This window comes from Taudactylus pleione, unplaced genomic scaffold, assembly GCF_031769625.1.
Source record: "Taudactylus pleione unplaced genomic scaffold, aTauple2 ptg002745l, whole genome shotgun sequence".
In the NCBI taxonomy this organism is placed as follows: domain Eukaryota; kingdom Metazoa; phylum Chordata; class Amphibia; order Anura; family Myobatrachidae; genus Taudactylus; species Taudactylus pleione.
This window is the reverse complement of record NW_028287120.1, coordinates 1-246,014: the sequence shown is the minus strand read 5'-3', so window position 1 is coordinate 246,014 and position 246,014 is coordinate 1. Positions and strand designations below refer to the sequence as shown.

Sequence of the window (246,014 nt, the reverse complement as noted above, 5' to 3'; positions counted from 1 at the left end):
CTCTTCTCTTCCTAGTGACTGCTTATCTTACACTGACTTACCTCTTCTCTTCCTAGTGACTGCTTATCTTACACTGACTTACCTCTTCTCTTCCTAGTGACTGCTTATCTTACACTGATTTACCTCTTCTCTTCCTAGTGACTGCTTATCCTACACTGACTTACCTCTTCTCTTCCTAGTGACTGCTTATCCTACACTGACTTACCTCTTCTCTTCCTAGTGACTGCTTATCCTACACTGACTTACCTCTTCTCTTCCTAGTGGCTGCTTATCTTACACTGACTTACCTCTTCTCTTCCTAGTGACTGCTTATCCTACACTGACTTACCTCTTCTCTTCCTAGTGACTGCTGATACTACACTGACTTACCTCTTCTCTTCCAAGTGACTGCTTATCCTACACTGACTTACCTCTTCTCTTCCTAGTGACTGCTTATCCTACACTGACTTACCTCTTCTCTTCCTAGTGACTGCTGATACTACACTGACTTACCTCTTCTCTTCCTAGTGACTGCTTATCTTACACTGACTTACCTCTTCTCTTCCTAGTGACTGCTTATCTTACACTGACTTACCTCTTCTCTTCCTAGTGACTGCTGATACTACACTGACTTACCTCTTCTCTTCCTAGTGACTGCTTATCCTACACTGACTTACCTCTTCTCTTCCTAGTGACTGCTGATACTACACTGACTTACCTCTTCTCTTCCTAGTGACTGCTTATCTTACACTGACTTACCTCTTCTCTTCCTAGTGACTGCTTATCTTACACTGACTTACCTCTTCTCTTTCTAGTGACTGCTTATCTTACACTGACTTACCTCTTCTCTTCCTAGTGACTGCTGATACTACACTGACTTACCTCTTCTCTTCCTAGTGACTGCTTATCCTACACTGACTTACCTCTTCTCTTCCTAGTGACTGCTTATCCTACACTGACTTACTTCTTCTCTTCCTAGTGACTGCTTATCTTACACTGACTTACCTCTTCTCTTCCTAGTGACTGCTTATCTTACACTGACTTACCTCTTCTCTTCCTAGTGACTGCTTATCCTACACTGACTTACCTCTTCTCTTCCTAGTGACTGCTTATCTTACACTGACTTACCTCTTCTCTTCCTAGTGACTGCTTATCCTACACTGACTTACCTCTTCTCTTCCTAGTGACTGCTTATCTTACACTGACTTACCTCTTCTCTTCCTAGTGACTGCTTATCTTACACTGACTTACCTCTTCTCTTCCTAGTGACTGCTGATCTTACCCTGACTTACCTCTTCTCTTCCTAGTGACTGCTTATCTTACACTGACTTACCTCTTCTCTTCCTAGTGACTGCTTATCTTACACTGACTTACCTCTTCTCTTCCTAGTGACTGCTTATCTTACACTGACTTACCTCTTCTCTTCCTAGTGACTGCTTATCTTACACTGACTTACCTCTTCTCTTCCTAGTGACTGCTTATCTTACACTGACTTACCTCTTCTCTTCCTAGTGACTGCTTATCTTACACTGACTTACCTCTTCTCTTCCTAGTGACTGCTTATCCTACACTGACTTACCTCTTCTCTTCCTAGTGACTGCTTATCCTACACTGACTTACCTCTTCTCTTCCTAGTGACTGCTTATCTTACACTGACTTACCTCTTCTCTTCCTAGTGACTGCTTATCTTACACTGACTTACCTCTTCTCTTCCTAGTGACTGCTTATCTTACACTGACTTACCTCTTCTCTTCCTAGTGACTGCTTATCCTACACTGACTTACCTCTTCTCTTCCTAGTGACTGCTTATCCTACACTGACTTACCTCTTCTCTTCCTAGTGACTGCTGATACTACACTGACTTACCTCTTCTCTTCCTAGTGACTGCTTATCCTACACTGACTTACCTCTTCCCTTCCTAGTGACTGCTTATCCTACACTGACTTACCTCTTCTCTTCCTAGTGACTGCTGATACTACACTGACTTACCTCTTCTCTTCCTAGTGACTGCTTATCTTACACTGACTTACCTCTTCTCTTCCTAGTGACTGCTTATCTTACACTGACTTACCTCTTCTCTTCCTAGTGACTGCTTATCTTACACTGACTTACCTCTTCTCTTCCTAGTGACTGCTTATCCTACACTGACTTACCTCTTCTCTTCCTAGTGACTGCTTATCTTACACTGACTTACCTCTTCTCTTCCTAGTGACTGCTTATCTTACACTGACTTACCTCTTCTCTTCCTAGTGACTGCTTATCTTACACTGACTTACCTCTTCTCTTCCTAGTGACTGCTTATCTTACACTGACTTACCTCTTCTCTTCCTAGTGACTGCTTATCCTACACTGACTTACCTCTTCTCTTCCTAGTGACTGCTTATCCTACACTGACTTACCTCTTCTCTTCCTAGTGACTGCTTATCCTACACTGACTTACCTCTTCTCTTCCTAGTGGCTGCTTATCTTACACTGACTTACCTCTTCTCTTCCTAGTGACTGCTTATCCTACACTGACTTACCTCTTCTCTTCCTAGTGACTGCTGATACTACACTGACTTACCTCTTCTCTTCCTAGTGACTGCTTATCCTACACTGACTTACCTCTTCTCTTCCTAGTGACTGCTTATCCTACACTGACTTACCTCTTCTCTTCCTAGTGACTGCTGATACTACACTGACTTACCTCTTCTCTTCCTAGTGACTGCTTATCTTACACTGACTTACCTCTTCTCTTCCTAGTGACTGCTTATCTTACACTGACTTACCTCTTCTCTTCCTAGTGACTGCTGATACTACACTGACTTACCTCTTCTCTTCCTAGTGACTGCTCATACTACAATGACTTACCTCTTCTCTTCCTAGTGACTGCTTATCCTACACTGACTTACCTCTTCTCTTCCTAGTGACTGCTTATCTTACACTGACTTACCTCTTCTCTTCCTAGTGACTGCTTATCTTACACTGACTTACCTCTTCTCTTCCTAGTGACTGCTTATCTTACACTGACTTACCTCTTCTCTTCCTAGTGACTGCTGATACTACACTGACTTACCTCTTCTCTTCCTACTGACTGCTTATCCTACACTGACTTACCTCTTCTCTTCCTAGTGACTGCTTATCTTACACTGACTTACCTCTTCTCTTCCTAGTCACTGCTTATCTTACACTGACTTACCTCTTCTCTTCCTAGTGACTGCTTATCTTACACTGACTTACCTCTTCTCTTCCTAGTGACTGCTTATCTTACACTGACTTACCTCTTCACTTCCTAGTGACTGCTTATCCTACACTGACTTACCTCTTCTCTTCCTAGTGACTGCTTATCCTACACTGACTTACCTCTTCTCTTCCTAGTGACTGCTTATCCTACACTGACTTACCTCTTCTCTTCCTAGTGACTGCTTATCCTACACTGACTTACCTCTTCTCTTCCTAGTGACTGCTGATACTACACTGACTTACCTCTTCTCTTCCTAGTGACTGCTTATCTTACACTGACTTACCTCTTCTCTTCCTAGTGACTGCTTATCTTACACTGACTTACCTCTTCTCTTTCTAGTGACTGCTTATCTTACACTGACTTACCTCTTCTCTTCCTAGTGACTGCTGATACTACACTGACTTACCTCTTCTCTTCCTAGTGACTGCTTATCCTACACTGACTTACCTCTTCTCTTCCTAGTGACTGCTTATCCTACACTGACTTACTTCTTCTCTTCCTAGTGACTGCTTATCTTACACTGACTTACCTCTTCTCTTCCTAGTGACTGCTTATCTTACACTGACTTACCTCTTCTCTTCCTAGTGACTGCTTATCCTACACTGACTTACCTCTTCTCTTCCTAGTGACTGCTTATCTTACACTGACTTACCTCTTCTCTTCCTAGTGACTGCTTATCCTACACTGACTTACCTCTTCTCTTCCTAGTGACTGCTTATCTTACACTGACTTACCTCTTCTCTTCCTAGTGACTGCTTATCTTACACTGACTTACCTCTTCTCTTCCTAGTGACTGCTGATCTTACCCTGACTTACCTCTTCTCTTCCTAGTGACTGCTTATCTTACACTGACTTACCTCTTCTCTTCCTAGTGACTGCTTATCTTACACTGACTTACCTCTTCTCTTCCTAGTGACTGCTTATCTTACACTGACTTACCTCTTCTCTTCCTAGTGACTGCTTATCTTACACTGACTTACCTCTTCTCTTCCTAGTGACTGCTTATCTTACACTGACTTACCTCTTCTCTTCCTAGTGACTGCTTATCTTACACTGACTTACCTCTTCTCTTCCTAGTGACTGCTTATCCTACACTGACTTACCTCTTCTCTTCCTAGTGACTGCTTATCCTACACTGACTTACCTCTTCTCTTCCTAGTGACTGCTTATCTTACACTGACTTACCTCTTCTCTTCCTAGTGACTGCTTATCTTACACTGACTTACCTCTTCTCTTCCTAGTGACTGCTTATCTTACACTGACTTACCTCTTCTCTTCCTAGTGACTGCTTATCCTACACTGACTTACCTCTTCTCTTCCTAGTGACTGCTTATCCTACACTGACTTACCTCTTCTCTTCCTAGTGACTGCTTATCTTACACTGACTTACCTCTTCTCTTCCTAGTGACTGCTTATCTTACACTGACTTACCTCTTCTCTTCCTAGTGACTGCTTATCTTACACTGACTTACCTCTTCTCTTCCTAGTGACTGCTTATCCTACACTGACTTACCTCTTCTCTTCCTAGTGACTGCTTATCCTACACTGACTTACCTCTTCTCTTCCTAGTGACTGCTGATACTACACTGACTTACCTCTTCTCTTCCTAGTGACTGCTTATCCTACACTGACTTACCTCTTCCCTTCCTAGTGACTGCTTATCCTACACTGACTTACCTCTTCTCTTCCTAGTGACTGCTGATACTACACTGACTTACCTCTTCTCTTCCTAGTGACTGCTTATCTTACACTGACTTACCTCTTCTCTTCCTAGTGACTGCTTATCTTACACTGACTTACCTCTTCTCTTCCTAGTGACTGCTTATCTTACACTGACTTACCTCTTCTCTTCCTAGTGACTGCTTATCCTACACTGACTTACCTCTTCTCTTCCTAGTGACTGCTTATCTTACACTGACTTACCTCTTCTCTTCCTAGTGACTGCTTATCTTACACTGACTTACCTCTTCTCTTCCTAGTGACTGCTTATCTTACACTGACTTACCTCTTCTCTTCCTAGTGACTGCTTATCTTACACTGACTTACCTCTTCTCTTCCTAGTGACTGCTTATCCTACACTGACTTACCTCTTCTCTTCCTAGTGACTGCTTATCCTACACTGACTTACCTCTTCTCTTCCTAGTGACTGCTTATCCTACACTGACTTACCTCTTCTCTTCCTAGTGGCTGCTTATCTTACACTGACTTACCTCTTCTCTTCCTAGTGACTGCTTATCCTACACTGACTTACCTCTTCTCTTCCTAGTGACTGCTGATACTACACTGACTTACCTCTTCTCTTCCTAGTGACTGCTTATCCTACACTGACTTACCTCTTCTCTTCCTAGTGACTGCTTATCCTACACTGACTTACCTCTTCTCTTCCTAGTGACTGCTGATACTACACTGACTTACCTCTTCTCTTCCTAGTGACTGCTTATCTTACACTGACTTACCTCTTCTCTTCCTAGTGACTGCTTATCTTACACTGACTTACCTCTTCTCTTCCTAGTGACTGCTGATACTACACTGACTTACCTCTTCTCTTCCTAGTGACTGCTCATACTACAATGACTTACCTCTTCTCTTCCTAGTGACTGCTTATCCTACACTGACTTACCTCTTCTCTTCCTAGTGACTGCTTATCTTACACTGACTTACCTCTTCTCTTCCTAGTGACTGCTTATCTTACACTGACTTACCTCTTCTCTTCCTAGTGACTGCTTATCTTACACTGACTTACCTCTTCTCTTCCTAGTGACTGCTGATACTACACTGACTTACCTCTTCTCTTCCTACTGACTGCTTATCCTACACTGACTTACCTCTTCTCTTCCTAGTGACTGCTTATCTTACACTGACTTACCTCTTCTCTTCCTAGTCACTGCTTATCTTACACTGACTTACCTCTTCTCTTCCTAGTGACTGCTTATCTTACACTGACTTACCTCTTCTCTTCCTAGTGACTGCTTATCTTACACTGACTTACCTCTTCACTTCCTAGTGACTGCTTATCCTACACTGACTTACCTCTTCTCTTCCTAGTGACTGCTTATCCTACACTGACTTACCTCTTCTCTTCCTAGTGACTGCTTATCCTACACTGACTTACCTCTTCTCTTCCTAGTCACTGCTTATCTTACACTGACTTACCTCTTCTCTTCCTAGTGACTGCTTATCTTACACTGACTTACCTCTTCTCTTCCTAGTGACTGCTTATCTTACACTGACTTACCTCTTCTCTTCCTAGTGACTGCTTATCCTACAGTGACTTACCTCTTCTCTTCCTAGTGACTGCTGATACTACAGTGACTTACCTCTTCTCTTCCTAGTGACTGCTTATCCTACACTGACTTACCTCTTCTCTTCCTAGTGACTGCTTATCTTACACTGACTTACCTCTTCTCTTCCTAGTCACTGCTTATCTTACACTGACTTACCTCTTCTCTTCCTAGTGACTGCTTATCCTACACTGACTTACCTCTTCTCTTTCTAGTGACTGCTTATACTACACTGACTTACCTCTTCTCTTCCTAGTGACTGCTGATACTACACTAACTTACCTCTTCTCTTCCTAGTGACTGCTTATATTACACTGACTTACCTCTTCTCTTCCTAGTGACTGCTTATCCTACACTGACTTACCTCTTCTCTTCCTAGTGACTGCTGATACTACACTGACTTACCTCTTCTCTTCCTAGTGACTGCTTATCTTACACTGACTTACCTCTTCTCTTCCTAGTGACTGCTTATCTTACACTGACTTACCTCTTCTCTTCCTAGTGACTGCTGATACTACACTGACTTACCTCTTCTCTTCCTGGTGACTGCTTATCCTACACTGACTTACCTCTTCTCTTCCTAGTGACTGCTTATCCTACACTGACTTACTTCTTCTCTTCCTAGTGACTGCTTATCTTACACTGACTTACCTCTTCTCTTCCTAGTGACTGCTTATCTTACACTGACTTACCTCTTCTCTTCCTAGTGACTGCTTATCTTACACTGACTTACCTCTTCTCTTCCTAGTGACTGCTTATCCTACACTGACTTACCTCTTCTCTTCCTAGTGACTGCTTATCCTACACTGACTTACCTCTTCTCTTCCTAGTGACTGCTTATCCTACACTGACTTACCTCTTCTCTTCCTAGTGGCTGCTTATCTTACACTGACTTACCTCTTCTCTTCCTAGTGACTGCTTATCCTACACTGACTTACCTCTTCTCTTCCTAGTGACTGCTGATACTACACTGACTTACCTCTTCTCTTCCTAGTGACTGCTTATCCTACACTGACTTACCTCTTCTCTTCCTAGTGACTGCTTATCCTACACTGACTTACCTCTTCTCATCCTAGTGACTGCTGATACTACACTGACTTACCTCTTCTCTTCCTAGTAACTGCTTATCTTACACTGACTTACCTCTTCTCTTCCTAGTGACTGCTTATCTTACACTGACTTACCTCTTCTCTCCTAGTGACTGCTGATACTACACTGACTTACCTCTTCTCTTCCTAGTGACTGCTTATCCTACACTGACTTACCTCTTCTCTTCCTAGTGACTGCTTATCCTACACTGACTTACTTCTTCTCTTCCTAGTGACTGCTTATCTTACACTGACTTACCTCTTCTCTTCCTAGTGACTGCTTATCTTACACTGACTTACCTCTTCTCTTCCTAGTGACTGCTTATCTTACACTGACTTACCTCTTCTCTTCCTAGTGACTGCTTATCTTACACTGACTTACCTCTTCTCTTCCTAGTGACTGCTTATCTTACACTTACTTACCTCTTCTCTTCCTAGTGACTGCTGATACTACACTGACTTACCTCTTCTCTTCCTAGTGACTGCTTATCTTACACTGACTTACCTCTTCTCTTCCTAGTGACTGCTTATCCTACACTGACTTACCTCTTCTCTTCCTAGTGACTGCTTATCTTACACTGACTTACCTCTTCTCTTCCTAGTGACTGCTTATCATACACTGACTTACCTCTTCTCTTCCTAGTGACTGCTTATACTACACTCACTTACCTCTTCTCTTCCTAGTGACTGCTGATCCTACACTGACTTATCTCTTCTCTTCCTAGTGACTGCTTATCTTACACTGACTTACCTCTTCTCTTCCTAGTGACTGCTTATCCTACACTGACTTACCTCTTCTCTTCCTAGTGACTGCTTATCTTACACTGACTTACCTCTTCTCTTCCTAGTGACTGCTTATCTTACACTGACTTACCTCTTCTCTTCCTAGTGACTGCTTATCTTACACTGACTTACCTCTTCTCTTCCTAGTGACTGCTTATCTTACACTGACTTACCTCTTCTCTTCCTAGTGACTGCTTATCCTACACTGACTTACCTCTTCTCTTCCTAGTGACTGCTTATCCTACACTGACTTACCTCTTCTCTTCCTAGTGACTGCTTATCCTACACTGACTTACCTCTTCTCTTCCTAGTGGCTGCTTATCTTACACTGACTTACCTCTTCTCTTCCTAGTGACTGCTTATCCTACACTGACTTACCTCTTCTCTTCCTAGTGACTGCTGATACTACACTGACTTACCTCTTCTCTTCCTAGTGACTGCTTATCTTACACTGACTTACCTCTTCTCTTCCTAGTGACTGCTTATCTTACACTGACTTACCTCTTCTCTTCCTAGTGACTGCTGATACTACACTGACTTACCTCTTCTCTTCCTGGTGACTGCTTATCCTACACTGACTTACCTCTTCTCTTCCTAGTGACTGCTTATCCTACACTGACTTACTTCTTCTCTTCCTAGTGACTGCTTATCTTACACTGACTTACCTCTTCTCTTCCTAGTGACTGCTTATCTTACACTGACTTACCTCTTCTCTTCCTAGTGACTGCTTATCTTACACTGACTTACCTCTTCTTTTCCTAGTGACTGCTTATCTTACACTGACTTACCTCTTCTCTTCCTAGTGACTGCTTATCTTACACTGACTTACCTCTTCTCTTCCTAGTGACTGCTGATACTACACTGACTTACCTCTTCTCTTCCTAGTGACTGCTTATCCTACACTGACTTACCTCTTCTCTTCCTAGTGACTGCTGATCCTACACTGACTTATCTCTTCTCTTCCTAGTGACTGCTGATACTACACTAACTTACCTCTTCTCTTCCTAGTGACTGCTTATATTACACTGACTTACCTCTTCTCTTCCTAGTGACTGCTTATCTTACACTGACTTACCTCTTCTCTTCCTAGTGACTGCTTATCTTACACTGACTTACCTCTTCTCTTCCTAGTGACTGCTTATACTACACTGACTTACCTCTTCTCTTCCTAGTGACTGCTGATACTACACTGACTTACCTCTTCTCTTCCTAGTGACTGCTTATCTTACACTGACTTACCTCTTCTCTTCCTAGTGACTGCTTATCTTACACTGACTTACCTCTTCTATTCCTAGTGACTGCTGATACTACACTGACTTACCTCTTCTCTTCCTAGTGACTGCTTATCCTACACTGACTTACCTCTTCTCTTCCTAGTGACTGCTTTTCCTACACTGACTTACTTCTTCTCTTCCTAGTGACTGCTTATCTTACACTGACTTACCTCTTCTCTTCCTAGTGACTGCTTATCTTACACTGACTTACCTCTTCTCTTCCTAGTGACTGCTTATCTTACACTGACTTACCTCTTCTCTTCCTAGTGACTGCTTATCTTACACTGACTTACCTCTTCTCTTCCTAGTGACTGCTTATCTTACACTGACTTACCTCTTCTCTTCCTAGTGACTGCTGATACTACACTGACTTACCTCTTCTATTCCTAGTGACTGCTTATCCTACACTGACTTACCTCTTCTCTTCCTAGTGACTGCTGATCCTACACTGACTTATCTCTTCTCTTCCTAGTGACTGCTGATACTACACTGACTTACCTCTTCTCTTCCAAGTGACTGCTTATCTTACACTGACTTACCTCTTCTCTTCCTAGTGACTGCTTATCTTACACTGACTTACCTCTTCTCTTCCTAGTGACTGCTTATCTTACACTGACTTACCTCTTCTCTTCCTAGTGACTGCTTATCTTACACTGACTTACCTCTTCTCTTCCTAGTGACTGCTTATCATACACTGACTTACCTCTTCTCTTCCTAGTGACTGCTTATCTTACACTGACTTACCTCTTCTCTTCCTAGTGACTGCTTATCTTACACTGACTTATCTCTTCTCTTCCTAGTGACTGCTGATACTACACTGACTTACCTCTTCTCTTAATAGTGACTGCTGATACTACACTGACTTACCTCTTCTCTTCCTAGTGACTGCTTATCTTACACTGACTTACCTCTTCTCTTCCTAGTGACTGCTTATCATACACTGACTTACCTCTTCTCTTCCTAGTGACTGCTTATACTACACTGACTTATCTCTTCTCTTCCTAGTGACTGCTGATACTACACTGACTTACCTCTTCTCTTCCTAGTGACTGCTTATCTTACACTGACTTACCTCTTCTCTTCCTAATGACTGCTTATCATACACTGACTTACCTCTTCTCTTCCTGGTGACTGCTTATACTACACTGACTTACCTCTTCTCTTCCTAGTGACTGCTTATCCTACACTGACTTACCTCTTCTCTTCCTAGTGACTGCTTATCCTACACTGACTTATCTCTTCTCTTCCTAGTGACTGCTGATACTACACTGACTTACCTCTTCTCTTCCTAGTGACTGCTTATCTTACGCTGACTTACCTCTTCTCTTCCTAGTGACTGCTGATCCTACACTGACTTATCTCTTCTCTTCCTAGTGACTGCTTATCCTACACTGACTTACCTCTTCTCTTCCTAGTGACTGCTGATCCTACACTGACTTATCTCTTCTCTTCCTAGTGACTGCTTATCTTTCACTGACTTACCTCTTCTCTTCCTAGTGACTGCTGATACTACACTGACTTACCTTTTCTCTTCCTAGTGACTGCTTATCTTACACTGACTTACCTCTTCTCTTCCTTGTGACTGCTTATCTTACACTGACTTACCTCTTCTCTTCCTAGTGACTGCTTATCCTACACTGACTTACCTCTTCTCTTCCTAGTGACTGCTTATCCTACACTGACTTACCTCTTCTCTTCCTAGTGACTTCTTATCTTACACTGACTTACCTCTTCTCTTCCTAGTGACTGCTGATACTACACTGACTTACCTCTTCTCTTCCTAGTGACTGCTGATCCTACACTGACTTACCTCTTCTCTTCCTAGTGACTTCTTATCTTACACTGACTTACCTCTTCTCTTCCTAGTGACTGCTGATACTACACTGACTTACCTCTTCTCTTCCTAGTGACTGCTGATACTACACTGACTTACCTTTTCTCTTCCTAGTGACTGCTTATCTTACACTGACTTACCTCTTCTCTTCCTTGTGACTGCTTATACTACACTGACTTATCTCTTCTCTTCCTAGTGACTGCTGATACTACACTGACTTATCTCTTCTCTTCCTAGTGACTGCTGATACTACACTGACTTACCTCTTCTCTTCCTAGTGACTGCTTATCTTACGCTGACTTACCTCTTCTCTTCCTAGTGACTGCTGATCCTACACTGACTTATCTCTTCTCTTCCTAGTGACTGCTTATCCTACACTGACTTACCTCTTCTCTTCCTAGTGACTGCTGATCCTACACTGACTTATCTCTTCTCTTCCTAGTGACTGCTTATCTTTCACTGACTTACCACTTCTCTTCCTAGTGACTGCTGATACTACACTGACTTACCTTTTCTCTTCCTAGTGACTGCTTATCTTACACTGACTTACCTCTTCTCTTCCTTGTGACTGCTTATCTTACACTGACTTACCTCTTCTCTTCCTAGTGACTGCTTATCCTACACTGACTTACCTCTTCTCTTCCTAGTGACTGCTTATCCTACACTGACTTACCTCTTCTCTTCCTAGTGACTTCTTATCTTACACTGACTTACCTCTTCTCTTCCTAGTGACTGCTGATACTACACTGACTTACCTCTTCTCTTCCTAGTGACTGCTGATCCTACACTGACTTATCTCTTCTCTTCCTAGTGACTGCTTATCTTACACTGACTTACCTCTTCTCTTCCTAGTGACTGCTTATCCTACACTGACTTACCTCTTCTCTTCCTAGTGACTGCTTATCCTACACTGACTTACCTCTTCTCTTCCTAGTGACTGCTTATCTTACACTGACTTACCTCTTCTCTTCCTAGTGACTGCTGATACTACACTGACTTACCTCTTCTCTTCCTAGTGACTGCTGATCCTACACTGACTTATCTCTTCTCTTCCTAGTGACTGCTTATCTTACGCTGACTTACCTCTTCTCTTCCTAGTGACTGCTGATCCTACACTGACTTATCTCTTCTCTTCCTAGTGACTGCTTATCTTACACTGACTTACCTCTTCTCTTCCTAGTGACTGCTGATCCTACACTGACTTATCTCTTCTCTTCCTAGTGACTGCTTATCTTACACTGACTTACCTCTTCTCTTCCTAGTGACTGCTGATACTACACTGACTTACCTCTTCTCTTCCTAGTGACTGCTTATCTTACACTGACTTACCTCTTCTCTTCCTAGTGACTGCTTATCTTACACTGACTTACCTCTTCTCTTCCTAGTGACTGCTTATCCTACACTGACTTACCTCTTCTCTTCCTAGTGACTGCTTATCCTACACTGACTTACCTCTTCTCTTCCTAGTGACTGCTTATCTTACACTGACTTACCTCTTCTCTTCCTAGTGACTGCTGATACTACTCTGACTTACCTCTTCTCTTCCTAGTGACTGCTGATCCTACACTGACTTATCTCTTCTCTTCCTAGTGACTGCTTATCTTACACTGACTTACCTCTTCTCTTCCTAGTGACTGCTTATCCTACACTGACTTACCTCTTCTCTTCCTAGTGACTGCTTATCTTACACTGACTTACCTCTTCTCTTCCTAGTGACTGCTTATCTTACACTGACTTACCTCTTCTCTTCCTAGTGACTGCTGATACTACACTGACTTACCTCTTCTCTTCCTAGTGACTGCTTATCCTACACTGACTTACCTCTTCTCTTCCTAGTGGCTGCTTATCTTACACTGACTTACCTCTTCTCTTCCTAGTGACTGCTTATCCTACACTGACTTACCTCTTCTCTTCCTAGTGACTGCTTATCTTACACTGACTTACCTCTTCTCTTCCTAGTGACTGCTGATACTACACTGACTTACCTCTTCTCTTCCTAGTGACTGCTTATCTTACAATGACTTACCTCTTCTCTCCTAGTCACTGCTTATCCTACACTGACTTACCTCTTCTCTTCCTAGTCACTGCTTATCTTACACTGACTTACCTCTTCTCTCCTAGTGACTGCTTATCCTACACTGACTTACCTCTTCTCTTCCTAGTGACTGCTTATCTTACACTGACTTACCTCTTCTCTTCCTAGTGACTGCTTATCTTACACTGACTTACCTCTTCTCTTCCTAGTGACTGCTTATCATACACTGACTTACCTCTTCTCTTCCTAGTGACTGCTTATCTTACACTGACTTACTTCTTCTCTTCCTAGTGACTGCTTATCCTACACTGACTTACCTCTTCTCTTCCTAGTGACTGCTTATCCTACACTGACTTACCTCTTCTCTTCCTAGTGACTGCTTATCTTACACTGACTTACCTCTTCTCTTCCTAGTGACTGCTGATACTACACTGACTTACCTCTTCTCTTCCTAGTGACTGCTGATCCTACACTGACTTATCTCTTCTCTTCCTAGTGGCTGCTTATCTTACACTGACTTACCTCTTCTCTTCCTAGTGACTGCTTATCCTACACTGACTTACCTCTTCTCTTCCTAGTGACTGCTGATACTACACTGACTTACCTCTTCTCTTCCTAGTGACTGCTTATCTTACACTGACTTACCTCTTCTCTTCCTAGTGACTGCTTATCTTACACTGACTTACCTCTTCTCTTCCTAGTGACTGCTTATCCTACACTGACTTACTTCTTCTCTTCCTAGTGACTGCTTATCTTACACTGACTTACCTCTTCTCTTCCTAGTGACTGCTTATCTTACACTGACTTACCTCTTCTCTTCCTAGTGACTGCTTATCTTACACTGACTTACCTCTTCTCTTCCTAGTGACTGCTTATCTTACACTGACTTACCTCTTCTCTTCCTAGTGACTGCTTATCTTACACTGACTTACCTCTTCTCTTCCTAGTGACTGCTGATACTACACTGACTTACCTCTTCTCTTCCTAGTGACTGCTTATCCTACACTGACTTACCTCTTCTCTTCTTAGTGACTGCTGATCCTACACTGACTTATCTCTTCTCTTCCTAGTGACTGCTGATACTACACTAACTTACCTCTTCTCTTCCTAGTGACTGCTTATATTACACTGACTTACCTCTTCTCTTCCTAGTGACTGCTTATCTTACACTGACTTACCTCTTCTCTTCCTAGTGACTGCTTATACTACACTGACTTACCTCTTCTCTTCCTAGTGACTGCTGATACTACACTGACTTACCTCTTCTCTTCCTAGTGACTGCTTATCTTACACTGACTTACCTCTTCTCTTCCTAGTGACTGCTTATCTTACACTGACTTACCTCTTCTATTCCTAGTGACTGCTGATACTACACTGACTTACCTCTTCTCTTCCTAGTGACTGCTTATCCTACACTGACTTACCTCTTCTCTTCCTAGTGACTGCTTTTCCTACACTGACTTACTTCTTCTCTTCCTAGTGACTGCTTATCTTACACTGACTTACCTCTTCTCTTCCTAGTGACTGCTTATCTTACACTGACTTACCTCTTCTCTTCCTAGTGACTGCTTATCTTACACTGACTTACCTCTTCTCTTCCTAGTGACTGCTTATCTTACACTGACTTACCTCTTCTCTTCCTAGTGACTGCTTATCTTACACTGACTTACCTCTTCTCTTCCTAGTGACTGCTGATACTACACTGACTTACCTCTTCTATTCCTAGTGACTGCTTATCCTACGCTGACTTACCTCTTCTCTTCCTAGTGACTGCTGATCCTACACTGACTTATCTCTTCTCTTCCTAGTGACTGCTGATACTACACTGACTTACCTCTTCTCTTCCAAGTGACTGCTTATCTTACACTGACTTACCTCTTCTCTTCCTAGTGACTGCTTATCTTACACTGACTTACCTCTTCTCTTCCTAGTGACTGCTTATCTTACACTGACTTACCTCTTCTCTTCCTAGTGACTGCTTATCTTACACTGACTTACCTCTTCTCTTCCTAGTGACTGCTTATCATACACTGACTTACCTCTTCTCTTCCTAGTGACTGCTTATCTTACACTGACTTACCTCTTCTCTTCCTAGTGACTGCTTATCTTACACTGACTTATCTCTTCTCTTCCTAGTGACTGCTGATACTACACTGACTTACCTCTTCTCTTCCTAGTGACTGCTGATACTACACTGACTTACCTCTTCTCTTCCTAGTGACTGCTTATCTTACACTGACTTACCTCTTCTCTTCCTAGTGACTGCTTATCATACACTGACTTACCTCTTCTCTTCCTAGTGACTGCTTATACTACACTGACTTATCTCTTCTCTTCCTAGTGACTGCTGATACTACACTGACTTACCTCTTCTCTTCCTAGTGACTGCTTATCTTACTCTGACTTACCTCTTCTCTTCCTAATGACTGCTTATCATACACTGACTTACCTCTTCTCTTCCTGGTGACTGCTTATACTACACTGACTTACCTCTTCTCTTCCTAGTGACTGCTTATCCTACACTGACTTACCTCTTCTCTTCCTAGTGACTGCTTATCCTACACTGACTTATCTCTTCTCTTCCTAGTGACTGCTGATACTACACTGACTTACCTCTTCTCTTCCTAGTGACTGCTTATCTTACGCTGACTTACCTCTTCTCTTCCTAGTGACTGCTGATCCTACACTGACTTATCTCTTCTCTTCCTAGTGACTGCTTATCCTACACTGACTTACCTCTTCTCTTCCTAGTGACTGCTGATCCTACACTGACTTATCTCTTCTCTTCCTAGTGACTGCTTATCTTTCACTGACTTACCTCTTCTCTTCCTAGTGACTGCTGATACTACACTGACTTACCTTTTCTCTTCCTAGTGACTGCTTATCTTACACTGACTTACCTCTTCTCTTCCTTGTGACTGCTTATCTTACACTGACTTACCTCTTCTCTTCCTAGTGACTGCTTATCCTACACTGACTTACCTCTTCTCTTCCTAGTGACTGCTTATCCTACACTGACTTACCTCTTCTCTTCCTAGTGACTTCTTATCTTACACTGACTTACCTCTTCTCTTCCTAGTGACTGCTGATACTACACTGACTTACCTCTTCTCTTCCTAGTGACTGCTGATCCTACACTGACTTATCTCTTCTCTTCCTAGTGACTGCTTATCTTACACTGACTTACCTCTTCTCTTCCTAGTGACTGCTTATCCTACACTGACTTACCTCTTCTCTTCCTAGTGACTGCTTATCCTACACTGACTTACCTCTTCTCTTCCTAGTGACTGCTTATCTTACACTGACTTACCTCTTCTCTTCCTAGTGACTGCTGATACTACACTGACTTACCTCTTCTCTTCCTAGTGACTGCTGATCCTACACTGACTTATCTCTTCTCTTCCTAGTGACTGCTTATCTTACGTTGACTTACCTCTTCTCTTCCTAGTGACTGCTGATCCTACACTGACTTATCTCTTCTCTTCCTAGTGACTGCTTATCTTACACTGACTTACCTCTTCTCTTCCTAGTGACTGCTGATCCTACACTGACTTATCTCTTCTCTTCCTAGTGACTGCTTATCTTACACTGACTTACCTCTTCTCTTCCTAGTGACTGCTGATACTACACTGACTTACCTCTTCTCTTCCTAGTGACTGCTTATCTTACACTGACTTACCTCTTCTCTTCCTAGTGACTGCTTATCTTACACTGACTTACCTCTTCTCTTCCTAGTGACTGCTTATCCTACACTGACTTACCTCTTCTCTTCCTAGTGACTGCTTATCCTACACTGACTTACCTCTTCTCTTCCTAGTGACTGCTTATCTTACACTGACTTACCTCTTCTCTTCCTAGTGACTGCTGATACTACTCTGACTTACCTCTTCTCTTCCTAGTGACTGCTGATCCTACACTGACTTATCTCTTCTCTTCCTAGTGACTGCTTATCTTACACTGACTTACCTCTTCTCTTCCTAGTGACTGCTTATCCTACACTGACTTACCTCTTCTCTTCCTAGTGACTGCTTATCTTACACTGACTTACCTCTTCTCTTCCTAGTGACTGCTGATACTACACTGACTTACCTCTTCTCTTCCTAGTGACTGCTTATCCTACACTGACTTACCTCTTCTCTTCCTAGTGGCTGCTTATCTTACACTGACTTACCTCTTCTCTTCCTAGTGACTGCTTATCCTACACTGACTTACCTCTTCTCTTCCTAGTGACTGCTTATCTTACACTGACTTACCTCTTCTCTTCCTAGTGACTGCTGATACTACACTGACTTACCTCTTCTCTTCCTAGTGACTGCTTATCTTACAATGACTTACCTCTTCTCTCCTAGTCACTGCTTATCCTACACTGACTTACCTCTTCTCTTCCTAGTCACTGCTTATCTTACACTGACTTACCTCTTCTCTCCTAGTGACTGCTTATCCTACACTGACTTACCTCTTCTCTTCCTAGTGACTGCTTATCTTACACTGACTTACCTCTTCTCTTCCTAGTGACTGCTTATCTTACACTGACTTACCTCTTCTCTTCCTAGTGACTGCTTATCATACACTGACTTACCTCTTCTCTTCCTAGTGACTGCTTATCTTACACTGACTTACTTCTTCTCTTCCTAGTGACTGCTTATCCTACACTGACTTACCTCTTCTCTTCCTAGTGACTGCTTATCCTACACTGACTTACCTCTTCTCTTCCTAGTGACTGCTTATCTTACACTGACTTACCTCTTCTCTTCCTAGTGACTGCTGATACTACACTGACTTACCTCTTCTCTTCCTAGTGACTGCTGATCCTACACTGACTTATCTCTTCTCTTCCTAGTGACTGCTTATCTTACACTGACTTACCTCTTCTCTTCCTAGTGACTGCTTATCCTACACTGACTTACCTCTTCTCTTCCTAGTGACTGCTTATCTTACACTGACTTACCTCTTCTCTTCCTAGTAACTGCTTATCTTACACTGACTTACCTCTTCTCTTCCTAGTGACTGCTGATACTACACTGACTTACCTCTTCTCTTCCTAGTGGCTGCTTATCTTACACTGACTTACCTCTTCTCTTCCTAGTGACTGCTTATCCTACACTGACTTACCTCTTCTCTTCCTAGTGACTGCTTATCTTACACTGACTTACCTCTTCTCTTCCTAGTGACTGCTGATACTACACTGACTTACCTCTTCTCTTCCTAGTGACTGCTTATCTTACAATGACTTACCTCTTCTCTCCTAGTGACTGCTTATCCTACACTGACTTACCTCTTCTCTTCCTAGTGACTGCTTATCTTACACTGACTTACCTCTTCTCTTCCTAGTCACTGCTTATCTTACACTGACTTACCTCTTCTCTTCCTAGTGACTGCTTATCTTACACTGACTTACCTCTTCTCTTCCTAGTGACTGTTTATCATACACTGACTTACCTCTTCTCTTCCTAGTGACTGCTTATCATACACTGACTTACCTCTTCTCTTCCTAGTGACTGCTTATCCTACACTGACTTACCTCTTCTCTTCCTAGTGACTGCTTATCCTACACTGACTTACCTCTTCTCTTCCTAGTGACTGCTTATCTTACACTGACTTACTTCTTCTCTTCCTAGAGACTGCTTATCCTACACTGACTTACCTCTTCTCTTCCTAGTGACTGCTTATCTTACACTGACTTACTTCTTCTCTTCCTAGTGACTGCTTATCCTACACTGACTTACCTCTTCTCTTCCTAGTGACTGCTTATCTTACACTGACTTACCTCTTCTCTTCCTAGTGACTGCTGATCCTACACTGACTTATCTCTTCTCTTCCTAGTGACTGCTTATCCTACACTGACTTACCTCTTCTCTTCCTAGTCACTGCTGATACTACACTGACTTACCTCTTCTCTTCCTAGTGACTGCTGATACTACACTGACTTACCTCTTCTCTTCCTAGTGACTGCTTATCCTACACTGACTTACCTCTTCTCTTCCTAGTGACTGCTTATACTACACTGACTTACCTCTTCTCTTCCTAGTGACTGCTGATCCTACACTGACTTACCTCTACTCTTCCTAGTGACTGCTTATCCTACACTGACTTACCTCTACTCTTCCTAGTGACTGCTTATCCTACACTGACTTACCTCTTCTCTTCCTAGTGACTGCTTATACTACACTGACTTACCTCTTCTCTTCCTAGTGACTGCTTATCCTACACTGACTTACCTCTTCTCTTCCTAGTGACTGCTTATCCTACACTGACTTACCTCTTCTCTTCCTAGTGACTGCTGATACTACACTGACTTATCTCTTCTCTTCCTAGTGACTGCTTATCCTACACTGACTTACCTCTTCTCTTCCTATTGACTGCTGATCCTACACTGACTTATCTCTTCTCTTCCTAGTGACTGCTTATACTACACTGACTTACCTCTTCTCTTCCTAGTGACTGCTTATCTTACACTGACTTACCTCTTCTCTTCCTAGTGACTGCTTATCCTACACTGACTTACCTCTTCTCTTCCTAGTGACTGCTTATACTACACTGACTTACCTCTTCTCTTCCTAGTGACTGCTGATCCTACACTGACTTATCTCTTCTCTTCCTAGTGACTGCTGATACTACACTGACTTACCTCTTCTCTTCCTAGTGACTGCTTATCTTACACTGACTTACCTCTTCTCTTCCTAGTGACTGCTTATCCTACACTGACTTACCTCTTCTCTTCCTAGTGACTGCTTATCCTACACTGACTTACCTCTTCTCTTCCTAGTGACTGCTTATCCTACACTGACTTACCTCTTCTCTTCCTAGTGACTGCTTATCTTACACTGACTTACCTCTTCTCTTCCTAGTGACTGCTTATCTTACACTGACTTACCTCTTCTCTTCCTAGTGACTGCTTATCTTACACTGACTTACCTCTTCTCTTCCTAGTGACTGCTTATCTTACACTGACTTACCTCTTCTCTTCCTAGTGACTGCTTATCTTACACTGACTTACCTCCTCTTCCTAGTGACTGCTTATCTTACACTGACTTACCTCTTCTCTTCCTAGTGACTGCTTATCTTACACTGACTTACCTCTTCTCTTCCTAGTGACTGCTTATCTTACACTGACTTACCTCTTCTCTTCCTAGTGACTGCTTATCTTACACTGACTTACCTCTTCTCTTCCTAGTGACTGCTTATCCTACACTGACTTACCTCTTCTCTTCCTAGTGACTGCTTATCTTACACTGACTTACCTCTTCTCTTCCTAGTGACTGCTTATCTTACACTGACTTACCTCTTCTCTTCCTAGTGACTGCTTATCCTACACTGACTTACCTCTTCTCTTCCTAGTGACTGCTGATACTACACTGACTTACCTCTTCTCTTCCTAGTGACTGCTTATCTTACACTGACTTACCTCTTCTCTTCCTAGTGACTGCTTATCTTACACTGACTTACCTCTTCTCTTCCTAGTGACTGCTTATCTTACACTGACTTACCTCTTCTCTTCCTAGTGACTGCTTATCTTACACTGACTTACCTCTTCTCTTCCTAGTGACTGCTTATCCTACACTGACTTACCTCTTCTCTTCCTAGTGACTGCTGATACTACACTGACTTACCTCTTCTCTTCCTAGTGACTGCTTATCTTACACTGACTTACCTCTTCTCTTCCTAGTGACTGCTTATCCTACACTGACTTACCTCTTCTCTTCCTAGTGACTGCTTATCCTACACTGACTTACCTCTTCTCTTCCTAGTGACTGCTTATCCTACACTGACTTACCTCTTCTCTTCCTAGTGACTGCTTATCCTACACTGACTTACCTCTTCTCTTCCTAGTGACTGCTGATACTACACTGACTTACCTCTTCTCTTCCTAGTGACTGCTTATCTTACACTGACTTACCTCTTCTCTTCCTAGTGACTGCTTATCTTACACTGACTTACCTCTTCTCTTCCTAGTGACTGCTTATCCTACACTGACTTACCTCTTCTCTTCCTAGTGACTGCTTATCCTACACTGACTTACCTCTTCTCTTCCTAGTGACTGCTTATCCTACACTGACTTACCTCTTCTCTCCTAGTGACTGCTTATCTTACACTGACTTACCTCTTCTCTTCCTAGTGACTGCTTATCTTACACTGACTTACCTCTTCTCTTCCTAGTGACTGCTTATCTTACACTGACTTACCTCTTCTCTTCCTAGTGACTACTTATCCTACACTGACTTACCTCTTCTCTTCCTAGTGACTGCTTATCCTACACTGACTTACCTCTTCTCTTCCTAGTGACTGCTGATACTACACTGACTTACCTCTTCTCTTCCTAGTGACTGCTGATACTACACTGACTTACCTCTTCTCTTCCTAGTGACTGCTTATCCTACACTGACTTACCTCTTCTCTTCCTAGTGACTGCTGATACTACACTGACTTACCTCTTCTCTTCCTAGTGACTGCTTATCTTACACTGACTTACCTCTTGTCTTCCTAGTGACTGCTTATCTTACACTGACTTACCTCTTCTCTTCCTAGTGACTGCTTATCTTACACTGACTTACCTCTTCTCTTCCTAGTGACTGCTTATCCTACACTGACTTACCTCTTCTCTTCCTAGTGACTGCTTATCTTACACTGACTTACCTCTTCTCTTCCTAGTGACTGCTTATCTTACACTGACTTACCTCTTCTCTTCCTAGTGACTGCTTATCCTACACTGACTTACCTCTTCTCTTCCTAGTGACTGCTTATCCTACACTGACTTACCTCTTCTCTTCCTAGTGACTGCTTATCCTACACTGACTTACCTCTTCTCTTCCTAGTGGCTGCTTATCTTACACTGACTTACCTCTTCTCTTCCTAGTGACTGCTTATCCTACACTGACTTACCTCTTCTCTTCCTAGTGACTGCTGATACTACACTGACTTACCTCTTCTCTTCCTAGTGACTGCTTATCCTACACTGACTTACCTCTTCTCTTCCTAGTGACTGCTTATCCTACACTGACTTACCTCTTCTCTTCCTAGTGGCTGCTTATCTTACACTGACTTACCTCTTCTCTTCCTAGTGACTGCTTATCCTACACTGACTTACCTCTTCTCTTCCTAGTGACTGCTGATACTACACTGACTTACCTCTTCTCTTCCTAGTGACTGCTTATCCTACACTGACTTACCTCTTCTCTTCCTAGTGACTGCTTATCCTACACTGACTTACCTCTTCTCTTCCTAGTGACTGCTGATACTACACTGACTTACCTCTTCTCTTCCTAGTGACTGCTTATCTTACACTGACTTACCTCTTCTCTTCCTAGTGACTGCTTATCTTACACTGACTTACCTCTTCTCTTCCTAGTGACTGCTTATCTTACACTGACTTACCTCTTCTCTTCCTAGTGACTGCTTATCTTACACTGACTTACCTCTTCTCTTCCTAGTGACTGCTTATCCTACACTGACTTACCTCTTCTCTTCCTAGTGACTGCTTATCCTACACTGACTTACCTCTTCTCTTCCTAGTGACTGCTTATCCTACACTGACTTACCTCTTCTCTTCCTAGTGGCTGCTTATCTTACACTGACTTACCTCTTCTCTTCCTAGTGACTGCTTATCCTACACTGACTTACCTCTTCTTTTCCTAGTGACTGCTTATCCTACACTGACTTACCTCTTCTCTTCCTAGTGACTGCTTATCCTACACTGACTTACCTCTTCTCTTCCTAGTGACTGCTTATCCTACACTGACTTACCTCTTCTCTTCCTAGTGACTGCTGATACTACACTGACTTACCTCTTCTCTTCCTAGTGACTGCTTATCTTACACTGACTTACCTCTTCTCTTCCTAGTGACTGCTTATCTTACACTGACTTACCTCTTCTCTTCCTAGTGACTGCTTATCCTACACTGACTTACCTCTTCTCTTTCTAGTGACTGCTTATCCTACACTGACTTACCTCTTCTCTTCCTAGTGACTGCTTATCCTACACTGACTTACTTCTTCTCTTCCTAGTGACTGCTTATCTTACACTGACTTACCTCTTCTCTACCTAGTGACTGCTTATCTTACACTGACTTACCTCTTCTCTTCCTAGTGACTGCTTATCTTACACTGACTTACCTCTTCTCTTCCTAGTGACTGCTTATCTTACACTGACTTACCTCTTCTCTTCCTAGTGACTGCTGATACTACACTGACTTACCTCTTCTCTTCCTAGTGACTGCTTATCTTACACTGACTTACCTCTTCTCTTCCTAGTGACTGCTTATCCTACACTGACTTACCTTTTCTCTTCCTAGTGACTGCTTATCTTACACTGACTTACCTCTTCTCTTCCTAGTGACTGCTTATCATACACTGACTTACCTCTTCTCTTCCTAGTGACTGCTTATACTACACTGACTTACCTCTTCTCTTCCTAGTGACTGCTGATCCTACACTGACTTATCTCTTCTCTTCCTAGTGACTGCTTATCTTACACTGACTTACCTCTTCTCTTCCTAGTGACTGCTTATCCTACACTGACTTACCTCTTCTCTTCCTAGTGACTGCTTATCTTACACTGACTTACCTCTTCTCTTCCTAGTGACTGCTTATCTTACACTGACTTACCTCTTCTCTTCCTAGTGACTGCTTATCTTACACTGACTTACCTCTTCTCTTCCTAGTGACTGCTTATCTTACACTGACTTACCTCTTCTCTTCCTAGTGACTGCTTATCCTACACTGACTTACCTCTTCTCTTCCTAGTGACTGCTTATCCTACACTGACTTACCTCTTCTCTTCCTAGTGACTGCTTATCCTACACTGACTTACCTCTTCTCTTCCTAGTGACTGCTTATCCTACACTGACTTACCTCTTCTCTTCCTAGTGACTGCTGATACTACACTGACTTACCTCTTCTCTTCCTAGTGACTGCTTATCCTACACTGACTTACCTCTTCTCTTCCTAGTGACTGCTTATCCTACACTGACTTACCTCTTCTCTTCCTAGTGACTGCTGATACTACACTGACTTACCTCTTCTCTTCCTAGTGACTGCTTATCTTACACTGACTTACCTCTTCTCTTCCTAGTGACTGCTTATCTTACACTGACTTACCTCTTCTCTTCCTAGTGACTGCTGATACTACACTGACTTACCTCTTCTCTTCCTAGTGACTGCTTATCCTACACTGACTTACCTCTTCTCTTCCTAGTGACTGCTTATCCTACACTGACTTACCTCTTCTCTTCCTAGTGACAGCTTATCCTACACTGACTTACCTCTTCTCTTCCTAGTGACTGCTTATCCTACACTGACTTACCTCTTCTCTTCCTAGTGACTGCTTATCCTACACTGACTTACCTCTTCTCTTCCTAGTGACTGCTGATACTACACTGACTTACCTCTTCTCTTCCTAGTGACTGCTTATCTTACACTGACTTACCTCTTCTCTTCCTAGTGACTGCTTATCTTACACTGACTTACCTCTTCTCTTCCTAGTGACAGCTTATCCTACACTGACTTACCTCTTCTCTTCCTAGTGACTGCTTATCCTACACTGACTTACCTCTTCTCTTCCTAGTGACTGCTTATCCTACACTGACTTACCTCTTCTCTTCCTAGTGACTGCTGATACTACACTGACTTACCTCTTCTCTTCCTAGTGACTGCTTATCTTACACTGACTTACCTCTTCTCTTCCTAGTGACTGCTTATCTTACACTGACTTACCTCTTCTCTTCCTAGTGACTGCTTATCCTACACTGACTTACCTCTTCTCTTCCTAGTGACTGCTTATCTTACACTGACTTACCTCTTCTCTTCCTAGTGACTGCTTATCCTACACTGACTTACTTCTTCTCTTCCTAGTGACTGCTTATCCTACACTGACTTACCTCTTCTCTTCCTAGTGACTGCTTATCTTACACTGACTTACCTCTTCTCTTCCTAGTGACTGCTTATCTTACACTGACTTACCTCTTCTCTTCCTAGTGACTGCTTATCTTACACTGACTTACCTCTTCTCTTCCTAGTGACTGCTTATCTTACACTGACTTACCTCTTCTCTTCCTAGTGACTGCTTATCCTACACTGACTTACCTCTTCTCTTCCTAGTGACTGCTTATCCTACACTGACTTACCTCTTCTCTTCCTAGTGACTGCTTATCCTACACTGACTTACCTCTTCTCTTCCTAGTGACTGCTTATCCTACACTGACTTACCTCTTCTCTTCCTAGTGACTGCTGATACTACACTGACTTACCTCTTCTCTTCCTAGTGACTGCTTATCCTACACTGACTTACCTCTTCTCTTCCTAGTGACTGCTTATCCTACACTGACTTACCTCTTCTCTTCCTAGTGACTGCTGATACTACACTGACTTACCTCTTCTCTTCCTAGTGACTGCTTATCTTACACTGACTTACCTCTTCTCTTCCTAGTGACTGCTTATCTTACACTGACTTACCTCTTCTCTTCCTAGTGACTGCTGATACTACACTGACTTACCTCTTCTCTTCCTAGTGACTGCTTATCCTACACTGACTTACCTCTTCTCTTCCTAGTGACTGCTTATCCTACACTGACTTACCTCTTCTCTTCCTAGTGACAGCTTATCCTACACTGACTTACCTCTTCTCTTCCTAGTGACTGCTTATCCTACACTGACTTACCTCTTCTCTTCCTAGTGACTGCTTATCCTACACTGACTTACCTCTTCTCTTCCTAGTGACTGCTGATACTACACTGACTTACCTCTTCTCTTCCTAGTGACTGCTTATCTTACACTGACTTACCTCTTCTCTTCCTAGTGACTGCTTATCTTACACTGACTTACCTCTTCTCTTCCTAGTGACTGCTTATCCTACACTGACTTACCTCTTCTCTTCCTAGTGACTGCTTATCTTACACTGACTTACCTCTTCTCTTCCTAGTGACTGCTTATCCTACACTGACTTACTTCTTCTCTTCCTAGTGACTGCTTATCCTACACTGACTTACCTCTTCTCTTCCTAGTGACTGCTTATCTTACACTGACTTACCTCTTCTCTTCCTAGTGACTGCTTATCTTACACTGACTTACCTCTTCTCTTCCTAGTGACTGCTTATCTTACACTGACTTACCTCTTCTCTTCCTAGTGACTGCTGATACTACACTGACTTACCTCTTCTCTTCCTAGTGACTGCTTATACTACACTGACTTACCTCTTCTCTTCCTAGTGACTGCTTATCTTACACTGACTTACTTCTTCTCTTCCTAGTGACTGCTTATCTTACACTGACTTACCTCTCCTCTTCCTAGTGACTGCTTATACTACACTGACTTACCTCTTCTCTTCCTAGTGACTGCTTATCCTACACTGACTTACCTCTTCTCTTCCTAGTGACTGCTGATACTACACTGACTTACCTCTTCTCTTCCTAGTGACTGCTTATCTTACACTGACTTACCTCTTCTCTTCCTAGTGACTGCTTATCTTACACTGACTTACCTCTTCTCTTCCTAGTGACTGCTGATCCTACACTGACTTACCTCTTCTCTTCCTAGTGACTGCTTATCTTACACTGACTTACCTCTTCTCTTCCTAGTGACTGCTTATCTTACACTGACTTACCTCTTCTCTTCCTAGTGGCTGCTTATCCTACACTGACTTACCTCTTCTCTTCCTAGTGACTGCTGATCCTACACTGACTTACCTCTTCTCTTCCTAGTGACTGCTTATCTTACACTGACTTACCTCTTCTCTTCCTAGTGACTGCTGATCCTACACTGACTTACCTCTTCTCTTCCTAGTGACTGCTTATCTTACACTGACTTACCTCTTCTCTTCCTAGTGACTGCTTATCTTACACTGACTTACATCTTCTCTTTCTAGTGACTGCTGATACTACACTGACTTACCTCTTCTCTTCCTAGTGACTGCTTATCTTACACTGACTTACCTCTTCTCTTCCTAGTGACTGCTTATCCTACACTGACTTACCTCTTCTCTTCCTAGTGACTGCTTATCCTACACTGACTTGCCGTCTGACATGGCTCCTTGTGTAGGTGCGATGATTATTCTGTGGGAAACTTGTACTTTGTATTTCAGATTTAGTATTCACCTACAGCGCAATCTCAGTGTACCTGGCAGACCAAAATAATAGTTATAAATAGGTCAGATACGGGCAATGATGCTTGTGACTGATAAATGCGGTGATGGTTGGCAATCTATCTTTGACGGTATAGTAGCGCTGTAATAGCCAGCTAGCAGCGTGCCCATATTATATAGCATTGTGGTGCAGTGGCACAGTGGCCAGCATTGCTGTCTCACAGTACTGGGCACAGGTATGTTCTGCCCATGTTAGCGGGCATTTTCAGCTTTGTGTGTTTTGAATTTACTAAACGGTGACCTTTCAAAGCTTCCGATTATCTGCATTTTTGTCGGTAGACTATAAAACGTTCACTTATTACTACATCTTTTTTATATTCTGCGGGCACATACCCGATAATTGGCAGCTGTGAAAACCTGTGGATTAGGAAGTAACCCTCTATGCGCCAATGGGGCATGCACTGAGGCGGATGTTGCGTATTGTCTGGACAGCGCTGTATAATACGGTGATGCTATTTCAATATAATAATATACGCTTCATCCAATGAGTTAAAAGGGTCTATTGAAGGAATTTGGGTTCCCTGACGGATGAGTAATAACCCCAGAGCAAGTATTTGTTTCATAAGACGGCGAGACATACTTCCGTACAGCTAACACGCAGCGCAGTGATACTCAGCACCGCTCTTATCTGGGGCTCCCTTATCTGCCGCCCTGTCAGGGGGTTAATCACCTCTATGCAGCAGCGGCTGAGGCAGGAAGCTGGTTATAATGTTTCCTAATTATAGCAGATATAGAGCAGGCGCAGGGAAGGTGTGAGACCCACATGCTCCAGCCTGTCCTGTAACCCACCCTCCGTATCCCATGTACAGGCTCTATAGGTGCCGCCTGGCGCCTAATATTCCTCATAGAATAAATCAGCCACAAACTATCTCCCCATCTCGCTTTTCATTACGTTACTGTGCAAACATGCATCTATATATATATACCTTAAACCTGGGTGCCCTCCTGGAAATCATTCAGCCTCCAATAGTACAATACTAACATAGGAGCTCATTCAGACCCACTCGCAAGTTGCGGCAGCTCGCTGGCAAAAAGGGGCAGGATATGTAAATTAAGCGCTTGCACTGCGTCGCCTAAGGACGCCCACTATGTTTTAGCGAGCTACGGCAAAGTGCACTCGCAAGTGTCTAAAGACGCCTCCTTGCCACTCGCAACACACGTCATCTCCGGGTACTGTAGGATTAATCGGGACCATCGAGAGCCATCGGAGCTGCTCGCAGCCCTTGAGGTTGCCTTAACCCGCCGCTAGCACAGTGATCAGTGCGGCCTGACATACATGCAGGTGACGTGTACAATGACGCTACTTTGCTAATTATGCACGCCCTTTAAACAGCGTTTTGGCGGCCTGACACGCCGGCGTTCGCATATCCACCCCCCGTTCACAAACACCTTCCCCTGTTACCTCCCACAAACGGCGCTATCTGTCACTTAAAGCAGCGACTTGATAGTGGTTTATGAGCAACCAAAATCAGATCGCAACTGCTGGCTTGCGCACGCGCACTGCGAATTATACGCATGCGCAGATGGGCGAAAATCGCACAGAGCGAGCGAGCGCAACTTAGTGACCGGGTCTGAATCAGGTCCATAGGGCAGCACTCCCCGGATTTGAAAAAAGTTCAGACAGACACCAACTGTATCATGTTGGAAGTATTATATATATATATATATATATATATATGTATATATATACTCGCCATCATACAGGTGGGGCGTATTGCGCTGCAGATATTTTGCGGTGAACACATTTCTCACCACTGTTAGGGGCGCAGTCACGCTATGTACGTTATAGGAGAGCTGGAATGTGCGGAGGAGCACTAGTGCACGGAGCGTGCCCGCACTTATAGATCCGTACCATGCACAGATTGGCTAAGCCTGACAAGAGGCACGGGGCCCGCACCCAGTATCTGTCCTTACTAAGAGTTCCTGCATTGTGTGTTTATTGCGCCATAGTCTTTATACAGAATTGTGTAGGTGTAGTTATATATCGCTGCATGTAGACACTAATACACACGTTAAAAGCATCATACATTCCATGCCAATATATCAGTGCCGTGCGGTGAGGTAAGTGGCTGGGGAGGCACTGGCAGTGACGTGCGGTGAGGTAAGTGGCTGGGGAGGCACTGGCAGAGACGTGCGGTGAGGTAAGAGGCACTGGTTAGTAGTATCAGAGCCGATCTATGTAGGGCAGAGCGGCACTAGCATTTTCTGCTGCCTGATATAAGTGGATGCAGCTACAGACATTGGAGTTGGCGGCTATTAACCAAGATTTTATCTAGGTACAAATGTGTAATATCAGCTTCCATTTGTCCACAACCTCTTACACATCACAAAGACAATATCTGATTTGTCACTGAATGGCGTCATTATGGTACGTACCCTCCCACTTGATGACCTGAATGGCGTCATTACGGTACGTACCCTCCCACTTGATGACCTGAATGGCGTCGTTACGGTACGTACCCTCCCACTTCCTGTAGCTGGTAGAGGCTCCTTTGACATTTATTGATAATTGTACAATATTTCAACATGGCAGCCGGCAAAATTCCTTTCTATGTGAAGGTAACCAGGCCCATTCCACCGCAGCGCTGCCCAGGAAATGCCGCAGTTCCAGCACCGGCCTCTGATAAGGATTCCAGGCGTTGGATTTAGGATTACTCCTGGAGCCTTTGTCCTATTCTGCTTGTTCCCGTGGGAGGCTCAGGCTCCTACCCCCTGTATAATACATATTATTATTATCCCTCTCTGCCCGTCTGCGTGTATCACTACAGTAACCAGCACCAGATGACTCCACTAAACCCTATTAAATGTATCAATTATAAATCTTCCAGAATCGCCGGTATGTCTGCCGCTCGCGGCCCAGGAATCCAGCACAGCTGGAGCCAATCATGTCAGTGCGTATATATAGGAGGTAAGACGTGGCCGTGCGCACACTCATTCGTTCTTAGGGGAGTGCACGCTGTCATTTGTACTTCTAGTGTCATATATTGGTTTATATACTGAGGGTGGTTCAGAGCTGGCCGCAGGGAAAGCATCGGACGCAAGTGGCCATTGTTTTCTGCGTGCGTCCGAGACGCACCGTGTATGCGCCCAAATGGTTTCTGCACATCAAAATTGCGTGGAGATCCGGGCAGTTTGGATGGGCATTTCTAGGCGGGGTCTAACAGTCATGGGCGTGTTACGGGCTGGTTGGCGTCAGCGAATGCATAGGAAGACGCAGTCGCACTGGCACCAGCGGCCACGGTCATTTATTCTGCGTCTGCCATAGGCAAGTGCAATGTCTGATGGCGCGTCTTTGCTTGCACATCGGTGAAAACGCGCCACAGCCGGTAGGTGTCTCAATAAGGATGCCCATCGGCCGTGGCATTACCTTAATGATGCAGCATTAGCGGCTGTGCTAGAAAACGCAGCGCCCACCTCTGATTCGCCCACGGTATGTCTAGTTTTATTTGTGTGGGCCCTCCGTACGCCTGTCATGTACTCTTCCTAGTTTTACTCTAGAAGATCTACAGACACAGGGACCCTAGGGCCTGATTCAGCTGTGCTCACTACTGCGCTGCGATTATCCGCATGTGCAAATTGCACGCAGCTCCCCGCATGCCTCCTGCCTGACTGACAGGTGCGGGGGCAGGAATGGTCCCGGGAACGGGGGCATACTGCCCCCATTGTCCCAGAGGGGCAAGGCCAGGACCTGCGTCCACTCACGCAGGCTTCCTTGCCTCACAGGATAACAAGACCCGGCCAGGCTGCCAAAGGGGGTCACCAATCCTGACCGATGCCTGCGATGGTAGAGCTGGTGATTCCAGGCTGCGGCCAGGGTCTGTCAGACACCTCCTGGTACATCTTCATTATTGCAGAACAGAATTTCACAGCACCTCACTTGTTTCCCTTACAGATGACCTAGAGGTGCTCCAGTATTACTTGGACTTTAACCCTTTATCTTCCCTTTGTATAATGACAATATAGGGGATGTTTAGAAATACTCTGAGATGCTTCTTCTCACCATTCAGTACAGTTCCCTGATTTTTCCTCACTTCCCCAGAATCCGGTGATCTCCCCTCAGCCTCTGCCATTCATTGTGTTGTTGTGTTATAATCTTCCCACAATATAATGTCTTGGTAAGTGTCCCAGTGACCAGGAATATGTGTGATATCATCATTTGTACATAAACACTTTCGCTAATGTCAGGAGATATAAGACAAAGGGCTGCGCAGTTCTAGGTGACGGTAACATCTTCAGGTTACATTGCCAGTAAGAACAATCATATGTACAATGTATAGGAGTAAAAGTGTCATTCAGGTTATTTTAAATCCCTCATTAGCTGTAACTCAGTATCCCCTTAGCACAGGGCTAACCCCGATGACCGTATATGTAATATTTCCATGTAACATTTGGTACAATATAAGACATCCTGTAACAATGGGCTGCAGGTCTTCCTGTGTGAATGCTGATTAAGGGATCCCTGACTGACTGCTGTACAGACCATCTGTGATCCCCGTCAGGTGCTGGGATATGTACGGGTCTAGTTTTGCATTTACATGACAACAGGGCAGTGTGAGGGGGGTTGTGTACTATTGACTTGTGCTAAAATGGCTCTTCTAAGAGCTGTGATGTTCCCTGCAAACACCAGCACAATCTATCACATGGAGATCTGTTCCTAGGGCTGTCTTGGTGACAGAAGACTATTCCTGGGGCTCCCTTGGTGGCAGAAGACTATTCCTGGGGCTCCCTTGGTGGCAGAAGACTATTCCTGGGGCTCCCTTGGTGACAGAAGACTACTCCTGGGGCTGCCTTGGTGACAGAAGACTATTCCTGGGGCTCCCTTGGTGACAGAAGACTATTCCTGGGGCTCCCTTGGTGGCAGAAGACTATTCCTGGGGCTTCCTTGGTGGCAGAAGACTATTCCTGGGGCTCCCTTGGTGGCAGAAGACTATTCCTGGGACTCCCTTGGTGGCAGAAGACTATTACTGGGGCTTCCTTGGCAGCAGAAGACTATTCCTGGAGCTCCCTTGGTGACAGAAGACTATTCCTAGGGCTCCCTTGGTGACAGAAGACTATTCCTGTGGCTCCCTTGGTGACAGAAGACTACTTCTGGGGGTCCCTTGGCAGCAGAAGACTATTCCTGGGGCTCCCTTGGTGGCAGAAGACTATTCCTGGGGCTCCCTTGACTACAGAAGACTATTCCTGGAGCTCCCTTGGTGACAGAAGACTATTCCTGGGGCTCCCTTGGTGACAGAAGACTATTCCCGGGGCTCCCTTGGTGACAGAAGACTATTCCTGGGGCTCCCTTGGTGACAGAAGACTATTTCTGGGGGTCCCTTGGCAGCAGAAGACTATTCCTAGGACTCCCTTGGTGACAGAAGACTATTCTTGGGGCTCCCTTGGCTACAGAAGACTATTCCTGGGGCTCCCTTGGCTACAGAAGACTATTCCTGGAGCTCCCTTGGTGGCAGAAGACTATTCCTGGAGCTCCCTTGGTGGCATAAGACTATTCCTGGAGCTCCCTTGGTGGCAGAAGACTATTCCTGGAGCTCCCTTGGTGGCAGAAGACTATTCCTGGAGCTCCCTTGGTGGCAGAAGACTATTCCTGGGGCTCCCTTGGTGGCAGAAGACTATTCCTGGGGCTCCCTTAAATGCGGGAGACTTCTCGGGCAGAAGACTGTGTCAGTTTTCTGAAAAACGTTTATTGCAAAATAAAATAATAATTATAAAAATACAATAATATAAAAGCTGTACATATACTTAAACATAATACGTGTCCATGTAAAGCCCAGAGTCAGAAGAACCCTGCACCATCGCTGCAAATGATTGGTTGGCGACTGCGGCAATGTAAGACGCCAGATGACACCTCTGCAATGTCTGAGAGAGACTGATGGTAGTAGGGAGAGAGCGGCCGGCAGCCTAGCTGGGGGCAGGATAAACGCTTTATGGCTTCCTGTTCAGTCCGCCCTCTGGTCCGGGACATGTTGCCCAGACGTTTCTTTACGTTACCGGACAGGCTGACCAGGAAGCCATGGGGCTTGTGTAACCAGCGTGATCGCTGGTCGTCTTCTTCTCCACTCTCTGGAAGGTCCATCCACTGCTTCACCAGATCAGCAAAGCTGTTGTCCCCCAGTACTAGTGGTTGACGGCTCCGGCTTTGTGAGAGCAAGCAACCCGTCCAGTCCTGAGAACCCACCCCCAGGCCTATGCCCCCCCACTGTTCCAAGCAAACATCCGATGTGGATTTGGGTCGTATTCTCCCTTGTCTGGCATGAAGTAACCCCCCAGAAGAGAGGCGTGAAGAAGACTGAGGGTTATGCCTGCGTAATACAGGCGGAGCAACACTCTGTTCTTCATCTTCCTCCTCCTCTTCCTCTCCCCTCAGAGAGCTCCCGGACACTTCTGAATAACCCGAGTCCCATTCCAGGCCACGCTGCCCGCAGCTCACCGGAGACACGTCGCTGGGCAGGTCCATGCAGCAGGCAGAGTCCGCCTCCGACAAATCAGAAGTACGATGGAAGTTCCGGACGTCGCGTCTCAGAGGTCGGCGGATGGGAGGTGCTGTAGGCTCTCCGGCAGGAGGGGGTGGAGAAGAACGCTTTAGATCCTGCAGGACGCGTAACACACACTCCATTTGCGTAGACGAAGAACTGGAATACTTCACTCACTGCAGGAAACAGACAAGAAGAGATGTAAGACATGTGCACACTCACTGGCTGCGTCCCCCCGATATCTGCGACCCCCCGATAGTGACCCTTATAACTGCTGCGTTCCCCCGATAGTTACCCTACTACTGCTGCGTCCCCCCTATAGTGACCCTATTACGGCTGCGTCCCCCCTATAGTGACCCTATTACGGCTGCGTCCCCCCTACAGTGACCCTATTACGGCTGCGTCCCCCCCCATTAGGAGTCTCCCTGCATGTACACTGACAGCGTATCATGAGCTCATGGCACACACTCCTACGCACTTTAGCAGACGCTCGGCGCAGTTGCATTCAGGCAGCAGACGAGCTGAAACATGATGTGACCGGGCTGGTTTTGGCAGCGGGTGAGGGGGCTAGCAGCACTCTTCATATCCCTGGCACACGCCTGATAGAAATGGGGAGGGGGAAGAACATGCAGAATACATGTCCTGAGGCGTGAGGCTAAGAAAGGAGCCTAATGCATTATGTAGACCCAACCCCCTCCCCGCAGGGAGCAAGCAGAGACACGAGCCTGCACAGAGCGTCAGCCTCAGGGTATGCAGAGAGGCCATCCCAAGCCCACACCTATAGCAGCCATGCTACTAACCCTGTCACTGCCAGGCCTAGGCTCCCTCCTGTGTGTCTAACATTTCTCTCTCCATGTGCCCAACATCTGTGCGTGCGATGCTCTGTTCTGCTACTTGGGCTGCAGACTATCAGGACTGGGTCAGACAGTGCCTGTATGCCATATATGGCACCGATGCCTATCAGGACTGGGTCAGACAGTGCCTGTATGCCATATATGGCACCGATGCCTATCAGGACTGGGTCAGACAGTGCCTGCATGTCATATATGCCACCGATGCCTATCAGGACTGGGTCAGACAGTGCCTGCATGTCATATATGCCACCGATGCCTATCAGGACTGAGTCAGACAGTGCCTGTATGTCATATATGCCACCGATGCCTATCAGGACTGGGTCAGACAGTGCCTGCATGTCATATATGCCACCGATGCTTATCAGGACAATGTCAGACAGTGCCTGCATTTCATATATGCCACCGATGCCTATCAGGACTGGGTCAGACCAGTGCCTGTATGTCATATATGCCACCGATGCCTATCAGGACTGGGTCAGACCAGTGCCTGTATGTCATATATGCCACCGATGCTTATCAGGACAGGGTCAGACAGTGCCTGCATTTCATATATGCCACCGATGCCTATCAGGACTGGGTCAGACAGTGCCTGCATGTCATATATATGCCACCGATGCTTATCAGGACTGGCTTAGCCTGTGGGCGCCCTCCCATGGCTGAGTCTGTCACTAGCTCTCCTACAGCCACTCACATGCAGCTATTCACCAGATGTAGGGTAGCATGATGGTCAGCACTGCTGCCTCACAGTCCTGGGGGATCTATGGGTGTGCAGTTTGTATGTTCTCCCCAGGTGGGTTTCCCAACCAGAGTCTAAAGCCAGGATTGGTTTAGGTTAGTGTGTGTGTTAGAGAATTTAGACTGTAAGCTCTTCTGGTACAGGGGATGTATTATGTTAGCGCTATAGATAAAAGCAGACGGTTGGGTAAATATTTCTGAGTCATGTTTCCATCCTCTTCTATAATACATATTATTTTATGCTGGACGGAAGCTGAAATGTACCAGTCTTGTTTCTGTCATTACGTTCCGTCCCTGGGGGCCATCTCCTGCGTTACTCACATCTCGCTCATCTTCCTGCCGCTGTCATCTGTGCCATGACTAACCCTGTGCCAACTCTATGCAAACTGTGGCAGGAAGGTGAATGGGCCCAAGTGTGTAAAATAGATGGCAAGCTCTTGTGGTGTTAATGTGCATTCCTTATCGGTTTTGACCTTGGCTGCTATCTGCCTGGGCTGACCCCAAACTTCCACTTCACACACAGAACAAGTGACGCTGCCAGACAGCCTGTAATGTATGGATCTGCGACTCCTATAGATAAGTGTTTGCTCAGCACACAAGCTGGGGGTGGAGAGTTTGCTGTAGTGGGGGCGCAGTTGGAGGGTTTGTAGTGTAACACTGAATGACTATGGATAAGAGCTGTATACACACAAACACTGATACATGTGTCTAATGTACACAAGTCTGCACCATACAGGAATAGGCTCAGTGCCCCCAGCACTCCTGTGGTGCCTCATGCTGTATATACCATGTCTAATACAGATCTGACGCATCACCTGGACTGGGCGCCCTATACATTATACCTACACATGATAAAGTCACATGTGCAGCCCCCCGATATTTGCAGGGTACAGGGGAGGTAATGAGAGCAGCTCTTGTCTGACATTGCTGCACTCTCTGCCTGTCCCAACTCGCTGCAATGCTGATATCCCAGCCAGGCTGAGCCCATGCACAGGGCACCCAGCCGCAGGTGCCATAGGCAGAAGGGAGAGACTGCCAGCAGAGGTGGCAGCATGGACGTTCTGGGAGATGAATGTCAGATTGCTATGGCTGCAGGATGGAAGGACCTTAGGGGTGGACATGGGTCATTATACTGGGACTTTTCCAGGACCTAGGCGCAGACTCCGACCTGTAACCCATCTAGTTCCCTGCACAGCAACATTCCCAGAGATCAGAGGCAGAAACTAAACACCCAGAAGTGATGGGACAGGTAGAGACACGTTCTGCCCTTATCCACCCTCCACACGTCCCAGATCACTCTGCAGCTGGCTGATCATACTCAGTCTTAGTATATAGAGCAATGTGACTGTCCTAGTACACAGCAATACTCCCACCATCATATGCAGCATACACATGGGGGGTGACATGTATATATAGGTATATACAGCAATACTCCCACCATCATATGCAGCATACACATGGGGGGTGACATGTATATATAGGTATATACAGCAATACTCCCACCATCATATGCAGCATACACATGGGGGGAGTAATTACATATAGGTATATACAGCAATGTTACCTATAGGAAGCAGCACACATGGGGGGTGACAGTTACATATAAGTATATACAGCAATGTTACCTATAGGAAGCAGCACACATGGGGGGAGTAATTACATATAAGTATATACAGCAATGTTACCTATAGGAAGCAGCACACATGGGGGAGTAATTACATATAGGTATATACAGCAATGTTACCTATAGGAAGCAGCACACATGGGGGGAGTAATTACATATAAGTATATACAGCAATATTACCTATAGGAAGCAGCACACATGGGGGAGTAATTACATATAGGTATATACAGCAATGTTACCTATAGGAAGCAGCACACATGGGGGGTGACAGTTACATATAAGTATATACAGCAATGTTACCTATAGGAAGCAGCACACATGGGGGGAGTAATTACATATAAGTATATACAGCAATGTTACCTATAGGAAGCAGCACACATGGGGGGAGTAATTACATATAAGTATATACAGCAATGTTACCTATAGGAAGCAGCACACATGGGGGAGTAATTACATATAAGTATATACAGCAATGTTACCTATAGGAAGCAGCACACATGGGGGGAGTAATTACATATAAGTATATACAGCAATGTTACCTATAGGAAGCAGCACACATGGGGGAGTAATTACATATAATAGACATGTAATGATCCTGCCCTGTGACCCAGCTACCTATATGTAACTCTTCCCCTTCTATAGCCCACATACATCTCTGTACAAACTCACCAGCTGGAGATTGGTGGAGTCCGGGAGAGGGTTCTGCATATCCCAAATTTCCGGAGTGCCAGCCTGGGGTAAGGACTCTTTGAAGGGGCAGAGGGATCAGAGTGCCAGCCCGTGGTAAGGGCTCTGCAGATGGGCAGAGGGATCAGAGTGCCAGCTGGGTAAGGGCTCTGCAGATGGGCAGAGGGATCAGAGTGCCAGCTGGGTAAGGGCAGGGACAGAAGGACCCTCACACTACGCCAGACGTTGTGCTCTGAATCTGCTGCTCTCAGATCCTAAATTCTCCTTAAGGCTCAGCCTGTCCCTCCCCTCACCCATCCTGTCCCAGCAGGCAGCCAATCAGTGACTCAGCCTCACATCCCTCGGATTTGGGGATAATTTTGAGAAACCCGATATTTGGGATGTGATGGAGCAGGGAGGGGGGCTGTTACCCTGAGAGAGGGGGCTGTTACCCTGAGAGAGGGGGCTGTTACTCTGAGAGGGGGGCTGTTACTCTGAGAGAGGGGGCTGTTACCCTGAGAGAGGGGGCTGTTACCATAAGAGGGGGGCTGTTACTCTGAGAGAGGGGGCTGTTACTCTGAGAGAGGGGGCTGTTACCCTGATGTGAGGGCTGTTACCCTGATCTGGCTGCTGGGACACAGGGAGAGAGGGGGCTGTTACCGTGATGTGGGGGCTGTTACCCTGGTGTGGCTGCTGGGACGCAGGGAGAGAGGGGGCTGTTACCCTGATGTGGGGGCTGTTACCCTGGTGTGGCTGCTGGGACGCAGGGAGAGAGGGGGCTGTTACCCTGGTGTGGCTGCTGGAACGCAGCGAGAGAGGGGGCTGTTACCCTGGTGTGGCTGCTGGGACGCAGGGAGAGAGGGGCTGTTACCCTGATGTGGGGGGTGTTACCCTGGTGTGGCTGCTGGGACGCAGGGAGAGAGGGGGCTGCTACCCTGGTGTGGCTGCTGGAACGCAGGGAGAGAGGGGGCTGTTACCCTGGAGTGGCTGCTGGGACGCAGGGAGAGAGGGGGCTGTTACCCTGGTGTGGCTGCTGGGACGCAGGGAGAGAGGGGGCTGTTACCCTGGTGTGGCTGCTGGGACGCAGGGAGAGAGGGGGCTGTTACCCTGGTGTGGCTGCTGGGACGCAGGGAGAGAGGGGGCTGTTACCCTGGTGTGGCTGCTGGGACGCAGGGAGAGAGGGGGCTGTTACCCTGGTGTGGCTGCTGGGACGCAGGGAGAGAGGGGGCTGTTACCCTGGTGTGGCTGCTGGGACGCAGGGAGAGAGGGGGCTGTTACCCTGGTGTGGCTGCTGGGACGCAGGGAGAGAGGGGGCTGTTACCCTGGTTTGGCTGCTGGGATGCAGGGAGAGAGGGGGCTGTTACCCTGGTGTGGCTGCTGGGACGCAGGGAGAGAGGGGGCTGTTAACCTGGTGTGGCTGCTGGGACGCAGGGAGAGGGGGCTGTTACCCTGGTGTGGCTGCTGGGACGCAGGGAGAGAGGGGGCTGTTACCCTGAGAGGGGGCTGTTACCCTGGTGTGGCTGCTGGGATGCAGGGAGAGGGGGGGCTATTACCCTGATGTGGGGGCTGTTACCCTGATCTGGCTGCTGGGACACAGGGAGAGAGGGGACTGTTACCCTGGTGTAGCTGCTGGGACGCAGGGAGAGGGGGGCTGTTACCCTGGTGTGGCTGCTGGGATGCAGGGAGAGAGGGGGCTGTTACCCTGGTGTGGCTGCTGGGATGCAGGTTGAGAGGGGGCTGTTACCCTGATGTGGGGGCTGTTACCCTGATGTGGCTGCTGGGATGCAGGGAGAGGGGGGGCTATTACATTGATGTGGGGGCTGTTACCCTGATCTGGCTGCTGGGAAACAGGGAGAGAGAGGAGCTGTTACCCTGGTGTGGCTGCTGGGACGCAGGGAGAGAGGGGGCTGTTACCCTGAGAGGGGGCTGTTACCCTGGTGTGGCTGCAGGGATGCAGGGAGAGAGGGGGCTGTTACCCTGGTGTGGCTGCTGGGACGCAGGTTGAGAGGGGGCTGTTACCCTGATGTGGGGGCTGTTACCCTGATGTGGCTGCTGGGATGCAGGTAGAGGGGGGGCTATTACATTGATGTGGGGGCTGTTACCCTGATCTGGCTGCTGGGAAACAGGGAGAGAGGGGGCTGTTACCGTGATGTGGGGGCTGTTACCCTGGTGTGGCTGCTGGGACGCAGGGAGAGAGGGGGCTGTTACCCTGATGTGGGGGCTGTTACCCTGGTGTGGCTGCTGGGACGCAGGGAGAGAGGGGGCTGTTACCCTGGTGTGGCTGCTGGAACGCAGCGAGAGAGGGGGCTGTTACCCTGGTGTGGCTGCTGGGACGCAGGGAGAGAGGGGGCTGTTACCCTGATGTGGGGGCTGTTACCCTGGTGTGGCTGCTGGGACGCAGGGAGAGAGGGGGCTGTTACCCTGGTGTGGCTGCTGGAACGCAGCGAGAGAGGGGGCTGTTACCCTGGTGTGGCTGCTGGGACGCAGGGAGAGAGGGGGCTGTTACCCTGGTGTGGCTGCTGGGACGCAGGGAGAGAGGGGCTGTTACCCTGATGTGGGGGGTGTTACCCTGGTGTGGCTGCTGGGACGCAGGGAGAGAGGGGGCTGCTACCCTGGTGTGGCTGCTGGAACGCAGGGAGAGAGGGGGCTGTTACCCTGGAGTGGCTGCTGGGACGCAGGGAGAGAGGGGGCTGTTACCCTGGTGTGGCTGCTGGGATGCAGGGAGAGAGGGGGCTGTTACCCTGATGTGGGTGTTGTTACCCTGTTGTGGCTGCTGGGATGCAGGGAGAGAGGGGGCTGTTACCCTGATGTGGGGGCTGTTACCCTGGTGTGGCTGCTGGGACGCAGGGAGAGAGGGGGCTGTTACCCTGATGTGGGGGCTGTTACCCTGGTTTGGCAGTTAGGATGCAGGGAGAGGGGGCTGTTACCCTGATGTGAGGGCTGTTACCCTGATCTGGCTGCTGGGACACAGGGAGAGAGGGGGCTGTTACCGTGATGTGGGGGCTGTTACCCTGGTGTGGCTGCTGGGACGCAGGGAGAGAGGGGGCTGTTACCCTGATGTGGGGGCTGTTACCCTGGTGTGGCTGCTGGGACGCAGGGAGAGAGGGGGCTGTTACCCTGGTGTGGCTGCTGGAACGCAGCGAGAGAGGGGGCTGTTACCCTGGTGTGGCTGCTGGGACGCAGGGAGAGAGGGGGCTGTTACCCTGGTGTGGCTGCTGGGACGCAGGGAGAGAGGGGCTGTTACCCTGATGTGGGGGGTGTTACCCTGGTGTGGCTGCTGGGACGCAGGGAGAGAGGGGGCTGCTACCCTGGTGTGGCTGCTGGAACGCAGGGAGAGAGGGGGCTGTTACCCTGGAGTGGCTGCTGGGACGCAGGGAGAGAGGGGGCTGTTACCCTGGTGTGGCTGCTGGGACGCAGGGAGAGAGGGGGCTGTTACCCTGGTGTGGCTGCTGGGACGCAGGGAGAGAGGGGGCTGTTACCCTGGTGTGGCTGCTGGGACGCAGGGAGAGAGGGGGCTGTTACCCTGGTGTGGCTGCTGGGACGCAGGGAGAGAGGGGGCTGTTACCCTGGTGTGGCTGCTGGGACGCAGGGAGAGAGGGGGCTGTTACCCTGGTGTGGCTGCTGGGACGCAGGGAGAGAGGGGGCTGTTACCCTGGTGTGGCTGCTGGGACGCAGGGAGAGAGGGGGCTGTTACCCTGGTTTGGCTGCTGGGATGCAGGGAGAGAGGGGGCTGTTACCCTGGTGTGGCTGCTGGGACGCAGGGAGAGAGGGGGCTGTTAACCTGGTGTGGCTGCTGGGACGCAGGGAGAGGGGGCTGTTACCCTGGTGTGGCTGCTGGGACGCAGGGAGAGAGGGGGCTGTTACCCTGAGAGGGGGCTGTTACCCTGGTGTGGCTGCTGGGATGCAGGGAGAGGGGGGGCTATTACCCTGATGTGGGGGCTGTTACCCTGATCTGGCTGCTGGGACACAGGGAGAGAGGGGACTGTTACCCTGGTGTAGCTGCTGGGACGCAGGGAGAGGGGGGCTGTTACCCTGGTGTGGCTGCTGGGATGCAGGGAGAGAGGGGGCTGTTACCCTGGTGTGGCTGCTGGGATGCAGGTTGAGAGGGGGCTGTTACCCTGATGTGGGGGCTGTTACCCTGATGTGGCTGCTGGGATGCAGGGAGAGGGGGGGCTATTACATTGATGTGGGGGCTGTTACCCTGATCTGGCTGCTGGGAAACAGGGAGAGAGAGGAGCTGTTACCCTGGTGTGGCTGCTGGGACGCAGGGAGAGAGGGGGCTGTTACCCTGAGAGGGGGCTGTTACCCTGGTGTGGCTGCAGGGATGCAGGGAGAGAGGGGGCTGTTACCCTGGTGTGGCTGCTGGGACGCAGGTTGAGAGGGGGCTGTTACCCTGATGTGGGGGCTGTTACCCTGATGTGGCTGCTGGGATGCAGGTAGAGGGGGGGCTATTACATTGATGTGGGGGCTGTTACCCTGATCTGGCTGCTGGGAAACAGGGAGAGAGGGGGCTGTTACCGTGATGTGGGGGCTGTTACCCTGGTGTGGCTGCTGGGACGCAGGGAGAGAGGGGGCTGTTACCCTGATGTGGGGGCTGTTACCCTGGTGTGGCTGCTGGGACGCAGGGAGAGAGGGGGCTGTTACCCTGGTGTGGCTGCTGGAACGCAGCGAGAGAGGGGGCTGTTACCCTGGTGTGGCTGCTGGGACGCAGGGAGAGAGGGGGCTGTTACCCTGATGTGGGGGCTGTTACCCTGGTGTGGCTGCTGGGACGCAGGGAGAGAGGGGGCTGTTACCCTGGTGTGGCTGCTGGAACGCAGCGAGAGAGGGGGCTGTTACCCTGGTGTGGCTGCTGGGACGCAGGGAGAGAGGGGGCTGTTACCCTGGTGTGGCTGCTGGGACGCAGGGAGAGAGGGGCTGTTACCCTGATGTGGGGGGTGTTACCCTGGTGTGGCTGCTGGGACGCAGGGAGAGAGGGGGCTGCTACCCTGGTGTGGCTGCTGGAACGCAGGGAGAGAGGGGGCTGTTACCCTGGAGTGGCTGCTGGGACGCAGGGAGAGAGGGGGCTGTTACCCTGGTGTGGCTGCTGGGATGCAGGGAGAGAGGGGGCTGTTACCCTGATGTGGGTGTTGTTACCCTGTTGTGGCTGCTGGGATGCAGGGAGAGAGGGGGCTGTTACCCTGATGTGGGGGCTGTTACCCTGGTGTGGCTGCTGGGACGCAGGGAGAGAGGGGGCTGTTACCCTGATGTGGGGGCTGTTACCCTGGTTTGGCAGTTAGGATGCAGGGAGAGGGGGCTGTTACCCTGGTGTGGCTGCTGGGATGCAGAGAGAGGGGGCTGTTTCCCTGGTGTGGCTGCTGGGACGCAGGGAGAGAGGGGGCTGTTACCCTGAGAGGGGGCTGTTACCATGGTGTGGCTGCTGGGATGCAGAGAGAGGGGGCTGTTACCCTGAGAGGGGGCTGTTACCCTGGTGTGGCTGCTGGGACGCAGAGAGAGGGGGCTGTTACCCTGGTGTGGCTGCTGGGATGCAGAGAGAGGGGGCTGTTACCCTGGTGTGGCTGCTGGGACGCAGGGAGAGAGGGGGCTGTTACCCTGATGTGGGGGCTGTTACCCTGGTTTGGCTGCTAGGACGCAGGGAGAGAGGGGGCTGTTACCCTGGTGTGGCTGCTGGGATGCAGGGAGAGAGGGGGCTGTTACCCTGAGAGGGGGTTGTTACCCTGATGTGGCTGCTGGGACGCAGGGAGAGAGGGGGCTGTTACCCTGAGAGGGGGCTGTTACCCTGATGTGGCTGCTGGGACGCAGGGAGAGAGGGGGCTGCTACCCTGGTGTGGCTGCTGGGACGCAGGGAGAGAGGGGGCTGTTACCCTGATGTGGGGGCTGTTACCCTGGTTTGGCTGCTAGGACGCAGGGAGAGAGGGGGCTGATACCCTGGTGTGGCTGCTGGGACGCAGGGAGAGGGGGGGCTATTACCCTGAGAGGGGGGCTGTTACCCTGGTGTGGCTGCTGGAATTGCTGGGAGAGAGGGGGCTGTTACCCTGGTGTGGCTGCTGGGACACAGGGAGAGAGGGGGCTGTTACCCTGATGTGGCTGCTGGGACGCAGGGAGAGAGGGGTTGTTACCCTGATGTGGCTGCTGGGACGCAGGGAGAGAGGGGCTGTTACCCTGGTGTGGCTGCTGGGACGCAGGGAGAGAGGGGGCTGTTACCCTGGTGTGGCTGCTGGGACGCAGGGAGAGAGGGGGCTGTTACCCTGGTGTGGCTGCTGGGACGCAGAGAGAGGGGGCTGTTACCCGGGTGTGGCTGCTGGGATGCAGAGAGAGGGGGCTGTTTCCCTGGTGTGGCAGCTGGGACGCAGGGAGAGAGGGGGCTGTTACCCTGAGAGGGGGCTGTTACCCTGGTGTGGCTGCTGGGACGCAGAGAGAGTGGGCTGTTACCCTGAGAGGGGGCTGTTACCCTGGTGTGGCTGCTGGGACGCAGAGAGAGGGGGCTGTTACCCTTGTGTGGCTGCTGGGATGCAGAGAGAGGGGGCTGTTACCCTGGTGTGGCTGCTGGGACGCAGTGAGAGAGGGGGCTGTTACCCTGATGTGGGGGCTGTTACCCTGGTTTGGCTGCTAGGACGCAGGGAGAGAGGGGGCTGTTACCCTGGTGTGGCTGCTGGGATGCAGGGAGAGAGGGGGCTGTTACCCTGAGAGGGGGCTGTTACCCTGATGTGGCTGCTGGGACGCAGGGAGAGAGGGGGCTGTTACCCTGAGAGGGGGCTGTTACCCTGATGTGGCTGCTGGGACGCAGGGAGAGAGGGGGCTGTTACCCTGAGAGGGGGCTGTTACCCTGGTGTGGCTGCTGGGACGCAGGGAGAGAGGGGGCTGTTACCCTGATGTGGGGGCTGTTACCCTGGTTTGGCTGCTAGGATGCAGGGAGAGAGGGGGCTGTTACCCTGGTGTGGCTGCTGGGACGCAGGAAGAGGGGGGGCTATTACCCTGAGAGGGGGGCTGTTACCCTGGTGTGGCTGCTGGAATTGCTGGGAGAGAGGGGGCTGTTACCCTGGTGTGGCTGCTGGGACACAGGGAGAGAGGGGGCTGTTACCCTGAGAGGGGGGCTGTTACCCTGATGTGGCTGCTGGGATGCAGGGAGAGAGGGGTTGTTACCCTGATGTGGCTGCTGGGACGCAGGGAGAGAGGGGCTGTTACCCTGGTGTGGCTCAGAGACGGGGCCATAAAAGAAGAGTTTCCTGCAATCCATTCAGCATGATGGGCAGAAACAGGGCAGAAGAGAGGAACGATAGACAGATACAGGACAGAAGACCCATAACGGGCAGACAGAGGCAGAAAAGACCCATTATGGGCAGACAGAGGCAGAAACCCATGACTGGCAGACACAGGACAGAAGAGACCTGTGAGGGGCAGAAACAGGGCAAAAGAGACCCATGATGGATTGACACGGGCATTAGAGACCCACAATGGGCAGAAGAGACCATGAGGGGCAGACACAGGGCAGAAGAGACCATGAGGGGCAAACACAGGGCAGAAGAGACCATGAGGGGCAGAAACAGGGCAGAAGAGACCTATAAGGAGTAGACAGGGCAGAAGAGACCTATGAGGAGTAGACAGGGCAGAAGAGACCCATGATGGACAGGCACAGGGTTTGGAGACCCACAATGGGGAGACACAGGGCAGAAGACCCATAACTGGCAGACACAAGCCAGAAGAGACCCATTATGTGCAGATATAGGGCAGAAGAGACCATGAGGGGCAGACACAGGGCAGAAGAGACCATGAGGGGCAGACACAGGGCAGAAGAGACCATGAGGGGCAGACACAGGGTAGTAGAGACCCATGATGGGTAGAATCCCAGACGCTGAGGTGCTGTCTGACTGTAGAACAAATGAGGGTGCAGCAATTACCAATATCCCTGGGGGTATTTCTTGGTCCCTTACATATGATAATGCTCCTGCATTTACAGTAAATGTAGCCCCAGGCTGAGTTATTTCGGGAGATTTACATCCTAATGGTCACTATGATTAGGGTACACATCGCCCAGTCACAGCTGTACACGACGGTCTCCTAAATTGTTTGAAACTCTATTATTTTAGAGATGGAGACTAACTTTTCTCTTGTTATTATCTCTAAAGATAAATATAGTAAATAAGGGTAAATACAGCCGTACAGTAACTGCACGGACACCGGGATCACCGTGATCTACTGACAAAGCAGCATCGTATGCGCCACCTTACAGGGGCGCTGTGTAACGACGTTTGTGGGCCCCATTGCCATCCAAGGGTGATAATACAGATACACACATTGGGGTTTGACAGGGGCGACAGGAGCCCCATTTATGGGCCCCCGAGCAGCTGCGCCCAATGCTACTATAGTAGTTACGCCTTGGATTCCTTATAATGCACGCTAATGTGACACGTGTACCGGGCTATAATGAGAGAGCTCACTGTAGTCACAAGACAGGCACAAGGATAAACTGCACAATGATTAGTGTTACAGTGGTTAGATGTCTCTCATGTCTGGAATGTCCTGCTGGATACTCTGCGCTAGTGACAGGCCTATAGAAGGCAGCGTTTGCTATATGCAGGCGCCTGCATCATCCAGGACTCACCCTGGAAAGAAGTTTAGGAATTTTTTTGAAAAAAATCTAAAAAAAAACTATTTACAAACTCATAGCAGCCTCCAATTACATTTCTGCGTGACAAAGACATATTACGCAGAATGGGAGCCCCTTCCAGGCCTATACGCCCTCCCTCGCACGCACAAGTCATGTGCACAAGGACGCGTTTACATATTGCATATCGCAAAAGGGAAGAGGAGACGATAATCGGATTTTTTTTATTTTCATTGTCTATAACCCCAATAGAGTCTGATGAGGTATCAGACATCGGACCTTACCGCGTATATAGCATCGGGTAGTTCTGACTGTGGGAGGAATCATGGAAACATTTAAATCTAGTACAATTTTTCGTTTTGATATCACCCTAAAAGCTATAACAATATCTATCAATAAGATGCAGCATAGTATAAACCAGCACAGTGCTTAGTCCACTCCGGATAGGAAGGGGTTAAATCAGGAAAATGAGAATAGTTATATAATACACTGTGTGGGGCGCAGAGTTCCCAACTGTCCCAAATATCTACAGTCCCAACATTTACAGATGTATCCATGAAAATGTCCCTATCTTCCCGTTTACACGTTCAGCGCCATAAATGCTCAGTAATCTGCATGTGCAGTACCTTCATTTTCAATGAAGAGCTTGGGAGCAATGGGCATGTTTGGGGCGCAGTGTTTCCTGCCCAAACCGTCTTTCCTGCCCAAGGCAGTGTCTACGTTCCATATTGTTGTCCATACTCTACGTGAAGATGAGTCTTCTTCTAGCGACCAAGTTCTTCAATTACTAGATATGGTCAGAGATCAGCCTGGATACAACCGTGGGAAACCGTAACGTTCTGGCACCTCGTTGTGCTGCAGGCGCCCTCTCTACTGCGCATCCTATTTCCAGATGGACTAAAGCCGTCAGTGACGGGACAACCAGTTCCTGAATGTATCAGGGCTCATTCTACCAGATCAGTCAGCACATCCTGCGCGTGGCGGCCTGGAGCTTCGGGCTTCCAGCTGGTCCTCAGTCCATTCTTCCACAGAACTTTACCGCTCCAATATATTTGCCTCCGGAAACACGAGCTGTGTAAGGAAGGTTTAGCTCTCAGGTGTGTCTAGGCCTATGCGCCACTAGCAGGGTCCACTAAACAGGATGATAGAGAAAAGAGGATTTTTGTACTAAGGTTAAATTCCTTTCACTGAATCCTTTAGCAGGAAACTGTGGTCCCACTCTTTACACTCCTTATGTTGTCAGCTGCGACCAGTCTTTATAGTCTCGTACTCTATGCTGGGGAGTATTGTCAGTTATTAATTATTTGAAGGTTCGTTGGACTGGGAGGGGAGAAATCACTGGAACTGTGCGGTTTAGTTATAGGTGCCTAGGAATGAGCTCAGTACCCCATGGCAGCAGTGTCCCTCAAATGGAATCAGAGAAATGGCTTTAACGTAAGTACAAAAATCTTCTTTATCTTCCTGGATTTCTATTATCTAAAGGGGGTGATAACGGCTCGCTCCACCATCAGAGTCGCCCTAACCCAGAACTCAGAGGTGATAACGGCTCGCTCCACCATCAGAGTCGCCCTAACCCAGAACTCAGAGGTGATAACGGCTCGATCCAACATCAGTCGCCCTAACCCAGAACTCAGAGGTGATAATGGCTCGCTCCACCATCAGTCGCCCTAACCCAGAACTCAGAGGTGATAATGGCTCGCTCCAACATCAGAGTCACCCTAACCTAGAATTCAGAGGTGATAATGGCTCGCTCCACCATCACAGTCGCCCTAACCCAGAACACAGAGATGATAACGGCTCGCTCCACTATCAGTCGTCCTAACCCAGAACATAGAGGTGATAATGGCTCGCTCCAACATCAGAGTCACCCTAACCCAGAACACAGAGGTGATAATGGCTCGCTCCAACATCAGAGTCAACCTAACCCAGATCTCAGAGGTGATAATGGCTTGCTCCAACATCAGAGTCATCCTAACCTAGAACTCAGAGGTGATAACGGCTCGCTCCAACATCAGAGTCGCCCTAACCCAGAACACAGAGATGATAATGGCTCGCTCCAACATCAGAGTCGCCCTAACCCAGAACACAGAGATGATAATGGCTCACTCCAACATCAGAGTCACCCTAACCCAGATCTCAGAGGTGATAACGGCTCGCTCTACTATCAGTCGTCCTAACCCAGAACACAGAGGTGATAATGGCTCGCTCCACCATCAGAGTCACCCCAACCCAGAACACAGAGGTGATAATGGCTCGCTCCACCATCAGAGTCACCCCAACCCAGAACACAGAGGTGATAATGGCTCGCTCCACCATCAGAGTCACCCTAACCCAGAACACAGAGGTGATAATGGCTCGCTCCAACATCAGAGTCACCCTAACCCAGATGTCAGAGGTGATAATGGCTCGCTCCAACATCAGAGTCACCCTAACCTAGAACACAGAGGTGATAACGGCTCGCTCCAACATCAGAGTCGCCCTAACCCAGAACACAGAGATGATAACGGCTCGCTCCACCATCAGAGTCGCCCTAACCTAGAACACAGAGGTGATAATGGCTCGCTCCAACATCAGAGTCACCCTAACCTAGAACACAGAGGTGATAACGGCTCGCTCCAACATCAGAGTCACCCTAACCTAGAACACAGAGATGATAACGGCTCGCTCCACTATCAGTCGTCCTAACCCAGAACATAAAGGTAATATTGACTCGCTCCAACATCAGAGTCGCCCTAATCCAGAACACAGAGATGATAGCGGCTCGCTCCACCATCAGTCGTCCTAACCCAGCACATAGATGTGATAACAGCTCGCTCCACCATCAGGTCAGCCCTGACCCAGAACACAGAGATGATAACAGCTCGCTCCACCATCAGGTGAGCCCTAACCCAGCACATAGATATAATAACGGCTCGCTCCACCATCAGGTCAGCCCTAACCTAGCACATAGATGGTGATAACATTGCGGCATCAGATCTTCAGTCAAAAAGTAACCAATAATGTGACAGTGTCCATCAGGAAGAAAATCACAACAAATACCATAATAGAAAGACTAGCAGATTTGTGTTTATTCCATTCCTCTGCTAACAGGCTTATTTCTATACTGTATAAGGGCGCCCCCTGCTGACAAAAAAAGTGTAAGACATAAGATGGAACTGTGAGCCAGGGTCTAAACTCAGATGACTGCAGCGACATCCTTAAGCGTTTTCTCTACGCACATTGGGCCTGATTCCAAGATTTACGCTAATGGAATCGCAGCTGCATTGTCTTACTGATTGCAGCAGCTGAAATATGCTAATATTCCCAAAGCACAGGCCAGCATAGAGACACTTACTGCTGCCTTCTCATATCCATCCGACGTCACACACCAGTGTAAACATCGGTACCATCGTCTCTCCTAACACGCTGACAGCTCTCATGCTGCGAAGGAGATCGCAATGGCTAATTTATGCACACCCAGGAAACGACGTTTAAATGGTCAGAAACGCCTGCGTTTGCCTGTGCACTCCAGGTTACCTCCCCCAAACACTGACTACCTGTCACTCACTGTGCGGACGTAATCGCAAAACAATCACTGCGTGTGCAATGACAGACAATCACTCAATTTGCTTAAAAATCGCCTTTGCGCACATCTCTGATTGAGGCTCGTAATCCACACAGCAGCTATAATCAATGGTACATCGTCCCCTCTGGGACTCATGAATTCCTCTCTTCTGCCTTCGATAAAAGTTAGGGAACTCTTGCGCACAGTTTGTGGGCCTGCCCATTGTACCCATAGCGGAATACGTTCTGGTCCAGAGTCCAGCTAGAAATGAAAAAGCCGTCACTGGAATATCCATTTGTTCACCACAGTGCTCATTATTGCTGCCAGTTCCCAGAACCACAAAACATGTTCTCAAACTATTCAGATACATAATCCCAGCGAGTGCAGACCACTACCACTATTATCTGCCCCTACCTAGGATCTGGCATGTATACACAAGGAAGGACTCTGCCTTCTCTCTCATAAACATGGCACCCCTGGGTATCCCACTTCAACGTATCAGAGGAGCGTAAGGCATATATTACGCGTGAGCCGGGTTAAGCCCGTGGTTGTAGGAGCAGTTGCCCTTTAAGGGTCATGTTAACTCCCCTCCTTTTAGTATGTTTTGTAGTTGATGGTAGTTCAACCTATAGTAGGGTTGTAGGGAGTGTGTAAGTGTTATTAGTGCTGGTCCCTTAGTGACGGGATGTTTTTCTTCTTCGTTTGTTTATATGTGATGTTTGTGTTGCGGCAGAAAGAACGGAATTTTGTAGTTGATTGGTTAGGTGTTTTAGATGGGTGCGCTCTCCTTTTATTTATTATAGGCCAATCGGTCCCTGCCGGGAAATGACACAGCCGGTCCGGAGAGCTGGACACCAACCAATGATTTGCATGCATGTTCTTGTTGTCTGTTGTCCGTTCTTTGTTGCCCGCCACCATACTAACTTTAATTCATTTATTACTCATAAAACTGCAGGAAATTTAATTGGTCGACTTCAAAATAAATGTGACCTAAATTAATCCCAACTCTTGTTGTCTGTGTCTTTATTTTAGATAAGTAGTTTTAGAGTTAATGTAAATCTTATGGGTAACTGCGGATATCAACCGCTAGGGAGTTGATCAATTTTCTTACACCAGGAAACTTCTGTCTCTGAGTTTATCTTGTTCTTCCTGCGGTTTTCCAGCTCTTATGGAAATAGAGAAGGGGCAGCCCCTCGGTCGTCCACCACTTTTACTCTCCCCCCCCCCCCCCCCTCATCTATACGTTAATAAAACTTAATCAGCGTTTGCTTTGAGGAGCATTCTGGAGAGTTCCGATGAATGGTGTGGCCACCATTTTCCCTGAAATGAATACAATCAAGCATTTATAGGATGGGGAGACCCATTCGCACCCAAGATCCTGCTACAAATATCAGGGAGCTGTGGGAAGTTATCCAGACTCCAGAGGTCTTCTGTCCACTTGTGGATTCGATGCCATGTAGAAGTTGTCCTACACAATGGGTTCCCGACTATAGATGGACACTAAATAGTTAGACAATGTCTAGATAGACACCAGATGTTAGACAGTCAATAGTTAGACTGGGATAAAAGTTCGACACGTACAAAAGTCAAGTACACTAATGTTAGTCATGCAAAAAGTTTGACAGGTACAAAAGTTCGACACACTTACCCAGACGGTTAGGGACCAAGGAGAGGGTTAGGGTGAAGATTAGGGCTAAAAAACAAAAATTGCCGACCATTTTTGTGTCGATCATTTTCACGTTGAACTTTTGACCCTGTCGAACTTTTTACATGTCTAACTTTAGTGTGTCTGACTTTTGTCTGTGTTGAACTTTTTTCCCTGTCTAACTATTAACTGCCTAACATCTGGTGTCTATGTAGACATTTTCATTCTATATACTCACCTTCTATGTGCTTCCCTATGTGCCCATCTTCTATGTGCTTTTCTATGTGCTCCCCTTCTATGTGCCCACCCTCTATGTGTCTCCTTTCTATGTCCTCCCCTTCTATGTGCCCACCTTCTACGTGCTCCCCTTCTATGTGCCCACCTTCTAATTGACATCTTCTAATGTGCCCACCTACTACGTGCTCCCCTTCTATGTGCCCAGCTTCTACGTGCTTCCCTTCTATGTTCCCCCCTTATATGTGACCATCTTCTAATGTGCTCCCCTTCTAATTGACCATCTTCTAATGTGCCCACCTACTACGTGCTCCCCTTCTATGTTCCCCCCTTATATGTGACCATCTTCTAATGTGCTCCCCTTCTATATAATTACCTTCTATGTGCTCCCCTATGTGCCCACCTTCTATGTCCTCCCCTTTTATGTGCCCCCCTTCTATGTACTCCCCTTCTATGTACCCACCTTCTATATACTCCACTTCTATGTGTCCATCCTCTATGTGCTCCCCTTCTAAGTGCCCACCCTCTATGTGTCCCCTTTCTATGTCCTACCCTTCTATATGCCCACCTTCTATGTCCTCCCCTACTATGTGCCCACCTTCTACGTGACCGTCTACTAATGTGCCCACCTTCTACGTGCTTCCCTTTCTATGTGTCCATCCTCTATGCGCTCCCCTTCTATGTGACCATCTTCTATGTGCCCCCTTCTGAGCTCTCCTTCTATATAATTAACTTCTATATGCTCCCCTTCTATGTGTCCATCCTCTATGTGCTCCCCTTCTAAGTGCCCACCCTCTGTGTCCCCTTTCTATATGCCCACCTTCTATGTCCTCCCCTACTATGTGCCCACCTTTTACGTGCCCCCCTTCTATGTCCTCCCCTTCTACGTGACCGTCTACTAATGTGCCCACCTTCTACGTGCTCCCTTTCTATGTGCTTCCCCTTCTATGTGTCCATCCTCTATGTGCTCCCCTTCTATGTGACCATCTTCTATGTGCCCCCCTTCTATGTGACCATCTTCTATGTGCCCCCTTCTATGTGCTCCCCTTCTATATAATTAACTTCTATATGCTCCCCTTCTATGTGCCCACCTTCTACGTGACCGTCTACTAATGTGCCCACCTTCTACGTGCTCCCCTTCTATGTGTCCATCCTCTATGTGCCCCCCTTATATGTACCCACCTTCTACGTACCCACCTTCTACGTGCTCCCCTTCTATATACTTACCTTCTATGTGCTCCTCTTCTATGTGTCCCCTTTCTATGTCCTACCCTTCTATATGCCCACCTTCTATGTCCTCCCCTTCTATGTGCCCACCTTCTACGTGACCATCTACTAATGTGCTCCCCTTCTATATACTCCCCTTCTATGTGCTCCCCTATGTGCCCCCCTTCTATGTACCCACCTTCTACGTGCTCCCCTTCTACGTGCCCACCTTCTATATACTTACCTTCTATAAACTCCCCTTCTATGTGCTCCCCTATGTGCCCCCCTTCTACATGCTCCCCTTCTATATACTTACCTTCTATGTGCCCATCTTCTACGTGCCCACCTTCTATGTACTCCCCTTCTATGTGCCCATCTTCTATGTGCTCCCCTATGTGCCCACATTCTATGTGACCATCTTCTATGTGCTCCCCTTCTATGTGCCCACCTTCTAAGAGCCCACCCTCTGTGTCCCCTTTCTATGACCTCCCCTTCTATATGCCCACCTTCTATGTACTCCCCTATGTGCCCCCCTTCTATGTACTCCCCTTCTATGTGACCATCTTCTAATGTGCTCCCCTTCTATGTGTCCATCCTCTATGTGCTCCCCTATGTGCCCTCCTTCTATATACCCCCCTTCTATATACCCACTCTCTATGTGCTCCCCTAAGTGCCCCCCTTCTATGTCCTCCCATTCTACGTGCCCACCTTCTGTGCTCCCCTTCTATATACTTACCTTCTATGTGCTCCCCTTCTATATACTCCCCTTCTACGTGCCCACCTTCTATATACTCCCCTTCTATGTACTCCCCTTCTACGTGCTCCCCTTCTGTGTCCATTCTCTATGTGCCCTCCTTCTATATGCCCCCCTTCTATATACTCCCCTTCTATATAATTACCTTCTGTGTCCATCCTCTATGTGCCCACCTTTTATGTCCTCCCCTTCTATATGCCCCCCTTTTATATACTCCCCTTCTATGTGCCCACCTTCTATGTACTCCCCTTCTACGTGCCCATCTTTTATATAATTACCTTCTATATACTCCTTCTATATGCCCACCTTCTATGTGCCCCCCTTCTATATATTCCCCTTCTATATTCCCTTCTTCTGTGCTCCCCTTCTATATTCCCTTCTTCTATGTGCCCACCTTCTATATACTCCCCTTCTATGTGCCCACCTTCTATGTTCTCCCCCTCTATGTGCTCACCTTCTATATACTCCCCTTCTATGTTCTCCCCTTCTATATACTCCCTTTCTATGTGCCCACCTTCTATATACTCTTCTTCTATGTTCCCACCTTCTATATACTCCCCTTCTATGTGCTCCCCTTCTGCATCCACACAACGCTGCATTCTTACTTTCCATTGGTCAGAGCCGCGCTGTAGCTCATTATCTCTCAGCTCTGTCGCTTACAGAACGGGTTCCCATGAGTACAGCTTTGACTTTGGGGAAAAGAAAGCAGTCACAGGGTGCTAGGTCTGGCGAGTATGGAGGGTGTTCTAGCACTGCTATCTGTTTCTCTGCCAGAACCTACGTCACAGAGAGAGCTGTGTGGGCTGGTGCATTGTCCTCATGGAGGATGGAACCATTTTCCACAATTCTGGCCTCTCTGATCCTTTCTCGCAAAGTTGCTAGAACAGTTTTGTAGTAATGTTGAATCACTGCTGCGCCATCTGGTACCCATTCTTCCAAAATAACACCCCTGATATCAAAGAAAAAAACTAACATGGATTTGCTTTGCCGTGCTTTCTCCATTCTTGGTGATGGTGTTTTGCCTCAGGACAGTACTGGAAGATCAAATCCTCCAACTCTACCGGTTTAGCCAGTACAGTTCCGTTTTTTAATGGTCTGTACCGGGAAACGGGCTGTACTGATTGTACCGGGTGGGTACAATCTCCTGATTCCCAAGGCAGCGCTACTGAACACAGGACTCCAGCAGCACTGCTGAGTGACAGCCGGCTCTTCTCCGTCCTCCGTGGTTCTCCACAGTCTGTCTTGCCGCTTGCGCCGGTAAACAGAACTTGCAGTATAACACTTATACTGCAAGTTTGAAACCCGCCAGCGGTAGCTGCCTCAAGACCCCCGTGGACACGCCTCTTATCTGTGACCACACCCCCTTTAATTTGTGGATCCGCCCATGTACCGATGTTGTTGCTGAAAAATGTTGGAGGGTATGGAAGATCCATGTTTCATTACAGGTAATAACCACCTAAAATATGCGAATCCACTTGAATTTGTTCCAAAATCTCTGTACAAATTTGCTTTTGATTTTCTGCTCAGTAGTGAGAAGCCTGGGAACAATCTTGGCACAAACTTTTGTCATTAAGATCTTGATGCAAAACTTTCCTAACAGTTTCTTTGTCAATGTTGTTAACCATTTCTGCTGTCATTCCGATGCTGAGTTGACGGTCAATTCAAACTTTCTAAATTTATTTCCACATTTTAATTTGACAAGGCCTTCCGGGACGTTTATCATCTTCCACGTCCTCACGACCGGCCATCACTAAATCTTTTGTGCCACTCAAACACACGTGAACAACAATCTGCCCCGTAAGCTTCGGTTAGCATAACAAAAGATTCCATGGGCGTTTTGTTCAATTTAACTAAAATTTTAAGGTAACACGTTGCACTACTTTTGAACTAAGCATTTTTTTTGACACACAGGAAAAACAACTTCTTGGAATACGGTGTAAAGGCAAACTCTCTGTGTGAGAGGGGTGACACTTGCAAAACTGTTTAGGGACAGTCTAAGTCTTTCTTACAAGTACAATCTCGTTATTTGATAGCCACACCTCGTATACAGTCACCATCAGGTCTATAGTAACCAGCTACACGTACGTACAGCCACAAGGACACAAACCAGTCTCTGAATAATGTTTATAGCACAATCTCCTTCCTTCCACTTTACAATTAATTACCGCACTTGTTAAATCTGTAGCACAGAGGTCTTCGAATGCACCTTCTTAGATATCTGTTGAGACCATCTGGACCCCTTACATAAATTGCTACTATAACTTCACAATCTCTGCACACTGGTATACAACCCCTTAAGCCAACCCGTCTCCCTTGGTGCATTTAGATACTAAGCTCCAATACACAAATTACACGATTCATAAAAGGCCATACTTCCTAAATATTCATCTGTATTCACACAATTGTTCCTTATAAGAGTTATGAAAACAATGTCAGCAGCCCACCCCAGTCAGTATCTCCACCCTCTTTCTAGCAGCAGAGGTGAGGACACCCGCCAATATACACAGCATGTTGTGGCACAATACCGTGCATGCTAATCAGGGTTATGCGGGGGGGGTTAAACTGGGATGCAGTCCGCATCCCGGCGATCGGTATGCTGACGCTTACATTACCGGCACCGGAATACCGACGCCGGTCATAATACCGGGGCCAGCATCCCGACCACTGGGATGTCGAAGGTAAGTAGCGGGGTTGGGGGGAGGGTCAGGGGTTAGGCACTAGGGGGAGGATTATGCACTGTGGGGAGGGTTAGGTTTGGGGTGCAGGGAGGGGGAGATTAGGTTCAGGCACTAGGGGGGAGGTTAGGGTTAGGGTAGGGAGAGGGTTAGCATACTGACCAACAAGTGTCGGTATATTAAGCCTCTCAGGATCCTGACGTCAGGATTATGACAGACAGGATTCCAACTGTTGGTATTATATACCGATCCCGTTAAACTCAAAAGGTAACAGCCTGGAGCATACAGGGGTTGCTGGGTATTTTAGTGCACCAGCAGGCCCTATAGTTGCTGTGGCAGTACAGGGATGATTGACAGTCTGTGCGGCTGTTGCAGGGTTCAGTGCATCGGGCTGCGTCCGCACAAACAGGACGCCGGAGAAGAGTGCCGCATTTCTGCCACTGCCTCTATCCACTAATATGGAGGCAGCACCAAGTGCGCTGATCTCCTTTCAACGTGTGACTCCTATTTCTGCCGGCATGTGGAGCTCTCACTCTGCCCACGAGCAGCAGTTTGCTTGACCATAGACCCCACAGTAAGGGAGAGTGCCCGCAGGCCTGGCGGAGGTAATTACATGTACATTCAGGAAGCCACTGGTGAGGCAACGGCGAAAACACGCTTTTCTATATTCCACATTTACTAACAAACTATTGTGTTTAAAGGACCAATAAAAGGAGATTTAAGTTCTTGCCTGGTTAAATCCTATTCAAGATCCATAGGGGACACAAGGATTACGCTGGGTATAGGCTATGCAGAAGAGACTGGGCACCAAATAGTTAAAGCTTTCACTTCCTGGCAACCCAGGCTCCCTCTCCCCAATATCCCAGCCACAGGGTCAGTTAAGTTAGCAAGCCCAAGGCAGGAGCGAGAAGAAGGAAGACTGGCACACAGCCAGATCCAAACACACCGAGGAGATGGACAGGGAAACCAGAAACAGAGCAAACAGGTGTGGCAGGGTGGGTACCCTGTGTCCCCTATGGATATTGAAAAAAAGGATTTCACCATAAGAACATAGATCTCCTTTTCCTCCTCACTCCATAGAGGACTCAGGAATTATGCCCCAAAGCAATTCCCCTAGGGGAAGGGACGCTCTTGAGCTGCACTAAGATCTCTCCGACTGTAAACCACATCTGTGGAGGCGAAGGTGTCAATGAAATAGAATCTAAGAAGCGTGTGGACAGAGGACCACGTTGCCACCTTGCAGAGGCACCCTGGTGATCTGCCCAAGTACCACCTACAGGCCAGGTGGAATTAGCCATCAGCACGGCTGGGGCAGGGAGGTCCATGTCCCTTATGTGCCATCAAGCCAAGGTCTGCTTAGTATCCAGCCAGCCCTGTTTGTGAAAACCATAGAGTACAAAATGAGAATCTGACTTACAGATATCCCTAGTTTGGTCCACATATATCTGGAGGGCCCTCACCATATCCAAAGAGGCCTCCACCGGCGAAGAATAAGGTGACTGAAAGGTCAGAACCACAATCACCTGGTTGATGTGGAACAGAGAAACTACCATCAGAAGGTAACCTAACCATGTCCGAAGAACAGCCCGGTCCAAGTGAAAGACCAGAAATGGAGTGTTACACAACAGCACACTCAAGTCTGACACTCTCCGGGCCGATGCGATGGCCAGAAGGATTACAGTCTTCCATGTGAGCCAGCGAATGTTCACCGAGTCTAAGACCTCAAAAGAAGAAAACTGAAAAGCCCAAAGCACCAAAAACTAGTCCCATGGAGCCACCGAAGGAAAAAAATGGGGGTGCTCCTCGAGGATTGCCTGGATCAAGGTCCGGACAACGCAACCAATCGCTGAATGTATACCGAAAAATCTGAAACCTGAACTTTCAAGGATGAAAGGCACAGACAGGCCTGCAGAAAGGAGAGAACACTGGAGAGTCAGAAGTACCTGGGGTTAAGGCCCTGATCCGACCACCAAGAGAAGTCCTCCAAGCACTGATATATCCTAGCAGAGTCTGTTGTGCAGGCATTTAGCATGGTATGAATAACAGACTTGGAAAAGCCCTTGGCTCTCACGACGGATGTCTCAAAAGCCACCCTGTCAAGGCGAGCCGGATGGAAGTAAAGGCCCTGAGACAGTAGATTAGGCCGCAGAGTAAGACGCAGTGGAGCGTTAATGGAGAGGCCTCAAAGATCCACATACCAAACTCGTCATGCCCAATTGGGAGCTACGAGGATCACGGTGCCACCTTCCAACTAAAATTTGCGGAGAACCCGCAAAATAAGCGGGATCAGGGGGATATGTACGTGAGACGGAAGACCCACCATTCCGCCAACGCGTCCATCAGAAGAGCTCCCAGATCTTTGGTGCAAGAACAGTACCACGGCAGCTTGTGGCGAGATGCCATCAAATCAGTGTCCCGAAGGTCTCAGCGATAAACCAGTAGTTGAAAGATATCCGGATGAAGTGCTCGACTCAACTGAATGAATGTCCTGGCACCTTATAAAGTCCGCTTTCCAATTCTAGATACCCAGAATGAAGACCGCTAATAGAGTCGGTAAATGATGCTCTGCCCAGCTGAGAATGTTACTCACCACCTTCATGGCACTGCAACTGCGAGTGCCACCCTGATGGTTGATGTAGGCGACAACTGTCGTGTTGTCGGACTGTGCTTGGACCGGACGATGCTGGAAGACAAAGAACCCAGAAGATCGTTAGGAGTTCCAGAATATTGATCGGCACAGCCTTGATCCGTCCACTGACAAGTTACTGCCCCTCACCAGCGCAGACTGTCGGCGGCAAGAATCCAAAAAGGGCATCCCTTGTCCAAGTGGGTCCCCTGGAGCCACTATAAGAGGGAGAGCCAGACCTCCTGAGAGGATGACTGTCTGCGTCTTGATCTGTTGAAGGGATTTGTTCCATCGTGTCAGAACTTCCATCAGAAGCGTCCGGGAGTGAAATCACATACTCCATGGAGACAAGCGAGCCCAGATTCTGCATGCTCGAGTGAATTGACACTAGGCGGTGATGTAAGTCCCGAAGTTTGTCCCCTCACTGGAGGCTTGAAGACAGTGGGGTATAGATGGTGCTGAGTGGAAGCTGGCACTTAAAATTTGTCTAAGGGTGACTAGCTCCTCCCCCTCTATACCCCCCTACAAGCCCATTCTTAGGAAACTGTGCCTGAGAGGGGAGCTGAGAAAAAGACAAACGGAAGAGGAGTCGTCGAAGCAAGTACACAGAACATATGGAAAGGATGAAAAAACAATAACACAACCAGAGACATTAAACAGTTCTCTAACAGTCATAACATTACATGACCACAACCCTGGCAGGAAGGAACAGCGCGGGGAGAGCATCCCCCAAATGGAATCGGAGTAAGGGATTTATCGGTAAGTGCCAAAATCCTGTTTTCTCCTTCATCCTCTAGGGGACACTGGAGGCTTCAAGACAGTGGGGATGTCCCAGAGCTCCCATCACGGGCGGGGGAGCACCAAGAACCCTGCAAAACAGACCAGCCAAACCGCACAGCAGAGGCCGTGACCAAGTAGCCGCTCGGCAAAGTGACTCCATGGAAACCCTGTGAGCAGCCGCCCATGAGGAACCCACAGAGCAAATGGAATGCGCTGTAATAGAAGGTGGAGGCTCCTCAGATGAGGCCATATACGCCTGTCTGATGGTCAGATGAATCCAGCGGGCCAGTGACTGTTTAGAAGCTAGCCAACCAGGACGAGCAGCATCATACAAAACAAATAGAGTGTGTTTTACGTATGGCTGCAGTCCTCTCCACATAAATATGAAGAGCCCTAACCACATCCAAGGATTTTGAAGGCGAATACTGTGGAAGAACCAGTACCACAATAGGTTGATTGATGTGGAAATCCAAAACCACCTTTGGAAGAAAGTCTATTCTAGTACGGAGTTCCACTCTATCCTAATGAAATACCAAGTATGGAGGACGACAGGCTAGAACTCCCAGCTCTGACGCCAGTGCGAGAAGTGTTACCTTCCACGAAAGGTATTTTAACTCCACCGACACCAAAGGTTCGAACAGAGGAGTCTGCAAAAAGGAAAGTATGAGATCCAAATCCCATGGAGCCGTAGGAGGAACAAAAGGGAGGTTGTAACCAAATCACACCTTGTAGAAAAGTCAGTACCTCCGGTATCAAGGCCAACTTCTTCTGAAAGAAAGGTATCCATGATCATTCCCAGAAATTGTACCCTCTGCGTAGGATGCAGATGAGATTTGGTAAAATTCAGGATCCACCCATGACGAATGAGAAGGTTGTGAGTCTCTGTGATGCTCTGCAATACTTGGTCCCTGGAATGGGCCTGTCACAACCGGGCACTAGGACTACCTCTGAAGAGGTAAAGAACCGGGGGGGGTTTAGGATAGTTGTAGGGAAATGACAGGGGTGACAGACTAAGTCTCCCTATTGTGGCCAAACCCAGGTTTGGCTAGACCTGCCCAGAAGCGCGGAGTCTAACCCATTTGGTGATTTTCTCCAGTGACCCCTCCAATTGGGATTTGGTTTTCACTGCACCAAGTGAGCAGGTCGCGGCCCTCTGGACAGGTACCTGGGAGTGACAGAAGACTAGAATAATATACCAAACACAACTAACACAGGGAACACTGGAAGCAACACAGAGGATTGGCTTGTACTGAGACACAGGGACTGAATACACTGGGATGCTCCGGAAAGGTACTGGATGTGCAGGGATGGAGTAAAGCTGGCCACACATCTAAAGATTATCTGTCCAACCAGCAAACTAGTTGATTGGTTGGAATGAAAATCTGGTAACGTATGGGAGTAACTGATGATCAGTAATTTGCTCCTAAATGCCAGAAAGATGAAAATGACGTCAGACAAGTTTGTTAAATGTTTGATCTAAACAATTTGTTCAAATAACAGTTTTTGTCCATTTTCCGGCATTTGGAAGCAAAATGCTGATTGGCATTTACTTTCATACTTTACCAGACTTTCATTCCAACCAACTAGTTGGCTGGTTGGACAGATACTCTTTAGATGTGAATGACACTTGGGACGCACTGCAGGTATAAACAGAAGTTGTACTGAGGCACAGAGATAAAGTACACAATGGTGCGTACTTTATCTCTGATAGAGCCAAAAGCACTCCTGGGCTTGCGGCAACGAGACCCTACCGCAGGGTCTCGTCGCAAGCCCGATTATCGCGATGGTCTTGACCATCGCGATCATTTTGGCCGCTCGCTATAGCTGTGGGTGGACAGCAATACGAGTGGCCAGGAGGCCGCTCCAAAAAGGAGCAGGGACGGCCATGATTCAGAGCGAGCGCTCTGTCAGAGCGTCCGGCTCTGAATCAGGGCCTCTATCCCCTTGGATACTGGCTCAGACTCCTCCTGAAGTTCCTTAGGAGAATTTGGAGCATATCCTCCTCCTCCGACTGGAGGACTGAGGGTAACAGTCTTTTTTGAGACCTGAGGACAGGATCCCTTAGTGGTACAGGAGTCATAGCTTTTGAAATCCCCTCCATGTATACAGCTAAGGACCTCGCCCATGCTGGTTCCTCTAGAGCCGCTGATCTGGAAGCCTCTCTTTCTTTCCGAGAAGCCTCCAGCTCAGCAGAGAGGACATAACAGATGTAGCCTGCGTCCAAGACATTGGTTCTGACATCCCTGCAGATTGTTCAGTATTGCAATTGTCACACAATCGGGAGTTAGATGAGTGCCCTTGTGTAAACTTAACTGCACACTTTTTGCAGGTAAATAACTTTTGAGATGCTTTTGATCTGCCAGTCATACTACATGCAGACCCCACACAAACACAAGTGTAGTGAAAAGGGTCAGAAGAAACTAGGATAGAGACAGGAAAGAGCCACGCTTGTCCTAATAGCGCTCCTAGCAGTGCCAGAAATTGCTAGGCATAGAAGGAAATAACCATTGATATTAAGTAGTTGCTATGCCTTAATTGCTCTCCTGACCAGCCTAAACCCCACTGTTTACTTACAGTCCAGGTTAGGCTCCCAGTTACATTCAGCAGTGTATTCCTGATATGCAGCAAACGCTGATTCTCCCTATAATGGCCGCCAGCACACTTTCAGAGAAGCGCTGAGGCCGCTGGAAGGAACTGTGCTCCGGAGCTAAGCTCTGCCCCCTGCTATGGCACCTATTTTAAATATATATGTGCTATACACTAGGCTGCCTCGCTAATCGGGGCAGCTTTGCTGCTTATACACCGCGTATAAACCTGGCAACCGCGCTAGTCGGGGAGCCAGGTAATACTCATAGAGCAGGTTGCTTCCGGCGGTGGTAGTGACTGCTGTGAGTCCGCTATGCATGCTGCAAGCAGAGGCATGCCGCACCCCCTATATGGAGACGGAGGTCTCTGTAGTCAGGGACCTCAGGCGAAGTGCATGCACTTGCAAGCGGGTCCCCCTGGCAGCGCCCGCGATGCAGACAGGCAGTGCAGCTACTGCCTGTCTGTCCTCAATGTTTCTTCAGCGCAGTCGTGCTCTTGTTAAACTAAACCCTGAGGAGGAGTGTAATACACATCCAGCTCCCCTCGGGCACAAACTAAGACTGGGCTTGTAGGGGATTATAGAGGGTGAGGAACTAGACAATTACAAAAATATAAAGTGCCAGCTTCCACTCACCATCATCTATACCCCACTGTCTTGAAGCCTCCAGTGTCCCCTAGTGGATGAAGGAGAAATCCCCCGGCTCCACCACCAGAATGGTGGAACGCAGGGTCTCTATATGGAACCGCAAGTAATGGTTGAGAGACTTTAGGTTGAGTATTAGTTAAAAGGAACCGTTTGGATTCTGAAAAAAGAAGAGATTGGCATAGATTCCCACGCCTTTCTGAGCCTGGGGTATTGGATCAATTACCCTGGAGGCCAGAAGGGAGTGAATGGACTCCTGCAGTGCTTTTGCTTTTCCTAGATCCACTGCAAGGCCTGTGAAAAAGAATTGGGCCGAAGGACGCTATCGTAAGGTTAGAGTGTTGTTGTGAGGAACCACACCACGTACCCAGGCATCAGTCGTAGTCGCCATCCAGGTCTTAGAGAAAAGCAGAAGCTGGTCCCCCAACTGGATGCCCTCCCCGTCAGGCTTGGTTGTTGGGTGTCTGGAAGCCCATGGTTGTTTGCCTAGGGGCTTGGAGGAAGAACCCTGGAACCTGGAGAAAGACTGGCCCATGGCTTTTCCTTGCGGACGAAAAAAAGCAAAAATTAGACGCTCGTAACCAAGGGGCCATCGAAGGTAGAAACACTGTCTTGGATGCCGCCACCGTGGCTATAGTCTTGTCCAATTCAGGAACAAAGAGAATATCCCCCGAGAAAGGAAGAGCCATGTGTCAGCACACCAGGAATGAAACGCTCTCCTAGTAGCAGAGACGGAGGAGGCAGAGATCTTGGAGGTTAGAAATCCAGTGTCAAGGGCCACCTCGCCCAAATAGGAAGCCACCTCCCTGATATGCGCCACTAGGGATAATTGGTGTCTGTGGTTACCAGAGGACAAGCCCTCTTCCAGGGCATCCAATTGCCAATGGCCTTAGCCACCCAAGCAGATGTAAGAGCCAGATGTGCGATAGCACCTGCATGGGAATAAATAACCCTAAGGCTGCGTACACACAGATATATCTACCCAATCTGTCTGGTGGGAAGGAAAATCTGGTTCATCTTTCAGTATTTGGGAGCAAATTTCTATTTGCTAACATACATTAACAGATTATCCATCCTACCAGACAAATTGGACAGATATATCTATAGGTGTGTACGCAGCCTAAGGGAGGCTTCCAACTTCCTGTCAGATCTTTAAGGTAAGCCGTATTAGGGATAGGAAGGGTAGAGTTTTAACTAGGAGGGCAATATGCGCGTCGACTGCACATTCCTCAGGAGGGAGCAGAAAAGCACTCTGAAACCTGAAAGTGTCTGCGAGGAATGGTCCAAGCCTCCGCCAAGAGGTTCTCAAGCTGCGCTGACTTATGGAATTTTACCAAAACCAGTTTCTGGGGCAGATTCCTCATCCTTGATTGAAAGGACCAATTTAACCTCTTAAATAAGACCGCTACATCTACTTGAGATGAGGATTCCTCCTGGACAGAGGTGGTCTCCACATCTAAAGTAATGGACCCAATCTCCCCAAGGTGTGAGGAAAGCTGTCCCGCCTGATCTGTGCTTGGAAGCACGGTCCTTATCTGCTAGTATGAGACCGACATCTGCACTAACCCTAAACTGACTGGGAGAAGGAATTTATCCATGGGGGTTACAAAGCGGGTGGCTGAAGATTAGACTGCAATACCGCAGCAGGCTGGGTGCCCATAGTATGGGGGGAGGTGAGTGGGTTGCCAAAACGATCAACCAACTGTAACATTACCTACGACAGAGAGGCAGCCCAAGCAGACTCCTAGTGGGACCTCTTACTGCGTATCTGTACCGATACAGAGATTGTCTTGGACTGTATCCTGCGGGAAAAGACCAACAGAACAAGCCCTACATGTATGCAACACAGGACCTCCCCCTCCCTGGTCACTCTGCTCTTATCAGACATGCAACAGAATCAGAGGCAATCCCCTCACACAAAGCTGTAGTAACAGATGTGTGCAATGAAGGGAAAGTTTGAAGTCAAAAAGTGGTTCTGGCGCTTCCTTTGAACTATTCGTGGTTATAGCTTTCCAATATTTGGCCAAGAAGTACAATCCGGTGAAAAAATTCGACTGTAAAGACGGAACAGAAAGGACCAGCATCGCTGAAGCGTGACGGAAAATCAAACGGAGCCAACTGGCAAAGTCCCATGTGGAATCCACCCAGTCCCATTTACCAAAACCGTAGAGGACAAAGAGGGGGTTAGTCCCACGGAGAACCAGAGTCCGGAAGGCCGGCTACCTTTCCTGGAAGTACTGCAATACCAGTTCAATGCGTGGGGTGGACAAAGCAAAGTCTTCTTCCATCTCCCTGTTCTAAAAATCTATTTAATATATGGCCACCAGTTAGGGAGCGTATCAGGTATTACACTGATAACAGATACTACACTTGATCTTAGCCAAAAGGCCGAGAAGCGATAGAAAGAGGGACTACCATAGGGAGGCAGCCTAAGGAAATTCAAAGAAAAGCCTGATCAGTGAATAAACTCCAAAGGGGAGGAACAGGACAATGCACCGGGAGCAGGAAAGCGTTAATCCATGTGAGCCAACGAAAATCAGCAAAGCCGGAGCTGTGCTGAGAACCATTCGGCCAAAAGCTGTGGCAGCGAAGGTGTCAAATTAACAGAACCGGAATAAAGCATGGGCGGAGGACCATAGGGCCTCTCCATGAAGCTGCTCAGCAGAGGCACCACTGGTGAGCCACCCAAGCAACACAATCTGGTGCAAAAAAATCAGACTGTAAAGTTGGAATAGAAAGGACCGCCATCGCAGCAGCGTAACAGATCATCAAGCAAAGCCAACTGGATTAGTCCCGTGTGGAATCCGGCCAGTCCCATTGACGAAAATCGTATAGGACTCAAGTGGCGCCATCCCAATGAGAACTCAAGTCCGAACCCATAAGATCCGGAGGGCCAGCCCAAACCAGAGAGGCTTCCTTTGTAGAAAAATAAGTGCCTGAACACAGGAACCAAACAAACAAACAGTCCAAGTGATGAGGAACAGAGGAAGAACCGAAAGAAGGTAGCCTAAGCAAATTCAAAGGACAGTCCAGTCCCAGTGAAACAACCCCAAAAAGGAGGGACAGGACAACACACACTCATCGGGAGCATGAAAGTGGTCATCCATGTAAGCCAACTAATGCCAGCCAAGCCCGACGACTGAAGAGCTCGAAGCACCAAAGGCAAAGTCCAAGAAACAACAGCGTCCGAGGAGGAAAGATCATACATCGGGCATCAAAGCAAACTGCTTCTGAAGATGACAGTGTGGGAACCTGCAACTTCCAAAAAGAGGCGGAGGGACAAATCCAGCCCCACCAGTGGAAGGGAGAGGACCCAAGAGAGGGATATCCGCTGGGAATAAAATTCCAGGTGGAACCCCAAGTGAAGTAAATCCGCCAAAGCAGTGACAGCCATGCAGAGGAGAACTTACAGGCATACAGTATAGTAAGAATGACCAACCTGGAGAACCCAGAAGTTCTCTAGACTGAGTCATGAGCAACAAGATGGGACAGATTCGGATAGAAGCATTTAGGAGCAATTTGCTGATTATTAGTTACTCCCATACCTTACCAGATTTTCATTCCAACCAATCAAGTAGTTGGATGGTTAGATGTGTACCCAGCTTAAGTTGCTGTTCTGCCTTGGTTTTGAGAAGGCCGAACGCCAGCTACTTGGTCTTAGCTTGCCTTGTTCAGGAAAATAACGGTAACTTCTACAGAATTTCCTTTATCTGATCAGCTAGTAGAGAACATGGAAGTGGCTTGAAATACCAGCCTCAAAGGCACCTGGCTTGGGCCTATCCCTTTTCTGAGGTACATTGTACCAACTGGGAATCACCTCCAGGTGCGGTGGATTCTCATGTGCTGCACCTACTTAAAAGTGCTGCTTTCCCTATGCCATCCATCTTTCCTGAAAGATCCTACAGATAATTAGGTCAATGTATTCTCTTTCAGGGACTGCCTCCAGGCTGGCCTGGGCTATGGGGTTCTGGCCAGAATCTCTAGTGGACTCCTTCCTTCAGGCGCTATCAGAGATCGGTCACTCTGGCCGTGATTCAGAATATATATATTTTTTATATATATTAATGAGGCTGCTTTGGATGTCAGTCTCCTAGCTTCCCGGATTTCAGCTGCTGCTGTGTCAGCTCGCAGTTCCTTATGGCTGCGCTCTTGGAGAGCTGACACGGACTCTATAGCTAGGTACACACCTAAAGATTTTCTGTCCAACCATCAAACTAGTTGATTGGTTGGAACTAAAATCTGGTAAGTTATGAAAGCAAATGACAAATCAGCAAATTGCTCCAAGGTAAGCCTACGGGTCAGCCCTTTCCTGACTGCCAAGCCCAAGATGCAAGGTTAGAGTACAAGACGTCCGGCTGACAAATCAGAGGACAAGGCCTCAGGCTGACGGGACTCCCTTTGAGGATTCCCAGGGTGGGAGGCCGACTTCTTCAGTTTGCCCAATGCTGATGTCAGACCACCACAGACACTTGGGAAAGAGAAGTGGTCTCTCATGGGTACATCCTCTTCTAACGCAGAAGGCCTCCCCATCACTTTTTCAGACTATGACAAGGCCCTACATATCCAGAAAGCAATACAATCGTTGCTTCTAGCAGGAGTCAGGGTACTTGTCCCATTCCCAAAGCGAGGAACGGGTTATTACTCCAATCTCTTTCGGTTTCATATTCCGAACGGGGCTTATCGGCCTATCCTCAGTCTCAAGTCCCTGAACAAATTTCTTAGGATACCTTGGTTCTGGATGGGAATCTTACGCTCCATTATACTGGCTATGGAAAATGGGGATTTTATGGTGTCGCTGGATATTCGGGATGCTTACCTGCATATTCCGATTGTTTCCTCTCACCAGCTTTTTCTCAGGTTTGCTATACAGCAACAACATTTCCACTTTCGAGCTCTGCCATCTGGGAAGCAGTTGAGGTGCAGTAGAGCAACCAAAGTTATGGCTGTCCTGGCAGCCCATCTGCGGATGCAAGGTTTCCGCCTGTTGTCTTACCTGGACAACGGCTTGCTGTTGGTAGGGTCTCCAGAAGTACTTCACATCCGTCTACAGCTAACTGTCTGTGCTTCAGACATGCTCCATCTGGGAACTCTGTTGGATTCACAACAGCAGTAGATCTTTCTGACGGCAGAAAAGATCTCCACTTTGCAGACACAAGTATGCAGATCCCTACACAGTGGGCGAGTGTCAATCCACTCAGCTCTACAGATGCCAGGACCCATGGTATCGACATGGGGGAATATGCCCAGTTTATTCCAGGCCTCTGCAGAAAATGATCTTCTCCAGGTGGAACAGATTACCCCATCAGATAAAAGCACAGATGATGGTGCCCTCTCTGGAGGTGCGTCTGTCTCTTGCCTGGTGGCTACAGACATGTCAGCTCGCCAAACGGCGCCCCTTTCGGATTCCGGACTGGGTCCTCGTGACGATGTACGTCAGTCTCCCGGGTTGGGGCGCTGTGATAGGTCCACACTCCTTTCAGGGTCGGTGGACAGCAATGGAGTCTGCCCTACCAATAAACATATTAGAACTTCGGGTGTCTTCAGGGCCCTCCAGCAAGCCAGACTCATACTTCACAGAAAGCCTGTGCAGGGTCAGTCAGACAACGCCACGAAGGTGGCTTACTTCAATCGACAAGGATGAACTGGAAGTCAGGCAGCAATGACCGAGGTCTCACGCATTCTGACATGGGCGGAAGGCAATCTCCCAGTCATATCGGCAGTGTTCATTCAACTCAACTGGGAAGCAGACTTCCTCAGCCGTCATGACGTGCATTCGGGGGAATAGTCTCTTCACCAGGAAGTGTTTCAGCTCCTAGTGAACAGATGGGGCCTTCCCCGAGAATGACCTCATGGCATCCTGACACAACCACAAGCTGCCAGTGTACGGGTTCAGAACAAGAGACACAGAAGCTCTCCTGGTAGACACACTGTCGGTACATTGGACCTTCCAGTTTGCGTACGCGTTTCCTCCAATCTCCCTTCTTCCTTGAGTGCTTCAAAAGTTCAAGCAAGAAGGAGGCACGATGCTGGTGGTTCCAGCATGGCTTACACATCATTGGTACTCAGATCTTCAGATTCTGTCTGTCAACACTCCATTGTTGTTGCTTCAACATCCGGATCTGTTGTCTCAGGGTCCTTGCCTTTATCCGGACCTGGGTGGTCTGTCTTTGACAGCGTGGCTCTTGAGACATCCCTCCTGAAGTCCAAAGGATTTTCCAGCTCTATGGTTAACACCATACTCAAGCCACAGAAACCAGCTTCTGCTAGGATTTACCACAGGGTGACAAACCTACTTTGAATGGTGTTGCCCTAAAGGGTACGGATTCCCAGGTGTTTCTGATATCCAGGGTTCTGGCTTTCCTGCAGGCGAGCTTAGATAAAGGCCTCCGCCTTGCCTCATTGAAGGTGCATGTCTCTGCCCTATCGGTGTGGTTCCAGTGTAGGATTGATACTCTTCCTGATATCCGCACTTTTATGCAGGGCGTCCTTCACATTCAGCCTCTCTATCCCTCCAGTGGCTCCTTGGAATTTGGCTGTGGTCCTGAGGGCTCTCCATTTGAAACCAAGGGCTCAGTGGACCTCACATGGCGCTTACGGCAAAGACCATTTATTCTGGCTATTGCTTCCGCCAGAAGTGTCAGATTTGGGGGCTCTCCCATCACCCTCCATTTCTAGTTTTTCACCGGGACAGGGCAGTGCTTCGGACTTGCCCTGTGTTCCTCTTCCTAAGGTGGTGTCTAGTTTCCACATTTATGAGGAAATTATAGTGCCGGCCTTTAACTCTCCAAACCTCTCAGCAGGTGAGACCTCATTGGATGTGGTATGTGGTCTCGGGATATATGTGGGCCGTACCAGTTCCCTTCGGAGGACTCCTTGTTTGTCCTCTATGGTTTCCACAAGAAGGGTTGGCCAACCAATAAGCAAACTTTGGCTAGGTAGATTCGTATGACTATCTCTGATCTGCTGCTTGTTAAACTAGGTCTGTGGGTCCTTCATGGGCAGCTCGCTGTGGCACCTCAGCTGTTTAGCTTTGTAAGGCGACCACATGGTCTTCTGTCCAGGTATTATGCCTTTGATAACTTTGCCTCTCAGGATGATTCCTTTGGGCGGCGGATTCTCCTTTTTGCACAAGAGCGTCCCCACCCTTTAAGGGACTGCTTTGGGACAACCAAAAGGTATCCGGTGGATACCCTATGGACTCTGAAATAGAAAAGTAGAGATATGGTAAGAACTTACATTTGCTATCTGTCTTTCTACGAAGTCCATAGGGTTCCACAGGACACCCACCCTGTCACACCTGTGCTTCAGATGGGCTTTGCACTTGTCACCGGTTTTCCGTCTCCTTCTGTGTGAGAATGGGATTCTTGAGTGTACCAGACTTCCTTTTCTTTTTTCTCCTCCTCCAGCCTATGGCTTGTTACCTAACTGAAGGTGCCTTGGCCTGGGGTCGGTGTATAGGAGAGGGACCCCAGTGCATTGAGATGAAAATTAACTATGTGGTGTCCGAATGACTCCGTTTCCTGACGGTCACCATCAAAACAAGCTTGGCACCGCAACATCACGCATCTCGAACTCCCTGGCTAATCCAGTAACCCAACCGATAGCCACCTATGAATGAATTACCATTAGTCTGGAGCACAGCACAAGGTATGTCTGCACTAACAAGCTGCAGCATCACACATTCAGCTGGGAATGGCAGACTCATATCTGAGCAGATAACATACTGCCTCCTGCTGGCCGCATCAGTATATAACCTGCTCTGTATGCTGATCACCACCAATCGCATGGGTTAGTGTCTTCCATTTTATGTAAACACAGTGTGGATTTTGCTTTGAAATTTATTTCATTGGGGGGAAAAAAGGGCGAAACAAAACTGTACAAAGTTCCTCAGGTAGAAAGAGTAAAGTCCTCTCTTCTGTGGCCGAGTGGAGGAAACACTCTCTCACAACCTTAACATAGAAACAAACATATTTACACTGTACAGAGTCTCATTATACATATTTACAGGGGACAGCGGCCCCTTCCCCTCAGGTCACAGCGGTCCTGGACAGCAAAATGCGGCCCTGCTGATCTACTGCTGCCCCCTAGAGGGGAAAGTTCAAACATTTCCATTCGCTCATTCCATCTCCGTGAACCGCGCAAACATGGCTTTCCTCACTGCGTCCTTGTAAGAATCTGATGTGTTGGCGCCATACGAGCTTCCTTTAGCGCCCAGCCCAGCACCGCGCATCCTGACCTGAGCCTGTAAAGAAAGACGGAGGTTCAGTAACGGAAGCAATTCTAAATTCCCTCTCCAAGCACTGTTCGGTGAAGGTGCCTTTTGCTCCAAATAAATATCTAAGCAAGTAGAATAACAGAAATATTAATGGAGAACTCCACTCACATACCCACGTCACAGCGCCCACAGACCTCACCCCTTCCTCAGCCTCATCACGCCCAATCCTCGGCGATTAACATCCTGGAGAGCTTATAGTGCATACAGCAAGCAGAGGGAGGGGTGAGCGCAGAGGTAACACAAGGCTATGCCAATATATTTAGCAACACCGGAAAGACTCGGAACGATCCCGGCAGTTGTAGCCAGGTGAGAGAGTTCTATATAATTAGTTGATTCTCACATTTATCACACTATAAGTACATATAATATAGAATGTGCATATGGAACCTGGAGACCATAGATCAGGGGTTCTCAAACTCGGTCCTCAGGACCCCACACAGTTCACTATTTGCAGTTCACCCAGCAGGTGCACAGGTGTATTCATTACTCACTGACACATTTTAACGGCTCCACAGGTTGAGCTAATTATCTCACTTGTGATTCTGAGAGAGACCTGGAAAACATGCACTGTTTGGGGTCCTGAGGACCGAGTTTGAGAACCTGTGCCATAGATCCTCACCTGAATAGGGGCCGTGATTCCCTGACTTTTTCGCCCAAGCCCGGAGCCCTCCTTCCAGCCCATGGCTTGCAGCATTTTGTTGCCAATATTGCTAGTGTCGATGCCATCCTTGGTGGGCTGCTCATAGTTCCTGTGATACAAGATGGGATGTGGTCAGACCTGTGCTCCAACTGGAGGCTTAATCCCACTCTATTGTCCCGAGATCAGACACTTACACCACAGTGGGATCAAACTGCTTCTTCCGCTTGGGCTCTGGCGGTTCGGGAATGCCGTACTTCTCCCGACGCTCGGCTGCCCGATCCCTGTACTTAGACTACAGAGGAAGGAGAATCCTAATCAGTAATGACATTTGCAGGAAAGGCCTAGAGCGAAGTCGTAACTCATACATCGGATGAGATGTCAGGAAGATTCTGATAATTATAGGAAAGACCAGAAAGAGTAAGTAAGTATAACCTCCGAGGCTGGTTCTCACCTCTCTCTCGCGCTGCTCCAGGGCCTCCAGATCCTGCTCAGACAGCTTCGATCGTCTGTACACATCCAGGTTTTGCTGTAAGAGTCAATAACAGAATGTATATAGCGTAATGCTGCCTGGAGCAGTTATGGAGGAGTCGGAGCCAGTTTCCTCACACGCACCTTGTGTAGGTCCGACAGCTGCTGGTGTCTCGTTAGAGCATCTTTGTTGGGAAACTGCCTGCGACACAATAGACACGCTAATTTCTTCCAGTCTGTTAATTTCTCCTCATCCACCGTTCCCTGCAGCCGCTCTGGTTCTTCTTCATTGTCACTATCACCGCTGTAAGCTGCGACCAGCGCCCGCTACACAAACCGGGGGAACAAAGCGCTTAATGAGAGCTACAGATGAGCGCCCGCTACACAAACCGGGGGAACAAAGCGCTTAATGAGAGCTACAGAAGAGCGCCCGCTACACATACAGGGGGAACAAAGCGCTTAATGAGAGCTACAGAAGAGCGCCCGCTACACATACCGGGGGAACAAAGCGCTTAATGAGAGCTACAGAAGAGCGCCGGCTACACATACATGGGGAACAAAGCGCTTAATGAGAGCTACAGAAGAGCGCCCGTTACACATACCGGGGGAACAAGGCGCTTAATGAGAGCTACAGAAGAGCGCCCGCTACACAAACCGGGGGAACAAAGCGCTTAATGAGAGCTACAGAAGAACGCCCGCTACACATACAGGGGGAACAAAGCGCTTAATGAGAGCTACAGAAGAGCGCCCGTTACACATACCGGGGGAACAAAGCGCTTAATGAGAGCTACAGAAGAGCGCCGACTACACATACAGGGAGAACAAAGCGCTTAATGAGAGCTACAGAAGAGCGCCCGCTACACAAACCGGGGGAACAAAGCGCTTAATGAGAGCTACAGAAGAACGCCCGCTACACATACAGGGGGAACAAAGCGCTTAATGAGAGCTACAGAAGAGCGCCCGCTACACATACCGGGGGAACAAAGCGCTTAATGAGAGCTACAGAAGAGCGCCCGCTACACAAACCGGGGGAACAAAGCGCTTAATGAGAGCTACAGAAGAACGCCCGCTACACATACAGGGGGAACAAAGCGCTTAATGAGAGCTACAGAAGAGCGCCCGTTACACATACCGGGGGAACAAAGCGCTTAATGAGAGCTACAGAAGAGCGCCGACTACACATACAGGGAGAACAAAGCGCTTAATGAGAGCTACAGAAGAGCGCCCGCTACACAAACCGGGGGAACAAAGCGCTTAATGAGAGCTACAGAAGAACGCCCGCTACACATACAGGGGGAACAAAGCGCTTAATGAGAGCTACAGAAGAGCGCCCGCTACACATACCGGGGGAACAAAGCGCTTAATGAGAGCTACAGAAGAGCGCCCGCTACACAAACCGGGGGAACAAAGCGCTTAATGAGAGCTACAGAAGAGCGCCCGCTACACATACAGGGGGAACAAAGCGCTTAATGAGAGCTACAGAAGAGCGCCCGCTACACATACAGGGGGAACAAAGCGCTTAATGAGAGCTACAGAAGAGCGCCCGCTACACATACAGGGGGAACAAAGCGCTTAATGAGAGCTACAGAAGAGCGCCCGCTACACATACAGGGGGGGAACAAGATACACTGCGAATTACATGGAGGGGCTCATTCTCACCTTGGGAGGTTTTTCCTCCTCAGCAGCCATCATCATCATCATGTCCGGAAACAGCTGTCTCTCCAACAATGCACCTTGCTGTAGAGGAAATATTACACGCTGAGTGAGCATGGTCTCCATGTGGTCAATGGATGCAGAGAGCTGCATGTGGACAACTCACCTTTTTCTCAAACAAGGCGAAGCCGGCATCCGCTGCTGCAGACTCCTTCCTCTCCTCATCACGCGCACTCAGGGGCTGGAAGCTATTCTTGAAGTTCTCCTTTTGTTTGTTCAAGCTCTTTGCCCAGCGCTCCATATCTTTTGCAATCTGAAAACGAGTCAAGTTGGAGCCATGAGGTGCAAGGGAGTCGGGTGGGGTGCAGCACAGGTGCAAGGTGGGGGAGAGATCGTGCAAGGGAGCCATGGTGGGGGGGCATGGGGATTTGCAAGTGGGCCAGGTGGTAGGCTGGTGCAGATTCCTTCTTACCTGCTGGGCTGTCTTGCTTTTTGGCTTCTCCTTTTTCTCCTTTCCCTCCTTAGTGCCGCTGGTGGAGGCACCATTGGCCTGTGTGCCACTCTGTGATGCCCCCTCTGCAGCTGGCAGGTATGTCTGTTTCTCCCCATCCCAGTACAGGTATTGCTGCGTCAGGGAGTTGTAGTAATACTATGGAAACAGACAACGTGCGGTGAGGAACTTGGATCTCTACAATAAAAGTCCTACCAGCAGGAGCAGCACACAGCTTACCTGGGAATTGGGATCGTAGTAAAGACCAGTTTGTGGATCATAATAGTATCCAGAGGACTCATCGTATTGATATGTAGACGTGTCTGGAACAGCTGAAAACAATATAACATACTATAAGCGTGTTCTGATCCACCAGGGGCCATATGGACGGAGTAACAGAGCGCTGTACTTACAATATTTTGCGCCCGGTATAATGGCATTTGGGGGAGCAGCTTCTTCGGCGCTTGTGCTGGGCGCTGAGCTGGCCGTGGCACTGGAGCTGGGCTGTGTCTAGGGAGACAGAATAGCCAGATATAATGGCAGAGCAGGAACCTCAGAAATGCCGTGATGTAACAAATGACTATCACTCAGCTATATAAATACAACAGACCTTCACGCTGGTCAGGTCTAGTGAGGACACCACAAAGTTCCCTTTGTAAACATCTAGTGCAGGTGTCCAAACTCCACCAGTACAGTCCAGGTTTTAAGGAGATCCATGCTTGAGGCCACATGGTTAAATCAAATTGACTGAGGTACCAATTAAGTAATCTGTGCTCAAGCATGGCTATCCTTAAAACATGGACTGTAATAGCAAAGTTTGGGAACCTCTGATCTAGTGGAATAAGTGCTCCAGCCAAGTACAGGAACAGACAGCGGGCAGAGCGGTGATACCAGTAACTGAGGTTGGCAGGAAAGAGACACAATATGTTACTAAAGAAACCGAATTCCAGACTTTATCGCTTCCCCAATACTACCCCCTATTTACACCCTTCTCCTCCCAATGCTTACCCTCCATCCACTGTGCCTGGTTTGTAGGGATCTGTCAGTTTTAGTGACTTCCGCACATTTTACATTTGTTTCTGTGTAATATGCGCTGCGGTTTCTCCGTTTTTCAATGCTCCCCCCCTTTTTTTTTCTGTAATCGTTCCTAAACATAAAATCTCACTTACCGGAGAGCCAGGTTGTTGGTAGAGCTGCGGACTCTGGCACACCACAGCGGCGCTGGTGCTAGCAGTGGCAGGAGCGGTGCCCTCTGTGGAACAAACAATAGCTTATTACATTACTGTATAATACGGGCCGCTCATTAAATGGCACATAACCTGCTCCCCCACTCACCTGCTGCCGATGTGCCCTGTTCAGCTGCCCCACTCTGAGGCGTATAGAATGGCTGGCTATCCTGGGAGTGGTAACAAGGGAGAGGTCAGCTATTGCTGTAATAAGTCAGCGACAATAGCAAGTCATAGGCTCAGTAACACTCACTTGTGTGTATCCCTCCTGTCCTTGCTGAGAATGTCCATAATCTGCACCCTCCCCGCTCTGCGGAGCCTAAACAGGAGAGAGAGGGGCTTACTTCAAGCACAGGGAAAAGAAAATGGATGTCACAATATATGTAGCAAACACATCAAAGACTGGGAGACATCAACGAGGCAGCTGGCAGGACTGTGCCGGGGACGGGTAGAGCCTTACCTGCGTGGAAGACCACTGAGCTGCTGCAATAGCTGTGCTTGCCACCGAATACACGCTCACTCGGTTTCCATCCGGCAACACAAGATCCCTACAGCAAGGAAACAAAAACACAGCTAGAGACATATATCGCACCAAGATTCCCTGAGGTTTGTCTAAATGTCCCCTCAGAACATGGAAGACACTTCCAGTCTGGAACATGCACCTGTATTCTTCTCATGAAATAGAGGCCGTATAACCTCAGATCCACCCTCAGATACACTTATTAGGCAGCCAGACTCTGCATACCATCAATGTCCCGACATGTTACAGAACCTTATATCTGCACGTCTGCAATAGTTACTACGTGCCTCTAGTTCATTGGTCCTTTAACAAGCAGCAAAATAACACAGTGACTACACAGAAATACTCACTTTCTAGCACTCTTAGCAAAATCAACACCGATTGTCTTTCCATCTATTTTGAGAGGTGGATGAAGAGTCTGCAGGATCTGCAGGAGCTGAGAGGCTTCCTGTAAGAGGGAGATCACACGTGAGTCCTGCGTCCAGGCACAGGACAGAGATTATATCATAGTTCTATCCTCTCTCAGCACTCACCAGTGCAGACGGCAGCTGGACGAAGGCAAACCCTCTGTTCTGCTGGGTCTGTTTGTCTTTGATAAGCCGGATGTTGCTGATGACGAGTGAAACATATGGAGCCAGTGCAGCCAGGATGGAATGCACCACAGTGTGTGGCCCGATGTTCCGGAGGATTATGGCTGAGGATACATAGCCACCTAATAAGGTTACACCCAGCTGTCTATACAAAGGGATCTTCTCCACAGAAAACAGCACATAAGCCACCCAAATCCCACCCTCATACCACCTTTAGTCCATTAAAAATTAAACAATTCCGACATAGGGGGTCTATTTACTAAGCCTTGGATGGAGGTAAAGTGATCGGAGATAAGGTACCAGCCAATCAGCTCCTGTCTTTATATAGCCTGTGACATGGCAGTTAGGAGCTGATTGGCTGGTGCCTTATCTCCGATCACTTTACCTCCACTCAAGGCTAAGATGTAAGGGGTATACATAGCTCCCCTGATCACTAAGATGTAAGGGGTATACATAGCTACCCTGACCACTAAGATGTAAGGGGTATACATAGCTACCCTGATCACTAAGATGTAAGGGGTATACATAGCAGCTCCCCTGATCACTAAGATGTAAGGGGTATACATAGCAGCTACCCTGATCACTAAGATGTAAGGGGTATACATAGCTACCCTGACCACTAAGATGTAAGGGGTATACATAGCTACCCTGATCACTAAGATGTAAGGGGTATACATAGCAGCTCCCCTGATCACTAAGATGTAAGGGGTATACATAGCAGCTCCCCTGATCACTAAGATGTAAGGGGTATACATAGCAGCTCCCCTGATCACTAAGATGTAAGGGGTATACATAGCAGCTCCCCTGATCACTAAGATGTAAGGGGTATACATAGCAGCTCCCCTGATCACTAAGATGTAAGGGGTATACATAGCTCCCCTGATCACTAAGATGTAAGGGGTATACATAGCAGCTCCCCTGATCACTAAGATGTATACATAGCTACCCTGATCACTAAGATGTAAGGGGTATACATAGCAGCTCCCCTGATCACTAAGATGTAAGGGGTATACATAGCAGCTCCCCTGATCACTAAGATGTAAGGGGTATACATAGTGCAATTCACCTCTATCATTACTCCCTACCAATACCAAAGCAACTGCAGAAGTAATGCAGACAGTGACCCCTCCTCCCAGAGGCAGACAGTACAGTGACCCCTCCTCCCAGAGGCAGACAGTACAGTGACCCCTCCTCCCAGAGGCAGACAGTACAGTGACCCCTCCTCCCAGAGGCAGACAGTACAGTGACCCCTCCTCCCAGAGGCAGACAGTACAGTGACCCCTCCTCCCAGAGGCAGACAGTACAGTGACCCCTCCTCCCAGAGGCAGACAGTACAGTGACCCCTCCTCCCAGAGGCAGACAGTACAGTGACCCCTCCTCCCAGAGGCAGACAGTACAGTGACCCCTCCTCCCAGAGGCAGACAGTACAGTGACCCCTCCTCCCAGAGGCAGACAGTACAGTGACCCCTCCTCCCAGAGGCAGACAGTACAGTGACCCCTCCTCCCAGAGGCAGACAGTACAGTGACCCCTCCTCCCAGATGCAGACAGTACAGTGACCCTTCCTCCCAGAGGCAGACAGTACAGTGACCCTTCCTCCCAGAGGCAGACAGTACAGTGACCCTTCCTCCCATAGTTTAGTACAGTGTACCCTCTTCCCAGATGTAAGTCATACATCGTGCCACCTCCCTCTAGTTACCCCAAATGTAAGCAGTATAGTGTTCCTCCTCCCAGTTACAATACAGTGCCCCCTCCCTAGAAGCAAGCAGTAAACGTTCCCTTCCCTGTCCCCAGTTACAATATACAGAGCGCTGACCTCCTCAGATGTAAGCAGTATATACAGTGTCCCTCTCCCCCCAGTTACAATATGCAGAGCACTGACCTACAGTGTCCATCTGCCCCCAGTTACAATATAGAGTGCCCTCTCCCCAGACATAAGCAGTATAGTGTCCCTTACCCCCTAGCTACAATATACAGAGCGACCACTCCCCAGACATAAGCAGTATACATAGTATCTGTAGCTTGTGAAGCCTTAGAAACACTTACTGTCACTGTAGTAGTCAGCGGACTGCAGGGACTCGGAGGCTCCTGAAGGTGCTTCCATATCAGAATCTGAAGGGACACAATGATGAGACTTAACATGAGCGATCCTGGAAAGAGCAACAAGACTCTGATGTACACCCCTACAGCAAAGGCAGGGACTGAGAACAAAGTAACTGTACGATCGCATCCTGCTCCAGATTATACAGAGATGCAGCAAATGAGACCAATCGCTAATCCTAACAATGTCAGAGCCAGTGGGGTGACAAGAAGGTTTCACACAAGGAAAAAATCTACATCTCTAACCAATACAAAGACATGTTTTAAGGTGTGTACATACGGTACGATATTTATGAACGATGACAATATCGTTCAACAATAAATAGTATTTTTACGCAGCGAACGACCACCGATGTGCGTTCCCGCATGGACGATAATGATATCTATGGCGGTCCGTACATGCAGGCCAACTTGGACGATTTCAGCACGATTTGCATGTTCAGAGACGTGGCAGGATAACTTCACTGACAAATAGCTATCATAGATATCAGTGTGTACACCCAATGTCTATCATATCTATCAGTGTGTACACCCAATGTCTATCATATACATCAGTGTGTACACCCAATGTCTATCATATCTATCAGTGTGTACACCCAATGTCTATCATATCTATCAGTGTGTACACCCAATGTCTATCCTATATATCAGTGTGTACACACCCAATGTCTATCATATCTATCAGTGTGTACACCCAATGTCTATCCTATATATCAGTGTGTACACACCCAATGTCTATCCTATATATCAGTGTGTACACACCCAATGTCTATCCTATATATCTATCAGTGTGTACACCCAATGTCTATCCTATATATCTATCAGTGTGTACACCCAATATCTATCCTATATATCAGTGTGTACACCCAATGTCTATCATATCTATCAGTGTGTACACCCAATGTCTATCCTATATATCTATCAGTGTGTACACCCAATGTCTATCATATAGATCTATCAGTGTGTACACCCAATATCTATCATATATATCAGTGTGTACACCCAATGTCTATCCTAGATATCTATCAGTGTGTACACCCAATGTCTATCCTAGATATCTATCAGTGTGTACACCCAATGTCTATCCTATATATCAGTGTGTACACACCCAATGTCTATCCTATATATCTATCAGTGTGTACACCCAATATCTATCCTATATATCAGTGTGTACACACCCAATGTCTATCCTATATAACCCAATGTCTATCCTATATATCTATCAGTGTGTACACCCAATGTCTATCATAGATATCTATCAGTGTGTACACCCAATGTCTATCATAGAGATCTATCAGTGTGTACACCCAATGTCTATCATAGATATCTATCAGTGTGTACACCCAATGTCTATCATATAGATCTATCAGTGTGTACACCCAATATCTATCATATATATCAGTGTGTACACCCAATGTCTATCATAGATATCTATCAGTGTGTACACCCAATGTCTATCCTAGATATCTATCAGTGTGTACACCCAATGTCTATCATATAGATCTATCAGTGTGTACACCCAATATCTATCATATATATCAGTGTGTACACCCAATGTCTATCCTAGATATCTATCAGTGTGTACACCCAATGTCTATCCTATATATCAGTGTGTACACACCCAATGTCTATCCTATATATCTATCAGTGTGTACACCCAATATCTATCCTATATATCAGTGTGTACACACCCAATGTCTATCCTATATATCAGTGTGTACACACCCAATGTCTATCCTATATATCTATCAGTGTGTACACCCAATGTCTATCATATAGATCTATCAGTGTGTACACCCAATATCTATCATATATATCAGTGTGTACACCCAATGTCTATCATAGAGATCTATCAGTGTGTACACCCAATGTCTATCCTACATATCTATCAGCGTGTACACCCAATGTCTATCCTATATATCTATCAGTGTGTACACCCAATGTCTATCATATATATCTATCAGTGTATACACCCAATGTCTATCATAGATATCTATCAGTGTGTACACCCAATGTCTATCCTAGATATCTATCAGTGTGTACACCCAATGTCTATCCTATATATCTATCAGTGTGTACACCCAATATCTATCATATATCAGTGTGTACACCCAATGTCTATCATAGATATCTATCAGTGTGTACACCCAATGTCTATCCTATATATCAGTGTGTACACACCCAATGTCTATCCTATATATCTATCAGTGTGTACACCCAATATCTATCCTATATATCAGTGTGTACACCCAATGTCTATCATATCTATCAGTGTGTACACCCAATGTCTATCATATCTATCAGTGTGTACACCCAATGTCTATCATATCTATCAGTGTGTACACCCAATGTCTATCCTATATATCAGTGTGTACACACCCAATGTCTATCCTATATATCTATCAGTGTGTACACCCAATATCTATCCTATATATCAGTGTGTACACACCCAATGTCTATCCTATATAACCCAATGTCTATCCTATATATCTATCAGTGTGTACACCCAATGTCTATCATAGATATCTATCAGTGTGTACACCCAATGTCTATCATAGAGATCTATCAGTGTGTACACCCAATGTCTATCATAGATATCTATCAGTGTGTACACCCAATGTCTATCATATAGATCTATCAGTGTGTACACCCAATATCTATCATATATATCAGTGTGTACACCCAATGTCTATCATAGATATCTATCAGTGTGTACACCCAATGTCTATCCTAGATATCTATCAGTGTGTACACCCAATGTCTATCATATAGATCTATCAGTGTGTACACCCAATATCTATCATATATATCAGTGTGTACACCCAATGTCTATCCTAGATATCTATCAGTGTGTACACCCAATGTCTATCCTATATATCAGTGTGTACACACCCAATGTCTATCCTATATATCTATCAGTGTGTACACCCAATATCTATCCTATATATCAGTGTGTACACACCCAATGTCTATCCTATATATCAGTGTGTACACACCCAATGTCTATCCTATATATCTATCAGTGTGTACACCCAATGTCTATCATATAGATCTATCAGTGTGTACACCCAATATCTATCATATATATCAGTGTGTACACCCAATGTCTATCATAGAGATCTATCAGTGTGTACACCCAATGTCTATCCTACATATCTATCAGCGTGTACACCCAATGTCTATCCTATATATCTATCAGTGTGTACACCCAATGTCTATCATATATATCTATCAGTGTATACACCCAATGTCTATCATAGATATCTATCAGTGTGTACACCCAATGTCTATCCTAGATATCTATCAGTGTGTACACCCAATGTCTATCCTATATATCTATCAGTGTGTACACCCAATATCTATCATATATCAGTGTGTACACCCAATGTCTATCATAGATATCTATCAGTGTGTACACCCAATGTCTATCATAGATATCAGTGTGTACACCCAATGTCTATCATATATATCTATCAGTGTGTACACCCAATGTCTATCATATAGATCTATCAGTGTATACACCCAATGTCTATATCATATACAGTCAGGTCCATAAATATTGGGACATTGACAAAATTTTCATATTTTGGCCTCTATTCTCCACCACAATGGCTTTGAAATGAAACAAACAAGATGTGCTTTACCTGCAGACTTTCAGATTTAATTTGAGGGTAATTACATCCAAATCAGGTGAACGGTGTAGGAATTACTACGGTTTCTATATGTGCCTCCCACTTTTTAAGGGGCCAAAAGTAATGGGACAAACTAAACAATCCTAAATCTAACTTTCACTTTTTAATACTTTGTTGCAAATCCTTTGCAGGCAATTACAGCCTGAAGTCTGGAACGCATAGACATCACCAGACGCTGGGTTTCATCCCTGGTGATGCTCTGCCAGGCCTCTACTGCAAATGTCTTCAGTTCCTGCTTGTTCTTGGGGCGTTTTCCCTTCAGTTTTGTCTTCATCAAGTGAAATGCATGCTCAATCAGATTCAGGTCAGGGGATTGACTTGGCCATTGCAGAACATTCCACTTTTTAGCCTTAAAAAACTCTTTGGTTGCTTTTGCAGTATGCTTCGGGTCATTGTCCATCTGCACTGTGAAGCGCTGTCCAATGAGTTCTGAAGCATTTGACTGAATATGAGCTTATAATATTGCCAGAAACACTTCAGAATTCATTCTGCTGCTTTTGTCAGCAGTCACATCATCAATAAATACAAGGGAACCAGTTCCATTGGCAGCCATACATGCCCACGCCATGACACTACCACCGCCATGCTTCACTGATGAGGTGGTATGTTTTGGATCATGAGGAGTTCCTTTCCTTCTCCATACTCTTCTCATCCCATCACTCTGGTACAAGTTGATCTTTGTCTCATCTGTCCATAGGATGTTGTTCCAGAACTGTAATGGCTTTTTTAGATGTTGTTTGGCAAACTCTAATCTGGTCTTCCTGTTTTTGTGGATCACCAATGGTTTGCATCTTGTGGTGAACCCTCTATATTCACTCTTGTGAAGTCTTCTCTTCATTGTTGACTTTGACACATATACACCTACCTCCTGGAGAGTGTTCTTGATTTGGCCAACTGTTGTGAAGGGGTTTTTCTTCACCAGGGAAATAATTCTTCTGTCATCCACCACAGTTGTTTTCCGTGGTCTTCCGGGTCTTTTGGTGTTACTGAGCTCTCCGGTGCGTTCTTTCTTTTTAAGAATGTTCCAAACAGTTGATTTGGCCACACCTAATGTTTTTGCTATCTCTCTGATGGGTTTGTTTTGATTTTTCAGCCTAATGATGGCTTGCTTCACTGATAGTGACAGCTCTTTGGATCTCATATTGAGAGTCGACAGCAACTGATTCCAAATGCAAATGTCACACCTAGAATCAACTCCAGACCTTTTACCTGCTTAATTGATAGTGAAATAATGAGGGAATAGCCCACACCTGTCCATGAAATAGCTTTTGAGTTGATAGTCCCATTACTTTTGGCCCCTTAAAAAGTGGGAGGTACATATAGAAACCGTAGTAATTCCTACACCGTTCACCTGATTTGGATGTAATTACCCTCAAATTAAGTCTGAAAGTCTGCAGGTAAATCACATCTTGTTGTTTCATTTCAAAGCTATTGTGGTGGTGGAGGCCAAAATATGAACATTTTGTCAGTTGTCCCAATATTTAGGCACCTAACTGTATATCTATCAGTGTGTACACCCAATGTCTATCATATATATCTATCAGTGTGTACACCCAATGTCTATCATAGATATCAGTGTGTACACCCAATGTCTATCATAGATATCAGTGTGTACACACAATGTCTATCATAGATATCAGTGTGTACACACAATATTGTTTATCCTGCACTACAGAAAGTTCAGCGATAACGTTGGTTGCGCAGATTGTACCGTGTGTATGCAGCTTTAGATATACAGAAAATGCCCATACACAAATTACATTCACAGCAGAACCTGAACACATAACGTCTCACACACTCACCGGTCTTGGCTGCCCCGCATCGAAAGCATTTTAGTCTTCGGCGAAAGTTGTAGAGGCCACACTATAAAACCAGAGAGCTTTGCACTTAGTTGTCACTGTTCAGCTGTCCCCGGCATCCCGCCTCTTACCTCCCATGTTATTACCATTCATCCCCCACCCCCCTTCCCAGAGAGCTCACCTTGTTACACAGCCAGTCCTCAAATTTGGGGCGGGGATTGCTGTAATGCATGGCGATGGTCTTCCCCTGGATCACCAGCTTCTTCTGTAAGAAGAGAAAAAAAGAGGAGAAGTTATTCCCAGCATCCTGGTATGTGGACATCTATCCCCTGGCGGAGGGGAGTGAGCTCCCGACTTTAAAACGGATAGCAACGTGGGGAAGGACCACCCACTGCCAGCTAACCCCCACCACAGGGGTGGATAGAGGAGAGGGATTCAGAGGCGCACAGAGCTGCCGAGGGAAGAAACAGAAAGAGTGGGGGGTGGGTATTGTCAAGGACATGGGGCTCCGATGAAGTCTGAATACTGCACGCAGTATTTCCAATCTCTGAACGTGGCTTCAGTTTAACAAGTCTGCAAATACATGTGTGATTATCAGAGCTAGCCCTCCACGGCCTAACCACGTCACAAAGCCATAGGGGCAACAGTGCAACCCCCTTCCGCCCCTGATGAGGGAACGAAAAACAAGAGGACCTTTGGGTGCACAAATATCACAGCTGAATTAGATGCGTCACACCCTCCACCCCACAAACCCCACCCTGTTATCACTGTGCGTGCGTGTGTGTGTGTGTGTGTGTGTGTGTGGGGGGGATGTATACTATTACTTGGCTGCTATCCAGATAATAATCTTCTCACAGCTTCCCTCAAGTGTTGCTGCGAGGTCACAACTTTCAATTAACTGGCTAAGGCGACTCCTTTAGGGCACACTTTGCAGTATGTTGCCGGAGAATCATCAGATCCTTTTTATAAGGACATTATCTGATGATTAAATATTATTTTATCTACAAATGACAAAGTTTCTCCTAGCGATTACTATGTGGGAACTAGATCACATACAACACACGGTCTACAACCCGGGGAGGGGATTTGTAGAACTACAAATATCTGCACTATATGCGGCATTTAGGAACAGTATAATATAGTGACATAAATGCGCTTTATAAACATACCCATCTATGCTGAACAGTAATATTAGCAGACACTGGTACCTCCCACTGCATTACCAGGCTGTGCTGCCCATCTGGAATTATTATTGAACATGTGTCTGTCAGATGTACTTAGCAGTAACCCGGGAGAGGGAGGGGACCCCACCTGCACATCACATAGACCATATACCAGCACCGTGTACATTAAAGCACCCCCTTGCGGTGAAAGAAGTGGACACCCCCATACACAGTAATGTTCCGGTATTAAACACCCCATGAGCAGTTCTGGGACATACAGATACAGGAAGCCAGGCTGGCATCTTGCTCAGGAAATGAATTAAATAATTTATATGGATTAATAGGGATTTTTCCCTGAAGATTAGTCCTAGTGCAGGACTAAAAGCGTTAATGTACACAGAGCTTGTCCCTTGGAACCTCAAAGCCTCTCTTCCCTTCACCCCCTCCCCCCATCCTCGTTCTGCTTTTCAATCTCGGTTACAGACATATGTAATGTGCCATTTCTCAGGAGTATTCTAGACTTGGCGAGTGAAGCAACCTGATTGGCTTCCATCCAGCTGGTAGCATCTTGCAAGTGATAAAACTCCACGAAGGCGAAACCGCGGCTTAAACCTAGAGACAGCATTCAGATATAGACGGGATACTAGTGTTAGTCAGTTCCTTTTACAGAAAACACAGCTGCATCTCTCCAACTGACAAAGCCCATGGATCTAGCAGTGCTTTATGGCAAGGCATCCATGGTTGCAGTCCTCTGGCCTGTCTTAAGTGGGTTGCCATGAAAAGGAACCTATACATAAGGTAGCTCCATCATCAACCTTTTCCACCACCGAAGGGTAAAGGAGACCACAACGTGGCAGCCAGGCATGCTGGGAGGAGGAACAAGGCTGGTGGAGCAGACCATAGACCATGCAGCAGACATTACACCCAAACATGTTTACTTACCAGGACCGCACAAAGGAAACACGCAGCATATAAATTAAAGCTCAAATCTACAGAGGTTCCTTTTAGCCATGGCAAGCCTTATCAATACCTGAAGGCGTATGGGGATGGAGAGGGGGCTAATCCCCAGGGGACAGCAATCGGAAGGGGTGGGAATTTAGAACACGTAAGACTGTACGACATCACGCCGGATAGAACCTCACCTGTTTTTCGTTTCATCAGCCTCACGTCAGCAGGCTGCGGCCCTTCAAAGGACTCCACCAGTTCCCGAATCTGCAAAGAGAAACAGTATTAGCTCCCTGCACACAATCATTCTGCACAAGAGCGTCCAGAGAGGCCTATGCTGTAATGTTCTTACTCCCTATACATTCACTAATGAACTCACATCATTTTCACTAATGTTTATAGGGAGACCTCTCAGCATAATGGTCTTGCTCTCCTTCTCATCCATGTAATAGTCATTACGATAGTCGTGGTCCATATAGTCACTGTCTGAATGGTAGCCATCTTCTGAGCGGTCGCTGTTTCTCCTCTCACGATCTCTGTCTCGCTGGAAGACAACATAAGAAGAGATCCAGGAACCTTCCAGCATAAATTACTAGTACAGTGGTCAACCAAGTATCTGGGGACATTCATGACACTATTGCTTAAGAAAAGGGCTCTATAACACATAGCAACACAAGTGGTTTCATTTCCTAAATGATACAAAAACTAGACGACTAGTATAAAGTTTCATTCAGGAGAGATTCTGACAACACAATCTTACCCCATCACCCGACAGGAGCTGTAATCACTATTGTACTAACTGGAGACCCCAATTCCTTCCACTGTATGACTCCACTCCCCTCCTCACATCCTGTCACTGTTCCTGCCACATGCAGCCCTGTCCTTACTAACACATCACTCATCTCCTGATATACTCTGTGCTGCTGGGGGTCCTGCTCCTCCCACTATATAACTCTCAGTGGCTTCCTGCTGCCTCCATTCCCCTCCTCACATCATGTCACTGCCCCTGTCACATGCAGCCCTGTCCTCACTAACACATCACTCATCTCCTGATATACTCTGTGCTGCTAGGGACCCTGCTCTTCCCACTATATAACTCTCAGTATGTGGCTTTCTAATGTTGCCATTCCTCTCCTCACATGTCACTGCCCCTGTCACATGCAGCCCTGTCCTCACTAACACATCACCCATCTCCTGAAATACTCTGTGCTGCTGGGGACTCTGCTCCCCCCACTATGTAACTCATTATGTGCTTCCTGCTGCCTCACAACAGGTCACTACCCATCACATGGAGTTCTGTCCTCGCTAACTTTACTCATCACCGGATACACTCTGTGCTGCTCTGGGACCCTGCTCCTCCCAACTACATCATTCAGCCCTGTACTCACTAAAATGACTGCAGTAGTGGACAGATTCCTCCCCAAGTAAAACACATTACAATGACCTGATTGGCTAAAGAACAGTGTACATATGAAAGGAGTGTACTCAGACACAAGTTAGAGCATGTTCTTCTAATTAGAGCCCACTTACATCAGGGCTGTCATAATCCCTGTAATCATCATATCGATCATCTCGGTCATCACGGTATCTCTTGTACTCATTAGCTTCTCTACGTCTATTTCTGGAGACTCTGTCCTCACGCTCGTCTCTATCAAACGCTGATCCATATCTTCCACTGCGCTCACTGCGACTTACACTGGAATGCGACAAGAAACAAGTCAGCCTTCATGTTAAATATCACTTTATGTTACGCTAGAACAAGTTACTTGTGCATCATCTGACCTCATTGCAGTGGCACCTTCCCATCAGGTTTGAAAATGAGATATGGTAGGAACTTACCTTTGTTATCTCTCTTTCTACGAAGTCCATTGGGGACGTCCCAAAGTGGTCCCTTTAAGGGTGGGAACGCCCCTGTGCAGAGAGGAGAATCCCCCGCCCAAAGGAAGCATCGTGAGCAGCAAAGGTATCAAATGCAGTATACCTCACAAAAGGTATGGACAGAGGACCACGAGGCCGCCTTACAAAGCTGAACAGCCAAGGCACCATGGTGAGCTGCCCACGAAGGACCCACAGACAGTAGAATGAGCAGTAACAGAGGGTGGAACTGGAAGGCCCTCAGAAGTGTAAGCCTCAGAGATCGCCATGCGAATCCACCTAGCCAAAGTTTGCCTATTGGCTGGCCATCCCCTTCTCATGGAATCCATAGAGGACAAACAAGGAGTCTGACTTCCGAAGGGAACCGGTACAGTCCACATAAATCCTGAGGGCATGTACCACATCCAAGGAGGCCTCACCTGCCGACAGGTCTGGAGAAGTAAAGGCCAGTACAATAATTTCCTCATTAATGTGGAAACTAGAAACCACCTTAGGAAGGAACTCAGGGAGACTCCGAAGCACCGCCCTGTCCTGGCGAAAAAATAGAAATGGGAAAAACAAGAGAGCCCCAAAGTCTGACACTCTTCTGGTGGAAGCTATAGCCAGAAGAAAAGCAGTCTTTGCTGTAAGCCATTTGAGATCCACTGAGTCCAGAGGTTCAAATGGAGGGCCCTAAGGACAACAGCCAAATCCCAAGGCGCCACAGAAGAGACAAAGGGAAGGAAGAATCCGAAGGACACCCTGTAGGAAAGTGCGGATATCCGGAAGAGCAGCAATCCTTCGCTGGAACCACACGGAAAGAGCAGAGACATGCAGAGACCAAGAACCAAACCCGCCTGCAGGAAAGCCAAAACTCTAGATTTCCCAAACACCCGGGGATCGTAACCTCTGGGAATACACCATTGAAAGAAGGTATGCCACACCCTGTGGTAAATCCTGGCAGAGGCTGGTTTATGTGCCTTGAGCATCGTGTTAACCAGAGAGCCAGAAAAACCCTTGGACCTTAGGAGGGAAGTCTCAAGAACCACGCCGTAACCCAGGTCCAGGGTAAAGGACAGGACCCTGAGATAAGTCCGGACGTTAAGGCAACAGCGTGTCGATGGAGAGACACTGCAGATTTGAGTACCAGTGACGTCTGGGCCACGCTGGAGCCACCAGCAGGACAGTGCCTCCTTATTTGAACTTCCGATCTACTCGAGGAAGAAGGGAGATTGGAGGAAACAGGTACGCAAACTGGAAGGTTCACTTGACTGACAGAGGGTATACCAAGAGAGCCTTGGCATCTCTTGTTCTGGACCCGTACACTGGCAGTTTGTGATTGTGCCGGGAGGCCATGAGGTCCACATCCAGAACGTCCCACTTATCCACTAGGAGCTGAAACATCTCTTGGTCAAGAGACCATTCCTCGGGATGCACGTCGAGATGGCTGAGGAAATCTGCTTCCCAATTGAAAACTCCTGGAATGAACACTGCCGATATGGCTGGGAGATGACCATCCGCCCATGTCAGAATGCGTGACACCTCTGTCACTGCCGCCTGACAGAGTTCCTCCTTGATGGCTGATGTAAGCCAGTCGTGGCATTGTCTGACTGAACCAGCACAGACTTTCTGTGAAGTATGAGTCTGGTTTGTTGCAGGGTCCTGAAGACTGCCTGAATTTCCAATATGTTGATTGGCAGGGTAGACTCCTCTGCTGTTCACCAAGCTGGAAACAAGTGTGGACCTGTCACGGCGCCCCAACCCCAGACACTTGCGTCCGTCATCAGGAGGACCCAGTCCGGAATCCAAAATGGGCGCCCCTTGGTGAAGCGACCCTTCTGCAGCCACCAAGCAAGAGGCAGTGTTCTCCCCAGGCTGTTTTTTGCGGGTGCACCACCCGGCACTTTGGGAGCCTACAAGTGGGGACAGTATCTGGGAACTGTATAAAATGGACCAGTTCCTACAGACTTTGCAGCTTTTTCATAATCAGATGATTGGGACTCTTATAAGAAGCGGAGAATTAATATATAAAATGTTATTTTAAGTTTAAATCATTATAAGGTCAGGGTACCCGGCTCCTTCTTGATGCCACCCGGCTGGAACAATTTTCTGGGGAGAACACTGGATGGGCACTCGGCGACTGTGGAGGCATCTGCATACTCGCGACTGCAAAGTGGAGATCTTTTCTGCTGTCAGAAAAATGCTGTTGTGAATCCAACAGAGTTCCCAGATGGAGCATCCCCTGGGATGGAGTCAAAGAGAACTTCATCCAATTGATCAACCACCTATGAGTCTGAAGCACTGAAATCGTGAGCTATAGATGGTGGTGAAGTACCTCTGGAGACCCTGCCAACAGTAACAGGTCCTCCAGGTAGGGTAACATGCGGACCCCCTGCAGCCGCAGATGGGCTGCCATTACCACCATAATTTTGGTAAACACCCGTGATACAGTAGAGGCCGAACGGTAGAGCCCGAAACTGGAAATGTTGTTGTAGTACAGCAAACCTGAGGAAACGCTGGTGAGACGAAGCAATCGGAATATGCAGGTATGCATCCTGAATATCCAGTGACACCATAAAATCCCCAGGTTCCATAGCCAGTATAATTGAGCGCAGGGTTTCCATCTCAAAACAAGGTATCCTGAGGAATCTGTTCAGGGACTTGAGATTTGAGGATAGGCCGATAGGATCAGTTTGGTTTCTGAACCAGAAAGATTGCAATAACAACCCATTCCCCTCTGGGGTAACGGGACTGGTACGTAGCGTTCCCGCTAGGCTGTTTTAGCGGGGCGCGGCGCCCTGGCCTCCTTCTGGAGGGCAAAAAGCACCCTGCCCTCCAGGAGGAGGGCAAAAAGCGCCCTGCCCTAAGCCTGCGGGAGCCGTTCTCACCCGCGGGACGCAGTGTCCCGCGGGTGGACAAACATGCGGTGACCCGGTCACCGCCGTAGAATAGACGCCGGGCGCATGCGCCAGGTATCTATTCTCCCTTTCTGCAGCGCTTGGGGGCAGCCCGGCATGTCCGTAAGCGCCGGGCACGCCCCCAAGTATGACAAAAAGGGGACGCGGCTTATAGACACACCCCCTTTTCATAACCACGCCCCATTTTCAGACGCGCGCGCACGATTGCCCTCTCTAGCTCCGGCGCCCTGCCTGCCGCCGGAGCTAGAGGGAACACTAGGTAAGATGACCCTTGCTTAAAGCAATGATTGTATTGCCTTCTGTATTTTAAGGCCTGGTCTTTGACTGAAGGCATGTGCAGAAAAATTGATGGGGAGGTCTTCTGCAGAAGGAGAGGGCGTTACCGTGAGACCACTTCTCTTACCCAGGTGTCTGTGGTGGTCTGACCAGCACTGGGCGAGCTGAAAAAGTCTGCCTCCCACCCTGGGATCCCCCTAGGGGAGGCCCGTCCCGTCAGGCTTGGCAGCCGGACGTCTTACACTCAAAGCTTGCTTTTTGGGGGCTGATGGCCTAGGAAAGGACTGACCTTTAGGCTTACTTAGGGGCCGATAGGATGAGGTCCGGGACACAGAGGGAGCAGGAGCAGAAGGCAGACACGCAGACTTAGCTGCTGCCAACGTATCCGCAATCTTATCCAAGTCAGGACCAAACAAGACTTGACCATTATAGGGCAAACACTCTAAACATTTCTTAGAGTCCGCATCCGCTCTCCAAGAGCGTAGCCACAGGGAGCGGCGAGCTGAGATCACCGCAGCCAAAATCCTGGAGGTTAAGAAGCCGACATTCAAAGCAGCCTCATTAATATATGTAGCTGAATCTCTGAGGTTGCCCTCTAGATTCACTTGCTCACTGGTAGCATCCGAAGAAAAGGACTCAAGAGTCCGCCCAGAACTCCATAGCTCTGGCTACCCAGCAGATAGTCATGGCCGGCCTGGAAGCTGCCCCTGAAAGAAAATATATGGACTTCAAACAAATCTCCACCTTCCTAACCGTAGTATCCTTTAAGGAAGACATGGATGGCATTAGGTTGAGTAGCACTTTTAACTAAGCGCGTCACATGAGAATCCACCACTGGGGAAGTTTCCCATTTCGCAAAATAGTCCACAGCAAAGGGATATGCATAAGCCAGGCATCTTTGAGGCTGGTAACGCTTTCCAAGTGATATCCATGCCACCTCCAGGTGATCTACCAGCTGATCAGATAAAGGAAATCTGGCAGCGATAACCCCTATCTGATTAAATAGGGCATGTTTGGACTTGGGAGCCGGAGGTTCGTTGTCCTCTATGACCAAGGCCGAATGGACAGCCCATATCAGACCTGGAATACAAATTTTGGACTTATGCTCCACTTCTTGTGTAGAAGGCTCATCAGACGTCATGTTATCATATTGTGTAGACAGAGATGACGGCAATGGTCTTTTAGACGGTCTACGGGGAGCCTCCCCCTGCAGCACATCCATCAGGTTCTGCACTGTAGTAGAGAGTGTATGCACCCATGGAGGATCAGAAACAACCTGTATGGGTGCAGCCTGCTGAAGCAGTCTCTGAGAGGGCACGACCACCTGCTGTGGGAACCCCAGCGGTGGAAACACAAGGGGTACTGTCAAAAGTCCTACAATGGCCGTCAATGCCTGAGCAAAGCACGCCCAATGGGGCTCCTGTGAAGTGGCTGAGACAGTAGAGGGGCCTGGAGAAGTTTAACATCTCACACAAACCCTCACGTACTATGTCTCCCTCACCTAACCCTGCAGCACATTTCTTGCATGACAGCAGGTCAGGAGCAGAGTTTTGCACATCACCACTACCAGACAATGTAGGGGATAGCGTGCACAATGTATGTGACCCACAACACAGAATGAACTGTGGGGTTTAATACACACCCTGACACTTGTACTGTAAGGGCTTAGTGAGAAAAAGCACAAGTAATATGGCTGACAGAAGGAAAAAGAAAGAGCGCTAGCTCATTGTAAGGTCACATACAATGCAGGAGAAACACCTGCACAATGTCACTACAATTCAACTGCAGACTCAGCATCTGGTAGGCTATAGTGCTACATACGCTGACCACAATAGAGGAGAGGTATGTAGGGGGACCCGGGCTCCGTACGTCCTGCAAGATCTGCGACTAGCCGGAGAAAATGGACGTCAGAACTCAGAGGGGGCGTACCTGGAGGAGAGCTGCCTCAGCCCAGCCAGACCGGGGTGGAAAGGCGCCCTAAGGAGAGGGGAGGAGCCGGCAGTTAAACGGGGAAGGCTGCCACCCCTGGCCGGCAATTAACTCCCGGGTGGTCTAGTGCCGTCCCCAAGCCCCGGGGGATAGGACTGTTGTTCAGCGGGTCACCACACGCAGTGACCCGCCATTTACCTGCTCCCTGTGACGTCCGGCTGCAGTCCAGGGATACCCATGGGGTCCCAGCTAGCTCAGACCTCGGAGTCCCTGTTGAGATCCCCGGATCAGTACCGGCGTTGGTGGGGTGACGGAGCAGCAGCGCGGACGTCCTCTGGACTGTCAGCTCAGAAGAAATGAAGAACCTTCTTAAGAATCTTCAGGGGCTGGAACAGCCCCACTGCGTTAACCAGTGACCCGACTCCGGCTGGGCACCCAACGAAACGGAGTTGCCTCTGGCCCGAGTGCGGGGTATAGGAGGAGACGCAGTGCATCCTGGAAGAAAAATTTTACTGCGTGGTGCCCACATGACTTTGCCATCACCTATACCCCCAAGGTCTCCCTGTGTAGCCTATGGACTCTGATGTAGAAATATTATGTTTTACAAGATACCGCAATATCCATTTTCCCAAGCCAGGTAGCATAAGATACCCTTAATCCCAGTTCTAAGAGTCTAGAGCCCTAATCACAATATTGCTGCAGTGTTACACACAATCAGACAAAGCTGCTCCAGAACCAATGACACTTAGGGGGTAATTAAATTCTATGTGAAGGTCATGATGGGCCGTTCCATAGGGGTATGAGAGAAAGCCTGCAATGAAGTCACTGCTGCAAGTGGCCCACATGTACGCAGCTGGGCTTCGCGGAACATGGCTTCAAAGTGAATCTGCCACTTATACCCAGTCACACTGCCAGCAATAACTCGGGTTACTTCACGTGACCGTGCAGCAACAGGTTATTGCTCAGCGTGAAAGGGCCAGGCTGAAATAAACCTGGCTCTTCCACAAACCGGGTTGAGCGACCCACCATTTCAAACAAGCAGGGTTGAACACGGGTTTAAACTGGCTTATGGTGCAGAGTGAACGAGTAACCTGGGACGATGCGACCCAGGACCCGTGCACAACATAAGAAGCTTGGAGATTATCTCAGCGTTGACATCATCGACTGGGCAATAAGCCGGGTCGCACCTGGAATGGACCAGTGTACAAAACCCCGGTTGTGTCCCAGCATTGCAGTGTGAAAGGGGTATTATAAAGCAGGCATGCAGCCATAGAACATTCAGTGTTTATTTGGAGCCTCAGAGGTGACAGAGGAGGGCTGTAAATTAGCAGGAGACACAGCAATGTAATGGGATAGACTTACCGTTTATCCGAGCCCATGCTTCCCCACGTGTACAGTCTGGATCCTCTTATGGTTGGTATGGCTGAGCAGTCTGAGCAAGAAACAACAAGAGTCAATTCATACTATTCCCAGTCAGCCTCTCACTAACCAGGGGAGCACGGTAACAGCCAACAGTACAGAGATTAATCTATGGGAGGAGGCCGACCATAGATATATACATATATGCTCATTACTGGCGCCAGCTATCCCCTGCATCACCTATACAGAGCCTGATGATTTTATATCGGCAGCTCTGGTATAACAGGAAAACATTAAAATAAAGGCTTGTAAACAAAAAAAAGGATGTGCTGCATGACAATGAACCAGAGTATAATGGTGCCTACACACAGCGATGTGCCCACAATCCCACCATGTGTACCATTTCCCCCTGAACTCTCCCCGGCAGTCGTGGGCACGATTTGGTCTGAAAAAGCTGCCAATTTGACACATGATGTATCGTGCCTCCTAAACTATCCAGGGCATCGTGCCTCCTAAACTATCCAGGGCATCGTGCCTCCTAAACTATCCAGGGCATCGTGACTCGAGATGGTCAGATCTGCCCTACAGCACGGCGGATCTGAAGATGCGATGTGGGACCTGCGGGGACGCGCATCGTGATCGTGAGTGGGGACTCACGATTTGGGCATATTTTACACGATCTGTCATTCCGATGCGACGTATTCGGCCAGATCGGGTAAAATATCGCCGTGTGTGTAGGCACCTTTACTGCTCATTACCACCGCTCTCTATACAAAGCCCGTACCAACTCCGTTCCATAAGGAGAAATGTAGGAGACCTGTAACGTACGTTGGAGAAATACAATGTTACATCAAGCTGCTGCATTCTAGGCATTAATAAGTGGTCTTAACCCTGTAAAGACAGACACATAGAGCCTATTAAACACACGTAACCCTGTTTAGTACAAAAATGAACACAAGCAGGACTGTACACGCACTCTCTGACACATTGCCTGTGACGTTAGAGGCACCATATGGAAGCGTTCACTAAATACACACTACTATGCTCAATGCAGCCTAAATATCATTAGTGATACACCCGTAACTGGAACCCACAGAACAACGAAGCTCCCGGGATGTAGTAGATGGTGCATAATGTATGACTCACCCCAGCAGCCTGCCCCCCCATATACAGGGGGACTCACCCCAGCAGCCTGCCCCCCCATATACAGGGGGACACCCCAGCAGCCTACCTTCCCTCCACCTCACAGAGGGAGATTCCCCGACAGCTTACCCCAAACTAGAGGAGTCTCACCCCTGCAGCCTGCCCCCCCCATATACAGGGGGACTCACCCCAGCAGCCTCCCCCCCATATACAGGGGGACTCACCCCAGCAGCCTCCCCCCCATATACAGGGGGACTCACCCCAGCAGCCTACCTTCCCTCCACCTCACAGAGGGAGATTCCCCGACAGCTTACCCCAAACTAGAGGAGTCTCACCCCTGCAGCCTGCCCCCCCCATATACAGGGGGACTCACCCCAGCAGCCTCCCCCCCATATACAGGGGGACTCACCCCAGCAGCCTGCCCCCCCATATACAGGGGGACTCACCCCAGCAGCCTGCCCCCCCATATACAGAGGGACACCCCAGCAGCCTACCTTCCCTCCACCTCACAGAGGGAGATTCCCCGACAGCTTACCCCAAACTAGAGGAGACTCACCCCTGCAGCCTGCCCCCCCCCATATACAGGGGGACTCACCCCAGCAGCCTCCCCCCCATATACAGGGGGACTCACCCCAGCAGCCTACCTTCCCTCCACCCCACAGAGGGAGATTTCCCTGCAGCTTACCCCAAACTAGAGGAGACTCACCCCTGCAGCCTCCCCCCCATATACAGGGGGACTCACCCCAGCAGCCTGCCCCCCCCATATACAGGGAGGCTCACCCCTGCAGCCTGCCCCCCCCCATATACAGGGGGACTCACCCCTGCAGCCTCCCCCCCATATACAGGGGGACTCACCCCAGCAGCCTGCCCCCCCCCATATACAGGGAGGCTCACCCCTGCAGCCTGCCCCCCCCATATACAGGGGGGCTCACCCCAGCAGCCTGCCCCCCCCCATATACAGGGGGGCTCACCCCAGCAGCCTGCCCCCCCCCCCATATACAGGGGGACTCACCCCTGCAGCCTGCCCCCCCCCCCCATATACAGGGGGACTCACCCCAGCAGCCTCCCCCCCATATACAGGGGGACTCACCCCAGCAGCCTACCTTCCCTCCACCCCACAGAGGGAGATTTCCCTGCAGCTTACCCCAAACTAGAGGAGACTCACCCCTGCAGCCTCCCCCCCATATACAGGGGGACTCACCCCAGCAGCCTGCCCCCCCCATATACAGGGAGGCTCACCCAAGCAGCCTGCCCCCCCCCATATACAGGGGGGCTCACCCCAGCAGCCTGCCCCCCCCCCATATACAGGGGGACTCACCCCTGCAGCCTGCCCCCCCCCCCCCCATATACAGGGGAACTCACCCCTGCAGCCTGCCCCCCCCCCCCCCATATACAGGGGGACTCACCCCTGCAGCCTACTTTCCCTCTAACCCAATAGGAGCTTACCCCTACGACCTCCCCTCACCCCGCAGGCTCCCTCAGAGTGAGGCTCTCCTCAGCAGCCTCTAAACTCCCCCACAGAAGGAGGCTCACCCCAGCAGCCTCCCCTCACCCCATATAGAATCACCCCAGCAACCTTCCTCCACACCCCCCTCCCCAAAATAGAGGGGGCTCACCCCCGCAACCTCTTCCCCCATATACAGGGGGTCTCACCCCAGTAGCCTCCCACCACCCACCCGCCATATTGAGAGCAGCTTACCCCAATATGGAAGGTGGATTAACCCCCTGGAGTGATTACACCACAGCCTCCCCCTCCTGACACGATGCAATACCGGAGAACTACAAGGCTCATCATGCCCGGTTGCTGCAGTAAGAATGAATGGTGAGTGTGAGGCGCAGAGAGCGAGCCGTCACAGCCCCCGGTACACGGACACCTGCGGTCACACACCCGGACTCCCAGCCGGACACTCACCGTCAGACCGCACCTCGGGCGCAGCGTCCTCCTCAGTCACTGTCTGCACGAAATGGCGGCGGCTCCGCCCGTCTCCTCCCCAGAATGCACCGCGCGCGAAACACGGTGCCTGGAAGCTTCCAGGGAGCAGCGCGCATGCGCGGCCCTCAGGCAGCCAATGGGAGCAGAGTGCGGCAAGGGCGCGGTGCATGGCGGGAGGTGTAGTCCTGGCCGCTGCGGCGTCGTGTCCTCAGTAAAACAGCCACAATGCAGAGCAAGACGTGGGGAACTAGAAGTCCCAGCATTTCCAGCAACAGTATGCTGTCATTTGTAGTGTCACGTAACATTGGTCACCACCATCCCCTGTGCCGCAGGTGTCAATGAGAAGGGAAATGTAATCATGGCGGCCAGTCCCAGGGACCCTGCTGTGGGGTAATTGCACAAAGGGGTGATGACACGATGGGCCTGATTCTGCGGGGCGCGCAAAGTACAGAGCCCCACAGCAGCCATAATAACGCTACTGCGAGTATCCGTACCACTTCTGCGCATCCTCCGCCATCATCATTAGCGTCAGCGCTTACACCTACTCCATGCTGGGTGCAAGAGAATCATCACAGACTGGCGGCTCGGACGGATGGACGCCAGTCGCCCAGAAACACCCAAGTCGCGGGCAGAGAGATCCAGCCATGCATGTGGCGGACTAGTCGCTCTCGTGTCTTCCGCATACTTGCCGACTCTCCCGGAATGGCCAAGAGGCTTCCGCCAATCGTGTGCCGCTCCCAGCCGCCCACAAGGGAGGGCAAGTCTCCTGGTCCAGTCGCCACTGGTGACAAATCCCTCCAGAGAGTCACTGATCACGCCCGCCCCCCATGGATTTGCACCGGACTGAGGGGCTCACAGAACCCCCCTTCCCAGCATGAGGTGCTGCAAATAGAATAATTACAAAAAAAACCTAAGGGGGTGTGGATACGCCTCCCAAGATTAGGTCACGACCTCTTGATGGTAATGGGGCCCGGGCTGGCTCTACGGCTGTGGTCAAATGAAGGATGTTCTCACCAAGTGAAAACTCCAGACCAAGGGTTAGCCGTGCTCCCTACTCGGTATCTCCCTTACTACACCGCCTTTATCTTCTGGACCTGGCTCTTCAGGCCGTCAAGCCCCTTCTCCTTAGTGGTCCTCCAGCTTACTTGCTTCTGGCATTCAACAAGTTCTGAGCTTCCAGAAGAATGAGACTCCTGTCATTGTTTTTGACTGTCTCTCCTGCAGGTTCCATGATAATTGAAGAGGTCCGATATTGCTCTCTCACATTATGTCATTATTTCCATAGCATGTGTTAATCTATAAAGTGTTATATGTCTTTTCTCACCCTGGCCTTGACTCGGAGCAGGCACATGAGTCAGTCTAGACCAGGGGTAGGCAATAAGCAGTGTGTTCCTACTGTGTTGAAATGTGGAAAATGTAAAGATAAGATAAACCAAAAGAATGAAATTATGATGGTGATCAGTAGTAACAATATGAATACTGAGGTAAATGTAGGGCTGCATTACAACCCTGAACTAGAAGGTACCATTATATGATGTATAAAATTTAGACATGCATAAATTGTGTTGTTAAAATGTTATTTAAAAAAATCGTAAATAATCTTAGTCCCTATCCCCCTCAAGACTTCCTTTATAGGATTGGTGCATCACCATATCTTTCCCATGATCTCCCAAGATCCGCGGTGTGTGTATAAGGGTAGTTTTATGTCCCCTCCTAGAGACACATTATTGATGGTTTAAGAACCACCTTGTGCCATCCCATAAATTAACATTAAAGAATGTCATAATGTAAGCCTAAATTAATTTTAAAAATAGCATGTTTGCCATCAAAGGGTGGACTGTCAAAGCCGGATAATTGGCTGAGACAGGATCGATTTAAAATTAAATCTGCACAACGCCATTTTGCGAATGGCTGTCCAGTGCCATGTTAGTGAATCTCGCCCATTATAAGTACATACGGCAATGCTATTTAGCGTCGTGCGATTCCCACGCAATAGAAAGAAGTTAAAAGTCCTCATATAAATACAGTCACTAAAACATATAAAATGATTAACCCTGCAAAACACGTACCATGGTGTACTCCACAAACACGTAGTCGCACAACGCTAACTGGCGTCTTTTCCCAAAACCCCAATACTTACACACTTACATAAAAGGTTCCCTAGTATTAAAGTGTAATATTCAAGGTTTATTCAGTATTATTAATGTTGTGAAATAAATTTAATTTGATATTTAAGGTTTAGTACATGGTAAGCAGACTGTGGTTGGCGTTGTACTAATCCACTGTGTCTCCACAGATTTCCGGTACCATCGGTGAGAAGATCGCAACATGTGTCTGCAAACTATGGACCATAGAGAGTTAAACATTAAAATGTACTCTGTAATGTAACCAGCTTAGATTTAGTATGCAGCGGGAAAAAGGACACAAAGGGCTGTTGGAGGCTGGATTGTGTCCATACAAATTGACCTATGAACTATACTGTAACAGAAGAACCAGGAAGGTTGGTTAATGGGGTTTGGGAGGATCCAATTAGAATGCATAGAGGAACCCACCAGGGTTGCCCCCTTTCCCCGTTGCTGTTCAACCTGTGTATTGACCCTTTGTTTCGTATCCTGCAGACATGGTCAGAGTTCCGAGGGATAAAGGTGGGGTCGGCAGAAATTATCTGCCTTCGCGGACAATCTGCTACTATTTATTGATAGACCTGAGCTTTCTTTGGGGAAAATATTGTCTCAACTTTCAGACTTTGGAAAGATATCGGGATATGAGGTGAATCTGTCAAAGTCGGTAGGCCTTTATCTCCATCCAAATATACAAGTTCCTCGTTGGGGTTCTCATCTGCCATTGAGATGGGCTAGGAATAGTATTGATTACTTGGGGATTCAAGTTTCCAGCTGAACTGTATAAACTAAATTTCTCAAAAGCCATCGTGCAGATAACAAGGGAATTGGAGGGTTGGAAACATCTTTGCTTATATGGGTAGAGCCAATCTTATTAAGATGGTAACATTCCCAAGGCTGTTGTATATGTTCCAGTCTCTTCTTCTGCTGAATTCTCTCTTTAGAAAATTTATATGGAAATCCAAACGCCCAAGGATTGGGTTAATCAAGCTGCAGCAAACCAAAGCCAATGGGGGGATTAACTTTCCTCATATCTTAAACTATAACCATGCATTTAAGGTATCTTCGAGATTGGATTTATGACCAAGATCTTTATGCAAATACTTCAATAGAAGGCTAATTTTTGGAAGACTAACTTGATTAGTTTCTTACATGTGCACGATGCAGAAATCCCGAATCATATATGGGATAACCCTCTCCTGTGGTCCACCCGTAAAGTGTGGCATATCCTTCGCCACCGTAGTCAGATGAATTCTTATAAATCAATATTTTCTACCTTTTATAGGAAACCCAGAATTTCAGGGCGGCAGAGCATCATTTCCCTTTACCAAATTACACAAAGAAGGGTTAAAAAATATATGATCCTTTCTCAACATGCCATTAAAACGCACACTTAATTATCGGGAGGCATTAGAAAAATTTCCCTCATTTCATAATCATCCCCTTAGTTTTATGCAGGCTAAACACTATGTGACTTTGGTCATTAGATGTTTCTCAGATTTATATTGGGACAACGCTTTAATACCATGCTCCTCTCGGAACCGGCAACCAAAAAGGCATCAATTCACTATTCTTTTCTACGTCAACCAATGCAACATGAGATTGTACATACTGGGATGAGTAGGTGGGTGCAGGTGATTCCCTCTTTGTCATGTGAGATTCTTATAAAACTCTTCTCTTATCACATAATTTACTCCCGGCTATCCAATATCAGGAAATGTTTTAAAATATTTTTCACAAAGCATATTTCTCCCCACATAGGCAATATTTGGCAGGTATGTCCTCCTCGGCCTCTTGCCCTCGCTGTCGATCTGATACTGCTAATTTATACCACTACTTCTGGTCTTGTCCCCTTCTGAGAACCTTTTGGTTGAAAGTGAGAAAATATGCCCTAGAACACCTGGTGAATTATGTACCATTTACTGATGTGTGAGCTATATTTGGTATACTTCCGGAGGGTCAGCGAGTGGCAAGGGGTTGTGGACGGCTTCTCATTATTAGTGCGGTGGCCCGCAAGGCTATACTTCAGACATGGATTGACACTTCCCCACCAACATTGCGACTTTTTAAAGAAAAGCTTTTCCATGTATTTAATATGGACTGGATTGAGACCATTTTGTAGAAGGAGAAGCGAGCTGAACATTTTTTCCAAACCTGGGAGAGCTATATTGATACTCAGACCTTAGTGCAGAGACATAAAATCTACGATTCATTGAAATTTACCCCATGGTATTGCCTCCGAGTGACCTCAGTGGATCCTCCAATTCGATTGAATTAGTAGAGCACATGGCTTCATTCCCTAGGACCTCCACCTCCTCTGGCTATACTTGTCATCTTCGGCCTCCTCTCCCCCCGCCCCTCTGAATCCCATGGCTGTACTCCCTCTATAATTTGGGTTCATGGAACGACATAGAGATCCAATAAAAAACAAACCTCAATATGAATGCAATAAGTATTATTACTTTACAGTCAGATGACTTTAGACATTACAGAGACTAATATGTTTTACTGTAATATTTGTGTTTATATTTGTCAGTTATACAATTATACACAGACACAATGTGAATATTGATATAACTGTTTATTCTATTTACTGATCAGCTATTATATGACAATTGACAATTCTATATGATGTGTTTTTTATGGTGTTTCAATAAAGAAATTGTTAAAAAAAAAAGAAGAACCAATGGAATCATGCCAAACTGTTCTATTGTATTGCCTATCCCTGTAAGAGTATATATGTGGGCTCTCTAAACCTGGATGCCAGTCTGCTTGCTTTGCTGTTGACGGAGGTTTCTATTTTGATGCCGTCTAGAGCGTGTGCATATGTAACAACTGTACCTTGGGTCTGTATGATTTATTTGCGCTAATTGTATTTAGATCACAGCGTGTAACCATCTGTTTATATTGAATAATAACTTTTTGTGCTTTGGTACCACACTCAAAGTCTGAAAGCATTTATTTCTTGTGCGACTCATAACGCTAAATAGCGACAATTTTAGAAGGTATAGACAGGCAGGAATCGATAGCATCATACTCTGACTAGAATGGCTATCAACATCCTTAATAGAGGAATGCCCATGAGGTGAAAACATATGTGGACACCCCATCCAAGGAGGCATTGTTGGAGTAGCCAAACAATCCACCACCTGCATCATGACCTGGGAAAAAGAAGCAACCCAAGATGGCTCTTGTCCAGTTAACTTGTAGGACTGGTGAGGTGGCTCTTTAAAACAGACAGCACTCAAACCCTCCTTTATGTCCTGTGAGGACACACATTGCATATGAAACCAACACAGGTGGCTTCCCCTCTTGTTTCCCCTTATCTTTAGACATGTTTAAAGTAAAGGCAACAATTGCAAAGTAATGTGACTGCCTTCTAAATTAATGAGTGTAAAGCAAAGAAAAACAGACAGTTGACAGAAAATTATAGTCAACAGCTAGCAAACAGTCACACACAATACATATGTAATATAATTACAATGGGCTCAAAAATCAACTACAGCAACGCAAAGTATTAGTAGGATATAGAGCACCGTATACCTTAACCAAGGGAGAGGTATACAAGGAAACTGACCCAGACCCTCCTGAGACCAACAGCTACCAGGTGCACACCGGGGACCGTGAGCATCTTTATACACATGGAGAGTAGGCGGAGCAACCCAGAAGCGTGAAACCTATATATCAGGATTGCGTCTGGGTCGGGGGAGGAGCTGCAAGGGAATGCTTACCTCCCCTAAGCTGCATAAACCAACTGGGTATGCTGGCGTCATGGCAGCAGTCACATATAATGCATAGTATAAAGAGCTCAAAATCAAACTACAGGAGAAGTACACAGGGAGACTGCCAGACCCTCCTGAGACTAAACCTATCAGATGCACTGAGCGTGGACCGCGAGTGTCTCTACACATGGAGAGCAGGCGGCAAAAAACCCAGACGGCGAAAGCTGTTTATCAGGACTGCGTCTGGATAAGGGGAGGAGCTGCCGGGGGAGCGCCTTCCTCCCCTTATGCTGCATTAACCAACCAGGTACACTGGCCTCGTGGCAGCAGATACGATCCCCGGCGTCAGACTATAAGGCCCCGGCTGGTGTAAGGATGCGGACAATCCCTGGTACTTACAGCAGCGGCCTCAGGTGCATCTCTACACCAGAAGTAAGGAATTGCCTTACCTGACATCTCCGAGCATCCGATGCAGTCCAGGTCACAGCATTGCTGCTAGCTATGCTCAGCCACGACTCACCAAAATCACCAGCATCCCGCTGGCTGGATTCAAGATGGTGAGAGATAACCAGGCGGTCATGTGTTGACCATATTACAGCCTCAGGATTTCCCCGTCAGAGGATAACCTTGTCCATTGGCCAGGCGGTAGGAGATACCAATAACCACTACACCTCTTCAGGATATATAGGTGGATTATATGTGCGCTTCGAATTAGCATGGAGTCCGTGTTTCCTAAATAACATTGTACTGTTTACACCTTTGGAAAACATTCCAGCGCTACCCCTTGTCAAAACCCAGAGGTAAAATCAAAGGGGTTATTAGGACTCTCATATGTGGACTTTGATCGGGTGAGAACTGTCAGATTAAGATTGGTCACAGTTAACATGAAATATACAATTTTTTTATATTTTTATGTTTTCTTTAACCTGTCAGTTATGCAGGTTTCTATTAGGAATCAAGAGGTTCCATGGTAATATATGATAGTCTGTACAGACTTTTTACAATATTAAGGTGATTGTCATATGGCATTTGTATACCATTACTGATATGCTTATTGTGTATTTATTAAATTCCTGGTAGATTTATTTGGTGTCTTGAATTCATTTCTGCCACGTTAAGTATTTATTTGTAATTACAAATCCAATTAGCGCAACACCATCAGTGTATTATCTTGGTAAGTAATTATAGCTTAATAAATCGAAAGGAGGATCGGACTGCTGACCTATCTGTCATCCTAATGTGTACCCAGCATAAGGCAAAGTTTGGAAAACTAGAAACAGTATGGTTCTCAAACTTTAGCGGACCATTGAGTCTGACCATACCAAATTAAGTTTGGCTATGGAAGTATGGGCTGGGCCCCAAAGTGGAGGAGACTATGGGCCTGATTCAGACCCACTCGCGAGCGGCTGTACGCTCGCAAGTGGGTCGATGGTCTGCACTGAGCATGCGCACGACGGAGGGAGCTCCGTCGTGCGCATGCGCCAGACACGACGAGCGAAGGACTTTCCTTCGCTCGTTGTGTCCGATCAACTGGGGCGTGCTGTCAATGTTGATTGACAGCACGCCCCCTTTGGTGGGCGTGCCGGGGGCGTGCCTCCCTGACGGGGGCGTTCCCACGGGAACGCCTCCCGTCAGAAGCCGGCCCACTGACATCACTAGTGATGTCAGTGGGAGTGATTTTGGCTCTGATAGAGCCAAAATCACTCCGGAGCTTGCGGTTGAAAACCTCAACCGCAGGCTCCGGCTCGCAGTTTCGATGGTCGCGATGGTCACGACCATCGCGGCCATCAAAATGCACGCTCGTATAGCCTGTGGGTGGTGACCCACAGCTATACGAGCGTCCAGGAGGACGCTCCATGAAAAAGGAGCCCGGCCCTCATGCAGAGCGTGCGCTCTGTTCAGAGCGTACGGCTCTGAATGAGGGCCTATGTCAGAATACGGTGAGCACGCCCCACCGCAAACTGAGGAGAGAAGGCATCCTTCCCAAAAACACCACCAACCAGGCACATTCAGGAAGGTCAACAAAACGGACATTGTTACATCGTAGCATCTCTCAAGATCAGACAACCTATGCTTGTATTGACTTATTAGTTGCTTAAGAGCTGCAATATCACTTTTCATGGGAACAGTAGCAGCCTACAAATCAGACTTAATGTGCATACACACAACGATATTTTGAATGATTATCGCTAACGATATCGTTTATCGTTCAATCGTTGAAAAAATCTCGATCAACGATTTTCAGTAAGGGAATATGCAAAAATCGTTTGTAGTGCAAAAAAATTGTTCATTACATTTAGTAAATGAACATTTTAGTAAACGATTTTCGTTCATTTTCCCTTGAAAAGATGAACGAAAATCGTTTACTAAAATCGTTCATTTACTAAATCGTTGTGTGTGTATGAAGCTATAGTGTTACATTTTTTTGTAGATTGAGTAGGATTAAAGAGAGATCAGCTTGAATTTCATCAATCTTGTCGGTGACTCGCTTATCAGAAGTCAGAATTGCCTGAAGAACTTGTTAGTGATGGATAATCCGCCAGTTCCAGGGCATCAGTTGGGGGTGATGATTGCGACAAGTCCGGTGCAGTGGCCACCACAAACTAGAGGGCATATATTTCCAATTTACTGGCCACAAAAAAGCTGCATAATGGAGACACAGACAAACCAATCAGAACTGCACCAATAAACAATACTCAATATGTATACAGGAGCCAGAGGGCCTGATTCAGACCCGCCCGCGAGCGCTGAGCGCTCGCAAGTGGGTCGATGGTGCCCGAGTGCGCATGACGGAGGCACCTCCGTCGTGCGCATGCGCGAGACCTGAATAACGACGACCAAGCCGTCGTCAAGGGTCTCGCACAAAAGGGGGCATGCTGTCGATGGTGATTGACAGCACGCACCCTTTGGTGGGCGTGCCTGCCCAGATGGAGGCGTTCCCATGGGAATGCCTACCGTCTGGGTCGCCCCGCTGTCAGTGGGAGTGCTTTTGGCTCTGATAGAGCCAAAAGCACTCCTCGGCTTGCGGCAGCGAGACCCTACTGCAGGGTCTCGTCGCAAGCCCGATGGTCGCGATGGTCTTGACCATCGCAACCATCATTTTGGCCACTCGCTATAGCTGTGGGTGGTCACCCACAGCTATGCGAGCAGCCAGGAGGCCGCTCCAAAAAGGAGCAGGGACGGCCCTGATTCTGTTACGTTCTGGGTTATTTGTGGACCCGGGGTGGTAGCAGGAGCGATCACAGAAGCAGATTTGTAAATAAAACTAGGAATTTTAATAAGTGCTCGAGTGGACATATAATGTGGCAGTAAATAAAAGTCCAGGAAAATATAAATGTGCACAAGAGTTCTGTGGTGGAAGCAAAAGGGTTAACGTCCAGGTAGAAACAATTAGAGCAGTCCAGGTGTGCAGGTAGTGAAACTGAAAATAAACAAGCCAGATTTGCAGATAGTGAACTGAAGTGCAGGATGTCAGCAGGCTCGGGCACTCAGGTATGGGCAAGGGTGATGGAGGTAGCAGGGTAGTCCAGTGGGAACTAGGAGCTGACTGGCAGACTGGCAGACAGCGGATTCACAGGAACAGGAAAGCACAGAGAACTCCCTCTCAGCTAGGCTGAGATACACGTTGCACTGGCAAAGAAGGAAGGCACTGACCCTTCCTAAATACCCCATGCCGTGCTGTTACTGGCCGGAGGGAACATGTGACTCACCAGGATTGGCCAGCCGCATCACATGGCCAGAAGGCAAGATGGCAGCGCCCATGCCAAACGGAATGGAGACGCCGCCAGGCCTTACCAGCGCAGAGTGACAACAGGCCCGCACAACAACGCGTGCAGCCAAAGCCCCCCGCCAGACACCAGCTCCGCCACCAGACAGCCCGCGCCACAATGACCTCACAGGTAACACTCGCCTAGCGCCATGCTGAAATACCCTGGCCGTGACAGTACCCCCCCTTTTGGGGTGGCCTCAGGACACTCACCAGGCTTCTCCGGATGGGCAGAATGGAATCTCCTGATGAGCGTGGGAGCGTGGACATCACGAGCATCGGTCCAGCAACGTTCCTCTGGACCGTAACCTTTCCAGTCCAGCAAATACTGTAGATGACCTCTGCGTAGACGAGAGTCCAAGATCTGGGCGACCTCAAACTCAACTCTCTCCGTCTGGACTCGAGGAGAAGCAGGTAGAGCACTATGGAATTTATTCAGGACCAGGGGCTTCAATAAGGAAATATGGAAGGAATTAGGGATTTTTAGGTATGGGGGTAACTGTAGACGATAGGCCACTGGATTAATGACTTCTGTTATGGAGAAGGGACCGATGAAGCGTGGTGCAAATTTCATAGAAGGAACCCTCAGACGAAGATTCCGGGTGGATAACCAGACCTGGCTTCCAACTTGCATGCGTGGAACTATTCTACGCTTCTTATCGGCCTGGGTCTTATAGCGAGAGGATGCCTTCAACAAATCAGACCGTACTTGAGTCCAGATGGCAGCAAAATTCCGCACCGTGTCCTCCACGGCCGGAACATCGAAAACAGGCAGGCTTCGGAATTCGGGAACACGAGGATGAAGGCCATATACAACCTGAAATGGCGTTTGGTTAGTTGACGAGTGGTAGGAAGCATTATGTGCAAACTCAGCCCACGGCAGCAAGGCAGCCCAATTGTCCTGGGAAGATGACATAAAAATTCTTAAGAAAGTCTCTAGATCTTGATTAACTCTCTCGGTGGAGCCGTTGCTTTGCGGATGGTAGGCCGTGGAAAAGTTTAACTTCACTTGAAGAACAGAACACAAAGCCCTCCAGAATTTTGCAGTAAACTGCACACCACGGTCAGAGACAATTTCAGCAGGAAGGCCGTGTAGACGAAATATGTGTTGGACAAACAACTGTGCCAGGTCAGGGGCAGAAGGTAACTTCTTCAACGGTATATAGTGGACCATCTTAGAAAATCGGTCTATTACAACCCAGATAGTGTTGAAACCTTGAGAGACTGGCAGGTCTGTGACGAAATCCATGGAGAGATGCGTCCATGGACGTGATGGAGTAGGTAATGGAAGCAATTCCCCAGCTGGAGCTTGTCGTGATGATTTATGCTGGGCACAGGAGGAGCAGGAAGATATAAAATCCATTATGTCTGCCTTCATAGAAGGCCACCAATAGTGTCTTTTCAGGAACTCCAAGGTCTTCCGAGTGCCTGAGTGCCCTGCGAAGCGAGAGGAATGTGCCCAAGTGAGAAGCTGCTTCCTTAATTCCGGGGCCACAAATGATTTTCCCGTAGGAGGCTGAAGTTGTAATGCGGCGAAAACTCTTGATTCCAAGACAGGGGTATTGCTTTGATTTTCAGATTGATCATCACAGAGGAGAGATCTCGATAGGGCATCAGCCTTCTGATTAAGTGCTCCAGACCGAAAGGTCAGGGTGAACTGAAACCTGGCAAAGAATATTGCCCAGCGGGCCAAACGAGGACTCACACATTGGAGGTTTTTGAGAAATAGGAGATTTCTATGGTCCGTAAATACAGTAAATGGAAACTTGGCGCCTTCTAGCAAATATCTCCATTCTTTCAACGCCAACTTTACAGCTAGTAGTTCTTGCTCACCTATGGCGTAGTTTCTTTCGGCAGGAGAGAATTTTTTAGAAAAGAACCCACACGGATGGACTCGGTTGTCCTCATAATGTTGAGACAAGACTGCTCCCACAGCTTCAGATGATGCATCTACTTCCAACAAAAAAGGCCTGTCCAGATATGGTTGTCGAAGGACTGGTGCTGAGATGAAGGCCTGTTTTAGAAGATGAAAGGCAGACTCTGCCTCAGGTGACCATTGGGCAGGATTAGCACCTTTGCGGGTCAAGGCTGTAATGGGAGCCAGCAGTGTAGAAAATCCCTTAATGAAGCGTCTATAATAATTGGCAAAGCCCAACAATCTCTGGATGGCCTTCAGTGTCTGAGGTCGGGTCCAATCCAGAATTGCTTGTACCTTCTTGGGGTCCATTTCTAAACTGGAGCCAGATATTACATAGCCGAGAAAAGGTACACTGGGCACTCCAAAGACGCACTTCTCCAGTTTGCAGTAAAGGTGGTTTTCTCTCAAACGGGTCAGGACCTCCTTAACATGTTCTTGATGTTTAGCCACAGAGGGTGAAAAAATCAGTATGTCATCCAGATAGACAACAACCGAAACATATAACAGATCCCGGAAAATCTCATTAACAAAACTTTGAAAGACAGCAGGGGCGTTACATAATCCAAAAGGCATTACCAAATACTCGAAATGTCCATCTCTGGTATTAAAAGCGGTCTTCCATTCATCGCCAGCTCGGATACGAATGAGGTTGTAAGCCCCTCTTAGATCTAATTTAGAAAAAATTACAGAGCCCTTGACCCTATCAAACAACTCAGTAATCAGGGGAAAAGGGTATCGATTGTTTACAGTAATGTCATTAAGGCCTCGATAATCGATACATGGACTTAGACCACCGTCCTTCTTGCCAACGAAGAAAAACCCAGCTCCGGCAGGTGAAGTAGAGGGGCGGATGAACCCCTTTGCCAGGTTGTCCCGGATGTACTCGGTCATGGCTTGAGTCTCAGGCAAGGACAGCGGATAGGTACGACCACGAGGTGGCATCTTATCAGGTATCAATTCAATTGGACAGTCCCATTCCCTATGAGGGGGTAAGATATTTGCTTGTTGTTCAGAAAAAACGTCGGCAAACATCTGATATTCCTTGGGAATGGCAGAAGAAACTAATGAAACTGTCTTTCTCACAGGTCGAATTTTTGGAAGACAGGATTTCTGACAGTCCATACCCCATGACAGAATCTGCATAGAACTCCAATCAATCCTGGGATTATGTTGACGTAACCAGGGTAGACCAAGAACAATTTCTTGAGAGGCCTCTGATATCACCAGGAATTTTAAGGACTCAGAATGAAGTGCCCCAATTCGGACCAATACAGGTTGAGTCTCTTTGGTGACTATCCCGTTAGTCAGAGGGCGTCCGTCTATCGAGGTCAGAGAGATAGCATGGTTGAGAGTCAAACAAGGTATCTGAAATTTATCAATGAAACTAGACGTTATGAAATTTCCGGCTGCTCCTGAGTCGATTAGAGCAGTAGCAAAGACAGGTTTGGGTTTAAGATCCAAGGCTAGGGTAATCGTGAAATCTTTAAATTTTTGGAGACGGGTTCATAACTCCTAACTTGATGTCTCCAGGGTCAGTTAGGATTTGGCATTTCCCGGTTTACGGGGACAGGAAATCAGCAGGTGACCAGACTCTCCGCAGTACAGACAGAGGTTCTTTTGCATTCTTCTCTGACGTTCTTCTTTGGAGAGGTGTGTATGATTCACCTGCATAGGCTCCTCTTCAGTGGGAGAAGGAATGGGACGGGTAGAAAAGGAGGGGGTAAATGACCTTTGCCGGTCAGTTCTGTTTTTTTCAGCCTGATGTTCCCTGAAGCGTAGGTCAACTTTGATACACAATGAAATCATGTCGTTCAGATTAGTAGGAAGCTCTCGAGTGACTAGATCATCCTTTAGTCGGTCTGACAACCCATGCCAGAAGGCCGAGGTGAGGGCTTCCTCATTCCATTTGAGCTCTGATGCTAAAATTTGAAATTGCACGGCATATTGACTGACAGGACGGACCCCTTGCCTCAGTGTCATGATGTTTGATGATGCTGATACAGTACGCCCAGGTTCATCGAAAATCCTCCTGAAGGATGACACAAAGCCTGCGTAATTATCCAGCAGTGGATCTGAGCACTCCCAGAGTGGGGAAACCCATTCCAAGGCCTGGCCGGATAACAGAGAGACTATATAAGCCACTTTAGTTCTTGCAGTTGGAAAGTTGTCAGGCTGCAGGGTAAAATGTATGTCACACTGATTTAGGAATCCTCGGCAGAGTTTAGGATTGCCGTCAAATTTATTTGGTAAAGGAAGACGTAAGCGGGGAGATGATCTGCCTCCTGTATTCCCAGACGCTGATGCGGATGTAGTTGCTGGTACTTCAGGGGTAGAAAAGGAAGTTTGCAAACTATCATGTCGCTTGGACATCTCTTGCAGAAATTTAGCCATCTGATGCTGCATGTTTTCCAGATTTTCTAATCGACCAGAAATGCACCTGAACAAATCCACTCCTGACTCCTGATCCGTGGCCGGCTCCATGGGGCCAGTGCAAACTGTTACGTTCTGGGTTATTTGTGGAGCCGGGGTGGTAGCAGGAGCAATCACAGAAGCAGATTTGTAAATAAAACTAGGATTTTTAATAAGTGCTCGAGTGGACATATAATGTGGCAGTAAATAAAAGTCCAGGAAAATATAAATGTGCACAAGAGTTCTGTGGTGGAAGCAAAAGGGTTAACGTCCAGGTAGAAACAATTAGAGCAGTCCAGGTGTGCAGGTAGTGAAACTGAAAATAAACAAGCCAGATTTGCAGATAGTGAACTGAAGTGTAGGATGTCAGCAGGCTCAGGCACTCAGGTATGGGCAAGGGTGATGGAGGTAGCGGGGTAGTCCAGTGGGAACTAGGAGCTGACAGGCAGACTGGCAGACAGCGGATTCACAGGAACAGGAAAGCACAGAGAACTCCCTCTCAGCTAGGCTGAGATACACGTTGCACTGGCAAAGAAGGAAGGCACTGACCCTTCCTAAATACCCCATGCCGTGCTGTTACTGGCCGGAGGGAACATGTGACTCACCAGGATTGGCCAGCCGCATCACATGGCCAGAAGGCAAGATGGCAGCGCCCATGCCAAACGGAATGGAGACGCCGCCAGGCCTTACCAGCGCAGAGTGACAACAGGCACGCACAACGCGTGCAGCCAAAGCCCCCCGCCAGACACCAGCTCCGCCACCAGACAGCCCGCGCCACAATGACCTCACAGGTAACACTCGCCTAGCGTCATGCTGAAATACCCTGGCCGTGACAGATTCAGAGCGAGCGCTCTGTCAGAGCGTCCGGCTCTGAATCAGGGCTAGAGTCCAGAACTTGAAAAACAATGGACCTAGAACTGCAGGGAGTTAGCAGGTAAAAAGGATAAAAGTCAGTGTAAAGACCCCTGAAACTGTAAATGGGCACTAAAGATATTGTGCATGACAGCAGGATAATATGCAGACTGAATGTAAAACACTAACTTCCCACAGACTGTCACCAAATGGACAGTAAAGTCAAAGACAGGGTCTGCAGGATACAGCAATAGCAATGTCCAGTCCCGAAACACACTGAAACCCCAAGCCAGAGCCACCCCAAGGCTTAGCTCAGCAGTGTAGAGGAAGATGATGATGATGGGCACACCCTGCATCTATGGCAGATTTTTGAGCCACTGAGCTTCCCGCCCAGCAGCCAGGTAGCGGAGGAGTCTCTGAAACCCGGGCAACCAGCACATATGGAGGACCTCCAACAGCGGCAACCATCCGATAGCACCCCTTGGAAGACACAGGTAATTAAACATTTTATAAATATAAATTTTATTAAGTTATAACAAAAAATAAGATTTTTACTTACCGTAAAATCCCTTTCTTGGAGACCATCTGGGGGATGCCTTACATATGGGTTGTGTAGTGATGGGTGGAGTTGGACACTAATTGAAAACTGGCTCCCACCCCCCATATAACCCCTCTCTAACTACCGTAAGCTCAATGTAATGATTAACAAAGCCGGAGGAGAGCCAAGGAAGAACTGAGAAAGCCAGAAACCAGCAGCTAACCAGTAAGAAAATACCAAACAAGGGAGGGAACTTTGCATCCCCCAGATGGACTCCAAGGAAGAGATTTTACAGTAAGTAAAAATCGAATTTCCTTTATCATCCATCTGGATATGGGTGATATACTAATGCAAGCCAAGTAAGAAGGGGGTGGGTTTCGGAACCAACCGCTCTAAGAACTTTCCGCACAGCACTAACATCTCTTGCGCTGAACGTATGCAAGCGGTAACATTTTGTGAAAGTGTGTACGGATGACCAGGTACCTGCCTTGCAGAGTTGCTCAACCGAGGCACCATGCCGTACAGCCCAAGAAGCTCCAACAGCACGAGTCGAATGAGCCCGAATTGAGGCCGGAACCATCGTATTTGAGGACAAATATGCTTGTCTATCAGCAGAAGTGACCCATCTAGCGATGGAGCCTTTGAGGCAGGCCAGTCTCTTTTTGGTGCATCAAATAACACCAACAAGGAATCTGCACCTCAAGGAAGCAGTATGGTCCAAGTAGATGCGTAAGTAGATGGGTAGTGCGTAACACTACCCTATCCTCATGAAAAATTATAAGCGGAGCTTTACAGGAAAGCGCCGCTAATTCAGAAACCCTTCTGGCCAATGCAATGAGAATAAGATAACGCAATTCTACAGATTCCAAAGGCTCAAATGGTGCCTTTTGGAGAGCCCCAAGGAGGAACAAAAAGGAGGCTGAATGCAAAGAACCCCCTGCAAGAAGGTCTGAACTTCTGGAATGATGGCCAACTTCCTCTGGAACAGGAACGATAAATCTGAAATCTGTTCTTTAAGATTTCAGACCTTTAACCAGCCCATCCTGCAAAAAAGATAAACGGCAAGACACTTTGAACTATTCTGGTTTGAACTTGTGTTGTTCACACCAAGAAATGTATATCTTCCATATCCTATGATAGATTTGGTAAGTAACCAGCTTACGAGCCTGTATCATGGTTTTCACCACAGACTGAAAACCACTTGGCCCTCAGAATGCTAGATTCAAGACCCATGCCATCAAACCAATGGACCCTGAAGCAACAGGTCTGGACACAGAGGTAGATGATATGGAACATCTGACAACATGCCCTGAAGAGCTGCATACCAATGATGGCGTGGCCAGTCTGGAGCTACGAGAATGACCGGATGTGCCACCTGTTGAATCCTTTTAATTACCCTTGGTAACATTACCAGTGGAGGAAAGATGTATGCCAGCTGAAACCACCAAGGTGCTCTAATGGCATCCACCAGAACTGCTTGAGGGTCCCGAAACAGAGATCCGTACCTTGGAAGCTTCTTGTTTAAATGAGAAGTCATCAAATCTATATCTGGAGATCCCCATCTGGCTACTATTTCCACAAATACCTCCTGGTGTAATTAAGTTAAAGTCCGCCTCCCTGTTGTCCACCCCTGGAATGTAAATTGCTGAAATAGCCGATACCCAATTTTCTGCCCAATTAAGTATGGGCCTGATTCAGAGCCGGACGCTATTTGCGCTCGCTCGTTCAGAAAAAGGGGCCGGCTATTTAAATTGAGCGCTCGCTCTTTGCGGTCTGTTGACGCCTCTATGTCTGAGCGAGCGAACGAAACATGCGCTCGCTATTTTGTAAAGATGACCCCTGGCCGCTCGCATCCTACGTCATCTCCGCTATTTATTTGATTAATTGAGTACATCGAAAGGCATCTGAACTGCTCACAGTGCTTGTGGTAGGTTTTTCCTACCGCAATCATGTGAGCAGTTCAGGCTAAGAGACAACCATGTGACGTGGTCGATGACGCTGCTTTGTTAATTATGCACACCCTTAAAATGCCCGTTTTGACCGTTTGGCACGCCTGCATTCGGATCTCCACTCCCCGTTTTCAAGCACCTTCCCCTGTTACCACCCACAAACGCCTCATCCTGTCACTCAAATTAGCAGGCACTTGCTATTTGGCGAGCTCTCGATTTCCGATCGCACTGACTGGTTGGCGCATGCGCATTACGACCCATACTCATGCGCAGTTGTGCGAACATCTCTCGGAGCGAACGAGCGGCCGCTTACAAGCGGCTCTGAATCAGGCCCAATGTGCAAAACCTCCCTCATTGCGAGCCAGCTGTGTGTGCCACCCTGCTTGTTGATGTAAGCCACTGCTGTGGCATTGTCAGATTGTATTCGTACTGGTAAATTCTTTAGACACTCCTGAGCCTGAATCAGTGCATAACGACTTGCCCTTAATTCCAATATATTGATAGGCACAAAGGTCTCTTGGACAGACCAAAGCCCTTGCAAGTGTCTTCCAGAACCACTGCCCCCCAGCCTATAAGACTGGCATCTGTGGTGACAATGGTCCAGTCTTTTACTGACAATTGGCAACCCTTGTTGAAATTTTCCTCCTTCAGCCACCACTGAAGAGACCTCCGTGTCTAAGGTGATAATCTGAAGATCTGCTTGTTGAATCAAGGGTCAGATTTTACCCATCGATGAAGCAATTTATTCTGTAGAACCTGGCAAAAGGAACTGCTTCAAATGAAGCTACCATTTTTCCCAATATCTGCATGGCTCTTAGAGCCGAGACATATGACATACGAAAAATTATCCTTATTCTGGATTGCAGATCCTGAATCTTTGCCTGAGGAAGAAATATCTTGTGACACAGGGTGTCAAAGAGTAAACCCAAAAATACCATCCTCTGGGATGGAATTAAATTTGATTTGGGAAAATTGATTGACCAGCCAAATCTCTGGAGCATGTCTACTGTAACCTGAAGGTGTTGTTGTAATAGAGCCATCGAGGGAGCTTTTAGCAACGTCCAGATAAGCCAACACATTTATCCCTCCTCTCCTAGTAGGGAGATCATGTGTGCCATAACTTTCGTAAATTGCTTTTCTACAACTGAGAGAAGAGTGGAAAAGAATCTTTTTGGAACAGAACCTTCCAGATCCAAAATCTAACCTCTGGTGATTATTCGACTTACCCAAGAATCTGGATTGGAAAGAATCCAATCCTCCTTGAACCTGAGTAAGCGACCGCCCACCGGAGGACGGGACCCAGTCCCGTGATAGTCAATTTGATTTTCCTGGTGGTTTAGCAGCAGGTTGACATGTGCTGGGACCACCACGTCCCCAAAAAGGTCCCCTTCCGGGCACCCCCATATGCACCACAGAAGACCTGAAATCTTCCCTTACCTTCATACTGATATGAACAAAACTTAGGAGTCTTTGTTTTAGGTGTATTTACAGGCAGAAAATGTATTTTTCCTCCTGTAACCTGATAAATAATCTTAGATAGTTATGGCACAAAGAACTTTCTTCAAAAGGTAATGCCTCTAAGGCATGTTTGGATTCTGTCTGCCTTCCATGTTTTAAGCCACAGCGAACGCCTGGTGGAAACAGCTAAGGCAGATATATGAGACTGTATTTGAACAGTGTTTAACAGAGCATCACCTAAATAGGTAAGGGCTTCCGAAATCTGATCAGATGAAAAGGAGTTCCTATCCATAGAGTTACCGACTGAGAAGTGGGAATAACCGTATTCTTAACCAACCCAGCAATAGGAGCATCCACCATAGGAGGAACTTCCCATTGTTTGGTATCCTTTTCAGCAAAAGGGTAAAGACCTTTATACTTCTTAGGAATACGGAATCTTCAATCAGGTTTTAACCAGGCTTCCTTTCATATTTCTTCGAAATGAGAAAACAAAACATGTTTCTTCTTTCGTTTAAAGAAACTACCCACTAGCCTCTGGCACAGCTGCCTCCTGTAACTGCAAAGTTTCTGTTACAGCATCTATCAGCAGACAAACTCCTGAATGTGACTGGGAATCACCCTGCCAATTTGAGGCGTCTACCCAGTCATAAACCAATTCCCCCTCTTCCTGAGAAGCAGAGGCCTCTTCTCCTGGAAAAACTGTAGAGGAATGTGACCGCTTTTTAGTGGCTGTGGTTCCCGCAGACGGTGCCAATTTATTTAAAGATCTCGCCATCTGATACCTCAATTCCATCAAAAACCTAAGTCCGGGGGGCGTGGCCACAGAGAGCGTAAGGTAACACACATCTTGGTGTGCTCTCCGGATCCATATATCCGGCACTGAAATCCTGACAACTCCCCCGGGATCCCATAGCGGTGTCTGGCTAGCGGAGGATACTGTGACCGCGGTGACCGGCTTGGTAGTGGCTGCGAGGGCTGCCTTACCCGGCGGGGTGAGGTGGAAGGAGACGGGGCCTGCCTGTGTGTCACGCCGGCACCATGTTCCCTGCATGTGCGGAGTCCCGGCGGCGGCTGGCATCTGACTGGAGGCGCTCCTTCCCGGCGGCTAGCGGCAGACTGACGCTCCTTCACGTGGTCTCCCTGAAGTGGCAGAGGGTGAGAGTAATCCCCTCTGTTCTCTAAAGTGGCCCCAGTCCTGGCGCTTCTACTGCAGTGCAGTGCTACAGCACATGCACAGAGTTATACAGGTGGGACCAGCCTCTTCCTCTCCATACCTCCTGACACTGCTAGTATTGTTACAGTTCTCATCTATATAAAAAAGAGAGACGCCTTTTATATACTCCTCTACATTACTACTTCTCAGCTCTATACAGTAATATATGATCAGCCCCTCTCATATACACTCTCATGATGGGGAAAAATTCTGCTGCTGCGGCAAAGTTGGAGAAATTCTCCAGGGTACCCCCTGCTCAGTCCACTTCTACTGCACAGGGAGATAGCTCCGCTCCTGCATCCCCAGCAGTCGGCGGCCTCGGTTGAGCCATCAGACGCTGCGCTTCAACGCGTTCTTGAGGCAGTGACAGCTTGTGAGACCAGGATGTCAGAAAAAATTGGAAAAGTGCAGTCAGATCTATCAATTATACACCATGACCTGCAGTGTGTGCGTGAGAGAGTTGGCGAGGTGGAAACCCGCACTTCAACCCTGGAGGATAAGATAGCACCTTTAGGTGTCCGAGTCGATTCTGTGGATTCACAGCTTCTTTCCATACAGAGGAAAATGTCTGACATGGAGGGTCGCCTAAGGCAAAATAATATCCGATTCGTGGGGTTGTCAGAGAAGGAGGGTCCCAACCCCGAAAAATTCCTGGAAAAATGGCTGTCTGACACGTTTGGCTCTACTTCTTTCTCACCATATTTTACAATTGAGAGAGCTCACAGGGTGCCTTCTAGACCCCTGCCACCTGGGGCGCCACTGCGTACTCTAATATCTAAGTTCCTGCACTATCGCGACCGGGACTCTGTCCTCAGATTGGCCCGCACTAGTGGTCCATTACAATGGAACGGGACTCGTGTCTCAGTGTTCCCGGATTTTGCTATGGAAATACAAAAGGACAGGGCCCAATTTCTCCCAATTAAAAGGCGTCTACGGGACCTCAATATTTCCTACGCCATGTTATACCCATCTAAACTCTGAGTAGTTGCTGATGGTGAAACCAAATTCTTCACAACTCCGCAGGAGGCGGCGCTCTGGCTGGATCGCCGCAGACCCACCAGGGATGCAATGGCTAATGATTGGCATCATGATATCTTGCACTACATCTGTCATTGTTGTTACACGGCTAGTCTAATGCTCCCAGTACTTGAATGGAGAAAGTATATATATATATATATATATATATAAGGGTCAACTGCTGCTGACATCATGTATCTACGGATATTTTTCTAATATCTGTTATTCCATATTGCCTGGGTACTATATGCATTTACAACATTTATGTCTTGGGATTTCTAATCTCTTATAGATAAATTACCAGGTGTGTTCCACTGGTTAGGTACAGACTAATTTTACACTGGAATTTTCAAAGAAGTTTGTCTAATCCCGGGGGTTTACTCCGTGTCTGGAGACCTCCATGTGCTATGGTCTATTGCCATTATATATTTTGCTTGTTATTTTATTAGTAGTAAGGTAATATATAATATAATTGTATTGCCTAGTTTAGTTTAATAGTGTGGGGAAGGGTGTTCAGGTACAAGGTATGCCTAGGTTGGGTTTGGTATACAGGGTGGGGGAGGTTTTAGGGAAAGGGCTCATATCAGTTGGTATGGGATATTTTATTTATTTTTTGTGTGTAATGGTTTCCTTCTGCTATGTGTGGTATTGTATACACTTTCTCTGTACGTTTCCAAAGCTGTTTAAATATTCTCTAAGGTATATCAAATGACGGCATTGCCAAAGGTTAATATTCTCACTTGGAACGTGAGGGGTTTAAATGATAAAGTCAAGAGATCATTAGTGTTCAGACAGGTGAACAGTATGCCTCAGATATAATCTGTCTGGTGGAGACTCATTTGATTGGAGGGAAATTAATGTCTTTGAAAAAGCCGTGGATTGGCTGGACATATCATTCTACGCACACTTCTGCATCCAGGGCTGTGTCCATACTAGTGCGTAAATCTGTCCAATTTTCAATGGAGCAGGTGCAGTGTGATGCCTGGGGTAGATATGTGTTCCTAAAATGCAAAATTAACTCTTTATCTGTACTATTATTGGCCGTATACATCCCACCACCATATTCACATGAGGTTCTCAAAAAGGTGGCTGAATTTTTGGCCATATTCCCGGACACACCTGCCTTGTGCCTGGGGGATTTTAATAATGTCCTAGACCCATTGTTAGACAGGCATAGAGTGTCTGCTCCAGGTACACAGGGGAGGTGATCTGATTTTTCAAATATGGTCCAGGGAATGGGCTTGGTCGATGCTTGGAGGATGAGATATCCTAATGTGAGACAATATTCTTGTTTCTACTATACACACTCATAATTTTCCAGGATAGATATGGCATTAGTTACATCAGGTTTATTACCAAGAGTTCATAAGATAATTTATGAGACTGGACATGGAGGGACAACGGGGTCAACAATTCTGGAAATTTAACCAGTTCTGGTTGTTTTGCATGGGATCTGGGGCGGAATTAGAGGCCGCATGGAAAGAATTTTTTAATTAAATAATGGCACTGCATCTGCTGCGATTATCTGGGATACCTTTAAGTCATTCCTAAGAGGTTCTTTAATTCAGAAAGTTGCTAATTTAAAGTCTTCCTATAAAAAAACTGAAGTTGATCTGAAAGCTTCCTGCAAATCTTTAGAGTTAGCCTACATTTCTGACGGATCAGAAGCAAATAAAAGAGCATGGTATGATGCACAAAAATTATGAAGGGATTGCTTAATGGACAAGGCCCGATATAACATTTTCTTTCCTTCACATTTACAATATGCAACAGGTGATAGACCTGGATCATATTTAGCTGACCTGGCTCGAATAGAACAAAAGTCATCCAATACGGTGGTTACATTAGTTGGTTCAGATAATGTTGCATGTGTGCGAACCCCAGAGATAGCAGAAGAATTTGTAAGGTATTATCATCAATTATACAAATCTAGGTTCGTCTATACTCAACCAGTAGTGAGAGAATTCCTGTCTGCTATTTCCCTTCCGACACTCTCTCCGGAGGCGAGGGATTTGCTGGATTCACCCTTGACATTAGAAGTAATTTAGGTGGCCTTAAACTCGTTTCCCAATGGTAAAGCCCCAGGGTTAGATAGGATCCCACCTGAGCTATACAAAAAACATAATAAAATACTTGTACCCCAATTATTTGAGCTTTTTAATCAAATGTACATGAATAATACATTACCTAAATCTAAGTCTGAGGCATTAATAATTGTATTACCTAAGCCGGACAAAGACACCACTAGGCCAGATTCATATAGACCTATATCACTACTCCCCACAGATATAAAAATCCTAGCAAAAGTATTGGCCTCCAGGATTAATCAGGTTATAACCCAACTGATTCACTCTGATCAGACAGGCTTTATGCCTGGTAAGTCCACGGCTGTCAATTTACACCGATTACAGTTAAAATGGGATGATGCACAAACCTCCATTATTGTCTCATTGGATGCCGCTAAGGCGTTCGATGCGGTTGAGTGGTTGTTTCTTTGGGAAACCATGGAACGCTTTGGTATTGGCCCGGGATACATTAAGTGGGTAAAACTCTTATATATGAATCCTGTGGCGAGGGTGTCTGTGAACGGTTTTGTGTCTACATCATTTTCACTTTATAGGGGAACAAGGCAGGGATGTACCCTGTCACCCATTTTATTTGCTATGGCTATTGAGCCTCTGGCCTGTATGATTAGAGATCAATCAAATATTCACGGGTTTCAGCTAGGTTCAAGGATAGATTACATTGCACTTTATGCGGACGACATACTACTCTTTATCTCGCAATATGAGACCTCTATGCCTAAGGCCCTTGAAATTATTGATTTATTTGGGAAATACTCAGATTAATTAATTGAGACAAATCCTGTTTCCTTCCATTCAGGGGGCCTCGCCCCAATGATCCTATCATAAATCTTCCCCTAGAGTGGGTGGATTCGTTTAAATACCTGGGAATCTGGATCTCTAATACACCTCAAAAGTATATATCACTGAACGTACAGCCGCAGATTGAATATCTCAAGTCCCGCGTCCCGATATGGAGTAAATTGCCACTAACTTTAACGGGCAGAGTAAATTTTGTCAAAATGTTTCTCCAACCCAAAATCCTCTACATTTTGAATCACTCCCCAGTATATATCCCTCAGAAATGTTTCAAACAAATTGATGGTCTGTTGTCCTCATTACTCTGGGTTAACAAAAGAGTTAGGATTAAATTGGACACTTTAACGACCTCGTGATTGTGGTGGTCTGGCGCTACCCCTTTTCAAATTATATTAATATGCCGCACAATTATCACATATATGGGAATGGATGATAAAACATCTGAATCCTTACTGGCTGAGTCCAAGACTGGTCTATCGCCATTGTGTCTACTCTTGAGTGATAATATAAATATACACATAGTTAGTATGCCCTTTTATAAGCGGCCATCAATATTTGGAGACTTGTCTCGCGTATACTGCAGGCAGAAGGCATAGATCCAGATACTCCGCTAGCTCATGCCAATAACCTTAAGGAGCTCTCTGCCCTACAGGTCGGAGAAACATGGGGTCAGTGGGACGTAGTGTCCCTGGGACAGATATTTCAGGCGGGAGTTCTAAAGTCATTTCATCAATTGCAACTTGAGGTAGATGTCCCCAATCATTATCTTCAGCTTAGTCTTGCTATTAATGCCCAATTCTCTGAAGCCCCTTTGATTATACAGGAATCTCCTATTAAAACTCTATTACAATCCATTAGTACTAGTCGTGTGATATTTGTGATTTATACTAATTTATTGAACAAGCATCATAAGTCTGATTTAATATCTATAAAACAATGGGAAAATGACGTTGGGGTATTGGCAGAGGAGGACTGGAGTGTAGCTCTTGCTAGTCCATGCCTAGCCACTATGTCTGTCAGATGTCAGCAGATATAGTATTTCATATTACATAGAGTATATATGACACCTGTCCGATTACTGAGACTAGGGGGCAGGACAGGTTCAAAGTGTCCCAAATGCATTTTGTCCCGGGGTAATTTTTGGCATCTGTTATGGTTATGTCCTGTAGTAAATTCCTTTTGGCAAATCGTACTCAGGGTGATTGTTTCTATGGGGATATTCTTACCCCTGCGGCATGTATTTTGGCTGTAATGAATGCAGACGCAATTGACAAACCTGCTATACGTTTACTAATAATCCCTGTGCGCTTGCCAAAGTATGTATAGCAAGGGATTGGATGGCAAATGCTGGGCCAGATCTGACAACCTGGATATCTCTAGTTGGAGCGGATGCAGCACATGAAAAATATGTCTATACTGCTAGAGGTATATCTCAGAAGTACTATAAGGTATGGGACAGATGGCTAGACTCCCCATATAACCATTCGGGGGCTGCAACACTGAGCAATTCCTTGGAATAGAATACAGTACTATATGTGAGATGCTGTAATTGCTGTCACTATTATGATTATATATACCAGATCAACATTTTTATTTGCTCTATATACAGAGGAAAGAATGTAATGTACAGATATATTTGAATAGTAAGAAATGAAACTACACATGTATTTTTGTCTTTCCCTTTTTTTGTTTATTGTCTTATTTTTATCATTGTAACGTTTACAATGTATTAGTGTTTACTAATGTTCATTATTGTATATTCAAAACAAAAGTTAATAAAAAATTATTGGATTTAAAAAAAAAAAACCCAAGTCCGACTTGGGTTTTTGGACATGGTTCCAACCCAGGTCAGACCCCATTTACACTGCACCTTCGATCTGGGTTACTCCCAGGTCAGCCCTGTTCACACTGAACCCAGGTCTGCCCTGCTAAACCGGTAAGGTCATAAAAAGTGGGAGGTGACTGCTCCACAACCACCAATCAGCTCATTATAGGCATGACCAAGGTCAGATAGCCCAGGTTGTGCCGTTTACACTGCACCATTACCCGGGTCCAACCCTGATAGCTACCTTAGTTATTTTTCAGTGACCCTTTTACTCTGAGCTGCATATATAATATATATATATATGTACATACACATATACCCCTGAAAGGTATTGCCTGACTATCAATGATAACAGTGCAGTAACTATGCTTATAACACTAAGCCAATGTCACCAGGTTAACTACACATGGTACAAATCCTGGTTTACAGCGATCTGCTTGTCAAGCCTCCATCCCCCAGTGACCGTCTCCATGGTCCTTAGCGGCCTGCCTACAACAGCCTCCAATCTTGCTAATAAATACCTGGGGGAACGGAAGCGTGGCCGGCCGCAGTGTCTTGTTAATTCAGGACATCTGCAATTCCCCAGCATTGACGGCCCGCCTGATGACGTCACCACTAAGCGGTGATATACTCAAGTCCTCGAGCCTCCGCTGTCCTTTATGACATCACCCGCCGCTGGCACCTCAGCACTTCTAACCAGCCTGCAACCTTCTCCTGATTGTGGTCGCACCTGAGAAAGTCACTGCTGTGGGGCTGAACGTGTCAGCGGTGTCTTGGAACCAGAACGAATCCCTCGCTCTCATAAAGTAGTCACATATTGCTGCTTCTGTAACCCTCAGTGAAGGTTTGAAACAGTGTTGTGCTAACCGCCCCTAGATGTGTGAGACCAGCCTGCTCCATCGGAGCCCTGGCCAATCTGATCAAAAGCAGTATGCCAGGGAGCAAGGTTTAGCACTTTAGTTTAAACCTTACCTTTTTGCCTACGACCCCCTCAGCTGTGTGTCTGGATTGGAGAGACCCCCCCAGGGACATGCTAGTTTGGCGACGCTCTCAGGGGTCTTTAGAGTGGGACAACGGTTCACACAAAACCTTCTAATCTATATAACTCCTACTCAGTTTTATTTTATGTTTGAAATTGGGCATTTAGTCCCTGGAGACAGGCGACAAACATTAACTAAAAGCTAGGACCCATCCAGCTAGTGCCTTCTCCAAAGGCACCAAAAACAAGACTGAGCTTACGGTGGTTAGAGAGGGGTTATATAGAGGGTGGGAGCTGGTTTTCATATAGTGTCCGACTCCACCCATCACTACACATAACCCATCTGTAAGGCATCCCCCAGATGGATGATAAAGGAAAGCAATGGTGACAAATGGGCACTCCCTCCCTCCCTGGCAGCTCGTGCAGATATACAGCTATATACAATTTATACTGATTCCTCTTGTATATGCAGACAAAACTACTTCTGTTACCTGCTGGGACTTGCAGTTCCACAAGGTGGAGAGTCACAATACTAATATCAGATGAATGGAATTAGAGAGCTACTCATATTGTACCAATAACATCATGCTATTATCCCTGTACTACACCACTACCTCCTGCCACCCCCTCCCCGATATTTCTCCAGACCCCTCTCCAGTCTCTGACCTCTTCAGCTTGGCTGCGATGCGGTCACTCATCTCCCCACATGTAGCCTCTTCCCCTTCATACTGCTGCCCTCACCGCACATAAGGACCCAGAACTTAGCAAGTCTCCTGCTCGCCTCTTAGCGCCCACCCTGGGAATTACAGCTCTAAGTGCTCTCTAAACATAGTGAGACTTAAGCAGCGTTTCTGAAGAATGGTGTATTTTCTATCCATAGGATATTTTAGTAGACCTGAATAGTCTAATAGACAGTGCGGCCACAGATACATCAGTTTTCGGCACTGAAAACCATTGAGAAAATTCTCTCTAAATAATATGAGATATGGTAAGAACTTACCTTTGTTATCTCTATTTCTACGAAGTCCATAGGGTTCCACAGGATACCTTGGGGTATAGGTGATGACATCGGGCACCATAGAGTTAAGTTTTCAGCCTCCCAGGACGCACTAGGGTCCCCCTCCTATACCCCGCCCCCGAGCCAAGGCATCTCAGTTACGTACCAAGCCATAGGCCGAAGGAGGAGAAGGAAGAGAGAGAAAAAAGATCTGGACACAGACAAGAACCACATTCTCACCAGAGGGAGACGGAAAAACCGGTGACCAGAGTAAAGCCCATCTGCAGCACAGGTGCGACAGTCCTGTGGAACCCTATGGACTTCATAGAAATAGAGATAACAAAGGTAAGTTCTTACCATATCTCATATTTTCTACTTCAGGGTCCATAGGATATCCACAGGATACCTTGGGGATGTCCCAAAACAGTATCCTTCAAGGTTGGGGACGCTCCTATGCTGAAAGGAGAATCCGCCGCCCGAAGGAAGCATCCTGAGAGGCAAAGGTGTCAAACGCGTAATACCTCACAAACATATGGACCGAGGACCACGTGGCAGCCTTGCAGATCTGGACTGCAGAGGGACCACGTCAAGCTGCCCACGAAGGACCCACAAACCTAGTGGAATGAGCCCTCACAGAGGATGGAACCGGCAGGCCTTCATGAAGATAAGCTTCTGAAATGGCCATACGGATCCAAGCTGCCAAAGTTTGCTTTGAAGCAGGCCAACCCTTTTTACGGAAGCCATAGAGGACAAACAAGGCGTCCGACTTCCTAAACGAAGAAGTGCGGTCAACATAAATCTTTAAGGCCCGCACAACGTCCAAAGTGGCCTCACCCACCGACAGGTCAGGTGAGTTAAAAGCCGGCACAACGATTTCCTCGTTGATATGGAAACGGGAAACAAGTTTGGGAAGAAAATCAGGACGAGTGCGCAGCACCGCCCTGTTCCCATGAAAAATCAAGAAAGGGGTCTACAAGAGAGAGCCCCTAGATCAGAAACACGTCTGGCTGAAGCGATTGCCAGAAGGAAAATTGTTTTAGCTGTCAGCCATTTAAGATCCACTGAGCCCAGTGGTTCAAACGGCGGTCCCTGGAGAGCCCTCAGGACCACAGCTAAATCCCAAGGCGCCACCGGTGGAACAAATGGCGGCTGAATTCTTAGAACACCTTGCATAAAGGTGCGCACATCTGGGATTGTAGCAATCCTACGATGGAACCAGACAGATAGGGCAGACACCTGCACCTTCAAAGAAGCAAGGCGAAGCCCATGGTCTAGTCCCGCCTGTAGGAAGGCTAGCACTCTAGACAGACGGAATTCCAGAGGTGCATAACCTCTCGGTCGACACCATTGGAAGAACGTATGCCACACACGATGGTATATTCTTGCAGAAGACTGTTTCCGAGCTCGCAGCATAGTGCGTACTACAGAGCTGGAAAAACCCCTGGACCTTAACATGGCCATCTCAACAGCTACGCCGTCAAAGACAGCCGAGTCAGGTCTGGGTGAAGACAAGGACCCTGTGACAGTAGGTCCGGTCGTAGCAGCAACCGCAGAGGGATGACCACGGACAGACCCTGAAGGTCTGAGAACCAGTGCCGTCTGGGCCACGCGGGAGCTATCAACAGGAGCGTCCCTCCTTCCTGTTTGAATTTCCGGATTACCCGTGGAAGTGAAAACGGAGGAAAGAGATGGGCAAACCGGAAAGTCCACTGGACGGACAGAGCATCCACCAGAGACGCCTTTTCGTCTCTTGTGCGAGACCCGTACACCGGCAACTTGTTGTGCCGTGACTCCATGAGGTCGATCTCTGGAAGACCCCACCTGTCCACCAGAAGTTGAAAGACGTCCTGGTGCAGAGACCATTCCCCCAGATGAACGTCCTGGCGACTGAGAAAGTCGGCCTCCCAGTTGAGGACTCCCGGGATGAATACCGCTGATATGGCCGGGAGATTGCGCTCCGCCCAGATCAGGATGCGGGACACCTCCACGAGTGCCACCCGACTTCGGGTTCCTCCTTGCCGATTTATGTAGGCCATGGTGGTGGCGTTGTCCGACTGGACCTGCACGGGACGACCATGGAGAACCCGATGGGCCTACTGGAGAGCATTGAAAACGGCGCGGAGTTCCAAGATGTTTATCAGAAGCTCCTTTTCCGCCTGCGTCCATCTGCCCTGGAACAAGTGTGGACCCGAGACCGCTCCCCAGCCCCGAAGACTGGCGTCCATCGTTAATAGAACCCAGTTCGCCACCCAAAACGGACGACCCTTGTTGAGATGGGTCGTCTGCAACCACCAGGCTAGGGACAGGCGAACCTCCAGAGTGAGCAACATTGTCTGGGACCTTAGACTCTGAGGCAGTCTATTCCATTTGGACAGGATCAATTGCTGCAGAGGTCTGGAGTGAAACTGGGCATATTCCACCATGGAGCCCAGTAACCTCATCGCCGAATGCAGAGACACCCGGCGACTCTGCAGACAACTGCGCACCCTCAACTGTAAGGCAGAGATCTTTTCCCCCATCACAAAGATCCTTTGCTGTCCGGAGTCCAATAAGGCTCCAAGGTGCAGAATCCTCTGAGACGGGATCAGGGTGGACTTCTGCCAGTTTATTAACCAGCCGTGCCGTTGGAGTACCGCAATCGTCAGGTCCAAGTGGCGTAGAAGGAGCTCTGGAGATCCTGCTACCAACAGAAGGTCGTCCAGGTACGGCAACATGCGGACTCCCTGCAGCTGCAAGGAAGCCACCATGATCGTCATGTGGTGAACACACGTGGTGCTGTCGCCAGCCCAAAAGGTAACGCCCGGAACTGGAAGTGATCGTTGTGGATTGCAAACCTAAGGAACTGTTGATGGCGTAAAAAAACGAAACAAATGCCTTGGCTCGGGGGCGGGGTATAGGAGGGGGACCCTAGTGCATCCTGGGAGGCTGAAAACTTAACTCTATGGTGCCCGATCCCTGACGTCATCACCTGTACCCCAAGGTATCCTGTGGATACCCTATGGACCCTGAAGTAGAAATAGATAGATACATAGCGAGAAGTCTTCAGGTGAAAGTCTTTTACCCATACAATTCTCTGTTGATGAGATCTATACTATAATCACTCTGGTTTTCCATTGAGCCCTGCCAAGTGGATCTTGGTAAGAGGAAGGCGGGGTGGCATCGATGCCTGCAGTTGTGTTTCAGTAACACATCAACCACTTTAATATCAAATGATCCTCTCGGATTTCCTCACTTATGTGATGGGTCGAGCGCCACAAGAATCCCCAGACTCCGTGTCACATGAAGGCTCAGCCGATGTACCCTGTATATTCACACAGATGTGGAACGCTTCTATCTGGTGTTTGAACAAAGTTTTCCTTGGAGAAATGTTTCTCCCATATTGATAACAATACCCAGGATATTATTTCATTTGATCAGGGGCTGAGCCTGGCTTTCTATGGACTTCGTGACAGTTTGCACACGCTCATTGTGTAATGTTTTATTAGATATTCCACACACACAGGGTGACATTTTTTACATTCCCTTTCCTCCAGCAGGCTCAGCAACACTACTCTAAGGAGCGATGTATCTAAGGGGTTGGTGTATTTAGCAAACTAGAGAGTGGAGAAATTGCCCATAGCAACCAATCATTTTATAGAATGTACTTGATAAATGCTACACCGAAGCTCACTGGTTGCTATGGGCAACTTCTCCACTTTTTACACTGCTTCATACATCAATCGCTAAATCACTCAACTATTTCTAACCAATAAGTCACCACAGCAGGGGCTTAGCAGGGCCAATGGTGGCCAGCGTTATAGGAGATCGTGCAGGCTCCTACGCTGCAGCACTCACACTGAATCCCATGGCAGCACTCAATCTTCTGGCGCTCAGCAAAGTGGTGTGACCCGGAAGTGATCTCATAGGAGAGAGTGCGCTTCTCAGTGTTACAAAAGGCCATGTCAAGCTCACACATGGTATAGTTGAAAGTAGCCAGTAGTGTTCCCCAGGAAGCCACCACCCCTAGTGCTCTGTGCTAGCGTTCCTGGAGTGGTGATATGCACTACTCTGCCTTTTCTTCCAAAGGTGGTGGTGGTATCGATTCCATATTAAATCGGTACATTGTGGTTCTTACTGTCCCGGATGCGGGGGACCCATCTTTCGTTTCTCAGGACGTGGTTCAATCCCTCTGCATTTACGTGGATAGAGCTCAGAATTTGGCACTCCCTCTTTGTTCTGTATGCTGTGATTAAGAGGGGTTGGTCAGCTTCAAAACTAAACTAAATGGATTCGGGGGCTCATCTTCCAGGCTTACACTGTAGATAACCTTACAGTTCCTCATTTGGTTGTTGTCCATTATAGCCGGTTGGTCTGGACTTCCTGGGCAGCTTGGCTTGGTGCCTCAGCGGAGGAACTTTGCCGGGCTGCGACCTGGTCTTCCACACACACTTTATCCGATTCTACCGATTTGATTCATTGCCTGCAGGGATTCTGGTTTTGGGTGTAGGGTTCTCCATGCAGCTGAAGAGCGTTCCCTCCCTATGTGGACAGCTTTGGGACGTCCCCATGGTCTCCAATGTCCCCCAGGAGCTGAAAGAGAAAACAAGACTTTGGTTCTTACCAGATAAATCTGTTTCTCTGAAGTCCTTGTAGACATTGAACGCCCTCCCGCTTGCTCCTGACCTTTTTGTTCTATTACCTTGTTGTATTTCATGGTTTTGTTGTTCAGATACCATGACCCTCCTGCTCAGCAGTGTTACTGCACATGCACACCGGGATCTCCTTGTAGGAAGGAGCATGACTCAGCGGACTAAAGATGGTATTAGCTCCTACTCGATGCATGGATAGTGGCGACATCAGTACAGCAACAACTTCTGACAACTACAGTTTCCACATGCAAAACGGGACCTGTTCACCTAGTTAAATAGACCCTTAAATCCTCTGTTGGAATCTTCACCTAAACTTCAGGAAACCTCAGGGACAGAATCTGTATCAACTCACTCCAATACCTCACAGGCCAGAGGACTGAATCTGGTGCTTCTGCAGAAATAGAAGTATGCAGATAACGCTGGGCAGCACAAAAACACACACAGACAAACCCAGGAGGCTGAAGAGGATATATGGGGATAAAGTTTAGACTTTTCAGCCATCTTTAAAGTGCCAAAATGTCATTACTGAGCCTCTATATTCCTAGTATTCTAGATTGGATGAAAGGAAACACAAATACAACGCTCATTGCCTTGCTTGTGTAAACCGATTCCTCCAATTACATCAACAAGATTTTCAGCATTTTCCTCGTTTTTTCAGGTGTATCGGCTACAACGCATTTCTTTGCCCGAGATTCTGATCTATTAAGGCCACACCCACTTGTGTTTTCATTCTGTTTCATGACCAGACAAATGTGTAACAAAACACCCCGCTACGTACAAGGATCGCTTCCTAAAACCAGGGAAACTAGCAATACAGCTACAGTACATTCTGGTGTATTTCTGTGGTGGGAGATCCTCACTAGTGCGGGACTGAAACATATCCAGACCTACACAGACACCATAAGAAATTATAGGAGGATGATCGTCCAGGGACTTCGAGAAGAGGCAGAATAGGGGCAATGTGTGGAAAGTGAAACATATACCACAACTCTCTTAATTGTCTTTATTTAAAAAAAAAAATTAAAAAAAAAAATCAAACACGTAGCTGCAACGCAGAATTTAATGGATACACAATGACTGGAAAGTAATTGGGAGCATAGGGAGGAAGCAGGGGGCTCATTCCAACTTCTTGTACTGAGCCAGAATCAGTCTCTTCACGTTTTCCCTTTCGGACGCTCCCGTTTGTCTCTAGCCAGCGGGAATCTTCGCTCTGGTTTGGGTCTCACTGTAACACAAGACAGAGTAATTTAGAGAGAAGCTTGTGGTAACACAAGGACCGTGGGGGAAGAGAAGCTCAGGTGGAATTGGATACGTCTTATTACAGCTACATAATATTACGGAGCAAAGATGAGCAAAACGATACTGTAAAATATTCGGCTTTCTACACCGGTAGCATTTGGCCATAAGTGTCCAGACCTCCGGCAACAGCACCGTCCCTGAACGTACACACCATCCCAGCTCTATTCATAAGACTATAAACTCCATGAGAAGCGAATTCACAAACACTCTGTAGAATCGTGGAGTAAAGGTTTAACTGGAATATCGAAATGGTCGGATTTACTGTAAATCCCAACATCGCTCGTCTCCATCACAGAAGTGACAACATATGAAAGAGATTATTATGCAGTGTAACTGGATCTAAGCAATACTCTGCAGCCCTGAAATGGTTAAAGTTACGGAGTGCTGAATATACAATGCTACGAGGTCTGTAACAGAACTGCTATAGTGAGGTCTCTGATGAGCAATTACTAACCAATAGCCAAATACCACACAACCGCCAACTGTATAGGTACGAGGGCAAGAACTCAGTAACAGGCAGTTCCAGCAAACCAGGTATATCAGGAAGGCTGGAGAAGAGCAGACCCTGTTCCTGGTGACTAGTGCTGGGCACACCTGATGCTAGTAAAGGGAGGATGGAACAGGAACACAATCACGTTAGGTGATGGAAGGCCTGTGCTGGATCTGTAGGAAGACCTATGCTTGGTAGGAACAGTATGGACTGCGCCATTAGTGAGAGGAGGAGAGTGTGCAATCTATATGCCCCTATACGGAGAGTTTAATGAGTCAGCTGGGCTGTAAGTCTCCCATCTGTAATCGGGCCATAAAACATTACCTGCTGTAATCTGAGCCTATTGGGTTCTTGGTTTCAGGACCATGGACACCGCTGTCCAACCTTTCCCCATTTCCCCTCGAAACCACAACACAGGTCTCCATGTTTGAGGGGGGATAATGTGGGTGATGGAGTAAGGGACATGCAGGGAGCCAGAAGCATGCAGCACAGTATGGACACAGAGCGGTATGGTGGGAACCTGTAGGGTCACAGCACCTGTTGGGTCCCCTCCTCCTCTCTTTCCAGCTTCTCCAGCTCTTTTTTGGCCTGCTGCAGTCTCCTCTGTATGGACTGATTCTCCTGTCAATAATAGTCACATTCAATCTACGGCAACTGCGCAACAATAACACGCCCTACAAAGGGGCTTATTCTAGTAGTAAGAATCTCAGAGATTTACGTCATACTCATCAGGATTCATTTATGATTTTTGTGAAGTTTGGTTTATTTGGCATCAGATATAAATCTGTCGAGTAACTCAAAGCATAAAAAACGGTTATAAATGGCAGACATCTAAAAATAAGTAAAACGAAAAAAAAAAAAAAATGCTTAGGGCCATTTTGAGATATTATATATATATATATAACATTATTTTCAGGCCCGGTGCATCCCCTGCCCCCTCCGCATTATGTCACACAGGGGCGGTGTTGTAAGGGCTGCGGTGTGACCATCTGAAGCGTCCTAAGGACGCTCCCGGCGTCACTGCTGCATAGATTCTGGCTGCAGGGTTCCATTCTAGGCACCCTGCTAGCCAGGTGAGGCTAGTATAAAAAGCTCCGAGGGCCAGACCAAATGATTACGAGGGTCTTATACGGCCCCCGGGCCTGAGGTTCCCCATCCCTGTTTTAGGTCAGGATCAGACAGATGCAATTTACTACAGGGTGATTTTATTGCTGACAGGTTTACAGCATCCTCTCCCGAAAATATTGCTCTAATTCAGATTTATATACACACACTAATGTATGAGCGTGTATAATTATATATATATCATACATACACACACGTATAAAAAACACACACACATACATACAGTATATATACACACACAAATATACAAAGTATTTAATTATTACAGCTTCGCTACTAATGTGCTCTCCCCTGTACTATTTTCCTGTGCAGAACAATTCAAGGCAATTTGGGCCGTATAGATATTTTTATACGTCCATAACATGACACCACTGGCAATATATCTGCATCTTCCTCTCTATGTATATGTGTTGTCACATGCTAGGATTATACATTTTATTTGAAAAATGAATACACAATAAGAAGGTATTCACAGTGGTATAACACCCCCAATTCTGGAGATAGTCTGATCACACAGTGGTATGTTTCCCAATGAGAGCTTTCCTCTGGCTATGGCTGCACATGTGCTATATACACACACACACACATCGGCAGATCAAGCTGGTTATACCCCACTCCCTCTGGCTGTACAAGTGCTGTATAATGAGAGTTATGGTAAGAACTTACCCCTTGTTATCTCCCTTTCTTCGAAGTCCATATGGTCCACAGGGTTGACCTTGGGGTATGGGTTGAGAAGCAAATCCGGGTACCACGCAGTTAATGCTTTCAGCTCCCAGGATGCACTGGGTCCACTCTCCCTATAACCCTGCCCCAAGCTAGAGGCACCTTAGTTTGTAAGTAGCCAAAGGTCGGAGGAGGAAAGAAAGAGAAAAACTGGAACACTCAAGAACCATACTCAGAGAAGGAGACGGGAAACCGGTGACCAGTAACACAGCCCATATGAAGCCAGGTGCGTCAGGGCAGGTGCCCTGCGAACCCTATGGACTTCGAAGAAAGAGATAACAAGGGTAAGTTCTTACCATACAGTATCTCTCATTTTCTTCTTCAGGCCTGGAATGAACTGAGCATATTCCACCCTTTCCGAAGGTAGACACCCTGGATTCCAAAAGCCGCATTACTGAGTGTAATGACACTCGTCAACTGTGGGAGACATCCGCGCACTTGTAGTTGAAGAGTAGAGATCTTGTCTCACGTCAGGATTCTCTGATTCTGAGAATCCAGCAGGGCTCCCAGGTGAATCATACCCTGTGAGCGAATCAGGGAGGACTTTGTCCCAGTTGATTAACCATTCGTTCTTGTGAAGGAAAGCAATGGTTAACTGGAAATGGCTTTGAAGTACCTTGATGATCATGCTTAGAGCAGGAGGCTGTCCAGATACAGGAGCAGTCGGATACCCTGAACAGGTGGGCTGTCATAAAAACCATAAATCTGGTAAACCCCGGTGGGGTTGTGGACAGTCCAAAGGACAGAGCCTAAAAATTGGAAGTGTTGGTATGGCACAGCAAACCTGAGATAACGCCGAAGAGAGGGCACTATAGGTAGGTACGAGTCCTGAATATCCAGCGATACCATAAAGTCCCCAGGTTCCATAGCTCGGATGATGGAGCGTAGGGGTTCCCTCCTGAACCTAGGCACCTTTAGGATTTGGTTCAGGGATTGGAGATAGAGGATAGACCAATGAGAACCATTCGGCCTCTGAACCAGAAAGTAGAATGACCAGTCCCTCGCTGAGATAGTGGGGCTGGCATTATTGCCCCTGCTTACTGCAAGGACTGTATAGCTTTCTGGATTTGTAAGGCCTGTTTCGGGTCTGAAGAAGAGCCTGTGTAGCAAAACATGTGGGGAGGCGGTCTGAGCAATAAGAAGGCGCACCCGTGAGAGACCCAATCTCTTACCCAAGCATCCGTGGTGACTTGACACCAGCACTGGGCGAACTGAAAAAGTCGGTATCTCACTCTGGGATCCCCCAGATGAAGGCCTGTCCCATCAGGCTGAAGATTTATCCTGAAGATTTAGAAGCAGAGCATCTGAAGTTCCAGGTATGGCGGCCCTCGCGGAGGCAGACAGCCTAGGAAAAGGACTGACCTTTAGGCTTTCCTTGAGGACTAAAGGACTTAACAGATGTAGTCCGAGGCCTTGTAGTGGAAGTAGCTGAAGGCGGAAATGTCGTTTGTGATACGGCCAATGTTGCTACAATCTTGTCAAGGTCAGGGCCAAACAAGATCTCCCCATTATAGGGTATCCATTTTAAGGCCTATCTTGGAGTCCACCTCTGCCTTCCAGGAGCGCAGCCATAGGGAATGGTGGGCAGATACAGTCGTGGCCGAAACCCTGGAGATTAGGAGACTGGCATCCAATGTTGTTACTCCAACATAGGAAACAACAACTTGAATGTGAACAACAAAAGACATCTGATCCCCAGAAACTTTTGAGGGAAAAAAGGTCTACAAATGCATCAGCCCAGCTCTCAAAACCATTAGCCACCCATGCGATAGCCATGGTTGGATGGGCAACCGCTCCTGAAAGCAAGTATATTGATTTCAGGCAAAACTACCACCTACTTATTCGTAGAATCCGTCCGGGCAGGGATGGGAGGCGTAGTAACGCTCATAATCAAACGAGTAACATAGGAATCACCTCCTGCGGTGGATTCTTAATACTTGCAATGACCCTCTGGGAATGGGTAACATGAGGCCAAACGCTTTAGTGACACCTCTTATCTGGCGATTACCAGACCCCCGCCATGTGATCCACCCGTCAGTCAGAGAGGGGAAAACAGCCGAAGACACTTTAAAGCTTAAACTGAGGGTGATGTGATTTAGGTGCAGGTTCGGCATCCTCTAATAACCAGGATGGACTTGACCGCCAGCACCAAAGCAGGGATGTTAATACTTGATTTAGGCTCCCCCTCGTGTGACAGGGAAAGGAGTCAGATACATTATCACTTTCTCCCTTGGCTGACGATCTGCGTTAGACAGCAGTGCAGACTGACAGGGCATTTATTACACCTTCCTGGGTTTCCTAGAAACAAAATCAACCCAGGGTGGCTGTTGTGGAAATCCCTGCAAGGGAAATGACAGACTGTTGTGGTACCTGAGGGAATTGCATGTACCCCGGTAGGGAGCGACAGTCTGTGCCACAGGGGTAAACTGTAAGATACCCTGAGAGGGAAGGATGGTATGTTGAGGTAACCTCAAGTTGGTTACAACTATGGGGGCCGCCAGGCGATCCGCAATGAAGGCCAGGGTCCTGTAAGGGGCCCGGTACATGATGGCACCTTGTACATAACCATTCCTGAGTCAAATCCTCTGTACTCACACCTGCACCTATATATATATATATATATATATATATATATATATACGCGCACACATAGGCAGATCAGGCTGGTTATACCACTCCCTCTGGCTGTACACGTGCTGTATATACACACATTGGCAGATCAGGCTGGTTATACCACTCCCTCTGGCTGTACGTGTGCTGTATACACACACATTGGCAGATCAGGCTGGTTATACCACTCCCTCTGGCTGTACGTGTGCTGTATATACACACATTGGCAGATCAGGCTGGTTATACCACTCCCTCTGGCTGTACACGTGCTGTATATACACACATTGGCAGATCAGGCTGGTTATACCACTCCCTCTGGCTGTACGTGTGCTGTATACACACACATTGGCAGATCAGGCTGGTTATACCACTCCCTCTGGCTGTACACGTGCTGTATATACACACATTGGCAGATCAGGCTGGTTATACCACTCCCTCTGGCTGTACGTGTGCTGTATACACACACATTGGCAGATAAGGCTGGTTATACCACTCCCTCTGGCTGTACACATGCTGTATATACACACATTGGCAGATCAGGCTGGTTATACCACTCCCTCTGGCTGTACGTGTGCTGTATATACACACATTGGCAGATCAGGCTGGTTATACCACTCCCTCTGGCTGTACGTGTGCTGTATATACACACATTGGCAGATCAGGCTGGTTATACCACTCCCTCTGGCTGTACGTGTGCTGTATATACACACATTGGCAGATCAGGCTGGTTATACCACTCCCTCTGGCTGTACGTGTGCTGTATATACACACATTGGCAGATCAGGCTGGTTATACCACTCCCTCTGGCTGTACGTGTGCTGTATATACACACATTGGCAGATCAGGCTGGTTATACCACTCCCTCTGGCTGTACACGTGCTGTATATACACACATTGGCAGATCAGGCTGGTTATACCACTCCCTCTGGCTGTACACGTGCTGTATATACACATTGGCATTGGTATTATGTGATCGCTCAGACAGAAATATAGGGAAACCTGAAATTCCTTTTTGAGCTGCAGAACATTAAAAAGAGCAAGAAGTCTGGAGAAATTGTATTGGTGTCTGAAAAGAAGTTAAATCAGATTTAATAGCACAGAATGGCAATAACAAGAGATATGGTAAGAACTTACCTTTGTTATCTCTGTTTCTACGAAGTCCATAGGGTCCACAGGGTTGACCTTGGGGTATAGGTTGGGAACCAAATCCGGGCACCACGCAGTTAAAGCTTTTAGCTCCCAGGATGCACTGGGTCCACTCTCCCTATAACCCCACCCCCAAGCCAGAGGCACCTCAGTTTGTAAGTAGCCAAAGGCCGGAGGAGGAGAGAAAAAGAGAGAGAAAACTGGAACACTCAATAACCATACTCACCGAAATGGGAGACGGAAAACCGGTGACCAGCCACACAGCCCATATGAAGCCAGGTGCGTCAGGGCGGGCGCCCTGTGGACCCTATGGACTTCGTAGAAACAGAGATAACAAAGGTAAGTTCTTACCATATCTCTTGTTTTCTACTTCAGGGTCCATAGGGGGTCCACAGGGTTGACCTTGGGGATGTCCCAAAGCAGTTCAACCAAGGGTGGGGACGCTCCTGTGCTGAGAGGAGAATCAGTCGCCAAAAAGGAAGCATCCTGAGAGGCAAAGGAAACCAATGCCTAGAACCTTAAAAAGGTGTGGACAGAAGACCACGTGGCCACCTAGTAAGGCAAAACAGCCGAGGCGCCACAGCGAGCCGCACACGAGGGTCACATGGCCCGAGAAAAAACAAGCATCAACAACAGGAAGGCCTACCCATGGATAGGCCCCTGAGGAAGACCTACGAGGCCATCCAAGCCAACATTTGGTTATAGGCCGGCCATCCTTTCCTGTGAAAACCAGAAATCTCAGACCACCAATAAGGAGTCCGATTTCCGTAAGGAACCTGAACGGTTCACATAAATCCAAAGAGGCCAGACCACAGTCAATGAGGCCACACCAGCCGAGAGGACTGGGGACAGAATGGCCGTACCATAAGTTCCAGAATAATATGGAACCTGAAAATCACTAAGAAGAAACACAGGGCGAGAGCAACTCCCACCCTGACATGATGCCCTCCAGAAGAGGGAGCCACATGAGAACGCTCCCAATTCAGACACTCTCCTGGTTGATATAAACACCCTGAGAGAAAGAGAGAGCCTAAGCAATAGACCATGTAATGGCTATCACAACCAGCGGTTCCATTGACTGTCCCCGGAGGTAACGAAGAACCACTACTTACTCCCAAGGAGTCCCTAGGGAGGACAAATGGAGGCATAATCAAGAAAACACTCCAAAGGATGAACTGGATACCAGAGTGAAGCAATTCCATATCTTAACCATACTGACAGTGTAGAGATCCGCACTGTCAGGAAGACCAGGCCAAGTGTGAAACCCAAGCCAGCCGGAAGGAATGCCAGAATATCTGGAAATCCTGGACACCGGAGGATTGTATCGACAGGTACAATACCATAAGATTTATGGCTGCCACAGTTTGTGGTAGGTCCCAGCAAAAGCTGATCCATGTGCTCTAATCATTCCAACGATGACAAAGCCAGGGAAGCCGTAAGACCACTGTAAGGACACAGTCAAAGACAAACGACCCAGGTCCAAGGCAAAACCAAGGACCCTGAGACAACAGGTCCGGGCAGTGAAGCATCAGGGATGGAGTATCGATGTAGAGACTCCGAAGATCCAAGTACCCCTGACATCTGGGGCAATCAGGAGCCACCAGCAGGAAAGCATCTCCGTCTCGATTGAAAACACTTCCAAAGACCTCGAGGAAGAAGGGAGACCGGAGAACACAGGTACACAAAATGGAAGGACCACTTCACCGACAAAGAGTCGCTGAAGTTTGCTTCAGAATCCCCAGAGCTGAACTGTAACACCATAGTGTGATAAAGTCAGAAGGCCATGAGGGTCACCTCAGGGGGGCCCCCCCTGCTCACCAGGAGATGAAACCTCTCTTGGGGAAGAGACTAGTCCCCGGGATGCACGTCGTGACGGCTGAGGACTCCCGCTTCCCAATGGAGAGCTTCTGAAATGAACGCTGCCGAGATGGTCGGGAGGAGACCCTCGGACTATGTCCGAATATGTGACATACCTGTCATTGCCACCCAACGAACAGTGTTGCTAAAAAGGAAGCCACTGTCCTGACCCTGTCGGACTGAACCTTTTCAGGTTCACCGGGAAACAAGAGTTATGCCAGAGTAAGTTAATTGACAGGGTGGAATCGACAGACGTCCAACTGCACTGAAAAGGATTCGATCCAGACACTGTCCCTAGCAAAGAAAACCCTGGACGAGATGGCCATAGCCACCCGGACAGGGACCGACTTGCCTCCGGAGAGAGCATCATCGTTTGAACAGTTATCCGACAGAAAAAACTCATTCCATCTGGAGATGAGCCAATTATGGAAAGGCCTGGAATGGAACTGAGCCCATTCCACCATGCATCCCAGAGTGTAAAGACATCTGTCGACTGCGCAGACAACCATGTACTCCTAATGGAAGAGAGGAGATTCCGTCTTACGCCAGAAGAATTCTCAGATTCTGAGAATCCAGCAGGGATCCTAGATGAAGAATACCCAGAGAGGGATGCAGGGAGGACTTTTTCCCCGTTGATTAAACGTCTGCACCCTGAAGAAGCCACAGTCATCCTGACCTGGCCGTAAAGTACTCCGGTGATCCCGCTAAGAGCAGGAGGCCGTCCAGGTACAGGAGCATTGGGATATACTGAACAGAAGAACTGTCAGAAAATCCAAAACGCTGGTAAACCCCTGTGGGGCTGAGGACAGTCCCAACAGGCAGAGCTTGAAAAATTGTAAGTGTTGCTGTGATACAGCAAACCTCAGCCCATGCTGAGGAAAGGTCTCTGTAAGTACCCGTAGGCACGCGTCCTGTATATCCAGTGATACCCTAAAGTCCCCAGGTTCCAAACATCGTATGATGGAGCATAGGGATTTCCTCCTGAGCCCAGGTAGCTTTAGGAACTGGTTCAGGGAATTGAGACAGAGAATAGGCCAAAGAGGACCATTCAGCCACCGCACCAGAAAGAAAACAGAACAACCAGTCCCTCACTGAGATAGTGGGGATGGCCTAATTAGCTCCGCTTACCGCAACAACTGCATAGCTTTCTGGATCTGTAAGGCCCTTGTAAAGAGGGCGTACTCTCCTACCCACGTAGCCGCGGCAACTTGACACTAATACCGGGCGAACTGAGAAAATCGGTATCTCCCAGTTGTAGGCCTGTCCCGTCAGACTGAAGAGATATCCGTAGGTTCAGAAGCAGGATCGGCTGGCAGTCCAGGCCTGCTCGGTACTGGATATGTCGGCCCTTGTAGATGCCGACAGTCTACGAAGAAACAGACCTTTAGGCTGACCCAGAGGACAAAAAAGACTTAACAGACTTAGTCTGAGGCCTTGTAGTGGGCATAGCTGAAAGCGGTAAACTTGTCGTTAGTAATACTGCCAATGTTACTACAATCTTGTCAAGGTCAGGACCAAACAATATCAACCCTAAAGATGGTATCTGCACCTCTGCATTCCCAGAGCGCAGCCATAGGGTATTACGGAGGATACAGTCGCAGCCGGAACTCTGAAAGTTAGGAGACTGGTATCCAATATAGGCATTTCCACCTATGACAACAGCATATATTACGTGAGCGACCAAATACATTTGAACCCCCGACGTGTTGGAGGGGAAAAAACGTTACAAATGCATCAACCCAATATGCAATAGTATTAACCAACCATGCTATATCCATGGTAGGATGGGTAACAACTCCTGAAAGCAAGTATACTGATTTCAGGCAGAGTTACCACCTACGGATCCGAAGAATCCGACCACGCAGGAATGGGAGGCGTAGTAACGTCTGTAATCAGACGAGTAACACGCCCATCCCCCCCAGGAGGGGCTCGTGATGACCCTCAGGGAATTTGGGACAGGAGGCCAAACACTGTTGTAACACCTCCTATCTGGCAACAGCCAGAGTCCCGCTATGCGATCCACCCGCTAGTCAGCAACAGGTAACCCGAAGGCACGCAATACTGAGGGTGTATGATACAGGTGCAGGTTAACATTCACTCTAACCAGAATGGACCTGCTACCAGCCCTAAAGCAGGGATAATAATACCTGAAATAGGCTTCCCCCCGTGTAAGAGGGAAAGAGCCCCGAACAGTACCCAGTTCACGGCAGAGCCAACTGGGAAGTAACCACAGGGCGTCAACCACGCCAATTAGCGTTTCGTAGAAAACGACATCCACCCAGGGTGGCTGTTGTGGTAATCCCTGCAAGGGGAATGACAGACTATTGTGGCACCAGGGGGAATTCATATACTGCGAAAAACCCCTGCAGGGAGCGGTAGTCTGTGTCACAGGGGAAGAGTGCAAGAAGCTGCGAGATACCCTGAGATGAAAAGGGCAGTATGGTGAAGTAACCCCAAGTGAGGTACAACAATGGGGCCCGCCCGGCGATCCGCAATTGAGAGGATCCCGAGAAAACAAACCGCCCAAGGGAGTCGTGAAAGAGGCCGGCACCAGATGACGCCACATACAGAACCCTTTATGAGTCAAATCCTCCGCACTAACACCTGCAGCACATGACTTGCAGGATAGTAAAAATGGGTGCAGTATAACGCTCTATCTCCTGGTCAGACATATCTGACCAATCTTGGCGGAAATATTAAGCAGCACTATACTGGTCCTGACTGATGCCAAAAATTAGCTGCAGGGACCCATTTTCAGCGTATGCAACACACAGTTCCATCTAAAATATGGCAACGTGCAGCACGCAACAGTATGTGACAAACCACACAAATATTAACAAGTATATAAATGTGAGGTCTCAGAACCACCCTAAGTACAGCTGTATTAGGGCAGATAAAGAAAAGGGATAGATATACACTGACAGGTGAGAGAATAAAGTACAGTCAGCACTAGCATAAGTCACATACCATGCAGATATATACATATATACATAAACATGTCATATAATATACTGCACTATTACACTGCATTCAACTGCCCAGATTCAGTGTCTGGGAAGGCTACAGCGCTGTGTACACTGACCTGATGGTGAGGTACGCAGGGGGACTGGACTCACTGCCATCCTGAGAGATTTCTGCTGCACCACAGAGATAAAATGGCCGCTGGAGACCTCAGAGGAAGCGTGGCCCGCGGAGGAAGCAGCTCAGCGACGCCAGACTATGGATACTGAAAGGCGCGCTGAGCTGAGGGGAGGAGCCGCTGTAACAGGGAAGGCTGCCTCCCCTGGCCGGCGATTGACCCCCGGGACGCCGGCTCCCTGCACCGATCGTTAAGTCCCTGGTGGTCTAGTGGACACACGGGGTATGGGGGGCCCGCCGCCACTGCCGGCGCCTCCGGTCTGTCCCCTGAGACCGGAGGCACAGGACTGCATTTGAAATGCGCGGATCACCGCAAGCGGTGATCCGCGACCTTACCTGCTCCCCGTGGATCCGGCAGCAGTCCTGGGCGCCCGCAGAGTCCGGCTAGTACAGACTCTGGGGTCCCGCTGAGATCCCCAGATCTGTACTGGCGTCTCAGCGCCAGCGGGGTGACGGAGCGGCAGCTTAGACGTCCTATGGACAGTCCGACGCTGCCGCTCTGAAGAGTCCAAAGTCCATGAAAAAACTTTGTCCCTAAAAAAATAAAATAAGCTTAGGGGCTGCTAATCAGCTCCCCCTGCGCTAACGGTGACCCGACTCCGGCCGGGCACCAACTTAAACTGAGGTGCCTCTGGCTTGGGGGTGGGGTTATAGGGAGAGTGGACCCAGTGCATCCTGGGAGCTAAAAGCTTTAACTGCGTGGTGCCCGGATTTGGTTCCCAACCTATACCCCAAGGTCAACCCTGTGGACCCCCTATGGACCCTGAAGTAGAAAATCCACCTTTATACATGCTATTTTAGAACGTACAATAAATTAAGAGGGTTAAACAAGTGTAATAATTAAAGGACAATTCCCACCCAAAACTGAAAAAGTGGTTTTGGGTGAAATATCCATAATTACTGGTTCCAGCGTTCAGTCTCCCTGGTAAGTCGCCAGACATCGCTGCCCGTCAGAGAAACGTCCAGACATACAGACTGGTTTATCTCCAGACGGACAGCACATTATCCTCCAATGTAAGCAGCGGTGGTAACGTCAGGACGCTCCACCGCGCCTGATCAGTGGGAAGAACCAGGAACAATATTTTTGGGGAACATAATGACGGGAAAATGCCTGTGGCAATACGAAACATAAAAACGGGAAAACGAGAGGAGGAGGACTGTAAAGTGCTGCAGAGCGTTACGGGAGGACACCGACCTTTATCTCCTTCTGCTGGAGCAACATCAATTCCTTATGAGACTTCTTGATCTTCTCATGGAGCAGAAGATTTTGCTGTCAGAGAGAAGAAGTTTAAATTGAGGAAATTTGAATCTAACACACAGACATTTACATCAATGCTTGTAGCACAGCATAGTAACAATACTAACAATCTAACACACAGACATTTACGTCAATGCTTGTAGCACAGCATAGTAACAATACTAACAATCTAACACACAGACATTTACGTCAATGCTTGTAGCACAGCATAGTAACAATACTAACAATCTAACACACAGACATTTACGTCAATGCTTGTAGCACAGCATAGTAACAATACTAACATTTACATCAATGCTTGTAGCACAGCATAGTAACAATACTAACATTTACATCAATGCTTGTAGCACAGCATAGTAACAATACTGACATTTACGTCAATGCTTGTAGCACAGCATAGTAACAATACTAACAATCTAACACACAGACATTTACATCAATGCTTGTAGCACAGCATAGTAACAATACTAACAATCTAACACACAGACATTTACATCAATGCTTGTAGCACAGCATAGTAACAATACTAACAATCTAACACAGACATTTACGTCAATGCTTGTAGCACAGCATAGTAACAATACTAACATTTACATCAATGCTTGTAGCACAGCATAGTAACAATACTAACATTTACGTCAATGCTTGTAGCACAGCATAGTAACAATACTGACATTTACATCAATGCTTGTAGCACAGCATAGTAACAATACTAACAATCTAACACACAGACATTTACGTCAATGCTTGTAGCACAGCATAGTAACAATACTGACATTTACGTCAATGCTTGTAGCACAGCATAGTAACAATACTAACATTTACATCAATGCTTGTAGCACAGCATAGTAACAATACTAACATTTACGTCAATGCTTGTAGCACAGCATAGTAACAATACTAACATTTACATCAATGCTTGTAGCACAGCATAGTAACAATACTAACATTTACATCAATGCTTGTAGCACAGCATAGTAACAATACTAACATTTACATCAATGCTTGTAGCACAGCATAGTAACAATACTAACAATCTAACACACAAACATTTACATCAATGCTTGTAGCACAGCATAGTAACAATACTAACAATCTAACACACAGACATTTACATCAATGCTTGTAGCACAGCATAGTAACAATACTAACAATCTAACACACAGACATTTACATCAATGCTTGTAGCACAGCATAGTAACAATACTAACAATCTAACACAGACATTTACGTCAATGCTTGTAGCACAGCATAGTAACAATACTAACAATCTAACACAGACATTTACGTCAATGCTTGTAGCACAGCATAGTAACAATACTAACAATCTAACACAGACATTTGCGTCAATGCTTGTAGCACAGCATAGTAACAATACTAACAATCTAACACACAGACATTTACATCAATGCTTGTAGCACAGCATAGTAACAATACTAACAATCTAACACACAGACATTTACGTCAATGCTTGTAGCACAGCATAGTAACAATACTGACATTTACGTCAATGCTTGTAGCACAGCATAGTAACAATACTAACAATCTAAGACACAGACATTTACATCAATGCTTGTAGCACAGCATAGTAACAATACTAACAATCTAACACAGACATTTACGTCAATGCTTGTAGCACAGCATAGTAACAATACTAACATTTACATCAATGCTTGTAGCACAGCATAGTAACAATACTAACATTTACGTCAATGCTTGTAGCACAGCATAGTAACAATACTAACATTTACATCAATGCTTGTAGCACAGCATAGTAACAATACTAACATTTACATCAATGCTTGTAGCACAGCATAGTAACAATACTAACATTTACATCAATGCTTGTAGCACAGCATAGTAACAATACTAACAATCTAACACACAAACATTTACATCAATGCTTGTAGCACAGCATAGTAACAATACTAACATTTACATCAATGCTTGTAGCACAGCATAGTAACAATACTAACAATCTAACACACAGACATTTACATCAATGCTTGTAGCACAGCATAGTAACAATACTAACAATCTAAGACACAGACATTTACATCAATGCTTGTAGCACAGCATAGTAACAATACTAACAATCTAACACAGACATTTACGTCAATGCTTGTAGCACAGCATAGTAACAATACTAACATTTACATCAATGCTTGTAGCACAGCATAGTAACAATACTAACATTTACGTCAATGCTTGTAGCACAGCATAGTAACAATACTAACATTTACATCAATGCTTGTAGCACAGCATAGTAACAATACTAACATTTACATCAATGCTTGTAGCACAGCATAGTAACAATACTAACATTTACATCAATGCTTGTAGCACAGCATAGTAACAATACTAACAATCTAACACACAGACATTTACATCAATGCTTGTAGCACAGCATAGTAACAATACTAACATTTACATCAATGCTTGTAGCACAGCATAGTAACAATACTAACATTTACATCAATGCTTGTAGCACAGCATAGTAACAATACTAACAATCTAACACACAGACATTTACATCAATGCTTGTAGCACAGCATAGTAACAATACTAACAATCTAACACACAGACATTTACGTCAATGCTTGTAGCACAGCATAGTAACAATACTGACATTTACGTCAATGCTTGTAGCACAGCATAGTAACAATACTAACATTTACATCAATGCTTGTAGCACAGTATAGTAACAATACTAACATTTACGTCAATGCTTGTAGCACAGCATAGTAACAATACTAACATTTACATCAATGCTTGTAGCACAGCATAGTAACAATACTAACATTTACATCAATGCTTGTAGCACAGCATAGTAACAATACTAACATTTACATCAATGCTTGTAGCACAGCATAGTAACAATACTAACAATCTAACACACAGACATTTACGTCAATGCTTGTAGCACAGCATAGTAACAATACTAACATTTACATCAATGCTTGTAGCACAGCATAGTAACAATACTAACATTTACATCAATGCTTGTAGCACAGCATAGTAACAATACTAACAATCTAACACACAGACATTTACATCAATGCTTGTAGCACAGCATAGTAACAATACTGACATTTACATCAATGCTTGTAGCACAGCATAGTAACAATACTGACATTTACATCAATGCTTGTAGCACAGCATAGTAACAATACTAACAATCTAACACAGACATTTACGTCAATGCTTGTAGCACAGCATAGTAACAATACTAACAATCTAACACACAGACATTTACATCAATGCTTGTAGCACAGCATAGTAACAATACTAACAATCTAACACACAGACATTTACATCAATGCTTGTAGCACAGCATAGTAACAATACTAACAATCTAACACAGACATTTACGTCAATGCTTGTAGCACAGCATAGTAACAATAACAAGAGATATGGTAAGAACTTACCTTTGTTATCTCTGTTTCTACGAAGTCCATAGGGTCCACAGGGTTGACCTTGGGGTTATAGCTGGAACAGGATCCATGGGCACCACACAGTTAAGCTTTTAGCTCCCAGGATGCACTTGGGTCCTCCTCTATACTCCTGCCCCGAGCCACAGGCACCTCAGTTGGTAAGCAGCCTAGGCCGGAGGAGAATATGGAACAGAGAGAAGGAAGACTGGAACACACAAGAAACCATACTCACAGCAATAGGAGACGGAAAACCGGTGACCAGCCACACAGCCCATTTGAAGCCAGGTGCGTCAGGGCGGGCGCCCTGTGGACCCTATGGACTTCGTAGAAACAGAGATAACAAAGGTAAGTTCTTACCATATCTCTTGTTTTCTACTTCAGAGTCCATAGGGGGTCCACAGGGTTGACCTTGGGGATGTCCCAAAGCAGTACAACTAAGGGCGGGGACGCTCCTGTGCTGAAAGGAGTACCCGGCGCCCAAAGGATGCATCCTGAGAGGCAAAGGTGTCAAACGCATAGAACCTCAAAAACGTTTGAATTGAAGACCAAGTGGCCGCCCTACACAGCTGAACAGCAGAAGCGCCACGTCTAGCAGCCCAAGAGGGACCCACAGAACGAGTGGAATGAGCCTTAACAGAGGCTGGCACAGGTAAGCCCTCCTGTGCATAAGCCTCACAAATAACGGAACGAAGCCAACGGGCTAACGTTTGTTTGTTGGCAGGCCAACCCCTCTTGTGAAAACCAAAGAGGATAAACAAGGAATCAGACTTCCTAACCGAAGCCGTCCGGTCTACATAAATTCTAAGCGCCCGGACCACATCTAAGGAAGTCTCACCAGCTGAAAGATCAGGGGACTGAAAAGCTGGCACAACAAGTTCCTGATTAATATGGAACTTTGAGACCACTTTGGGCAAAAACTCAGGACGAGTGCGGAGCACCGCTCTGTCCTGGTGAAAAATCAGGAAAGGAGGGCGACAGGAAAGCGCCCCCAATTCAGACACCCTCCTGGCCGAAGCAATTGCCAGGAGAAAAACCGTCTTAAATGTCAGCCACTTGAGCTCCACCGCCTCAAGAGGCTCAAACGGAGGACCCTGCAGGACCCGTAGCACCACCGCCAAGTCCCAAGGAGCCACAGGAGGCACAAAGGGAGGCTGGATCCTGAGAACACCTTGGAAAAAGGTGTGAACGTCTGGTAGTATTGCAATCCGCCGTTGAAACCACACGGACAAGGCGGACACATGAACCTTCAGAGATGCAAGGCGTAAGCCGAGATCCAATCCTGACTGAAGAAATTCCAAGACCCTAGAAACTCGGAACACCTGAGGATCATAAAGTCTGGACTCACACCACTGAAAGTAAGTGTGCCACACTCTGTGATAAATCCGTGCTGAAGCAGGCTTGCGTGCCCTGAGCATCGTACCAATAACCGAACTGGAGAAGCCCCGAGACCTCAAGACGGCTGTCTCAAGAGCCACGCCGTCAAAGACAGCCGACCCAGATCCGGGTAAAGGCAGGGCCCCTGAGACAACAGGTCCCGACGTTGAGGAAGAAGGTACTAAGCGTTGATGGAGAGGCTCCTGAGATCGGAGTACCAAGGACGTCTGGGCCACGCCGGAGCTACCAGCACGAGCATGCCGCCGTCCTGTTTGAATTTCCGCAGAACCCGAGGAAGCAGGGATATCGGAGGAAACAGATACGCCAGGTGAAACGTCCATGTCACCGACAGCGCGTCCACCAGACTTGCACCTGCGTCTCTTGTCCTTGACCCGTAAACGGGCAACTTGTGATTGTGACGGGAGGCCATCAAGTCCAGCTCCGGCAGTCCCCACCTGTCCACGAGTAGCTGAAACACCTCTGGGTGAAGCGACCATTCCCCGGGATGCACGTCGTGACGGCTGAGGAAGTCCGCCTCCCAATTGAGGACTCCGGGGATGAAGACCGCCGAGATCGCTGGAATGTGACCCTCCGCCCAAGACAGGATACGAGACACCTCCGACATCGCTGCCTGACTGCGAGTTCCGCCTTGGTGATTGATATACGCCACCGTGGTGGCGTTGTCGGTCTGCACCTGTACCGCCCTTCCGTGAAGAGCGGGGCCGGACGACTGCAGGGCCTTGTATACTGCCCGCAGTTCCAGGATGTTGATGGGGAGAAGTGCTTCTTCCGCTGACCAACGACCCTGAAGCGACAAAGAGCCGGTCACTGCCCCCCAACCCCGGAGACTGGCATCCGTCGTGAGCAGGACCCAGTCCGGGATCCAAAATGGGCGCCCCTCGACCAGATGAGCTGTCTGAAGCCACCAAGCCAAAGATAGCCGAACGTCCGGAGACAACACCAGCACCTGAGAGCGGATCCTGTGAGGTAACCCGTTCCATTCTGATAGAATCAGCCCCTGCAGGGGCCGGGAATGGAACTGGGCAAATTCCACCATGTCGAATGTCGACACCATGGACCCCAGAACTCTCATAGCCGAATGGACCGACAGGCGGCAACGGCTCAGGCAACTGCGTATCCGCAGCTGTAGTGAGGCGACCTTCTCCGGAGTCAGGAAGATCCTTTGCTGACGCGAATCCAGCAGGGCTCCCAAATGAACCATCCGCTGTGATGGAATCAGAGAGGACTTTTTCCAATTTATCAACCACCCGTGTGCTTGCAGGCAAGCGATCGTCAGGTGGAGATGTTGAAGCAGTACCTCCGGGGAGCTCGCCAGCAACAGGAGGTCGTCCAGGTACTGCAGCAGCCGTACATTCTGGTTCCGAAGATGTGCGGCCATGACCGCCATAATCTTCGTGAACACCCTCGGTGCCGTGGAGAGACCAAAGGGTAGCGCCCGGAACTGATAGTGGTGTTGAAGGATAGCGAACCTCAGATACCGCTGGTGTGAAGATGCTATCGGAACATGGAGGTAGGCGTCCTGGATGTCCAGGGACACCATGTAATCCCCCGGTTCCATCGCCAGAATGATGGAACGTAACGTTTCCATCCTGAACTTGGGAACTCTGAGGAATTTGTTCAGAGACTTCAAGTTGAGGATAGGGCGATGAGAACCATTGGGTTTCTGTACCAGAAACAGAGACGAATAATACCCCGTCCCTCGTTGTGATAGAGGAACGGGAACAATGACCCCTGCTTTCAGCAATGACTCTATAGCCTCCTGAACCTGTAACGCCTTGGTCTTGTTCTGAGAAGGACTTGTGCAGAAAAACTGGTGGGGTGGTCTGTGCCGAAAAGACAGGGCGTACCCCTGGGAGACCACTTCTCGAACCCAGGCATCCGTGGTGGTATCGTGCCAGCACTGGGCAAATAGAAGAAGTCGGCCTCCCACTCTGAGGTCCCCCAGAGGGAGGCCCGTCCCATCAGGCCGCAGGTTTATCTTCCTGCTTGGAAGAAGGGCGCCGAGCACTCCAGGCTTGCTTCTTGGGTTTAGAGGCCGTCTTACTCGCAGACTGTCTCGGGAAGGACTGACCTTTCGCCTTACCCTGAACCCGAAAGGAACGAAAAGCCGAACTCCGAACCTTAGCAGGCAGTGCCGCCGAAGGGAGGAAGGCCGACTTGGATTTAGCCAGGGTGTCCACTATTTTGTCCAAGTCCGGACCAAATAGTAATTCCCCATTGAAAGGTAAGGCCTCCAGACATTTCTTTGAATCAGAGTCCGCTCTCCAGGACCGCAACCATAAGGATCGGCGGGCAGACACCGCTGCAGCCGATACCCGCGAGGTCAGCAGACTAGCATCTAAAGAAGCTTCTCCAATGTAAGAAGCGGCGTCCCTCATTTGTCCCAACAACGCCCGCTGGACATCCGGAGCGTCGTCCGGGAAGGTATCTTCCAATGCATTGGCCCACCCCTCAATGGCCTTGGCCACCCAGGAGATGGCCATGGACGGTCGGGCCACCGCCCCGGAGAGGGAGTAAATAGACTTTAAGCAAGTCTCAACTTTCCTGTCCGTGGGATCCTTCAGCGAGGATATCGACGGTAATGGTAAGGTGGCGCCCCGAGTTAAACGGGTGACATGGGAATCCACCACCGGTGGAGTTTCCCATTTTTTACAATGTGCCTCAGGGAAGGGGTAATTAGAAGCCAACCGCTTCTGAGGAAGGAATCTCTTACTGGGCGCCTGCCAAGCTACCGCCATATGATCCGTCAACTGATCCGACAGGGGAAACACCGCAGAAGCCACCTTAGTTTTTTTGAAACTAGGAAACTTCGACCTAGGAACCGGTGCCTCATCCTCTATAAGAAGAATAGCTCGCACCGCCCTAACTAGTGCTCGCACATTAATGGACGACTTGGTATCCATTTCCTGGACCGAGGCGTCCGAGTCAGTGTCATCAGGGACCTCCCCATCATCTGAGGAACCCTCTGAGTCCGATACCTGAGCAGCCCGTGTCATGAGTGGGCGTTTTGAAATCCTAGAAGGCATGTCAGTCTGCAACATTGACTGAAAAGCCGAGGAAGCGGCCGCCAAATTTTGCACGGAGTTGGAGAGCACATCCACCCATGGTGGAGGCGTCGCCATAGGGGCCTGAAAAGGTACCACAGGCTGCTGCGGCACAGGGGAAGCCTGTATATACATAGGCAACCCCGCATAGGGACCAACTGATTGAGACCCAGGAGGACTCCGCAATAACTGCGGGACACCCGGGGAATGGGGGATGGTCGGCTGGGGCACCGCCCTAGTAGGGAGAGCAGTCGGGACCGACAGACGGTCCGCAATAGACACCAGCACTTGAGAAAACATCGCCCACGGTGGTTCCTGCGCCAGAGAAGGTCTGGATGGGCCAGGAGCCACCTGGCATCGACTACACAGGCCATCCTGTGACAAATCCTCCCTATCTACTCCTGCAGAACAGCGTCCGCAGGAGGCCAACACTGGAGCCACTGAGCGCTCAACCTCCTCGTCTGACATGACAGAATATATTATATATCTGGCACCAGGGTAGAAGTAAAACGCACTCACCGGTGTGCTGAACAACAGCCCACAATATGGCACTGAGTAGCACACAACTGTATGTGACGGACCTCACAAATACGTGATCTATATAAGTGAGGTCAGTAGAAACGCCCCTCCCCCACACACCTGCAGGGCTTGTAGGAGAAGTAAAGGGATAGGTATAAGCTGACAGTAAGTGGAAAATAAGCACAGACAGGCAGCACTAGCAAAAGTCACATACCATGCAGGAAGATATACTCACTGCACCTTTACACTACAATCAACCTGCCCAGATTCAGTGTCTGGGAGGGCTATAGTGCTGTGTACGCTGTCCTTAATCAGGGGAGAGGTACACAGGGGGACCGGTCCGCGTGCTCCCTGAGATCTGCGCTGCCACTGGGAAAATGGCCGCTGGAGACCTCAGAGGAGGAGTGGCCGAGTATCTGCAGCTCAGCGACGCCAGACTGCGTGCTGAAAGGCGCGCTGAGCTGAGGGGAGGAGCCGCTGACAGGGAAGGCTTCCTCCCCTGGCTGGCCATTAACCCCAGGGATGCTGGCTTCCCGCTTGCCCCTTTATCCCTGGTGGTCTAGTGGTCCCACGGGTTATGGGGGGGCCCGCCGCCACTGCCAGCAGCCTCCGGTCTGTCCCCAGGACCGGAGGCTAAAGGACTGCATTTAAGGCATTTCCGCGCGCCGCCGCTAGCCAGCGACGCGCGGCTTACCTGATTCCCCGGCGACTCCGGCAGCAGTCCTGGGAGGTAGAGAGAGTCCGGCTAGTACGGACTCTGCCCTCCCGCCGCGATCCCCAGATCAGTACTGGCGTCGCGGCGCCAGTCGGGGATCAGAGCGGCAGCGTGGGCGTCTGTACAGACAGCCCTTCGCTGCCGTCTGTAGTAAAAATAGATTAAAACTAAATAAAATTTAACTTAAAATAAAAAGCTTCTGGGGGCTGCTCCTGCAGCCCCCCTGCGCGGTGACCGACTCCGGCCGGGCACCAGCTTACACTGAGGTGCCTGTGGCTCGGGGGCGGGGTATAGAGGAGGACCCAAGTGCATCCTGGGAGCTAAAAGCTTAACTGTGTGGTGCCCATGGATCCTGTTCCAGCTATAACCCCAAGGTCAACCCTGTGGACCCCCTATGGACTCTGAAGTAGAAACTAACAATCTAACACACAGACATTTACGTCAATGCTTGTAGCACAGCATAGTAACAATACTAACAATCTAACACACAGACATTTACGTCAATGCTTGTAGCACAGCATAGTAACAATACTAACATTTACATCAATGCTTGTAGCACAGCATAGTAACAATACTAACAATCTAACACACAGACATTTACGTCAATGCTTGTAGCACAGCATAGTAACAATACTAACAATCTAACACACAGACATTTACGTCAATGCTTGTAGCACAGCATAGTAACAATACTAACATTTACATCAATGCTTGTAGCACAGCATAGTAACAATACTGACAATCTAACACACAGACATTTACGTCAATGCTTGTAGCACAGCATAGTAACAATACTAACATTTACATCAATGCTTGTAGCACAGCATAGTAACAATACTAACATTTACATCAATGCTTGTAGCACAGCATAGTAACAATACTAACAATCTAACACACAGACATTTACGTCAATGCTTGTAGCACAGCATAGTAACAATACTAACATTTACATCAATGCTTGTAGCACAGCATAGTAACAATACTAACAATCTAACACACAGACATTTACGTCAATGCTTGTAGCACAGCATAGTAACAATACTAACAATCTAACACACAGACATTTACGTCAATGCTTGTAGCACAGCATAGTAACAATACTGACAATCTAACACACAGACATTTACGTCAATGCTTGTAGCACAGCATAGTAACAATACTAACATTTACATCAATGCTTGTAGCACAGCATAGTAACAATACTGACAATCTAACACACAGACATTTACGTCAATGCTTGTAGCACAGCATAGTAACAATACTAACATTTACATCAATGCTTGTAGCACAGCATAGTAACAATACTAACATTTACATCAATGCTTGTAGCACAGCATAGTAACAATACTAACATTTACATCAATGCTTGTAGCTCAGCATAGTAACAATACTAACATTTACATCAATGCTTGTAGCACAGCATAGTAACAATACTAACAATCTAACACACAGACATTTACGTCAATGCTTGTAGCACAGCATAGTAACAATACTAACAATCTAACACACAGACATTTACGTCAATGCTTGTAGCACAGCACAGTAACAATACAGACATTTACATCAATGCTTGTAGCACAGCATAGTAACAATACTAACATTTACATCAATGCTTGTAGCACAGCATAGTAACAATACTAACAATCTAACACACAGATATTTACGTCAATGCTTGTAGCACAGCATAGTAACAATACTAACAATCTAACACACAGACATTTACATCAATGCTTGTAGCACAGCATAGTAACAATACTAACATTTACAAACGGAATGAATAGGTAAAATCAGCGCCTCTATGATACGAATGCACAGATATAGCATATGAACAAGCAACTGGACTCCAGTAGTAATAACCTAAATAAATCTAGAATTAAAAGTGTGATGTGATGATCTGCACAAGCCAGATAGAGAGAAGCTGTTATATCACAATGAACTGAGGGCCTGATTCAGACCAGGTCGCAAGCGCTGAGCACTCGCAACCGGGTCGATGGTGGCACAGAGCGCATGCGCGAGACCCAGATAGCGACGGGCAATGCGTCGCTCCGGGTCTCGCACCAAAGGGGGCATGCTGTCGATGTTGAGTGATAGCACGCCCCCTTTGGTGGGCGGGCCAGGGGAGTGGCTTCCCAAACGGAGGCGTTCCCATGTGAACGTCTCCGTCTGGGGCCGGCCCCACTGTCATCACGAGTGATGGCAGTGGGAGAGATTTTGGCTCTGTTAGAGCCAAAATCTCTCCAGGGCTTGCGACAACGAGACCCTACCACAAGGGTCTCGTCGCAAGCCCGATGGTCGCGATGGTCTTGACCATCGCGACCATCATCCTGGCCACTCGCTATAGCTGTGGGTGGCCGTTCTAAAAATAATTTAAAAAAAAACAACGGCCCTGATTCAGAGCGAGCGCTGTCAGAGCGACCGGCTCTGAATCAGGGCCTGAATGTAGGTAAAGCACAATACACAGAACAGATAGGACGGATCTCATGTTCCACAACACACAAAAAGCAATATACAGGACAGAGATCTCGTGTTCCTCTGTACATAAAGGATGATACACAGGGGGGGGGGGGGAGATCTGACGTTCCACAGTACATATAAAGCTTGGCGAATGAAATTACCTTGTGAAGCGACGATAGCGTCTGATGCCTGATTAGCGTCTCCTTACTGGAAAACTGGCGGCGGCACAGCAGACACGCCATTTTCTTCCAATCCGTCAACTTATCGTCACTGCTGCTGCTGGTCATGGGGGCAGCAGGTTTAGGAGCTGGTTTTGGAGCAGGAGCTGGGGGAGGGGGCTTTTTACGTAACGGGGGCAGCAGCAGTTCTTTCTGTTCTTCCTCTTCATCGCTGTCATCTCCGTATTCTCCAATCAGCTTAATCAGAGGGTTCTCCTTTGGCTTCATAGAAACACACAGAAAGAATGAGATTGGGAGATGAAACAGAACCCAGCACCTCCCATAGTGAATACATAATGCACGCCACGGGAGGAGCGGGGACCCTTATACAGGCGCGTGCAGCGATTAGCGGAGGTCTACGCTGACATTTTACACCACACTGGGCCCAAATGCTGAGTGTATGAGCTGCAGAATGAGCAACAAGCTGCAGCGGCCTTTAGGCTGAAGCCCAATTCTCTGCCAGATTTCGGGGAGCGCTACATTGGGCATCCCTTCTTCCCGTATCGCAGGTGTGCCCCACTGGACAGCAGACTACACAATAGAGTGGAATTCAACAGGGACAGAAAGGAAGCTACTGCTCTGCAGTGCAGGATGTCAGGAAATCTACTTCCATAATGCGGAGATGTCACAAAAATACACTACATAAAAAGTCCATGCCTGGAGAGAAATTGTAAACGGCAAAGTTACCGTGTTATTGGTGTGCAAGTGACCGCCAGCGTACGTGTTCCTACCTAGTCTATATGGGGGAGTAGTGGAAACCAACACGAGGATTTGGAAAAAAGTTTGAAAGAATTCTACCAAGTGAAAACGCAACCACGGACAATGTCCAGCTTCAACTTTTCGATTTATTCAACCCTTGTGAAGAATACCTTGACAAAGGTTGAATAAACCGAAACGTTGAAGCTGGACATTGTCCATGGTTGACTTGTCTGCATGACCTGTGAGTGGATATTTATTTGGGCTTGGAACATGGACCCTGGAGGGCACCTAGGCAAGTAATTGATTATGCATGGAGTGCCAGCCGCTTTTCTTTGATATATATATATATATATATATATAGATATATATATTAGTGTGTAATCTGATGTATCGCTATGTACAGTAGTGACACACAACACACTAGCAATAAATACAAAGTTTCCAAGCACTGGGCGGTACTAGAGCAGAGTAGGTGTGGCTAGCAGTGTCATTAGTGGGTGTGGCTAACAGTAGGTGGGGCTTGCATAATGATACGATACATTACTTGTGAAACCAAGTCCTTTTATTCCCATTGATCTCTCAGCCACCACTAATTGCAGTTACCTCGGGAACCGGCTCTTCCTTCTTTGCCACTTGGGGCGGTAACGGCTTTTTAAATAGATCTTCATTACTATCCGTCACCTAAAAAGGAAACTAACGTTTAAAGTGTAACATATAAAAGACAGAACGTAATTTAGACACGAGATTACACAATTCCGCTAGTACGACCACTACAAGAGAACATCTGTGAGAATAGTAATTCACTTTACAACAGATAATGATACAATTGAGAAGACTGTTATAAAGTGGGGATCTCCCCTGTAAATAAGCCACATACAGATCTATAATACCAGGGCTGATATGAAAGGTACAGTAAGCTCCAGGAAGTGAGCAACCAAATCATCAGGGGATCTCAGTAGAGCGGACCTGGGGGGAGCACAGAGCCCCGGATACGAGTCCGTGTAATATCACTTCCCTAAGAACACTGGATCTATGTACAATGTGTATTAGACCTTACAGGGAGAGAGAAGCATTTGTTTTGTCTGATCGCCCCACCTCGTCCTCAGTGAAGCCTCTTCTTCTTTTAGGCGCAGGCTCCTTCCCAGGACCTCGGAGAGGCTGCTTTATAGGCTGAAACACAGGACATGACCAATGTAACCAATTCATATCCGATGGTCAGGAAGAAATATTATGATGGCAAAGCCCAGGAAGATCTACTTGCTGGATAGTCTTGTGCTAAAGCGGTTTGGCTAGCTAAGCCCTATGGCACCATTCAGTCCTGACAAAAGGTTAGTACATCTTCCCACGGAGCAATGTCAGGGCAGGAAGGGTTCATCAGTCCTAGGGTTCAGTTACAGGGACCCAAATGTTTCATTACACCGAGCACCTATTTACTAAACCTAATTTAGGTTGTCACTCTGCGCGGGGTCAGGGGGATTCTGCTCTCGTCCCTAATGTCAGACCTTTCTGGAGCTGCTCACGCCCCCCCTGGGTGTGCCTGCTCCCCAAGTGATTGTACTGAGAGAGGATTACCCTGCAATGAGACTGAGGCACAGTTCTCTGCAATACATGCACGGGGAGAAGACAAGCAGACTTATAGTGCCCCTTAAGCTTACTTCCATGACGTTACACAACATCCTAGATTCGTTCAAAGTATAATGAAAAAACTTACCTGAGAATTGGAGAACGCCTCTGTCATAGGGTCCACGTACATGCCAGTTTTGGGATAATAGACATAACTTGGACCATCAGTGTTGACTGTAAAACAAAATCTCTACATTAATGTCTTTGTAGTGCGCTTTACAGGGATATATCACTAGGATATAGAATTTTACTGAAAACATTTTTATAACTCCAGACCAGGATCACCGGTGATCTATAACTCACTGCTCCCCTGCTCTGTGGCTGGGGGATGTATCTCCAGGAGAGAGCACAGAGCGCTGGATACAATGTGCTCTCCCAGGCCGGATCTCTCTATACCTCACTGCTCCCTGCTCTGTGGCTGGGGGATGCAGCTCCAGGAGAGAGCACAGAGCGCTGGATACAATGTGCTCTCCCAGGCCGGATCCCTCTATACCTCACTGCTCTGTGGCTGGGGGATGTAGCTCCAGCAGAGAGCGCTGGATATAATGTACTCTCCCAGGCCGTATCCCTCTATACCTCACTGCTCCCTGCTCTGTGGCTGGGGGATGTATTTCCAGGAGAGAGCACAGAGCACTGGATATAATGCGCTCTCCCAGGCCGGATCCCTCTATACCTCACTGCTCCCTGCTCTGTGGCTGGGGGATGCAGCTCCAGGAGAGAGCACAGAGCGCTGGATACAATGTGCTCTCCCAGGCCGGATCCCTCTATACCTCACTGCTCCCTGCTCTGTGGCTGGGGGATGTATCTCCAGGAGAGAGCACAGAGCGCTGGATACAATGTACTCTCCTAGGCCGTATCCCTCTATACCTCACTGCTCCCTGCTCTGTGGCTGGGGGATGTAGCTCCAGGAGAGAGCACAGAGCGCTGGATACAATGTGCTCTCCCAGGCCGGATCCCTCTATACCTCACTGCTCCCTGCTCTGTGGCTGGGGGATGTATCTCCAGGAGAGAGCACAGAGCGCTGGATACAATGTGCTCTCCCAGGCCGGATCCCTCTTTTTGTTGCTGTGTGCTGGTATTAAAGCCAGAGCCACCTGATTGCACTTGTCCTCCAGGCTAAAAGCTTCCAAGTAAAGTCTCCCAAAACGTGTGACGTTGGAAGCTGAGAGATGAATGGAGATAATAGCAGGAAGGCCTATATTACACTATGTACCATTCACGCTAGGCTGTTTAGTGCAACACCCTGCTTGAATCTTAAAGGGCAAACTGCCCCCGTCCTCTTAGCAGCGCCCTGCTAAAGCAGCCTGGCAGCAGCAGTTCTGCCGCCACGTGAATACATGCCATGCGCACGTCATCTATTCATATTAACTCAGTAGCTGCTGGGCACGTCCCCATTAGTGATGGCAGAACCGCGCCCTTTCATAGGTCGACCACGACCCCTTTTCGGGCATGCGCACTTCTACCCGCGCACCCCAAATCCTGGCAGGAACACTACTATGGGACCGTGTCTGGCTATAGTTACATCTGGGGGAGGACCAACAATTATCAATGAGTATATACAGTGCACTACCCCCGGCACACGTTCCCCACTTCTTACCGTTTCCTTTGTAGCCAGGAAGAGATTTGCGCTGGCCTCTCCGCTTCCGGCTCTGTGGGCAGAAACACACAGTGTACACAATACAGGCTGCGGAGTAATATAGCCACAGCTCCCGAGGTTACCATACATTCTCCTCACCTTTCCCGGAGCCCTTTTACCGCCTCTCGGAGTCTTTGGCTGTTCATTACTATGGGAAAGCAGAGAAGACGCTTAGATCTAGAAATCGCACTAAAATATCATTGGGTACAATGATGCCCTATAACACGATAGGGAAAGCAGGACACGTTCTAGGTTCCCCATCGGCAAAGGATGAGGACATGTCATCACTCGCAGCCCCCCAAGCTCTCCGGCGGACTCGCAGCCCCCCAAGCTCTCCGGCGGACTCGCAGCCCCCCAAGCTCTCCGGCGCACTCGCAGCCCCCCAAGCTCTCCGGCGCACTCGCAGCCCCCCAAGCTCTCCGGCGCACTCGCAGCCCCCCAAGCTCTCCGGCGCACTCGCAGCCCCCCAAGCTCTCCGGCGCACTCGCAGCCCCCCAAGCTCTCCGGCGCACTCGCAGCCCCCCAAGCTCTCCGGCGCACTCGCAGCCCCCCAAGCTCTCCGGCGCACTCGCAGCCCCCCAAGCTCTCCGGCGGACTCGCAGCCCCCCAAGCTCTCCGGCGGACTCGCAGCCCCCCAAGCTCTCCGGCGGACTCGCAGCCCCCCAAGCTCTCCGGCGGACTCGCAGCCCCCCAAGCTCTCCGGCGGACTCGCAGCCCCCCAAGCTCTCCGGCGGACTCGCAGCCCCCCAAGCTCTCCGGCGGACTCGCAGCCCCCCAAGCTCTCCGGCGGACTCGCAGCCCCCCAAGCTCTCGGACTCGCAGCCCCCCAGCTCTCCGGCGGACTCGCAGCCCCCCAGCTCTCCGGCGGACTCGCAAGCCCCCAAGCTCTCCGGCGGACTCGCAAGCCCCCAAGCTCTCCGGCGGACTCGCAAGCCCCCAAGCTCTCCGGCGGACTCGCAAGCCCCCAAGCTCTCCGGCGGACTCGCAAGCCCCCAAGCTCTCCGGCGGACTCGCAAGCCCCCAACCTCTCCGGCGGACTCGCAAGCCCCCAGCTCTCCGGCGGACTCGCAAGCCCCCAGCTCTCCGGCGGACTCGCAAGCCCCCAGCTCTCCGGCGGACTCGCAAGCCCCCAGCTCTCCGGCGGACTCGCAAGCCCCCAGCTCAGACACATTTACGTTCTCTCCAATGTCAAACATGCAACAGATCTTGCCCAACACGTACTTCCTCGGCCGAACTGCCAGGTCCATGATTATAGGCTTCCCGTTTATTGTAAGTGGTGGTTTCAGATCACGTACCAGCGCTATAAGCCGCATTGCCTCCTGGTGGGAAGAGAAAATGAGGCTGTTAGAGGCAAAAAGCTTTACAATAAGAATACAATCAATACTGAAAACAGTAACTCAGAGTCAGCAACAGCCCAGCCCAACAAGAGTGCAATCCATTCTCATCACAATGTATAACCACTTCACGCATTGTAATTATCACTTCATAGTAACACAATGCTAGATGCTCTCCAATTCCATCCAGCAGCACTGTCCTCCATGGACCTTACACCAAGCCCCGGGAATATATAACCTGGTGATGTCAGAAGAATGATGATGGCCAATCAGAACACAGCATGGGAAAGGTCACAACACCCATTTAGGAGAGTTATATAAAGGTGCACAGCTCTCCACCTAGGCAGTAATGGAGTCTTAATGATTTGAACTACTGTAATGCCGGCATACCACTGCTGCTTACAACGTAAAAACCTATTTACAGTCCTAGTCACGCCAATATGGTTACATCTACGGATGACGGCGGCACTGTCCAATGCCAAATATAACTACCTCAATTGGAGTTCTCACCTGTTTTTTTTCTCAATTTGCATTAAGCTATAGCGTAGCTTAATGCAAATAAATATTATCTATACTCCAAATACAACTGCACATGATTGATTATTCTTCATCCAATATTATTTACATGAGGGACCGTTGCGGAGGCCCCAAAAGACATCATGGAAGACCATCAGCACTCCCCCACCTTGTGACTCTTGAGATCCACGAAGGCTATTCCACGTAGGACGGTCTTGCGATTTCTCATGACGCGGACATCGCTCGCTGATATCTGCACGTAAGGTCTGAGTGCTTTCACCACGCACTGCGCATATGTATCGAATCCAAGTCCCCTAATAATGACGGCTGTGGATGGAAGACAGGAAGTTGGTAAGAGAGGAGAAAGCAATAAATGGTGCAGAATAAAACACATTAAGTCCTTTACTCTAAAGCCCAATGGGGTACACCGGGGTTACAGGCATAAAACTGGTGTCTGGGAACTTTAAATTTAGCTCTAGAAGTCTCAATATTCCCCCTCTGAGACTCAGTTGAGATGATGCTATTGGGTGGAAAGCATGGAGGTCATGTGTGCATCACTTGCTGTAAGAAGGGTTTCACGACCAGTAAAAGCGAGATTCCTTTAGGAGGGCTGGAAACCACCACCAGAAAGCAAAGTCTCAAGCACCACCCAGACTCTCCCTTATGTACAGCAGTAGATAGGAAAATCTCTCTTACACACCTGGGGATAATAAGAGTTATGGTAGACTTACTATTGATAACTCTTTCTTCAAGGTCCACAGTGATACCATGGGGATAATGTGGTTGGAGTGATCAAGGAACCAAACAGTTAAAGCTTTCAGCTCCCAGGATGCCTCTGATCCTCCTTCACATATACCCCACCCCTGGCCACAGACACTCAGTTCTGTAAACAAGCCCAAGGCAGGAGAAGGAAGAACAATCGTACACCAGAAACTCTATCACAAGATGAGGGAATCTGTGACCAAAAGAAAAAATACCCAATGCAGCCAGGTGCGTCAGGGTGGGTGCCCTGTGGACCTCGAAGAAAGTCATCAATGGTAAATCGACCATAACTCATTTTCTTCTTCAGGTTCCATAGGGATCCACAGGACTACCAAGGGGATACCCTAAAGCAGTTCCCCTACGGGTGGGGACGCTCCCGAGCAGAAAGGAGAACTCGTCGCCCAAAGGAAGCATCCTGAGAGGCAAAAGAATCAAAGGCATGAACCCTGAGAAAAGTTTGGACAGAAGACCACATGGCTGCCTTGCACAACTGCTCAGTCATCATGACTAAACGCCCAGGATGGGCCCTACAGACCGAGTAGAATGTGCTGTCACCGTGTTTGGAACAGGGAGATCAGCCTGTGTGTACACCTGATAGATAGTCATGCGTAGCTGTCAACTATTTCAAGTCTACAGAGTCCAGCAGTTTAAATGGGGGAGCTTGTTGACCCTTGAGAACCAAAATAGTGCTACCGGTGGGACAAAAGGAGGCTGAACTCAGAGAAACCCCTGAAAAAGAATTCTAAACATCTGGTAAAGAAGCAATCTTTCTCTGGAACCAGACTGACAGAGGCGGAGACCAAGGTCTAATCCAGCCTGGATAAAAGCCAGTACCCAGGAATCCCTAAACACCTTAGGGTCATATTTTCTGTGGGAACACCATTGACTAAAATAATGCCAAACCCTGTAATAGATACGGGCAGAGGAAGGCTTTCGTACCCTAATCATCATTTGAATCACAGAGCTGAAGAAACCTTTGGCTCTTAAGATGGAAGATTCAAGAGCCACGCCGTCAAAGACAGACGAGGTAAGTCCGTATGCAGGCAGGGACCCAGTGCTAACAGATCCAGCCATAGAGGAAGAGGATACAGACTGTCTTTGAATAGATTCCGTATGTCGGTGAACCAATGGCGTCTGGGCCAAGCAGTAGCCACTAGTATTACTGTTCTGCCTTCCTGCTTGAATTTCCTGAGGATCCTTGGAAGGAGGGAATATGGAGGAAAGAGATACGCCAGCTTATTGCTAGTGCGTCCACGAAGACTGGTGGTTGTGACGAGATGCCATGAGGTCTATGTCTGGTAGGCCCCATTTGTCCACCAAGAGTTGAAATACTTCTGGATGAAGAGACCACTCTCTGGTGTACATGTCCTGATGATTAAGAAGTCAGATTCCAAATTGAGAACTCCCGGGATGAATATTACAGAGATAGCCGGAAGATGACGTTCTGCCCAAATCAGAACCCTTGTCACTTCCCTCATGGCTGCATGACTTTGCGTGCCTCCCTGATGATTGAGATAATGCGACCACAGTAGCCTGTCGGACTAGATTTGGACCGGCCTGCCCTGGAGCAGGTCCTGTGCCATGATAAGTGCTTTGTATACTGCTCGAAGCTCCAAAATGTTTATGGGCAGATGACTTTCCTAATTTGTCCATCTTCCCCGGAAGGTGTGATGACCTGTCACTGCCCCCCATCCGTGAAGACTGGCGTATGTGGTGAGAAGCACCTAATTTGGAATCCAGAATAGGCGACCTTTGTCCAGAAGATCCTTTTAAAGCCACCACAAGAGAGAGACGAACCTCCAGAGTGAGACGGATACTCTGGGATCTTATTAGAAGATACTGTCCGTTCCCATCTGGAGAGAATCAATTTTTGCAGAGGCCTGGAATGGAACTGAGCAAACCCCACCATGTCGAAGGTGGATACCATTGGCCCCAAGAAGCCCATCGCTTGCATAGCAATTTACATATTCGCAATAAGGCCGCAATTTTGTCCTCTGGCAGAAATACCCTTTGTGCCTGAGAATCCAGAAGCGCTCCCAGATGTACCATCTGCTGTGTTGGAGAAAGAGGATTTTTTCCAATTGATGATCCAGCCGTGCTTCTGTAAACAGGTAATGGTCAGTTGGAGATAGTGTTGTAAAACAACTGGAGACTGTGCCAATATCTGAAGGTAGTCCAGATATGGTAGCATTCTGATTCCCTGATGCCTGAGGTAGGCCGTGGCGCCATTATTTTGATAAAGACCCGAGGGGACATTGATAGACCAAAGGACAGTGCCTGAAATTGGTAAAACCATAGAAATTGTTGCTGGGATGGCGTAATAGACACATGCAAATACACATCCTCAATGTCCAGGGAAACCATAAAATCCCCAGGCTCCATTGCCAAAATAATTGAGCTAAGAATTTCCATACGGAACTTTGGTACACAGATAAATTTGTTGAGGGTTTTCAGATTTAGAATAGGGCGATGAGACCCATTTGGTTTCTGAACCAAAAATAGATTGGAATAATAAACTCTTCCTTGTTGCAACACAGGAACCGGGATTATTACCCCAGCCTGCATCAGGGAGTAAATGGCCTCCTGAAAGGCCAAGGCCTTGACCACATCTAGTGGAGGATTTGTGCAAAAAAAATTCTGGGGAGGATGCCTCCAGAAAGTGAGGGCATACTTCTGAGAAACCACTTCTCGGACCCAGACATCTGTTGTTGTGTGATGCCAGTAATCCGCAAACTGAAGAGTTCGGCGATCCACCCTGGCATCCCCCAGGAGGAGGCCCTCCCCATCAGGCCGAGGGTTTGTCGTCCGGCTTAGAAGCTGGACGTCTGCGAAAACTAGACGACCTGGAGGAAGACTGTTCTTTTGCTTCTCCCTGGGGACGAAAAGAAAACTGACTAGAATTTGATGTAGCCGTAGATGGGAGACCTGCAGATTTTGAAGCTGCCATAGTAGATATTAGCTTATCTAACTCTGCTCCAAAAAGTATATTTCCATAGAAAGGAAAGGATTCCAGAGCCTTCTTTGATCCTGTATCAGCTTTCCAGGACCTTAACTAAAGGACCCTACAAGCCACCACTGAGGCTGCTGATGCCTTAGAAGCTAACAATCCTCACCCATTCCTCTCCCATTTACATCTCTGATCTCATCTCCCTCCACTCTTCTGTCCGCCCTCTTCGTTCACTTAATACACGCCGCCTTTCATGCCAATTGATTACTTCCTCCCACTCCCGCCTCCAAGACCTTGCCCGTGCTGCTCCTCACCTTTGGAACTCCCTCCCTCTCCCTATCAGACTCTGCACCTCTCTACCATCTTTCAAACGAGCTCTTAAGACCCACTACTTCATTAAAGCCTTCCAGCTCTCATCCTAACTTGCTGCTACATCTTCCTTTCTCCCCGCCCACCCTATTCTGTGTCACTCCTGTTTGTCTTCCCCTCCCTTAAAGAATGTAAGCTCTTTCGAGCAGGGCCCTCTACCCTCTTGTGCTTCTCCCTACTGTAATTTAATTTATCTCTTACTCCCTACTAGGGCAACTAACACTTGGCTGCTTATGCGGGTGTTAATGTCACTAATATAGCAATGTTTATCCATGTCCTGTATTGTATTGTAAGTCAATGGTTACTTTTTTGTCTATGTACTTTGTAAGGCGCTGCGGAACACTTGTTATTTATTATTATTATTAACAATCCAGCATCTATTGCAGCTTCTCCCAAATAGGAGGCTGCTTCCCGTATGTGGGAGATATACATCATCTGTTCTCTGGTAGCATCTGGTAGAGAATCTTCCAACGAGTAAGCTCCAGATGATGAAATATTGCCTTAAGACATGTTTAAATTTTCCTATCTGTGGGATCTTTAAGAGAAGATGCTGACTGAATAGGCAATGTAGCGTACCTAAGTATCACATTAACATCCACCGTAGGAGGTACGTCTCACTTAGTACATTCAGAAGCTGGAAAGGATACAACTATGCTAATCTTTTAGTAACCTAAAACAGTTTATCCAGGTTACCCCCCATGCCTTTTCCATAAGTTCAGTGAGCTGCTTAGAATTAGGATACTCTGTTTTTAACCACCTTCCGGTGTTTAAACACTGGAGCCTTCTTACTAGGAGCCGGCTCATCTTCCTGAATATTAAGGATTGAATTGACCGCCCTCACCAAAGGAGGAACATTCACTGTAGATGGATGGTCCTCCTCCCCCGAGCTAGACCCCGGAGAAGAACCCTGCGCATCATCATCTGATTCCTCTGATGATGCTTCTGAATCCATATGCTGAGCAGACTGATAAAAAGATCTTGTGCCTAGGCACCTTAGCGACTACCGGCCTGTTTACAACAGCTGACTGAGCCTTACTCTGACTTGAGTGGGCATAAGCATCCATCCAGGAAGGATGTATAGGAGGTGTAAACATAGCATGCTGTGGGTACCGGATACAAGGAGGCAGCATGGGAGTAGCCATACGATCCACAAACTGCTTCATTACCTGAGACAAGGAGGACACCCAAGATGGCTCATGTACAGGGGCTGGTAAACTGGACTGGTGAGGTGGTTCTTTATAAAAGACAGCACACAAACCATCCTGTATAAAGCCCTGAGGGGACAAACCCACCAAACAGGATTTACATGAAACCAGCACAGGTGCCTCCACCTCCAGTTTCCCTTTACCTTTTGACATATTCAAAATTAAAGGTAACAAATTATGTAATGTGACAGCCTTCACAAATACTAGTAAATGTGAAGTATCCAGAGAAAAGCCCCCCACCCACCTACCAGAGGGATGGGGAGAAAAAAAAACAGTGTCAATACAGCAGCTAGCAAATAGTCACATACAATGCATATATAAATATAGTTGCACTGGACTCTGAATCAACTACCCAAACAGGAGGACTGGTAGGATATAGAGCACTATATACCTGACCCAGGGGAGAGGTATACAGGGAGACTGACCCAAAACCTCCTGAGACCAACAGCGTACAGATAGTGGCCTGTGAGCGTCTCATGCACGAGCAGGGTAGGAGGAGCGACCCAGACGCACGAATATCTTTGATGGATCTGCATCTGGGTTGGGGTAGGAGCTGCCGGGGGAGAGCCTACCTCCTCTAAGCTGCATCAACAGGACAGTGACACTGGCTTCATGGCAGCAGAAACGTCTGCTGCTGATCCCCAGCGTCAGACGATAAGACCCTGGTGGTATGTGAAGACGCGGACGCTCCGAACCCTCACTGCAGCGGCTTCCAGTGAGTGTCTGGCGCTGGAAGCAAGGAATGCCACACGCGATTTCCCCGCAAGCAAGGAATCGCCTTACCTGACATCTCCGTGCGTCCGGGCCCCAGAATCACTGCTAGCAAGCTCTGCAGTGACCCGCCGAAATCACCAGAGATGTTACTGGCGTTGCGGCCAGGCGGAGGCAGACAGAGTGTTAATTCAGACGCTCTGCACTGCTAACTCGCAAACATAAAAAATAAAATATAACATAAAAGCTTAGTACTGTCTGAGCAGTCCCGTTACAAAGGTGCGGCAGGATTCAGACGCACCAAACGAACAACTGCATGGCTGCGGCCAGGGGTGGGGTATGAGGAGGACGACCAGAGGCATCCTGGGAGCTGAAAGCTTTAACTGTTTGGTGCCTGGATCACTCCAACCACATTACCCTCATGGTATCCCTGTGGATCCCTATGGAGCCTAAAGAAAGAAGGTTTTCCACACCCTGTGATAATTCCTGGTGGAAACTGGTTTTGTAAGTCCTGAGCATGCGTTGAGGCAGACTAAGGATCATGGCCTCGACAGCCACACCGTTAAAGAAGAGTTAAAACTTAACTATATATACCCTGAATCAACATGTCTTGGCGGCAAACAAAGACAGGCCCCATGCCATACTGAGAATGCCAGTGTACCATGCTGAAGAAGCACTGAAGCTTTGCCACTAGAGGGTACATGTGATCAGATCAAAGGTCTTCAAACATTTTGTCCTAGAGCAGAAGAACTTCAGCATGGCTCAACTGAGATGCCATCATGTCGTCTTCCCCGCTGTGTAGGGGCTACCTGCCGAGAAATTCTGCTTCCCGTTGCCCACCTTTGTTCCAGATATCACGCTGGTGATTATTACACTCTGCTCTACTCATCGCATGATCCTGCTGATTATTGTCAAGGCTGGTGAGCTTATGGTGCCTCCCCAGGTAACAAGAGGCTTTAAGTCTAGGTCTGGTTGTTCCACAGGATGGTGGACTCCAATTTTTGGGGGGGATCCCGACTTCCTGAGGGACTCCAGCTACTGGCTGACCAGTATGGGGCTAGTTATTGTGATGGCAGGGGGACCCTATGCCGTCGGTCTCCCTGCTATAGTGTTACCCCCACAGCTGGTTCAGCCCAGTGCTGGTTATTGGAAAATAGGAGGAACCCCTTGTCGGTTTTGCTCCCCTTTTTTTCCAATATCAGACCAGGTTCTGAAGTCCGGGGCTGGTTACTTTTTAGAGGGGGGGATGGGGTGGTAAAGGGGAGCAATGCATTAAAAAAATTAAATTAACCTTTTCTTTAGCTGGCACAGATCATACTGTGCCATGTAACTGCCCATTATTAGGACACGAGACAGAGGGTAATTTAGTAGGTGGCCAGGGTAAAAAGGATTATAGGATTCTGCTCACTTGCAAGCTTAGACTCTGCCTCCTTCGTGCCTCTATTGGACTTAGGGGGACTCCTTTCCCTCGGGGAGGTCTCCTTCAACTTGTCCGGGCTGCGGATAGAAGTGTTCTGCTTAGCCTTACGCTTCTTGCCACGCTGTGACGGAGAGCTATACGGTGCCATGGGAACCTTAGGGGCATCTCTGAGGGGAAGATGATCAGATCCTGCAGAGTAATAAAGAGGAAATATGAGAGAGGAGGAATAAGAGTTTCAGGGGGATTAGAGACCGAAGGAAGAGGCTAGGAGAAGCGGGTTGGGAGAGAGAAGGCGGCGGTTACATGTAAACGCTGGAGGAAAGATGGCAGAGAGAGACGGAGGGCTAGGATAGAGAAAGCGGTTACAGGGGAATGCTGGAGGAAGGAGGAGCAGCAGGTAGGACTAGGACGCTGCTGTGGAGGATAGAACGTCAGAGACGGAGGGTTAGGAGAGAGGAGAATGTAGTTACGAGGAATGCTGGAGGAAGGAGGAGCAGCAGGAAGGACTAGGACGCTGCTGTGGAGGATAGAACGTCGGAGACGGAGGGTTAGGAGAGAGGAGAATGTAGTTACAGGGGAATGCTGGAGGAAGGAGGAGCAGCAGGAAGGACTAGGACGCTGCTGTGGAGGATAGAACGTCAGACGGAGGGTTAGGAGAGAGGAGAATGTAGTTACAGGGCAATGCTGGAGGAAGGAGGAGTAGCAGGTAGGTCTAGGATGCTGCTGTGGAGGATAGAACGTCAGAGACGGAGGGTTAGCAGAGAGGAGAATGTAGTTACGAGGAATGCTGGAGGAAGGAGGAGCAGCAGGAAGGACTAGGACGTTGCTGTGGAGGATAGAACGTCAGAGACGGAGGGTTAGGAGAGAGGAGAATGTAGTTACAGGGGAATGCTGGAGGAAGGAGGAGCAGCAGGAAGGACTAGGACGCTGCTGTGGAGGATAGAACGTCAGACGGAGGGTTAGGAGAGAGGAGAATGTAGTTACAGGGGAATGCTGGAGGAAGGAGGAGCAGCAGGTAGGTCTAGGATGCTGCTGTGGAGGATAGAACGTCAGAGACGGAGGGTTAGCAGAGAGGAGAATGTAGTTACAGGGGAATGCTGGAGGAAGGAGGGGCAGCAGGAAGGACTAGGACGCTGCTGTGGAGGATAGAACGTCAGAGACGGAGGGTTAGGAGAGAGGAGAATGTAGTTACAGGGGAATGCTGGAGGATGGAGGAGCAGCAGGAAGGACTAGGACGCTGCTGTGGAGGATAGAACGTCAGAGACGGAGGGTTAGGAGAGAGGAGAATGTAGTTACAGGGGAATGCTGGAGGATGGAGGAGCAGCAGGAAGGACTAGGACGCTGCTATGGAGGATAGAACGTCAGAGAAGGAGGGTTAGGAGAGAGGAGAATGTAGTTACGGGGAATGCTGGAAGAAGGAGGAGCAGCAGGTAGGTCTAGGACGCTGCTGTGGAGGCTAGAACGTCAGACGGAGGGTTAGGAGAGAGGAGAATGTAGTGACGGGGAATGCTGGAGGAAGGAGGAGCAGCAGGTAGGTCTAGGATGCTGCTGTGGAGGATAGAACATCAGAGACGGAGGGTTAGGAGAGAGGAGAATGTAGTTACGGGGAATGCTGGAGGAAGGAGGAGCAGCAGGAAGGACTAGGACGCTGCTATGGAGGATAGAACGTCAGAGACGGAGGGTTAGGAGGAGAATGTAGTTACAGGGGAATGCTGGAGGAAGGAGGAGCAACAGGAAGGACTAGGACGCTGCTATGGAGGATAGAACGTCAGAGACGGAGGGTTAGGAGGAGAATGTAGTTACAGGGGAATGCTGGAGGAAGGAGGAGCAACAGGAAGGACTAGGACGCTGCTGTGGAGGATAGAATGTCAGAGACGGAGGGGTTAGGAGAGAGAATGTAGTTACGGGGAATATTGGAGGAAGGAGGAGCAGCAGGAAGGACTAGGACGCTGCTGTGGAGGATAGAACGTCAGACGGAGGGTTAGGAGAGAGGAGAATGTAGTTACGGGGAATGCTGGAGGAAGGAGGAGCAGCAGGAAGGACTAGGACGCTGCTGTGGAGGATAGAACGTCAGACGGAGGGTTAGCAGAGAGGAGAATGTAGTTACGGGGAATGAGCTGGAGGAAGGAGTAGAAGAGTGACAGGGGCGTACACTTACCTGCCCGCAGAGCACTGCACTGCCAGCACCTCTCTTTAGATAACACATTTACGGTCTTACACTACAGGAATAAAAGCCATGAAACACATTAGTGACGTTCACATGACACATGACGTTCTAAGCTGGTTTCATTGCTCGTTCATTTAAATAATTTCACCTGCTGACAGTTCCACCGATCTGAATTGGGAACATATTTTAGGTTTATCTGCTTCCCTCTAAAATTCACAATGCCCTGAAAAATAATGGACAATAATTACAGACAGTGATCAGCAAATTGAGCTCTGAGATTTAGTCTTAACCTGCCCACAAAACGAATGGGTCTAACTGGCAGCGAGCTGGGGAAACCACTAAATATCGGTAGGAGACAGTATGTGCCCCATACACCGATATGTCCTCTACATTATCTGAGCGGGAAATCCGGAAACCAGGTCATTGTGCAAAAACTGAATTCACTACACAATGCCAATTATAGGTTTCAGCTACACCTACTAAATTCAGCCACAATTATATTTTATCACTGTAAAAGAACAGAACGTGGCAATACTGCTATTCATTAAAGTAAAACATCATATTCCTCAATTACATATGCAAAAGTAAAACGCTTTGAAACTAATTAACATGTTATAATTTCCCAATTAAATTGAGGTTATGCCATGTTTACTGCCATTACTTTTGTAGCAATGAGAACACGTCACAACACAACAAATAGGATTTTATTCAGACAGTACAACGGGTAGTATTACCACCAACACCGTGTATATGCCCGTTTCCCACATTCATTAGTCCAGCTTCCTGCCTCTACCCGCAACTCAGGAAACAAAAACATTAAATGCAAGAAGGGGATTTTTGTACTTACCGTCAAGAGCCTTTGTCTGAGGCTATCGGAGGGGACAGACGGCAGGTTATGTTTCACCCCTAGAAGGCAGGGCACTGACGAAGAACCCATACTTACTACCACTACGGTTACAATCTGCCCAAAATGGCAAACGTAATTAAGCAGGGTAAAATCACAGAGAGCTTAGTCTGTATCCACTTACAGCCTTGGAACAAGACCTATAATACACAGTAAATCCATTTACCTTCATCAGCGGCAGGGGTGATGGACTCTGGCATGTCCCAAAGGCACCCACAAGTGGAGAAAAGAAATGCCAGGGCAGAAGTGGCTGCCTGAGGATTTATAGCGTTCCAATGTCAAATTTTGGAAGAGCATGCAGAGATAAGATAGCTGCCCTGCGAACCTGGTTCAGATACGTTACATGTCCTACCAACCAAGAAGAATCCACTCGTGACACCAATAGGCTTGCCAGATTACCATCCTGATCCAGCAGAACTGGGAGGAGGCTCCAAATCTGTAAAAATAAGCTTTGTACAGGATGTGCAAGGTGTCCGTGCAATGGACCTACCAACTCCAGGACAGAGTAGAAGACAAATGATTGAAGCTCTACTTTCTTGGAGTAGCTGAGAGCCGAGAGTGCAAGACATTGAGATGGAGAATTGTAGGGCTGCTGGACATTGCCCACGCTCTGCAAACACAAAAACATGTCTGCCAAGAGAAACCGGAGTCTCCAGGGAACTCTGTGCCAGGTCTGGTCTCATACTCTTATGGAAGAGGAAACACTAACAAGAAATGTGGGCTTATACTGAGGAAGGAGGGAAACTCCCAGTCACAGCTAGAGAGGGTGGAAGTGGGTTCAGCCACTGACCAATGTGTGAGAAACATCACAGGCCGCCAGGGAATTGGCTGCTCATCTGGCTGCCGGCCTGGCAAAATGAACTCTGCCCTGGTCATGAAACACAAAAACTCACTATCCCCCAGCAATCTAATCAGCAGGGAAAAGGAGATGCCAAGGTTGAGAGGCACGAGGCGCCTGCAGGCATTTAACTTTCCTCAAAAGTCCCCACTGAACAGAGTCCGGTTGGAGGAATAAGCATTAAGAGGTACTCAGGCCCTTCTCCGCCAGACTGGATAGGAGTATCCATAGTCACCCGCTAGGCTAAGCTAGAACACAAGAGCCAAATATTCTATCAGAAGGTGGAATAATAGATCAGAGAGTCAGTACCTCTTGGCGGCATCATGGGAAAAGCTGGATACATCTTACAGGCTGCTGTGAGAAGATGAATCTCACCTGGAGGCCTGGAGACAAGGGGTAACAGCAGCTACTAGCCGGCTGTGTCTCATGTATACGGCTTTCATTATTCACGGCAATCCCGCAGGCCCTTCCATTAGCATTACGGAAGCTGGTGCAGGAAGCCACAATATTCTAATGCTGAGTAAGGAGTTCCCATGGCCTCTGAATTAGAAAACACATTCCACCATGGATAGTTCTCCTCCTACTCGGCAAGCTTGTGCCTAGGGAAGATGACTGGCTAAAGAGCCTGAGCATCAGCCCTCCCTAACCAAGACCATGCTGTGACAGCCATGGCAGGAGACGCGTTCCTGTAAGCAGGCACAGAAGTGCACAACTGCTTAGGAAATTAAGGTCATGGACAAAAGATAGGTAAGATGGAAGCAGGCCAGACAGAGGAACCCCCCTGCCATGCTCCATGCAACAACTTAGGCTTCCTTCAGGTTTGTAAAATTAGAAAATATTATATTTCCCAGTGCCCTGCCTTATAGGGGTGGAACAAAACTCACCGCCTGTGTACCTACAGTTGAGGTAAAAACGTAACGATCAATGTATAGTGAGATTGTAATCTATGCCGTGTATGGGGTATTCAATTGGAAAAGAGTCAAAAGCCATCAGAACTGTAGGCCAAGAAAGGAGCTGGTTTCACATGATCGTGATCCAGAGCTGGAACCAAGTCCTCCTAAATGTAGAGCTGGATGGTCTGCACACATTCCAACCTTCTTTACGTTCACGGAGGCACCATCAGTCCTGGAGCGCACACCAGGATGTTATCCTGCTGTAATGGCTCTCACCCCAAACTCTTGTAAGGTTCAATAATATGAGATATGGTAAGAACTTACCCTTGTTATCTCTATTTCTACGAAGTCCATAGGGTTCCACAGGATACCTTGGGGTATAGGTGTGACGTCAGTCGCAGGGCACCAAAGAGTTAAGCTTTCAGCCTCCCAGGATGCACTAGGTCCCCCTCCTATACCCCGCCCCCGGGCCAAGGCACCTCAGTTAGTTACCAAGCCATAGGCCGGAGGAGGAGAAGGAAGAGAGAGAACAAAGATCTGGACACATACAAGAATCACATTCTCACCAGAGGGAGACGGAAAACCGGTGACCAGAGCAAAGCCCATCTGCAGCACAGGTGCGACAGGGCGGGAGTCCTGTGGAACCCTATGGACTTCGTAGAAATAGAGATAACAAGGGTAAGTTCTTACCATATCTCATATTTTCTACTTCAGGGTCCATAGGGTATCCACAGGATACCTTGGGGATGTCCCAAAGCAGTATCCTTTAAGGGTGGGGACGCTCCTGTGCAGAAAGGAGAATCCGCCGCCCGAAGGAAGCATCCTGAGAGGCGAAGGTGTCAAACCTGTAATACCTCACGAAGGTATGGACAGAAGACCACGTAGCAGCCTTGCAGATCTGAACTGCCGAGGCACCACGTCGAGCTGCCCACGAAGGACCCACAGACCTAGTGGAATGAGCCTTCAGAGAAGGAGGGACCGGTAGGCCTTCATGAAGATAAGCTTCAGAAATAGCCATACGGATCCAGGCTGCCAAAGTTTGCTTTGAAGCAGGCCAACCCTTTTTACAGAAGCCATAGAGGACAACAAAGCGTCCGACTTCCTAAACAAAGAAGTGCGGTCAACATAAGTCCTTAAGGCCCGCACAACATCCAAAGAGGCCTCACCCACGGAAAGACCCGGTGAGTTAAAGGCCGGAACAACTATTTCCTCGTTAACATGAAACTGGGAAACAACTTTGGGAAGAAACTTGGGCCGAGTGCGGAGCACTGCCCTGTTCCCATGAAAAACCAAGAAAGGGGGTCTACAAGAAAGAGCCCCTAACTCAGAAACACGTCTGGCTGAAGCAACGGCCAGAAGGAAAACAGTCTTAGCTGTTAGCCATTTAATATCCACTGAGCCCAGTGGTTCAAACGGCGGTCCTTGGAGAGCCCTCAGGACCACAGCCAAATCCCAAGGCGCCACAGGTGGAACAAAGGGCGGCTGAATACGGAGAACACCTTGCATAAAGGTGCGCACATCCGGGATTGTAGCAATCCTACGGTGAAACCAGACAGATAGGGCCGAAACCTGTACCTTCAAAGAAGCAAGGCGAAGCCCATGATCTAGTCCCGCTTGCAGGAAGGCGAGAATCCGAGACAGACGAAACTCCCGCGGTGCATAACCTCTCGGTCGACACCACTGGAAGAACATATGCCACACGCGATGGTATATCCTCGCGGAAGACGGTTTCCGAGCTCGTAACATGGTACGCACCACAGAGCTGGAAAACCCCCAGGACCTCAGCATGGCCGTCTCAACAGCCACGCCGCCAAAGACAGCCGAGTCAGGTCCGGGTGAAGACAAGGACCCTGAGACAGAAGGTCCGGTCGTAGCGGCAACCGCAGAGGACTGTCCACGGACAGACCCTGAAGGTCTGAGAACCAGTGCCGTCTGGGCCACGCGGGAGCTATCAACAGGAGCGTCCCTCCTTCCTGTTTGAATTTCCGGATTACCCGTGGAAGAAGGGAGACCGGAGGGAACAGGTATGCGAACCTGAACGTCCACCGGACGGACAGAGCATCCACCAGAGACGCCCCTTCGTCTCTTGTGCGAGACCCGTACACCGGCAACTTGTTGTTGTGCCGGGACGCCATGAGGTCGATTTCTGGAAGACCCCACCTGTCCACCAGTAGTTGAAAAACGTCCGGGTGCAGGGACCATTCCCCTGGATGAACGTCCTGGCGACTTAGAAAGTCTGCCTCCCAATTTAGCACTCCCGGGATGAAGACCGCTGATATGGCCGGAAGATTGCGCTCCGCCCAAACCAGGATCCGAGAGACCTCTACGAGAGCCGCCCGACTGCGAGTTCCTCCTTGCCTGTTTATGTAGGCCACGGTGGTAGCATTGTCCGACTGGACCTGCACCGGGTGACCCTGGAGAAACCGCTGTGCCTGCAGGAGAGCATTGAAGACCGCACGGAGTTCCAAGATATTTATTGGAAGCTCCGCTTCTGTCGGTGTCCACCTGCCCTGGAACAAGTGTGGACCCGAAACTGCTCCCCAGCCCCGAAGACTGGCGTCCGTTGTCAACAGGACCCAATTTGGAACCCAGAACGGACGTCCCTTGTTGAGGTGGGTCGTCTTTAACCACCACGCAAGGGACAGGCGAACCTCCGGGGTGAGCACAATCGTCTGGAACTTCAGAGACTGAGGCAGCCCGTTCCACTTGGACAGGATCAGGTGCTGCAGAGGTCTGGAGTGAAACTGGGCGTATTCCACCATGTCGAACACCGACACCATGGAGCCCAGTAACCTCATCGCCGAGTGTAAGGACACCCGGCGGCTGTGCAGACAACTGCGCACCCTTGACTGTAAAGCAGAGATCTTGTCCTCCGTCACGAAGATCCTTTGCTGTCCCGAGTCCAATAAGGCTCCAAGATGAAGAATCCTCCGAGACGGGATTAGAGTGGACTTCTGCCAGTTGATTAGCCAGCCGTGCCATTACAGCAGTGCAATGGTCAGGTCCAAGTGGTGTAACAGGAGCTCTGGAGATCCTGCCACCAATAACAGGTCGTCCAAGTACGGCAACATGCGGACTCCTTGCAGCCGCAGAGAAGCCGCCATGACCGCCATAGCGTCCTGTAAGTTCAATGACACCATGTAGTCCCCAGGTTCCAGCGCCAGAATGATGGACCGTAGGGTCTCCATCCGAAACTTCGGGACCCGCAAAGACTTGTTGAGTGCTTTGAGGTTGAGAATCGGACGATATGACCCATTGGGTTTCTGTACCAAAAAAAGATTTGAATAGAAACCCTGGCCCCTCTGGGAGAATGGAACAGGCACTATAACTCCAGCCTGGAGCATAGTGTGCAATACCTTCCGCAGCTCCGTAGCCTTGTTCCGGTCTGATGGTAGACCCGTGGTGAAGAATCGAGCCGGGGGTCTGTGCCGGAAGGAGAGGGCGTACCCGTGAGAGACCACCTCCAGAACCCAAGTGTCTGTCGTAGTGAACGACCAACACCGGGAGAACTGCAGCAGGCGGCCTCCCACCCTGGGATCCCCCAAGGGGAGACCCGGACCGTCAGGCCGCAGGCTTGTCATCTGGCTTGGGGGCCGGACGTCTGGTACTCCATGCCTGTTTCCGGGGCTTGACCGATTTCTTAGGGCCAGCCTGTCGAGGAAACGACTGTGGTTTGGGCCTGCCCTGGGCCCTAGATGACCGAAAGGACGATGGTCCAGAACCAGAAGGAGCAGCGGCCGACGGGAGACAAGCAGATTTGGCTGCCGCCAGCGTGGCCACAATCTTATCCAGATCCGGACCGAAGAGAACTTCTCCGGTAAACGGCAACGCTTCCAGACCTTTCTTGGATCTGCGTCCGCCTTCCAGGATCGCAGCCACAAGGTGCGACGAGCAGCTACCGCTGCTGAAGAAATTCTAGACACCAGAGTACTAATGTCTAGAGCCGCCTCGTTGATGTAGGTGGCCGAATCACGGAGATTGCCAATCAACTCCGCCTGTTCGGCCGGACAGTCGGATTCAAAAGAAGCCTCTAATGAATCCGCCCAGCGCTCCATCGCTCTGGCAACCCAGCAAATGGCCATAGCCGGCCGTGCTGCCCCCCTGCAAGGGAATAAGCAGACTTCAGGCAGATTTCTACCTTGCGGTCCGTAGCATCCTTAAGGGAGGACATGGATGGCATCGGCAATGTGGCACTACGGACAAGACGGGTCATGTGAGAATCCACCTGTGGAGGGGATTCACACTTAGCAAAATAATTATCCGCGAACGGATAAGCCACCGCCAGGCGTCTCTGCGGCTGGTATCTTTTGCCAGGTTGTTTCCACGCCTCCTCTAAATGGTCCACCAACTGACCCGAAAGAGGAAAGACTGTGGCATCGCCCTTCACATCTTTGAAAAAGGCATACTTAGATTTAGCCGCTGGGGGAACTTCGTCCTCAATCACCAAGGCTGTGCGGACCGCCCGAATAAGTCCAGGAATATATACTTTGGACTTAGCATCAGCGTCCTTAGTATGGAAAGGTTCCTGATCGTAAGGATCCAGAATCTCCCCATCATCAGACGTCCCTTCGTCATCCTCATAAGGAGCGGACAGAGACGCCACCGGCCTTTTATGAGGCCGCATCACAGACTCCCCTTGCAACACATCCGACAAGTGCTGTACAGAACTCGTCAGGGAGTTAACCCACGCTGGCTCCTGAGAACCCGGGAGCGGGGAAATAGGGAGACTGTGGGGTACCACCAATTGTCGTGGGAACCCCTGCATGGGTGACGACACCACAGACTGCTGGGACAAACCCATCGGAGTAAACGCGGGCTGCGGAGCTAACTGGCCCACTAAAGCTGTTAACGCCTGAGCGAAACAAGCCCAGGGCGGCTCCTGTACCGGTGCTGTAACCGTAATAGGCCGCGCCATGGACAAACACTGCCGGCAAAGGCCCTCCGCGCTACCCTCCCCCTCCGCTAACGGTACTTTGCACGTGGTACACTGTAGCCGGAGGGGAAAATCACTTTCAGACATGATGGCACCACGTATGTGACCTCTCTCACCAATTAAGTATTAAATAGGCGAGAGACCACCCTGCAGCACCGCACCGCAAGGGCTTTAGCAGAAAGAACAGGGACAGTAATAAAGCTGACAGTTTAGAGAAGAAAAGTTACAGGCAGCGCTAGCACAGTCACATACAATGCAGAGAAATAACAATTCCTGCACTAACAGCGCTGATCACTCAACTACACAGACACAGGGCCTGGTAGGACACAGCGCTGCATACACAGACCTGAGCCACAGCGGAGGAGAGGTATGCGGGGGGACCCAGACCACGATGCTTCCTTCCAGACTTCCAGCAGCGTTCACCATGCGTTGCAGAGAAGATGGCCGCCGAGGAGCAGAGAGAAGCTGGCCTGGGGGAGGAGCGCTGACACAGGACCAGTCAGCACAGTGCAGAGAGGGCTGTGTGCAGCGGGGGAGGCGCCGGCTGTGAGACAGGGAAGGCGCGCTCCCCTGGCATGCATTTAACCCCTGGGACGCCGCAGCGCTACCGCTCTGCTGCGGTCCGCTGTCCCAGGGGGTAGTGGAAGCGCAGGTTGGTCGCCTGGCTCCACGCTGCAGCCAGTCCCCAGGGAGCCCCCTGCCTGGGGACTTAGGACCATGTGATCAGCGGGGACCCACCGCGGAACCCCGCTGCTTACCTCTGTCCCCCTTGAATCCGGCCATGGTCCGGAACATCTGGGGTCACCGCTAGCTGTGACCCCAGACGCCCACCAGCATCCCCGGATCAGTACCGGCGTTCTGGTACCGGCGGGGTGTAGGGAAGACAGCATGGACGTCAGGACTGACTGTCCATGCTGTTCATCCAGATGTGCAGCCACAGCTGCATGAAGAAAAAGCTTCAGGGGCTCTTCTAGCCCCCACTCCAACAGGTGCACCCGACTCCGGCCGGGCACCAAACTAAACTGAGGTGCCTTGGCCCGGGGGCGGGGTATAGGAGGGGGACCTAGTGCATCCTGGGAGGCTGAAAGCTTAACTCTTTGGTGCCCTGCGACTGACGTCACACCTATACCCCAAGGTATCCTGTGGATACCCTATGGACCCTGAAGTAGAAATATGACGGGGAAATGTGACAGAAATCCTTGGAAAACACAGATCGGCCAGAGATGGTTCCTGGTTATAGGCGATTCATTGTCCTCTCCAAGGATGTGGAAAAAGGAGGCTGGCCAGAGCCTTGGAAGAACTTGTGCAATCTAATGACGCCTCATGTAACAGACAATGGTGTCTGTAATGTGCATTTCAAATGTACAAGTTACAAACCGGCACCAGCTATGGATATAAACTTTGCAGTATTGTCGTAAAGGAAAAACAACTCCCTCAACGAGGAAATAGTGCACTTTAATTTCTTTATCAAGAAAGTGTAGTGTGCACCAATATGGTGCGTAAGCTGGCCGCTAGTGACCCCACAAGAGATTACCGGTAACTATATTCAACAAATGTAACAATAAAAATTGGGTACAAACTGGCACGCGCACACACGAGACTAGGAATAGTCGGTGGCCATTTCTGAATGGCGACATAACTGCATATATAAACTGAATCCTGTATCTTCTGAGAAGGCTAATGAAGATAATTGCCTAATATGCCCACAGTCTAAGCTGCACATCCACAGGAAAACAGGCTCCATTCTAATATAATGGTTCATACACAGAGCACGATTACTCCATGGTTCTGCTAGATTATAGATAGGGGGACAACACTTGGATAAAATATAATGGAGCAATGCCACTTCCCCAGTGTCTTGTCCGATCTGTAACTAAGGCAGGTTTCTTTATTAGAGCAGGGGGCTTAACGGTTCCATGCTGCAAGCCGAGGACGGGCAGCTAGCTACCCGGGTACACAGGGGTAGATCTGGTAGTAAACAAATTAAAAAATCCTGCTTTCGGAAGGAGAAGGGCTTCATATGAGCTGAGGGAATGAGAGTCTGGAACCGGAACAGCTTCTCAGCTTACTGCAATCCTGGGAGACTAAATGACGGCACTAATGGAGGCTGCAGCAACCAAGACAAGCTGCTATAGGTCCTCTGTATTGAAATCTATTTAAATTCAACTTGGCATTTTTACGACAGAAAGACAAAGTCATACCGTACAGCCTAATACACTGGCGATTGCTAGCACAATTTTTGCAGCCACAAACCAGCCTGATCACAAACAGAAAGAGACACCCACTCGAGGTGAGCCCCTAAAATAGGGGTGTTTTGCTAACATCCTGCATTTTGTCAGCGGACGGCTAGATCTTTGCCTCAGTACTGCTGCAGTACCAGTGGTAAAGCAGACAACGCCTACAAAGTAGTATAGGAATTGGACAAAGGAGAATTGAGTTCCAATGTGAAGCTTGCTTGGCACTGCTGCTTCCTCGCCCAGGTCTATAGCATCTTCACTGGTAACAAGAGCTCTGCCACATCAAGGGATCTCGGAAAGGTCATTTACCATCCAAACTGGCAATTTCCATGTGGATAAGAGAAGGAATCATACAGGCGCACAAGAGAAATGGACATAAAAGTACCAGCAATAATACAAGCGCGGTGGCAGCCTATACGGTATAATGAGCTCGGGGCTCTATGACAGCAGGTTGGCCACCTCTCTGTACCTTCTCTAGCCATCAGCAGCTGGATGGCCACCTCTCTCTGTACCTTCTCTAGCCATCAGCTGGATGGCCACCTCTCTCTGTACCTTCTCTAGCCATCATCAGCTGGATGGCCACCTCTCTCTGTACCTTATCTAGCCATCATCAGCTGGATGGCCACCTCTCTGTACCTTCACTAGCCATCATCAGCTGGATGGATTATCCTCTGCCCATTCTCAGTTTAGGAGACACTTATAGAATGTTTGATTTTTGTAGCAGAATGTGGTATTTTGGTAGTGTTGTTCCTATTGTACTGCTAGGGAACATCCCATTGTAAGGACCACCATGAAGTACTAAAGTGGGAAGACACCCAAATATAATTGCAGATAATTCCTTTTCCTCAGAGTACTCCATGCAGCCCGGGGCCTGGCCTACTATCCCCCCCGACACGCACTAAAGACATTTCCGGTGTTCCCTCCTATGGTCATAAATTGGGCTGTACTGAAATGTATTTTAGGAAAAAAAGATGATTAAATTAATAAACTGGGTGGTCCTAAAGTGGAAGTAGTTTGAACGTTATTCATTCTCAGGTGGATCTGAAAATGCGCTTGTTGGACAAACCAGTGTTTCTGCAGGCAGGCTGGTCTGATCCGCCAGGAGTCCCCACAAATAATCAGCCAATAATCACTATTGCCAGCTACCTGTATATTCTTCCAAGCCCAAGTCCCCATGAGAGGAGGGACGTTCATAAAAGTGATCTTAGGGTCAGTTTCTCAGAAGCCATTACCGTGACGCGGGCACATTGCCAGGGAGGAAGGAGAAGTACGTAGCACCTGACCCTGGCAACCGATATTTGTTACAGCTGTAGATGAGCCACCCCCCGCACCTGAGCTACAGAAAAGAAGAAGGTGGAGAAGTACGGCGCATTTTATACTGGTGATATACCCTAGCGCTGGTTTACGCGAGCCGTCCTACAAGCATTACACACCTAACTACAGCCAGTTGGGAAAGTCCCTCCGCAGTGACTGTGTGATGAGTGTGTCACTATCTGTCACTGCGGAGGGACTTTCCCAAATCCCTGTACGCCAATAGAACAGGGAAGTGGATGGTAAAATAAAGCTCATCCTACAGACGTTTGTAGCAGGGAAAACAGAGAAAGCCACATAATAGAACATCCACAAAAACTGACAGAACACTATATAGTAGAAGGGTCATTCCACATCAGTATCACCCAAAAAAAAAAAATTAAATTGTGAGCCACCCATCTCACATTTTTTTGAATTTTTTTTTTTTTAGTTGAGAGGATGTCAAAACAACTATTTCTGCCAAATATCTCAACTGTCTGACAATTAGTTTATTAAATATTGATTTTTCAATGTATTAAATAATTTACTAATCGCGGCGTCTTTATCCAGTTTATTTGAAGTATCACGGATGTTTCTTAAGGAATCACCACAAAATTTGGACCCCATAGGTAACTTTTCCTCCGGAATTCAAAAATCCAAACCAAAATTACTTTATCTGCCTCATGTTTTGCGTTACGGCAAAAACGCACGTTTTTTGAATAGAATAGAATTAAAAACGCTAGGTTCCATCGACATTAGGGATCCCATTTTTTTTGGGGTGCTTCAAAAAGGTAAACATTACTACCACAAAAAAAAAATCAGCAGGTTACTCCGTTTCATAGAGGAGAAAAAAAAAATCATCAAGCTAACGCTTGATTACTGGTGTACCGCATGCATAATTTACACATGGTTAAAAACCATAACAAAAAAGTGAACTAAACTGAGTCAATGGGATAAAACTCCCATAGAGAAAATTAAACTTAACAGAAATTGATGGGAAAGGTATTCTCTGTAGAGATTTCCAGAGAAAGAGAGAGGTAGACACAGAAAGATAGTCAATCATGGCAGCTGCTCATTCAAAGTGCACATTTGGTAGTCTTTTAAATACGGACTGCCATATTACTAGCTACTCAAAAACCAGTTAGTTATGAACACTTAGCGAAACTATTACCAAAATTGGAGTATGTTTACTACTTTAGTGATGGTGCTAGTGCACAATACAAGAACTGCAAAAACTTTTTGAACTTATGCTTCCATAAAGATGACTTCAACATTCAAGCAGAAAGGAATTTTTTTGGCACATCTCATGGTAAGAGTCCGTGTGATGGCATTAGAGGGACAGTTAAACGTCTAGCCACACGCACCAGTATGCAAAAAGTGGAAACCCATCACATCTTGACACATTTGGACCTGTATAGCTGGGAAAATGAAAATGTACATGGCATAAAATTTTTTTACGTAACACAAAATGAAATACAAGACTGCAAAGCCAAGCTGCATAGACGTCTACAAACTGCAAAGTGTGTGGCAGGAACACGTTCTCATCACAGATTTCAGCCTATTAGTAATGATGAGCTACACATATATTGATTGGTTTCTGCTGTCTTCATGTTGTCTGATGACAGAGTTCATGTCACTATGACCACAGTCACAAAAAATTTAGACAAAAGTGATCTGGAACATACATAGCAGCAGTGTACGATAACATCTGGTACATTGGGTATATCATTAAATGTAATGAGGAGGAACAAGATGTGCTGGTACACTTCATGAAACGAAACCAACCAACAAATGTGCTGTCCTGGCCTTCAAGAGATAAGTGTTTTGTTCCTTTTATTCACGTCCTCTGTGTAACAAGTGCCAGCTATCCAAAGAAGTACTGGAAGACTTTCTGTTGACACTTTAAGCAAAATTACAGACCATTACAAACAAGTTCCCAACAAGGGAAAAATGAGATTGTTGACTCAACTTCAGTTATGGACTCAAGTTATGTTAAAGGTTTCACATTTCATGGTTTCTTGTGTTTATTATGTATGCGGTACAACAGTAATCGAACATCAACTTCATTTATTTTTTTTCCTCCACTATGAAACAGAGTACCCTGCTGATTTTTTTTGTGGTAATAATGTTTACCTTTTTTAAGCACCCAAAAAAAATGGGATCCCTAATGTCGATGGAACCTAGCGTTTTTAATTCTATTCGAAAAACGTGCGTTTTTGCTGTGACGCAAAACATGAGGCAGATAAAGTAATTTGGTTTCGTTTTTGGTTTCGGGGGGAAAAGTTACCTTAGGGGTCCAAATTTCATGGTGATTGCTTAATAAACATCCGTGATATTTCAAATAAACTGGATAAAGTCACAATTAGTAAATAATTTAATACATTGAAAAATCAATATTTAATAAACTAATTGTCAGACAGTCGAGATATTTGGCAGAAATAGTTGTCTTGACATCCTCTCTTAACTAAAAAATGTTCATAGAAATCTGAGACAGGTGGTGGACACCCCTGGTTGAACTGACATGGAATGACCCAGAATACAGCGCTCTATACCCGACTAACCGGCAACAAAAACTGACAGAATGACAGGACACTATATAGCAGAATACAGCGCTCTATACCCGACTAACAGGCAACAAAAACTGACAGAATGACAGGACACTATAGCAGAATAAAGTGCTCTATACCAGACTAACAAGCAAGAAAAAATTACAGAATGACAGGACACTATATAGCAGAATACAGTGCTCTATACCAGACTAACAGGCAACAAAAACTGACAGAATGACAGGACACTATAGCAGAATAAAGTGCTCTATACCAGACTAACAAGCAAGAAAAACTGACAGAATGACAGGACACTATATAGCAGAATACAGCGCTCTATACCAGACTAACAGGCAACAAAAACTGACAGAATGACAGGACACTATATAGCAGAATACAGTGCTCTATACCCGACTAACAGGCAACAAAAACTGACAGAATGACAGGACACTATATAGCAGAATACAGTGCTCTATACCCGACTAAAAGGCAACTAAAACTGACAGAATGACAGGACACTATATAGCAGAATACAGTGCTCTATACCAGACTACCAGGCAACAAAAAATTACAGAATGACAGGACACTATATAGCAGAATACAGCGCTCTATACCTGACTAACGGGCAACAAAAACTGACAATGACAGGACAGTATATAGCAGAATACAGTGCTCTATACCCGACTAACAGGCAACAAAAACTGACAGAATGACAGGTCAGTATATAGCAGAATACAGCGCTCTATACCCGACTAACAGGCAATAAAAACTGACAGAATGACAGGACACTATAGCAGAATACAGCGCTCTATACCAGACTAACAAGCAAGAAAAAATTACAGAATGACAGGACACTATATAGCAGAATACAGTGCTCTATATCCGACTAACAGGCAAGAAAAACTGACAGAATGACAGGACACTATATAGCAGAATACAGCGCTCTATACCAGACTAACAGGCAACAAAAACTGACAGAATGACAGGACACTATATAGCAGAATACAGTGCTCTATACCCGACTAACAGGCAACAAAAACTGACAGAATGACAGGACACTATATAGCAGAATACAGTGCTCTATACCCGACTAAAAGGCAACTAAAACTGACAGAATGACAGGACACTATATAGCAGAATACAGTGCTCTATACCCGACTAACAGGCAACAAAAACTGACAGAATGACAGGACACTATATAGCAGAATACAGCGCTCTATACCAGACTAACAGGCAACAAAAACTGACAGAATGACAGGTCAGTATATAGCAGAATACAGCGCTCTATACCCGACTAACAGGCAATAAAAACTGACAGAATGACAGGACACTATAGCAGAATACAGTGCTCTATACCCGACTAACAGGCAACTAAAACTGACAGAATGACAGGACACTATATAGCAGAATACAGCGCTCTATACCTGACTAACAGGCAACAAAAACTGACAGAATGACAGGACAGTATATAGCAGAATACAGCGCTCTATACCTAACTGCAACAAAAACTGACAGAATGATAGGACACTATATAGCAGAATACAGTGCTCTATACCCGACTAACAGGCAACAAAAACTGACAGAATGACAGGACACTATAGCAGAATAAAGTGCTCTATACCTAACTGCAACAAAAACTGACAGAATGACAGGACACTATAGTAGAAAACAGTGCTCTATACCAGACTACCAGGCAACAAAAAATTACAGAATGACAGGTCAGTATATAGCAGAATACAGCGCTCTATACCTGACTAACAGGCAACAAAAACTGACAATGACAGGACAGTATATAGCAGAATACAGTGCTCTATACCCGACTAACAGGCAACAAAAACTGACAGAATGACAGGACAGTATATAGCAGAATACAGCGCTCTATACCCGACTAACAGGCAACTAAAACTGACAGAATGACAGGACACTATAGCAGAATAAAGTGCTCTATACCTAACAGGCAACAAAAACTGACAGAATGACAGGACACTATAGTAGAAAACAGTGCTCTATACCAGACTAACAGGCAACAAAAAATTACAGAATGACAGGACACTATATAGCAGAATACAGTGCTCTATACCCGACTAACAGGCAACTAAAACTGACAGAATGACAGGACACTATAGCAGAATAAAGTGCTCTATACCTAACAGGCAACAAAAACTGACAGAATGACAGGACACTATAGTAGAAAACAGTGCTCTATACCAGACTAACAGGCAACAAAAAATTACAGAATGACAGGACACTATATAGCAGAATACAGTGCTCTATACCAGACTAACAGGCAACAAAAAATTACAGAATGACAGGACACTATATAGCAGAATACAGCGCTCTATACCTGACTAACAGGCAACAACTGACAGAATGACAGGACACTATATAGCAGAATACAGCGCTCTATACCTGACTAACAGGCAACAAAAACTGACAGAATGACAGGACACTATATAGCAGAATACAGTGCTCTATACCCGACTAACAGGCAACAAAAACTGACAGAATGACAGGACACTATATAGCAGAATACAGCGCTCTATACCAGACTAACAGGCAACAAAAACTGACAGAATGACAGGACAGTATATAGCAGAATACAGCGCTCTATACCCGACTAACAGGCAACAAAAACTGACAGAATGACAGGACACTATATAGCAGAATACAGCGCTCTATACCTAACTGCAACAAAAACTGACAGAATGACAGGACACTATATAGCAGAATACAGCGCTCTATACCAGACTAACAGGCAACAAAAACTGACAGAATGACAGGTCAGTATATAGCAGAATACAGCGCTCTATACCCGACTAACAGGCAATAAAAACTGACAGAATGACAGGACACTATAGCAGAATACAGTGCTCTATACCCGACTAACAGGCAACTAAAACTGACAGAATGACAGGACACTATATAGCAGAATACAGCGCTCTATACCTGACTAACAGGCAACAAAAACTGACAGAATGACAGGACAGTATATAGCAGAATACAGCGCTCTATACCTAACTGCAACAAAAACTGACAGAATGATAGGACACTATATAGCAGAATACAGTGCTCTATACCCGACTAACAGGCAACAAAAACTGACAGAATGACAGGACACTATAGCAGAATAAAGTGCTCTATACCTAACTGCAACAAAAACTGACAGAATGACAGGACACTATAGTAGAAAACAGTGCTCTATACCAGACTACCAGGCAACAAAAAATTACAGAATGACAGGACACTATATAGCAGAATACAGCGCTCTATACCTGACTAACAGGCAACAAAAACTGACAATGACAGGACAGTATATAGCAGAATACAGTGCTCTATACCCGACTAACAGGCAACAAAAACTGACAGAATGACAGGACAGTATATAGCAGAATACAGCGCTCTATACCCGACTAACAGGCAACTAAAACTGACAGAATGACAGGACACTATAGCAGAATAAAGTGCTCTATACCTAACAGGCAACAAAAACTGACAGAATGACAGGACACTATAGTAGAAAACAGTGCTCTATACCAGACTAACAGGCAACAAAAAATTACAGAATGACAGGACACTATATAGCAGAATACAGTGCTCTATACCCGACTAACAGGCAACTAAAACTGACAGAATGACAGGACACTATAGCAGAATAAAGTGCTCTATACCTAACAGGCAACAAAAACTGACAGAATGACAGGACACTATAGTAGAAAACAGTGCTCTATACCAGACTAACAGGCAACAAAAAATTACAGAATGACAGGACACTATATAGCAGAATACAGTGCTCTATACCAGACTAACAGGCAACAAAAAATTACAGAATGACAGGACACTATATAGCAGAATACAGCGCTCTATACCTGACTAACAGGCAACAACTGACAGAATGACAGGACACTATATAGCAGAATACAGCGCTCTATACCTGACTAACAGGCAACAAAAACTGACAGAATGACAGGACACTATATAGCAGAATACAGTGCTCTATACCCGACTAACAGGCAACAAAAACTGACAGAATGACAGGACACTATATAGCAGAATACAGCGCTCTATACCAGACTAACAGGCAACAAAAACTGACAGAATGACAGGACAGTATATAGCAGAATACAGCGCTCTATACCCGACTAACAGGCAACAAAAACTGACAGAATGACAGGACACTATATAGCAGAATACAGCGCTCTATACCTAACTGCAACAAAAACTGACAGAATGAAATACCCCTTTACCAACTGCCAGCTCTGATCATGCTCCATACGACAGGCCAGAACCCCCTGTAAGATGCTCCAATGTAGGGGTGACATGTTCCTTCCTGATAAACAGATCGCTCAGTTATAACTGCAGACTCACATCGGTAGACGATGGGCTCAGCGGGCACGCACAGCTCCGCGCCGCTGAATGTGCCATTTCCGAGTCTGTAGGTATTTTCTGCATACCAAACAATTTCCTCCATATTTCAGTATGTACTGTCTGCTCGCCTTTAATTATAAATATGGTATAATAAAAAAAGTCGCTGTGCCAGCAATTCCAATGTAGACAGAACACAGTCAAAAGGTCGACAATAGAAATTTTATGGTTAGGCTGAAAATTAGGTGTCAAAATTTTGGTTCATGTCAACACTGGTTGTCGACATTCAGTACCGGTCGAATTTATAGTGTCTCGATAACGAACGTCGATATTTATAACTTAACACACATACGAAACGTGTGCTCTAGAACGTCCTAACAGCTGCGGCTAAGAACCAGGCGACCATATGACTAAACGCTCTTATTAAGAGAAAAGGAGCCAGTCACAGAGGGAGGGTGCGGCGGGAACACCGTGTTCGCTAAGGCGAAATGAAACCTGGGAGTTTTCCCAACAGAATATGCTGGCGCTATATAAGTAAATGTTAATAAATAATAAAGTTATCTGAATCTGAGGAACGTACACGTTACAGAAACGCTGTGATCAGCGTACAGAACGTGCACGCGCTGAAAGCTTAGAGCCAGGACGCTGAATACAGCCCTAGGACCGGATCAGTTCATTGAGCTCAAAGAGGAAAAATGTAGCGCAATGTAGAAGGGGCAAATGCTGCGAGTGGTAATCCAGCAGGGGTTGGGTACGGAATGCCGGCGCTTGGGAACCCGGCGGTGAAAATCCCGTCGCTGGCATCTTAACAGGGTTAAGATACAGGCACCTGTCGGTAGGTATCCTTACCCTACTCCTAAACCCTCCCTCCCCAGTGCCTAAACCTAACCTTTACCGTTAGTGCCTAACCCTCCTCTAGCCCCCGCTACTCACCTTCGGCATGTCGGTAGTCGGGATGATGGCGCCAGGATTCTGACAGGTGTCTGGATTCCGGCGCCGGTATTCTATCCTGTGCCGGGATACTGAACGTATCCCCTCCCCTGGTGCCTGCACGGTTATTGCATTAAAATCAGCGACTTTCAGCTGACCCCAGGTTCCCAGTTCAGGAGCTGTGGAGCGGATCTGGTCGCTTCCACCCGTTGTGTAAGATCTCTCGTCAGCAATGACGCCCTGATCCATGGTCTCTGTACACCATTATACAGAGCCCTCATCTGGTAACAACGGAGGTGTGTAAGGGGAGAGACCCCACCCAAAATACGACAGGGGTGGCAGGAACTAAGGGGAGGGAGTAAACCCACAGTAGTCATCCCCCCCGTACGCCTAAAGTGTTATGTGATCATTGGCGCAACATCTAATATTTCTTATTACATCATGTGTCAAAACAAGATTACTGCCGATGTCTATAACTGGCTCCCATTAAGCTCATCTTGCCCCTCTCCATGCTAAGGAATTATGGAGTAGGAAGCGGCGCCTAGCTCTGTATAGTGCAAATAAAGGTGGCGGCAGGCGGGTCCTGTAACCAGCGCTCGCTGAAGGGGCAGCTCAGCTCGGTCATAGAGGAATGCGATTGCGACTTGCAGCGAGTCTGGTCAGCCCCTGTCCGGCCACCGCTACACATCTCCTCCCAATCCTACAGACATGTTACAGCTGTACCCTGCCTGTCATATCCCCAACACTGGGACCATACCCACATGCAACCTCCTACATCAACACGAGTGGGGGCTAGGAGTCTGTCCATGCTGGGAAACACAGGCCCTACACACCAAGCACTTAATGAGATGGAGATACACTCTGACAGTATATAAATAAGTGTGTCATTCCCACATCTGTATCCCACACTGATGACCCTGTCGCTGCATATTTACCTACACCTTGGACTGTATGGCTGGAAGGCAAGTAACCGGACTGAACGGAGAAGGCGTACAGCAGCGCCCCCTCAGGTGACAGTGTACAATTACAGGTGTTGTGCATTATACTGGAGCCGTGATGCCACACAATGCAATAGACAGTGTGACGTCTGGCTCAACTCTCTCACACACACAATATATGGCACACAGAGGACACCAGGTCTGTCCGTCACAGGTAACCAAATGGTTGTACTGAACAAACTAGCGAATCCCCTGCAAGTGCCATAGGAGACCCTCCACATCTCCCCTGCATCCCCTCCTCTCCATCCTTCCACAGCAGAGCTGAACCGGTGGACAAAGCAACCTTGTTGGCGTCCATGCATCCGACGGCCTCTTCCACGAGGGAAAACTCCACGCAGACAGAGCCGAGGCTGTAACCTGGGGACAGCATGTGATAGACGGGATGCCAGTTAGTACGACAATAAGAGAACAGGAACATCATATATATTTACACTTCTCATTACTTTCATGTGATCTCAATAATCCAGTGACCTACAGGCTTCTACGCCATGAGCTCATAGCGCCGTATAGGCAGTCATTGCACATGGCCGCAGTCATAGGCGGCATCCGGTGACATCGGTGTCCTATCACCCCCTGCTGCAGTCTGGTAACCTAGCACTAGCCAGAAGCCAGGAGCCAATGCATGTCACATCCCCCTACCAGCAATTAGCACTGATCAGAATGGGACAGTAACAATCTATCAAGCAACGTTCAGGTGGGGACTAAATAAAAACATTTGAAAAGAAAAAAAATAAGTTATGTGAAAAATTAGTGGAAAGACAGAGGGCCTGATTCAGAGCCGGACGCTCTGACCACAGCGCTCGCTCTGAATCAGGGCCCTCCTACCTAAACTTGGAGCGGCCTCTTGGACGCTTGCATAGCAGTGGGTTACCACCCACAGCTTATGCGAGCGTCCATGATGATGGTCGCGATGGTCAAGACCATCGCGACCATCGGGCTTGCGACGAGACCCTGCGGTAGGGTCTCGGTGACCGCGAGCCCTGGAGTGATTTTGGCTCTATCAGAGCCAAAATCACTCCCACTGACATCACTAGTGATGTCAGCGGGGCCGGACCCAGACGGTAGGCGTTCCCATGGGAACGCCTCCGTCTGGGCAGCCACGCCCCGGCACGCCCACTACAGGGGGCGTGCTGTCAATCAACATCGACATCACGCCCCTTTGGTGCGAGACCTGGAGCGACGGCTTCCCCGTCGCTCCCCGGGTCTCGCGCATGCGCACTAGGGCACCATCAACCCACTTGCGAGCGGCTCTGAATCAGGCCCAGAATCTGGTGACATTAAGACCATAGATTACATAAATATATATATATATCTATCTCTCTATATCTGACTACTGATGTAACGCGCTCACAGCCCCGGCTGACCAATAGGAATCCTCCACACATCATTACATCTACCTAGTGTATGAATAGAGCCCATCAGGAACTCGCTACGGTGCCTAGAGAACTCCTAATTCCAGGGACAGCGCGAGTTCTGATATTTGTGGGGAGAGAGCAAATTACACAACGGATATAACATAAGAGGATGAAGCTTCACCTTCGTGGACTCGCTCACGTAATAGCCAGAAAATACAGTAATTGGTACATAGAAGTGTGTACTTGTTTTGGTTGGCGAGATACATGACCAGGCAGAAGGGATGGCAAGCTGTGAATCGCCCTCGCATTACCGGCATAGCCATGGCCCGATGATGCTGGGTACCAGGCGCAATGGGAGGTTCCTCTAGCAAAGTCACAGTATGGCTGAATAGAGTATTCGTGGCTTTGTTAGGTCTATTTACGTGAAAGTTTAAGTCCACAAAGACTCATCATTATCCATTATACGGACAAGACTGAATGAATACGTCCAGCTCTGTTACAATAAGAATATTTTACTGTACATAAAAGCATTATTCATTCCAATGACAGCAGTTTATTTGGATTGCGAGAGGACGAGACTTAGAACAGAAATTAGAAGCTGAAATACAGTGATTCTTACAATGTCTTTTTCACATCCAGAATACGCACCAAGAACAATTAAATCCACTTCAACACAGAACAAAACATTTTTCCATGACTAAAAGAACATTTATATGGTTCTGTAAATGGAAAGCGTATAAAATAAAAACTCTGCTCCCATTTGAGGCTCTTCTGAATCCATGTACTCAGGTTAGGTAACACAGATCACATTCCGCACCCGGACCTGCTCTACCTAGGTCTCCATAACCGATGCCCAGACAAGGGTCTTCTGGCCAGTCCCAGCCGTATCTCTGATATGTTGCTGACAATCTCTGACCATGGTTTCTAAAATCCTGGGAGCCTATTGCAATTCTTGTTGTGGTCGTCTCACAGACAGATCATCCCACCGCCATCTGGGCACTCACTGCGGTCACAGGCTTGCGTCGGCAAATGTCTATTACACACAGGAGGGTACACTGGTCCTGCACCCATCTCCTCTATGGAAGACACGCCATCCTGTGTCACTTCTGGTCTTGGCAGATATAGGATTTCAGAGATAGGGGCTCCGTCCGGGTGGGCATACACTGGGATTAATGCACGGCACAGGGGTATGGAGCAGAATACAGGCTGCAGAGTCAGAACCTCACAATCCTCGTTCTCATCCGCGGTCCTCGTCTCTGCTGCTCAGCAATACACTGCCTGCGTGTCACTAATTTACCATTGCAAACCAGAGGCAGCAATTGGAAAGGACTTGTTAAGTCTGATACAGTTCTTGCGTTTTGGGCCAAGTTGTGACAATCAAATGATCACGGAGCAGAATCGGACAAGAAGGGCGACCGACATTAACACTCACCTGGAATATATCCAATGAGATTCACGTCACTTTCAGGCAGCCTGTGGGCCCCACCGAGTGCGGACAGGATCTGCGGCAAGAGAGAGAGCGTCTGAGAACACAACGATACAGGCAGAAACATCTGTGTATAACTCTGCTCCTAACACTCCATCCACTGCACACTACCATATACTAATATTACACAACTCACTGATACACAGCACCCCCGTACCATGTACACTCACTGACACACAGCACTGCACCCCCATACCATGTACACACACACTGATACACAGCACTGTACCCAGACACAGCACCCCCGTACCATGTACACACTCACTGATACACAGCACCCCGATACAGCACCCCCGTACCATGTACACACACACTGACACACAGCACCCCCGTACCATGTACACACTCACTGATACACAGCACTGCACCCAGATACAGCACCCCCGTACCATGTACACTCACTGACACACAGCACCCCCGTACCATGTACACTCACTGATACACAGCACTGCACCCGGATACAGCACCCCCGTACCATGTACACTCACTGACACAGCACCCCCGTACCATGTACACTCACTGACACACAGCACCCCCGTACCATGTACACTCACTGATACACAGCACTGCACCCAGATACAGCACCCCCGTACCATGTACACTCACTGACACACAGCACCCCCGTACCATGTACACTCACTGACACACAGCACTGCACCCCCATACCATGTACACACACACTGATACACAGCACTGTACCCAGACACAGCACCCCCGTACCATGTACACACTCACTGATACACAGCACCCCGATACAGCACCCCCGTACCATGTACACACACACTGACACACAGCACCCCCGTACCATGTACACACTCACTGATACACAGCACTGCACCCAGATACAGCACCCCCGTACCATGTACACTCACTGACACACAGCACCCCCGTACCATGTACACTCACTGATACACAGCACTGCACCCGGATACAGCACCCCCGTACCATGTACACTCACTGACACAGCACCCCCGTACCATGTACACTCACTGACACACAGCACCCCCGTACCATGTACACTCACTGATACACAGCACTGCACCCAGATACAGCACCCCCGTACCATGTACACTCACTGACACACAGCACCCCCGTACCATGTACACTCACTGATACACAGCACTGCACCCAGATACAGCACCCCCGTACCATGTACACTCACTGACACACAGCACTGCACCCAGATACAGCACCCCCGTACCATGTACACTCACTGACACACAGCACCCCCGTACCATGTACACTCACTGACACACAGCACCCCCGTACCATGTACACTCACTGATACACAGCACTGCACCCAGATACAGCACCCCCGTACCATGTACACTCACTGACACACAGCACCCCCGTACCATGTACACTCACTGACACACAGCACCCCCATACCATGTACACTCACTGATACACAACACTGCACCCAGATACAGCACCCCCGTACCATGTACACTCACTGACACACAGCACCCCCGTACCATGTACACTCACTGATACACAGCACTGCACCCAGATACAGCACCCCCGTACCATGTACACTCACTGACACACAGCACCCCCGTACCATGTACACTCTCTGATACACAGCACTGCACCCAGATACAGCACACCCGTACCATGTACACTCACTGACACACAGCACCCCCGTACCATGTACACTCACTGATACACAGCACTGCACCCGGATACAGCACCCCCGTACCATGTACACTCACTGACACAGCACCCCCGTACCATGTACACTCACTGACACACAGCACCCCCGTACCATGTACACTCACTGACACACAGCACTGCACCCAGATACAGCTCCCCCGTACCATGTACACTCACTGACACACAGCACCCCCGTACCATGTACACTCTCTGATACACAGCACTGCACCCAGATACAGCACACCCGTACCATGTACACTCACTGACACACAGCACCCCCGTACCATGTACACTCACTGATACACAGCACTGCACCCGGATACAGCACCCCCGTACCATGTACACTCACTGACACAGCACCCCCGTACCATGTACACTCACTGACACACAGCACCCCCGTACCATGTACACTCACTGACACACAGCACTGCACCCAGATACAGCTCCCCCGTACCATGTACACTCACTGACACACAGCACCCCCGTACCATGTACACTCACTGATACACAGCACTGCACCCGGATACAGCACCCCCGTACCAAGTACACTCACTGACACAGCACCCCCGTACCATGTACACACTCACTGACACAGCACTGTATCCCGGTACCATGTACACACTCACTGACACACAGCACTGTATCCCGGTACCATGTACACACTCACTGACACACAGCACTGTATCCCGGTACCATGTACACACTCACTGACACACAGCACTGTATCCCGGTACCATGTACACACTCACTGACACACAGCACTGCATCCCGGTACCATGTACACACTCACTGACACACAGCACTGCATCCCGGTACCATGTACACACTCACTGACACACAGCACTGTATCCCGGTACCATGTACACACTCACTGACACACAGCACTGTATCCCGGTACCATGTACACACTCACTGACACACAGCACTGTATCCCGGTACCATGTACACACTCACTGACACACAGCACTGCATCCCGGTACCATGTACACACTCACTGACACACAGCACTGTATCCCGGTACCATGTACACACTCACTGACACACAGCACTGTATCCCGGTACCATGTACACACTCACTGACACACAGCACTGTATCCCGGTACCATGTACACACTCACTGACACACAGCACTGTATCCCAGTACCATGTACACACAGCACTGACACACAGCACTGCACCCCCATACCATGTACACACTCACTGACACACAGCACTGCACCCCCATACCATGTACACTCACTGACACAGCACTGCACCCCCGTACCATGTACACACTCACTGACACACAGCACTGCACCCCCATACCATGTACACTCACTGACACAGCACTGCACCCCCGTAACATGTACACACTCACTGACACACAGCACTGCACCCCCATACCATGTACACACTCACTGACATGCAGCATTTTATCCCAATACAACACACCTGCACCATGTGAAGAAAAAAAGGCATTGTGTGTGTGCACTATATACATAACTGCCTGTAACTATGAATAAATGAGGTTAGAAGGAAGTGGGAAAGGTGTACCTTATAGCCAGGGAATATATACATTGTGAGGCCATAGTTTAGCAGCATCTAGTGGGTAGAAGGCAGAACGCAGTCACTTACTTCTTCTCTAGATGCTCCGGTTGGCAGTCCGTCCAGCCATATAATTCTAGTGGCCCCATCAGGCAAGGTAGCCCTCCTATAGTCTTTATCCTAAGAAGGAAAACACATGACAGAACAAACACGCCAAGGTCCCCACAAGTCTACAACGTTGTGCTAGCTAAAGGCAAATCCCAGTGTGCTCCTACACAAATACTGCTACTGCAGTGCGCGCTCATCCGTGTCCCCCAGCAATGCGCGCCCATCCGTGTCCCCCAGCAATGCGCGCCCATCCGTGTCCCCCAGCAATGCGCGCCCAATAATGATTTGCACCTATGGTACATCCTAAAAACACCAATATAGGTGAGAGAAAGACAAGAAATGGCAGCACCTACTCCTAAACTGGACAAGAGCAACAGACTGCAATCCAAAATATAGAAAAAGGAGATTTACGTTCTTACCTGAATTAATTCAGGTAATTACTTTTAATTACTTTTCTTCGAGATCCATAGGGGACACGGGCAGAGACCATGGGTAGTGTTCACTCTAGGTCCAGCACCGGACATAGAAAGGGCACGAGAAAAGGAGGCATGTCTCGAAGACGTGCCCCCTTTTCATCGCTCTTAGGGGCGTGCCTGGCACTTACAGATGCCGTGTGAATGCGAACAGCATCTTTCCACCGGCGGTGACTGATATTTTTCCTGACCGCGGGTGGAGTCGGCACCAGTCATGTTATTTTAGCAGAGCGCCACCAAAAGAGCAGAGTACATTCTGCCCTTTTGAAATTGGATAGGGCACAGGGCCCTGCTAAAACAGCCTAGGGGAATGCTACATGGGTATAGGGTGGAGTAGGAGGAGTCCAGGCATCAACTAGTTAAGCTTCTTCTCCCAGCAGCCCAGGCTGCTGCCCCCCTAGACCCCTCCCCCAGGCAGGCTAGTTAAGTTAGCAAGCCCAAGGCAGGAGCAAGAAAGAGGAGAAGACAGACACACATACAGGTCCTAACACCCAGAAATGCTGGAAGCAGAATAAAAAAACCCACATGCCCGATGCGTCAGGGTGCGCGGCCCATGTCCCCTATGATTCTCTAAGTAAAGGATTTAACCAGGTAAGAACATAGATCTCCTTTTCTTATTCACTCCATAGGGGACACAGGCAGAGACCATATGACATCCCAAAGCAATCCCATTACGGGAGGTGACATGCCGGGGCTGCGCCAAGAACCTTTCGACCGAAAGCCACGTCCGTGGTAGCGAAGGTGTCAAATGAACAGAACTGGAGGAAAGTACGGGTGGAGGAGCATAGGGCACCTCTATAAAGCTGCTCAGCTGAGGCATTCCTAGGAAGCCGCCCAAGTACCACCCGCCAATCCGGTGAAATGAACAGACATCAAAGATGGAATAGGGAGGACAGATACAGCTGAAACGTGATAAACAAAACTGAGCCAACTGGCCAAACTCCCGTTTACGAAACTGGTAGAGAACAAAAAGGGGATTCGTCCTACGAAGAGCCCGGTTCCTAACCACAGAGCTCCGAAAGGGCCCGCACAACGTCCAAAAGAGGCCTCCTCTGTAGAACAGTCCGGTGCCTGAAACACAGGAACCGCAATGTCCTGGGTGATGAGAAACCACTGTAGGAAGCTAGCCTAAGCAAGTATGAAGAGCCCGGTCCAAGTGAGGGGAGAGACAGGACAACGCTCCCCAGTGAGACAGCAGTCAGGCCAACAGCGCAGCCAGCAGGAAAACGGTCAACCATGTAAGCCAACGAATGTCAATAGAGTCCAAAGGGCGATGGCTGAAGAGCTTGAAACACCAGTCCAAGGAGCCAAGGAACAACACCGTACAAGGAGAACATCTTGAAGGAAAGTTTGTACGTCAGGCATCAGAGCCATCTGTTTCTGAAAGAGGACAGAAAGTGTGGAAACCTACACCTTCAAAGAATAGAGGCAGAGATCTAAATTCAGACCAACCTGCAGAAGGGAGAGGACCCAAGAGGGAAACACTCTTACTTTGGTGTTCTGACAGGAATTTCAATCCCAATTTGCCAAAGCAGGGACAAAGTTTTGCAGAGGAGGATTTATGGGCATACAGCATAGTACGAATGACCGACCTGGAGAACCCTTTAGCACTCAAGACTAGTGTCAAGAGCTAAGAGACGGACCTGATCCGGATTGAAGCACGCGCCCTGAGACAGAAGCTCCGGCTGCAGAGGAAGACACAGCGGAGCGTTGATGGAAGATATTTTACCAAGCTTGCCATGGCCAATAGGATGCAACCATGATTACTATGCTGCACTCCCACTGCAACTTGCAGAGGACCCGTGTAATCCTCAGAGGGCAGATACAAGAGACTGAACGCCTTCCGAATTGCCAAGGCGTCCACCCAAACGGCCAGTTCCCTAGCACGCAGTACTTCGGTAGCCTGCGTTTGTGCAGCGATGCCATCAAGGCAATGTGTGGCAGCTCCCAGTGAAGAACTAAGATCCAAATGGCGTCCAGATGAAGCGTCCATTCGTCCTGGTGGACGCCCTTGCGGCCGAGGAAGTCCTCTTCCCAATTCCGATAAAGACTACCGACAGAACCGGAAGCTGACAGTGCCAAGATGAGAATGCAACTCATCTTCATGGCACCACGACAGAGTGCCGCCCAGACGGTTTATGTAGGCGATGGCAGTCACATTGAATTGTACCTGGACTGAACCAAGTTATACGAGCGGCCGAGCCAGGCATAGAGCCCTGAAGTTAGCTCGGAGATCAAGAAAGTTGATCGGTAGCTGGCTCTCGGAACTTGTTCACCAACCCTTGAAGGATGTTGACATCGGTGGTGTGGAGGACCCTGTGCGGAATCCCAAAGAGGGCGGCCCGTCTAAGCGGGACGCCTGGACCACAAGATGAAGAGCCGAACCTCCTAGGACAGTTGTGAACTGTCGGTGGGACCTGTTCCACTGGGACACATCCTGCATCTGAAGAAGCTGGGAGTGAAACTGGGCATACTCCACCATGTCGAAGGTGGAGACAAGCGAGACCAGGATCTGAATGCAAGAATGTATTGACACTCAGCAATTACTTTAGAACATGCGAATTCTGTCCTTCAGGTCCCCAAAGCTTTTCTGGTGGGAGGAAGACCCGCTGATCTCTGAAATCCAGCAAGGCCCCCAGCGACTGAGTCCAGGAGGTTTTCATCCCATTGATGAGCCGTCCTTGGGACTGGAGGAGATCTATTGAGAGACTGTGTTCCCTGAGAACATCCAGAGACCGGGCAAGGAACAGAAGGTCAACTAAAGAAGGTAGAATCCTGATACAGCAGCGGCGTAAATGTGCTGCCATGACTTTCGTCAAAAGTTGAGAGGCCGTGGAAAGACCAAATGGCAATGCCAGAAATTGGAAATACTCCTCCCGGCCAGCAATAGGCACTAAATGTAAACTGCCACTGCGGGAACCAGCAAATGAGTAGAGCAGCCTCAGGTGATAAGAAGCCTGGTAACACTAATCAGCGGAAGTAATTCACTGCCAAATGTTCCAATAAATTCACAATAACATCGCAGCTGTATGAATGTGGTCAATAGTGCAAGGCAGAGAAGCGCATGGACACCTTGGACACGTCTCTTGCTCTAGGCGAATTTCCATCCGATACCCTAATGGGCTGATGATTACATCCGCTGATGAGTGTTACCAGGCTTCCAATCATCCGAGGCTGCTCTACTCATTTGCCGGCTCCCACAGTGGTGTTTCACATTTAGCAACTTCCCGAGACCTTCCTGGGTGGCTGCACAGACCTGATGAGTGCGGCTACAAGTGGCATATCCCCCGCTGAATTTGGCAGCACTACGGTGAGGTACAGGAGTGTCTGCGGTTTATCCTCCATCTGTTGGCTCCCTCGGAATAGGAGTACCGACACTAACCAGTTGGGTCCTTCTGGGATGGGCGCTGTGGATACCTGCACGACCGGAATGGAGATAGCAGCCATACATTATACAGTGGTAACGCATCTACAGATTTGTCCCATCACAAGGACACTGGTTCAGCACCAGCCACTGCATGGTCACCTCAAGCTGACCCTTCACCTAGATCATCTATAAGGCTTCAGCTTCCATTACGTGCAGATTTCAGTCTGTACAACTCTTGTGAGGTTTAGGAGTAGATGCTGCCATGTCTTCTCCAGTACGGTCAAATATACTGTACCGTAATCATTCAACAACAAACAAAGACTTATGGCTTATAAAAGTAATTTAATTGTAAATTTAGCCAATTTATCCATCCCATGCCTAACTGTTACAGTAAAAATCATGCGACTAATACACCTATTATAAAAACGTAAATACATCATCTCACAAGCTGTACATTACATACAGCCATAAGCAGATCTCATCTTCTAAATAACAGGACGTGCCACACAGGTGCAGGGTACTAGAATGAACACTAGGGGCAGAAATCCCTTCTGTTGTCTTCACTCTAGGTCAGTGTTGGCTAACCTTGACACTCCAGCTGTTATGGAACTACATAATCCAGCATTCACTGCTACAGTTTTGCTATTAGGGCATGCTAAAACTGTGGCAGGGCATGCTGGGATATATAGTTCCACAACAGCTGGAGTGTCGAGGTTAGCCAACACTGACCTAGAGTGTAGAGTGTACACAACTTCTGTTTTATCCCCAAATGCCTCGGCCATCTACTGCCTAAACTGATGAGGGGCTATTGAAATCATTTGCAAAGATTTCCCTAGATGCTATTCAATCACCTCCCGTGGCGGCCACCTTTTCCCGCGATAATGGCTGGGATTCGCCACGTAAAGCTGCAGCTCCAGGGCTAAGAGCCAAGCGCGATGCAGCTGTCAGGAAGAGACTAGCCCCCATGCCCTAGTTAGCGCAGATCTCTGGGATGGGAGCAGAAATCCGCAATAAGTACAGCCTTGGCGGTAGTTGCGTTAAGTAATTGTATTTCCCACAAATCAATTGAATTGGCCCCTAAATGTCCAAAATGGAACTTATTGTCTTTCCTCCTCCGAGGGTCATTATCGATCCCCTGGTCTCTCCCGCTAATGATAAAATCACAAAGTGTAGCCACTAAGAGCATTACAGCATCCACAGGACAAGGCTAACCTGCAGCCAATCAAATCATTACATCAGCCACAGGAGCAGGCCAATCTGTAGCCAGAGGTAAAGCTAGGGAAATACAATTACCAAAGTGGCGCTACCACGGTATTTAGTTTCCAACTATAAACTTATAAGTATTTGACAATTGTACAAGCTCTGGGCACTCAATCCCGGCTCTATTCAACATCGTAATTAATTGAATTCAACCCCCAATGTATATAATGTTTTCCCATAAGAGATCATGCCTCTCCCACATGAAAGCCACAGAAGTACTGTATAAGGGACACAGATGAGAGTATAGGCACAGACAGCCAGCCATCAGCAAAGACCTAGGATTGATCTAGCGTAAGCAAGACAATAAACTAGATGACACTGTGCTAAAAATTGCCCCAGACATTAACGTAAAAACCAGGGGCTATCGGGGGAAAGACTACAGACCGTTCCTCCATAAAAATATACTGTAACAATCTAGCAGTGTTAATGATCCATACATACCTTACTCCCAGGCTGAGGGTCTTCCCGAGATCGCTTGTCCAAATGCTTTGCTTGTTGTCCGAGTCTAAAGTTAATATCACCTCTCAAGTCAACGTCACTGAAATCCATTTTCCTATAATCGGTGTCCTCGCTACCGATAAATTTCATCCCAGGAGTGTCGCCCTCTGGTCCAGAGGATTTAGCAGACGCTGTATTCTGGGCCTGATGAGACATTGGGTCAGTGGATGGTGTCTCAGATGTATGGGAGACGGACTGTCCTTTAGTCTCTGGAATGACATTGTCTTGCTCTCTCTGTCGTTTTAGTTCTTTAGCTGCCATTTTCAGAAAGTCAAAAAGCATGGAGTTCTGATTGAGGAGAGCCACTGGGCTTTGCTCCTTTACAACTCGTAGGTCCTCGTCCTTCTCTTGCTTGTATCCACTTGTTCGGAAGTCTTGATCACACTCTACCATTTTGGATTCCTTACTGAAGTCTTCTTTCTTGCGTAAATCTTGGTCACTAGGGCACGTATCCTTGCTGGGGTTGTCCGTATACCCCACGGTCTTTTCTACCATATCTTTAGGCCCAAGCTTAGGGTTTTCTGGTTTTGATCTGTCTCTGAAATCCGTGTCTAACTTCCCAGGACAGCTAGAGGCCTTGGACTTGCTCTGTACTTCTCCCTTTGATGTAGCGTTGGCCTGAGGCCCATCCTGATGAGGGCCTTCAGATTTTATAGTAGGCAAAGCGGACATCCGTGGCTCTTCGTAAGACAGGAACAGGTTCCTACCATCATCTGCATTAAGGACAGGCTTTTTGAAGTCATCAAAAAGAAAGAGGGACTCCTTTGGCGCTAGGACAGGAGCTGGCACTTCACTATAATCTGTTGCCGCTTTCATCTCAGTCGGGGCTTCTTGGTTGGTTTTCTGCACAGAACGTGAATCGTCACTTTCTGCCACCACCGGGTTATCAGCACTTTTACGGTAATCTGAATCCGCACTTTCCCTTTCCCGGTAATCTGAATCAGTTTTCTCTTTACCCCGGTAATCTAAATCTACAAATTTCATGTCTCTGTAATCTGAAAGTGTATTCTCTCGGTCCCGATAGTCTGAGTCCCCAATCTCCTTATCCCGGTAATCAGAGTCTGTGGTCTCTTTCCCGCGGTAGTCTGTGTCTTTGTGTTTTTGGAAGTTGACCCCTGGAACCTCCATCTTTTTGTACTGTGCATGTAATGAATGTCTATAACCCATCTCAGCAGAGTTCTGTGGACCTTCATCAAATGTCTCCTGCTCTTTGTACTGTACCTCCATGAAATCCGAGGCTGCAGTCTCTTTTTCTCTGTACCGCAAAGCCCTGTTCTCACTGCCTGAATAATCTAGGCCCCCCCTTTCCCTGTAGTCTAATCCTCTCTCTCTGTCTATATGCCCCTCCATATTAGACTCTTTCCCTCTTAAATTATGGTCTGCAGACTCTCGAAAATGCCCAGGAATACCTCTCTCTCTATAGTCCATTGCCATTCTCTCCCGCAGCTCTAATTCCATAGCCTCCCTCTCCCTTAAAGCCAATGCCACAGCCTCCCTCTCCCTGAGTGCCAGTGCCGCAGCCTCCCTCTCTCGGATTAATATTTCTGAAGGCCCTCTATCTAAGAGCAGTATCTCTGCAGCATCCCTCTCTCTCATCTCCAACAACGCAGCCTCTCTTTTTCTTCGTTCTAACAAGATATTTAGTCTACGGTTATACTCTAATTCTGCCACTTCCCTATCTCTGTAATCTAGTGCGGCAGCCAATCTCTCCCTACGTTCTAGATCTAATGCTGCCCTCTCCCTGAGCCCCACTTCTGCAACCATCTGTTTCCTGTACTCCAGGCTTTCCCTTTCCCTATATATGGAAGGGGGTGGAAGTTTTACTCTGTATGCAATTGCTTGTTCCTTTTCATGTCTATAATCCACATCAGGTCTACCCCTCTCTCTGTGGTCCACGATAGATGCTTCTTTCGCTCTATAATCCATATCGGGGGCCAGAAGGCCCCTAAACTCGTTCCCTAGTGTGTTCTGTTCGCGATAGTGCATCCCTTCTTCTCGGAGATGTAGATCCCTGTAATCCACTGGGGGGTGCCCTCTTCTGGAGAGGTTGAAATTCATTGGTTCTTCTGGTGGTATCCTGCCCTCCTCCCACGCTGCATGCTGGCCTGTTCCCATGTCCCTGCGGCTGTAAAGACCTCCTTGGCTGCCAAAGTGAGAACTGGAAATGCCTGCTGCCCCCTGAAATGGAAAAGGTCGGTCCCTCATTCCTGGTGGGATACCATGCGACCACCTTTGGGAAAAAGGTTCATCTGGATGGTCCCTGGGGAAGAAGACACTTAGGTTACAGCCTGTTTTAGATTAATCACATAAACTGCATTTAGAACAAGGGATACTCCAGACAGAGGCATCAGTCATACACCGCTCACCATGGGACAGGGGCACTAGCTGCCCTCTGCCTGCTAGCTCTAAAAGGCTCCACCTCACACAGAGGAAATTGGTATCACAAAGAGAAAAGTCAATGTACGGTGATATATTAATAAGTGTCTTTACACTGCAAGAAACAAATGGTGAAATTTAGGAGTGCAACATAGTGATATAGGTCCATGGACATTTATGGTAAAAAAAAAATTAAGGAAACTAAAGTTGGATATAGGAGCAATGGGCGATTTGATTTCAATAGCAGTGATTGCAAATATGAGCTATAGCGCATATTTTACCCACTTTTGAGGACCGGGGACTCACTTTTCAAAAAACTGGTGGGTCCCCTGGGACGCGCTCCGCTGCAGCCAATCCCTTGCTACCAATGAAGTGACGGACAGGGGCGAGCTGGGCTGGGAGGCAGAGGGGAATATGCTTCCAGGGCTGGACTTCTCTGCAATCCGCTTGGAGTTGAACCTGTGATCGCTGGGGAGTTGCAGCACTGGCAGCGAGAAGTAGTAGTAGAGGGAGCGCCGGGGAGTTGCAGCACACTGCCAGCGGGGAGTAGGAGAGGGAGCGCCGGGGAGTTGCAGCACACTGCCAGCGGGGAGTAGGAGAGGGATCGCTGGGGAGTTGCAGCACACTGCCAGCGGGGAGTAGGAGAGGGATCGCTGGGGAGTTGCAGCACACTGCCAGCGGGGAGTAGGAGAGGGATCGCTGGGGAGTTGCAGCACACTGCCAGCGGGGAGTAGGAGAGGGATCGCTGGGGAGTTGCAGCACACTGCCAGCGGGGAGTAGGAGAGGGATCGCTGGGGAGTTGCAGCACACTGCCAGCGGGGAGTAGGAGAGGGATCGCTGGGGAGTTGCAGCACACTGCCAGCGGGGAGTAGGAGAGGGATCGCTGGGGAGTTGCAGCACACTGCCAGCGGGGAGTAGGAGAGGGATCGCTGGGGAGTTGCAGCACACTGCCAGCGGGGAGTAGGAAAGGGATCGCTGGGGAGCTGCAGCACACTGCCAGCGGGGAGTAGGAGAGGGATCGCTGGGGAGCTGCAGCACACTGCCAGCGGGGAGTAGGAGAGGGATCGCTGGGGAGCTGCAGCACACTGCCAGCGGGGAGTAGGAGAGGGATCGCTGGGGAGCTGCAGCACACTGCCAGCGGGGAGTAGGAGAGGGATCGCTGGGGAGTTGCAGCACACTGCCAGCGGGGAGTAGGAGAGGGATCGCTGGGGAGTTGCAGCACACTGCCAGCGGGGAGTAGGAGAGGGATCGCTGGGGAGTTGCAGCACACTGCCAGCGGGGAGTAGGAGAGGGATCGCTGGGGAGTTGCAGCACACTGCCAGCGGGGAGTAGGAGAGGGATCGCTGGGGAGCTGCAGCACACTGCCAGCGGGGAGTAGGAGAGGGATCGCTGGGGAGTTGCAGCAGCAGGGAGGTGTATGTGTGTATATATATATATATATATATATATATATATATACACACACACACACACATACACACACATACATAGATAGATAGAGAGATAGATATATATATATATATATATATATACACACACACACATTTACTCCCAGGAGCATTAACTCTGTTTATGTGTATTATATTAAATTTATACATTTTTATTAATCCTTTGGTGTTCATGATGTTTTAAGCGCCTTTGCAGTATATCCCTGTTTTAGTTTTCCAATAAACAATAAAACAATCTGCTTTGTTTTATCTCCAGGAAAGAGCGAGCAGCTCACTTAGCTGACTATGGCTCGTATTCAATTTGAGGCAAAATATCGGAATCTGTGATAAATTATCACCGATGACGTCATTTTCGCCTATTTGAATTATCCCCGTATTCAATTTCAGACTTTTTGCTGGTGCAAAAAGTCTTTGTAAAAAAAAAAAAAAAAAAAAAAGAAAAAAGGGGATAACTTTTCACCATATTTAACATGGCGAAAAACAGTGCAGAATTGGGGTTTAGGGGTGCAGGCTTAAAAAAAATTAGCCTGCACCCCTAGGAGTATCATTTGAAAAAAAAAACTGCCACAAATATTAAAAAAAAAAAAAAAACGGGACACCCCCAAAAATATTACTTTACATTTGGGGGTGAAAAAAAAAAAAAAAATGAGGGGAAAAAAATGCCAAACTAACAAAATTAATTCTGTTGGGGTCCCCAAGTATGCGGCAGGTGTTTTCTTCAATGCGCAGAGTATCGGCAGGTGCATTTTTGCATAATTTTTCAAAGTAACTTTAGGGACTTAAATATATGCTTACCCCCATTTTCATGTACCCCAAATTTGATGGGTCCCCTTCTAGAAATGTAAAAAAAAAAAAAAAGTGCTCTTCCGCATCACTACTTCAAAGTCGGGAAAAAAACACCTGCCGCGGCTATTTAAAAAATGCAGAACACATTCTGCAGGGCTAAACGGGAGTACCCAGAGTTGACCCCCATGTCTGGACATCTTTAGAGGGGGGTCCTAGGAACAAAGCCCGAAAATTCCCAAATTTTTTGCAATACTTCCCTTTCCACCGGGTCCCGTTTACGCTGCTTCCTAATTGAATACGGGGATAAAGAGGGCACATGCCCGATACTTTATCCCCAGAAAAGCTGCGATGTGGAGCGAAAAGTCAAACTGAATATGCCCCCAAGCCTGTTTCCTTCTCAAGAGGCAGAGGAAAGTCTATAAGAAGATGAGTTCCTTGCGAGAACCAAGAACTTTCACACCCCTCAGAGTCTGACATCACATCCCTGAGAAACTCAGAGGCCTCACATATCTATCAGATCTGTTTCTGCTAGGCTGGAAACCCTCGGTGAGCCAATCTGAACAACTCTATACCACATTGCCAAGCCTAAAACGGGTTTGAGATAGGCTTCAACTACCAGCTTCCAGTCATGCCATCATTATGAACCGCTACTCTGGGAACAGAGGTGATGCTGGAAAACCAAACTACGGAGCATCAACCTCAGATGCAACTCCCATTTAACCATACCCTCAATGGTGAGAAACCTGGAAACTGCATTCTGGCTTAGCTCATGCTTCACAAAGCGAGGACTGAAGGAGCACAGGACTCTTGTGGTTGTGAAATGTAGTGAGGGCAAAGAGGAGGAGGCCTTAATGAGCCATTGCACAGATATCGCCAGGCTTTTAGCTGCAAGAGAAGGCAAAGGTCTAATGCAATGTTTCTCAAACTCATTCCTCAGGGTGCACTAACAGTGCGTGTTTTCCAGGTCTCCTCACAGAATCACAAGTGACATAATTAGCTCCACCTGTGGATCTCTTAAAATGTGTCAGCCAGTAATGAACACACCTGCGCACAAACTAGGTAAAATGGAAACCCTGCGCTGTTCGTGCTCCCTGAGGAATGAGTTTGGGAAACATTGGACCAGTGCATCCAGGTAAAGTCACTGAGGATTCTGCAGAAATAGCCAAAGCGGATGGACACGTGCAGCTAGCAGAGAGCTGAGCTATGGATGAGACAAAAAAAGTCTGCAAGATATATATAGCAGGGCACTAATCAACTCAGAATTGCCAGGAGATGTATAGAACGGAGAGCTGTAGAAGGCAGAATTGCTGTCAGTTCTGTCGGGATAGCAAGACAAACAAGGTCCTGGTCGCGAGGGACGAGCGTCTCCTCTCCGGGTCATGCATGGCTACTGTGCCCAATGCTGGGCATACATTGCCAAATATCGCTGGCACACACTGTGATACATCTTACATTGTATTGGCCCCAATATCTGCGCTCAGCCCCCAGGGGAGGAGACATTTCCCCTGTTCCTTCCCAGGGGAAATGTCTGTCTGTTGACCGCGGCTGAAAAAGTTAAAAGCCCGACCGATCGATATTTAACCCTCAGTCGGACACACATATACTACAATTATCGTGTTGATCCACGGACATCGGGTGGTCGGCCCAATAATTGTAGAGGGTATGCCCAGCATAAGGATGCAATGTATGAACCAACGTTTCAATGTTATCAAAACATTTTTGGCAGAGTTCAGCCAACACTAAAACGTTGGTTCATACATTGCACCCGCGATTTGCTTGTTATTGCACAGAATGCCGGCACACACTGGTGTCTATATGGTGCCACTCGTGTCAGAACGCCTCTGTTGGAGGGCACCGGCTTTATGCTATTTTGGAGAATGCCGCTTGCCACAGACAATATATCTTTCTTATTATATCAGCTGCTAAAAAAAGGCTGAATAAAGTGTCCTTCTCATATGCACGTAATGTTGGTTGGTAAGTGATGTAGAGAATTGTTACAATGAGCCCAAACTAATATCTGGATTTGCCAGTCAGAATCTACAGGTCACTGACCAGGGACAGCGCTGTCCATCTGGCTACACGCAGTTTTTACCAATTTATCGGAGAGGAGAGAGCGACTGGCAGAATCGGGAGGCAGCGACGTGACGTCATCGCATAACGTTTCAAGCCAGACGGACGCCGCAGAACGAGAGACATCCAGCCGAGAAGCAAACGCCGTGGAAAAGGTAGGCAGAAGTAGGGAAAGCTTAGACAGCCCATTCTCCTGCCCTTACCGGACATATATACCCGGCACGGAGAACGCTAATTCCGGCATAATAGGTGGATCTCAGAAACACCCGCTCTTCCTTAATAAAAAGTCACAAAAGGACTATAAACATTTTTTATTGATTTTAATAAAGGTATTGCATTTAAACGCACTTTGTACACTACAAACGCTTTGTTTATATGGTTTTACGATCCCTTGTATTTATCACAAAGCAGCTTATATAGCCATATTACAGTGCGGTCCCACTACCTTCCATAAGTTATCGGTGTGTTTTACCAGGATCAAAGCACCAACCGTATTCACATCTCAGGAGAAAGGAGACGCAGATGGGCAAGGGAGGGAGAGGACCAGGGTAGAACGACTGATTGCCAATGTGGGCACAGATGTTAAATATCACTAAACATGTCAGAGGAAATAACAGCGAGAGGGATTTGTAGCTCAGCCCTATTGCGCGGCGGGTAAGAGACAAGCGCAACATGTCACCAATCGGAGCCATTAAACGTCACATACAGTAGTGGAGAATGACAGGACCTTCCGGTCACACACGGATACATACATCTAACCTACTGCTTGTACTCATCCCGTCATTCTCCAAACTCACTCTGTATAGAACCTGCCCTCACACGTGCCCAGGGCAGGAGAGATCCCTGTATAACGCTGGGTATTCAGCAACGGTAACAAGGGCAAAACTCACCGAAAACCAGAGCTTGGGGGCTGAGAACCGTCCCACATCTTCCCAGCCTTTATGGAGAGGCCTTAGCTACAGCAAGTAGACACGTCTGCAAATTAAAGCAATAACCATTCAGATATACAAATTATATTACCAATGTAAGTGAAATAGAAGCCAAACCTAATTCATAAATAAGTCATTTTAATTTCACAAAACATATAAAGATGGAAACAATCCAATATGTAGGGAAAAGGTAACAGCCCCTAGGGACAACACAGGCAATTCTGCTCCGCGTAATGCTAGAATATAATTTGTCTGCATCACGATCACCTCCATGTACAGCACTGTATAGTAGCACTTTATAACAAAGGATAATAAAACTATTATAGATCTGTGGCTTGCACGCTTATCCTTATAACATTGCCGTCTCCTTGCATTTGGCATTGGCTCTAATCTTCCGAAAACAACACTTGTGGACTAAATGAGATAAATGTAAGAACATTACACATTGGGTTTTTTTGAATACAGGATTAATCTTGAAAAATGTTATTTTTTATTCACCTACTCCTTTATCAATGTTATAATTCCAAAACTATTGTTAAACCGTACGACATAATTAAACAAAATAATTAGTGAGAACTGGACTAATGGGTGTTCTCCGGTAACAAATAACAATGGTGTAAACGGACTACAACGTTTTTAAATGTCTGCAGCATTGACAGTGAAAAGCACTCTCCATCCAACATAGGACGGCTTGGGGGGGGGGGGGTGCGTCTATTCCCAATTCTGTATCAGTGTGTTGTGCTGCGTCCTTAGTGGTTCCTAATAAAATGTTTCTAGGGAGAACTAAGCCTTAGCGAGCAGGGATGTACCACCCTTTATTCTATCAAAGTACTATTATCAGTGTATGGTTTTATTCCGTGCTCTGACCAAGGAGGAAAGTGCTGAACACGTAACAATCCTAAGCCCAAGTGAAATCATACTGTATGCTGCGTACACACGGTACAATAAGCTGACAGATGTTAGCGATTGACAGTTTCTGGCCCCTGCAAACGACCACATGATGGTCGATATCGACCATCTACTGTCGTCTGTGCAAGTAGTCAGACCTGGTGGATATCGACCAGGTTACCCTGCTTACTATAGGGACCTGCGGACATAGTTTGTGGGTCGTTAAGGGGTTACTGCATGTGTTGGATGAACATCCAACGCATGCAGGACGATCAGACAACGATCGTCTGATCGTTATCTGATCGTTGCCATCGTACCGTGTGTACGCAGCAATAGTCTTCATTCTGGCACCCTGCACCTGTCACAGCCAGTTCCTCCGAACTGCCTGGGGCGTCACTCTAAGCTCTGGTGCACAGCTGCACAGTGTCTACAGGCTATAGGAAAATAGGCATGTGATACACAGGAAAAAGCAGGTCTGCCCAAACATGTCCAGCTACATGACACTGTACCCTCTGCATGAGACAGAACAAGTCCCAGATGCCCCACCAGCCATACAGCAGACGTAGGTGCCATTTTGCGTTCAGTCCAAGGAGGAACCACAAGTATCAGCATACTCACCAGTCTTGCATCATACTTATGTCATTTTAGAATGCTGGGTAAGGTGGAATCACACATGCGAGCAAGCCTTGCCAGCTATATAGCCAACGTAGGCATCCTTTGGACTGGAGGTGAATAAACTAGCGCAGACTCTAGAAGCAGCCTGCCGATCAGTGAAGGGACAGATCTTACACATGATGTATTACTAAGCTACAGCGATACATCACTCCTCACTGCTCAGCACCCCGCACCTAGCATACATCACTCCTCACTGATCAGCACCCCGCACCTAGCGTACATCACTCCTCACTGCTCAGCACCCCGCACCTAGCGTACATCACTCCTCACTGATCAGCACCCCGCACCTAGCGTACATCACTCCTCACTGCTCAGCACCCCGCACCTAGCGTACATCACTCCTCACTGATCAGCACCCCGCACCTAGCGTACATCACTCCTCACTGGTCAGCACCCGGCACCTAGCGTACATCACTCCTCACTGCTCAGCACCTAGCGTACATCACTCCTCACTGCTCAGCACCTAGCGTACATCACTCCTCACTGATCAGCACCCCGCACCTAGCGTAGATCACTCCTCACTGATCAGCACCCCGCACCTAGCGTACATCGCTCCTCACTGATCAGCACCCGGCACCTAGCGTACATCGCTCCTCACTGATCAGCACCCCGCACCTAGCGTACATCACTCCTCACTGATCAGCACCCCGCACCTAGCATACATCGCTCGACACTGATCATCACCCCGCACCTAGCGTACATCGCTCCTCACTGCTCAGCACCCCGCACCTAGCGTACATCGCTCCACACTGATCAGCACCCCGCACCTAGCGTACATCACTGCTCAGCACCCCGCACCTAGCGTACATCACTCCTCACTGCTCAGCACCCCGCACCTAGCGTACATCGCTCCTCAATGATCAGCACCCCGCACCTAGCGTACATCGCTCCTCACTGCTCAGCACCTAGCGTACATCACTCCTCACTGCTCAGCACCCCGCACCTAGCGTACATCACTCCTCACTGATCAGCACCCCGCACCTAGCGTACATCACTCCTCACTGGTCAGCACCCGGCACCTAGCGTACATCACTCCTCACTGCTCAGCACCTAGCGTACATCACTCCTCACTGATCAGCACCCCGCACCTAGCGTAGATCACTCCTCACTGATCAGCACCCCGCACCTAGCGTACATCGCTCCTCACTGATCAGCACCCGGCACCTAGCGTACATCGCTCCTCACTGATCAGCACCCCGCACCTAGCGTACATCGCTCCTCACTGCTCAGCACCCCGCACCTAGCGTACATCGCTCCACACTGATCAGCACCCCGCACCTAGCGTACATCGCTCCTCACTGCTCAGCACCCCGCACCTAGCGTACATCGCTCCTCAATGATCAGCACCCGGCACCTAGCGTACATCGCTCCTCACTGATCAGCACCTAGCGTACATCACTCCTCACTGCTCAGCACCCCGCACCTAGCGTACATCGCTCCTCACTGATCAGCACCCGGCACCTAGCGTACATCGCTCCTCACTGATCAGCACCCCGCACCTAGCGTACATCACTCCTCACTGATCAGCACCCCGCACCTAGCGTACATCGCTCCTCACTGATCATCACCCCGCACCTAGCGTACATCACTCCTCACTGATCAGCACCCCGCACCTAGCGTACATCACTCCTCACTGCTCAGCACCCCGCACCTAGCGTACATCACTCCTCACTGCTCAGCACCCCGCACCTAGCGTACATCACTCCTCACTGATCAGCACCTAGCGTACATCACTCCTCACTGATCAGCACCCCGCACCTAGCGTACATCACTCCTCACTGATCAGCACCTAGCGTACATCACTCCTCACTGATCAGCACCTAGCGTACATCACTCCTCACTGATCAGCACCCCGCACCTAGCGTACATCACTCCTCACTGATCAGCACCCCGCACCTAGCGTACATCACTCCTCACTGCTCAGCACCCCGCACCTAGCATACATCACTCCACACTGCTCAGCACCCCGCACCTAGCGTACATCACTCCTCACTGATCAGCACCCCGCACCTAGCGTACATCACTCCTCACTGGTCAGCACCCGGCACCTAGCGTACATCACTCCTCACTGCTCAGCACCTAGCGTACATCACTCCTCACTGATCAGCACCCCGCACCTAGCGTAGATCACTCCTCACTGATCAGCACCCCGCACCTAGCGTACATCGCTCCTCACTGATCAGCACCCGGCACCTAGCGTACATCGCTCCTCACTGATCAGCACCCCGCACCTAGCGTACATCACTCCTCACTGATCAGCACCCCGCACCTAGCATACATCGCTCGACACTGATCATCACCCCGCACCTAGCGTACATCACTCCTCACTGCTCAGCACCCCGCACCTAGCGTACATCGCTCCACACTGATCAGCACCCCGCACCTAGCGTACATCACTGCTCAGCACCCCGCACCTAGCGTACATCACTCCTCACTGCTCAGCACCCCGCACCTAGCGTACATCGCTCCTCAATGATCAGCACCCCGCACCTAGCGTACATCGCTCCTCACTGCTCAGCACCTAGCGTACATCACTCCTCACTGCTCAGCACCCCGCACCTAGCGTACATCACTCCTCACTGATCAGCACCCCGCACCTAGCGTACATCACTCCTCACTGGTCAGCACCCGGCACCTAGCGTACATCACTCCTCACTGCTCAGCACCTAGCGTACATCACTCCTCACTGATCAGCACCCCGCACCTAGCGTAGATCACTCCTCACTGATCAGCACCCCGCACCTAGCGTACATCGCTCCTCACTGATCAGCACCCGGCACCTAGCGTACATCGCTCCTCACTGATCAGCACCCCGCACCTAGCGTACATCACTCCTCACTGCTCAGCACCCCGCACCTAGCGTACATCGCTCCACACTGATCAGCACCCCGCACCTAGCGTACATCGCTCCTCACTGCTCAGCACCCCGCACCTAGCGTACATCGCTCCTCAATGATCAGCACCCGGCACCTAGCGTACATCGCTCCTCACTGATCAGCACCTAGCGTACATCACTCCTCACTGCTCAGCACCCCGCACCTAGCGTACATCGCTCCTCACTGATCAGCACCCCGCACCTAGCGTACATCACTCCTCACTGATCAGCACCCCGCACCTAGCGTACATCACTCCTCACTGGTCAGCACCCGGCACCTAGCGTACATCACTCCTCACTGCTCAGCACCTAGCGTACATCACTCCTCACTGATCAGCACCCCGCACCTAGCGTAGATCACTCCTCACTGATCAGCACCCGGCACCTAGCGTACATCGCTCCTCACTGATCAGCACCCCGCACCTAGCGTACATCGCTCCTCACTGCTCAGCACCCCGCACCTAGCGTACATCGCTCCACACTGATCAGCACCCCGCACCTAGCGTACATCGCTCCTCACTGCTCAGCACCCCGCACCTAGCGTACATCGCTCCTCAATGATCAGCACCCGGCACCTAGCGTACATCGCTCCTCACTGATCAGCACCTAGCGTACATCACTCCTCACTGCTCAGCACCCCGCACCTAGCGTACATCGCTCCTCACTGATCAGCACCCGGCACCTAGCGTACATCGCTCCTCACTGATCAGCACCCCGCACCTAGCGTACATCACTCCTCACTGATCAGCACCCCGCACCTAGCGTACATCGCTCCTCACTGATCATCACCCCGCACCTAGCGTACATCACTCCTCACTGATCAGCACCCCGCACCTAGCGTACATCACTCCTCACTGCTCAGCACCCCGCACCTAGCGTACATCACTCCTCACTGCTCAGCACCCCGCACCTAGCGTACATCACTCCTCACTGATCAGCACCTAGCGTACATCACTCCTCACTGATCAGCACCCCGCACCTAGCGTACATCACTCCTCACTGATCAGCACCTAGCGTACATCACTCCTCACTGATCAGCACCTAGCGTACATCACTCCTCACTGATCAGCACCCCGCACCTAGCGTACATCACTCCTCACTGATCAGCACCCCGCACCTAGCGTACATCACTCCTCACTGCTCAGCACCCCGCACCTAGCATACATCACTCCACACTGCTCAGCACCCCGCACCTAGCGTACATCACTCCTCACTGATCAGCACCCCGCACCTAGCGTACATCACTCCTCACTGGTCAGCACCCGGCACCTAGCGTACATCACTCCTCACTGCTCAGCACCTAGCGTACATCACTCCTCACTGATCAGCACCCCGCACCTAGCGTAGATCACTCCTCACTGATCAGCACCCCGCACCTAGCGTACATCGCTCCTCACTGATCAGCACCCGGCACCTAGCGTACATCGCTCCTCACTGATCAGCACCCCGCACCTAGCGTACATCACTCCTCACTGATCAGCACCCCGCACCTAGCATACATCGCTCCTCACTGATCATCACCCGGCACCTAGCGTACATCGCTCCTCACTGCTCAGCACCCCGCACCTAGCGTACATCGCTCCACACTGATCAGCACCCCGCACCTAGCGTACATCACTGCTCAGCACCCCGCACCTAGCGTACATCACTCCTCACTGCTCAGCACCCCGCACCTAGCGTACATCGCTCCTCAATGATCAGCACCCCGCACCTAGCGTACATCGCTCCTCACTGCTCAGCACCTAGCGTACATCACTCCTCACTGCTCAGCACCCCGCACCTAGCGTACATCACTCCTCACTGATCAGCACCCCGCACCTAGCGTACATCACTCCTCACTGGTCAGCACCCGGCACCTAGCGTACATCACTCCTCACTGCTCAGCACCTAGCGTACATCACTCCTCACTGATCAGCACCCCGCACCTAGCGTAGATCACTCCTCACTGATCAGCACCCCGCACCTAGCGTACATCGCTCCTCACTGATCAGCACCCGGCACCTAGCGTACATCGCTCCTCACTGATCAGCACCCCGCACCTAGCGTACATCACTCCTCACTGATCAGCACCCCGCACCTAGCATACATCGCTCCTCACTGATCATCACCCCGCACCTAGCGTACATCGCTCCTCACTGCTCAGCACCCCGCACCTAGCGTACATCGCTCCACACTGATCAGCACCCCGCACCTAGCGTACATCGCTCCTCACTGCTCAGCACCCCGCACCTAGCGTACATCGCTCCTCAATGATCAGCACCCGGCACCTAGCGTACATCGCTCCTCACTGATCAGCACCTAGCGTACATCACTCCTCACTGCTCAGCACCCCGCACCTAGCGTACATCGCTCCTCACTGATCAGCACCCGGCACCTAGCGTACATCGCTCCTCACTGATCAGCACCCCGCACCTAGCGTACATCGCTCCTCACTGATCAGCACCCCGCACCTAGCGTACATCGCTCCTCACTGATCATCACCCCGCACCTAGCGTACATCACTCCTCACTGATCAGCACCCCGCACCTAGCGTACATCACTCCTCACTGCTCAGCACCCCGCACCTAGCGTACATCACTCCTCACTGCTCAGCACCCCGCACCTAGCGTACATCACTCCTCACTGATCAGCACCCCGCACCTAGCGTACATCACTCCTCACTGATCAGCACCTAGCGTACATCACTCCTCACTGATCAGCACCCCGCACCTAGCGTACATCACTCCTCACTGATCAGCACCTAGCGTACATCACTCCTCACTGATCAGCACCTAGCGTACATCACTCCTCACTGATCAGCACCCCGCACCTAGCGTACATCACTCCTCACTGATCAGCACCCCGCACCTAGCGTACATCACTCCTCACTGATCAGCACCCCGCACCTAGTGTACATCACTCCTCACTGATCAGCACTCGGCACCTAGCGTACATCACTCCTCACTGATCAGCACCCGGCACCTAGCGTACATCACTCCTCACTGCTCAGCACCCCGCACCTAGCGTACATCACTCCTCACTGCTCAGCACCCCGCACCTAGCGTACATCGCTCCTCACTGCTCAGCACCTAGCGTACATCACTCCTCAGCACCCCGCACCTAGCGTACATCACTCCTCACTGCTCAGCACCTAGCGTACATCACTCCTCACTGATCAGCACCTAGCGTACATCACTCCTCACTGATCAGCACCCGGCACCTAGCGTACATCACTCCTCACTGCTCAGCACCCCGCACCTAGCGTACATCACTCCTCACTGATCAGCACCCCGCACCTAGCGTACATCGCTCCTCACTGATCAGCACCCGGCACCTAGCGTACATCGCTCCTCACTGATCAGCACCCCGCACCTAGCGTACATCGCTCCTCACTGATCAGCACCCCGCACCTAGCGTACATCGCTCCTCACTGATCATCACCCCGCACCTAGCGTACATCACTCCTCACTGATCAGCACCCCGCACCTAGCGTACATCACTCCTCACTGCTCAGCACCCCGCACCTAGCGTACATCACTCCTCACTGCTCAGCACCTAGCGTACATCACTCCTCACTGATCAGCACCTAGCGTACATCACTCCTCACTGATCAGCACCCCGCACCTAGCGTACATCACTCCTCACTGATCAGCACCTAGCGTACATCACTCCTCACTGATCAGCACCTAGCGTACATCACTCCTCACTGATCATCACCCCGCACCTAGCGTACATCACTCCTCACTGATCAGCACCCCGCACCTAGAGTACATCACTCCTCACTGCTCAGCACCCCGCACCTAGCGTACATCACTCCTCACTGATCAGCACCTAGCGTACATCACTCCTCACTGATCATCACCCCGCACCTAGCGTACATCACTCCTCACTGATCAGCACCTAGCGTACATCACTCCTCAGCACCCCGCACCTAGCGTACATCACTCCTCACTGCTCAGCACCTAGCGTACATCACTCATCACTGATCTGCACCCGGCACCTAGCGTACATCAATCCTCACTGCTCAGCACCCGGCACCTAGCGTACATCACTCCTCACTGCTCAGCACCCGGCACCTAGCGTACATCGCTCCTCACTGCTCAGCACCCCGCACCTAGCGTACATCACTCCTCACTGCTCAGCACCCCGCACCTAGCGTACATCACTCCTCACTGCTCAGCACCCGGCACCTAGCGTACATCGCTCCTCACTGCTCAGCACCCGGCACCTAGCGTACATCGCTCCTCACTGATCAGCACCCGGCACCTAGCGTACATCGCTCCTCACTGCTCAGCACCCCGCACCTAGCGTACATCGCTCCTCACTGCTCAGCACCCCGCACCTAGCGTACATCGCTCCTCACTGCTCAGCACCTAGCGTACATCACTCCTCACTGCTCAGCACCCCGCACCTAGCGTACATCACTCCTCACTGCTCAGCACCCCGCACCTAGCGTACATCACTCCTCACTGCTCAGCACCCCGCACCTAGCGTACATCACTCCTCACTGATCAGCACCCCGCACCTAGCGTACATCACTCCTCACTGATCAGCACCTAGCGTACATCACTCCTCACTGATCATCACCCCGCACCTAGCGTACATCACTCCTCACTGATCAGCACCCCGCACCTAGCGTACATCACTCCTCACTGCTCAGCACCCCGCACCTAGCGTACATCACTCCTCACTGCTCAGCACCCCGCACCTAGCGTACATCACTCCTCACTGATCAGCACCTAGCGTACATCACTCCTCACTGCTCAGCACCCCGCACCTAGCGTACATCACTCCTCACTGATCAGCACCCCGCACCTAGCGTACATCACTCCTCACTGATCAGCACCTAGCGTACATCACTCCTCACTGCTCAGCACCCCGCACCTAGCGTACATCACTCCTCACTGCTCAGCACCCCGCACCTAGCGTACATCACTCCTCACTGCTCAGCACCTAGCGTACATCACTCCTCACTGATCAGCACCCCGCACCTAGCGTACATCACTCCTCACTGCTCAGCACCTAGCGTACATCACTCCTCACTGCTCAGCACCTAGCGTACATCGCTCCTCACTGATCAGCACCCCGCACCTAGCGTACATCGCTCCTCACTGATCAGCACCCCGCACCTAGCGTACATCACTCCTCAGCACCCCGCACCTAGCGTACATCACTCCTCACTGCTCAGCACCTAGCGTACATCACTCCTCACTGATCAGCACCTAGCGTACATCACTCCTCACTGATCAGCACCTAGCGTACATCACTCCTCACTGATCAGCACCCGGCACCTAGCGTACATCACTCCTCACTGCTCAGCACCCCGCACCTAGCGTACATCACTCCTCACTGCTCAGCACCCCTCACCTAGCGTACATCACTCCTCACTGCTCAGCACCCCGCACCTACCGTACATCACTCCTCACTGCTCAGCACCTAGCGTACATCACTCCTCACTGATCAGCACCTAGCGTACATCACTCCTCACTGCTCAGCACCCCGCACCTAGCGTACATCACTTCTCACTGCTCAGCACCCCGCACCTAGCGTACATCACTCCTCACTGCTCAGCACCTAGCGTACATCACTCCTCACTGATCAGCACCCCGCACCTAGCGTACATCGCTCCTCACTGATCAGCACCTAGCGTACATCACTCCTCAATGATCAGCACCCCGCACCTAGCGTACATCGCTCCTCACTGATCAGCACCTAGCGTACATCACTCCTCACTGCTCAGCACCTAGCGTACATCACTCCTCACTGATCAGCACCCCGCACCTAGCGTACATCACTCCTCACTGCTCAGCACCTAGCGTACATCACTCCTCACTGCTCAGCACCTAGCGTACATCACTCCTCACTGATCAGCACCCCGCACCTAGCGTACATCACTCCTCACTGATCAGCACCTAGCGTACATCACTCCTCACTGATCAGCACCTAGCGTACATCACTCCTCACTGATCAGCACCTAGCGTACATCACTCCTCACTGTTCAGCACCTAGCGTACATCACTCCTCACTGATCAGCACCTAGCGTACATCACTCCTCACTGATCAGCACCCCGCACCTAGCGTACATCACTCCTCACTGCTCAGCACCCCGCACCTAGCGTACATCACTCCTCACTGCTCAGCACCCCGCACCTAGCGTACATCACTCCTCACTGATCAGCACCTAGCGTACATCAATACTCACTGATCAGCACCTAGCGTACATCACTCCTCACTGCTCAGCACCCCGCACCTAGCATACATCACTCCTCACTGCTCAGCACCCCGCACCTAGAGTACATCACTCCTCACTGATCAGCACCCCGCACCTAGCGTACATCGCTCCTCACTGATCAGCACCCCGCACCTAGCGTACATCACTCCTCACTGCTCAGCACCCGGCACCTAGCGTACATCGCTCCTCACTGATCAGCACCCCGCACCTAGCGTACATCACTCCTCACTGCTCAGCACCCGGCACCTAGCGTACATCACTCCTCACTGCTCAGCACCCCGCACCTAGCGTACATCACTCCTCAGCACCCGGCACCTAGCGTACATCGCTCCTCACTGCTCAGCACCCGGCACCTAGCGTACATCGCTCCTCACTGATCAGCACCCGGCACCTAGCGTACATCACTCCTCACTGCTCAGCACCCCGCACCTAGCGTACATCACTCCTCACTGCTCAGCACCCCGCACCTAGCGTACATCGCTCCTCACTGCTCAGCACCCGGCACCTAGCGTACATCACTCCTCACTGCTCAGCACCTAGCGTACATCACTCCTCACTGCTCAGCACCTAGCGTACATCACTCCTCACTGATCAGCACCCCGCACCTAGCGTACATCACTCCTCAGCACCTCGCACCTAGCGTACATCGCTCCTCACTGCTCAGCACCTAGCGTACATCACTCCTCACTGCTCAGCACCTAGCGTACATCGCTCCTCACTGATCAGCACCCGGCACCTAGCGTACATCACTCCTCACTGCTCAGCACCCCGCACCTAGCGTACATCGCTCCTCACTGCTCAGCACCCCGCACCTAGCGTACATCACTCCTCACTGCTCAGCACCTAGCGTACATCACTCCTCACTGCTCAGCACCCCGCACCTAGCGTACATCACTCCTCACTGCTCAGCACCTAGCGTACATCACTCCTCACTGCTCAGCACCCCGCACCTAGCGTACATCACTCCTCACTGATCAGCACCCCGCACCTAGCGTACATCACTCCTCACTGATCAGCACCCCGCACCTAGCATACATCACTCCTCACTAATCAGCACCCCGCACCTAGCGTACATCACTCCTCACTGATCAGCACCCCGCACCTAGCGTACATCGCTCCTCACTGATCAGCACCTAGCGTACATCACTCCTCACTGATCAGCACCTAGCGTACATCACTCCTCACTGATCAGCACCCGGCACCTAGCGTACATCACTCCTCACTGCTCAGCACCCCGCACCTAGCGTACATCACTCCTCACTGCTCAGCACCTAGCGTACATCACTCCTCACTGATCAGCACCCCGCACCTAGTGTACATCACTCCTCACTGATCAGCACTCGGCACCTAGCGTACATCACTCCTCACTGATCAGCACCCGGCACCTAGCGTACATCACTCCTCACTGCTCAGCACCCCGCACCTAGCGTACATCACTCCTCACTGATCAGCACCCCGCACCTAGCGTACATCACTCCTCACTGATCAGCACCCCGCACCTAGCGTACATCGCTCCTCACTGATCAGCACCTAGCGTACATCACTCCTCACTGATCAGCACCCCGCACCTAGCGTACATCGCTCCTCACTGATCAGCACCTAGCGTACATCACTCCTCACTGATCAGCACCTAGCGTACATCACTCCTCACTGATCAGCACCCGGCACCTAGCGTACATCACTCCTCACTGCTCAGCACCCCGCACCTAGCGTACATCACTCCTCACTGCTCAGCACCCCGCACCTAGCGTACATCACTCCTCACTGCTCAGCACCTAGCGTACATCACTCCTCACTGATCAGCACCCGGCACCTAGCGTACATCACTCCTCACTGATCAGCACCCCGCACCTAGCGTACATCGCTCCTCACTGATCAGCACCTAGCGTACATCACTCCTCACTGATCAGCACCTAGCGTACATCACTCCTCACTGATCAGCACCCGGCACCTAGCGTACATCACTCCTCACTGCTCAGCACCCCGCACCTAGCGTACATCACTCCTCACTGATCAGCACCAGGCACCTAGCGTACATCACTCCTCACTGATCAGCACCCCGCACCTAGCGTACATCACTCCTCACTGATCAGCACCCCGCACCTAGCGTACATCACTCCTCACTGCTCAGCACCCCGCACCTAGCGTACATCACTCCTCACTGCTCAGCACCTAGCGTACATCACTCCTCACTGATCAGCACCGGGCATCTAGCGTACATCACTCCTCACTGATCAGCACCTAGCGTACATCACTCCTCACTGATCAGCACCCGGCACCTAGCGTACATCACTCCTCACTGCTCAGCACCCCGCACCTAGCGTACATCACTCCTCACTGCTCAGCACCCCGCACCTAGCGTACATCGCTCCTCACTGCTCAGCACCTAGCGTACATCACTCCTCAGCACCCCGCACCTAGCGTACATCACTCCTCACTGCTCAGCACCTAGCGTACATCACTCCTCACTGCTCAGCACCCCGCACCTAGCGTACATCACTCCTCACTGATCAGCACCCCGCACCTAGCGTACATCGCTCCTCACTGATCAGCACCCGGCACCTAGCGTACATCGCTCCTCACTGATCAGCACCCCGCACCTAGCGTACATCGCTCCTCACTGATCAGCACCCCGCACCTAGCGTACATCGCTCCTCACTGATCAGCACCCCGCACCTAGCGTACATCACTCCTCACTGATCAGCACCCCGCACCTAGCGTACATCACTCCTCAGCACCCCGCACCTAGCGTACATCACTCCTCACTGCTCAGCACCTAGCGTACATCACTGCTCACTGATCAGCACCTAGCGTACATCACTCCTCACTGATCATCACCCCGCACCTAGCGTACATCACTCCTCACTGATCAGCACCCCGCACCTAGCGTACATCACTCCTCACTGCTCAGCACCCCGCACCTAGCGTACATCACTCCTCACTGATCAGCACCTAGCGTACATCACTCCTCACTGATCATCACCCCGCACCTAGCGTACATCACTCCTCACTGATCAGCACCTAGCGTACATCACTCCTCAGCACCCCGAACCTAGCGTACATCACTCCTCACTGCTCAGCACCTAGCGTACATCACTCCTCACTGATCAGCACCTAGCGTACATCACTCCTCACTGCTCAGCACCCCGCACCTAGCGTACATCACTCCTCACTGATCAGCACCCCGCACCTAGCGTACATCACTCCTCACTGATCAGCACCCCGCACCTAGCGTACATCACTCCTCACTGATCAGCACCCCGCACCTAGCGTACATCACTCCTCACTGATCAGCACCCCGCACCTAGCGTACATCACTCCTCACTGATCAGCACCCCGCACCTAGCGTACATCACTCCTCACTGATCAGCACCCCGCACCTAGCGTACATCACTCCTCACTGATCTGCACCCGGCACCTAGCGTACATCACTCCTCACTGCTCAGCACCCGGCACCTAGCGTACATCACTCCTCACTGCTCAGCACCCGGCACCTAGCGTACATCGCTCCTCACTGCTCAGCACCCCGCACCTAGCGTACATCACTCCTCACTGCTCAGCACCCCGCACCTAGCGTACATCACTCCTCACTGCTCAGCACCCGGCACCTAGCGTACATCGCTCCTCACTGCTCAGCACCCGGCACCTAGCGTACATCGCTCCTCACTGATCAGCACCCGGCACCTAGCGTACATCGCTCCTCACTGCTCAGCACCCCGCACCTAGCCTACATCGCTCCTCACTGCTCAGCACCCCGCACCTAGCGTACATCGCTCCTCACTGCTCAGCACCTAGCGTACATCACTCCTCACTGCTCAGCACCCCGCACCTAGCGTACATCACTCCTCACTGCTCAGCACCCCGCACCTAGCGTACATCACTCCTCACTGATCAGCACCCCTCACCTAGCGTACATCACTGCTCACTGCTCAGCACCCCGCACCTAGCGTACATCACTCCTCACTGATCAGCACCCGGCACCTAGCGTACATCACTCCTCACTGATCAGCACCCCGCACCTAGCGTACATCACTCCTCACTGATCAGCACCCCGCACCTAGCGTACATCACTCCTCACTGCTCAGCACCCCGCACCTAGCGTACATCACTCCTCACTGCTCAGCACCTAGCGTACATCACTCCTCACTGATCAGCACCCGGCACCTAGCGTACATCATTCCTCACTGATCAGCACCTAGCGTACATCACTCCTCACTGATCAGCACCCGGCACCTAGCGTACATCACTCCTCACTGCTCAGCACCCCGCACCTAGCGTACATCGCTCCTCACTGCTCAGCACCTAGCGTACATCACTCCTCAGCACCCCGCACCTAGCGTACATCACTCCTCACTGCTCAGCACCTAGCGTACATCACTCCTCACTGATCAGCACCTAGCGTACATCACTCCTCACTGCTCAGCACCCCGCACCTAGCGTACATCACTCCTCACTGATCAGCACCCCGCACCTAGCGTACATCGCTCCTCACTGATCAGCACCCGGCACCTAGCGTACATCGCTCCTCACTGATCAGCACCCCGCACCTAGCGTACATCGCTCCTCACTGATCAGCACCCCGCACCTAGCGTACATCGCTCCTCACTGATCATCACCCCGCACCTAGCGTACATCACTCCTCACTGATCAGCACCCCGCACCTAGCGTACATCACTCCTCAGCACCCCGCACCTAGCGTACATCACTCCTCACTGCTCAGCACCTAGCGTACATCACTCCTCACTGATCAGCAGCTAGCGTACATCACTCCTCACTGATCATCACCCCGCACCTAGCGTACATCACTCCTCACTGATCAGCACCCCGCACCTAGCGTACATCACTCCTCACTGCTCAGCACCCCGCACCTAGCGTACATCACTCCTCACTGATCAGCACCTAGCGTACATCACTCCTCACTGATCATCACCCCGCACCTAGCGTACATCACTCCTCACTGATCAGCACCTAGCGTACATCACTCCTCAGCACCCCGAACCTAGCGTACATCACTCCTCACTGCTCAGCACCTAGCGTACATCACTCCTCACTGATCAGCACCTAGCGTACATCACTCCTCACTGCTCAGCACCCCGCACCTAGCGTACATCACTCCTCACTGATCAGCACCCCGCACCTAGCGTACATCACTCCTCACTGATCAGCACCTCGCACCTAGCGTACATCACTCCTCACTGATCAGCACCCCGCACCTAGCGTACATCACTCCTCACTGATCAGCACCCGGCACCTAGCGTACATCACTCCTCACTGATCTGCACCCGGCACCTAGCGTACATCACTCCTCACTGCTCAGCACCCGGCACCTAGCGTACATCACTCCTCACTGCTCAGCACCCGGCACCTAGCGTACATCGCTCCTCACTGCTCAGCACCCCGCACCTAGCGTACATCACTCCTCACTGCTCAGCACCCCGCACCTAGCGTACATCACTCCTCACTGCTCAGCACCCGGCACCTAGCGTACATCGCTCCTCACTGCTCAGCACCCGGCACCTAGCGTACATCGCTCCTCACTGATCAGCACCCGGCACCTAGCGTACATCGCTCCTCACTGCTCAGCACCCCGCACCTAGCCTACATCGCTCCTCACTGCTCAGCACCCCGCACCTAGCGTACATCGCTCCTCACTGCTCAGCACCTAGCGTACATCACTCCTCACTGCTCAGCACCCCGCACCTAGCGTACATCACTCCTCACTGCTCAGCACCCCGCACCTAGCGTACATCACTCCTCACTGATCAGCACCCCTCACCTAGCGTACATCACTGCTCACTGCTCAGCACCCCGCACCTAGCGTACATCACTCCTCACTGATCAGCACCTAGCGTACATCACTCCTCACTGATCATCACCCCGCACCTAGCGTACATCACTCCTCACTGATCAGCACCCCGCACCTAGCGTACATCACTCCTCACTGCTCAGCACCCCGCACCTAGCGTACATCACTCCTCACTGCTCAGCACCCCGCACCTAGCGTACATCACTCCTCACTGATCAGCACCTAGCGTACATCACTCCTCACTGCTCAGCACCCCGCACCTAGCGTACATCACTCCTCACTGCTCAGCACCCCGCACCTAGCGTACATCACTCCTCACTGATCAGCACCTAGCGTATATCACTCCTCACTGATCAGCACCTAGCGTACATCACTCCTCAGCACCCCGCACCTACCGTACATCACTCCTCACTGCTCAGCACCTAGCGTACATCACTCCTCACTGATCAGCACCTAGCGTACATCACTCCTCACTGCTCAGCACCCCGCACCTAGCGTACATCACTCCTCACTGCTCAGCACCCCGCACCTAGCGTACATCACTCCTCACTGCTCAGCACCTAGCGTACATCACTCCTCACTGATCAGCACCCCGCACCTAGCGTACATCGCTCCTCACTGATCAGCACCTAGCGTACATCACTCCTCACTGATCAGCACCCCGCACCTAGCGTACATCACTCCTCACTGCTCAGCACCTAGCGTACATCACTCCTCACTGCTCAGCACCTAGCGTACATCGCTCCTCACTGCTCAGCACCCCGCACCTAGCGTACATCGCTCCTCACTGATCAGCACCCCGCACCTAGAGTACATCACTCCTCAGCACCCCGCACCTAGCGTACATCACTCCTCACTGATCAGCACCTAGCGTACATCACTCCTCACTGCTCAGCACCTAGCGTACATCACTCCTCACTGATCAGCACCTAGCGTACATCACTCCTCACTGATCAGCACCTAGCGTACATCACTCCTCACTGATCAGCACCCGGCACCTAGCGTACATCACTCCTCACTGCTCAGCACCCCGCACCTAGCGTACATCACTCCTCACTGCCCCTCACCTAGCGTACATCACTCCTCAGCACCCCGCACCTACCGTACATCACTCCTCACTGCTCAGCACCTAGCGTACATCACTCCTCACTGATCAGCACCTAGCGTACATCACTCCTCACTGCTCAGCACCCCGCACCTAGCGTACATCACTCCTCACTGCTCAGCACCCCGCACCTAGCGTACATCACTCCTCACTGCTCAGCACCTAGCGTACATCACTCCTCACTGATCAGCACCCCGCACCTAGCGTACATCGCTCCTCACTGATCAGCACCTAGCGTACATCACTCCTCAATGATCAGCACCCCGCACCTAGCGTACATCACTCCTCACTGCTCAGCACCTAGCGTACATCACTCCTCACTGCTCAGCACCTAGCGTACATCGCTCCTCACTGATCAGCACCTAGCGTACATCACTCCTCACTGATCAGCACCCCGCACCTAGCGTACATCACTCCTCACTGCTCAGCACCTAGCGTACATCACTCCTCACTGCTCAGCACCTAGCGTACATCACTCCTCACTGATCAGCACCCCGCACCTAGCGTACATCACTCCTCACTGATCAGCACCTAGCGTACATCACTCCTCACTGATCAGCACCTAGCGTACATCACTCCTCACTGATCAGCACCTAGCGTACATCACTCCTCACTGATCAGCACCTAGCGTACATCACTCCTCACTGATCAGCACCTAGCGTACATCACTCCTCACTGATCAGCACCCCGCACCTAGCGTACATCACTCCTCACTGCTCAGCACCCCGCACCTAGCGTACATCACTCCTCACTGCTCAGCACCCCGCACCTAGCGTACATCACTCCTCACTGATCAGCACCTAGCGTACATCACTCCTCACTGATCAGCACCTAGCGTACATCACTCCTCACTGCTCAGCACCCCGCACCTAGCATACATCACTCCTCACTGCTCAACACCCCGCACCTAGCGTACATCACTCCTCACTGCTCAGCACCCCGCACCTAGAGTACATCACTCCTCACTGATCAGCACCCCGCACCTAGCGTACATCGCTCCTCACTGATCAGCACCCCGCACCTAGCGTACATCACTCCTCACTGCTCAGCACCCGGCACCTAGCGTACATCGCTCCTCACTGATCAGCACCCCGCACCTAGCGTACATCACTCGTCACTGATCAGCACCTAGCGTACATCACTCCTCACTGCTCAGCACCCGGCACCTAGCGTACATCACTCCTCACTGCTCAGCACCCCGCACCTAGCGTACATCACTCCTCACTGCTCAGCACCCGGCACCTAGCGTACATCGCTCCTCACTGCTCAGCACCCGGCACCTAGCGTACATCGCTCCTCACTGATCAGCACCCGGCACCTAGCGTACATCACTCCTCACTGCTCAGCACCCCGCACCTAGCGTACATCACTCCTCACTGCTCAGCACCCCGCACCTAGCGTACATCACTCCTCACTGATCAGCACCCCGCACCTAGCGTACATCGCTCCTCACTGCTCAGCACCTAGCGTACATCACTCCTCACTGCTCAGCACCTAGCGTACATCACTCCTCACTGCTCAGCACCTAGCGTACATCACTCCTCACTGCTCAGCACCTCGCACCTAGCGTACATCGCTCCTCACTGCTCAGCACCTAGCGTACATCACTCCTCACTGCTCAGCACCTAGCGTACATCGCTCCTCACTGATCAGCACCCGGCACCTAGCGTACATCACTCCTCACTGCTCAGCACCCCGCACCTAGCGTACATCGCTCCTCACTGCTCAGCAACTAGCGTACATCACTCCTCACTGATCAGCACCTAGCGTACATCACTCCTCACTGCTCAGCACCCCGCACCTAGCGTACATCACTCCTCACTGCTCAGCACCCCGCACCTAGCGTACATCACTCCTCACTGCTCAGCACCTAGCGTACATCACTCCTCACTGCTCAGCACCCCGCACCTAGCGTACATCACTCCTCACTGCTCAGCACCCCGCACCTAGCGTACATCACTCCTCACTGCTCAGCACCCCGCACCTAGCGTACATCACTCCTCACTGCTCAGCACCCCGCACCTAGCGTACATCACTCCTCACTGCTCAGCACCTAGCGTACATCACTCCTCACTGCTCAGCACCTAGCGTACATCACTCCTCACTGATCAGCACCCCGCACCTAGCGTACATCACTCCTCACTGATCAGCACCCCGCACCTAGCGTACATCGCTCCTCACTAATCAGCACCCCGCACCTAGCGTACATCACTCCTCACTGATCAGCACCCCGCACCTAGCGTACATCGCTCCTCACTGATCAGCACCTAGCGTACATCACTCCTCACTGATCAGCACCTAGCGTACATCACTCCTCACTGATCAGCACCTAGCGTACATCACTCCTCACTGATCAGCACCTAGCGTACATCACTCCTCACTGATCAGCACCTAGCGTACATCACTCCTCACTGATCAGCACCCGGCACCTAGCGTACATCACTCCTCACTGCTCAGCACCCCGCACCTAGCGTACATCACTCCTCACTGCTCAGCACCTAGCGTACATCACTCCTCACTGATCAGCACCCCGCACCTAGCGTACATCACTCCTCACTGATCAGCACCCGGCACCTAGCGTACATCACTCCTCACTGATCAGCACCCGGCACCTAGCGTACATCACTCCTCACTGCTCAGCACCCCGCACCTAGCGTACATCACTCCTCACTGATCAGCACCCCGCACCTAGCGTACATCACTCCTCACTGATCAGCACCCCGCACCTAGCGTACATCGCTCCTCACTGATCAGCACCTAGCGTACATCACTCCTCACTGATCAGCACCCCGCACCTAGTGTACATCGCTCCTCACTGATCAGCACCTAGCGTACATCACTCCTCACTGATCAGCACCCGGCACCTAGCGTACATCACTCCTCACTGCTCAGCACCCCGCACCTAGCGTACATCACTCCTCACTGCTCAGCACCCCGCACCTAGCGTACATCACTCCTCACTGCTCAGCACCTAGCGTACATCACTCCTCACTGCTCAGCACCTAGCGTACATCACTCCTCACTGATCAGCACCTCGCACCTAGCGTACATCACTCCTCACTGATCAGCACCCCGCACCTAGCGTACATCGCTCATCACTAATCAGCACCCCGCACCTAGCGTACATCACTCCTCACTGATCAGCACCCCGCACCTAGCGTACATCGCTCCTCACTGATCAGCACCTAGCGTACATCACTCCTCACTGATCAGCACCTAGCGTACATCACTCCTCACTGATCAGCACCTAGCGTACATCACTCCTCACTGATCAGCACCTAGCGTACATCACTCCTCACTGATCAGCACCTAGCGTACATCACTCCTCACTGATCAGCACCCGGCACCTAGCGTACATCACTCCTCACTGCTCAGCACCTAGCGTACATCACTCCTCACTGATCAGCACCCCGGCACCTAGCGTACATCACTCCTCACTGATCAGCACCCGGCACCTAGCGTACATCACTCCTCACTGATCAGCACCCGCACCTAGCGTACATCACTCCTCACTGCTCAGCACCCCGCACCTAGCGTACATCACTCCTCACTGATCAGCACCCCGCACCTAGCGTACATCACTCCTCACTGATCAGCACCCCGCACCTAGCGTACATCGCTCCTCACTGATCAGCACCTAGCGTACATCACTCCTCACTGATCAGCACCCCGCACCTAGCGTACATCGCTCCTCACTGATCAGCACCTAGCGTACATCACTCCTCACTGATCAGCACCCGGCACCTAGCGTACATCACTCCTCACTGCTCAGCACCCCGCACCTAGCGTACATCACTCCTCACTGATCAGCACCCCGCACCTAGCGTACATCACTCCTCACTGATCAGCACCCCGCACCTAGCGTACATCGCTCCTCACTGATCAGCACCTAGCGTACATCACTCCTCACTGCTCAGCACCCCGCACCTAGCGTACATCACTCCTCACTGATCAGCACCCGGCACCTAGCGTACATCACTCCTCACTGCTCAGCACCCCGCACCTAGCGTACATCACTCCTCACTGATCAGCACCCGGCACCTAGCGTACATCACTCCTCACTCCACTGATCAGCACCCCGCTCCTAGCGTACATCGCTCCTCACTGATCAGCACCTAGCGTACATCACTCCTCACTGATCACCGCACCTAGCGTACATCACTCCTCACTGATCAGCACCTAGCGTACATCACTCCTCACTGATCAGCACCCGCACCTAGCGTACATCACTCCTCACTGCTCAGCACCCCGCACCTAGCGTACATCGCTCCTCACTGATCAGCACCCCGCACCTAGCGTACATCGCTCCTCACTGATCATCACCCCGCACCTAGCGTACATCACTCCTCACTGATCAGCACCCCGCACCTAGCGTACATCACTCCTCAGCACCCCGCACCTAGCGTACATCACTCCTCACTGCTCAGCACCTAGCGTACATCACTCCTCACTGATCAGCACCTAGCGTACATCACTCCTCACTGATCAGCACCCCGCACCTAGCGTACATCACTCCTCACTGATCAGCACCTAGCGTACATCACTCCTCACTGATCAGCACCTAGCGTACATCACTCCTCACTGCTCAGCACCCCGCACCTAGCGTACATCACTCCTCACTGATCAGCACCCCGCACCTAGCGTACATCACTCCTCACTGCTCAGCACCCCGCACCTAGCGTACATCACTCCTCACTGATCAGCACCTAGCGTACATCACTCCTCACTGATCATCACCCCGCACCTAGCGTACATCACTCCTCACTGATCAGCACCTAGCGTACATCACTCCTCAGCACCCCGAACCTAGCGTACATCACTCCTCACTGCTCAGCACCTAGTGTACATCACTCCTCACTGATCAGCACCTAGCGTACATCACTCCTCACTGCTCAGCACCCCGCACCTAGCGTACATCACTCCTCACTGATCAGCACCCCGCACCTAGCGTACATCACTCCACACTGATCAGCACCCCGCACCTAGCGTACATCACTCCTCACTGATCAGCACCCCGCACCTAGCGTACATCACTCCTCACTGATCAGCACCCGGCACCTAGCGTACATCACTCCTCACTGATCTGCACCCGGCACCCTAGCGTACATCACTCCTCACTGCTCAGCACCCGGCACCTAGCGTACATCACTCCTCACTGCTCAGCACCCGGCACCTAGCGTACATCGCTCCTCACTGCTCAGCACCCCGCACCTAGCGTACATCACTCCTCACTGCTCAGCACCCCGCACCTAGCGTACATCACTCCTCACTGCTCAGCACCCGGCACCTAGCGTACATCGCTCCTCACTGCTCAGCACCCGGCACCTAGCGTACATCGCTCCTCACTGATCAGCACCCGGCACCTAGCGTACATCGCTCCTCACTGCTCAGCACCCCGCACCTAGCCTACATCGCTCCTCACTGCTCAGCACCCCGCACCTAGCGTACATCGCTCCTCACTGCTCAGCACCTAGCGTACATCACTCCTCACTGCTCAGCACCCCGCACCTAGCGTACATCACTCCTCACTGCTCAGCACCCCGCACCTAGCGTACATCACTCCTCACTGATCAGCACCCCTCACCTAGCGTACATCACTGCTCACTGCTCAGCACCCCGCACCTAGCGTACATCACTCCTCACTGATCAGCACCTAGCGTACATCACTCCTCACTGATCATCACCCCGCACCTAGCGTACATCACTCCTCACTGATCAGCACCCCGCACCTAGCGTACATCACTCCTCACTGCTCAGCACCCCGCACCTAGCGTACATCACTCCTCACTGCTCAGCACCCCGCACCTAGCGTACATCACTCCTCACTGATCAGCACCTAGCGTACATCACTCCTCACTGCTCAGCACCCCGCACCTAGCGTACATCACTCCTCACTGCTCAGCACCCCGCACCTAGCGTACATCACTCCTCACTGATCAGCACCTAGCGTATATCACTCCTCACTGATCAGCACCTAGCGTACATCACTCCTCACTGCTCAGCACCCCGCACCTAGCGTACATCACTCCTCACTGCTCAGCACCCCGCACCTAGCGTACATCACTCCTCACTGCTCAGCACCTAGCGTACATCACTCCTCACTGATCAGCACCCCGCACCTAGCGTACATCGCTCCTCACTGATCAGCACCTAGCGTACATCACTCCTCACTGATCAGCACCCCGCACCTAGCGTACATCACTCCTCACTGCTCAGCACCTAGCGTACATCGCTCCTCACTGCTCAGCACCCCGCACCTAGCGTACATCGCTCCTCACTGCTCAGCACCCCGCACCTAGCGTACATCGCTCCTCACTGATCAGCACCCCGCACCTAGAGTACATCACTCCTCAGCACCCCGCACCTAGCGTACATCACTCCTCACTGATCAGCACCCCGCACCTAGCGTACATCACTCCTCACTGCTCAGCACCTAGCGTACATCACTCCTCACTGATCAGCACCTAGCGTACATCACTCCTCACTGATCAGCACCCGGCACCTAGCGTACATCACTCCTCACTGCTCAGCACCCCGCACCTAGCGTACATCACTCCTCACTGCCCCTCACCTAGCGTACATCACTCCTCAGCACCCCGCACCTACCGTACATCACTCCTCACTGCTCAGCACCTAGCGTACATCACTCCTCACTGATCAGCACCTAGCGTACATCACTCCTCACTGCTCAGCACCCCGCACCTAGCGTACATCACTCCTCACTGCTCAGCACCCCGCACCTAGCGTACATCACTCCTCACTGCTCAGCACCTAGCGTACATCACTCCTCACTGATCAGCACCCCGCACCTAGCGTACATCGCTCCTCACTGATCAGCACCTAGCGTACATCACTCCTCAATGATCAGCACCCCGCACCTAGCGTACATCACTCCTCACTGCTCAGCACCTAGCGTACATCACTCCTCACTGCTCAGCACCTAGCGTACATCGCTCCTCACTGATCAGCACCTAGCGTACATCACTCCTCACTGATCAGCACCCCGCACCTAGCGTACATCACTCCTCACTGCTCAGCACCTAGCGTACATCACTCCTCACTGCTCAGCACCTAGCGTACATCACTCCTCACTGATCAGCACCCCGCACCTAGCGTACATCACTCCTCACTGATCAGCACCTAGCGTACATCACTCCTCACTGATCAGCACCTAGCGTACATCACTCCTCACTGATCAGCACCTAGCGTACATCACTCCTCACTGATCAGCACCTAGCGTACATCACTCCTCACTGATCAGCACCTAGCGTACATCACTCCTCACTGATCAGCACCCCGCACCTAGCGTACATCACTCCTCACTGCTCAGCACTCCGCACCTAGCGTACAACACTCCTCACTGCTCAGCACCCCGCACCTAGCGTACATCACTCCTCACTGATCAGCACCTAGCGTACATCAATCCTCACTGATCAGCACCTAGCGTACATCACTCCTCACTGCTCAGCACCCCGCACCTAGCATACATCACTCCTCACTGCTCAGCACCCCGCACCTAGCGTACATCACTCCTCACTGCTCAGCACCCCGCACCTAGAGTACATCACTCCTCACTGATCAGCACCCCGCACCTAGCGTACATCGCTCCTCACTGATCAGCACCCCGCACCTAGCGTACATCACTCCTCACTGCTCAGCACCCGGCACCTAGTGTACATCGCTCCTCACTGATCAGCACCCCGCACCTAGCGTACATCACTCGTCACTGATCAGCACCTAGCGTACATCACTCCTCACTGCTCAGCACCCGGCACCTAGCGTACATCACTCCTCACTGCTCAGCACCCCGCACCTAGCGTACATCACTCCTCACTGCTCAGCACCCGGCACCTAGCGTACATCGCTCCTCACTGATCAGCACCCGGCACCTAGCGTACATCACTCCTCACTGCTCAGCACCCCGCACCTAGCGTACATCACTCCTCACTGATCAGCACCCCGCACCTAGCGTACATCGCTCCTCACTGCTCAGCACCTAGCGTACATCACTCCTCACTGCTCAGCACCTAGCGTACATCACTCCTCACTGCTCAGCACCTAGCGTACATCACTCCTCACTGCTCAGCACCTCGCACCTAGCGTACATCGCTCCTCACTGCTCAGCACCTAGCGTACATCACTCCTCACTGCTCAGCACCTAGCGTACATCGCTCCTCACTGATCAGCACCCGGCACCTAGCGTACATCACTCCTCACTGCTCAGCACCCCGCACCTAGCGTACATCGCTCCTCACTGCTCAGCAACTAGCGTACATCACTCCTCACTGATCAGCACCTAGCGTACATCACTCCTCACTGCTCAGCACCCCGCACCTAGCGTACATCACTCCTCACTGCTCAGCACCCCGCACCTAGCGTACATCACTCCTCACTGCTCAGCACCTAGCGTACATCACTCCTCACTGCTCAGCACCCCGCACCTAGCGTACATCACTCCTCACTGCTCAGCACCCCGCACCTAGCGTACATCACTCCTCACTGCTCAGCACCCCGCACCTAGCGTACATCACTCCTCACTGCTCAGCACCCCGCACCTAGCGTACATCACTCCTCACTGCTCAGCACCCCGCACCTAGCGTACATCACTCCTCACTGCTCAGCACCTAGCGTACATCACTCCTCACTGCTCAGCACCTAGCGTACATCACTCCTCACTGATCAGCACCCCGCACCTAGCGTACATCACTCCTCACTGATCAGCACCCCGCACCTAGCGTACATCGCTCCTCACTAATCAGCACCCCGCACCTAGCGTACATCACTCCTCACTGATCAGCACCCCGCACCTAGCGTACATCGCTCCTCACTGATCAGCACCTAGCGTACATCACTCCTCACTGATCAGCACCTAGCGTACATCACTCCTCACTGATCAGCACCTAGCGTACATCACTCCTCACTGATCAGCACCTAGCGTACATCACTCCTCACTGATCAGCACCTAGCGTACATCACTCCTCACTGATCAGCACCTAGCGTACATCACTCCTCACTGATCAGCACCCGGCACCTAGCGTACATCACTCCTCACTGCTCAGCACCCCGCACCTAGCGTACATCACTCCTCACTGCTCAGCACCTAGCGTACATCACTCCTCACTGATCAGCACCCCGCACCTAGCGTACATCACTCCTCACTGATCAGCACCCGGCACCTAGCGTACATCACTCCTCACTGATCAGCACCCGGCACCTAGCGTACATCACTCCTCACTGCTCAGCACCCCGCACCTAGCGTACATCACTCCTCACTGATCAGCACCCCGCACCTAGCGTACATCACTCCTCACTGATCAGCACCCCGCACCTAGCGTACATCGCTCCTCACTGATCAGCACCTAGCGTACATCACTCCTCACTGATCAGCACCCCGCACCTAGCGTACATCGCTCCTCACTGATCAGCACCTAGCGTACATCACTCCTCACTGATCAGCACCCGGCACCTAGCGTACATCACTCCTCACTGCTCAGCACCCCGCACCTAGCGTACATCACTCCTCACTGATCAGCACCCGGCACCTAGCGTACATCACTCCTCACTCCTCACTGATCAGCACCCCGCTCCTAGCGTACATCGCTCCTCACTGATCAGCACCTAGCGTACATCACTCCTCACTGATCAGCACCTAGCGTACATCACTCCTCACTGATCAGCACCTAGCGTACATCACTCCTCACTGATCAGCACCCGACACCTAGCGTACATCACTCCTCACTGCTCAGCACCCCGCACCTAGCGTACATCACTCCTCACTGATCAGCACCCCGCACCTAGCGTACATCACTCCTCACTGATCAGCACCCCGCACCTAGCGTACATCACTCCTCACTGATCAGCACCCCGCACCTAGCGTACATCGCTCCTCACTGATCAGCACCCCGCACCTAGCGTACATCACTCCTCACTGATCAGCACCCCGCACCTAGCGTACATCGCTCCTCACTGATCAGCACCTAGCGTACATCACTCCTCACTGATCAGCACCTAGCGTACATCACTCCTCACTGATCAGCACCTAGCGTACATCACTCCTCACTGATCAGCACCTAGCGTACATCACTCCTCACTGATCAGCACCTAGCGTACATCACTCCTCACTGATCAGCACCTAGCGTACATCACTCCTCACTGATCAGCACCCGGCACCTAGCGTACATCACTCCTCACTGCTCAGCACCCCGCACCTAGCGTACATCACTCCTCACTGCTCAGCACCTAGCGTACATCACTCCTCACTGATCAGCACCCCGCACCTAGCGTACATCACTCCTCACTGATCAGCACCCGGCACCTAGCGTACATCACTCCTCACTGATCAGCACCCGGCACCTAGCGTACATCACTCCTCACTGCTCAGCACCCCGCACCTAGCGTACATCACTCCTCACTGATCAGCACCCCGCACCTAGCGTACATCACTCCTCACTGATCAGCACCCCGCACCTAGCGTACATCGCTCCTCGCTGATCAGCACCTAGCGTACATCACTCCTCACTGATCAGCACCCCGCACCTAGCGTACATCGCTCCTCACTGATCAGCACCTAGCGTACATCACTCCTCACTGATCAGCACCTAGCGTACATCACTCCTCACTGATCAGCACCCGGCACCTAGCGTACATCACTCCTCACTGCTCAGCACCCCGCACCTAGCGTACATCACTCCTCACTGATCAGCACCCGGCACCTAGCGTACATCACTCCTCACTGATCAGCACCCCGCACCTAGCGTACATCGCTCCTCACTGATCAGCACCTAGCGTACATCACTCCTCACTGATCAGCACCTAGCGTACATCACTCCTCACTGATCAGCACCTAGCGTACATCACTCCTCACTGATCAGCACCCGGCACCTAGCGTACATCACTCCTCACTGCTCAGCACCCCGCACCTAGCGTACATCACTCCTCACTGATCAGCACCCGGCACCTAGCGTACATCACTCCTCACTGATCAGCACCCCGCACCTAGCGTACATCACTCCTCACTGATCAGCACCCCGCACCTAGCGTACATCACTCCTCACTGATCAGCACCCGGCACCTAGCGTACATCACTCCTCACTGCTCAGCACCCCGCACCTAGCGTACATCACTCCTCACTGATCAGCACCCCGCACCTAGCGTACATCACTCCTCACTGCTCAGCACCCCGCACCTAGCGTACATCACTCCTCACTGCTCAGCACCTAGCGTACATCACTCCTCACTGATCAGCACCTAGCGTACATCACTCCTCACTGATCGGCACCTAGCGTACATCACTCCTCACTGATCAGCACCTAGCGTACATCACTCCTCACTGATCAGCACCCCGCACCTAGCGTACATCGCTCCTCACTGATCAGCACCCCGCACCTAGCGTACATCGCTCCTCACTGATCAGCACCCCGCACCTAGCGTACATCACTCCTCACTGCTCAGCACCCCGCACCTAGCGTACATCACTCCTCACTGCTCAGCACCCCGCACCTAGCGTACATCACTCCTCACTGCTCAGCACCCCGCACCTAGCGTACATCACTCCTCACTGATCAGCACCTAGCGTACATCACTCCTCACTGATCAGCACCCGGCACCTAGCGTACATCACTCCTCACTGCTCAGCACCCCGCACCTAGCGTACATCACTCCTCACTGATCAGCACCCGGCACCTAGCGTACATCACTCCTCATTGCTCAGCACCCCGCACCTAGCGTACATCACTCCTCACTGATCAGCACCCCGCACCTAGCGTACATCACTCCTCACTGCTCAGCACCCCGCACCTAGCGTACATCACCCCTCACTGATCAGCACCCCGGCACCTAGCGTACATCACTCCTCACTGCTCAGCACCCCGCACCTAGCGTACATCACTCCTCACTGCTCAGCACCCCGCACCTAGCGTACATCACTCCTCACTGCTCAGCACCCCGCACCTAGCGTACATCAATCCTCACTGCTCTGCACCTAGCGTACATCACTCCTCACTGCTCAGCACCCCGCACCTAGCGTACATCACTCCTCACTGATCAGCACCTAGCGTACATCACTCCTCACTGATCAGCACCCCGCACCTAGCGTACATCGCTCCTCACTGATCAGCACCTAGCGTACATCACTCCTCACTGCTCAGCACCTAGCGTACATCACTCCTCACTGCTCAGCACCTAGCGTACATCACTCCTCACTGATCAGCACCCGGCACCTAGCGTACATCACTCCTCACTGATCAGCACCTAGCGTATATCACTCCTCACTGATCAGCACCCCGCACCTAGCGTACATCGCTCCTCACTGATCAGCACCCCGCACCTAGCGTACATCACTCCTCACTGCTCAGCACCCCGCACCTAGCGTACATCACTCCTCACTGCTCAGCACCCCGCACCTAGCGTACATCACTCCTCACTGATCAGCACCCCGCACCTAGCGTACATCACTCCTCACTGCTCAGCACCCCGCACCTAGCGTACATCACTCCTCACTGATCAGCACCCCGCACCTAGCGTACATCACTCCTCACTGCTCAGCACCCCGCACCTAGCGTACATCACTCCTCACTGCTCAGCACCTAGCGTACATCACTCCTCACTGATCAGCACCTAGCGTACATCACTCCTCACTGATCAGCACCCGGCACCTAGCGTACATCACTCCTCACTGATCAGCACCTAGCGTATATCACTCCTCACTGATCAGCACCCCGCACCAAGCGTACATCGCTCCTCACTGATCAGCACCCCGCACCTAGCGTACATCACTCCTCACTGCTCAGCACCCCGCACCTAGCGTACATCACTCCTCACTGCTCAGCACCCCGCACCTAGCGTACATCACTCCTCACTGATCAGCACCTAGCGTACATCACTCCTCACTGATCAGCACCCCGCACCTAGCGTACATCACTCCTCACTGCTCAGCACCCCGCACCTAGCGTACATCACTCCTCACTGCTCAGCACCCCGCACCTAGCGTACATCACTCCTCACTGATCAGCACCTAGCGTACATCACTCCTCACTGATCAGCACCCGGCACCTAGCGTACATCACTCCTCACTGCTCAGCACCCCGCACCTAGCGTACATCACTCCTCACTGCTCAGCACCCCGCACCTAGCGTACATCACTCCTCACTGCTCAGCACCCCGCACCTAGCGTACATCACTCCTCACTGCTCAGCACCCCGCACCTAGCGTACATCACTCCTCACTGATCAGCACCCCGCACCTAGCGTACATCACTCCTCACTGATCAGCACCTAGCGTACATCACTCCTCACTGATCAGCACCTAGCGTACATCACTCCTCACTGATCAGCACCCCGCACCTAGCGTACATCACTCCTCACTGCTCAGCACCCCGCACCTAGCGTACATCACTCCTCACTGCTCAGCACCCCGCACCTAGCGTACATCACTCCTCACTGATCAGCACCTAGCGTACATCACTCCTCACTGATCAGCACCCCGCACCTAGCGTACATCACTCCTCACTGCTCAGCACCCCGCACCTAGCGTACATCACTCCTCACTGATCAGCACCCCGCACCTAGCGTACATCACTCCTCACTGCTCAGCACCCCGCACCTAGCGTACATCACTCCTCACTGCTCAGCACCCCGCACCTAGCGTACATCACTCCTCACTGATCAGCACCTAGCGTACATCACTGATCAGCACCCGGCACCTAGCGTACATCACTCCTCACTGATCAGCACCCCGCACCTAGCGTACATCGCTCCTCACTGATCAGCACCCCGCACCTAGCGTACATCACTCCTCACTGATCAGCACCCCGCACCTAGCGTACATCACTCCTCACTGCTCAGCACCCCGGACCTAGCGTACATCACTCCTCACTGCTCAGCACCCCGCACCTAGCGTACATCACTCCTCACTGCTCAGCACCCCGCACCTAGCGTACATCACTCCTCACTGATCAGCACCTAGCGTACATCACTCCTCACTGATCAGCACCCGGCACCTAGCGTACATCACTCCTCACTGATCAGCACCCGGCACCTAGCGTACATCACTCCTCACTGCTCAGCACCCCGCACCTAGCGTACATCACTCCTCAGCACCCCGCACCTAGCGTACATCACTCCTCACTGCTCAGCACCCCGCACCTAGCGTACATCACTCCTCACTGCTCAGCACCCCGCACCTAGCGTACATCACTCCTCACTGCTCAGCACCCCGCACCTAGCGTACATCACTCCTCACTGCTCAGCACCCCGCACCTAGCGTACATCACTCCTCACTGATCAGCACCCCGCACCTAGCGTACATCGCTCCTCACTGATCAGCACCCCGCACCTAGCGTACATCACTCCTCACTGATCAGCACCCCGCACCTAGCGTACATCACTCCAAACTGCTCAGCACCCCGCACCTAGCGTACATCACTCCTCACTGCTCAGCACCCCGCACCTAGCGTACATCACTCCTCACTGCTCAGCACCCCGCACCTAGCGTACATCACTCCTCACTGATCAGCACCTAGCGTACATCACTCCTCACTGATCAGCACCCGGCACCTAGCGTACATCACTCCTCACTGCTCAGCACCCCGCACCTAGCGTACATCACTCCTCACTGCTCAGCACCCCGCACCTAGCGTACATCACTCCTCACTGCTCAGCACCCCGCACCTAGCGTACATCACTCCTCAGCACCCGGCACCTAGCGTACATCACTCCTCACTGATCAGCACCTAGCGTACATCACTCCTCACTGATCAGCACCTAGCGTACATCACTCCTCACTGCTCAGCACCCCGCACCTAGCGTACATCACTCCTCACTGCTCAGCACCCCGCACCTAGCGTACATCACTCCTCACTGCTCAGCACCCCGCACCTAGCGTACATCACTCCTCACTGATCAGCACCTAGCGTACATCACTCCTCACTGATCAGCACCTAGCGTACATCACTCCTCACTGATCAGCACCTAGCGTACATCACTCCTCACTGATCAGCACCCCGCACCTAGCGTACATCACTCCTCACTGATCAGCACCTAGCGTACATCACTCCTCACTGATCAGCACCTAGCGTACATCACTCCTCACTGATCAGCACCCCGCACCTAGCGTACATCACTCCTCACTGCTCAGCACCCCGCACCTAGCGTACATCACTCCTCACTGCTCAGCACCCCGCACCTAGCGTACATCACTCCTCACTGATCAGCACCTAGCGTACATCACTCCTCACTGATCAGCACCCCGCACCTAGCGTACATCACTCCTCACTGCTCAGCACCCCGCACCTAGCGTACATCACTCCTCACTGATCAGCACCCCGCACCTAGCGTACATCACTCCTCACTGCTCAGCACCCCGCACCTAGCGTACATCACTCCTCACTGCTCAGCACCCCGCACCTAGCGTACATCACTCCTCACTGATCAGCACCTAGCGTACATCACTGATCAGCACCCGGCACCTAGCGTACATCACTCCTCACTGATCAGCACCCCGCACCTAGCGTACATCGCTCCTCACTGATCAGCACCCCGCACCTAGCGTACATCACTCCTCACTGATCAGCACCCCGCACCTAGCGTACATCACTCCTCACTGCTCAGCACCCCGGACCTAGCGTACATCACTCCTCACTGCTCAGCACCCCGCACCTAGCGTACATCACTCCTCACTGCTCAGCACCCCGCACCTAGCGTACATCACTCCTCACTGATCAGCACCTAGCGTACATCACTCCTCACTGATCAGCACCCGGCACCTAGCGTACATCACTCCTCACTGATCAGCACCCGGCACCTAGCGTACATCACTCCTCACTGCTCAGCACCCCGCACCTAGCGTACATCACTCCTCAGCACCCCGCACCTAGCGTACATCACTCCTCACTGCTCAGCACCCCGCACCTAGCGTACATCACTCCTCACTGCTCAGCACCCCGCACCTAGCGTACATCACTCCTCACTGCTCAGCACCCCGCACCTAGCGTACATCACTCCTCACTGCTCAGCACCCCGCACCTAGCGTACATCACTCCTCACTGATCAGCACCCCGCACCTAGCGTACATCGCTCCTCACTGATCAGCACCCCGCACCTAGCGTACATCACTCCTCACTGATCAGCACCCCGCACCTAGCGTACATCACTCCAAACTGCTCAGCACCCCGCACCTAGCGTACATCACTCCTCACTGCTCAGCACCCCGCACCTAGCGTACATCACTCCTCACTGCTCAGCACCCCGCACCTAGCGTACATCACTCCTCACTGATCAGCACCTAGCGTACATCACTCCTCACTGATCAGCACCCGGCACCTAGCGTACATCACTCCTCACTGCTCAGCACCCCGCACCTAGCGTACATCACTCCTCACTGCTCAGCACCCCGCACCTAGCGTACATCACTCCTCACTGCTCAGCACCCCGCACCTAGCGTACATCACTCCTCAGCACCCCGGCACCTAGCGTACATCACTCCTCACTGATCAGCACCTAGCGTACATCACTCCTCACTGATCAGCACCTAGCGTACATCACTCCTCACTGCTCAGCACCCCGCACCTAGCGTACATCACTCCTCACTGCTCAGCACCCCGCACCTAGCGTACATCACTCCTCACTGCTCAGCACCCCGCACCTAGCGTACATCACTCCTCACTGATCAGCACCTAGCGTACATCACTCCTCACTGATCAGCACCTAGCGTACATCACTCCTCACTGATCAGCACCTAGCGTACATCACTCCTCACTGATCAGCACCCCGCACCTAGCGTACATCACTCCTCACTGATCAGCACCCGGCACCTAGCGTACATCACTCCTCACTGCTCAGCACCCCGCACCTAGAGTACATCACTCCTCACTGATCAGCACCCCGCACCTAGCGTACATCACTCCTCACTGCTCAGCACCTAGCGTACATCACTCCTCACTGATCAGCACCCCGCACCTAGCGTACATCGCTCCTCACTGATCAGCACCCCGCACCTAGCGTACATCACTCCTCACTGCTCAGCACCCCGCACCTAGCGTACATCACTCCTCACTGATCAGCACCCCGCACCTAGCGTACATCACTCCTCACTGCTCAGCACCCCGCACCTAGCGTACATCACTCCTCACTGATCAGCACCTAGCGTACATCACTCCTCACTGATCAGCACCTAGCGTACATCACTCCTCACTGATCAGCACCTAGCGTACATCACTCCTCACTGATCAGCACCCCGCACCTAGCGTACATCACTCCTCACTGCTCAGCACCCCGCACCTAGCGTACATCACTTCTCACTGCTCAGCACCCCGCACCTAGCGTACATCACTCCTCACTGATCAGCACCCCGCACCTAGCGTACATCACTCCTCACTGATCAGCACCCCGCACCTAGCGTACATCACTCCTCACTGATCAGCACCCCGCACCTAGCGTACATCGCTCCTCACTGATCAGCACCCGGCACCTAGCGTACATCACTCCTCACTGCTCAGCACCCCGCACCTAGAGTACATCACTCCTCACTGATCAGCACCCCGCACCTAGCGTACATCACTCCTCACTGCTCAGCACCTAGCGTACATCACTCCTCACTGATCAGCACCCCGCACCTAGCGTACATCACTCCTCACTGATCAGCACCCCGCACCTAGCGTACATCACTCCTCACTGCTCAGCACCCCGCACCTAGCGTACATCACTCCTCACTGCTCAGCACCCCGCACCTAGCGTACATCACTCCTCACTGATCAGCACCCCGCACCTAGCGTACATCACTCCTCACTGATCAGCACCCCGCACCTAGCGTACATCACTCCTCACTGATCAGCACCCCGCACCTAGCGTACATCACTCCTCACTG

The 246,014-nt window shown here is 49.2% G+C and overlaps 3 protein-coding genes and 1 non-coding gene across 6 annotated transcripts; all 4 read right to left on the bottom strand.

Annotated features, from left to right (window-relative positions):
• Positions 1 to 33,336: 33,336 nt before the first annotated feature.
• Positions 33,337 to 38,243, bottom strand: INKA1 (inka box actin regulator 1). The gene is made up of 2 exons (XM_088466258.1): positions 37,982 to 38,243; positions 33,337 to 34,275 (listed from the first exon to the last, which is right to left on the bottom strand). Exon 2 carries the CDS (start codon positions 34,240 to 34,242, stop codon positions 33,403 to 33,405), a length of 840 nt encoding a protein of 279 aa, XP_088322384.1. The 5' UTR covers positions 34,243 to 34,275; positions 37,982 to 38,243; the 3' UTR covers positions 33,337 to 33,402.
• Positions 38,244 to 65,487: 27,244 nt separating this feature from the next.
• LOC148431163 (U2 spliceosomal RNA) lies at positions 65,488 to 65,673 on the bottom strand. The gene has a single exon (XR_015877252.1). It is a non-coding gene; the product is annotated as a U2 spliceosomal RNA (small nuclear RNA).
• A 5,420-nt stretch (positions 65,674 to 71,093) lies between these two features.
• Positions 71,094 to 98,329, bottom strand: RBM5 (RNA binding motif protein 5). 2 transcript variants are annotated; one of them, XM_088466261.1, is made up of 25 exons: positions 98,224 to 98,329; positions 95,172 to 95,241; positions 88,363 to 88,528; positions 87,212 to 87,376; positions 87,030 to 87,099; positions 86,426 to 86,499; positions 84,906 to 84,989; positions 84,728 to 84,788; positions 79,180 to 79,245; positions 77,079 to 77,257; positions 76,896 to 76,993; positions 76,486 to 76,573; positions 76,279 to 76,344; positions 76,135 to 76,195; positions 75,969 to 76,051; positions 75,213 to 75,309; positions 75,040 to 75,131; positions 74,782 to 74,958; positions 74,476 to 74,622; positions 74,316 to 74,393; positions 72,801 to 72,983; positions 72,640 to 72,714; positions 72,383 to 72,480; positions 72,168 to 72,297; positions 71,094 to 71,515 (listed from the first exon to the last, which is right to left on the bottom strand). In XM_088466261.1, the coding sequence occupies exons 2-25, from the start codon at positions 95,186 to 95,188 to the stop codon at positions 71,390 to 71,392; spliced, it is 2,481 nt and encodes an 826-aa protein (XP_088322387.1). In that variant the 5' UTR covers positions 95,189 to 95,241; positions 98,224 to 98,329; the 3' UTR covers positions 71,094 to 71,389. The 2 variants fall into 2 exon arrangements, with proteins under 2 accessions (XP_088322387.1, XP_088322389.1); XM_088466263.1 differs by having other exon boundaries at positions 77,079 to 77,239.
• A 33,176-nt stretch (positions 98,330 to 131,505) lies between these two features.
• Positions 131,506 to 210,643, bottom strand: LOC148431161 (uncharacterized). 2 transcript variants are annotated; one of them, XM_088466259.1, is made up of 19 exons: positions 210,557 to 210,643; positions 202,930 to 205,246; positions 197,371 to 197,460; positions 194,050 to 194,119; positions 191,546 to 191,619; positions 171,480 to 171,554; positions 171,323 to 171,383; positions 169,153 to 169,353; positions 161,920 to 162,077; positions 161,122 to 161,219; positions 160,000 to 160,048; positions 159,862 to 159,913; positions 158,353 to 158,438; positions 157,737 to 157,811; positions 157,245 to 157,322; positions 155,886 to 156,164; positions 144,101 to 144,175; positions 132,844 to 132,927; positions 131,506 to 131,742 (listed from the first exon to the last, which is right to left on the bottom strand). In XM_088466259.1, exons 1-19 carry the CDS (start codon positions 210,592 to 210,594, stop codon positions 131,740 to 131,742), a joined length of 3,963 nt encoding a protein of 1,320 aa, XP_088322385.1. In that variant the 5' UTR covers positions 210,595 to 210,643; the 3' UTR covers positions 131,506 to 131,739. The 2 variants fall into 2 exon arrangements, with proteins under 2 accessions (XP_088322385.1, XP_088322386.1); XM_088466260.1 differs by lacking the exon at positions 132,844 to 132,927.
• Between the last annotated feature and the right edge of the window lie 35,371 nt (positions 210,644 to 246,014).

Coding starts and splice junctions, on each gene's coding strand:
- RBM5 (XM_088466261.1), bottom strand. Junction 76,574..76,895: donor TTTGCTAAGAGTGCTAGAAA/GTGAGTATTTCT, acceptor TCCTTGCTGTAG/GGATCTTGTGTTGCCGGATG. Junction 75,132..75,212: donor TATACCGGGCGCAAAATATT/GTAAGTACAGCG, acceptor TATTGTTTTCAG/CTGTTCCAGACACGTCTACA.
- INKA1 (XM_088466258.1), bottom strand. CDS start 34,242: ATGGAGTGTGTGTTACGCGTCCTGCAGGATCTAAAGCGTTCTTCTCCA.
- LOC148431161 (XM_088466259.1), bottom strand. CDS start 210,594: ATGTGGGACGGTTCTCAGCCCCCAAGCTCTGGTTTTCG. Junction 191,620..194,049: donor TCTCATTGGATATATTCCAG/GTGAGTGTTAAT, acceptor TGCTGTCCCCAG/GTTACAGCCTCGGCTCTGTC. Junction 161,220..161,919: donor TGGATCTCAAGAGTCACAAG/GTGGGGGAGTGC, acceptor TCTTCCCACCAG/GAGGCAATGCGGCTTATAGC.